The 250438-nt window shown below is 47.6% G+C and overlaps 1 protein-coding gene and 1 long non-coding RNA gene across 2 annotated transcripts; one reads left to right on the top strand and one right to left on the bottom strand.

Annotated features, from left to right (window-relative positions):
- The first annotated feature begins 6857 nt into the window (after positions 1 to 6857).
- Positions 6858 to 81053, top strand: LOC144509813 (uncharacterized). The gene is made up of 3 exons (XR_013500527.1): positions 6858 to 7095; positions 36398 to 36496; positions 78079 to 81053. It is a non-coding gene; the product is annotated as an uncharacterized LOC144509813 (long non-coding RNA).
- Positions 19297 to 186475, bottom strand: LOC144509805 (polyhomeotic-like protein 2). Its single transcript, XM_078238624.1, has 14 exons — positions 186347 to 186475; positions 140941 to 141099; positions 115022 to 115099; positions 112019 to 112183; positions 106193 to 106345; positions 101137 to 101425; positions 71817 to 72310; positions 64390 to 64561; positions 45734 to 45936; positions 35213 to 35348; positions 32892 to 33009; positions 30586 to 30739; positions 26398 to 26644; positions 19297 to 23545 (listed from the first exon to the last, which is right to left on the bottom strand). The coding sequence occupies exons 1-14, from the start codon at positions 186455 to 186457 to the stop codon at positions 23391 to 23393; spliced, it is 2634 nt and encodes an 877-aa protein (XP_078094750.1). The 5' UTR covers positions 186458 to 186475; the 3' UTR covers positions 19297 to 23390.
- Positions 186476 to 250438: the final 63963 nt, after the last annotated feature.

The following is a 250438-nucleotide window of genomic DNA, read 5'->3' as shown; positions in this document are numbered from 1 at the left end:
ACAGTTCCAGTCTTCATATACATATAATGGCTTTTAGGCCGTTGAAAAGAATGCAAAGTGCTTTGGAATCGCAGTCACTGCTATATCGGTGAATGTACAAATTAAGTTCAAGTTTATTTATTAGTGTCACAAGTAGGCCTACAATAACACTGCAGTGAAGTTACTGTGAAAATCCCCCAGTCGCCACACTCCGGCGCCTGTTCGGGTAGACGGGAGAATTTAGCATGGCCAATGCACTTAACCAGCGCGTCTTTCAGACTGTGGGAGGAAACCGGGGCACCTGGAGGAAACCCACGCAGACAAATCTCACGAATACTGAATGAATGACAAGTTAAGGGGCGGAATTTTCCCGTCCAGCCCGCCACGGGAATCGTGGTGGGCAGGACACGGACTATGCAAAGGTCTGTTGACATCGGGCGGGATTTTCCGACCTTGGGGTGTGTAGCCGGAAAATCCCACCCCATGTGTTTTTGTTGGTTTTGGCCGATGGAGGGTCATTGGCCAGAATGCTGGGACAAATCTTACTTTTCTTTGAATGGTGCCACAGGATCTTCATCTGACCCCCAAACAACCAAATAAGGTTTGAGCTGCAAGGGAACTGGCCATAGACTCTGCAGAAATGCCAGAAGACTGGAAAATTGTAGACATTATGTGGGCTGGACAGTGTAGTTAAAAGAATCGAGAAAGACAGGGCACAGTAATTTGTGAAAAGAAGCAAGTGTGATGTGACAAAAAACCTTTTCACACAGAGAGTGATTGGGGTCTGGAATGCACTACCTGGAAGTGTGGTGGAGGCAGATTCAATGGATCATTCAAGAGGACATTAGGAGATTTTTTGAATAGAAACAATGTGCAGGGGTACGGGAATGGCACTAATGGGGAATGCTCATTCAGTGAGTTGGTACAGACATAATGGGCCGAATGGCATCTTTCTGCATTGTGACAATTCTGAGAGTGTGATTTTGTGCTTCAGTGAAAGGTCTCATCTAAAGTGAATATACTCCAAGCAAAAACAGGGGCTTTTGTTTGTTGTGGGACAGTTTACCAATCGAAGATACAATAGTTCCGAAGAAGTTAACATTTTCCAAATTCACGGACAGATTTAAACAGTCCGCCCCACATTTTTACCCAAGGGGTTAGTCAGAGGTGGAAAGTGATGGCCAACTTAGAGGAGAGCTAAGACTATTAATACTCTTTGTAAATGGTCTTAATATCTGCTGCTTCTTAAGTTCTCTGTCCATTGGCAGGTCCTTGGTGATTGTTTTCGAAAGCACAGCACAGTGAGGTGATTTTTTATCTATGGGCAGGGTGAGGAGGCAGGCCATGAGTCCTCCTCAGCTGGACTCATGCTATTGGAGTCAATCCCATCCACACACTAGCTGTCTAGCCTGCTGAGGTAACCAGTGCTCTCCCTGTTACTGTTAGAGTAATGATATGGTCCAAGTGTGATCTTTTCTTTTTTCACTAGATGTCAGCAGAGAGATGAAAACCACAGCTCTGTTTCAGTGAGATAGTGAGAGTCTGTGTCACTGAGCGACAGTGCGATTGGATTTTTCTGCAAACTTGGCTAGGCTATCGCTTGAGGTAATGCAAGATTCTGGTCATCATTCCATTAAACCCAGCCCTGGGGCACAGTGACACAGTGGTTAGCACTGCTGCCTCACAGCGCCAGGGACCTGGGTTCAATTCCCTGTTAGGGTCACTGTCTGTGCAGAGTTTGCACATTCTCCCCGTGTCTGCGTGGGTTTCCTCCGGGTGCTCCTCCCACACTCCAAGGAGGTGCGGGCTAGGTTGATTGGCCATGTAAATTTGCCTCTTAGTGTCCCAGGATGTATAGGTTAGGACGACAGGGATAGGGCCTGGGTGCCGTGCTCTGTTTGAGAGTCGTTGCAGACCCAATGGGCCAAATGGCCTCCTTCTGCACTGTATGGATTCTATGATTCTCCATGTGCGCACATCAGTGAAGGTGGCAGGACAGGTTAAGAAGGAATCCTGAGCTTTATAAATTGAGGTATAGAGGAAATAAGGCAAGGAGATTATTGTGAACCTGAATAAAACACTGGTTCAGCCTCAACTGGAGTATTGTGTCCAGTTCTGGGTGTCACTCCTTAGGAAAGATGTGAAGGCTTTAGAGAGAGTGCAGAAAAGGACAGCACGGTAGTACAGTGGTTAGCACTGCTGCCTCACAGCGCCAGGGACCCCGGTTCGATTCCCGGCTTGGGTCATTGCCTGTGTGGAGTTTGCACATTCTCCCCATGTCTGCATGGGTTTCCTTCGGGTGCTCTGGTTTCTTCTCTCAGTCCAAAGATGTGTGGGTTAGGTGGATTGGCCTTGCTAAATTTCCTCTTGGTGTCAGGGGGACTAGCTAGGCTAAATGTGTGGGGTCATGGGGATAGGGCCTGGGTGGGATTGTGGTCGGTGCAGACTCGATGGGCTGAATGGCCTTCTGCACTGTAGGGATTCTATGATCGAAAAGGTTTACAAGAATTATTCTAGGGATGAGGAACTTTAGCAATGTGGATAGATTGCAGAAACTGAGCTGTTTTTCTGAGTGAAGGTTGAGAGATTTGATCGAGGTGTTCAAAATCATGAGGGGTCTGGACAGAACAGAGAGGGAGAAACTGTTCTCAGTGATTTGAGGCAATTGGCAAACAAAACAAATAGCCACATGAGGAAACCCCTTTCTTTGCTGCGAATGATTTAAGATCTGGAAAGTTCTGCCTGAGAGTGTGGTGGGGACAGGTTTGATTGAGGCTTTCAGAAGAGCTATTATCTGAAGAGAAAAGATTTTCAGGGCTGGGGGGGCAAGGTGGGGGAGTGGCATTGGGTCAGTTACTCTTGCAGTGAGCTAGCCAAAGTTGGGCCAAATGGCCTCCTTCTGTGATTCTAACAGAAATCTGAAGACCGACTACAGTCGCCTCAATTACTAAAGGAGGCTTCATTACAGTAAGCCAAATATTTTCTATAATTTGGGGCAGGAACTCAAGATGTGATTGTGTCAAATTTTGAACTAAGACTCCAAACAGCGTGGTTTGTGAGGCACGTTGGTACTAATGGCTGTTTCCTCAATCCATCTGTCTTGCTGACATGTCAAAGGAGACCTGACTGGCAAGGCCACTGAGCTGCATGTTAATTGGCAGTTGCTAGTAGATGAGTGTAGACATTACACTGATTGCTGAATGGACTCTGCTCAGCTAACCATGTCCAGCCTCTTGCGTATCGCAGCGCCGAGTTATTGCTATTGGAAACCTGGCTGCATTAACATCTCCTGTGTGCTTTGCCCTCGGAACACTCTGTACTGCTGCTTCTGAACAGAAGATGTTTTGGATTAAACAGGAAGTTCTCTCGGTGTCCTAGCCAAGTTACCCCCATGTGTTGGCACCAAAACAGGCAGAATGGTCATTTAGCTCAGTGTGGGATATCGATGACATTGAGCAATTGCTACTCTTGTCAGCTTGATTCCGTTGGTAGCACTGTCACCTCTGAGGGAGAATGTGGCAGGTTTGGAGGCGCACTCCCGAACCACAACCTAATCTGGCTGTGGGTGAAATATCCAGTGAGTCCTGCCTTTTGACTGAGTTACTTAACAGAGGGCTGATTCGCCCACTGAAATGGGCGTGAACACTCATTTGACAGTTTCTGCAGAGGAGGGAGTCCTGAAATTGTTCCAGTGAAAATTCCTCTCGTGAATGCTGTGAGAAACAGATTAGTAAATCGTTTATCTCATTGCACATAGTAAGTTTCTCAAATTAGGGCATTCTAAAGATGTGATGACATGTTAGATAAATCCCAAATATTTCTGTCTCACTGCCACACAGGCTTAAATGACATGATGCAGCATGGCCTTTCTGGGACTGGTTTTAAAGCTTTTAGTTTCACAAGTAGGCTTACATTAACACTGCAATGAAGTTACTGTGAAAATCATCTAATCGCCACACTCCGGCACCTGTTCGGGTACACTGAGGGAGAATTTAGCACGGCCAATGCACCCTAACCAGCACATCTTTCAGACTGTGGGAGGAAACCGGAGCACCCGGAGGAAACCCACGCAGACACGGGGAGGACATGCAGACTCCGCATAGACAGTGACCCAAGCCAGAAATCGAAGCCAGGTCCCTGGTGCTGTGAGGCAGTAGTGCCAACCACTGTGCCACCGTGCTGTTTTGTTCAGTTTAACAGCATTTATACAGAGCTATTTGGGGTGCATTTAAAAAAATAATAATTATGCAGTGAACATATAAATAATCACTTGTAAATACCATTTATTAAAGTTAAAATTGTAGAAATTTTAAAAAAAGTTCTGCAGGGAGAAACATTTATCTTTAGAACTTAAGTTCAAACTCAGCCCAAGAGTGATAAGAATATCCTGGGGTTACTGCCTGCAAGTGTGGCGTGTGAAATAAACTTAAATGTTCTGCAAGACTCCACAAATAGCAATGAGGTAGATACCAGATAATCTGTTTTAGTCATCCTAATTGAGGGATGAATATTGGCATAGACATTGGCAACACTCCTGTGTTGTTCTTCAAGCAGTGTGTTAGGCTTGTTGGTATGTACCTATGATGTGGAGATGCCGGCGTTGGACTGGGGTAAACACAGTAAGAAGTTTAACAACACCAGGTTAAAGTCCAACAGGTTTATTTGGTAGCAAAAGCCACACAAGCTTTCGGAGCTGCAAGCCCCTTCTTCAGGTGAAGAAGGGGCTTGCAGCTCCGAAAGCTTGTGTGGCTTTTGCTACCAAATAAACCTGTTGGACTTTAACCTGGTGTTGTTAAACTTCTTACGGTATGTACCTAAGCAGGGAGTTGACGGCAGCGGGTGTTGGGGGGGGAGCAAATGGAGGGGGCGGGGGCAGTGGGGGGGATGGGGGGTTGCCTCATTCGAATTATGGTACCTCCAATAGTGCAGCACTCTCTCCGTGCTGTATCTTAGAGTGGTATAGATGATCTGCTCAGCCATGCTGCTATGAGCTCCTTGTACCAAAGCGATTTTATCCAATTAACGTTTGGGACATACTTGATCACAGAAAGATTTTTGATGTGCTCTTTATGTCGTAGCTCCTGCTGCTCATCTCAATGTAGACACTGGCTGCTGGGAGACCACTGTTGACGATCCAGCTGAGAAAAAATTGACTCATTGGACAAAGCCACGCCAATGTCTTAACCTGAATTGAGCTCCCGATTGGTGCTTACTTACGATTTGTTTCCTGAAATATCCAGAAGGAAAAGCCAGTTCAGACCAGTACTAGACCAGTACTAGACCAGTTCACGGCGGAATTGCTGGGGACTGGTTTTGAACTTCTTAATCAACTTGGCCAACACCAGTGAATGCTTCTCTCACCTCTCTCTGCTCATGTCCTGATCTCAATCCTGACTTTGTTATTCATTTCTATTCCATTAATCTTCAGGTCTAGGTTTACCCTTGCATCCACCGGATGATTTCCCTGGGATTGCAGATGTAGCCTCCCCACCCCCGACCATACAAAAATCAGACGGTGCCTTCACTCAAAAGTTGTGAGTCTTTGGAATTCTCTACTCCAGAGGGTTCTGGATGCTCCATCGTGGATATTTGCAAATCTGGGGTAGTCAGACCTTTGGTCGCTCGGTGAATTAAGAGAGATGGAGAGTGGGCAGGGGGACTCAAGTTGTAGAACAGGATCAGCCGTGATCATATTGAACAGTGGAGCAGGATCAACAGGCCATCTGGTCTACTCCAGCTCCCAATTTGGAATGTTTGTGATTCCATCAAAATTGTGAGGTGGTCTGAAATGCCCACCCCCTGAAGGAGCTGGCAGGGTTTGGAGTGCTGCATGTGGACTTGCTACTGGCACACATAACCCGCACAGGGAAAATTAGCCAGAAACGAGAAAGGGGGCAAGAATCTGAGGATTGGGACCTGCCCACCATTTTTAAATCCCTGCCACCCCCGTCTGACACGGACAGAAGCATGAAAGTTTGGGCCAAGGGTCAGAATTTCACTTTCCGCATTGGCAGGTTTACCAGCAGGGGGGGGGTGGGGAGGGGGGGAGAATGGGGGTACGTGACAATGAACAGACTCCCTTCAGGTTCCTGCCCTCTCTGACCACACAATGATTTTATGTGGGACTTCTTCCCAAGGAGCGGAAATCCCACCTGCAGCCATTTAGCACTCATTCGAGGGTGGAATGGCTGCTGAGCACTCGGAGTCAATGGGAATGTGTTCCCCACCGAATTTTCGGATGGTTAGAAGTGAAGTTAAAGAATGGGTACAGTATGCATAGGGGAAAGGATCGCGGGCTAATGGATAAATTCTGGAGCCGCACTTGGAATATCGTGTTCAATTCTGGTCGCCACACTACCAGAAAGATGTGGAGGCTTTGGAGAGGGTACAGATAAGATTTACCAGGATGTTGCCTGGTATGGAGGGCATTAGCTATGAGGAGAGGTTGGAGAAACTTGGTTTGTTCTCACTGGAATGACAGAGGTTGAGGGGCAACCTGATAGAAGTCTACAAGATTATGAGGGGCATGGACAGAGTGGATAGTCAGAAGCTTTTTCCCAGGGTGGAAGAGTCAATTACTCGGGGGCATAGATTTAAGGTGCAAGGGGCAGGTTTAAAGGAGATGTACAAGGCAAGTTTTTTACGCAGAGGGTGGTGAGTGCCTGGAACTCACTGCCGGGGGAGGTAGTGGAAGCAGATACGATAGTGACTTTTAAGGGGCGTCTGGACAAATACATGGATATGATGGGAATAGAGGGATATGGTTCCCGGAAGGGTAGGAGGTTTTAGTTGAGTCGGGCAGCATGGTTGGTGCAGGCTTGGAGGGCCGAAGGGCCTGTTCCTGTGCTGTAATTTTCTTTGTTCTTCGTTCAGCCTGAATCACTGACGCAAAAGCGAGGAAGAGGCCGGGTTTATCGTGTAACTCGCTGTGTTCCGCGTCCAGGGGAGGTGGCGTACCATTGGCCGGCAGCTGGATTTCCCGTTGAACACGCCCCCTCGCTGCCGTGAAACCCGCGGTGGAGGTGCACCATCGTTGGCGGGACTGGAAGATCCCGCTGGCGTGAACAGCTAGAAAGTTCCGACCAAGGTTTTTGAGTTGGATTAAAAAGGGATCGGGTAAAAATTTACAGTAATTTACCGGTTCTGCTGAAAGGACAGAGGCTTGTAATATTAACTATTATATCTGCTCTGTAGATGCTGCACATTTCAAATGTTTTCCGTTCTTATTTCAGACTTCCAGCATTTGCAGTATTTTACTTTTGCGAAGTGTGTATTGTATGAGACATTGGTCAGACCTCATTGAGGGTATTGTGTGCAGCTGTGAACATCTTATTAGGTGGAAGATGTCACTTCTCCAGAGAAACAAAGAGAATGTCGGACAGATCTCTTTAGATTTAATGACCCTTTCCCATCTCTTGCCCATTTGTAAAGCTAGTGTTTGATGCAGATACTTGGAGGCTGAAAGTGGACCTGGAAAGGTGCAGTTGGAATTATCTTAAATTGTCGACCATCATATGATACATCTGATATACTGCACCATTAATGATAATAATTGATTCCGGGCATAGTGCCTTTTACTGATGCAATACTGTTATGACATGGAGATGATGTGACCCTCTGCGTGATTTTGGAACCACCCAAAGGGATACCTCGCCTTGTAATCTTATACCAATGTGTGTGAGGTAGTAGGACGCTACTGGTTTTGGTAAATTAAAGCAGGATCTGACACTATCATGAACAATTAACAGGTCTTTATTTTAAAATTGGTGACAAACTTATTAAAATGATTAACAAACTGAATAAACTCCCCAATAGAATGCTGTTCGAATATTATAAGACTATTCTTATATTCTTTCATGTTACTTATGAAATAAGTCCAGAATATAGCCACTCTCAAATAATATAATACCAGACGTCTGTTGGAAGTATGAACTTCCTTCTGTTGCTTCCGTCTGGAACCCTTTCTGAGCTGGTATCTCCTTCAATTTAGATGGTGATTTTCTGAAGACATAGAAACATAGAAAAACTACAGCACAAACAGGCCCTTCGGCCCCACAAGTTGTGCCGAACACATCCCTACCTTCTAGACCTACCTATAACCCTCCATCCTATTACGCTCCATGTACTCATCCAGGAGTCTCTTAAAAGACCCTATTGAGTTCGCCTCCACCACCACTGACGGCAGCCGATTCCACTCGCCCACCACCCTCTTTGTGAAAAACTTACCCCTAACATCTCCCCTGTACCTACCCCCCAGCACCCTCAACCTGTGTCCTCTCGTAGCAGACATTTCCACCTTGGGAAAAAGCCTCTGAGAGTCCACCCGATCTATGCCTCTCAACATCTTATACACCTCTATTAGGTCTCCTCTCATCCTTCGTCTCTCCAAGGAAAAAAGACCGAGCTCCCTCAGCCTATCCTCATAAGGCATGCCACTCAATCCAGGCAGCATCCTTGTACATCTCCTCTGCACCCTTTCAATCTTTTCCACATCCTTCCTATAGTGAGGCGACCAGAACTGAGCACAGTACTCCAAGTGGGGTCTGACGAGGGTCTTCTATAGCTGCATCATTATTCCCGGACTCCTAAACTCAATCCCTCGATTGATAAAGGCCACCACACCATACGCCTTCTTAACCACCTCCTCCACCTGCGGGGCCGATTTCAGAGTCCTACGGACCCGGACCCCAAGGTCCTTCTGATCCTCTACAGTACTAAGAGTCTTTCCCTTTATATTGTACTCCTTCATCCCATTTGACCTACCAAAATGGACCACGACGCATTTATCTGGGTTGAAGTCCATCTGCCACTTGTCCGCCCAGTCTTGCATCCTATCTATGTCCCTCTGTAACTTCTGACATCCCTCCAGACTATCCACAACCCCACCAACCTTCATGGCGTCGGCAAACTTACCAACCCATCCCTCCGCTTCCTCATCCAGGTCATTTATGAAAATGACAAACAGCAAGGGTCCCAGAACAGATCCCTGGGGCACACCACTGGTGACCGACCTCCATTTAGAAAAAGACCCATCTATACCCACTCTCTGCCTCCTTTGGGCAAGCCAGTTCTGGATCCACCGGGCAGCAACCCCTTGGATCCCATGCCCTCTCACTTTTTCTAGAAGCCTTGCATGGGGGACCTTATCGAACGCCTTGCTAAAATCCATATAAACCACATCTACCGCCTTCCCTTCGTCAATGTGTTTAGTCACATTTTCGAAGAACTCCACCAGGCTTGTAAGGCACGATCTGCCCTTGACAAAGCCATGCTGAGTATTCTTGAGCATACTAAACCTCTCTAAAGGCTCATATATCCTGTCCCACAGGATCTTCTCCATCAGTTTACCAACCACTGAGGTTAGACTCACCGGTCGGTAATTACCTGGGCTATCCCTATTCCCCTTCTTGAAATTAGGAACCACATCCGCAATCCTCCAATCCTCCGGCACCTCTCCCGTCTCCATCGACGACGCAAAGATCATCGCCAGAGGCTCTGCAATCTCTTCCCTTGCCTCCCACAGTAACCTGGGGTACATCCCATCTGGACCCGGCGACTTATCTATCTTGATGCCATTCAAAGATTCCAGCACAACCTCTTTCTTAAAGTCCACATACCCAATCCTTTCAGTCCACCGCAAGCCCGCAGTACATCCACCCAGGTCCTTCTCCTCTGTGAAAACCGAGGCAAAATACTCATTGAGTACCTCTGCCATTTCTACTGGTTCCGTACGGACTTTCCCGCCTTCACCTTTTATAGGCCCTATTCCGTCTCGTCTCATCCTTTTACTCTTCACATATTTATAGAACGCCTTAGGGTTCTCCTTAATCCTACCTGCCAGGGCCTTCTCGTGACCCCTTCTGGCTCTCCTAATTTCCTTCTTTAGTCCCTTCCTACAAGCCGTATACTCTTCTAAATCCCTATCTTCGCCAAGCTCTCTGAGCCTTTTGTACGCTTTCCTTTTCTTCTCGACTAGGTCCCGCACAGCTTTTGTGCACCACGGTTCCTTTAACTGACCAACACCTCCCTGTCTGCTCAGAACGTTGTCCTGTAGAACTCTAGACAGACATTCCTTGAAAAACTGCCACCTCTCTTCAATACATTTCCCCGAGAATACCTCCTTCCAATTTACTCCTCTAATTTGCTGTCTAATGTCTTCATATTTCCCCTTACTCCATATAAACACTTTCCGAGCTTGCCTGATCCTCTCTTTTTCCAATGCAAGCCTAAAGGAGATAAAGTTGTGATCGCTATCCCCAAGATGCTCTCCCACTGAGAGATCTGACACCTGTCCAGGTTCATTGGTCAGTATCAGATCAAGTACAGCCTCTCCTCTTGTAGGCTTGTCCACATGCTGTGTCAGGAAACCCTCCTGAACACACCTAACGAACTCTTCCCCATCCAATCCCCTTACCCTCGGGATATTCCAATCTATATATACATATTAATTACTGCAGGATTGTATATGAGAGCCTCGCCTCTCCTTCCTCCTAACTAAAGAGGTGGCAAGCTTACTCTAACAGTTAAGCCCCCCTTGTTTGGGTTTATATACCTAGTATTACCTCACAGTGTTCCTGCGATCTGAATGGCTTGAGGCTGTCAACAAACCTCACATTTGAATTCCATTTGTCCTCTGTCTCTGCGTGCTTGCTTTAAACTCATTGGTTCAATTCAAAAGCCTGTTTTGCTGTGTTGGAACACTGACTGCTGCTTTGCATACAAACATTGCAAACCTGCTGCCGCAGTTTAAAATCCAAAGAAAGACGCATGCTTTTTAAAAAGACAATGTTATATGGGGCCTGATTCTCCCAAAACAATTCTAAGTGCAGAATTGGTGAGAAAACTGGTGTAATTCACGATTGTTTTTTCAGTGGGAGTTCAGACTCGAATCTCCCCACTCTGTGCAATGCAGAGGTCACAATCATGAATATCATTGAAAGCTCGGGGGGGTGGGGCCTATTCACGCCGGAGTCTGACAGTTCCAGAACTCTGCACATACGCAGTGGCCCCGATCTGTCAGGCTCCCGATCGCAATACTGCCCCCCCTCAACTGTCCCATGGCCCGATTGTGGCCCCCATAACCATTCCTGGGCCAGGCCCGACCTCCCCCCCCCCCCCCAAAATCCCGGAGTGCCCCGATCTCCAGCACCCCCCTCCCCCCAGCAGTGACGATCTCCCCCACGCCCCCTCCACCCCAGCAGACTCCCCCTCACCCAGGCAGAACCCCCCACCCCGGGAGGCAGACCCATCCCGGTAAACCATCCCTCCAGCCCGCCCTCATCTCTGGCCTCCGTCCAGCCCCGACCAAATCCCCATGCAGAGTGGCAGCGGGACCCCCACCGATCGGCCCTAGGCCCTGTCCACAATGGGCCCTGCCCCCTTGGCACTGCCCTATGCCTGGTGGGCAGTGCCAAAGTGCCCACTGGCATTGCCCAAGGGGCAAAGTGCCGATGCCCTGCCACCTGATCCCTGGGGGGGCTCTGGTTGCTCCCCTCTTCACTCTGGCGGGGTCCCCCCTAGTTCCCCGAACGTGGGGAGCTACTCCAAACCTTGCCGGAGTGAAATACCCCTGGCAGGGTGGGAGATGCTATTGGACCTGGAGAATTCAGTCCCGGGCCCAATAATCACATTTAAATAACATTAAAAACAAAATAAAATCACTTACCTAATCTTCCCGCCGGTTTCCAATGTGGTCCCGACCTCGCCTGCTCTCTGGTGATGGGAGACGCGCATACATCGGGAACACGTGCGCGAATCCTGCAAAATGGCCGACCCGTGCATCTCCCAACCTGACACGTCAAAAAACCTGCATGTCGGGATGGGAGAATTGGGCCCATGATGTCTTCTTGTGGTTTTAGCATTTCTTTTCAATATTTACATTTGTCAAACACCGCATTTTTTAACTGATATATGCAACTGCATAACAATACCACCTCTCCTGACCCTGCTCACCAACTAGTAGTTTTTAAAAAATCATTCGTGGGACATGGGTGTCGCTGGCTGGCCAGCATTTATTGCCCATCCCTAGTTGCTCTTGAGAAGGTGGTGGTGAGCTGCCTTCTTGAATCGCTGCAGTCCATGTGCTGTGTGTTGACCCACAATGCCGTTAGGGAGGGAATTCCAGGATTTTGACCCAGCGACTGCGAAGGAATGGCGATATATTTCCAAGTCAGGATGGTGAGTGGCTTGGAGGGGAACTTGCAGATGGTGGTGTTACCATGTATCTGCTGCCCTTGTCCTTCTAGATGGAAGTGGTTGTGAGTTTGGAAGGTGCTGTCTAAGGATCTTTGGTGAATTGCTGCAGTGCATCTTGTAGATAGTACACACTGCTGCTACTGAGCGTCAGTGCTGGAGGGAGTGGATGTTTATAAATGTGGTGCTCATCAATTGTCCTGAAGTGGGAAGTGCACCATTTGTCACAACCGACATCTCTTCCCCAATGAGCACAATTTAAAAGAATGTTTTTTAAAAAACGTAATGGTATCAATTACAGTCGTTACACCCTGGAAGACAATAAGCACCTTAATGTGGTTCGAATTGAATAGTGATGAACTGATCAGTGTCTAATGGCGATAAGGGGAAGGATTTTCAAAAATAGGCATTAAAAGACATTCTTGAACGCTGACCATATCTTAAACATTTTTTTAACCATCCACCCTGAACAGGTGGGCAGGAAATCAGTTTTTTTGATCACTCGGTCAGGGGTTTTTTTGAGAGTGAAGCACTCCCTCACGATGAAGCTCGCACTAAGTCCCCTACTTTGGGAATTGAAGGCACAGACCTCGCCCCCACAGGTGAGAACACAACCAACTGAACACAGCCTGCCCTGGGACAAGTATTTGATCAGTCATGGCCCAATTGAATGTCAAGAGGCTGAATAGAAAATGCCCGTTCCTGCAAATTGGGATGTATTGCATTGCCTGAATGCAGCACAGTGGAGAAATGAGGATTACAACTGCTCCAGGGAGGCCACCTGTGGGGGATTTTTCAGAGGCTAAGTACTGAGCTTAACTTTAGCTAATACAAAGACTCGTGACCACAGTATCCTGGTGAAAGATGTTTCTTTATTGAGCAACATAGGCTGGGAGAGAAAAGGTTGGGTGGTCCAACACTTCTCTGAAGTTACATCAGTGGCAATACAATAATACAACTTCAAAGAGACATTTTACCCGCCCTCTGACTCATCCCAGTAGGAAATGAACCAATCATCGTTAGTAAATGTCATACACCTTGGCCAATTCCAGATATTCACTGACAGCAGGGAACAAGTTCTAGTGGTTTCCGCCTGACTTTCTCAGGGCCAGCTGTTGCCCGTTCTAGATTCTTTTATCTGGTTGAAGGCTTTTTCTGTTCATTAGGCCATCTGAGCTCGCTAGCTTTGTCTTTGTCTTATGAATTTTCTATTCATAAGGACTGTCTAGGGTCCATGCCAATAAGAGCTATACTTCTATGGGTGTATTGTTATAAGGAATGTGGTTCACTTTACTGCCCTATTTCCCATGATGCCTTAGAACCCTGTGCCATTAGCCCAGATATATATATATACCTGTTGAACAATACACTTGCAAAAATACATGTTTTAATTCCCTAACTGTGGTTATATATGTCTCTATGCAGACAGTACCTCTGTAAAATATATGTGTAAGGCAGTCTGTGATTCTTATCCTAAGTTAATCCATCTGTTCTATTGGTCTTTATTAGTGTTTCAAATCCCAGGGTATTTTGAATTCCTCTAACACCACCCAATTTGCAGTCTCTATCAACTTAAATGCAAAGCATATTGGGGCAGCACGGTGGCACAGTGGTTAGCACTGCTGCCTCACAGCTCCAGGGACCTGGGTTTGATTCCCAGTTTAGGTCACTGTCTGTGTGGAGTTTGTACATTCTCCCCATGTCTGTGTGGGTTTCCTCCGGGTGCTCCAGTTTCCTTCCACAGTCCAAAGGTGCACGGGTTAGGTTGATTGATTGACTCTGCTAAATGCTAAAGGTGTGAAAAAAGCAGGGTTGTTGTGATGGGTGATTTTAACTTCCCCCATATTGATTGGGAATCCCTTGCAGGCAGGGGCTTGGATGGAGAGCAATTCGTTAGGTGTGTCCAGGAGGGCTTTTTGATACAGTTTGTTGACAATCCAACCAGGGAGGGAGGGGGGAGCCCTACTAGACTTGGTATTAGGGAATGAGCCAGGCCAGGTGATTGATGTTTCAGTGGGGGGGGGGGGGCATTTTGGGCTCCACGTCCACAGTTCTATTAGATTTCAGGTAGTTATTGGTAATGACAAGAGTGGCCCTCGGGTGAAGGTGCTTATTTGGGTGAGGGCTAATTACATCCAAATTAGACTGAAACTGGGGAATGTAGATTGGGAGCGGCTATTTGAGGGCAAATCCACGTCTGGCATGTGGGAGGCTTTTAAAGGCCAGTTGATTGAAGTGCAGGACAGACATGTCCCCGCAAAAGTGAAGGATAGAAATGGCAGGATTCGGGAACCATGCATAAGAAAGGAAATTGTAAACTTAGTCAAAAGGAAAAAAGCAGCATGTGTTAGGTCTATGCATCTAAAAACTGATGAAGCCCTTGAGGAGTGCAGTGAATGCAGGAAGGAACTTAAACATGGAATTAGGAGGGCTAAAAGGGGCCATAAAATGTCTTTAGGGAATCGGGTCAAAGAGAATCCCATGACTTTTTATGCATATATTAGGAGCAAGAGGGTAGCAAGAGAAAGAGCAGGCCCACTCAAGGACAATGGAGAGGAGTTATGCGTGGAGCCACAGGAAGTGGGTGAGATCCTTAATGAGTACTTTGTATCGGTATTCACCAAGGAGAAGGACATGACGGATGTTGAGTTCAGGGATCGGTCTGTGAAAGCTCTAGAGAATGTCAATATATCGAAGAAGGAAGTGCCGAGTGCCCTAAATTGCATTAAGGTAGACAAGTCCTCGGGGCTGATGGAATCTATCCCAGGTTACTGCAGGAGGCAAGGGGAGAATTGGCTGGGGCCTTAACAGATATCTTCACATCCTCTTTGAACACAGGTGAGGTTCCAGAGGATTGGAGAATAGCCAGTTTTGTTCCCTTGCTTAAGAAAGGAAGCAAGGATTATCCAGGAAATTATAGGCTGGTGAGCCTGACGTCAGTGGTGGGGAAGCTTTTGGAGAAGTTACTGAGGGACAGGATATATGCATATTAGGAGAAAAATGGACTAGTTAGTGACAGGCAGCATTGTTTTGTACAGGGAAGGTCATGTCTCACCAACTTGAATAAGTTTTTTGAAAAGGTGACAAAGAAAATTGATGAGGGAAGGCCTGTGGATATAGTTTATATGGACTTTAGTAAGGCATTTGACAAGCTTCTACATGGCAAACTGGTACAAAAACTAAAATCACATGGGATTCGGGTTGGGCTGGCTGGATGGATGCAGAAGTGACTTGGTTATAGAACAGTCAGAAATCTCACAACACCAGGTTAAACTCCAACAGGTTTATTTGGCAGCACGAGCTTTCGGAGTCTCAGGCTCCTTCTTCAGGTGACTGTGGAGTTGTGCTCACAAACAGGGCACATACAGACACACTCAATTTACAAGATAATGGTTGGAATGCGAGTCTTTACAGGTAATCAAGTCTTAAAGGTACAGACAATGTGAGTGGAAGAGGGCTAAGCACAGGTTAAAGAGATGTGTATTGTCTCCAGCCGGGACAATTAGTGAGATTTTGGTTATAGAAGACAGAGAGTAGCGGTGGAAAGGTGTTTCTCACAATGGAGATCTGTAGTTAGTGGTGTTCCGCAGGGATCAGTGCTGGGACCGTGGTTGTTTGTATAAATGATCTGGAGGAAAATATGGGAGGTCTGATTAGTAAGTTTGCAGATGACACGAAGATTGGTGGAGTTGCTGATAGTGCCGTGGATTGTCAGAGGATACAACAGGATAGAGATAGACTGGAGACTTGGGCACGGAAATGGCAGATGGAGTTTAATCTGGACAAATGCGAGGTGATGAATTTTGAGGGATCAAATTTAGGTGTGAATTATACTGCAAATGGCAGAAACCTTAGGAACATTAACATACAGAGGCATCTGGGCGTACAGTCCACAGTTCCTGAAAAGTGGCAACACAGGTGGCCAAGGTGATTCAGAAGGCATATGGGATGCTTGCCTTCATCAGCCGGGGGATTGAATACAGGAGTTGGAAAATCATGTTGCAGCTATATAAAACCTTGGTTAGGCTGCATTTGGAGTATTGTGTGCAGTTCTGGTCACCAGAAGGATGTGAAAGATTTGAAGAGAGTGCAGAGAAGGTTCACCAGGATGTTGCCTGGTCTCGAGGGTGTTGGCTATGAGGAGAGGTTGAATAAACGAGGATTGTTTTCACTGGAAAGACGGAGGCTGAGGGGAGACCTGATAGAAGCCTACAAAATTATGAGAGGCATAGACAGGGTGGATAGTCAGAGGCTTTTTCCAAGGGTGGAAATGTCAATTACAAGGGGGCACAGGTGAAAGGGAGAAAGTTTAAGGGAGATGTGCGGAAGTTTTTCACAGAGTGGTGGGTGCCTGGAATGCACTGCCAGAGGAGGTGGTGGAAGCAGGTACATTAGCAACATTTAAGAGGCATCTGGATGTGATCATGAATAGGGAGGGAATAGAGGGATACGGACCGAGTAAGGGCAGAGGTTTTTTTTAGTTAGGGCATCATGACCAGCACAGGCTTGGTGGGCCGAAGGGCCTGTCCTTGTGCTGTACCTTTCTTTGTTTTTTGTTAAATTGCCGCTTCGTGTCAGGCAAACGAGCAGTGTAAATATTTAGGGTGAGATTGTGGTTGGTACAGACTTGATGGGCCAAATGGCCTCCTTCTGCACTGTAGGGATTCTATGAATTCTATGGATGGGCGCTGCTTGATGTAATGATCTCGATTTGATTTTGCACTTTACCAAGTTGTTGCGGCCGATTCTCCCAAATAAATTCTACGTGTTGAATTTGTGTAAAAACTGGAGTAAATCCCACTGGTTTTTCCAGCGGGACTTTCAAAATGAAGCTCTCACACTCTGCACGGCAGAGAGCCTCAGCTTGAATCACGCTGAAAATCAGTGGGTGGGACCTATTCCCGCTGGAGAGACTGGCAGCATAGGGCTGAGCGAGCCATTGCACACGCACCAATCTGTCAGTGCCGGAATCAGCACATGCTCAGTGGCTCTGCACTGCCGGCCTCACAATTGCTAGCCAGCTCGATCATTGACCCTCCCACCCCCAGGCTTATCCCTAGACCCCCGAACATGGGCCAGCCTGGACTCCCCGCCCCCCAGCCCGCCTCAATGGTCAACGCCCTGCAGCCCCAATCTCCCAATTTCCCCTCCTTGATCCTTCTCCCCCCACAACACACCCACCCCAGTGGCCGGCCCGATCACTGGCCTCCCTCTCTGTCACTCCCACCGATCGCCCCCCAGAGGCCCTCCTCCCCCCCCCAATCAGGCCCTGCCCCCTGGGCATTGGCATTTTCCCCTTGGGAAGTGCCAGGGGGCCCAGGCTGGCACTGCCAAGGTGGCAATGGCCATGGGGCACCCCCCGGACCTGACCCTCTGGGAGGGGAGGGGGGCCTCGATTGCCCTCCCTTCACTCCAGCGGGATTGGGCCGCCAGCTCTCCACAAGTGGGGAGTTGTGCTAAACTCACTGGAGTGAAATACCAGAAATGGGCATCTAGCCGGAAATCCGGCTGCCGGAGACTTGTGGGCGCCGTGGCGCCCAGCGGAAAGCCCGGGAAACGGCCTCTTCTCAAGTCTCCCAGCCCGCTGCACTACAAATCCGGCGCAGTGGGATGGGGAGAATCACTGCCGTTAGGTTCGCCCTCCCACACCAGGCATCTTTTGTTCTGAAAGTTGCAACTTTGCTGCAATTTCTTACAACTCGAACACATTTTCCTCCCTTTAGTTTGGATGAAAAGTCAAAGAATTCTAAATGTTGGCTGGAATTCTCTGGCCTTCATGCCAGTGGGATTATCTGGTCCCACCGCAGTGAACAGAGATTTGGCCGAGCGTCAAATTCTCCATCCTCTTTTGCAGCAGCGGTGGGAAGCAAATGGCCGGAGAATTCCAGCTGTGAACTCTGTTTCTCTCCTGATGGAGGCACGCAGATCCATTGAGTTTTTCTGCGTCCTCTGTTAGTATTAACTTTGTGTCCTGCTGTTGTTTCATTACAGTTCCTCCCCCCCCGCCCCCTTTAAAAACTCCAAGTCCAGGCTTAGAGTCATAGAGGTTTGCAGCATGGAAACAGGCCCTTCGGCCCAACTTGTCCATGCCGCCCTTTTTTAACCACTAAGCTAGTCCCAATTGCCCACATTTGGCCCGTATCCCTCTATACCCATCTTATCCATGTAACTGTCTACATGCTTTTTAAAAGACAATATTGTACCCATCTCTACTACTATCTCTGGCAGCTCGTTCCAGACACTCACCACCCTCTTGTGTGAAAAGATTGCCCCCTTTGTACCGCTCCCCTCTCACCTTAAACCTATGCCCTCTAGTACTAGACTTCCCCCCCCCCCACCTTTGGGAAAAGATATTGACTATCTAGCTGATCAGTGCCCCTCATTATTTTATAGGCCTCTATAAGATCACCCCTCACCCTTCTACGCTCCAAAGAAAAAAGTCCCAGTCTATCCAGCCTCTCCTTATAACTCAAACCATCAAGTCCTGGTAGCATCCTAGTAAATATTTTCTGCGCTCTTTCTAGTTTAATAATATCCTTTCTATAATAGGGTGACTAGAACTGTACACAGTATTCCAAGTGTGGCCTTACCAATGTCTTGTACAACTTCAACAAGACGATCCAATTCCTGTATTCAATGTTCTCAGCAATGAAACCAAGCATGCCGAATGCCTTCTTCACCACTCTGTCCACCTGTGACTGCACGTCAAGGTAATCCCCCTGAAACTTTAACCTGAGATGGAGATTATTTATTAGTCACAAGTAGGCTTACATTAACTCTGCAATGAAGTTACTGTGAAAATCCCCTAGTCGCCACACTCCGGCGCCTGTTCGGGTACATTGAGGGAGAATTTAACATGCCAATGTACCTAACCAGCACACCTTTTGGACTGTGGGAGGAAACCGGAGCACCCGGAGGAAACCCACGCAGACACGGGGAGAATGTGCAAACTCCACACAGACAGTGACCCAAAGCCGGGAATCGAATCCAGATCCCTGGCGCTGTGAGGCAGCAGTGCTAACCACTGCCGTCCCTCATTGCCACTGGGTGGCTTTGGAAATAAAAGTTAATGTAAATCTGTCAAAAATGAATAAAGATCCACAGCATTGTGTTTTTTTTAAATCGATTTATTACGTACCAACACAGGAAATAGAAAAAAAATGTCCGCAGTCAGAAGTAACAGTTCACTCAAATCTGGTCGTGCTTTACGTCCGTTACAAGTTGAACAGCTCAGTAATAATTTATTGCAACCTCATTCAGCAGGTTCTCAATGCATCCATAGGAGCGCATGGTGTCAATTATACTCCATTTATATAATGTAAAAATTAGAACATTATTAGAGATAACAAAATCAGGCAACGCCAAGCGCTGAACCTGGCAACACATCGGTAACGGGAAAACAAGACATCTCGCAGGAATGTAAACACTGCTATCTGAATTCACATTTACATCGGTCATCATAAAGAGCACCTGCAACTACTGAAAGTCAGCAATAGGTTTGGTGAAATAAGGACATGTATTGCAAACTGCCAGAACCCCATGACTGAATATCCAATGCAGCTTTTAAAACATGTGCGTGCACCTTGGAATATAATTCAAAACCTGAGGCAGGCATCCAACCAACACAAGATATCTTAAGAATGGCTTTAAGATGTAAAAAAAAATACAATTCATTACAAAGAGTGATGTACATTTTAAAGCAATGCATTCTGTTGCATTTTAGTAAAAAAAAAATGAAATATTGGGAATTTAACAAACATAAAAATTAGGGCAAAATAACTAAATTCCGGCTCCATTTCTTCAAGTAACTCCATTTGAGTTTTGTAATTTGGCCGAAAAATCTTAATGTTGTCTTTCAAAACAGCAGCTACTAGTACTGAAATGTTTATTGCTTTCTTTTACACAGGTACATCAATTAAAGTCATATCTTAGGCTGCAGGCAGCTAGCTAAATTAAAGAAAATGTATAGTTAAGAATGCCAAAAGGCTACTTTTCCCCGCCAATTTCTCCAGATTAGAAAAGATTGAAGAAGCAGTGCATGATGCTGGTTTATATTGGGCAAAACGTACAACTTTAATGGGGTCAACACACCTGGTGTTGTAAAAAGCAAGATGTACAAAAGCTGATGTCTTTAACTCATCAACCCTTCTGTCTAATCTACCAACAAGTTTTGAATCATTTGACTTTGGTGAACTTCTCAGGAGAGAAACATGGGGGCACTACTCAGAGACCTCTGATTTCCAAGCTGATACAAGACTCCCAAGCCACAAGCAAACACCTTTTCTTTGGCGAGGGGGGGGGGGGGGGGGCAGGCTTTCCCCCTCAAATTTCCACACTCATTTCCCTGAAGATGCTGGTTCACCGTGATATGGTTTGACCAACACCTGTGGCTCTCTTAGAACCTCAGCCAGGTGGCTGTCCCTCGCTTTCCTGTCTAGCCCATGGGGTACCGAAACCAGCTGTAGTGTCTTACTATCGCTGCTAGTGAACCAAACCTAGGGGCTGCCCGGTTTACACAGGTACCGTACTAGGCAGTGTCTTTACCCCAATAAGCCAGAGAGGAGCTCAAAATTAGGAGTTTTCACTGGAAAAAAGTGGAACTTATTCACTTGAACATCATTTGAGCTGCAAGTTACTTAAACTGTCTTCCATTTGTCAAAGAAAAACATTTCAGTACTAATACTTTAACAAAAATACATACACGAAAAGCAGTAATACAAAGATTTAAAAAAAACTACAAATGACTTATAATGTAAAGATTATCCTTCACAGAAATAAAAATTCAAGTTCTGCAAAAATGAACATTGAAACGCGATCACCACGTAATTCCCCTAAAGAGGAAGACACAAGGTGGAGAAATGACCAAGTATGATAAGCCACATTACCGAATATTTACTGTCTTTGGTCATCCGAAGGTTTTCCACTTGTAGTGTTGAAAATAGTAAGATTTCCTTCTATGGAGCTGATGATGGAACAGAGTCACTATAATTAGAGAAAGGGCAGTTGACTTGTAGGTTCTTAAAATGTGATATAATTTTATAAATTCAGAATGCACCTATCACACTTTAAAAGGATATTTCCTTGCCAGACAAGTTTCCAGGATAAAAGAATGTAACAGTGGCATCACAATCCGTTATTTATTTCTATTGCAATTGTAACTTAATAACAGTGCAGACTTTGTAACAGTGAATGTACCAGTATTGTGCAAAGCTATTAGGGGAGCCAAGAGTTAAACTTCCTCAATCAGACTTGGCGTCTTTTTGAATCCCTTAATAGCTTGGAAACATTCTTGCTTTTTAGCTCTCAAAATAATAAAATTAAATTCTCACAATGAAGGGAAACAAGGGATAGGTTTGTTGGACAGACAAACCGTAACCTTCTGTGGCTGATATGAAGTAATCAATAGACCAGCAATAAAATAGGTATTTGAATACTTGGATCTTTTTTAGATTAGACACTAAGTGGCAGTTGTGAACCTCCCTGTTTATTACTAAGCAAGATGTGGAGATGCCGGCGTTGGACTGGGGTAAACACAGCAAGAAGTTTAACAACACCAGGTTAAAGTCCAACAGGTTTATTTGGTAGCAAAAGCCACAGTGGCTTTTGCTACCAAATAAACCTGTTGGACTTTAACCTGGCGTTGTTAAACTTCTTACTGTATTACTAAGCAAATCAGACCTTCAATTCAAGAACTGCCAAAACAAGACTGAAAGTAGGAAAGTGACCAGATGCACATCCAGGATATGTGGCCACTTCCACAGAAACAAAGACTCAAGGTTCAAGTTGCATTTCAATATCTTGCTACATAAAGTTATACCACATTTTGAGATTAGCTGGTCTCTTTCAGGGTCACAGGCCAGCAGTGCACTGTTCTCTGAAATGAAGGGCGTGTCAAGCACTAGACCACAAAGCCTATGTTGCTGTGTGTGACTCCAAACTCTGCAACCAGTCAAGTGGTAAGACGGTCTTTTGTTACAACCTACTGGCTATAGAGCTTTGGCTAAAAGTGGTTATGGTGGTATGACACTAATAACCTCACCAATTTTACCAAAAGTAGTTAATTGGGAGCCTATTGGAGGATTCAGTTGGTAAAATGCCAATCAAGCGAGTGAGTTAGCAGGGAAATCAGCCCCGGCAGCCATGCTGCCTTTAGCTTCAACACTTCTAGGATTTGGGAGGTTGAAGCGGGGGAGGAAATCAGTTAGCGGGATTCTACTCTCGACATAATGGAGAGTGCGCCTTAGGGAAGGTCAGGGTTGTGACTGGCTGTGATAGACTCCTGCCACTCTGCCCAGATTCAATTATCAAGAGCTTCCACTTTGGTTAAGGATCAGGAGATGGACGAACAGCAACTGGCACCTTCCCCAGGAGGGTGGGAAAGTTATTCACTCTGTCCTTGTCCACTTGGGTGAATCTTCTGCTGGGGTGTAGCTCAGTTCCGCTCAGTAAACCATGCTAGTCAGCTCTTTGCCACCCAGTTTAATCAGCTGCCTCTTGAATTCACTAAAAAAGGATTGAGAGAGGAGGGGAAAAAGGGCCTTGGGAAAATGTAATTATTGGTAAACTCTGTTGGGAATTTGAATGTTTACATGTGATTTTCAGCTGTAGTTTGTGAAGCAAATACTGCCACCCAGACAGCAAGTTAAGTCACTTGTTTCTTTTACATGTTCTAAAAGTTCTAGAAACATCCACACATATACTTCATCATCCTGCCTTGTACAATTACAAATCGAGTAGTTTTACAGCACCATTTTGTTATTCCAGGCACATTGAGAGATCACAAAATAGATCCGTTGATTATCAAATCATTCTAAAGCAAGTCTAATCTCTAAACATGCATTTCAAACAGACAGCAACCTCAGCACAGATCTAGTTCCAAAAAGCAACTATTCTCAGGATGTCAGTGTTGCATTCTGTAAAAGAGTCATTGTCCAAATATCAACACATCGGATCACCTTGGGGAGTGACTCCTTGCGCCAATATTTCTGCATTTATCCTTGCTTGTGGAATAGAACCTTTTCCTTACTTGGGAAAAACTGCACCCGGAATGCGAGCTTCTCATGAAGCCAATAGTTGTTTTGTTGCTGTTGGAGCTTGCAGTACAACATTTCAGTTTCCTTTCCAAAGAGCACCTATCACAGTGGCCAGAAACTTTGGCTTATAGAAGAGCCGTCACCGTAGCTGTCCAATGATCCTCTTTGATGTCCCATTGCTTCTGGTTAGGAATCCTTCAGCATGTTGATTCTGGCGTATATTTTCAAAGCTGGCCCTAATTTAATGTTCATGGCACTCATCAGATGATCTTCTTTGAGCAACAAAAGGGCCTGGCCATCAATCTCCTGTGTCCGGAATTCATCAGCGATCTCCTGGCAACCTGAAGAGAAACCGAGAGAAGAACTTGACAGTCCTGTAATTTACACGTTCTTAGAATTTCAACAAAATGCTCGTTACCCTTCCCGAAGCAAGTGTTAGGATAAAAATTCCATGGGTGCTCGTTTCAGTGCCTTCGGAGCAACCACATCACAAAAGATTGCAGTGAAATAGTTAAGACGTACAGGCGTTGCACCATAACATCTCGGGGGTAGAATCTTTTAACGGGAATTTTAAACAAAGCATCTCAAAAATTCAGGGTTTTCCATTGCAAAATGAGCTGTTCAGCTTTGGAACTCCCTGCTGGTGATGGTCTATCAGGAATAAAACTGGAGAGGGTCTCTCTCGGACATGATGGATCTGTGCTAAGGGACTTCACTTCCCATGCTGTTTCTCTGTAGTGAACCAAGGAGTGAGTCCAGAGAATGCTATTGAATGTACATGGGTGAAAGAGACCAATCAGTCCACGCTGGTGTTTGTGCTCCACACTAACCTCCTCCCACATTACTCCAAATCTCCCCCCCCCCCCCCCCCCCCCCACCGGCAGCACAACCTCCTCTTCCTTTCTCCTTCATGGACTTCTCCATCTTCCCCTTAAATGTATCTTAATGATTCACCACAGCCACTCCCTGTGACAGAGATCCCTACATTCTCACCACTTCCTGAGGAAGGTTAAGTTAGGCCTAAATTTCTGACTGGATTTATTAATGCCCGTCTTAGATTTATGACCTCTAGTTTTGGTCACCCAAACCCACACAAGAGGAACAATTTTCCGTATCAAACCCACTTATAATTTTAAAAAGAGCTTTATCATTCTGCATCTAACCCGACCTGTGAGCTGTAGAGTGAAAGAAATTAAATGAAAGGATAGAATGAATTGATACTTATGAAATGATCTAAAATGCAAATGAGCAGGTACAAAAATTAATCATAGAATCCCTACAGTGGAGTAGAGGCCATGCAGCCCATTGCATCTGCATTGACTCTCTGACAGAGTACCTTCCCAGGCCCTCACCCTATCCCTAAAACCCGTACATCTTTGGACACTAAGGGGCAATTTAGCATGGCCAATCCACCTAACCTGCACATGTTTCGGACTGTGGGATGAAACCGGATCACCCGGAGGAAACCCATGCAGACACAGGAGAGAATGTGCAAACTCGACACAAACAGCTACCTGATTTGATAGGCAGAAGGATCTGGGTGTACAGGTACACAGGTCACCGAAAGTGGCAATGCAGGTGGAGAAGGTAGTCAAGAAGGCATACGGCATGCTTGCCTTCATCAGCCGAGGCACTGAGTTAAAAAATTGGCATGTCATGTTGCAGCTTTATAGAACCTTAGTAAGGCCGCACTTGGAATATAGTGTTCAATTCTGGTCGCCACACTACCAGAAGGATGTGGAGGCTTTGGAGAGGGTACAGAAAAGATTTACCAGGATGTTGCCTGGTATGGAGGGCATCAGCTATGAGGAGAGGTTGGAGAAACTTGGTTTGTTCTCACTGGAACGACAGAGGTTGAGGGCGACCTGAAAGAAGTCTACAAGATTATGAGAGGCATGGACAGGATGGATAGTCAGACGCTTTTTCCCAGGGTGGAAGAGTCAATTACTGGGGGGCACAGGTTTAAGGTGCGAGGGGCGAGGTTTAAAGGAGATGTACGAGGCAAATGTTTTACACAGAGGGTGGTGGGCGCCTGGAACTCGTTGCCGGGGGAGGTAGTGGAAGCGGATACGGTAGTGACTTTTAAGGGGCGTCTGGACAAATACATGAATAGGATGGGAATAGAGGGATATGGTCCCCGGAAGGGTTTAGTCGGGCAGCATGGTCGGTGCAGGCTTGGAGGGCTGAAGGGCCGTTCCTGTGCTGTAATTTTCTTTGTTCTTTGAGGCCGGAATTGAACCCGGGTCCTTGGTGCTGTGAGGCAGCAGTGCTAACCACTGTGCTGCCGATGTTTAAGACAACTAATAGATTCAGTTAGGTGAGGCAAAGGACAATTACATCCTCTGGTGGGAGAGTTCCACACAACCTTCAAATGAAAGCTCGGCTGTTCAGGGCTGATCTGAGGAAACAGTTCCTCAGACAAAGACTAGTAGAAACTTGGAACTCTCTTCCCCCTGCACCAAAAAAGACTGCTGAAGGTACACTAACTGAGAATGTCAAAACTCAGACTGATCAATTGTTAGTAAAGGCAGGTAACTGGATTTAAGATGGAGATGAGCCGTGATCTAATTGAATAGTGGAACAGAATTAAGTAGTGGAATGGCTTCCTCCTGTTCCTATATCTCCACATTCTAGAATATGCTACACATCAGAACAACAAAGAACAATACAGCACAGGAACAGGCCCATCGGCTCTCCAAGCCTGCCCCGATCATGTGTTCCTAACTAGACCATCCGTTTGTATCCCTCTATTCCCAGTCTGTTCAAAAGCTGTGTAATGGCAGAATTAGAGACACTGCAACTGGTCTCATGGCTAAGAGCAGAGGAAATCTCATTTCCCAGTGACATTGCACAGCGCTAGTCCCAAATCATTGAACTATCCAAGAGGGACACACATTCTCTGTCTTATCTTCCACATCTTCAGCTGCATTGATAGAGTGTGTGGAGACCACATTCACTCTGGCAGCGTGGGTCATAGGAGCAGATTAATCTCATCTCAATGATCTGGAGACCCCAACAGAAAGGAAAAGTAGAGAGACCAGAATTCACAAAAGAACGATAAAGAATACACAATAGCTACTAATTAAAAGTTTTCAAGACCAGGTAACTAGTTTTGAATTGTTCCGAGGCAACTTCTTAAATTTACCCCATCAGGTAAAGTTTAAACAGTCTTGGTGAAATGAAAAGCCTTTACCTGGCAGTGAACGAATGAATTCACACACGTCCTCCACATTCCATTTGGTGGGATCACTTGGCAGGAAGTGATGGCCAATTCCCATTGGGTCTTGCACCCTCATATCGTGAATATCCAGCTCTCGTTCACTCTGGCGTCTCCGTGATGTGGACGAACTGGCAGAGATAGGCGACAGTGGCTCTTCATAGCTGGAATTATCTGACCCTCTGCTCGAGTCCTCATGACTTAACCCCACGTTAGCCGGCGGCTGCCGGGAGACAAGATAAACATTACACGAGCGTCAAAGGAAAAGCCCATTGTTCAAAAATATCAGTTATTGGGTCAAAATCCTGGAACGTCCTCCCTAACAGCACTGTGGGTGTTCCTACACCACAGGGACTGCAGCGGTTCAAGAAGGCAGCTCACCTCCACCTTCTCAAGGGGCAATTAGGGATGGGCAATAAATGCTGGCCCAGCCGGTGACACTCCACAAATTAATAAAAATGATCAGTTCTTTCAAAGGTAAATTTGGCAGCTTCTAAATGCCCTTCCTGTGAAAGCACAGTCTGTCAATAAAGATTCTTCACACTTTACAGATGATAAGGAGCAGCCAATACCAGAAATCAGAAACTACACAATTCTTTCATTAAGCGGACTTTTATTCATTCATGGGACATGGGCGTCACTGGCTGGCCAGCATTTCATAGAAACCCTCGCGTGCAGGAGGAGGCCATTCAGCCCATTGAGTCTGCACCGACAACAATCCCACCCTATCCCCGTAACCCCATATATTTACCCCATTAATCCCTTTAACCTATGCATCCCATGACAATAAGGGCCAATTTAGCCTGGCCAATCAACCTAACCCCGCACATCTTTGGACTGTGGGAGGAAACTGGACCACCCGGAGGAAACCCACGCAGACGCGGGGAGAATGTGCAGACTCCGCACAGACAGTGACCCAAGCTGAGAATCGAACCCAGGTCCCTGGAGCTGAGAGACAGCAGTGCAAACCACTGTGCCACCCTGTTGCCCCCATCCCTATTTATTGCCCATCTACAGTTGCCCGAGGGCAGTTGAGAGTCAACCACATTGCTGTGGCTCTGAAGTCATATGTAGGCCAGACCAGGTAAGGATGGCAGATTTCCTTCCCTGAAGGGCATCCCTAGTGAACCAGATGGGTTTTTCCGACAATCGGCAATGGTTTTGTGGTCATCAGCAGATTCTTAATTCCAGATTTGTTTTTAGTGAATTAAAATTCCACCACCTGCCGTGGCGGGATTCGAACCCGGGTCCCCAGAACGTTAGCTGAGTTTCTGGATTAATAATCTAGCGATAATACCACTAGGCCATTGGTTCCCCCCCTTGCTGCTCTTCAATATATAAAATAGTCCAGCAAGATTGAGAATTGTTCGTACCGTTTCCCCAGAAGTAGCGTACATTCTACAATTAATTTCTGTTCAATAATGATGCGGAGAAGCACCTTGGGACATGTTCCTACATCAAAAAGGTGCTGTAGAAATGCAAATTTTTGTTGTAGGATGGCACATTCTGTAAATACAATATAGCTGCATAATGTTAGCAGAACGTGGCAGTGTGGAGCTGAGTACTGGAGAGGGCTGAGATTGGGATAAAGGGGAAAGATTCAGCAAGAACATGGCCCCGGGGGGGAAGATTCATTTATTGGTACTTGTGCCTATTACTCTGTTCCTATAATGATATTCCTGGCATTTGCTTTTCTTATTCTCCACCACTTGTATTCTTTATCAGTTTAAACAAAGTTATTCTCGCTGACTCGCTGTCCTTGGGCAAGAAATGTCTCTCAGCTGCGTGTATTGTGTCCATCTCTTGGGCTTTCTTCATTCACGTTCTATTCAGAATGAACAGCCCAGCTGGGACACTCAGTGTCTGAATACAATCGGTCGCCCTGGAGGTGGCTGTTCAAACACCAACTGGCTGCAGCTTTGCTTTCATTTTCTCTGTTGATAACTAATTGAAATTTTTGCTCTAACGATCTTAACCCTGTCCTGACCAAACCAGAGTCCACAATCTGAGGCTGCTGTCTCTCAATTCAATTTCTGCACCGGGCAATCAAGCAGCTTGAGCTTCCAAACCTCAGGGTCAATCATCGGTGATACTTTATGCAAAAATCTAAATTCACAGTGAAAAATAAGCAATTTGGGAGAAAAATTCCCACAAAATACAGACGTTCATCAGCCTTATATAGATTGCAGTATCTTTTCAGATGCAAACTTTGCTGATAATCTTTATAGAGATTAGTGGGCCAGTAAACCCTGCTTGTTCATGTCCCAATGGCATCTTTCGTCTTTTGATGCCCTTTCCCCAACTCCTCAATTTAAATTTTTCGTTGTTGTAATTAAAATCTCCCCAGGGACTCTCCCTCCCCATTTGTATCTCCTCCTCCTGTCCTTTGATTCCCGCCCCCTTCTCATCCTCTCCCTCTCTGTTCCTGCGTCGGTGGCTGCGCCTTCAGCCTCTTCACTCTACTCTCCTCACTTAAAACCCAAGCTACGGCCGAGCGGCGATCGCCTCTGCTCATTTCCACTTCCTTCACTCAGTGTTCAATTGTTTTTCTTTATATCTCCATTAGGGTACGGATCGGAAACCCCAAGGTATATCATGAAGGCAGACTAGACCCCACCAAGTTTCTATTTTTGTCATTAGTGTGGGGATAGGATGTTTCACTCCAGGCGCAGTTCTACTTTTTAAAAAAATTCACACATGGGACATGGGTGTCGCTGGCTGGTCAGCATTTATTGCCCATCCCTAATTGCCCGCGTCAACCACATTGCTGTGGCTCTGGAGTCACATGTAGGCCAGACCAGGTAAGGATGGCAGATTTCCTTCCCTAAAGGACATTAGTGAACCAGACGGGTTTTTCCGACAATCGACAATGGTTTCATGGTCATCAGCAGATTCTTAATTCCAGATACTTTTTTTATGCAATTCAAATTCTACCATCTGCCGTGGTGGGATTCGAACCCGGGTCCCCAAAATATTAGTTGCGTTTCTGGATTAATAATCTCGCAATAATACCATTAGGCCATCGCTTCTACTGATAAACTGGAAAGCTTTTATCAAAACAAATTGTATTTAACAAATGAATTAGCTTAACTTTTAACAACTGAACAATACTTAAACCTGACAAGATACAATTCTTAATTGCTAACCTATCACAATTAGTTCCAATCAATCAATATTTCTCTTACAGACTTAAGGGTCCTCTTTAAAACTAGTTAGCAAAACACAGACATACTTGCTGTGACTTAGGTTACCAGGCTTAGAGCTTTCAGAGATCTTTTGAAGAGAGAGCTACAGAGTTACATTGCTTTTTTTTTTAAGCAGCCCAGACAGCAACTCTTTAAAATGAAAATGAAACTGTTTCTTTCCTGAAAGCTCGGCTCCTCCCATTAATCACATGAGTTTGTCTCTGTCAATCAACCAAGTCTAAAATCTCAGAACTTAATGGACCTTTTGTTTATTTAACTCTACAAAGTAACACATTCCTTAGACAAAACCAATTACTAGCCTGCATTTTTAGCATTTGTTGCACATTTACCAGACAAATTGCTCTTGTAACAGAACACTGCCTCTTAAAGCAGACCCATCTTAACCATGAAATATATCAAAATAGCACAGTATCATATAAGGAGAGAGTGATACAGTGGTAAAGTCACTGGACTGGTAACAAGGCCCAGGCTAATAATGTTCCGGAGGCACAGGTTCAAATCCCACCACGGCAGTGGGTGGAATTTAAATTCAATTAATAAATCTGGAATTGGAAGCTAATCTCTGCAATGGTGACCATAAAACTATTGGCATTTTGTTGATTGCTTATTTTATTTATTGTTGTCACAAGTAGGCTTACATTAACACTGCAATGAAGTTACTGTGAAAATCCCCTAGTTGCCACACTCCGGCACTTGTTCAGATAACTGAGGGAGAATTTAGCATGGCCAACAGTTATCCGCACCTAACCAACATGTCTTTCAGACTGTGGGAGGAAACCAGGGCACCTGGAGGAAACCCATGCAGACACGGGGAGAACGTGCAGACTCCACACAGACAATCACCCAAGCCAGGAATCGAACCCCGGTCCCTGGCACTAAGAGGCAGCAGTGCTAACCACTGTGCCACCAGCATGGCTGGAGATCATTTCAGTGAGACACAGTGATTGTGTGTCCTTACCTTCAGCTGTTTCTTGTGTTGCTCTTTATTGGCGTTGTGCAAACTGTTTTTCCTTGGTCCTCGCCGGCCTAACTTGCCTCCTTCTTTCTTCTGTAGATATTTACTCTTGTCTGGTTTAAAGAGACCCACTCTTTTACTGCAGCCAACGTTGTACCTTTAAATAAACAGAGCACATTGAAACAGCTGGATTTACAGAACCTATCTCCTTACTGGATAACAGTTACTTGTTTGATTTGACACATCATAATTACAAAAATCCAGTTTGCTAAATTCCATGTTAATCACTTTGCTGTAGCGTTCAGCTGTAGAAGCATTCTTGTCCTTTAGTGTAAAGAAAGTAGGGAAAAGTATTTCAAAAGTATAGCCAAACTTTCTTCCAGGAGGCCATGATGTGGAGATGCTGGCGTTGGACTGGGGTGGGCACAGTAAGAAGTCTCACAATATCAGGTTAAATTGGAATCACGAGCTTTTGGAGCGCTGCTCCTTCATCGGGTGAGTGAAAGTTCGTGTTTCTTTCAGGAGGACACTTTAAACAAATGTAATTTCTTTCTACTGTCTTTTTATGAAGGTGACTTAAATTAAGATATAGTTTCCATGGTGCCGGCTGTCACTCGTATTCTGGGATGGGGGGGCGCGGGCAGAATGTGTGGGTGAGAGCGATCTTGGTCAAACTCTTTAGATGCTACAGTGGTGATAATGAAGGTGTCCTTCAGCTGAAATGAGTGTGTTGCCCATGAGGCCATGTCTGGAAACGTGTTAATAATAACCACCCCAAGGATTGTCGAAGAGCAGATAGGTGATTAAATTGTTTGTCAGCTCTCATCAGAGGCTTCTCGCCATTTTGGTGGATAACACTTCACCCAACAACCTCCTCTAACAGCGACCGGCTGAACCGGAGTACATCTATCATTGCTGAGAAAGTCGAATGCTACTCAAAGGTACAATCACCTTCTACTGTTCACTGCTGCAGCTTTGGAAAGGACTTTTTACACATTTGAGAGACTTCCTGGGAAAATTTGCTAATAAGTCACATTATCGACATTTATTCTGGAAATTTTGAGGACTTCATCTAAAGACAGTGGAATTTTCATCTAAAGACAGGTGGAATTTTCCAGCCGCGCTTGCCCCAAAACCGGAAAATCCCACCCGAGGTCAACGGACCTTTGCATGGTTTCTCTCCCCCCCCCCCCCCCCCCCGCTCACTACAATTCCCATGGTGGGCGGGACGGGAGAATTCCCCCCCCCCTCAAGTGAGTATTGTACTACAAGATGCTTATTGGACACCTTATAGGAGTCACCAGGGGAACGCGAGTACTTTGTCAAGGGGATCTTGCTCGGGGTCTCCCTTGGTCTGGAGGAGGAAATGAGGCGAGAGAGAGCAGCACTCGCTGCTTCCGCAGAACAGGCTGGTATTCGGCCGCTCTGTGGGTACAGGAATCCCTCCTCCCCGACACATTCTCCACCGGGATCTCAGGCACCTCCTCTGAGAATCTGTACATGTTCTCACTCAATCCTGGAGCTTTCACCGTGTGATGGTCAGTGCACTCCACTCAGAGGAAGTGGGCGCAAGGAACCAACATCAGGTCACGTTCTGGTGATCAGCAATTAAACCAAACCAGTGTCCCAAATCCAGACTTTCAACAGTGGGATTGGGGGGGGGGGGGGGGGGGAAACGGGGAGAGGTTTCCTCATTAGCTCCACACTTATTTAATGCTCATTTTCACACTTTCACCAAAAGAATAACCCCTCTGTGTCTCTGCCAATTGGAAATTTTTCAGTTATGAATTGCTGACTAAGGGAGGCATCACACCCAAACAAGGATTCTGTGACCCGTCCCACCCAACGTCCTAAACAAGGATCTGTTATCCAGCCCACACCAACGTCCCAAACAAGGATTCTGTGACCAACCCCACAACAACGTCCCAAACAAGGATTCTGTGACCAACCCCACACCAACATGCAGATCTTCCAGTGGGTGTCACTGGTCAGGAAACAGCAGTGGGTACCCAAGCTGACTTTTTCTGTTTTGGCCTCGAGTACCGATGCCTACTTCATGCCACTAAGACAGTCTGGTACGAGAACAGTGATACGGGTAGAAATCTGGGACCAAACTAGGCAGTTTGAGAGGTCGAATGACTTCTTGACCCTGATCGGGGCATTGACAAGTGAACCTTGGGGGTGGAATTCCAGGAAAGGTTAGTGAGAAGTCATCGAGTCTCGAGCTTCTGATCACGTTTGCTATGGTTGCTGTTGGTGAAACACAATCACCAATTCAGAACTATTTCATGGTTTTGCTGACCATTTACCTCTTTGCACAAGCCATGGAACAAAACCTTTTCGATCCTTTAAACTTATGAGCATAATCAAGTCTTCCACAAAATTCACACTTCAGTTTGAGAGCATCTTCTTCCTTTTCCTTAGACTCTGAAAAAAAATTAAAGAATGGATATTGAGGAAATGGGTAAAAATGTTACAGCTAAATGATCCAGTGCAGGGAGATACACATGTATCCCACATCCTGTTCCCAAATTTCAATCCAATAGGATTCTTAAAATGGAAAGCTTCAATATATTCAGGAATGTGATTGATTAAAGCTGGCCCTTACTGTTTAATCTGTACTAAGCTGAATCTACAAACTTTAGCACGAGACATTAGACAAAGAAATTATGCTGGTGGTCAGAAATAGTCAACATGTGTGTTTTAGAGAACAAAGAACAGTACAGCACAGGAAAAGGCCCTTCGGCCCTCCAAACCTGCACCAACCATGGTGCCTGCCTAAACTAAAACCGTATACACTTAGAGTCTGTATCCTTCCATTCCCTTGTTGCCCCTCAAAGGACGTTATCATACCTGCTCCCACCACCTCCCCGGGCAGCGCGTTCCAGACATTCACCACCCTGTGTAAAAAAATCCTGCCTCGCACATCTCCTCTAAGCTTTTCCCCACGCACCTTAAACCTATGTCCCCGAGTACTTAACTTTTCTACCCTAGGAAAGAGCATCTGACTATCCACTCTGTCCATGCCACTCATAATCTTGTAGATCTCTATCAGGTCACCCCTCAACCTCCATCGTTCCAGTGAGAACAAATCGAGTTTATCCAACCTCTCCTCAAAGCTAATACCCTCCAGACCAGGCAACATCCTGGTAAACCTCTCCTGTTCCCTCTTTAAAGCATTTTGTGGATCTCATGAGGCTGACTTATAGGGCAACTAGGGATGGGCAATAAATGCCGGCCATGTCCCACGAATGAATAAAAAACATTTTTAAAATCTGGTTTCACTAATGGTGATCAGAACAAGATGTTTGAAAATATAAAAAAGTGCTCAATAGCCCACGCATTTCCCATGGCTAAACCATCTAACATCTGCCGGGCAAGGTGGTGGAGGCGGACACACTGGGAACGTTTAAGACTTATCTAGACAGCCATATGAACAGAGTGGGAATGGAGGGATACAAAAGAATGGTCTAGTTTGGACCAGGGAGCGGTGCGGGCTTGGAGGGCCGAAGGGCCTGTTCCTGTGCTGTACTGTTCTTTGTTCTTTAACCTACACATCTTGGGACACTAAGGGGCAATGTAACATGGACAATGCACCTAACCTGCACATCTTTGGACTCTGGGAGGAAACTGGAGCACCCGAAGGAAACCCATGCAGACACGGGGAGAATGTGCAAACTCCACACAGGCAGTGACCCCGAGGCTGGAATTGAACCCGGCTCCCTGGAGCTGTGAGGCAGCAGTGCTAACCATTGTGCCACCGTGCCATCCTCTGGTCTGAGTGAACCTGCCTTACATCCAACTTTTTCAACCTCTTACTCCATCTCCCAAAAACTCAAAACAGAGAGGGGGAATCAATCCAATCCTCATGTGAAGGATTTAAATTCCAACAATAACGTCGTGTGCTCACTTTCTGACACATCAACATGCACTGGGTGAGCAGTGCACATTCCCAGTGCGAAATATGCTGCAGTGAAGTTAGCCATGTTTGCAGATCGGGAATCAGGGCATTAATGAGGCTCTGACAAGCGGAGAGGGGAACGGGTAAAAGGGATTCCTTAGCTCTTTCACATCTCGTGTGTACCAGTTCTCATGTCCTGAAAATCTACCCATCAGAAAGTCGAGAGTAGCAACGATAAAATTTTTGAAAATAGGCAAGAATGTTCACGGTGGAGTGAGAAGCTGTAATAACAACCCAAGAAAGATGAAGGCAAATTACTGCAGATGCTGGAATCTGAAACCAAAAGAGAAAATGCTGGAAAATCTCAGCAGGTCTGGCAGCATCCGTACGGAGAGAAAAGAGCTGACGTTTCGAGTCCAGACGACCCTTTGTCAAAGCTGAAGGATAGTGAAAGATAGTGCGGCAGTGCAAGCGACTGCTAGATAAGGTTGTGACTGTAAAGTGACGAGAATTTTTACGTAGCCTATCCAGATGTTAGTGAACCACTAAATAAGGGCCGCATCCAAATATTAAGACAGTATAGAAATGAAATGGGAATGATAAATAATACAAGTGCAAGAAACCTGTGCCTAAAGTAAAGCTCAAAATGAGGTCAGTTCCTATGTCTAGTTCACTGCAAAGTCCTGTCGCATGAGGCAACATAAAAGGTAATGCGGGTGCAAGACGAACCTTGCTGACTGAGGTCGTCCATCTCAGAGTCAGTGTTGTTCAGCTGGGGCAGTTTGTCCGCTGGCTGCACTGACGCCTGTTGCTGCTGCTGCTTTTGTTTAGCCAGATTTTCAATTAGCAAAGACGACCGGCCAACCTATAAAACAGGAAAACAAGAACAATTCGATGCATCTTCCGTGGGCTAGTTCCCCCTGCGCCAAACATCACACTCCATTCTAAAAGGACCCACGAGGAGTTTTCCCTAGATCTCTGCTAGTGGCCATCAAACCAAGCACCCGGGGGCTTGGGCACGGGGCAGTCGGGTATGGTTTCCCCTCATACTGCTGCTGGGCATACAACTGGGATTAGAGACCCAACACATGACAAATCACTGCTGCAAACCCCAACCAACCAGTACACCTGAAGCCATTTCTTAAATGGTGAACAAGGTTATAATTAATGGAAGCAAAGCTTAACAGTTTCACTATGGCTGCTGTGAACTCAATCTAAACAAAACTGATACTTGGGAAACCTTGGTTATCCATGCAGCACAAACCGAATGAACAAATTGAGTTTGTAAATCTTCCCCTGTAACTGGGGACCACGAATTAATGATCTGATCAGGAGAGAATATTTCATCGCTCCTGTCCCCTTGCCAAGTTTAAACCTTTCCCCATTCTCTGAAGATACTGACGCAGGTTCAGCCACAATGAGTCACAGCAGTTATCAGTTGCTTTTCTAAGGGACCATTCTTCCTGTGAACTCAGTCATTAGTAAATGTTGGCAGGTTTTTTTTTAATTCTAGCATGCATCACAGCTGAGTGTGCACCCACACCCACAGTATTTTTTTTCTATTTTAAGCCCTGGGGTGTTGGAGGCGAGCAGAGGAACCTAGCAAAGATCACAGACTCATGGACTGAGTCTGTCAGCATCCTACTCTGCTCCGGTTGGTCCCCTGTCTAAATGGGACTTCTAACAGTCATTCTAAATAGCATGCTAAAGTGTAGAGTCTCTGAGGGGGACATTTTCTCAATTGTAATTCAACTCTCATTCTTGCTGTTAACATTCGTACACCAGCAGATGTGGGTTTGCCTTAGAGGCAGAAGATTGTTGGGTAAAATGTCTGTGCAGTTTGAGGGAGTGCTACACTGTTGGAAGTGTCGTGTTTTAGATAAAGTGTTAACTGAGCCCTCTCTGACCCTTCAGGTACCAAGAACATGTACAGCATAGGAACAGGCCCTTCGGTCCACCAAGCCTGCACTGACACAACGCCTTTCGAAACTGATGACCTTTTGTCCCTACGCGGTGCGTATCCCTCTATTCCCTATCTATTCATGTATCAACAGATAGTTGAAGAAGATCCCACAGCGCTGTTCATAGAGTAGGGGAAGGTGGGGGAAGAGGAGGTAATTGATCTGTGGTTTCCAGTAGATATGAGAAACAAGAAATTAGTTTATTTATGAAAAGGAAAATGTAGCTCAATATTTTCCTTTGTGCATTAGTTTAAAACCGATCTGTAAGTGCATTATTGGTAGATCAACTTGCACCTAGAACAAAAAACAAAGAACAGTACAGCACAGGAACAGGCCCTTCGGCCCACCAAGTCTGTGCCGGCACAGATGCCTTTCTGATCTAATATTTTCTTGCCTCTACGTGGTCCATATCCCTCTATTCCCTGCCTATTCATGTATCTATCCAGATACCTCTCGAATGTTCTTATTGAATCTGCTTCCACCACTTCCTCTGGCAGCGCGTTCCAGGCATTCACCACCCTGTGAGAGAAAAACTTGCCCCTAACTAACACAGAAAATAGTTAGGTTTGGTACCCGGCTACTTTTAAATACTGTGATGATACTGTGCCTTTAAAGAAATGTATTTGGGTCACGTTTCTTGTGCAGGATCTGTTGTCGCAGTTTGTTTTATTATCAGTGCCATTTTGTCTGCATCTGGCAGGCCTGTTGTTACTGCAGCAGCATAACTGATCTTAATTGCCACAATGTTTGCTTTAATCTGGATTAATGCAGTGTTGTTATTTTTTGTTTTTTCCCCTGGGTTTTTTTTTTAAAAGAGTGGAACTTGATTAGGTTTTGACAGCAAAAGTCAAGTGACTGGGTGGGGCTAGGCTCACAGAGAGAAAACAAGCTTCATTGTTTTTTGGGATTTGTAAAGTGCAGAAAAAGCTCCATGTATCTTTGCTGTCTGGAGACTGGGATCTGCCAGAAACTAAGCTTCTTTCTCTGAAATTCTGCTGTTTGAGGCTTTATCCTTCTCTGGAAACTGCTGCATGGGAGTCAGAAGGCAGGAGTCTTTCTGTGTCTGCCCCAAAGGAGTAAAAGGCTGGAAACCTAGCACCCATGTGAGTATATCTGCTTTTGTGCTGACTAATTCTGAAGAAGGATGAACGTCTATGGGGCTATTGCTTAAATTGGAACTATAGAGTTGGCTAGCTGTCTGTGTGGCGTTTGCACATTCTCCCCGTGTCTGCGTTGGGTTCCTCCCAGTCCAAAGATGTGTGGTTAGGTGGATTGGCCATGCTAAATTGCCCCTTAGTGTCAGGAGATTAGCAGGTAAATACATGGGGATAGGGCCTGGGTGGGATTGTGGCTGGTGCAGACTCAATGGACCAAATGTCCTCCTTCTGCACTGTAGGGATTCTGTGATTCTATGACTCTAGCTGTCAAGAATTATACTTTTGTCATGTTTAAATCTTTTAATTGGTAAATTAAGCTAATTCCTTTTGTTATATTCTGTGTTCTTAAATAAAATTTGTTTTAATAAAAGCTTCCTCATGGGTCAAGAGAATCACTCCTGGAGTGAAACACCTTATGTTCACCCTAATGCCAAAATCAAAAACGTTTGGGTGCAGGCTAACTTCATAATATGCCCTTGGAGTTTCTGGTCTGGTCCCTAACAATACGCACAATTGTCATGCCCAGTAAAGGCAGGTCCCAGTCATAACTTTAAACTTGGGCTGTACTTAGTATAGAATTTTCTAGAACTGTCTTTTATTTGAAAGAGGACATGAACAATACTGTTAAAATGGCTGCCACAGGTCAGGTGACTTGTGCAACTCATGTACAGACAAACGATTAACACCTGTCTGAAAAAGCTTCTGGAAAGTTCTGGAATGTGAATGGGTTTCTCAGGTGCAAAGGAACCAGCTCAATGAGAGAGAGATAAATGGCTGCCAGACGTGGTCACAGCTGTGAGGATGGAATGTCAAATAAGGTTTTCCACTGAGCTAATGATAGCTGGTGTGTTGCTGGGTTATCAATCACTTCCTCACTGTGTATCAATCACACTGACTCCAACCCATTCTGTGGATAATAGAAAACATTGAAACTTGCTATCATGTGACTGAAACTGGCTGCAGATTTTTAAAAATCAATTCTTCCAACAATCAGAGAGAAACTGATCAGTCTACAAAGAACACCCACCACAGAATAGCAGCTGCAGAACCAGGCAATAACACCTTGACTTTTTTAACATGGAGACTGCTACATCTTAAGAATCTCCCAGCCAGATTCCTATTCCAAGTTCACCTGTAAAGAAACTTGACCTCCTGGTAAGAACAACTACAAGTGACTAAACTCATGACCTTCTAAACACCTATCTCTTCAAGGGCATCCTATAAAAATCCCCGATATATGATCCCAGCTATTGAAACTATCTAAACCACCCTTTCAGAGTGGAAATGCCACCTTCAACATGCCTGTGATGACTGCTTTTCCTACAATTAGCCACACGAACTATTGTGAGTTGTAAACAAACAAATAGTTCAAAGTGTACTATCCTCTTCAACTGTATCCTTTGTGTGTGTGTGTGTATATATGTGTGTGTGTATATATGTGTGTGTGTATATATGTGTGTGTGTATATATGTGTGTGTGTGTATATGTGTGTGTGTATATATGTGTGTGTGTATATATGTGTGTGTGTATATATGTGTGTGTGTATATATGTGTGTGTGTATATATGTGTGTGTGTATATATGTGTGTGTGTATGTGTGTGAGCGTGTGCATATATGTGTGCGTTGTGTGTGTGAGCACGTGTGGTGGCGTTTAGAACTTTGGATGAATTTGCGAATAAATAATCCTTTCTTTAATCCCACAAAAGCTTGCTGCTGATTGTTTAAAAATTGACTACCACACAGTCAGGGAGAAACAGACACACCTTCCTTTCCATAAATACATCGATAGCAGATAGGAAGGGGAAGAGTTTCAGTTCTCTCCTGTCCTTGTCTGTAACAGAATTAACAAAACAACAGGAGGATTCCAATCCAAACTCCACCTTATCGTATGAAGAGTTGCAAGCTCATTCGATTCGGAGGAATAAGAAAGAATTTTGCATTAGGCTGCCCTTACAGAGCAGGAAACCCCTTTGCCCTGTGGGTAACTCCAGTCCCACAGCAACATGGTTGAGTCTTAACTGCCCTCTGAAGTGACTTAGCAAGACACACCATTCTATGAAGTCGATAGTCAGGGATGGACAAGAATTGCTGGCCCCATCAGCATGGCCCACTTCCAGGAGAATGAGGAAAACACGATGATGCAAAGGCAGACAATTTACAAATTGAAATTTCAAACGGAAATCAAGTTAAAGGCTGGGCTTAGCCGGACGCCGAGGCTGGGCTTAGCCGGACGCCGAGGCTGGGCTTAGCCGGACGCCGAGGCTGGGCTTAGCCGGACGCCGAGGCTGGGCTTAGCCGGACGCCGAGGCTGGGCTTAGCCGGACGCCGAGGCCGGGCTTAGCCGGACGCCGAGGCCGGGCTTAGCCGGACGCCGAGGCCGGGCTTAGCCGGACGCCGAGGCTGGGCTTAGCCGGACGCCGAGGCCGGGCTTAGCCACTGGAGAATGTTACTGAGTCTCAGTATTAAACAAAAACAACAACTCTTCCGTTGCTACAGACACCACGAGGGACCAATTAGTTGATACACCTCATCGTGGTCGCTGGGAAAAGTGTAGTTGGACTTAAGTGGACAGGTTCACCAAAAATCAATGTTTTCAAACATCAGAAATGGCAAATGGATGTTAGGAAGGTGGATTAGATTGAATGGAAATTCAAACGGGACAGCTATGGGAACAAATATAAATTCAACGCCACTGATCTCTGGCCAGTCATTTTATAGACGCTCTCCATTTAATTTCCCCTTGATTTCCTGAAATATGATTGGTCGCTGGAAAGTAGTTCCACAACAACAAGTCTCATGGCAAACTGACCCGTGTCGGGTGCAGTCACAAATGAATAGCGGAGAGGAGGAGGGGTCAATTTTTCGGATCATGCGCGCATTCAGCTGCAGGAATGAGAGCATATGAACAGGAGGTGGCCATTCAGCCCCTCGAGCTGGTTCTGCCATTCAATAAGATCGTGGCTGCTCTGCTTTTCAACTCCCATTATCCACTTGGTTCCATAAGAAATAGGAGCAGAATTGGGCCATTCGGCCCATCGAGTCTGCTCCGCCATTCAATCATGGCTGATAGGTTTCTCAACCCCGTTCTCCCATCTTTATAAGACCACAAGATATATGCCCCTTAGTGACCCTCATCGCTCAAAAATCCCAGCTTTGAAATTTTCAACTAACCCCAATCCTCCGAGGTTTTTTCTGAGGAGAGAGTTCCAGATTTTAAATTTTGGGACATCATTTATTATCACTTTTTGCTTTCTAAATTGTGTTTGCTTTCCCTCAATGACAACGATTGAAGCAAATTATCACATCATCATTGGCTGCTTCCTTACTGTATATCTGGCTGTTCAGAAATTGAAATTCAGATATTTCAATATTTAATGAAGAATTAGCTTATAACAATTAAAAATAACATTAAACAAGTCTTCAGTAGCTGATACGTTTCACACTCTGTTAAAGGAACAATCTTCACAGTTTAAAAATAATTGAACTTCCTCTGCCTTGTCACTTACTCATCGATTCGCCCCTCATCTGTCACTCAGCTTTGTTTTTTCTGTTTATTTATTTTGAGTCTCATTTTTGCAGTTTTTTCCCACCCAGATCCCGTGTAAAATCTTTGGCCTCGTCTATCCTGGGAGCCGTGGATATTCACACATCAAATATATTCAGGAATGAGATTTACTGATCTTTAGACTGTAAAGGAATATGGAGGAGCTGAACGCTGGACAAGTAGATAAATCGCCAAGGCAGAGTAGGTTATGGATCGACTGGTAAATGGGATTTGTGTGGATTGGTATTTGATGGTTAGCATAGACATGGTGGGCTGAAGGGCCTGTTTCTGTGAGGTATGGGTCTATGACTATGATTCCTGTTCCTATTACTCACGTCCCTTAATCAAATCTTCCCTTCTTGGCTGAAGCACAGATTTTCTGTATTGGGTTCCATAGGTGCCACCCTTCCCCTGGTAACTTGCCCCCAAGTGGGTCATTGTTCATGTACGTGCTTGCACTGGGTGGTGTGAACTTTAGGGAGCATCACAGCCACTCTCTCATCCTGTCCACACAGGCACAATCCCCAGGAAAGGATTAATAATGAACAGAAACAACAGGGATTTTTCTTCCCAACCCAACCACTGTCCTGAGAACAAAGTGTCCAGTTGTATAAGCTACACTGGGATCAAATTGAGTACAAAGGTGGCCATTCTGCCCATTCAGCCTGTGCCAACTCTTTAAACGAGATAACAAACAGGTCCCACCCCTCTGTATTTCTCCACAGCCTGCAAAATGTTTCCTGCAAGTGTTTATGAAGCCGTGCTCAAAGTCTAAAACCGAAGTGGAAGGATTTGAACTCATGTTCTTTAGATTTCTAGTCCACCAACATAACCACCACCCTACCCTACCCTCTTTTCTGACATCAATGGGGACCACAGGGACAGGCGAGGCCTTTCAGCCCATTGAGCCTGCTCTATCCTTATATTTAATGAAGAATTAGCTTCATAACAACAGAATAATAATGCGCCCTAACCAGCACGTCTTTTGGACTGTGGGAGGAAACCGGAGCAACCGGAGGAAACCCACGCAGACATGGGGACAACACGCAGACTCCACACAGACAGTGACCCTGTCAGAATGTAACCAATGATAACATGCTGTGAGGGTCAGCTGACCAGGTAGACAATGTAACCAATGACAAAATGATGTGATCAGCTGACTAGCTGATACAGTACAAATAAGCAGCAGATGGGAATTGTAGGGAGCTTGTATGGCCCAGGGTGTGGCCTCAAGTGTTGGAGTAATGAAGTTTCTTTATTAAACTTTTTTCTTTGATTTACTTTCTGAAGCAAGTCCTTTTTATTGCTTGCAACTGGAGAATTCCTTCTGCTGGGTGAAGAGACCCAAGCTGGGAATCAAGCCTGGGTCCCTGACGCTGTGAGGTAGCAGTGCTAACCACCGTGCCATCCACACTCTGTTAAAGAAATATCTTCACAGTTTAAAAAGAATTGAACCTTCCTCTGCCCAGATTAGAGAATGGGCGATCTGCGTCACAACATTCCCCAGCATTAGTCCCACAATCCTCAAATCTCATTACCCTGCGAATTCCGATCAAACTCTGAAAGTACTTACGACATGGTTCTCCCTTATTTTGAGATTTCACACCAAGGCTGGAATTTTACCAGCCCACCCGCCACGGGAATCGGAACGGGCGAGGGGCGGACAATGGAAAGGTGCGTTGACTTCAGGTGGGATTTTATGGTTTTGGGATGAGCCAGGCCAAAAAATCCCACCCCAAGTGTGTTTATAAAAATCATATTTACGAGTTTCCCTCCATCTGTCAAAGGCTAATCCTTCCCTCTTTCTGTGCCACTATCTCCTGCAGATCACATGGTTTCGGGGGAGGGGGGGGGGGTAGAAAAGCCTCCATTTCAGGTTGCACAAGGCATCGCAATTGTGTGAGAAATGCTAGACAGACTGGGATACCCTTCCAGTCCCTATATTTGTGTACATTAGTGTTAGCTTATCAACATGCACCCCTCAGTCCCAGTAAAGGAGCTGTTCCCACCACTGCAACCCAGTGGGGAAATATCCTAGAATTTGAAAAGGTTAAAGGGCGATTTAATCAAGGTTTACAAGACATTCAGGGGAGCAGATAGGGCCGATAGAGAGAAACAAGTTCTGCTGGCCGGGGAGTCCAGATATAATCTAGAAATCAGACTTAAATTTAAAGTTTATTTATTAGTGTCACAAGTAGGTTTACATTAACGCTGCAATGAAGTTACTGTGAAAATCCCCTAATTGCCACAATCCAGCGCCTGTTCAGGTACACAGAGGGAGAATTTATCATGGCCAATCAACCCAAGCTGCACATCTTTGGACTGTGGGAGGAAACCGGAGCACCCGGAGGAAACCCACGCAGACATGGGGAGAACGTGCAGACTCCACACAGTGACCCAAGCTGGGAATCGAACCCGGGTCCTTGGAGCTGTGAGGCAGCAGTGCCAACCACTGTGCCACCATGGCTCCCTAGGGCCAGTGCGTCCTTTGAGGAGTGGAGTTGGGAAATATGTTCTACATGCAGAAAAGGCGGTCGAAGTGTGGAACTCTCACCCACAAGTGGCAACTGATCCCAGATCCATTGTAAATTGGAGATCAGAGGTCTGGTAGATTTGTGAGAAGCAGCGATATTAAGGAATACGTGGCAGATTGGGTTTATGGAGTTGGGTGACAAATCAGCCAGGGGAGCTCACGTCGGAACTGTGTTCAAGGGGGCGAACTGGCCTCTTCCTGTTCCTATGTTTGGATGCTGTAATCTCCCGTAAGCTCTGAACAATGAAACAACGCAACAGGCAATGTCATTACTTACACCCAAGGCAGGTCTGCAAGCAAAACTGGCTTAAACATGCAAGTTAATCTTAGTGCAGGTTACACAGTGACACACACAGGTGGGTGGGGGAGCAGCAGAGCAAAAAAAGCCAAGGACAGGACACTGCCAGGGTACAACGTTAAAAAATAAACCAGTAACATTATACAGTATTGTAAAATAGAAAAGTCAACACTCACAAAAATTGCCCATGAGGAGAGCGTCGATAGAGAAGGTTGTGGAAATCATTCAAAAAGTGGTTCAAACATGATGAGAAGAAAAGTACAGACATGAAAATGTCATTGTAAATTAATGCAAAATCTCCTGAAACTTTTTACTTGCTTTTTGACTTTTATACTGCGATTAGCGACGCCACCCCCAGCCCCCCCACCAGAAAAAATACACACACGCACACACGATGCTTTACTAACCAGAAACATAAAGGGTTCATTTTAAATCCAACCCGCGAGTCAGGAAGATGTGGCGCGACACTGGGTTCAAACCTGCCCCATTTACTCCGTTGTAGTCAAATCAGATTCATACAGGGCGTAAGGTCAGAATCGCACCCCCCCGCTCCTCTCCCCGCCCTCCCTCTGCCCCAATTCCATGTCTCCTGCCAGGTGAGGTAGGGTAAACCTACCGTGAATTGAAAGCTGCAGGCGTGCCGGCGGCAGCACCCAGACAATTAACCGGGTGATGCCGTCACTTCCCGAGGCTTTGAGACCCAACTCAGGCAGTGGCAACAGAGACAGCGGCTTCTGAGGGAGACACCACCACCATTTCTGGACACCAGCCGCATTGGCCAGGTCCCCATCAGCCAGCAGGGCATCCGAGCCTGTCCGCTCTGTACCCGCTGGACAGATTGGATTGGTGTTTTCCCACCGTGTGTTCACTGGGGGCTCCCCCCGGTACAAATGGTGTCAATGGCCAGTTCTGACCAATCGCAGCTCTTTCGCTGGGGCAGAGCTCTCGCAATCTCCGCCAGGAAACCATCAGAAACTCTGTTAGAAATATAATATTCCGGGCAACACTCTCCAATCGTCAGGAAGGTGGGAGACTTGGACAATCTGATCGGAAAGCTCTTCCCCAGCCTCCTTGTAAAAAAAGGTCCAGCTGTTGTTTGTGTCGCTTCCCAGGCTACAGGCGGACTGACTGTGCAATGTGAATGTAGCATCAAGCAACAAACAGGCAGCATATCCGGGGTCCAGACTGTTAATTTGGTTCCAGTCTAATTAGTATTTCAGGAGTCGGATCCATTTCTGAGCAAGGTTTTTGATTCTCAGCACAATGTTTGGGGGTTTGTATATTCCAATCGTCGCCTGTCACTCAGTCCAGCTGTGTGGAATTTGTTCTGACGACTGGTATTGCAGAAGCTTCACTGATGTCTGGACTGAACGGTCAGTTACCAATGCAATTAGAGTCCTGTCACCAAGCATGCTGTTAGCCACAATGCAATTAGTAGCGAGAGTCGCAGGAAGCTTTGTTATACATCAAGTGAACAAACACGTCCAACATAAAATTTATAAGATGACAACACAAAACGACAGGCCGGAAGATTCTCAATCATCCACACCGCTCCGCAGACCAGATTTAATGTTGATAGTTAGTTAAACAACTCTTAGGCTACCATTTAAACTGTAGGGTGGGAAGGCACAAACAAAAGAGAGAGAGCGAGAGCAGCAGACTGGAACACGCGGAAGCTACACAAAACCACAGCACTGTCTATGTTCATGAATTTAAACTGAAGCCCAGAGAGAAGATTAAATTCAAAAGCTACTCACTGGAAAAGGCTCTGCTCCCTCTTGTATGACAAACCCTTCAATGACATGAGTCAGGATCTGTGGCTTGACAATTGCCTGTGGAGGTTTGTTCTCCGTACTCTGGGGCACGCTTGCCGTTACAGATGAAGTCGCGCTGCCATTCCCAGACGTCATGGTGGGGGCAGGGGAGGTGTTCTTTGCATTCACACTCTCCGAAACTTTCCCTGTAATGGAAGGAAACAACAGGGGGTTACAACCAACAAATCAAAATGCTGCTGACCTTCAGCAAGTTTCCACTCTGCGATCACACCGGGTCCTTCTGCAAGATCAGGGAAACGTGGAGAATGAAGTTTCTTGAGTCAATGGGCTGGAGAGGTGTTGTGGAAGTAAGTTTGCGATTTACTCTATGTCCATGCTAATGATACACGGTGAGCTGGTGGCAGAGGGGATAGCAGGAATGTCAATCAACTGATTCTTCACTACCAGCTGTGGGAATTCCTAACCCCCGGTAAAAGGCTGGATATACTTTGCGATGTCACTAAGCCATGAATGACACTATAGCCTGGACATTGCAGTCACAATGCAGCTGAAACTGTTAAAGTTCAATATCATTACTCCTCTGAAACAGACAAACTTCTGAAAGGGGAGGCAATGGCCTCGTGATATTATCGCCAGACTATTAATCCAGAAACTCAGCTAATCTTCTGGGGACCAGAGTTCGAATCCCGCCATGCCAGATAGTGGAATTTGATTTCAATAAAAAATATCTGGAATTAAGAATCTACTGATGACCATGGAACCATTGTCAATTGTCGGAAAAGCACATCTGGTTCACTAATGTCCCTTGAGGGAAGGAAATCTGCCATCCTTACCTGGTTTGGCCTACATGCGACTCCAGAGCCACAGCAATGTGGTTGACTCTCAACTGCCCTCCAAGGGCAACTAGGGATGGGTAATAAATGCTGGCCAGCCAGTGATGCCCATGTCCCATAATGAATAAACTCTGCCCTCACTCAGTTCCTGTGGAAATCCAGAAGTTGCTGTCAACCGTTCTAAGCTTCCCTACAGGATGCGCTGTTGAACTTTGTAATCAATTAGAAATCACTGAACTGATGAAAATTTACCCTTTAACATGATTAGTCATTTTGTAAAAATGGTACACCTTGTTGAATGAGGTGTAACTGGGGTTTTAATAGCAAAATACATAATATCTGAACAGCCTCAGTAGCTGATTTTTATTTTGAGGAATGCCAAATTTCTCTTTTATGATTAAAAACAATTAAAATGTGAATTTTTAAGTTATATGTGTATTTTTCAATTATTTACTTCTCACTGTAAAAACGTAGTTGGAATTGAAAAGTTCCATGCATTTTACTTCCTGGTTTGCTGTCTGTGAGAATGCTTCAAAGTGATTGGTTGCTGACCCTACTTGCTGGAAGATCCACTTGACTTGATGCCAGGTTCAAATTAGCATTGGGAAAGGGACAACTCATGTCCAAAGAGATCACTACACGACTGTGGGCAGCTTTCTTTGATGTCAGCAGAGAGTGTTATCTGGGCCAATCTAAATGCAAGTTCTTTCTTTCTTAACTCTGCCCTGGATGGTGTCGAGCTTTCAGTGTTGCTGCAGCTGTGTCTATCCAAGTGAGGAATGGAGAATTCAATCACACTCCAATCACAAGACTTGAACTTAATCCTGATGCAGATCGTTAGAAGGATTGGATAATGGGCCCCTCAGCATCCAAGCTCCAACTCAGAAATGATGGTGCTGTTGAAGGTTAAGAGGAGGAGGTTGATGTTTAAAGATTATTTATTAGTGTCACAAGTAGGCTTACATTAACACTGCAATGAAGTTACTGTGAAAATCCCCAAGTCGCCACACTTCTGTGCCTGTTCGGGTACACTGAGGGAGAATTTAGCATGGCCAATGCACCTAAGCAGCATGTCTTTCAGACTGTGGGAGGAAGCCGGAGCACCCGGAGGAAACCCACCCAGACACGGGGAGAATATGCAAATTCCACACAGTGACTCAAGCCAGGAATTGAACCCGGGTCCCTGGCGCTGTGAGGCAGCAGTGGTAACCACTGTGCCACCTTTTTCTCGTTGGAGACGGGCAGGGTTAAAAATGGCCCTGTCCCGGCAACCATGAGAAATCCATCAGCTCCGTGGTTTAGTGATGAAACTGACTGTTGGAGGTCCAATAATTTGCATTTATTTGTTGCCTTTGACACTGCACAGCGGGCTTAAGATCATCATCAATAAATATATTTTCAAATTTGAGTGACATCAGGGCAGTGAACAAACGCTTCATCCAAGTAGTAGATTTAAAGGAGTGTCAAGGAAAAAGTGAAGTAGAGATGGAATTCTGGAGCTTGGGACCCAGGCAACCGAAGCCAGGACCTCAGTGGTGAAGCAACTGAAATCAGGGAAGCTCAAGAGGCCTGAACTGGACAAACACAGAGATCTGGGAGGATTGTGGGGCTTGAGGGGATGGGCGGGGGGGGAAGCGGGGAAAGGAGGGTGAAGCCTATGGAGAGATTTGAAAACCAGGGGAAGGATTTTTAGATGGCGTTGCCAGACCAGGATTCAGTGTAGGTCAGTAAGCAGGGGGGGGTGATGACTGAGCAGGACTTGGTGTGAATTCGAACATGGGGAGCAAAGTTTTGGATTACCTAGAATGTGGGAGACTATCCAGGAATGTGTTGGAATAGAGGAGTCCCCAGGGTCACAAAGACATGGGTGAGTGTTCCAGCAGTCGATGAGCTGGGACAGGGTTGGTGTTCGCCAGTGTTATAGAGATGCAAGTAGGCAGTCTTGGTGACAGAGTCGTGTGGCTCGGCAAAATCTCCATTGCTGGTGATGCTCAAGCAGGAAGCAGTATGGTGCCCACAACAAGTGTGCAGCTTGCCAATGAGGTCCGAGTCTTGAAATGGTTTAAGCATCATGCCAGCGCCGACGTGACTTTTCACACATTTGGCTGAGACTTTGATCTCTGTCTACGCAGGTGGGTTAAGTGTTGACGACAGATCTGGCTGGAAAATAGTGGTGGCAACGCTTCCCCTGGCCTCTGCAGGAAATGTTAACTTCTCCCAGGCCTTGATCGCTGTTCCCCCATTCAGCTGGCTCAACACCCACTGACCCGCCTCCCCATTTAATCTGCTGCATCCGGCTGAGACCCCATCCAAACCTTCTAATTCAAGATAACAGCAACTAAAACAATTTGGTTTTACAGGGTTCCTCTCACGTAATAAAGCATTCAGAGACACTTCACTCACTTGCTCATCCGCAAGGGTCTGACATGGATTCACGCTGGGAAAACAGAGAGAATGTATGGCGCAGGTGGAGGCCGGTCGGTTGAACATGACCTTAACGAGGCTCCGCCATATGGAGCGGCTGGATAGGAATTTCTGGTCTTGGTTAAATTTTTCAACCTCCTCCACACATTCCTCCTCCCCCCACAACAATGGGGCCAATAACAATGGGGCCAATAACAATGGGGCCAATGGCTCCATTTAACGCGAGTTGGAAGCTCTCTTGCCTTGGATTCAGAAGCTGGAGTTCAAAGCTCGATCGTGGACTGGAATAAAGAATCTGGGATAATATTTCAGTGTGTTCCTCTGATAACACTGCGTGGTCAGAACCCCAGGTCACACATTAAATCACAGGCCTGTCTATCTGCTCAGGTAAACTGGAGAGATCCTCCAGGTTTCTGGGGAGATGAGCAGCCTTTCTTCCGGACTTTGGTCAATATTGTTCCCTGAATCAACAGCAGCAAATTCCAGATTTCTTTGTTCAGTGTACTGTCACTGGATACCACTCCCTGTGGGACCCGCGCACCCCACAGATTAGCCGCCACACGGCACTATTCCGAAAAAGGACACGGGATGGGGCATTCACCCCCTTCTCCTGGCCATTTTTACCCCTCAAACATCACCTGAAACATCATTATCTGGTAATTGCCACATTACTTTTTGTGGGAGCTTGCTGTGCACATTGGCTGCAAGGCACTCTGGGGCATCCCGAGGTCACAAAAGGCGCCACAGAAATCCAGACTTTTGTAAAATTCTCACCCCTATCCCCCTTCCCATCACAGTATCGCTTCCGCAGTTAGGAGAGTTATTTCCAGAAATTCCACAATGCAAAGGGCATTAACATCTTTGGAAAAACAACCTGTCCAGGTGCATCAGTTTAACATTCATTCGGAACATTCCGGACACAGATCTGCCCCAGTCAAGATCTCTGATTGGAGAGAATGTGGGATTTATATTTTTTTAAAATCCATTTTACAGGACGTGTCACCGGCTAGGCCAGCATTCATTACCCGTCCCCAAGAGCAGCTGAGAGTCAACCACATTGCCGTGGGACTGGAGTCACATGTAGGCCAGACCAGGTAAGGACGGCAGATTTCTTTCCCCAAAGGACATTAGTGAATCAGATGGGCTTTTCCGACAATCGGCAATGGTTATCAGTAGACTTTTAATTCCAGATTTTTTTTTATTGAATTCAAATTTCAACATCTGCCGTGATGGGATTTGAACCCGGTCCCCCAGAACTTGCTCTGGGTCTGTGGATTACCAGTCCAGTGACAATACCACTGTGCCACTGTCTCCAATACGGATTACTCCAGAGTTAGATCTGTAATCTCTCCGCACCCTCATGACAAATATTGAAGACAACCTGCTTCTCTTTAAACAAACTAGAAACTGAGAAAGCCACGGAAAACACTTTGCCTGAAAGAATATTCAGGCTCTCCCTGACATGAACATTCCAAAGAACAACGAACAAAGAAAATTACAGCACAGGAACAGGCCCTTCGGCCCTCCAAGTCTGCACCGACCATGCTGCCCGACTGAACTAAAGCCCCCGACCCTTCCAGGGACCGTATCCCTCTATTCTCATCCTATTCATGTATTTGTCAAGACACCCCTAAAAAGTCACTATCGTATCTACTTCCCCCAGCAACGAGTTCCAGGCACCCACCACTCTGTAAAAAAACTTGCCTTGTACATCTCCTTTAAACTGTGCCCCTCGCACCCGAAACCTATGCCCCCTAGTCATTGACTCTTCCACCCTGGGAAAAAGCTTCTGACTATCCACTCTGTCCATGCCTCTCAATCTTGTAGACTTCTATGAGGTCTCCCCTCAACCTCCGTCGTTCCAGTGAGAACAAACCAAGTTTCTCCAACCACTCCTCATAGCTAATGCCCTCCATACCAGGCAATATCTTGGTAAATCTTTTCTGTACGCTCTCCAAAGCCTCACATCCTTCTGGTAGTGTGGCAGCCAGAATTGAACGCTATATTCCAAGTGCGGCCTAACTAAGGTTCTATACGGAAACGTTACAATTACTCAGGCCACCAGGATTATTTCCACACTTATAAATTCACTGATACAAGTTACAATCCATCATTTGAAGATTTCTATCAAAAAAGTGATCCTTTGCTTCAAACTAAAGCATATCGTAACCTGTAACAAACGCTCCAGTGAGGATAGAGGAAGCCACCATGTCACTTCGAAAGATACAGAGGGAAGGTCAGAGTGCGGGTGTAACACAAGCAACAGCCAATAGGCAGCTGCACTTCACAGCCATCAGAGGTCAAGGGAACTAAAATCCAGAGAGCTGTCGGATTGGCTGACTCACCATCACAAAGTCAAAGTGAACTCTTTTGAGTTTTTCATGCATCACATTCTTAAATGGTCAGGTAGTATGTATTTATTTATTTGTGTCGTAAGTAGGCTTACACGAAGTTACTGTGAAAAATCCCCTAGTCCCCACACTCCGGCGCCTGTTCGGGTACAGAGGGAGAATTTAGCACGGCCAATGCACCTAACCAGCACGTCTTTCGGACTGTGGGAGGAAACCGGAGCACCCGGAGGAAACCCACGCAGGCACTGGGGAGAACGTGCAAACTCCACACAGACAGTGACCCGAGCCGGGAATCAAACCTGGGTCCCTGGCACTGTGAGGCAGCAGTGCTAACCACTGTGCCACTGATCACTTTTGAGTAACACACTGTGCAAAACTGGAGAATTCCGCTCACCTCATTATTAACGACTGCTCATTGTTTTTCACCCACTTCCCAGATAAAAAGCAACTCACCGGAGTGCAAGTGATCTCGGTGCGTTCACTTCCTCAGCTCTGCTCCTTTCATTGCCTCCTTTGTTGTTTCTGATTTCTTTCTCTCTGTTGTGGCTCTCCCTTGTCCAACTGGCAATTAGCGTCTCGGGAAAGGTTTGTTTCTAAGTGAAGAGGGTGTCGCTCTCTCTACTTCAACTTCTAGTAACGAGGCTGATGAAACATGAGGTGAGTCTGCAAATCTCTACATTCCAAATCCACAAGATGCCCGTCGGGAAAACAGGAGCGAGTTTGAAAAAGAAGTTGGAGATGAAGTTAGGATTATGACACCCGGGGTGATTAACTTTAAGACTTGCCGTTTGTAACTGAAGTGAGCAGCTGCAGGAAGCCGCAGTGAAAGAGACTGAGCTGGCGTTGGCATTGGTTGTCTGTTCAGCCTCTGCCACAGGTCAGAGTAATCCAGACGCAATCTGCCAGGCCACAGATGATCAGTGAAGTCGGAGCCAGCATCAAACAATGCATCCACCACAAAGCTTCTGTTTCAGATATTCAAGTGGTTGAAAGGAGCTTTTCTTCTTCCTGTTGATTCACCTCCACCTTGGCGTTAGTGACAACCAGAAGCTTCAGAAGTTTTTAAAAAACACAAACCATCCCAAGCGGTGCTGTGCTCCCAACTGCCGACAGGGCTGCGGGCTAACAACAACTTGTCGCAGCCAAAGTTTGCCTCCCCCTCCTCACAGGCACAGCGAGGCAAAAAAACTAATCTCCTTGTCCTCAGGCAAGTGGCAAATACTCCACTAGGCTGGTGGCTAATCTCTTCAGCCAATCAGCATGTCCCTTACTGGAACGCGGTGCCCTAATAAATTGGAGCTCAGGTCTTTGGGTAACCCAGTTCAGAGCGATCACAGCTGCATGCAAATGAAGAAACTGTCCTCTGGTCTTGAAGGAAATACAGAGCATCTTGGCTCAAGTACAGTAACCTCCTGCTGTGCCGAGGGGAGGGGGGGTGGTATGTGCGCGCGTGTGTGCGCAAAGCGAAGACCAGTGGGTGTTTCAAACCGTACTGAACTAAAGAACAGGTGTCCATGCTCCAGCCTGCACGGGAAACAATCTCCCAAGCCAATGTATGCACGACAAAGCATGGTAACGAGGGACTTACAAGAATCACCCCTCAAATTGATTGTAATTAGTGCAGAGCTTTGGGGAAAGATTGGAAGATTGATTCCCGGTGTATCCGGGTCATGTACGTGGGGGAAAAGAAAGAGGATTTTATTTCCTTTAGCCCTGACTGAGCAACTAATTTACAATCACAGCCTCCAACACGGGGAACCAACTGAAAAGAGAGCAGCAGCTGCGACTTTGTTCCTCCACTTGTCCTGTTGGCTGATTTACAAATCAAAGCACAGCACACACAATAACATTTATTTGAGACAGGCAGTGAAACAAGGGTCGGTCCCAGAGGGGAAGTGGCCCAGTCGAAGGTAAGAGTCATCGCTTCAATTCACGCCTGCTGCTGGCTTGACAGTGAATTGAATTTTTTCCTCCTGTCCCCCCCCCCCCCCCCCCACCCCCCGTTCCCCACCCCCCCCTCATTTGTCTCCCACCAGCCCTGCTGCAAGCCACAAAGCTTTAGTAATCAGACAAAACAGATTCTCTCTGCTGCACGGGGACCGCACGGGGACTGGGTGCAGGCTACAGGCTATTGTGTGCTCAAAGTTTAACCGTACAGATGGTCTAAGATGAAACAGACGTACGTGATCGCCAGAAACTCTGAGCGACCAGCTGCAAGTTCTCTCCGGGGACAAACACACACAGGTCGGGCTTTGTTTATCGATCCCAGGGGAATACTGCACCCAGGAACAAAATCTCGCCAACACCCGCAGCCCTGCGTTTTGTCCTTTGAACCGCAACCGATTACCCTCACAGAGATACATTCAAACAAAGCCTTTGCTGAAATATTCATTTAAATGTCATCCTACCAGGACACCAAAATAATCCCTTAACTCTCTGACAAGACAGCACCATAATCAGCTTCACTCTTCCTGAACTGATGGTGGGGGAAATTAGTTAGCAAGCCTGCTCCTCGCCGTCACTCTGGGACTCCTGTTGCAGAGGCAGTGTGCGTGTGCTGTAATGTGGAAGAGTGCATGCGGGTGTATGTGTTCTATGTACAGTGCGTGTATGGTGTGCGTGTGAACACGTGTCTGTTTTATGTGCAAGTGTTTTGTGAAAGCGTGTCTGTGGATGCCCTGGTCTTTTTCTTCATCCATGGGGCGTGGCTGGCTGGGCCTAGCATTTATTGCCCATTCCTAACTGCCCTTGAACTGAGTGGCTCACTGGGCCATTTCAGAGGGCAGAGAGTCAACCCCATTGCTGTGGCTCTGGAATCACATATAGGCCAGACCAGGTAAGGACGGCAGATTTCCTTCCCTAAAAGGACAACCAGCTGGGTCTTTAACAACAGAAGGTGATTATATCAAAGTCACAATTACTGAGACTAGCTTTTATATCCCAGGTTCATTCATTGAATTTAAGTTCCACCAGCTGCCATGGTGGGATTTGAGCCTGAACTCCCAGAGTATTGCCCTGGGCTGGGGGGCGGGGTGGGGGGGGGGGGAGAGAGAGAGAGAGAGTCACTACAGGTCAAATATCTTTATCTGCACATCCAAAACAGAACCTTTTTTGAATGACTGTGCAGTTAAATTGTACAGTAATAAAGCAATGTAATATCATTTCACAGGCGGAGTAAGTGTTAACAGGTTAAGAAGTGCAATGTGTGAGTTGACAAATGGAGAAACAACCGAGTGTTTCTAGACTATAGTTAGCTTTGGTTTAGGCTGTTGGAACACGGGTGGGGGTGGGGGAGTGAGGGGGTGTAAGGAGGCCTTCCCTATATACTTAATATCCAAATGCTATCAGCTCAAGAGCTCAGTTAAAGGATACTCGATCTGTAGTCTGATATTATCACTGCAACACCAGCTTCTTTGTAAGGAAGTGTGAGTGTGCATGCATGTGTACTGCGTGGCGCAGTGCATGCCTGAATATATATACACATTATGTGTACACACACACATACACACAGGTGTGCAGCAGGTAGTGTCTGCATATATGATGAAACTGAATTTGGACAGGGTCATGAGCACTCTGTGCAGCCTCTGCAGTCAAATATCTGGCAATGCTCACCCCCCCCAGCACAGGGCAAAAATGGCTCCCTTTTGATGCCCTGTAGGACAACTCAGGCCTGCAGAATGAGTTGGAGTCTGCAATACCAGGACACTGGGAGACAATGCAGGAAAGGAAAGAAATGGGAATACAAACTGGACCAGGCACAATCATAGAATCCTTACAGTGCAGAAGGAGACCATTTGGCCCATCGAGCCTGCACTAACAACAATCCCAACCCAAGCCCTATTCCTGTAACCCCATGTATTTACCCTGCTAGTCCCCCCGACACTAAGGGGCAAATTAGCATGGCCAATCCACCTAACCCGCACATCTTGGACTGAGAGGAGAAACCGGAGCATCCGGAGGAAACCCACAGAGACACAGGGAGAACACAGATCAGACGAGTTTGAAGATGGGAACTGACACCGAGATACCGCAGTGATATTGTGGTCAGTGCAACGATTGAGTGAGGCACCCAAACTCTCCGTAAATGATGGCTGCTTGCAACAACTTGTATTTACATAGCACCTTTAATGTCAAAAATAGCCACCGAATATGCATGTTAGAATCTTCCTCAGCTGGCTGTTTCCTCCCAGTTATGGGTGGAATTCACCAATTAAAGCAGACTTAGTTGAAAAATGTTGCAGTGAAGTGTTGCACCGTTTTCCTAAATATCTGAGCGTGCAATAAGAAATGAACCACACGACAGCAACAGGAGGCAGAGAGATTATCTCAGAATCTACAGTACACCGTTCTGCAAGCATCTTCTGGGAGAGTGTATCTGTGCAAACAGGATTGAGAGCAACTGTGATCTTCCTAAAGGTCACAATACTCGCAGTGTTAGTTCAAACATGAAGAGTTGAAGGCCAGTTACCAGGGGAAGGTTGGCACCCATGGAACCCAATACCAGCACAAATCCATGCTTTTGGGAAGGGAACAGCGGAATAAGAACTTAAGAAATAGGAGTTGCTGTAGGCCATTTGGCCCTTCGAGCCTGCTCCACCATTCAAAAAGATTATGGCTGATATCCGTCAACTCCACCTTCTCTCACGCTCCCATTCCTCTCAATTCCCTTATCATCAAAACATCTATTAATCTCAGTCTCAATTATACTGAACAAACACGCATTCACAACACTCTAAGATCAAGAATTCCGAAGATTCACAAACCTTTGGGAGAAGAAACTTCTTACTTCAGTCCGTATTCAGACACCTTACTCAACCATGTTGTCAATTTCCCAGAAAACACCTTGCCAGCATCTATCCCGTCAAGCTGCCTAAGAATTTTTTATGTTTCAATTAAATCACCTATCATTCCTCTAGGTTCGAGGGAAAAGGCTCTATCTGCTTAACCTCTCATCATAGAACAATCCTCTTATCCTGGAATCAGCCCAGTGAATCTTCACTGCAGTCCCTCTAGTGCGTGTACATCCTTCCTTAGGCAAGGAGACCAAAACTACACCTAATACTCCTGGTCAAGCCTCATCAATGTGGAATTCAGGGTGAGAAGAGTAGTGTTCCGTTATATAAGGTGTGGTTGGAAAGTCCAGTGAAGAGTGGTGAAGAGGTAGTAGGAGTAATAGAGAAATTATCTTGTCCAGGAATACAGTTTATATTGAGTAACAATATAGCTGGATCACAGGTGGGAGTGATGCCTACTGCGGTTGAAAAGCCGGTGGAAAAATCAAACAACTGAGTTGTTAAAGGATTCCTGGGAATTTTCCTGATTGTGTAGTAACGAGGTCACAAAGTCACAGGTTAAGACAAGAGGAGAAATCAAAGAGTGAAGATAAGAAAGTTCAAGTTCAATTATCAAAACAATTTTTGATCAGATGGTTGGTGGAGGATGAGGTGGATATTTTTAGTTCGGAAAATTTGGCGGAGTTGCAACAGAAGGATCTAGAAATAAAACAGCTGTATCAGACAGCATACATGGAAGAGGAATCTGAGCGTATACCAGAATGTTATCTTAAAAATGATGTCTTAATGAGGAAATTGAGATATTTACATATTCTGGCAGGTGAATAAATGGGCAGAAGTTAATTAAGTGGTATTGCTGGTAGGGTAGAGAAAGGAGGTATTGCAGATTGTACACGAGGTACCAGTAGGAGGTCATTTGGGAGTAAGGAAAACTCAATTCAAATTAACTGCGTACCATCCAGAATTGCAGGGAGCGTTAGAACAATGGCATCAAACTTTAAAGACCATGTTGACGGCTTATAGCCCTATAGAGGATTGGGATAAAGGAATTCCATTTGTACTTTTTTGCAATAAGGGATGCACCTTCAACTAAATTCAGTCCATTTGAATTGTTTCTTTGTCATGAAGTAAGAGGACCACTTAAATTAGCCAAAGGGAAATTGGTGAGTCAGCGTCTGAGATTACATTATTGGACTATGTCAGACTTTAGGGAGAGATTAACGAATGCGGGTGAGTTGGCTAGACAGCATTTAAAGGTGGCACAACACATGATGAAACAGGAAGCAGATAAGAAATCAAAAATTGGTAGTTTTACTAATGGGAATAAAGTATGAATAGGTGAACTTTAAAAAGAAAGGTTTAGTGGGCCTTATCAAATTGAAAGGAAATTGAGTGAAGTGAATTATTTGATAAGAACACCAGGTAGAAGGAAAACTCTGTGTCATGTGAATATGTTCAAATGATATTTTGATAGGGGAGGAAAGCAGAAGGAGAATGTGTTAGTGGTTACAACTCAAGATGATTCTGAATTTGATATTCCTCAAATTAGGTTGGAAAATGAGGAAGTTATCAGAAATTGGAATAAATTATTGCGTTACCTTCCAGAGGAAAATCAAAATGACCTGAAAGAAATCTTACAATCATATGGAGATATGTGGGAATAAGCTGGGAAGTACTAAAACAATTGTGCATGATGTAGATGTCGGAAATGATGTTCCAATGAAGCAACATCCTTACAGGATTAATCCTCGAAAGTTGGCACAGGTTCAAAAACAGATTGGAAGCAAGCTTAAAAATGACATCATTAAAGTGCGTTACAGCGGGTGGAGCTCACCCACAGTGATGGTACTGAAACCAGATGGTACCCAATGATTGTGTATGGACTAAAGTTAATGCAGTTACAAAATCAGACTCGTATCCTATTCCTCGATTGATGAGGAGTTGTGGGTGTTGGACTGGGGTGGGCACAGTAAGTAGCCTCACAACACCAGGTTAAACACCAGCGCTCTGAAAGCTCGTGCTACCAAATAAACCTGTTGGACTTTAACCTGGTGTTGTGAGGCTACTTACTATACCTCAATTGGAAGTCTGCATTGAGGAGGTGGGACAAGTCACTTTTATTCCCAAACTTGACTTACTCAAAGGATACTGGCAGGTACATTTATCCGAAAGAGCAAAGGAAATTTTGGCTTTTGTGACACCAAATGGTTTGTACCAGTTTTCCAGTCATGCCATTTGGAGAAAAGCCCAGCGACATTTCAAAGAGTAACCAACATGGTCATTTCTGGACTCCCCAATTGTGTGGGGTACATCGACAATCTGCTGATCGTTGGTCAGACTGGAAGGTGTATTTGAATTGTTCGATTGATTTCAGGAGGCAGGCTTGGTGGTAAACCTAGCTAAGAGCGAGTTTGCAAAAGCCATTCCCCGACCATACAACTGAACGTGGATAGATGGCCCCATTTTGATGGCATTTTTTAAAGCAATCGCTTCCATTTATCCGTGCCGCTTTGTCTATAGCCGCAACCCCTGTTGTTACCGCAGCAACATAAGTGATCTTAATTGCTGGATTGTTTGTTTTGATCCGGACTAATGCAAGGCTGTTATGTTAGTGTCTTCCCAAGGGATTTCTCAGAGTGGGGTTTGATTAGTGTTTTGACAGGAAAAGATATGTGACTGGGTGGGGCTAGGCTCAGAGAGAGAAACCCAGTTCAGTTTCTGCTTGGCAGCTGTAGAGAGAAGTAGCTCTTTCTCTCTCTAAAGATTGGATACTGGGATCTGTCAGAAAATAGGTCTTTTTCACTGGAGTTCTGCCATTTGAAGTGAACTCTTTCTCTGGAGACTGCTCTATGGGAGTCAGAAGACAGGTGTATTTCTGGAGCTCTGTCCCGAGGTGTTAAAAGTCTGGAAATCTAGCATCCATGTGAGTATACTTGCTTTTGTCGCTAACAGGTTCTGCAGAAGGATGCATGTCTTTGGGGATATTGCTTAAATTGGAACTATAGAGATAGATAGCTGTTAAGAATTATACTTTGTCATGGTTAAGTATTTCAATTGGTAAAAGTTATGCTAATTCTTTTTGCTAAATTCTGATTGTGTTCTTAAATAAAATTTGTTTTTATAAAAGCTTCCTAGTGGGTCAATAGAATCACACCTGGAACGGAATACCTTATGCTCACACTGATGCCAAAATCAAAAAAGTTTGGGGTCTAGGCTAACTTGGAGTTTCTGATCTGGTCCCTAACACTACGCATGCTGCCAGACCTGCATTTTCTGTTTGTATTTTAATCACGGAATGGTTCAGGTACAATAGCAATGAACTGAGAATTGCAGCAAATGTTGCAAGTTTCCTAAACATTATTTACTCACTAAACAGACGGACTGATACGAAGTAATGAAGTATTTTTGTTTCCTAGGCTGTCACAGTATTTTCCATGATCTAATCTTTATAATTACATTTTCTAAAAGCTTTCTGGCCTAATGGAGCAGTTAGAAAGATGATGAGATTACCTCAGAAATCCCCGAAATTCTACTTCCTGCTAATTAACTGCAAACATTAAAAATACCCACTCATTATAGTAACCTCAAGCAGCAGATACCTGACTGGTAGATTCTCAAAATCTCATCAGTACACTGGCATTTTTGAGGTGACTTTCTATTTACAGTCTTACTCTGCTCACAAATAACGCCAACAAATTCTCATTGGCTCCTGACCACATCAGCTGCAGATATCTTCGCACAAAGAAGAATTGTCTCACGAGAGAGGCCAATCCTCCTGCTGTTCTCTTCCTGCCCACAGGTAAAGCAGCTGCTGCGCTTTCTTACAATATCACAGCGGGGTCCATTTCCCCAGGCCAGGGTTCAGGAGATATTTCCACTTGAAGGACAGACCACAACTGGGAACCATAAATAAGAAAGTCGCAAATAAATCCAATGAGGTATTCAGCAGAAAGCTCAACACCCAGAGAGTGGTTAGACTGCGGAACCTGCCCCCACCGGTAAATAGTATCGAGACATTGAAGGGGAAACTGGAGATGAGGGCAGCATGGTAGCACAGTGGTTAGCACTGCTGCTTCACAGCTCCAGGGACCTGGGTTCGATTCTCGGCTTGGGGTCACTGTCTGTGTGGAGTTTGCACATTCTCCTCGTGTCTGCGTGGGTTTCCTCCGGGTGCTCCGGTTTCCTCCCACAGTCCAAAGATGTACGGGTTAGGTTGATTGGCCATGCTAAAATTGCCCCTTAGTGTCCTGAGATGTGTAGGTTAGAGGGATTATTGGGTGGGATATGGGGGTAGGGTCTGGGTGGGATTGTGGTCGGTGCAGACTCGATGGGCCGAATGGCCTCTTTCTGTACTGTAGGGTTTCTATGATTTCTATGAGGGAGAAAGGAATGGTGATTGGGTGAGATGAAGAGCAAGAGAATTGCCACCCTGATCATGTTGGGCTGAATGGCCTATCCCTGTATTGTAAGTACTTAGCAAAGATTTGTTTGTTAAACATATTTTTTTTTAAATCTCCCGCCCCCCCCACTCCTCCCCCTGTGCTGTAATCGGAGAATAAACTCCAAATTCTTCCCCTTTTCACCTGATAGAAATGAACAGACTCCCTTTGATACCCTGTTCCTGTGGAAGCTCAGTTTCTAATTGTACCACCTGCCTGGTCACACTGAGCTAACACAGCACACGGACACCGCAGTGTGGCTACGTACTCAGTACTGAGGATGTTAATCAGGGGAAACGTCACTGGGGCGGGGGGGGGGGGGGGGGGGGAGACGACACACGGATCAGCAGCTGGGGATTCCTGCTCCAGGCAACAGTCCAATGTGAGGTCACACAGCCAGGAGAAGCTTGGCCATGGGACCCCTCATCACCAAACTGCCTTTCGACACTGGGTCCAGGAGCTGGCATGTATGAAATGGTGATGTGGACAACATCACTATATGGTGGTCAGCACCTGTGTACTAACTCAGTACAAGTTAGATGAGAAGGAAAAGGAAAATAGTGGCTAATGCCAACCTAAGCCTTTCCTGTTATATGACCAAAATGAATAGTAATTCTAAAAGAAAAAGCACTCGGTGACTTGGTCAATAAATCCCCCGCTATCAACATCCGGGGTGAGGGGAAGTGGTTTAACCATGGACCAGGAACTGAACAGGCCCAACATCAATACAATGGATACAAGAGCAGGTCAGAGGCTGGGAATCTTGTGGCGAGTAACCCCATTCACAGACATGCACTCCCACTCAGTTGCACTGCAAGAACTCAGCAAAACCCACGACCACTTCCATCTAGAAGAACAAGAGCAGCAGATACCTGGGAACACCAGCACCTGGAGTTTCCGCTCCAATCCACTCACCATCTCAATCTGGAAATACATCGCCATTCCGTCGCTGTCGCGGGGTCAAAACCCTGGAACTCCCTCCCTAACAGCACAGTGGGTGTACCTACACCTCAGGGACTGCAGCGTTCAAGAAGGCAGCTCACCACCACCTGCTCAAGGGCGATAAATACTGACCTTGCCAGTGATGCCCACATCCCATAAATAATTTTAAAAATCACCCAGTGTAAAAGAGAAAATCTCAGAGTTATCAAGTCAATGATTTCATTGTGAATTTAACGAGGGCAGTTGCTGGGTCAACACATTACTTGAAACACTCGGTACAATTAACAGCGCGAGAGAGAGAGAACGAGAGTGTGTTGGGACACATTAAGGATAAGAAAGCAAAGTGATGGAGTGAAGCTTTGTGTAAACAGGTTACACAAGAAGCTGATAAACTGTTTAAAGCTTCATCAAACGGAAATGTTTGTCCGATATTTGGAATATCCCACACGGTCTCCAATGACATCAAATACAACAACGAAATGAAAAGCTGAGCGAATCCCAACAGCCTAAACCGTAGGAAGAAACAAATTGCCATTTTCTTCAGGATTTAACTAATTCCCCACACAACCTGTCACAGTGGGACAAAATAAAGAAACTTCCTCTGCATATCTGTGAAAATTCACCAGTAAAAAGATGATAGCGACTCTCCTACTTTGCATTAAATAGACACAATGAGATCTCTCCAACAGTGGCCAGTCGATTAGAGGTTGGGGGATCGATACTGCTGTCTGTGGATCTGTATGTTCGTTCCCCTGTGGGTGCAACCTCCATCATTCAATGACTCTCGCTGGACACGGTTAGGGAGTAGGAATGAACGGCTAGCCCGACTGTCAGTGACGCGGGCACATTAACCAAACCCTTCAGACATTATCACAGCCACTGTCAGAGGCTCAATTCTGGAGGTTACAACAAATGATGATGGAGAAGGACAAGCATTTTTCCACATGTGCCTATCCTTTCCTCATCTGGAACAGGATGGGTAAATACTGAATCGTCACTTACATAACTGACAGAAATACGTAAATAGTGAGACAGAAATCCAACTTTACCAAAATCTTCACTCTCCCCCTTTTCAAAGAAGCTATGAAATGAGCTGTGTTTGATCATAGAATCCCGACAGTGCAGGAAGAGGCCACTCGGGCCATCGAGTCTACACCGATTCTACAATTCAGCACCCTACCCAAGCCCTATTCCTGTAACTCCAAATATTTACCCCACTAATCCCCCTAACCTACACATCCTGGGACACTAGCAAAATCTGGCATGGCCAATCCACTAAACCCCCACATCTTTGGACTGTGGGAGGAAACCCACATGGACACAGGGAGAATGTACAAACTCCTGATATAAGCAAATATGGCTAATATTTCTCAGCTGAAATGCCATTCCCAGTGTAGTCCTGACCCCTTACAGAGCACAGAGCTCCTCACATCAATCCCAGGTCTGGAGGATGGGTGCGAATCTCAGAGTGGTGCGAAGGAGAGCAACAGTCACGATGGAGACACGAGACTTGGGGGTTCAGTTGAAGGTCCTCCCTCTTTGCCATGTCGCATGGGTTCTTTTGGAAAGTGATTGTATGAAACATCAAATGGGAACAGAATCAGGATTCGCTACAATGCCATTATCTTCCCACCTGGCTCACGTGCAGAATGGCCAGGTGGGTATGGTTTCAGGGTTAGTGCTGGGTGGGTAGAATGGTGGTCAGAGGAAGTGTCCATACCTGCAGGTGAGGGAGGGAGATGGATGTGAAGCAAACAGAAACCTGCTTGTGTAAGAATTCAAATTACTGGCATTTCGAGCACCGACAGTCGGCAGTTTAGGAATTCCTGTGGGGGCCCACTCTCCCCAGGAGCCCAGGAGAGTGTGAGGACAGGCAGTGAGGACAGGCAGTGAGGACAGGCAGTGAGGACAGGCAGTGAGGACAGGCAGTGAGGACAGGCAGTGAGGACAGGCAGCTGCCTGTGGATCACATCACAATCAATCTTGCTTCTGTTCTCACCCAATGTCCATACAGGCACGGCGCGCCGGCAATCACCACACAGCGTGCCGGGGATCACCGCGCGGCGCGCCGGGGATCACCACACGGCCACAAGCCTTGGCTGATTTCCCCACCCCCTCTCTCCAGCATTATCCCCGTAATCTCACACATTTACCAAGGCCAGTCCCCATAATTTACACAGCTTTGGACGTGAAGGGGCAATTTATCACAGCCAGTCCACCTAACCTACAAATCTTTGAACTGTGGGAGGAAACCGGAGCACCCGGAGGAAACCCATGCAGACACGGGGAGAATGTGCAGGCTCCGCACAGACAGTGATCCAAGCCGGGAATCGAACCCGGGTCCCTGGAGCTGTGACCATTTGCGACGAGCCAATTGGGAATTTTGGAATTCTCACAGGAAGGATTTGCAGAACTCACTACTCATCAAGAAAGCACCGCACTTACTCTCAGTCTCACACAAACAATTCCAGAACAATCTCTCTGCAATAATTATTGAAAATGTTGTGTGCAGCATGGAATCAGAGAATCCCTACACTGCAGGAGGCTATTCGGCCCATCGAGTCTGCACCGACTCTCCGACAGAGCATCTTTCCCATGCCCACTCTCCCACCCTATCCCCGTAACCCCACACATTTACCAAGGTCAGTCGCCCTAATCTACACATCTTCAGACTGTGGGAGTAAACCGGAACACCTGGAGGAAACTCACGCAGACACGGGGAAAATGTGCAAACTCCACACAGACAGTGACCCAAGGCCAGAATTGAACCCGGGTCCCTGGAGCTGTGAGGCACTTCCAAGAAATGTCCTTTATAAATTGTGGGAGCTGATTTGTTGGTCGCTCGCAATCACTCACCTTGTGTTGTAGACTTGGTTAGTTCTGCTTTCTTTTGATCAGAGGTTACAGAGCATGTGGAGGCTGCCGGGGTGCTCGGAGCTGCAGCTTTCTCTGGCAGCCCTTTCTCGATGGCAGTGTCTATCTTCTCTCTCCTGGTGTTGTCCTGGACGCTCCTTTGGCACTGTTGGATCTACGATATAACAGAACAATCCATCACTATTCTCACCAGCTCCCCACTGGTAGCAACAGAGATGCAAAAATCACTCCCACTGAGAGAGGCATTACTTCCCAAGACAAACCATCCTGACTTGGAAATATATCACTGCTCCTTCACTGCCGCTGGGTCAAAATCCTGGAACTCCCTCCCTAACAGCACTGTGGGTGTACCTACACCACAACGGTTCAGGAAGGTGGATTACATCACCACCTTCTCAAAGACAATTAGGGACAGGCAATAAATAATACCGGCATCCCCGGAGTAATTAAATACAGCGGTATTTCCAGAGATGGTGTAAGGTTTGTGCTACACATTTAGTCCTCATTCAATACGGATTGTGTAAAATATGCTGTAAACTCTCGACCACAAACCTAAAGTTTCCAATTGCTTCACTTCAGTCAAAAAAACAACAATTTTCCACTAGAATTAAACTCCCGATGATGATGTCAGTCAAGGTCGTGATGTACAAATACTGTGTGTTTCAGGAGAGCAGACTGCATCACCCCCAACCCCCCCACTTCCCCCATGATGCACTGCAACCTCCTCCCCACCCCAATCCTCCTCCCCACCCCGTACCCCAACCTTCTCCTCCCCACCCCGTACCCCAACCTCCTCTTCCCCACCCCGCACCCCAACCTCCTCCTCCCCACCCTACACCCCAACCTTCTCCCCACTCCCCACCCAACTGCAACCTCCTCCCCGCTTCTCCCATGATGCACTGCAACCTCCTCCCCAACCTCCCCCCCCGCCCCCCCCACCTCGCTCCCTCTCCCCCCCCCATTCTCCTCCCTGCTCCGATATTCAGGACTGTGGAGAATGAGGTCACGCTGCAATCACAAATGGCTTTCCTCCGGCTTCTCTTTGCAAAGATAAATCCAAATCAGTTTTTTTCCGGTCTCTTCCATACATTTACGTTCTAAATTCCTGCTTCCCGGGAAGTTATTGGAAAAAGCCTGGTCAGTGACCCACACAGTGCTGATTCACACATCAGCACTGGGCCCAAATGATTTAGTTTAAATAAATCATTGACCAAGCAGAATGAGGACCTGAGTGAGCAAGGTGCTGGGATATTGCCAATCCTTACCATATAAATCCATCAGAAAATTTGAACAATACATACGGGTTGAAGGTTATTTGAATAATTTAAAATCTTACATTTGTCTGCAGCGTAATTTACCATGGCAATGGGCTATGTATATTTGTTGCACTATAACTGCCCCAGTGTTGGTGTGTCTGTCGTGTGTTCTATAAAGCCAAAAGACATAGGAGCAGAAGTAGGCCACTCGGCCCATCGTCTCTGCTCCACCATTCATGACTGATCCCCATAACCCTCGATTCTCTTACTGATTAAAACTCGGTCTATCTCAGCCTTGAACATACTCAATGATCCAGCTTCTACAGCCCTCTGCGGTAGAGAATTCCACAGATTCACTTCCCTCTGAGAGCAGAAATTCCTCCTCATCTCTGTCTTAAATGGACAACGGTAAGAAGTCTCACAACACCAGGTTAAAGTCCAACAGGTTTATTTGGTAGCAAATACCATAAGCTTTCAGAGCGCTGCTCCTTCGTCAGATGGGGTGGAAATGTGCTCTCAAACCGTGCAAACAGACAAAATCAAGTTGCAGAATAGTGATTAGAATGCGAATCCTACAGCCAACCAGGTCTTAAAGGTACAGACAATGGACAACCCCTTACTCGGAGGTTCTGCCCTCTGGTCCCAGACTCTCCCCCAAGGGGAAACAACCTCTCAGCGTCTCCCCTGTCAAACTCCCCGAGAATTCGATGGTGGGATTTTGCAGCATCGCTCGATTGAGGCCAGAAAACCTCGCCCGAGGACAGCAGGGAAGAAGCTGTTCTCGAGTCAGTTGGTTCGTGATCTCAGACTTATGTATCTTTTTCCCGGCGGAAGAAAGTGGAAGAGAGAATGTCTGGGGTGCGTGGGGTCCTTAATTATGCTGGCTGCTTTGTCGAGGCAGCGGGAAGTGTAGACAGAGTCAATGGATGGGAGGCTGGTTTGCGTGATGGATTGGGCTACATTCACTACCTTTTGTAGTTCCTTGCGGTCTTGGACAGAGCAGGAGCCATACCAAGCTGTGATACAACCAGAAAGAATGCTCTCTATGGTGCATCTGTAAAAGTTGGTGAGAGTCGTAGCTGACATGCCAAATTTCCTTAGTCTTCTGAGAAAGTAGAGGCGTTGGTGGGCTTTCTTAACTATAGTATCGGCATGGGGGGACCAGGACAGGTTGTTGGTGATCTGGACACCTTAATCCTTTATTTATTTATTAATCCTTTCCCATCCATATACTTATCCAAATGCTTTTCAAATGTTGCTATTGAACCTGCCTCAACCTCTGGCAACTCGTTCCATACACGCACCACCCTCTGTGAAGAAGTTGCCCTTCAGGTCCCTTTTAAATCTTTCCCCTCTCACCTTAAACCTACGCCCTCTAGTTTTCAATTCCCCTTCCCTGGGAAAAAGACTATGTGCGTTCGTCCTATCTCTGCCCCTCATGATTTTATACACCTCAATAAGGTCACCCCTCATTCTCCTACATCCCAAGGAATAAAGTCCTAGCCTGGCCAACCGCTCCCCATCACTCAGTCCTGGCAACATCCTCGTAAATCTTCTTTGCATTCTTTCCAGTATTTGCACTAGCTAAATCTCTAAGTGACGCCTCTCTGACTTTATTAGGTTATGTTTTAGAAGCTGATTTTCATTTATAATTGTATGATGCTATTTTAATTACAAGAGTCATTATGGAAAAGACAGTTAGTATTTATTCAGGGTAATACTGGGCATCACCACTAGGTGGAACAAGCTGTTCAAATGCTTATTTAATAAATGATTTCCCTTCAATTCTCTGTGCCACTGTTGTCTGTAACTGGGCAGCTAAAAGGACTGAATATACTTCAGTGCAGAAATGCAGCAGATAACGTTGTATTGAACCATAATCGCAGGAAGGTCTCTGCTTTGATATCCAGTCCATTCTCAGTTGGCTTACCTCAGCGGAGCGCATCAACCGTTACAACAGACCTCAACATCCTCGGGAGGAGAAACGCGAGACTTAGAGGATTCCTTCCGCTGTTGATTTTTGTTGATGGCGTTGCTCGTCTCTGGGCTTCGGGAGGATTAAGCAAAGCTGTGAAGCCCTCACAGTCAAATAGTCCGTCAATTTTAACTGTTTGTGGAATGGAACTTTACAGCACAGACACAGGCTATTCGGCCCGATTGGTCAGTGCTGGTGTTTATGCTCCATGCAAACCTTCCCAACCCCGTTTAATTTTACCGGTTATCATTATATTCTATTCCTTTCTCCATCGTGTTTATCCAGCTTCCGGCCTTAAATGCACCCACACCGTTCACCTCAAGCACGCTCTGTGGTCCCGAGTTCCACATTCCCACCACTCTCCGGGTAAGGAAAGTTCTCCTGAATTCCTTATTGGATTTGCTGGTAACTATCTGATAGAGTGCCTCTAGTTCCACATGTGGAAATTACTTCTCTGCATCCGACCTTACAACCTTGAAAAAATATTTGGATGAGCACTTAAAATATCACAACATTCAAGGATACGGGACAAGTGCAGGAAAATGGGATTAGTGCGCCTTTAGTGGTAGTTCTTGTCGGCACAGACTCGATGGGCCAAAGGGCCTTTTCTGCGCTGTATGACACTTATGGGCAGAATTTGAATTTTCCCTTCTTGCCTGCCACTGGTGTCATAACGGGTGGGACACAGACTCTGCAAAGATCCCGTTGACCTCAGGTGGGATTTTCCGGTCTTGAGGAGAGTGCGGCTGGAAAATCCCGCCCTAGGACTTTAGAACACAGACTAAACTGTCAAACCTAGGACCCAGAAAAGGTTATTGTCAAAGCTTCTCAGTGTATAATTAGGTCAGTGGCAGATTTGTGAATCGGACTTCCACTTTTTGGAAATTTCAACTCTTCTTCAAAAGGAAAATGGCCCTGTTGACACGCAGAAAAGAATCGTAACTCAGCTAGGGTCCCCAAGGCCTAGCTCCTGGATTACACACGAGCAGAGAACCAGTGTTTTCAGGGAAGTGGGGGGGGACGGTGGGGGAGTTAAAAGTAAAAGTTTTGTGATGAAAAGTAGCTGTATCCCACAAACACGGCCCAATGATCTGTCACATGGTGAGTGTTAGTCATTGAGGGAGAGAGTGGTTTATCCGGATTTTTAATAGTTTTGATGGGGAGTGAAAAACAGCAAGAGCCAGGTGGACAGGGCTATCCCAGAATCCACCGCGCCCAGTGAAAAACCACACTAATCAACATAGGGCGCAGTGAATAAATCAATGTCACATTCCCAGAGTAACCGAGGCTCCAGTCCCAGAGGTTTACAGCATGGAAACAGACCCTTCGGCCCAACTTGTCCATGCCGGCCATTTTTTTTAAACCCCGAAGCTAGTCCCAATTGCCCACATTTGGCCCATATCCCTCTATACCCATCGTACCCATGTAACTATCTAAATGCTTTTTAAAACACAACATTGTACCTGCCTCTACTACTACCTCTGGCAGCTTGTTCCAGACATTCACCATCCTCTGTGAAAAAATTGCCCCTCTGGACACTTCTGTATCTCTCCCCTCTCACCTTAAACCTATGCCCTCTAGTTTTAGACTTCCCTACCTTTGGGAAAAGATATTGGCTCTCTAGCTGATCTATGCCCCTCATTATTTTATAGGCCTCTATAAGATCACCCCTAAGGGTCCTATGCTCCAGAGACAAAAGTCCCAGTCTATCCAGCCTCTCCTTATAACTCAATCCATCAAGTCCCGGTAGCATCCTAGTAAATCTTTTCTGCACTCTTTCTAGTTTAATAATATCCTTTCTATAATAGGGTGACCAGAATTGCACACAGTATTCCAAGTGTGGCTTTACCAATGTCTTGTACAACTTCAACAAGACGTCCCAACTCCTGTATTCAATGTTCTGACCAATGAAACCAAGCATGCCGAATGCCTTCTTCACCACTCTGTCCACCTGTGACTCCACTTTCAAGGAGCTATGAACATGTACCTCTAGATCTCTTTGTTCTGAAACTCTCCCCAACGCCCTACCATTAACTGAGTAAGTCCTGCCCTGGTTCAATCTACCAAAATGCATCACCTTGCATTTGTCTAAATTAAACTCCATCTGCCATTCGTCAGCCCACTGGCCCAATTGATCAAGATCCCACTGCAATTGGAGATAACCTTCCTCACTGTCCACCAATCTTGGTGTCATCTGCAAACTTACTAACCATGCCCCCTATATTCTCATCCAAATCATTAATATAAATGACAAACAACAGTGGACACAGCCCTGATCCCTGAGGCACACCGCTGGTCACAGGCCTCCAGTTTGAAAAACAACTCTCTACAACCACCCTCTGGTTTCTGTCAAAAAGCCAATCTTGTATCCATTTAGATACCTCACCCTGGATCCTGAGAGATTTAACCTGATTCAACAACCTACCATGCGGTATCTTGTCAAAGGCCTGAAAAGGATGTAGCGTTAGTGCAAACACTTGCAGAGAATGCTTGCTCGTTTGCCTCATGCTAACAGTGTCATTTAGAACCACTTTGAGAGCTGTAATGAAAGTGTAGATCAGGCCATCGAGAGCTCAATACAGATTATAGCAGCTTGTCTTTATGGTCACCACTCCTACTTTGGGGGCGGGGGGGGTCAGGAACAAAGTCAATGCTGTCACAATAACACCAATTTATATTTATACGGCATCTTTAAGGTAATAAAATGTCCCAAAGCAGCTCCACGGGAATGCTAAATCACTCCCAAATCAGACACTCCAGAAAATCAGAGATCAGGGAAAACTCCCAAGTTTACGCCTCTCAATGTTCCTGCAGGAAGTTGTTATCATTGAGTTTACTGCACAGGGAAAGATGCTTCAGCCCAACTAATCGATGCTGGAGTTTCAGCTTCACAGCAGACTCCTCCCACCCTACTTCCTCTGACTCAATCACCATCTCCTTCTCTTCCTCACTCCCTTATGTGTTTATCCAGCTTCCCCCTTAAATCAATCGATACTATTCCCCCCGATCGTTGCCCCACGGGAGCGAGTCCCACATTCTCCCCCACTCTGAGTAAAGAAATACTCCCGAATGGGTTAATTAGCGACTGCTGGATATTGATAATCCCTGGATTAGGACCTTTCCACAATTGGAAAAATCTTTTCTTGCTCCATCCTATCAAACCCTTCATAATATCGAGAGCTGGACTAGGTTACCACAACCCCACCTTTCCCTGGGGAGAAGAGCTGTTCTCTTTCCTCATTATTATAATCTCTCTGTTCTGATATCTTTCTTGTAAAAGCAGTTGGAACATTTTCCAGTCCCTATATCCAGTGTGTGTGTAAAATCTAATCTATGGGAATGTTACCCCACACACCCCGGACATTCTCTCTTCCACCTTCAAAAGATACAAAAGTCTGAGGTCACGTACCAACTGACTCAAGAGCAGCTTCTTCCCTGCTGCTGTCAGACTTTTGAATGGATCTACCTTATATTAAGTTGATCTTTCTCTACACCCTAGCTATAACTGTAACACTACATTCTGCACTCTCTCGTTTCCTTCTCTATGAACGGTATGCTTTGTCTGTATAGCGCACAAGAAACAATACTTTTCACTGTATGCTAATATATGTGACAATAAATCAAATCAAAACTCGGAGATTTGTGCAGCGAATCACATTTCTAAACTTCATAGAGCGTTCTATTACAGCATTTATCTATTAACTGCTTAGCAGAATACCAGGATCTTAATGGAAAGAGAGCGCGAGCGTGAGCGAGCTGGGGCAGAAAGGTGAGGAGGGGTGGTGAGTGGGATAGAGAGAGAGAGACAGAGAGAGACAGAAGGAAAAAGAGACAGAGAGAGAGAGACAGAGAGAGAGAGACAGAGAGAGAGAGACAGAGAGAGAGAGACAGAGAGAGAGAGACAGAGAGAGAGAGACAGAGAGAGAGAGACAGAGAGAGAGAGACAGAGAGAGAGACAGAGAGAGAGACAGAGAGAGAGACAGAGAGAGAGACAGAGAGAGAGACAGAGAGAGAGACAGAGAGAGAGACAGAGAGAGAGACAGAGAGAGAGACAGAGAGAGACGGAAGGAAAAAGAGACAGAGAGAGACAGAGAGACAGACACAGAGAGACAGAGAGATAAAGTGAGTGGGAAATGAAGGGAAGGAATTCCAATGTTTAAAACAGATGTCCATCTTACCACATGTGCCGCCGGTTGTATTTGCAGGTTTACGGCAGTGGTCTGTGGTGCCAGTTGGTGCTGGTGAGGCTGATGTGTCTGCGTGTGAGTGCTGAGCAAGCACTCGGCCTGGCTGCTGGGGACAGCAGCCTGCAAACTCTGCTGGGCCTGAGCCAGGGGCTGGAGCACGGGGCTGGGAGTGTGAGCCACCTGGTGCAATGCCTGGTGCTTCTGCTGGAGAACACTCTGACAGTGCTGGGCCTGCTGCACGTGAGGCTGGGCCTGAGGGTGGACCTGAGCCTGGACGGTGGTCTGGACCGGGGCGCTGGGCTGGCCGCTCAGGCTGTGCTGCTGCTGCTGGAGCTGGCCGGTGCTGTGGATCAGCTGGGGTTGCTGGTGTCGGTGTTGAATCTGTTGGTGCTGGAGAACAAACTGATGCTGGAGATGTTTCTGTTGCTGCTGTAACTGGATCTGCTGCTGGTGGATTAACTGATGCGGCTGAATCTGGGCGTACGCTGCGGGAAGGAAAGACACTATTTAGACAGTGACACTGCCACTAATATTCACCACCCGACTATTCACTTCAGCCCAAATGCCAGGAGACGCAAACTCCAGCAACCACAAACCTTTCACCCAAATAATCTCCCTCACTTCCTATTGGGATGTGCCACAGGCATTAACAAGATAAACCAGCGGATTATCAGCTTTCAGAGATACTGGTCCAGGTGGTTCGGGTGGAAGAGGGAATGTTGGCTGGCGATGGGGGAAAACCAGAGAAGGCAGGCAGAACTCGGGCTTAACCTTTCACCTGACCCTCTGACAGTGCGGCACTCCCTCAGTACTGACCCTCTGACAGTGTGGCACTCCCTCAGCCCTGACCCTCTGACAGTGCGGCACTCCCTCAGTACTGACCCTCTGACAGTGCGGCACTCCCTCAGCACTGACCCTCTGACAGTGCGGCACTCCCTCAACACTGACCCTCTGACAGTGCGGCACTCCCTCAGTACTGACCCTCTGACAGTGCGGCACTCCCTCAGTACTGACCCTCTGACAGTGCGGCACTCCCTCAGTACTGACCCTCTGACAGTGCGACACTCCCTCAGTACTGACCCTCTGACAGTGCGACACTCCCTCAGTACTGACCCTCTGACAGTGCGGCGCTCCCTCTGCACTGACCCTCTGACAGCGCAAAGTGCTGAGGTTACTGCATTCTCCAGTGGAGTGGAGCACGAGGCCACAATCACTGAATCACAGTGGACAACGGCCATCCAGATATCTTTTAAAATAAGAATTCAAATTAAACAGACGCGTTTGTTGTGGTGAGTCTCCCTGGAGATGCAAAGGTGAATCACGCCTCCTGGCACTGCCCATTGGCACAGGTTGGCAGTGAACAACTTTTGTCAAGGGGCAGGTCGCAGGGGGAGCCTTGGCCAGGGGGGGGAAAGAGAGAGAGAGAAGGGTCCGATGATCCGCTGGGGGGAGGGGGGGGCGCGGTGGAGACAAGTGACAACTCCAACTGGGGGTGGAATGTAGCCCAATCCATCACGCAAACCAGCCTCCCATCCACTGACTCTGTCTACACTTCCCACTGCCTCGGCAAAGCAGCCAGCATAATTAAGGACCCCACGCACCCCGGACATTCTCTCTTCCACCTTCTTCCTTCGAGAAAAATGATACAAAAGTTTGTTGCTGCTGTCAGACTTTTGAATGGACTCACATCTACACCCTAGCTATGACTGTAGCGCTACATTCTGCACTCTCTCCTTTCCTTCTCTATGAACGGTATGCTTTGTCTGTATAGCGTGTAAGAAATAATACTTTTCACTGTATGCTAACACGTGTGACAATAATAAATCAAATCAAATGGGAGCCCCTGGAATCTGCATTGTGAGCTGGGGGGGGTGGGGCAGTTTTGGGAGGTATACGATCGGGGATGGCATCCTAATCTCTGGGAGAAACGTGTCGGTTTTCTCACCGGAAACAACACTGCCATTTTTGGTAACATTTAGCCCAGTGTTTCTCTACACCGGTGCCCCCAGAATGCAGAGTTTCTGCAGCTTCTTGTGATTTTCATGATCGCATTGAGAATCAACATGGCTGTGCTGTTGTAAAGACGAACCCTCCAGCCTCAGGGGGACAGTAGAAACACTGGGGGGGCGGGGGGTCTCCCCCACATTCAGAAGGCCTTTCTGTCGATTCTCTGCCTGAACGAACCGTTGTTTGACCCGGGGCCAGAGGTCAATCAGCAAACAGCTGACGGGCGATTGGAAACGGGTCATCGACACCGGGGCGAATCAGCGTTTGGAAAGGTGCTGACACGGTGATGGGTTTCAGCAAACCTTCTCTTTACTCAGTTGGTGACTTTTTACTTCCAATCTTCCCCTAACCTCGATCAAATCCAAGTTAAAAGCTGCACCCCACCCGAATCAATGGGGCTTTGTGTAACAGACTAACTCTGTCAGCGGGGGGAGCACCCTCTCCGATTCCGAGCTTTCAGGGAGACTGAGTAAATATTCAGCAGTCAGTGATTACCAAGAGTTAACGCGATCTCCCTCAACCATCAGCTTCAGACAATAACAGAGCGTCAGTTCCCTGTCACAAACTGATGGAATGAGTTGGAAATTCCTGCTCCGGGTTTGATGAATCGAGGCAGCTGCGGTGGGTGGGATGTCCTCGCTTGGATTCCAGTCAATATGAGAGAGAGAGCTCCCCCCAAAACATCAGCACCCCCAGAGTTCACTACACCTGTAAATTCAACAGCTGCAACCCCACAACAACACAACACCCCCCCCACACACACACCCACAACACCACCTCCCCCACACACAATCCCCCCCGCACACACAACCCCCCCAACCCCCTCCCCCTGCCTCATACACAACCCCCCCAACCCCCTCCTCACACACAACCACCCCCCCAAACCCCCTCCTCACACACAACCACCCCCCCAATCCCCTCCTCCCACACAACCCCCCCCGCACACACAACGACCCCCAACCTCCTCCTCACACACAAGCCCCCCTCAACCCCCTCCTCAGACACAACCCCCCCCTGCACACACAACCACCCCCAACCTCCTCCTCACACACAAGCCCCCCTCAACCCCCTCTTCAGCCACAACCCCCCCCAACCCCCTCCTCACACACAACCCCCCTCCCTTCCGCCCCATTCACCCTACTCTCATAAACCCCTCCTCACACAACCCCCACCCCCTCACACAAAACCCCTTCCCCCCATCTCCCTTCTTCCCCACCTACCGCACTCTCACAGCCCCCTCCTCCCCCCTCCACTCACAACCCCTTCCTCCATTCCACCCCACCCACCCCTCACTCAACCTCCTTCCCCTCGCTCTACCCCCTCCCCCAACCCCCTCCCACTCACAACCCACTTCCCCTCACACAAACCCCCTCGCGACCCCACCCTCTCCCTCCCTGACCCTCCCCACACACACACACACACCTGGGGAAATGTTCCAGCTGAAAGGGAAGCCGAGGCGGTGAGGGAATAGGGGACTGTCTGCACCTTAATCTGTTCTGTCCTCTCCCCTGGCCCAGCTCTCCCGTGTGAGTGAGTAACGTCACTCCCCCTCTCACAACAGCAACAACCGAGTAGCCAGCCACTCGCGATTCAATTCCCAAACACTGACTCACAACGAAGGAAACACTCGCGCTTCGGAGGAAATGTCTTTTTTTTTTAGGTCATTTACAGCATCATTCTGACTGAACATCAGACACGTTCCTGACAAAAGCCACAGTAGTTCGAAGCAAAAATTATACAGCAATGCAGAAAAAGACCAGGTGTAAAGTGGTAGTCACAGAAACTTTTCTAAATGAAGAGAGAAGGGCAATGCCCTCGCATCCTTTCAATAAACTAATGCCAGTCAACAAACAATCAGCTGTGTGTTATAAAGCAGCCTGATTCGGACCTGATGGAACCACTTCCTTGTAACCTGTGACCCTCCTCCGCTCCAGGCACAACATTCAGAGTTCAAGAAGCCAACTGCAGAAACACAGAGACCCCAGCAAACCACCCGCCTGCATTAACCAGCATCTGAGGAAGCCTTCCCCTCCAGGCTCCTCCTCCCACCCCAAGCCCCACCCAGTCCCCCCCAGCGCCCCCTCTCCCCACTGCATTAACCAGCATCTGAGGAAGCACCCCCCCCACCCCAGGTCCCCCCCCCCATTCTCCCCTCCCACCCAGCGCCCCCTCCCACCCAGCGCGCCCCCCCACCCCACCTTAACCAGCATCTGAGGAAGCCTTCCCCCCCAGGCCCCTCCTCCTCCTCCTCCCAGCCAGCCCCCCCCCTCCCCAGCCGCCTCCTCTCACCCCAAGCCCCCCACCCAGCCTTCTCCTCTCACCCCAAGCCCCCCCTCCCACCCTGCCCCCCCTCCCAACCTCCTCCTCCTTGCCCCAGCCCCCTCTCCTCCCCTGCATTAACCAGCATCTGTGGAAGCCTTCCCCCAGGCCCCCCTCCCAACCAGCCCCCCAGCCTCCTCCTTCTCCCCCAGCCCGCCACCCTGTCCCCCTCCCCCCCAGCCCCCCCTCTCCTCCTCCCAACCCCTCCACAGCCCCCCACCCTGCCCCCTCTCCCCCCCCCCCCCTCAATCCCACCCCACACTGCAGGTCCAGTGACAATACCAATTTGATCAGGTTCGATTTGAATATTTGGTGAAGTTGATCAGTGATTGGTTATCTTGGGAGGGACTTTAAGGTTTCAGAATTGATGAAGACGTTAATGAAGCTGCGCCATTCGTCAGTGACGGACTTGACGACATTATCAAGTTGCTTTCACATTCACTGCTCCTGTATTTCAGATTCACAGGGACCCTGCGGTCCACATTCCCGATATTATAACCATCTCTCAGCAGTTTACAGTCTGAGTTGCTGAGTGGGTTTTGACAATGTAATCACAGGATGACAATGGCTGTTCATTCACGATTCAACAACACCAAAACCGTGTCTTTAGACAGCAGTTTTAAAATTCTAAAACATCCTGAGGTGTAATCTGGCATTCAACCACAAAAGGAACAATCTTAGTCCGAGGCAGAGAGGCTGAGCAGTGAATTCCAGACTCAGAGTGGAAGACACAGACGCCAATGATAGAATGATCAGAATCAGAGTTGCTCGAGAGGCTACAATTAGAGACATGCAGAGATCTCAGAAAGGTGTGGGCCTCTTCGGTTCCTTCTCAGTATGCTTGGGCGGCACGGTAGCACAGTGGTTAGCACTCCTGCCTCACAGCTCCAGGGACCCGGGTTCAATTCCAGCCTCACGTCACTGTCTGTGTGGAGTTTGCGCGTTCTCCCTGTGTCTGTGTGGATTTCCTCCGGGTGCTCCAATTTCCTTCCATAATCCGAATGTTAGAACATAGAACAGTACAGCACAGAACAGGCCCTTCGGCCCACGATGTTGTGCCGACCTTCATCTGAAACCAAGATCAAGCTATCCCACTCCCTACCATCCTGGTGTGCTCCATGTGCCTATCCAATAACCGCTTAAATGTTCCTAAAGTGTCTGACTCCACTATCACTGCAGGCAGTCCATTCCACACCCCAACCACTCTCTGCGTGAAGAATGTTGTGCGGGTTGGGTTAATTGACCACGCTAAATTGCCCCTTAGTGTCCCGGGATACGTAGGTTAGAGGGATTAGTGGGGTAAGTATGTGGGGTTGCGGGGATAGGATCCGGATAGGAATTGTTGTCGGTGCAGGCTCGATGGGCCGGATGGCCTCCTTCGGCACTGTAGGGATTCTATGATGCTTGTGGCTTCTTGAAAATCACCATGGAGATGGTATATGATGCTCGTCCAATAGAGGGGCTGCTCAAAGCTGACACGATTCCCTCCTTGAAGATTCTGTGAATAAATTCTACTCCAGAGGCTTGAACCCGCAAGGCAGACACCCTCAGTACGGTGCTGAGGAAATGCTATACCGGTGGAGGTGGGACATTAAACCCGTGCTTGGGCTGTAGATAAATGTCAAAAATCCCATGGCACTATTCTGAAGAAGAGCAGGGGAGTTATCGTCAGCGTCCTGGCCAATATTCACCCCTCAACTAAAATCACAATGCAAACAGATTAACTGGTCATGAAGACACAGCTTATGGGATCTTGCTGTGCACAAATTGCTTGCCATGTTTCCTACATTACAACAGTGGTTACATTTCAAAAGTGCCTCATTGGCTGAGATGGTTTCTGAGCCGCTCTGGAGCCTTGAACAGTATTAATGCAATCTTTCTTTCTCTCTTCAAAAATCAATAACTGCTTGCATGTTTATTCAAACAGATAAATGATCCGATTCGAAACCAATGCTGTCCTCGCCCTGGGGAGTGAGGGGATGGACCTCGCGTTAGAAACCTGCAGGGATCATCAGCTTGAGGATGTCAGCCTAATCCCTCCCTCAACACAGAGACAACAGCCTCGTCAACTCAAAACCAACCAGCTTGGATGCCAAATTCCTGACTGGCCTTGGTGCCAAGCTAACCGTAACCAAAATGACCCAAATCTAAATTTACCCCAAAGTGCTTCCACAAACCAGTTCATTTGCAGCACGGATCCTGAGAAAGGATCAGAGATGACCTTTCGCTGCCTCTAGGCTCTGCAGAGACTGAACTCAGTGTCCGTAGGGAGCGGACATCACTCACACTGCTAACCTCTTCAATCCTAAAATCTCAGCCTCCCCCCATTCAGAGCATCAAGATCATGTTTTGAGCCCCTCACGTCACTATCCTAAAGCCATTGCTGACACAAATCAGACCTTTGAAACAATTCCCCTCACTTCCCAGGAACGATGTGTGTGACTAATCACCCAATCAACAGCTACGTCACTGGCCCATCCAATCAAAGAGCTGCATTTACCAAGATCCTTCCCAAAGTCACAGAAGGAGCGGTGTGTGGTTCCAGTCACCTCCGGTTTCCAGTCAAATCAGAGCCACAGTGTAATTAAATAAACATTTATCCAAGTCTTTCTAAATAACTAATAACTTTTTCCTAGAATTCTATCCGCAGCTCTGTAGCCAATATTGACTTGAGCCCGAGTGTTGCACATTTTGTACTGATCTTGTCTGGCTCCCTAACCATAGATAAATGTTAAATAACCGGCATATTCTTCATATTCCACATGTTGCTGCGTCTCTCCAACACCACCTCAAAATCTTTTCTCCAATGAATACACACCCAGTTCCAGAAATCTCTGTAGGGTGGAAAGTCTAGATCAGCAACTGGCAACTTTCAGAACAAGAACCCACTTTTTAAAGGACACCTATGTCAGACTCCTACTTATTGATTACAGCTCAGCCTTCAACACTATTATTCCCACGAAACTCATCTCCAAACTCCGTGGCCTGGGCCTCGGCTCCTCCCTATGCGACTGGATCCTGAACTTCCTAACTCACAGACCACAATCAATAAGGATAGGCAACAATACCTCCTCCAAGATCATCCTCAACACCGGTGTCCCACAAGGCTGTGTTCTCAGCCCCCTACTATACTCCTTATACACCTATGACTGTGTGACCAAATTCCCCTCCAATTCGATTTTCAAGTTTGCTGACGACACCACTGTTCTGGGTCGGATCTCAAACAATGAGACAGAGTACAGGAATGAGATCGAGAATCTGGTGAACCGGTGCGGCAACAGTACTCTCTCCCACAATGTCAACAAAACGAAGGAGTTTGTCATCGACTTCAGGAAGCGTAAAGGAGAACATGTCCCTGTCTACATCAACAGGGACAAAGTAGAACGGGTCAAGAGCTTCAAGTTTTTAAGTGCCCAAATCATCAACAACCTGTCCTGGACCCCCCCCCCATGCCGACACTATAGTTAAGAAAGCCCCACCAACGCCTCTACTTTCTCAGAAGACTAAGGAAATTTGGCATGTGAGCTACGATTCTCACCAACTTTTACAGATGCACCATAGAAAGCATTCTTTCTGGTTGTATCACAGCTTGGTATGGCTCCTGCTCTGCCCAAGACCGCAAGGAACGCCAAAAGGTCGTGAGTGTAGCCCAATCCATCACGCAAACCAGCCTCCCATCCACTGACTCTTTGATTTATTATTGTCACCTGTATTAAAATACAGTGAAAAGTATTGTTTCTTGCATGCTGTACAAAGCATACCGTTCATAGAGAAGGAAACGAGAGAGTGCAGAATGTAGTGTTACAGTCATAGAAAAGAGCTAGAATGAAGTTTTAGAAGCAGAGAACGAGAGTGAAAGATAGAATTAGAAGGTATGCTGGGCACAGCTTGCAAGAAGTCGCCTCACTCCGGTGCCATCTTTGGCAATTGGCTGCCACATTTCCCATGCTGCAATAGTGACTACCCTTCATTAACCGCAAAGAGTTTTGGGATCTCTGGAGGTTGTGAATGGCTGCCTTCGCGTGCCTCTTTTTTGTAACAGGGAGTTGTTACGGCAACTTGCGTTTCACGGCAGGACGTCTTGGTCTACATTTCCCGCTGCCTCAGCATAATCAAGGACCCCACGCACCCCGGACATTCTCTCTTCCACCTTCTCCCGTCGGGAAAAAGATACAAAAGTCTGAGGTCACGTACCAACCGACTCAAGAACAACTTCTTCCCTGCTGCTGTCAGACTTTTGAATGGACTTGCCTTGCATTAAGTTGATCTTTCTCTACACCCTAGCTATGACTGTAACACTACATTCTGCACTCTCTCCTTTCCTTCTCTATGGACGGTATGCTTTGTCTGTATAGCGCGCAAGAAACAATACTTTTCCCTGTATACTAATACATGTGACAATAATAAATCAAATTACAAATTTAGTCAATAACGCAATGGGTGGGATTTTCCAGCCACACTCGCCCCAAACCCAGAAAATCCTGCCCGAGGTCTGCAGACCTTTGTGTGGTTCACCTCCCCCGCACCCCCCACGATTCCCTTGGTGGGTGGGACGGGAAAATCCGCCCCCCCCATGTTGATGCTGTAACAATAATGAAAAACAAAGACAGGACACGTTTCATAGAATCCTACAGAGCAGAAAGAGACCATTCGGCCCATTGGGTCTGCACCAACTCTTACCCAGACCCTCTCTCCATAACCCCACATATTTACCCTGCTAATCCCCCTAACCAAACATCCTGGGACACTAAGAGACAATTTAGCATGGCCAATGTTCGAACAAGACTTCTTCACCGCACGGGACCTTCAACCGGTGCTATACACTAGATACATCGATGACATTTTCTTCCTTTGGACTCATGGTGAACAATCACTGAAACAACTCTATGATGACATCAACAAGTTCCATCCCACCATCAGGCTCACCATAGACTACTCTCCGGAATCGGTTGCATTCTTGGACACGCGCATCTCCATTAAGGACGGTCACCTCAGCACCTCACTGTACCGCAAGCCCACGGATAACCTCACGATGCTCCACTTCTCCAGCTTCCACCCTAAACACGTTAAAGAAGCCATCCCCTACGGACAAGCCCTCCGTATACACAGGATCTGCTCGGATGAGGAGGATCGCAACAGACACCTCCAGACGCTGAAAGATGCCCTCATAAGAACAGGATATGGCGCTAGACTCATTGATCAACAGTTCCAACGCGCCACAGCGAAAAACCGCACCGACCTCCTCAGAAGACAAACACGGGACACAGTGGACAGAGTACCCTTCGTTGTCCAGTACTTCCCCGGAGCGGAGAAGCTACGGCATCTCCTCCGGAGCCTTCAACATGTCATTGATGAAGACGAACATCTCGCCAAGGCCATCCCCACACCCCCACTTCTTGCCTTCAAACAACCGCACAACCTCAAACAGACCATTGTCCGCAGCAAACTACCCAGCCTTCAGGAGAACAGTGACCAAGACACCACACAACCCTGCCACAGCAACCTCTGCAAGACGTGCCGGATCATCGACACAGATGCCATCATCTCACGTGAGAACACCATCCACCAGGTACACGGTACATACTCTTGCAACTCGGCCAACGTTGTCTACCTGATACGCTGCAAGAAAGGATGTCCCGAGGCATGGTACATTGGGGAAACTATGCAGACGCTGCGACAACGGATGAATGAACACCGCTCGACAATCACCAGGCAAGACTGTTCTCTTCCTGTTGGGGAGCACTTCAGCGGTCACGGGCATTCGGCCTCTGATATTCGGGTAAGCGTTCTCCAAGGCGGCCTTCGCGACACACGACAGCGCAGAGTCGCGGAGCAGAAACTGATAGCCAGGTTCCGCACACACAAGGACGGCCTCAACCGGGATATTGGGTTTATGTCACACTATTTCACATAAATATTTCTGCTTTTTTCCTCCTGAGTCTTTATCATGCGATCCTAGAATCAGAATTTATGTCACACTATTTGTAACTCCCACAGTTGCGTGGACCTGCAGAGTTTCACTGGCTGTCTTGTCTGGAGACAATACACATCTTTTTAGCCTGTCTTGATGCTCTCCCCACTCCCATTGTTTTGTTTCTTAAAGACTGGATTAGTTGTAAGTATTCGCATTCCAACCATTATTCATGTAAATTGAGTCTGTGTCTTTATAAGTTCTGTTTGTGAACAGAATTCCCACTCACCTGAAGAAGGGGCTCAGAGCCTCGAAAGCTTGTGTGGCTTTTGCTACCAAATAAACCTGTTGGACTTTAACCTGGTGTTGTTAAACTTCTTACAATGCACCTAACCCACACATCGTTTGGACTGTGGGAGGAAACCAGAGCACCCGTAGGAAACCCAAGCAGACACGGGGAGAACGTGCAGACTCCGCACAGACAGTGACCCGAGGCCAGAATTGAACCCGGGTCCCTGGCGCTGTGAGGCAGCAGTGCTAACCACTGTGTCACCGGATCAACATTTAAAAAGAAATTACAATGAATTTGTTAATGGAATGATGCCTTCTCACAAGTAAAATATTAACGCAAGTTTAAAAAAAGCAAAACATGTTATTAATTGTCAAAAGATGTTTGGCCGATCAGGGTGAGGGACAGCACGGGGTTTCAGAGAGCCCCCTGCAGCTCCAGAGCTGTCCAGTACACAGCCCCTGGCCTGCAGGGATGACTTCTCATTTTTCATCAACTTCCTCCAATCTGTTAACGGCCTTTTAAATCTGGCGTTCAGACAATTCCTCGATTGCTGAATGAGATTACCTCAAGTGGCTGAAGCATTTGTGGAGACAATAGTTTGTATTTACACAGCGCCTTTCGCAAAAATCAAACATCCCAAAGTGCCTCATGGGGGCATTTTGTGACACTGAGGCACATCAGGCGATATGAGGACAGGTGGTCAATGTCCTTCCCAATGAGGTAGCTCTTTTAAGGTACCAATCAAGTAAACTAACTCAAACTAACTTAGGGACAAAGTAAAAGGGGCAGCTCCCCAAAAGAAAGGGGGAACAGCCCGAACCAAAAACAAAGTCGAAAGGAAACTTAAAACGTCAAACCAAAAGGTGATTATCGGGGTCGATAATACACCCCAGCCCCTGCGGCGCCCAGCGGTCGCGGAAGGCGTCAATTGCGCCCGTGGACACCGCATGCTCCCTCTCCAGAGACACCTGGCCGCGAATGTAGCCGCGGTAGAGGGGCAGACAGTCGGGATGGACGGCCCTGTCGATCGCCCGCTGCCTGGACCTATTGATGGCGCGTCTCGCCAGGCCCAGGAGCAGGTTCACGAGGAGGTCGGCGTCCCGACCCGCCCCTCTCCGCACCAGGTGCCCGTAGATCAGGAGTGCAAACAAAACATCAGTAAAAGGTGTTTCAGGAAACCAAAAAGGGTGTGCAGCCTAAAACACAGAACGTAGACATGGTCCACGGACTCCACGAGGCCACAGAAAGGGCAGTCTCGGGAGCCCGTGTACCGGAAAAACCTACGGTTGTACGGCACTGCTGCGTGCAGCACCCTCCACCCCAGGTCCCCGAGATAATTGGGGGAGATCCCTCCGTAGAGGGACCTCCACTGGGGACCTCCGCCGCCCGGCGGCAACAAGGCCCGCCAAGGTGTATCCGGGCGACAGGCGAGGACGCGGTAGTGAAAGGTGTGCAGCAGCAGCCCGTACAGGAAACGCCTCCGCGCGGTGGAAAAGGGCACGGAGGGCATTTCCGCGAGGCGGCACACGCAGTGGGGCACCTGACCCCGGGGGGGGGGGGGTGGTGGGGTGGTGGGGTGGGGGGGGGGGGGGGGGGGGGGAGGTCTAGGCTTCGGGCCAATGTGAAATTCCGTCCGAGCAGGGGAACGCTCGGGCGGGATCCCACCGCACGCCTGCGCCGCCTCCAGACCGCGTGCGCACTCGGGGCCGAGCACGACTGTCCTAAGGTCTCGGATGGCTTTGGCCGCGCGCCGGACGGTCACCCCCGCGCGCTCAGCCAGCACGTCGGGGCTCATCCAGCCTGCTCCTCCGCCATCCAGCACGTCCCCGATCCTGGTCACCCCGGCGTCCACGGCCCTCCTCTCCGCCAGCCACCTGAAGTCGTAAGGCTGGAGGTGCGGATTCCTGAGCAGCGGCTCTCGCACGAGAGCCGCTACTCCTGACGGGTGAGAGCTGCGTCGCGAGGCGACCGTGTTCCAGACCGTGAGGAGGTCCTGGTAAAAGACGGGCAACTCCCGCAGGGAGGTCGAAGTACGCCCCAGGTTGATGTGCAGGAGCTGCACGTCGTGATTGAGGCCGTGCAAGTGGCGGAAAAAATACGTCGCCATCGCACGCCATCGTGGAGGAGGCTCGACGTAAAGGTATCGCTGCAGGGTCTGGAGGCGGAAGGTCGCTACCTGCGTGCGGAGGCACACCAGACCTTGTCCGCCCTCCTCAATCGGGAGATGCAGCTCCTTCCCAATGAGGTAGGCTTTAAAGAGCATCGTTAAGGGAGATGGGAAAAGGGGAGAGGTTTAGGGATAAAAGCAAATTACTGCGGATGCTGGAATCTGAAACCAAAAGAAAATCTCAGCAGGTCTGGCAGCATCTGTGAGGAGAGGAAAGAGCTGACGTTTCGAGCTTTGACAAAGGGTCATCTGGACTCGAAACGTCAGCTCTTTTTTCTCCTTACAGGTGCTGCCAGACCTGCTGAGATTTTCCAGCATCTTCTCTTTTGGAGAGGTTAGGGAGGCTATTCTAAAATTTAGAGTAAAAAGTAAAATACCGCGGATGCTGAATTCTGAAACAAAAACAGAAAATGCTGGAAAAGTTCAGCAGGTCTGACAGCCTCTGTGGAGAGAGAATCGAGCCAGTGTTTCGAGTCTGGGTGACCCTTTGGAAGAAAATACTGCAATGTGATTGGCTGTTTTCTCTGATTAAATCACAGTTGCTGGATTCCCGGAGATCTACTGGATTTAAACCAACATCCTGAACGAGGAAATCCATGTCACGGAGATCGCTGGATCTTTGTGGGTAACTTTCTTCAAGGTCAGTATTTAATATAGTCCCTTCACTGATGATAGCAAAGTCCGGACAAAAAAATTCTCTGACCCAGCCACCCCAAGTTAAAGTTCCCACAGCAACTTGAATCTTTCTGTGGAAGTATCCGATACTCCCAAGTCTATACTCCTACATTTAACGAGGGCAGCAGACACATGGGAACACCACCACCTGGACATCCCTCTCTAAACCACTCACCATCCTGACTTAGGAATATATCAGCTGTTCCTTCACTGTTGCAGGGTCAAAATCCTGGAACTCCCTCCCTAACAGCAGTGTGGGTGTACCTACACCACATGGACTGCAGCGGTTCAAGAAGGCGGTTCATTACCACCTTCTCAAGGGCAACCAATGCTGGGCTTAGCCAGCACCTCCCACACCCATGAATAAATAAACAAAAAACTGGAGACTTCGTCCCAGCCACTCATCTCCTCCAATATAATAAAAGAGGGGGTATGGACATTGGAATTTGAATGTTTCTGTGCTTGCTACTTCTGTTTTGGGCATTGTAACGCAATAAATAATCATTGTCATTCCTGGTGCTCTCTTAACCTTGATGTGGAGATGCCGGCGTTGGACTGGGGTAAACACAGTAAGAAGTTTAACAACACCAGGTTAAAGTCCAACAGGTTTATTTGGTAGCAAATGCCACTAGCTTTCGGAGCGCTGCCCCTTCGTCAGGTGGAGCATTTCTCCACTCCATCTGACGAAGGAGCAGCGCTCCGAAAGCTAATGGTGTTTGCTACCAAATAAACCTGTTGGACTTTAACCTGGTGTTGTTAAACTTCTTACTCTCTTAACCAATCAGCAATGGAAACCCAAACATTTGAACCCTTATAACCCCCACCCAAACTGGCTGAGTAACCAGTCCTCACTGTTCGTATGGTGGCATAGAGAGTTTTAAAGTTTATTTATCAGTGCCACAAGTAGGTTTACATTAACACTGCAATGAAGTTATTGTGAGAATCCCCTAGTTGCCACACTCCGGCGCCTGTTCGGGTACACGGAGGGAGAATTTAGCACGGCCAATGCCCCTAACCAGCACGTCTTTCGGACTGTGGGAGGAAACCGGAGCACCCGGAGGAAACCCTCACAGACATGGAGAGAAAGTGCAGACTTCGCACAGTGACCCAAGCTAGAAATCGAACCCGGGTCCCTGGCGCTGTGAAGCAGCAGTGCTAACCACTGTGCCGCTGGGGTGTGGGTGGGGGGGGGTTTCTGAGCAGATCATCTCCAAATACACTCAGGCCTGAGCAATCATGAAAACAACTTGCATTGATATAGCGCCTTCAACGTTAAAAAAAAAGCAGCAAAAATATTCCTCGACAAATCAATGTGGCTGATCACCCAGTGCCCCCACCCTGCGGGGTTAATGCCCAACATCACCGGCTCTGTGACAACACCTCCCACATGCCAGCGCCTGCCCCATGCCGAGTAGCACGTTGACAAACATCGCACTGCGAGCAGAGATGCAGAAATCAATGGCAAGTCTACAAGAGTATTAACTGGAGTTTTCTTTTGTACTGCAGAGATGTCATTACCGGCCGAAACATGTTGTGGAAACAAGATTGAATAACGCGAGGAGCAGGGCCCCTGTGTAGGAACATATTTCAACAACCACCATGATTCATCTGAGCTGGCCTGTATCCTACCTAATCTAGCATTCTAAATCAAAACAAAACCACTCACAGCTCATGAACAGGGATTTATGTTTCCGATCGCTCTGTACTGGAGGTGGAGCCCCTTCCTGTGTGGGTTAACAGTTAAATTAAATGAGTGCACGAGTCCTTTAAAGAACAGGGGAGATATATCAGTTCAGATCTGCATCGTGACATTCATTTTACTCTTCAATGTGAAGTTACACTCCCACACAATCCAGTTCAGATGAGTAGGAGAACCCATCAGCTCTGAAAAATGTGCACCAGGGTTAAAAAAAAAAATCTCTGGTTAATTAAGATCTTATAATGAATGAAGGAGAATGGGTTTCCTGCAGTAACTATATCTCTAGCTTTAGTCATCCAGGAAGTTAATTAATTGTCTAAAGTCAATTCTGAATACGGTCAAATCACAGCTGAACAAAATTAACTGTTTTCTCTTGAAGGAAACAACAAACATTTGAGCAACTTACCACTTCTGCCGTTAGTCGGCAGATAAACAGTTCCATTGTCAGCCAGTCCGACTGGGATACCTTGTGTCCTCATTATTCTTGAAGCAGAATTAATTGTCTCTTTGCAGCCTTCCCTGCCAGATTAACCCCATTAGCACTGGCCTCACATATTACCCCGAGCCCCCCGGTTCACAGGAAGCTTCTCCAGAAATGAGCGTGCACCGTGTGAGTGGCTGCAATATTTAACAAGCTCTCTTAAAGCTCACTGCCCTGGGGACGGAACACTTCCTGGGAGGCTTCCTGTACTTGATCAGAGAGCCTTGAGAGCGTGCTCAGAAACAGCCCATTATAAATAAAGTGCAGAGGCAGAGAGTCACCACCCCCACCCCCCAGCTCCGCCTGCCTCACCACATCTCAGTGTGTGTGCAAACCATTTAGCTTATGCATTATTTATGTAGGGATAACATTATAAAACCTCTTCAAGCAGAAGTCGCTCTGCTTTCAAACACCCTGCGGTTCTCAGCTCTCCAAGATCCCCCCCCCCCTCCCTCTACAATCTCCGGCAAATTCCAAAACACTGTTGGCAGCAGAACATGCAGAGCAGCTATCTAAACAAATTCGAAACCTCAGGAAAGCTCCCACTCACGTTGGCCAGACCTCACAGTCCTCCTCTCGGCACAGTGCATTCTGCAGTCAGAATGACACAGTGAAGGAAAGGACTTTCGTACGCACCAAACCTTTCACAAACTCAGCTCACCCCAAAGTACTTTTGAAGTGCACTCACTGTTGTAATGTAGGAAAAGCGGCAGCCAATTTGTGCACAGCAAGCTCCCACCAACAGCAATGAGACAAAATCTATTTCAGTGACACTGGTTGAGGATAAACATTGGCCGGGCTATCAAAGGGAAAAATCTCTCCTCTTCATCCAAACAGTACCACGGAATCATTAACATCGAGAGAGCAAATAGGATCTCGGCTTGACATCTCAACTCAAAGGTGGCATCTTTGACAGTGCAGCACTCCCCAGGTACTGGTGGGTCAGGCTGGATTATGAGTTTGTCTGTGGCGTGGGGACACCACTACACACACGTGCACGCACGCAAGCACGCTTCAGTTCACAGGTTCACAACCTCAAATAAAACTCCAAGTCACAATCCTTCTGCAACTTTGTACACAATTGTTTTTGTGCTGCTATTGAAGTGCCATCCCATCATACAACACCAATTCTAAAGGCCCAGCTGACTCTGATTTTGTACGGTCCTGTACAATAATAAAGCCTGTTAACAGGCACTGCAGACCTGCTCCCTCTCTCTTTCCGATTAGAAACGAAATTACTCTCCTGTATGAAACAAGCCGGAGAGAAAACATCTCCGCTAATTCCAAGGCACAGAGTTAAATAATGATGTTTTTGTATCTTTAAACAGCGACTCATTCCCTTTCGAGGGATCATTCGCAAACCCAGGCTCCAGAGCTCTAATCCCTCTTTACAATTCACCGAGACATTGTCTGCTTCCCTCTTCATGCAGCTCAGGATTAAAAGGTACCAGCAGCCTTGGGCCAAGCTGTCTGATGGGAATGAAAGAATTGCCACCTCATTGGGAGCACTAGACGCAGCTCAAAGCTGAATACCCACAACAGTGAAGGGCATAAATTAAAAATCGGGGAACAGCATTCGCAGAGAATTAATGCAAACACCATAATCCTCAAACCATCTGCAGCTTAGAAATGGATCATCTGCGGAATGTTACAAAGCTAAATATCAATGTCCAGAGTATTAATCTGAAGCGAGATTATGTTTCATTCAATTACACGATCTCACCTCATAACTCAAAAAGCAAACTTTACCAATATTCTCAGTTTGTCTGTGCAGAGTACTTGAGGCTGGAGGATTTAGTGAGAGAGGTCAGCTTTATTCGAGGTCTCTTGATTACTGAGCAAATCATCGCTGAATACTCAGGCCCGAACAACCACGGGAACAACGTTCATTGATATGTCAGCCTTCAACCTTAAAAAAGCAGCAAAAATATTCCACACAGTGCTTTCCATCTCCCCACTGCCACCATACAAGGACCGCTCACACTGCCAATTTGGGTGGGTGTTATAAGGATCTAGAGGAATGGGTTTCCATTATTAACAAAGAGAGCACCAGGAATAAAAAGAGGACTATTTATTGAACATACAATGCCTAAAATAGAAGTAGCAAGCACAGGAACATTAATAGAGGGCATTGCCCAATGTTTAGCTAGCCTATAGAGATATGCAAGTCCTAGATTGGTCTCTGGGTGAAGGGCAAATTGGGCTAGTGAGTGGGTCGCATGAAGGCCCTCCATCTCAATGGGCCACAAGATTGAAGTTAGGCTTGTTCACTCACCGTGACCCCATGAATAAGATTAAATGCATCAATACACGCTGAATATGTCATCATGAGTTACAGAAAGCGCTTCATCATTTGTATATTAATATAAATGTCATCAACTTCAAGTGGCAAAAACAAAACAAATATTGACGCCTGATGGGAGGCACAGGGAGCGCACGGCTCTCACAGTCAATGTTGTGAGCAATCAGCACCCACCTCACCTCACTTGCCCACGCTTTACGCGCGAATCACTTCAGTCACACCGGTAGGAAAAAAGCAACGACGCAGATGGAAACCAGCTGAATGTGACAACCCTGCACACACGCAACAAGATGCCTCGTGGGCCACACCCAGAACCCTGATGGGCTGCATGTTGCCCATCGCTGGTTTACAGTGAGTTAGTCAAGTTCAGCGAGGCTGGTGATATTGTATCAGGTCTGTATCAATGTCTCATTTTATACAAATCACCCGGTCAAAGCGCCACTCTCCCGTTCTCTCCCCACATGGCAACTATTCCGTTTCCCGTTGAAAGGATGTATTTGCTCTGTGCTATCAATGGTTCATGACTGAGGGTGTCAAATTCAAAGCCTTCTCTGGCCTTGTCCCTTGCCATCTCTGGAATATTCTCCAACCCTCCAAGATTTTGGCGCTCCTCCAATTTTGGCCTTTTGCACCCCCCACCTCCCCAGTTTGATCACTCCATCATCAGAGTCCATGCTTTTAGCTGCCTGATCCTCAACTCAAATTCTCCCTCTAAATCTTTCCACCTCGAAAACGCTCCTTAAAACCTCCCTCTGTGACTCAAGTTTTGGTCATCTAATATCGCGCCATGTGGACTGGTGACAAATTTTGCACAAATTATACATTTTGGAAAGTTTCAGTACGTGAAAGGTTCTATCTAGATGTAAGATGTTGCTGCAAACACCTTCTCTGCAGTGAAGACTTTGTGCAACCTTCTCGAGCTCGCTTTGTGATTATTCTAGACCTCTGCACTCTGGTTATCGAACTTGCTGTGATGCAGTTTACACCAACATGACTTTGAATAACCTTGGTAAGAATTCTCACAACATCAGGCTAAAGTTCTGCTTTTCTTGCATCTTTGTAGAAACTTGATGTCTGTGTCGATATGCATGATCTTCTCAGAGATCCTCTCCACTTTGAGCTGGCAGTTTGTGGTCTTCAATAGCCTTGAGGATGTCCTTTGCGGTACCCCTTAATTGTCTTAATTCTAGTAACAAAAACCTTAGTTTCTCAAGTCCCCCTTTCTCAACAACAACCCATTGCCCTGAGTGAACCCAAGTTGCATCTTTTCCGTTGCTTTGTATCACTTCCATACCAAACAGCTGTTTAAAGTTGTGTAGAGTTCACTAAACGTGGCTCCTATATCGGCTTGCAAAATGTCAAAGTTAAGTCAGTTGAAGATTAAGCTCTTTGCGGTTGGATTTTATACTCAGCAGAAAGAATTTCCTTTGAACTTTTTATTGCCTTATCAATTTACAGCACCACTTTGAACAATGTATGTATCTGAACACCCAAGATCCCACTGGTTTTATTTCCCATTCAGTATCTTATTATCCGAGGTATATTTCCTTTCTCATTCTTGTCTCCAGCATGTATCACTTCACACACTGAAGCATACCTGACATTTTTCTCTCTTACTCACCGATGCCCTCCTAGAATCTTCCAAAATTTCATCATATTTTGCCACGACCCACAATTTGATGCCATGAGAAAATTTCAATATTGGTGCTTCAATTCACAGGTCAGTTTATACAGTAATCCAGGGCCAGAATTCCCTGACATCATCCACGGCTGGGATTCTCCAGTCCCGCTGCGATGATTGGAGATTTGGCTGAGCGCCAAATTTGCCATTCTGGCTGGCAGCAGCAGCGGGGCAATTGAGATTGGGGAATTCTGTCCTGAAAGAGATCGCAGGACACCATCACTCACTCACCACATCTTTTCAAACCAAGAAACTACCTTTGACTTTTTATCCTCCAATCACCTCTCTTTCAACATGGCTTCATTCCCCTTCATTCAAAAGTGCCATCATTTTTGTCAAAAGTCTAATATGTGGCATCTAATTAAAAGACTTTGTGAACACCCAGTTGAGTTATATCCTTTGCATTCCCAGAATTTATGCTGTTATTCCTTGAATTCTGTAACACTGGCTGAGCACAGGCTGCTTTTTACAATCCGTGCCAACTAACACACCCCTTCAAACACTCAGAAATCTCCTCCTGTTTTATAAAGTTCATCGAGCCTCCACTCATGCCCATTCAGTGCCAGAGATTAGCTAGCTCCTGCCCCAGGTCCCAGGCTAGTTGGACTTTGTGCCAGGACGCTATACCAGAAATTGGAGCCCAAGCAAACATCTACATTAGGAATCAAAAGTACCCCGGGGTAGCTGCGGGAACAATGCTGGGCCTTTCCTTGAGTTTCAGGCTGGTCCAACCCTGGCTGCACGGCGCTCCCCTGGCACTGGTATCTGACACCTCCCTGGCATAGCACCCTGGTGGCGTGATGCTCCCTGACACTGGCGTCTTGACGCTACCCTGGCATGGCACCCTGTTCCCTCTGACACTGCTGTTCTGGAGTGTCAGCCAGGTTTGTGTGTTCAGATGCTTAGAGTTTTCTTTTATTAGTCACAAGTAGGCCTACATCAACACTGCAATGAAGTTACTGTGAAAATCTCCTAGTCGCCACACTCGGGTGCCTGTTCGGGTACACTGAGGGAGAATTTAGCACGGCCAATGCACCTAACCAGCACATCTTTCAGAGTGTGGGAGGAAACCGGAGCACCCAGAGGAAACCCATGCAGACACGGGGAGAATGTGCAGACTCCACACAGACAGTGACGCAAGCCGGGAATTGTACCTGGGTCCCTGACGCTGTGAGGCAGCAGTGCTAACCACCGTGCCGCCCCGCCAAGTTGGGATTGAACCCATGACGTTCTGACTCTGAGGTGACAGTGCTGAATGCGGAGGCCAGGCTGACACCTTAATTGTATCCACAACAATGGATTAAAGAACATGATTATCGCTAATCCCATGAATAGTGCAGTTCAGGCTGAAGCAGCTGCTCTGCTGCCAGGGAATGGTTATTAACGCTGCCACTGCATCACGCAGCTTCCCTTCAATTCACCTTCCGTTCTTCCTGAAGAAAGAACCAAAACCCTTAACCGAGCCGTTTCATGCTTGGACAAAACCTGCTACTTGAAGATATTGTCTCACAAACAATAACTATTTCTTCAGCAAATCCTCTCGACTCCTGAATAGAGAGAGATCTATTCATCAACTTGGTGTTTTTTCAAATGACTTTAACTGGTAACCGATTGAATCGATATCCCTCAAACTCCCAAAGCATCTATTGAATGGCTGATAACAAGGAGGCTGTTCACCTCTGGATTTATGAGTGCACAGTTATCTCGGAATTATATTCTCCATATCCCAGTTATTGCAGCACAGACACAGGCCTTCACTCTGAGTAGCTATGGTGCTGTTGATGCTCCACATCAACCTCCATCTCAGTGGGAGCATCATAAACCCTCCATTATCCAATGGAAACACACTGTAATAATCTGCCCTTATGGTGCTTGTAGCTCGAGATGGAATCGTTAACTCTGGAGAGTTTGTGCACCGTTACTACAAGGTCCAATATTGAAAGAGCTCTGTGCAGTTGGGCTGCACATGTGGGCTGCAGGATGAGAATAAAAATGCAACCTGCCGACAGTACCGCATAAACAACCAAAGCTCAGCCGTGTCTGCAGCAGAGGTCACCTCCCTCACCTTGCATTGGAGTGTAGCCTCCAGAGGCATTACTGCCACTTGCAGATTTTCCGCAGTGAGTGGAAACGGATGGACACACCAACATGGGCATCAAGCAGCTAGCCAATGGGGCCAGGCAGCTCGCTCAGCCCAGCTCAGCCAGGCTAGAATAGCGTAAATTCTACAGTCAGTAACGTGAGGAACATCAAGGTCAGGAAACAAAACGTTTCTCCTTTCAGAATCTAAAGGAGCTCGGATGTGGGTAAAGCTCGTTAAACTCTGCTCCCAACAATGTGCCTCAGACACAACTCCAGAAGAACATACCCCTTTCCCCAGGGCAGCAACATGACATCCATCTCCAAAACCACTCGTTCTCTCACCATCGTTGGGAGAAATGCAGAGTTCTTGGAGGGTTGTTGGGTGGGGGTAGGTTGCAGGGTCGGGAAGGGAGAGATTTGTGCACAGAGTTACAATTTTAAAAATCGAGGTATCGCTTAACCGAGAGCGAATGGGGAGCAGTGAGCACGCAGCAATGAACGGGACACGACCCGGGGGAGGAGCCACAGGGTTTTGGATGATCTCAGATTGATAGAAGGGAGATGGGAGACAGGCCCAAGAGAGCGATGGGCAGTCACATCTGGAGCTAACAAAGGGCTTCAGCAGCAGCTGTAGAGAGCAGCGATGGCGAGAGTGTGAGTAAACGGTGTTTGTGATGGAGAAGATGGCTGCAGGCTCAGCATCAAACAGGACGTCGAGGTTGTGAACGGCCGAGTTCAACCCAGGACAACGGACTCGTGCGTACAGAGAAATGGACCCCCACCCCCGCCAGCCGCTGCCTCCCACCCCCCCCCCCACCCCCGCCAGCCGCTGCCCCCCCCACCCCCACCCCCGCCAGCCGCTGCCTCCCACCCCCCCCCACCCCCGCCAGCCGCTGCCCCCCCCACCCCCGCCAGCCGCTGCCCCCCCCTGCCAGCCGCTGCCTCCCACCCCCCCCGCCAGCCGCTGCCTCCCACCCCCCCCACCAGCCGCTGCCCCCCCCGCCAACCGCTGCCCCCCCCACCCCCGCCAACCGCTGCGCCCCCCCCACCCCCGCCAACCGCTGCCCCCCCCACCCCCGCCAACCGCTGCCTCCCCCCACCCCCGCCAACCGCTGCCCCCCCCACCCCCGCCAACCGCTGCCCCCCCCCACCCCGCCAACCGCTGCCCCCCCCACCCCCGCCAACCGCTGCCCCCCCCCACCCCCGCCAACCGCTGCCCCCCGCCAGCCACTGCCTCCCACCCCAGATTGGATGTCACGGAGGGAAAACCAGGTGTTAAAGCTAGCCACAGCATTCCCGAGTTGCTTCCAAAGATTCCCTCAGTGGCTACAGGAGCAAAGAGTGCAGCAGGGGATTACGTTTGCTTGTTTTTATAGTGGTTCTGACACCGAAGATAGATTCGAGTTTGTATTTCCAATATCCGGAGACAAGCCCTTTAACTTGGCCGGGGGGAGACGGGCAAGGGGCCCTCCCAGGATCGAGAGCACTGATACGAGGCATCAATTTACCAACAATTTTCAGTAGCTGCTCCGTCATTGATCCGTAACCGTTCCGGAATCTCCAGCCTCACGAGCCGGTTTGATCCTCTTTCCCTGGCACTGACGGGGTTAACGGGGATAAATATAAACCCTGGCGGATTGGGTTGAGCTGACAGAGCGAGTCTCTCTGAAGCACACTGCAGCTGGCCCCGTTTCAGTGGCAGGTCAGGACACTGCGGCCTTTGTTGTTTCAGCTGCTCGGGCCTTTCGGAGATTCGGAAATCACTGCCTGGAATGAGAGAGCCACTGCCCGCCCGACTGCCCTGTCCCCCCCAGCACGGCAAATACTTCAGCTGGCAACAACAAAGACTCTGGGCTTCAATTCGAAGGACAAATATTGCATCTTTTCACAGACAGCAAGTTAAAAGAAATACCAACAACTCGACAAATATTTAACAGCGAGTCAGTGTCAAGTATTCTGGCTTTGTTACAGAACAATGAATACAAATCCCTGAACAAGCCGGTTGCTGACGCTCTCACTGGCGGGTCAGCAGGCTGTGGGTCCCAGTCCCACACCAGAGCTCATACTCCAGACTGACACACCAATGCAGCACTGAGGGAGGGAATGCAGCACTGCCCAAGGTGCTGTCTTCATCTGACATTAAACCAAGACCCAAGATTCAGGAAGACACGGAAGATCCTTTTGCACTATTTCAAAGAGCAGGTGAGGTCTGGGGTGTTGGGGGGGGGCGGGGGCAGTTCTCTCTGAAGGGGGTGCAGAAGTGATTCACCAAGATGCTGCCTCGGATGGAACATTTAAGTTACAAAAAGAGAGGTTTGGATAGGCTTGGGGTTACTTTCACTGGAGCAGAGAAGACTGTAGGGTGATCTGATCGAGGTGTACAAGATTATGAGAGGCATGGACGGAGTGGATAAGGAGCAGCTGTTCTCCTTAGTTGAAGGGTCAGTCACGAGGCGACATAGGTTCAAAGTGAGGGGCAGGAGGTTAAGGGGGCGGGGGGGGGGGGGGGGGGGGGGATGTGAGGAAAAATGTTTTTACCCAGAGGGTGGTGACGGTCTGGAATGCGCTGCCTGGGAGGGTGGTGGAGGCGGGATGCCTCACATCCTTTATCTGGGTGAGCACTTGGCACATCATAACATTCAGAGCTATTGGCCAAGTGCTGGCAGATGGGATTGGGTGGCAGGTCAGGTGGTTCTAATGTGTCCGTGCAGAATCGATGGGCCTCTTCTGCAGAGAGATTCTGGCTGATATTTATCCTTCATTCAAGCTAGATAAATGTGAACTATAACAGCTTAGTGAGAAAAACAAGGTGGTCACGCATTATTTGGAAAATAAGATATGAATGGGATAGAAAAGCAAAAAAATCAGCTGTTACCGGAGTTAACGAGGCAAACCAGGTATCAGTTATCATTTCCAGGATTATATCCAGAGTGTGAAACATAGAAAACTACAGAACAAAACAGGCCCTTCAGCCCCACAAGTTGTGCCGAACATATCCCTACCTTTTAGGCCTACCTATAACCCTCCATCCTATTAAGTCCCATGTACTCATCCAGGAGTCTCTTAAAAGACCCTATTGAGTTTGCCTCCACCACCACTGACGGCAGCCGATTCCACTCGCCCACCACCCTCTGTGTGAAAAACTTACCCCTAACATTTCCCCTGTACCTACCCCCCAGCACCTTAAACCTGTGTCCTCTCGTAGCAGCCATTTCCACCCTGGGAAAAAGCCTCTGGGAGTCCACCCGATCTATGCCTCTCAACATCTTATATACCTCTATTAGGTCTCCTCTCATCCTACGTCTCTCCAAGGAGAAAAGACCGAGCTCCCTCAGCCTATCCTCATAAGGCATGCCACTCAATCCAGGCAACATCCTTGTAAATCTCCTCTGCACCCTTTCAATCTTTTCCACATCTTTCCTGTAATGAGGCGACCAGAACTGAGCACAGTACTCCAAGTGGGGTCTGACGAGGGTCTTATATAGCTGCATCATTATCCCCGGACTCCTAAACTCAATCCCTTGATTGATAAAGTCCAGCACACCATACGCCTTCTTAACCAGCTCCTCCACCTGCGGGGCCGATTTTAGAGTCCAATGGACCCGGACCCCAAGGTCCTTCTGATCCTCTACCATACTAAGAGTCTTTCCCTTTATATTGTACTCCTTCATCCCATTTGACCTGCCAAAATGGACCACTACGCATTTATCTGGGTTGAAGTCTATCTGCCACTTCTCCGCCCAGTCTTGCATCCTATCAATGTCCCTCTGTAACTTCGGACATCCCTCCAGACTATCCACAACCCCACCAACCTTCGTGTCGTCGGCAAACTTACCAACCCATCCCTCCACTTCCTCATCCAGGTCATTTATGAAAATGACAAACAGCAAGGGTCCCAGAACAGATCCCTGGGGCACACCACTGGTGACCGACCTCCAATTAGAAAAAGACCCATCCATACCCACTCTCTGCCTCCTTTGGGCAAGCCCGTTCTGGATCCACCGGGCAGCAACCCCTTGGATTCCATGCCCTCTCACTTTTTCTAGAAGCCTTGCATGGGGGACCTTATCGAACGCCTTGCTAAAATCCATATAAACCACATCTACCGCTTTCCCTTCGTCAATGTGTTTCGTCACATTTTCGAAGAACTCCACCAGGCTCGTAAGGCACGATCTGCCTTTGACAAAGCCATGCTGAGTATTCTTGAGCATACTAAACCTCTCTAAATGCTCATAAATCTTGTCCCTCAGGATCTTCTCCATCAGCTTACCAACCACTGAGGTTAGACTCACCGGTTGGTAATTTCCTGGACTATCCCTATTCCCCTTCTTGAAAATAGGAACCACATCCGCAATCCTCCAATCCTCCGGCACCTCTCCTGTCTCCATCAACGATGCAAAGATCATCGCCAGAGGCTCTGCAATCTCTTCCCTCGCCTCCCACAGTAACCTGGGGTACATCCCATCCGGACCCGGCGACTTATCTATCTTGACGCCATTCAAAGATTCCAGCACAACCTCTTTGTTAAAGTCCACATACTCAATCTTTTCAGTCCACCGCAAGCCCACAGTACATCCACCCAGGTCCTTCTCCTCTGTGAAAACAGAGGCAAAATACTCGGTATTTGATTTGATTTGTCACATGTATTAGTATACAGTGAAAAGTATTGTTTCTTACACGTTATACAGACAAAGTATACCGTTCATAGAGAAGGAAATGAGAGAGTGCAGAAAATGAGGGAAGTTACTGCAAACTTCATATTTTGATTAGACCACACATGGAAGTGGTGAACATTTCCAGCTGCCATATTATAAACGAGGATGTGGTGGGTACTGTAGAGGTTTTAGAGAAGGTTTACAAAGAGGATCCCAGAAATGTGTGGCTTTACACATCAGGAAAGGATCGACAGGCTGCATCTCCTGAGAAAAGAAAGAGGAGGGAGGAAGAACAAGAGGCCCTCAGTATCAGATAGTCACAACTGAGAATTCAGCAGAAAAGAGGGGTGGGGGGAGAATGTGGGACTCGCCCCCGCGGGGGGGGGGAGGGAGGAGAATGTGGGACCCACCCCCGCGGGGAGGGAGGGGAGAATGTGGGACCCGCCCCCGCGGGGAGGGAGGGGAGAATGTGGGACTCGCTCCCATGGGGAGTGAGGGGAGAATGTGGGACTCGCTCCCACGGGGAGTGAGGGAGAAGGTGGGACTCGCCCCCGCGGGGAGTGAGGGGAGAAGGTGGGACTCGCTCCCGTGGGGAGTGAGGGAGAAGGTGGGACTCGCCCCCGCGGGGAGTGAGGGGAGAAGGTGGGACTCGCTCCCACGGGGAGTGAGGGAGAAGGTGGGACTCGCTCCCGCGGGGAGTGAGGGGAGAAGGTGGGACTCGCTCCCACGGGGAGTGAGGGAGAAGGTGGGACTCGCCCCCGCGGGGAGTGAGGGGAGAAGGTGGGACTCGCTCCCGTGGGGAGTGAGGGAGAAGGTGGGACTCGATCCCATGGAGAGTGAGGGAGAAGGTGGGACTTGATCCCATGGGGAGTGAGGGAGAAGGTGGGACTCGATCCCACGGGGAATGAGGGGAGAATGTGGGACTCGCTCCCACGGGGAATGAGGGGAGAATGTGGGACTCGCTCCCGTGGGGAGGGGGGGAGAAGGTGGGGCTCGCTCCCGCGGGGAGTGGGGGAAGAATGTGGAATTGTTCCTACATCTTCATGAATATTTGTGCTGTCTTTTGAATCTTGCGGAACTCGAGGCTGCTATTCCTCCCGGAATCTCGCCGCTGTTTATTTGTGAATGAAATAGAATTCTGAGAAATCTCGGCCCATTTCCAGAATTTCCTTATTGGAAATGGGCCATTAAAGTATAGAATAGAAAATGCCTCCACTTTTCATTTAGCGTCCTGTAGTTTAAACGCTGAATCAGAAAGGTCGGTGCGTAGGTGACGTGATATTTAGAAGTTAGCAACAATTCCAGCAATCCATTTAACCAACTGTGTGATTTTTCATACAACTCGACTCTGAGACCCCATTATAATTATTAGCTAAATGTTCATCCAATCCTTTGTTACCTCGAGATTGAACTGTTCTTTCCTGACGGGTCAGCACCTTGCACGCTTCTATAATCTTAATATTCAAAACACTGCTGTGCACTTGAAGGGTGGGATTTTCGCTCCAGCCCCCCCATGTGGGGGTTTAGTGGCAGGGAGATGCCCCACATTGCCAGTGGAGGGTCCCGCCACAGCTGGCAGGGTTTCCAATCGTTCGCACCCTCCATCACCGGGGTACCTGCAGCAGGAGCTCACCACTGGTGGGAACGAATGTTCCTGCTGGCAGGAAAGGCCGGAAAATCCCACTCTAAGTCCCTATGAAGCCCGTGCTTGTTAACCTACGATGGCCCCCGGGCTCAGCACAGCCTCGATTTTAACATTCTCATCCTGGTTTTCGAATTCCCCCCCCCCCCCCGCAGGTTAGGTTGATTGGCCATGCGAAAAATTGCTCCTTAGAGTCCCGAGATGTGTAAGTTAGAGGGATTAGCGGGTAGATATGTAGAGATATGGGGCTGGGGCCTGCATGGGATTGTGGTCAGTGCAGACTCGATGGGCCAAATGGTCTCTTTCTGCACTGTAGGTTTTCTATGATTCTATGATTCTATGTCAATGGGAACGAAGTAGAAAGGGTCGAGAGCTTCAAGTTTTTAGGTGCCCAGATCACCAACAACCTGTCCTGGTCCCCCCATACCAACACCATAGTTAAGAAAGCCCACCAAAGCCTCTACTTTCTCAGAAGATTAAGGAAATTTGGCATGTCAGCTACAACTCTCACCAACTTTTACAGATGCACCATAGGAAGCATTCTTTCTGGTTGTATCACAGCTTGCCCCAGCTGGGGCAAGCCCAATCCATCACGCAAACCAGCCTCCCATCCATTGACTTGGCTGTGGTGTGTAGCAGAGATCCACACGAGGGGAAGCTGGACAACCTCAGGAGGGAGAAAGGAATAGAGGGATATGGTGATGGGGGGAGATTTATTATCTGAGGGAGGAGGCTCACAGAGGATAAACAACAGCGCGGTGCAGCTGGAATAAATATCCTGCTTTGTGCTAGAAGGGAATAAACAAACCAAGAGAATTGCGGCACCTCACGGGGCACCCTCTACCTGCCAGATAAAGCAGGTGACCCCTGCCCAAGACCGCAAGAAACTACAAAAGGTCGTGAACGAAGCCTAATCCATCACGCAAACCAGCCTCCCATCCACTGACTCTGTCTACACTTCCCACTGCCTCGGCAAAGCAGCCAGCATAATTAAGGAGCCCACGCATCTCTCTTGCACCTTCTTCCATCGGGAAAAAGGTACAAAAGTCTGAGTCACGTACCAACCGACTCCAGAACAGCTTCTTCCCTGCTGCATTCGGACTTTTGAATGGACCTACCTCGCATTAAGTTGATCTTTCTCTACACCCTAGCTGTGACTGTAACAGTACATTCTGTACTCTCTCGTTTCCTTCTCTCTGAACGGTATGCTGTGTGTGTGCAAGAAACAATATTTTTTCCCTGAATGCTAATACATGTGACAATAATAAATCAAATCATATTCTAATATCCCGTACGAAACTCGGTGTCAATTTCTGTTTGATCATCACTCCTGACAGGCAACTTGAGACATTTTATTAGAGGCTACATAAAGATAGATTGTTGCTGGCATCTCCTTACCTGTAGTAATGAGAGGGTGTGTGGTCACAGGGGTTGCTGTGTGGGTCGCACTCACACCCCTGGTGTCTGTGCTGGAAGAACTGACAATCTCAGCCTTTTTCCCGCTTTCGGCCATGATTTCAGGCTGGATTGCTTTGCTGCCGGTCACGGGGCCTTGTCCTGAAAGCTTAGGCTGTGAGGTAAAGGAGGACTGCGGAGCCGAGGCGCTTGCTTTCAGAGTGACGCTCTGAAGCTGGGGCTGAATGGTTGCTGCTGTATTCTGTTGACTTCTTATTGCTAAATTCTGCACCTGCAAAGGAAGATTAATCAGAAATCATCGTTTAGACAGCCCGTCAGCAGCAGCTGAACCAAAAGGATAAAGAGCCAAAATAAATCCTCATTGCAAACCAATCACATTCCGAAAATCAAACTCTGATTTTTAACTCAAAAAAAAGTTGATTAAATTTGGAGCTTTCGTCAAACAAAATGTTTCAAACTTCAAAAAAATGACAAACTGTCAAAGGCAACCTAACCACCAATTCTCTCGCACTCAATGGGACTGTCCCAGGGGATCCAGACTGTCCATCTTATGCAGAACCCCATTTTCTTTAACTAAAACCCCCTACCCAAGAAAGTTAAGTCGGGCAGCATGGTCGGTGCAGGCTTGGAGGGCCGAAGGGCCTGTTCCTGTGCTGTAATTTTCTTTGTTCTTTAGTTTTGACCCCAAGAGTGGGAACCAGCAGAGACTACAAGTACAATGATTAGTGTTTTTTTAAATAAAAACGAAGGGTTTTTGAGATTCCCGACAAGGACATTATCACCGGCTGCCTCGATAAAGTCTTCACCCGGGCCAGTGATAACTGGAGGAAGCCAACACTGAAATCTCCGTCAAGGTTTCCGTTTTGTTAAAATTTACAGCCAGCTTTATCTTAACGTTTCCCACAGCAGGCCTGTCCCGCATGGCGGTGTGATAAGGATCAGGATGGCCGAAAGCTTCCAGTTTTATCAAATCTCTGATTGGCTGTTACAGGATCCATGTATGTTTTTACTGTCTCCCCCCTGTCAGAATTCAGCAAAGATCCACTCGGCCATGACACTGTCACAGCCCTTTGCCTGTGTCCCCCCCCCCCCTCTGCCTGTGTCCCCCCCCCCCTCTGCCTGTGTGTCCCCCCCCCCCGCCTGTGTGTCCCCCCCCCCCTCTGCCTGTGTGTCCCCCCCCCGCCTGTGTGTCCCCCCCCCCTCTGCCTGTGTGTCCCCCCCCCTCTGCCTGTGTCCCCCCCCCCCTCTGCCTGTGTTCCCCCCCCCCCTCTGCCTGTGTCCCCCCCCCTCTCTGCCTGTGTCCCCCCCCCCTCTCTGCCTGTGTCCCCCCCCCTCTCTGCCTGTGTCCCGCCCCCCCCCTCTGCCTGTGTCCCCCCCCTCTGCCTGTGTCCCCCCCTCTGCCTGTGTCCCCCCCCTCTGCCTGTGTCCCCCCCTCTGCCTGTGTCCTCCCCCTCTGCCTGTGTCCCCCCCCTCTGCCTGTGTCCCCCCCCTCTGCCTGTGTCCCCCCCCTCTGCCTGTGTCCTCCCCCTCTGCCTGTGTCCTCCCCCTCTGCCTGTGTCCTCCCCCTCTGCCTGTGTCCTCCCCCTCTGCCTGTGTCCTCCCCCTCTGCCTGTGTCCTCCCTGTATTTATATATGGTGTGGCTCTGTTTAGATGCCCAGGACGGACAGTAGCCCGATTTCTGTGCCATCCTCTGTTTAGCATCACAATGCAGTTGGTCCATTATTGCAGCATTAACCAGTCACTTCTTTACCAAGAGAGTGAGGAGAATGTGGAACTCACCAGCGCACGGACTGGCTGTGGTGTGTAGCAGGGATCCACACGAGGGGAAGCTGGACAAACTCAGGAGGGAGAAAGGAATAGAGGGATATGGTGATGGGGGGAGATTAATTATCTGAGGGAGGAGGCTCACAGAGGATAAACAACGGCGCGGGGCAGCTGGAATAAATATCCTGCGTTGTGCTAGAAGGGAATAAACAAACCAAGAGAATTGCGGCACCTCACGGGGCACCCTCTACCTGCCAGATAAAGCAGGTGACCCCTGCCTGACCCTGCGACCATTATTTGGTAGCTTGTACTACCAAATAAACCTGTTGGACTTTAACCTGGTGTTGTGAGACTTCTTCCTGCGACCTTTGACAGAGTTGGTGATAGAGTTCGGGACAGGTGTACCTCGGCACTTCAGCCTCATTAATGTTGCTTCCCTCCTCAGAATCAAATAAACAAGAGTCTGGGGATTGAACCCGGGACATGTAGACCCCCACCCTCCCCTCAACAATAGGAACTGAAACAAAATACAGATCTGGGCTGATGTGGGAGGCGACGTTTGCGTCACGTTACAGGCCGCATAATCATCATCTCTAACAAGAAAAGACCCTGCCCCCTTTGACCACACCATCACCATTGGGATGACCACAACAGCAGCCTAGGAATTATCATCTCCCAGGTACATCAGTCACGTCAGGGCAGAGACTACACAGACCCTACAAAGCCCCTCCAGCAGCTCTAGATAGGAGTGTGATGGAATACACAGCACTGGCCCTGCAGGAATACAGCAGCCTTTAGCAGCAAGATCCCAATTAAAGGCTGCTTAATTGGAATTTAATTATAGCTAACAGGTGAACCCATAGATCACGGGACACAAGCAGCAAGCTTTCTAATAAAATTTTCGCGTTGTGTGCAGCTAGTTTTTGCAATACGTGGCATTGTTACCATTTTATTGTACAACTATATACATGGTACTTACCACAGAGCAAGAAATGCCAGGAGGCCATTTGGTCCACCATCCCTGTGCCGGTGCTAGCTCTACAACTGGAGCAATCTAATCCCATAATTTAATATTCTGTCTTTGTAAATCCTTATTATTAAATTACCCGTCTCGTGATTCATCAATTCTAATATCTGTGCATTAAAAAAAACTCTTCCAATATTTATTCACACCATCCCTCTCCCTTGCTTTCTTACTTTAACATCTATCTCTACAACCAAGCTTCTGGTCAGCATGCAGATGGTTTCAGAATCTTGGAATTAAGAAAGAGGCTGATTGCTTGCAGATAAATACTGCGGGTGAGCTGGTAGTTATCAATGCAAGTTAGGAAAGGATTTTAAAATAAATTCATTTACGGGATGTGGGTGTCGCTGGCGGGGTCAGCATTTATTACCCATCCCTAATTACCCCTTGACAGCAGTTGAGAGTCAACCACATTCCTCTGGCTCTGGAGTCACATGTAGGCCAGACCGGGTAAGGACGGCAGATTTCCTTCCCGAAAGGACATTAGTGAACCAGATGGATTTTTCCAACAATCGATGATAGTTTCACAGTCACCGTTACTGAGATTAACTTTCAACTGCAGAGTTCATGAATTAAATTTGAATTCCACCAGCTGCCGTGATGGGATTTGAACCCGTATCAAAGAACAAAGAAAATTGCAGCACAGGAACAGGCCCTTCGGCCCTCCAAGCCTGCACCGACCATGCTGCCCGACTGAACTAAAACCCCCTACCCTTCCAGGCACCGTATCCCTCTATTCCCATCCTATTCATGATTTGTCAAGACGCCACTTAAAAGTCACTACCGTATCTGCTTCCACTCCCTCCCCCGGCAACGGGTTCCAGGCACCCACCACCCTCTGGGTAAAAAAAACTTGCCTCGTACATCTCCTTTAAACCTTGCCCCTCGCACCTTAAACCTATGCCCCCAAGTAATTAACTCTTCCACCCTGGGAAAAAGCTTCTGACTATCCACTCTGTCCATGCCCCTCATAATCTTGTAGACTTCTATCAGATCGCCCCTCAACCTCCATTGTTCCAGTGAGAACAAACCAAGTTTCTCCAACCTCTCCTCATAGCTAATGCCCTCCATACCAGACAACAGCCTGGCAAATCTTTTCTGTACCCTCTCCAAAGCCTCCACATCCTTCTGATAATGTGGGGAGCAGAATTGAACACTATATTCCAAGTGCGGCCTAACTAAGGTTCTATAAAGTTGCAACATGACTTGCCAATTTTTAAACTCAATGCCCCGCCAATGAAGGCAAGCATGCCGTATGCCTTCTTGACTACCTTCTCCACCTATATTGCCACTTTCTGTGACCTGTGTGCCTGTACACCCAGATCCCTTTGCTATTTAATACTCTTAAGGGTTCTGCCATTTACTGTATATTTCCTATCTGTATTAGACCTTCCAAAATGCATTACCTCACATTTGTATCCTTAAGGCATTAGCCTGGGCCTCTGGATTACTCATTCCGTGATGTGACCACATTGCACCTCATTTTTAGAGGCACACATTTGAAAGACTAAGTGCAGCGACAGATCTCAAAGATCTCACTGAAGGTGCCCACAAGGATTAGTCAAAGGATCCCAGTAGAAACCTTTCGTGAAAGGAGTTCATAGAATCATAGAATCTTGCAGGCCATTCAGTCCATCGCGTCTGCACCGACCACAATCCCACCCAGGCCCCATCGCCATGCATTTACCCTAGCTAGTCCCCCTGACACTAAGAGGTAATTTAGCATGACCTATCCACCTAACCCGCACATCTTTGGACTAGTTGTATATTGTTCCCCCTGAGCCAGTGTCCAAACCCACTGTTCTTCTTCAGAATAGGGTCATGACACTTTTCCCCCTCCCCTGGAGAGGCTAACAGGGCTTCAGATTAACATCCCATCTGACTGAGCAACATGGATTAGAGAGAAAGAAATCTCCGGAACGGGGTGTGAACCCTTCTGATTGAGGGGGGAGTGTGTGTTGCTCACTGAGCCAGGGCTCAGACAAACGGTAAAGCAATCGCTTGAGGCACAGGCCAATAAAACGCAGCCTTTGCAGAATCACCCACATTGAGAACAAATCATTTAAAAATGTTCTGGGCAGTCCCAGGGCTGGTGGGGGGGTGTTCACCATTTTTGTCAATCGGATCACGGTTCCAACATGTCGGATGTCTGAGGCAGGTTTGCTGTTGGTCTGTTGGCGATTCAAAACATTTTGCCCTCAATTCCAGAACCTGCTTTAACAGTACCGAGCGAGAGCGTTTGAACTAACCTGTGCAGCGGCTGATGGCTGGTTCGCTGGAGAGACGGTGACCTCGGGCTGTACAGCAGCGACTGTGGCAGTGGGCGTGAAAATGAGCTGAGGGGACAAAGGAACAGCACGTCCTAGGGTCCTAGCTACTTGCACAAGGTTACTTTGCTGTGCCTGAAATTACATGAAATGTGTTTGCCTTTTACCTTACCACAAGGTGCCTTGGGCAGAAAAGAACAGAGTTTGTCAGATGGCTAACACGATCTTACCCGGAGACAACAGGGCACACACCTAGCTGAACTGGAGAGAGGTGGATGGTACCTGCTGCTCCGGAAAGCTGAATCGAGTTGATAAGAAACTCCTCCAAGCACCCACACAATGCACCCTTTCCCTCCCTGGTCCCATCATCCTCACTCTTCATTGAAGATGCTAAACTCAGATTGCAGAATTGTCGCAATGGGGTGATGGACTCTCAACCGAGTGACTCGTTATCATGGGGAGAGCCCGGTCACTGAGCGATGGCCGTTTATCTAACCATGGAGGCATTACTGCCGATCAGTGCTCTGCATACACACGCATGTGTGTGATGTGTGCACATGTGTACACGGGTGTGTGCACACACTGGCACATGCGAACCTTCCACATAACTCCACACGAGTTCCCAATGGGATCACCTAACAGAAAGGTGAAACTACCTGGAGATGAGTTTTCCTTCACTATTGGCCCTTGTTACTGACTAGGGTTTTTTTAAAAAGAGTTTTTAAAGAGTTTAAAGATGGTGTTTGAATCGATTGTTCAGAGAGGTTCCGTCCACCTCCCTCAGCACAAATTATAAAAAGCAACACAGAAGCACAAGCCTTTGAAATTAACCAATCAAGGTGCTGGCTGGAGGAGACCAAGTAGAATTCCAGCAATGAGCTGTGACAGGGGACATCCGTGCATTGCATGGGGAGAACCACGGACAGTCAAACCAGGGCTGGCCTTACCAATTGCTGCTTTCTGCTGATTCCAGACTGTCTGAGGAAGCACAGATGGTGCAAAACTTCACACATTCAGAATATCAGCCAGATATTAATTACTCGGCTGTTTTAATTTTCAGTAAATGACGTGACTCTCATTGGAGCAGAGTGTGATGCTTTCAGAATATCTCGAGTCGAGTTGGAGGTGACGAGACAGGGGGATTAAGTTTAGTGAGCTACTTTAGTAGCACATCTGCTTTCTCTCTTTCTGACAATTTAATTTCTCAGCTTCTTTCCTCAAGGAAGTGACTTGTTAATCTACAGGTCCTGTCTCTGGGATGTAGTTCGCAACATCGGTGTCATATTTGACCCCGAGCTGAGCTTCTGGCCACATACCCATGCTATCATTTAGAGCATCTTCGTCCCTCTCTGTAACATTCACGGCCACGACTCCTGTCTCAACTCATCCACTGGGGAAACCTTCACCCAGGCCTTGGTTTCAGTTTTTCTGTTCTTCCACCTCCAGCCTCGCAACCCACCGAGATCTCCACGCACGTCTAATTCTGGCCTCTTGAGCATCCAGATTCTAGTCACTCCACAACTGGCCGGGCCACCCCTGCTGAGGCCCTGAGCTCTGAAATTCCCTCCTTACACCTCTTCACCTTTCTTTCCTCCAAGGCATTCCTTAAAACCTACTTCCTTGACCAAGCTTGTGGGCATCTTCCCTAATGTCTCCTCATGTGGCTTCGTGTCAAACTGTGGCACTATATTAGAAGTACTATGCTGCTGTGGTGCTTCTACAGAATCCAACTCACACAAAGTGACCCCTGGTTCTCACCTGTGTGACTCAGAGTAACTGGAGGCTGGGAGTGTTTGGGACTGATATTTTATCCTGTTATTAACTAGTATCCAAACAGGCACACACTACAGCAGAGACACATGGGTATTATGAACCAGGCTAATTTTCTCTCCCTTTACCCAAGAGACCAAGTCTACCTACCCGACATCAGCAGCTCACTCCCTCCCCAGTGTAACCAGTGCCTGCAAATGGGGAAACATCACCAAACGGAGCACAGATTAATAGTGTGTGTGAACTGGGTTGTGACTTTAACCGTCCATTTACTGGGATCAGTATCAACGCACTGAGTGAGGTTTAAGAGAATTCTGGTGGAGTTGCGGTGGCAAATAAGAATTGAGAGGAACCATCGCTCACTATAAGGAAGCCTCATTATTCAGCATCTAATGTCCAATATCCAAGGGGAGGGCCTTGGAAACATCAAAGCACCTTCCTGATAGCCCCAGCCTCTCCAATCTTTCTCATTGGAGAAGGGAAGGTTGAGAGGAGATTTATGGAGCTGTTCAAATTCATTGGAGAGGGAGAGCGGGAGAAACGGTTCCCATTGATAGAAGCTTCAAAAACGGGAGGGCACAGATTTAAGATAACTGGCAAAAGAAGCACTGGAGACGGGAGGAGAAACTTGGTTTTATTTTAAAAGACTCAGCGCGTGTTGAGAATCGGGTGGGCTGGGCGTGTATTTGAGGCAGTGGGCTGCACGGTGGAGCAGTGGCTACACGGCTGGGCCGCACAGTGAAGGCAGTGGGCTACACGGCTGGGTGTGCAGTGGATGTAGAATCAATCGTGACCTCCGAAAGTGAATTCGATAAACAGTTGGAGTGAGGGGGGAATTTACAGGGGGGTGCAGTTATGTCGATTGTTCTTGCAGAGAATAGACACGGTGAGGGTGAGCCAATGGCTGCTTTCTGTTCTGCAACCATTCTTTGATTCCAATTTTGGCCCATTCAGCTTCCATCCCCCCAGTGAGGCGTGCTGGGTGTGGCTCTGAGATTCTGGAAACACAATGAGCCAGGCACCTGTGTTTTGTTCCACATCCTGATTGTCCAAATGACCCGATTCCAGGCGGGTCCGTGAAGAGTCTGTATGGGGATGGAGGCAGCGGGTGGGAGTTCATCTTGTTAAACAGGTGGGAGTGTATCGGAGTCTTGGAAATTCTCAACCGCTGTTTCTAAAGGATGCTTTCCATTGCGGCAATGGTACAGGCCCCGTAATTGGCTGCAGTGGTTGAGTTAGGGAAAGGACAATGGTCAGATTTCCCGAGTCTGATCCTTCGAGGGCGTCTCCGATTAGTTTAATTCCTTCATTAGAATATGGCCATCCTTTGGTACCTTACCCGAGTGATTGTTATTCAGGTACACAAGCTGATGATGAGAGATAGTGCCAAGGAATTAAACTAATTGGAGAGAAAAAACGGAGACTGCCTTTTCATCATGGTGTGAAATCAGTTGGAGATGATGTTTTCCTCTCATTAGTAAGGAAACATTCAGCTTCAGGAGTTAGAGTCTCAAGGGTGGATCAGCAGTTGGAAAGACCAGGAACTGGATGATGTCCCCAATGCAATGATGTCATTGGCAGCAACAGAAAACAAACACAGAGCCATGCGGGTTATTGAAGCCGAGATCTGAGCAATGCAACATTCAACAGGGCCCCAAACCCAAAAATACATCAGCAGGTTCAACACTGACACAGTCACTGGAATGTTCCGATATTGGGGAAGATAATAACCAGCTGATTGAGGGACCCAATGAATGTCAGGCTTTAGTGAGGGGAGGCGCGAGCCTCGTGACAGCTTCCAACATTCTGAACATAACAAGGCTCACACTCAAATAACACCCACTTTGGGGAGGTGCTGGATGGTGATACATACTCAGCAATGAGGCGACATCTTCCCGGGGAGGGGGGGGGGGGGTGTAAAGGTGGCGTGGGGGTTGAGGGAGTGTGGGGGTAGAGGGGGGGGTGTGGGGGTAGAGGGGGGGGTGTGGGGGTAGAGGGGGGGGTGTGGGGGTAGAGGGGGGGGTGTGGGGGTAGAGGGGGGGGGTGGGGGTAGAGGGGGGGGTGTGGGGGTAGAGGGGGGGGTGTGGGGGTAGAGGGGGGGGTGTGGGGGTAGAGGGGGGGGGTGTGGGGGTAGAGGGGGGGTGTGGGGGTAGAGGGGGGGTGTGGGGGTAGAGGGGTGTGTGGGGGTAGGGGGGTGTGTGGGGTACAGGGGGGTGTGTGGGGGTAGAGGGGGGTGTGTGGGGGTAGAGGGGGGTGTGTGGGGGTAGAGGGGGGTGTGTGGGGGTAGAGGGGGGGTGTGGGGGTAGAGGGGGGTGTGTGGGGGTAGAGGGGGGTGTGTGGGGGTAGAGGGGGGGTGTGGGGGTAGAGGGGGGGTGTGGGGGTAGAGGGGGGGTGTGGGGGTAGAGGGGGGGTGTGGGGGTAGAGGGGGGGTGTGGGGGTAGAGGGGGGGTGTGGGGGTAGAGGGGGGGTGTGGGGGTAGAGGGGGGGTGTGGGGGTAGAGGGGGGGTGTGGGGGTAGAGGGGGGGTGTGGGGGTAGAGGGGGGGTGTGGGGGTAGAGGGGGGGTGTGGGGGTAGAGGGGGGGTGTGGGGTAGAGGGGGGGTGTGGGGGTAGGGGGGGTGTGGGGGTAGAGGGGGGGTGTGGGGGTAGAGGGGGGGTGTGGGGGTAGAGGGGGGGTGTGGGGGTAGAGGGGGGGTGTGGGGGTAGAGGGGGGGTGTGGGGGTAGAGGGGGGGTGTGGGGGTAGAGGGGGGGTGTGGGGGTAGAGGGGGGGTGTGGGGGTAGAGGGGGGGTGTGGGGGTAGAGGGGGGTGTGGGGGTAGAGGGGGGGTGTGGGGGTAGAGGGGGGGTGTGGGGGTAGAGGGGGGGTGTGGGGGTAGAGGGGGGGTGTGGGGGTAGAGGGGGGGTGTGGGGGTAGAGGGGGGTGTGGGGGTAGAGGGGGGGTGTGGGGGTAGAGGGGGGGTGTGGGGGTAGAGGGGGGGTGTGGGGGTAGAGGGGGGGTGTGGGGGTAGAGGGGGGGTGTGGGGGTAGAGGGGGGGTGTGGGGGTAGAGGGGGGGTGTGGGGGTAGAGGGGGGGTGTGGGGGTAGAGGGGGGGTGTGGGGGTAGAGGGGGGGTGTGGGGGTAGAGGGGGGGTGTGGGGGTAGAGGGGGGGTGTGGGGGTAGAGGGGGGGTTTGGGGGTAGAGGGGGGGTTTGGGGGTAGAGGGGGGTTTTGGGGGTAGAGGGGGGGTTTGGGGGTAGAGGGGGGGTTTGGGGGTAGAGGGGGGGTTTGGGGGTAGAGGGGGGGTTTGGGGGTAGAGGGGGGGTGTGGGGGTAGAGGGGGGGTGTGGGGGTAGAGGGGGGGTGTGGGGGTAGAGGGGGGGTGTGGGGGTAGAGGGGGGGTGTGGGGGTAGAGGGAGGCTGTGGGGGTAGAGGGAGTGGAGTATATACATTACTTCAAGTGGAGTTTGCGCTGGGCAGCAGATTGTTGGCAGTTTAGGCATGTCATTTTTACATTATTTTGAAGGATGCCAGGGATTCCTGGAACACCTCATTAGGACCGACCTTCCGGCTCGGACTGATATATAAACTGCCCGAGATTTCCCATTAACTCCGCTCAGTAAATTAGCCGGTTAGCCATGGTAAACAATGCACCTTCTTTGGTAAAGACGGTGAATTAATGATTGGACAGAGCCCAGTCTGTCTCGGAGACAGATTACTGAAAATCCCAAATGAACCTTCAGCTCAAAATCAGGGACTTGCTTCCCTGAGAAATCTCTCAGCAGAACTCTCGACACACAAAGTAAAAATGTTCAAGCTGGAATATAATTGGGGAGAATATTAATGGACTCCCTACAGCAGGGCCATAAAGGATCAAAGGTTAGAGATAACATTTGAATTCTAGGTTGCCAAGTTAATCTTCAAAGGGATTGACCTTGTGTCGTTAGGAGGTGATTAATCACCACTTATCCTGCAACCACATGTGCCGTCCATGAAGATGATGTGCGTTTGACACTATTATAAATACACAATGCTTCTTAAAGTTTGCACCACGTCGCTGCTTACCATCTGAGCCCGAAGGTACATCTGTGCCTGGCTGGCGGTTAGTGCCGGGTTTGTGGAGTTCCCCAACAGAACTGCCTGCTGAGCAATGCCTGTGGCAGCCGCAGAGTTAACACTTTGAGCTCGACTGATCAACTGAGCAGTTGCAGGGGATGTAGCAAGGTTAATCTAAATCAAAGGAACAAGATGCTTTCCATTAACATTTTAATGGCAAACAGAAATTCAAGTACGACCACAACAAACGCGAACTTCAATCCGACCTTCATTGGCTCCTGATTCAAGCCCTTTGTTTTTTGCAAATGATTTGGACTTTTGGGATGAATTTTCCCTCCTCCGGTCTGGAAGAGCAGCATCAACAGCTCTTGGGGTCTGTGCGGAATCTCTGCTGACATGTCTGTTGTGGCGGGGGGCGGGGAAGAGGGGGGGATGTGGGTGGATTGGAAAAAAATCAGAGGGGAAATTTCCAGCAAAACCTGTGTCCAAATTCCCGTCTCCACACAAGCATCGAAAAATAAAAGTGGCTTTCAGTGAAAAACAAATCAAAATATTTTCTTCCAGCCTCCCCCTGAAGCAGCTCCTGCTTCTGTGGCCATTCCCGGGGACTTTCTGGACAGCGTGTTCTCAGGTTACTGTGTCCTGGTTTTGGAATGAGTAATGACAGTGCAGAAATCTCAATCCCTCCCCCCCCGGTCTAATTGCAGCATCCCCAACCCTGCCTGGGGATCAAGCTTTGATCAGCCATTGCCTTACTCTGTGCAGAGCAGATCCCACACTTCACAACAACCTTATTGGGAGAGCCGTGGAATTGTTCCATGAAAGAAGCTTGCTGAATGGGAGGCAGAGTCAGGAATGTTCATTGATTTTATCCACTCAAAGGATGGGCTCCAATCCCATTGCCTAGAATAGGCTTCCACATGGCTTTTCAACCATGTGAGAGTGGTGGTGGGGGGGTGAGGGGGAGGGTGTGGGTGGCAGAATGTGAAAGAAATCAGGATATCACACCTCTGGACTTCAGCCAGTAAGTCGAGCGATGTTTGTGAAAAAGTTGGGAATAAAAAGTCATAGCTCTGGCGTGACACTGTGAATTTAGATAGCACCTCCAATGTACCCGAACCTCCCAAAGCACTTCACCGGAGAATTACCAAACAAAGCGTGATTTCCAGCCACAAGAGGTATCAGATTACCAAAAGCGCGATCGTCTTCAGGGATCTCCAAAAGGAGGGGTATCGAGGTGGAGAGGTGTAGGGAGGGGATTGGGATTTCTGCACTGTTATTACTCATTCCAAAACCAGGACACAGTAACCTGAGAACACGCTGTCCTCCCTTGGCCCTCGGCGACTGAGGTGCGGCACGGCTGCCAATATTGGAGCGATTCGAACCGGGGACGTGGGAGGATTGCAGAGATCCGAGGTGGTTGTAGGGCTGGAGGAGATTACAGAAATATGAGGGTGGCTGGATGGGAGATTTAAAAACAAGGATGAAACATTGCTTAACCCGGAGCCAATGCTGATTAGCGAAGAGTGGGGGGAAAAAAATAATCAGTGAATGGAACTTCACTTTGAAGTTATGACATGGGCAGCAGAGTTTTGCCTGACTGAAAGTCACTGGATCTGAGCATACAGAGCTAATGTTTAAACTGACAGACATCTTATTATCCAACAGCTGAAACTCTGAACACCCAGATTGTTAACGGCCGTCACCTTGGGAAACAATTGAAATATAATCCAGGCGTGTCTGTTTGATTCTGTAAATGGATTTTTAAATATTTATTTCCAATCAAAAATCCAAATTGGTCCAAAGTCCCTTCAAGAGAGACATCACAGATCCAAGCTGACAAAACAGGCCCCCCTTCTCCTGTCTTGGGCTCGATCAACAAGATCCACGCTGACAGGGTGAAGCATTGCACCCACTCCTGGGCTGGATCTGAGCCAAAAGGCTGAGATGGCGTTTTTAAAAATTGCTTCAAATGAAGCCTCAGTGAAACCTCAGTGACTTCTATCAAGCGTAGGACCCAAACACCCACACTTAATCTTCACTAAAAGGCCAAGAGTTATCCGTATGAAAGATAGAGTAAAAATTACAAAACACCGCTGATTACCTTCACCCCTAAAACATGAATCAATCACCTTTACGATAAATGAAGTCCTTGTTGAGAGAGTGTGCTGGAGGTACACTGCATTGCAAGGAGCATGGGAGGTCCATGTCACAAAAGGAGGCCCAGATGCTATTGAAGCGACCAGGGGCCAACACTGCACAAGTCACATTTCTGTAAAATACACGCATCACAGCGAATAATGCTGCATTTTAACAATGTGACCGGCTTCTCAGCTGCTGGCATCCAGTCTCTGAGCTTGGAGCTGACAGTTCTGAATTCTCTTTTCCCTCCACCCACTGAGTTTGGATTTCCACAGAATGTCACAGTGTCCAAAAGTGAGATTGAGTGACACTGGAGCAGATGTAGTGACCGAGGTCCCCCTCACCCCCCCATCATCTTATCACATGTGGGGACAGTGACTGTCCCCATTCCCACAATCCCATCTCCCGCATAGTCAATATGGAGAAATTCCAATTACATTTTTACTCATGGCCAAGTGGGATAAATATTACAGAGTGTGAAGAGGAAGAGTGGGAGAGGGCTCATGTGGAGCATTAATGCTAGCAGGGATACAGGTGGGCCAAATGGCCTGCTTCTGTGCTGCAGATTCTAAGTAACTCAAATGTATTCTGGGACCACAAAATTAATGGGTCTTTTATCAGTGGCCGGATCCCTTCCACAATTTGAGACTTCCTTTTTGAGTGAGCTCACACAAAGGCTTTTTCTAAAAGGCAAGACCACCCAATGGGTACAGGCTGGTGGAACTCGGGGTTGGAACTGGAGGAGAGATTCTAGGCTTCTGTTTACTGACCCCTGTATATCTGATAATTGTCAGTGAGTTGTGACATCTCCTTTGTAAATAAAAAGCATTTTGTCTGCCAATCTGAACGGCTGCACGACTTGTTACTCACAGTTGTCTGTGAAGAGACCGGTTGCTGTGACACATTCCCATTAGGTGACGATCCCTGTCTATTGGCAGCTAAACTAGCCTGAAAAAGACAAGTAAAGAGGTGAAATGGTGCATTCGGTCAGAAGAAACAAGAGGCCATTCAATAAAATCATGGCAGATTGGATCACAGCCTCAGCCCCACTTTCTTGCTCGTGGCCTCCACCCCTCATCGATCAAAGTCTGTCTAACCCAGTTTTGAATATATTCCATGACTCTTGCCACCACTGCACCTTTTGGAAGAGAATTCCAAAGACTAACGACCCTCCATAGAACCATAGAAAATTACAGCTCAGAAACAGGCCTTTTGGCCCTTCTTGTCTGTGCCGAACCATTTTTTGCCTAGTCCCACTGACCTGCACTTGGACCATATCCCTCCACACCCCTCTCATCCATGAACCCGTCCAAGTTTTTCTTAAATGTTAAAAGTGACCCCGCATTTACCACTTTATCTGACAGCTCATTCCACACTCCCACCACTCTCTGCTTGAAGAAGCCCTCAAGAAAGTAATTATCTCCCATCACCGTCTTCATTGTTAAACTGACTCTCTCTCTCTCTCTCCCCACCCCCGGTTCCAGCAACCCTCCAGAATCCACACTGCTAACCTCTCCCCCACTCCCACTCCCTGCCCCCCCGGCTTCTTCTGCCATCTCATTGTGGACAAACTGATGACAAAGGATTAACTCCCGAGACAGGGGGTGAACCATCAAACACCATGTCAACATTACAAGCCAGAACTTCATTGTGTGAATTTAAACCTCACAGAACATTCCGTTAGATTTATTATGGTGGAGGTGGGGTGATGGGGGGGGGGGGGGGGGGGGGGGCGGTTGTCGGCTAAAGCCCCTTCCTTCCAATCCCTTATGAAACACAAATCTTCTTCTAAACTCATTTTTAAAAAAGCGACCAGCCAATGAGTGGGAATGTTTTCCCAATTAGACCAGAGATTCTTTTTCTGATTAGGAGGCTCTGCTACTTTTGAAACTCTGCAGCAATTAAACTCACACTGGGATCAAACCAGTCCTGTTTCTGACAGGATATTACAACTGTCGCAAATAAAAGATAAAACACCAGAGGAATTAATGGGATTTTAAAAAAAAATCCAACTGAAAACTTTCTTGGGAGTGAAATCTGGAATAAACATCTCATCAAATCAGCCTCGAGGCATGTTTGGCTTCACTGTTGAAGGCGTATTTGAGTAAAGACAATGAAGGTCTCCTCGTGTGAACCCTGACTATCGAGGTACGTGGGGAATAAAAGCAAAATACAGGGAAATCCAGAATATATCTCCACCACAAAGTGGCACAGTGGTTAGCACTGAGCCAGGGACCCGGGTTCGATTCTAGCCTTGGGTGACTGTGTGCGCAGTTTGCACATTCTCCCCGTGTCTCAGTGGGTTTCCTCCAGGTGCTCCGGTTTCCTCCCACAGTTCGAGAGGCGTGCTGGTTAGGGTGCATTGGCCATGCTAAATTCTCCCTCAGTGTACCCAAACAGGCGCCGGACTGTGGCGACTAGGGGATTTTCATAGTAATTTCATTGCAGTGTTAACGTAAACCTACTTGTGGCGAATAAATAAATAAATAAATAAACTTGAACATCTTCACAACTAAAGTGAACCAAAATCCAGGGGGAAGCTGGATAGACACGAGTGGGAGAGAGGAATAGAAGGATAGGGTGAGATAGAGAGGGCGAGAGGAAATTAATATGCAGCTTAAACACTTGGTTTGAGCTGCTCTGTAACTTGCTTTAAGACATCATCCCTTACTTGCAAAATGTAGATTCAGATCAAGCTGAAATAATTTGTTTTAAACTTTACTTTTTTCCTCCCACACAGTTACACATGGAAGTACCACCCTCCAATACCCACCCCAATGCCAGCTCCCTCCAATGGTCATTGGCAGCAATCTAGGGGGATGTTTGAACACATGGTGGCAGCAATGCCAAGCTCAATGGGATGTCCTCAACACAGAAATCCAGAGTGGAGGATAATCTTCCTGCTCCCCTAACCCTGGGATAAGGGGACTGGCTCTGCACACACACACAGCCTAATCACAGCCGCAACTGAGAACAGCAGAGAAGGTGAGGAATTCAGAGATAAAGGCAAAAAGAAGGGGCAGTTTATGAGCATTCCCGAATAGCATTTCCTGTCCACAAGAAAGCAACCATAGGAATGCAAAGCACACAGAAACTGGTGCGTGCTCTGCCTGTGCCACTCACATTAATCTGCTGAGCTGTCACTGTGTGAGCTTACAACGACAAATGAGCTGTGTGTCCATGTCATTCTGACCTGTCCATTCAAAATCTCTCAGGAATAAAGCTGCAATTGGTTTTCTCAGGAATAATGGCCATGTGTTACACACAATCGACAGAGACTCTTCCTGCTTTGACCTCGCCTCTAAAGGTCGGGTTGCGAGCTGATCTGGAAGCTGCAGCCTTTGTTCCACCTGCCCAGCACCACATTGATCACAACGGCAGCCCAGGCTGCTCAGAGATCCATGGGAATCCGCTGCTGCCATTAAACCCATCCTTTTTAAATAAAGAGACTTCCTTCTATCTGTGTCCCCCCCCGCGTTATAATTAACTCAACGAGGCAGAGCAACATGAACATCCCGTGGAAGTGCAGAGAATCCCATCTGCACTTAGACTGGGGGTCACCAAGGCCGCAGGAAAGGGGAGTCGGGTTGGTTTTGGGTCAGGAACCTACCTCTGGGGGAAAATCGATTAAAGTTCAGGTTTCCAAGCGAGCGCGCCCTTTAGTGGGGAGACAATGTTCCCGTGCAATGAGGGGAATTGGGCAGCTTCTCGAAGCTGAAAGGCCAGAGGCTTCAGATATGCACCCAGTAACTGTGTGGGGATGGGGGCATTGATAAGACCAGACCCCACCTCTCCCCCCCACCCCCACAGAAAAAGCAGCAAGACTCTCACTTTGATTTGATTTATTGCCATATGTATTGGTATACAGTGAAAAGTATTGTTTCTCGCACACTATACAAAGCATACCGTTCATAGAGTACATAGGGGAGAAGGAAAGGAGAGAGTGCAGAATATAGTGTTGCAGTTACAGATAGGGTGTGGGGAAAGATCAGCTTAATATATGGTATGACCAGTCTGACAGCAGCAGGGAAGAAGCTGTTCTCGAGTTGGTTGGTACGTGACCTCAGACTTCTGTATCTTTTTCTTGAAGGAAGGCGGTGGAAGAGAGAATGTCCGGGGTGCGTGGCGTCATTAATTATGCTGCTGCTTTGCCGAGGCAGCGGGAAGTGTAGACAGAATCAATGGACGGGAGGCTGGTTTGTGTGATGGACTGGGCTTCGTTCACAGCCCTGCGGGTTCGGTCAGAGCAGGTGGGGAAGCAGCACCTCTATTGTGTGGTCCTTGGCTGTATCCACCCCCACACCCAGGAGTTCCACCATGCCGTCCATAGGTGTGCGAGATTCTTAATTCCAGAGTTTTTTAAAAATTGAATTCAAATTGCACCATCTGCCGCAGGATTCGAACCCAGTCCTCAGATTTCCTGGATTAATAGTCTAATGATAATACCCCTAGGCCATCGCCTTTTTGTACCTTTCACAGGCTGTCCGGACTACAGTCAGAATGTCTCAATTTATATTCACATCTAATATCAGATTTCTTTACGCTTGAGTGTGTTATTTTTGTGAAAGGTTGAAAGTTTCTGCTGTCATCCAGCGGGCATGGTAGCACAGATGTTAGCGCTGCTCCCTCAGAGCGCCGGGGACCCGGATTCAATTCATGATTTGCGTCACTGTCTGTGTGGAGTCTGCACGTTCTCCCCATGTCTGCATGGGTTTCCCCAGATGCTCCGGTTTCCTCCTACAGTCCAAAAGTACGCGGGTTAGGTGGATTGGCCATGCTAAAATTAACTCTTGGTGTCCAAAGCGGTGTAGGTTAGGGGGATTACGGGGATAGGACGGTGGGTGGGCCTGTCGCTACTGTCTCACTCGACTGAATGGTCCCCTTCTGCATTGTGGGGATTCTACGATTCTAATGTATTAAAATGACGCACCAACTTACAACGGACAGATTTCTTTTTTTTTAAACCAAAACCACACAGGAATTCATCACTCTGCAATTACAGCACTGACATAAACAGATTCTCATATTGACATGTTGCTGAAGAATAGTTTCTAACACAAACACGATATCCATGATTAATCCGACATATTCACCTCCCCACCACTTCCCACATTTTCAAAAGACAATTTTTGTGCGAGGATTGCATTTCTAATCATCAGATAAACCAGAAAATGTTATTGAAAATATCAGAAAGCTGTTCATGTGTATAATTCCAGCGAAACGCCAAATAGTTGTGCTTCGAGTTACTGTCCGGACTGCAAAAGGTAATGAGATTTTGTCATATTTGCCAGCAGATGCTCCTTCACTGTGGATTGTGTAAAAGGTTTCAATTCCCTCGGAATCACGGGTTCCGCTGATTGCGGAATCAATAATGAGCGAGGAAGGAGATTATAAGTGACACGCTGTCCCTCTTAAAACAATTGCTCCAACTCGCCCTGTGGCTCAGCCAGTCGATGAATTGCAGATTGCGGGTCTGGGGAGCAGGAGTGCCTAATAACAGTGTGTTACCCTCACTGAATTCGCAATCCGCAGAGCTAGACTAATCCAGACAGGCAAATAAAAATCCCACCGTGACAGCTCAGGAAGTAACATTCAATTGATTAAATAATCTAGATTGTAGATCTGCCAACTAACCACTTGCTTCATGTTGCTGTATTGGAGGGGCAGCGGTCCCTGCTGCCAGGCAGGGGCCGGAGTGGCAGCGGTCCCTGCTGCCAGGCAGGGGCCGGAGGGGCAGCGGTCCCTGCCTGGCAGGTTCACAGGCAGAAGTTGAACAACACCAGGTTAAAGTCCAACAGATTTATTTGGTAGCAAACCTGGTGTTGTTAAACTTCTTACTGTGTTTACCCCAGTCCAACGCCAGCATCTCCACATCAGGTTCACAGGCCGCACCCAGTGTCTTTCTCCAGGTCAATCTTTTCGTACAATCAGTTCCATCGTTCTGCGAAGGTGGATTTCCCAGTTTCTTGTGGGACGCAATCCATATTCCAGCTCGTCATTCCTCAGCTGTAAATCCCACCGAGCTATTTGATGCGGGAGGTTTCACCGCCGGGTTCTGGTGACACCGGCAGCTCGTTCCTCAACATGGCAACATTCTTCAGAGACAAACTGCAATCAGTGAGGCCAATCAAGCTGGCAGTGCCCTCACCATCACTGTCAATCCTATGCTCTGATGTGGAGATGCCGGCGTTGGACTGGGGTAAACACAGTAAGAAGTCTCACAACACCAGGTTAAAGTCCAACAGGTTTATTTGAAATCACAAGCTTTCAGAGTCTCGCTCCTTCTTCAGGTGAGTGGGAGTTCTGTTCACAAACAGGGCATATATAGACACAAACTCAATTTACAAAATAATGGTTGGAATGTGAGTCTTTACAGGTAATCAAGTCTTAAAGGTACAGACAATGTGAGTGGAGAGAGGGCCAAACACAAGTTAAAGAGGTGTGTATTGTCTCCAGCCAGGTACACGGTACATACCCTTGCAACTCGGCCAACGTTGTCTACCTGATACGCTACAGGAAAGGATGTCCCGAGGCATGGTACATTGGGGAGACCATGCAAACGCTACGACAACGGATGAATGAACACCGCTCGACAATCACCAGGCAGGAGTGTCCTCTTCCTGTTGGGGAACACTTCAGCGGTCACGGGCATTCCGCCTCTGATCTTGGGTAAGTGTTCTCCAAGGCGGCCTTCACGACACACGACAGCAGAGTCGCTGAGCAGAGACTGATAGCCAAGTTCAGCACACGAGGACGGCCTAAACCGGGATCTTGGGTTCATGTCACACTATCTGTAACCCCCATGACTTGCCTGGGTTGCAAAATCTCACTAACTGTCCTGGCTGGAGACAATACACATCTCTTTAACCTGTGCTTAACGCTCTCTCCACTCACATTGTCTGTACCTTTAAGACTTGATTACCTGTAAAGACTCGGATTTCGACCATTATCTTGTAAATTGAGTTTGTGTCCGTATATGCCCTGTTTGTGAACAGAACTCCCACTCACCTGAAGGAGCGAGACTCTGAAAGCTTGTGATTTCAAATAAACGTGGACTTTAACCTGGTGTTGTGAGGCTTCTTACAATCCTATTTTCACCAGAATGCGGGGAGTATTCTGTCCGATAGATCTCCTCTCCACGACCAAGAATCTTTGACATCAATTATAGCCACCTCACTGCTGCCATTTTGCAAATCTGTGACAGTCACACAGAACAAAACCCAGGACGGAGAAATCAAATAGGACCGCATCTGACTAATGAGACATGGGGAGCTGTTACTGACTGTCTCACTCTCACATACACGAGCTGCTGTTGGCAGCGTGGAAACACCAGAAGCAACTTCATCTTAAAGATCTGAACTTGAGCAAAAGACAATTACTGCACCCAGGCTCTCAAATTGTCAACCATTTAATACTAAATATCTTTTCAACTTTTAAAACAATGCCCAAAGTCTCAGAATCTGAGTGAAAGTTACTCTGAGAAACAGTCTGGTTTTCTTTCCAGATCTTCTGGCACTTTGTCAAAAACAAAGCCAGGGGTCGCCACCATCCCTGAGGGGCGGGGCCAGCTCCACTCAGATCGGGAGGGGCCTTTTATAAGGATGCCCTGATATCAAACTAAAGGCCCCCCCAAACAGACATGGGGGCCCTTGGCAAACATGGGGAACACCCCCAACCCTCGACCACAGAGAGGCAACCTTTCCCCAAAGACTTGATACATGGGTCACACTTCCCCATGGCAGGCACGAGGGCGATTTGGCTCCCAAAGCACTGCCCAACCATGTCCCTGACCATTGGGGGGGGTGGGGGCTACACCGCCCCCTGGGCCGCCTGCCATTGGTCATCTCCACCGCTGGAGAGCAGTGGTTACTCTCACTGGCGTGATGTCACTCCAGGAGCAACGACATTCAGCACTTTCTGAATATTTCAATCTATTCAAATCTATGGTAACCAGGTTCACACCCTCACTGGGGACAGGGAATGTCTCAGTCTGAGGTCACCCGGGAACGTAGCCCACGATGGGTTTGTGGCCATAATGGGATTTGCACCCACGGCGAACGGGCCCAGAAAATCCCCCCTCTGCACGTCTGTTCAATTTGAAAGTAATTTAATTCCATTAGAATGGAAATGTTCTCAGTAAAGGGAAACACAAGGCTCGAATCATTCACAAAATGCAAGACCAACCCGCCAAATACTCCAGTTAATCCGATGGCCAGAGTAACAAAACCTCACTCTGTCACAGCAGCAAACACCTGCATTTATATAGCACCTTTCAGAACATCCCAAAATACATTGCCACCTGTGATGTACTTTAGTCACTGCTGTAAATGTGGGAAATCAAAAGTGATTGAAGCAGGAATTCTGATGAATGGTCATTTGCCTGAAACATTTGCTCAGTTTCTCTCTCTGTGGGTGTTATTCCCCAATCTATTGGCTATTTCCTGGTTCTATTTCAGATTGCAGCACTCACAATATTTTGTTTTGGTGATTTAATCGGCTTACTGAAAACGCTTGCATCTCGCCCTCCGTGTATCACTGCTGGGAGGGATATGCTACGCTGAGAATGCAGAAACATAATTGTTCCTGGATACTGGGGTGTTTGGTTTAATCTGAGCTGATGCAGTTTTGTTTATTTTTTTGGGTTGTCCCCTGGGGTTTCAGAGTAGGGTTTAATTAGGTTGATTGACAAGAGCGCGTCGTGTGCTCTTGGGTGGAGGTGGACCTACAGAGGGAAAAAGCAGGGAGTTTCTGTCTGGACTTGCCAGAAGCAGCAGCTCTTCCCCCTCTCTCGGGAGATTGTAATTTGGGACCTGCTAGAAAATAGGTATTTCTCTCCAGAAGGGTTCTGGAGGTTTGAGGACCAGCAGCTCTCACAATTAAACCTGTTGGTTACTAACTGATTTTGAACAGGGGTTTACGTCTATGAGGAATATTGCTTAAATTGGAGTTAGAGATAGGTTAGCAGTTAAGAATTGTATCTCGTCACGTTTAAGTATTTAAATTGGTAAAAGTTACGCTAATTATTTTTGTTATAGTTAAACTGTATTGTTAAATAAAGCTTATTTTAATAAAAGCTTCCTCATGGGTCTTTAGAATCACACCTGGAATGATACATCTTCTGCTCACGCTAATGCTAAAATCGAAAATAGTTGGGATTCGTAATATTCCATGGAGTTTCTGATTTGGTTCCTAACAGTATATATTTGAAACAAAAAGAACTGTGAAGAAATCCTACACCCTGGGAAGATAACGTTGGCACATGTAGGCAGCTTACACACAAAAAACTGGAATCCTAACCATATACAAACCGCAACAGCATCAATGTACATTTATATAGCACCTTTAATATAGTAAAACATCTTAAGGTGTTTTACATGAGTGTGAACAGACAAAGTTTGACACTGAGTCACATGAGGTGATATTTGAGTAGGTGCGGTAGGCTTTAGCGAAGGGGGCGGGGGGGGGGGTGGTTTAGGGCATGAATTCCAGAGCCTGGACCAGGAGCGCAAAAGGCACTGCCACCAAAGGCGGGGTTATTAAAACTGGCGGCACTCCAAAGATGCGAACTGAAGAAGGTGCAGATACGTCAACGCGTTGTAAGGGGTTTGAGGCGATTACAGAGTTAGATAACAAGGAGGTATTTGAAAACGGCCGAGAATTTTAAAATATATTGTAACCATCACACCTCAGGTATCACAATCTTTGAGGCATCTACCTTCACAAATTTACAACTGAACAGACACGCAACATCCCAATGAGGAAAATAAAATAAGAACTTGCATTTAGACAGTGTTTTAATTCTGTGAGTAAAGCTGAGAGTTAGGAAGGCCGCTGCCAATATTCAACTTTGAAAAAGAATTTGGAATAATGTAACTGCCTGCCTAACAGGCTTAAACACCTCATATTGCTGCAGGTGTGAACCAGACAAAAATCCCCACACCAGATTTGGGATATCTGTTATTATATACATCTCATTAATTTAAAAAAACTTGGTTAGAATACGTGCTTCCTGTGCAACATCTTTCCATCGCACCGTGGCTTCTCACTGTGCCGGTGTGTGAATGTTTCCCAATAGATGTTGCTGCGTCAACATTTCCCACTCAATTCCACCAAGTCAGCTGTCACATTGTGGGCTGGGATTCTCCCAAAAAAAATTTAAATTCCCAATCTGTGTGGAAATGGGAGTAATTCCCGCCAGATTCAGTGTGATTTTCAGCGCAAATCTCCCACACTCTGCGCATCACAAAATGCCCTTGTGAGATTCCCTCTGAAAATCAGGGTGCGGAGCCTATTCCCGCTGAATAGGCCGGCGGCATAGCGCTGAGCGAGCCACTGCGCACGTGCTGATCTGTCAACGCAGAGATGGGCACACGCGCACTGACCCTGCATTGCTGGCCTACCCACTCCCCAACCCTCCCAATCGCTGGCATCCCAGACCTCCCCAGGGCCAGCCCCAAATGTACCCCCCCCCCCTCCCCCACTGGCCCAGCAGCCCTGAACACCATCCCCACCCGATCGCCGTCCTCCCTCCCTCCACCGATCTCGATTGTGGAGTGGCAGCGCGACGCCCACCGATCACCCACACAATAGGCCCTGCCCCAATAGGCTCTGCCTCCTCTGACCCCACCTCCTTGGCACTGCCCTGGTGGGCAATGTTAAGGTGCCCCTTGGACAGTGCCAGTATGCCAGATTGGCACTGCCAGGCTGGCAATGTCCATGGGGCACCTCCTCCCCTTCCTGCTGACCTCCTGGGGGAGGGGGGCCTCAATGGCCTCTCTTCCCTCCAGTGGTGTCGGCCACCTGTTCCCCGTTAATGGGGAGCAGGAGTAAACCCCACTGGAGTGAAACACTCCCAGCAGGGGGGGGGGGTGGGCGGATGCTAGTGGGTCCGGAGACTTCAGTCCTGGGAAACGGCCTCTGCTGATGTCTCTCGGTCCGCTGCGCTAACCGCCCCCGTGGTTTTTAGAAAGCTCGGTGGGGTAAGCTTTTGAAGTCTTGCTTCACAACTTCACCCTTGTATAAAGTTAGTTCATTCAGCAAATCATGGGCAATGTAACGATTATGTTCGGTCATATAGCATCGCTGCTGCAGTCTAGACTCCAGAGCTTGGATACGATTGCTAAATGTCACCTTTCATTATGGATGTAATGTAATATTAAAAAGGTACAGAAAGCGAGTTACTGACCTACAATCCGAAACGTACAAGCAGATATGAGGCCCGCCCTTGTGAATAACTTCAACTCACAGCCAGATATAAATTTTAAAAGTTCATCTAATGTTCCAAATATGACAGACCCAAGTTCGCAGCTAAACCCCCGAACGAGGCACCAGATTCTGTCAGCGACCCAGTGCTTGATGCACCAGTGAACATTCCGTGCAAATAATGTGCAGCATTCACACAGTGGAATTTCCATGATAGATGTCACTTCCTCCCCAGATAATCTCGAATCCCCAGATTCTAGTCTTGTAAACATGTTACAGAGCCCTGAGAAGCAGAGAACAAGCGTCACACAAAACATGTGGCGTGTAATCCTCTGCCGCTACACGGCTAATTCATGTCACAGAGGCTTGGTGTTAGCAAACTGACCAGTGAGGCAATGCCTCATACAAGACTTTAAACTTGAAAGAAAAGTCCTGACGGATAATCAGCAAGATAACGACACTCCAATTTGTCCAGTATTCCACTGGCTTAGGGTCATTTTTGGAATAAAGACCCAGCAACTTAATAGGTTTTTAAATAAAAAATTAATTCTAATATTCAGGCAGGAATATTTTAAATAGAAAACATTGCACAGGTGAAAAACTATCACCAAAGATAAAATAACTGCGGAAATCTGTGTAAAGTACTCCTTTGATAGATATCATGGTGCCAGTTATTATAAGAACACAAGAACTAGGAGCAGGAGTCGGCCATCTGGCCCCTCGAACCTGCTCCAGACCATTCAATAAGATCATGGTTAATCTTTTTGTGGACTCAGCTCCACTTACCCGCCCACTCACCATAACCCTTAATTCCTTTACTGTTCAAAAATCTATCTATCCTTGCCTTAAAAACATTCAATGAGGTAGCCTCAACTGCTTCACTGGGCAGGGAACTCCACAGATTCACAGCCCTTTGTGTGAAGAAGTTCCTCCTCAACTCAGTCCTAAATCTGCTCCCCCTTAGTTTGAGGCCATGCCCCCGAGTTCTAGTTTCACCTGCCAGTGGAAACAACTTCCCTGTTTCTGTCTTAACTATTCCCTTTATAATCTTATGTTTCCATAAGATCTCCCCTCATTCTTCTGAATTCCAATGAGTATAGCCCCAGTCTACTCAGTCTCTCCTCATAAGCCAACCCTCTCGACTCCGGAATCAACCTAGTGAATCTCCTCTGCACCCCCTCCAGTGCCAGTATATCCTTTCTCAAGTAAGGAGACTAAAACTGTACACAGTACTCCAGGTGTGGCCTCACCAGCACCTTATACAGCTGCAATCTAGCTGTTTTTAAACTCCATCCCTGTAGCAATGAAGGACAAAATTCCATTTGCCTTCTTAATTACCTGCTGCACCTGCAAACCAACTCCTTGTGATTCCTGCACAAGGACACCCAGGTCCCTCTGCACAGCAGCATGCTGCAATTTATTATTCCGGCAAATTCTCTGGATTTCAGCTATCGGAATGTATTTTTAACCACAGAATTTCAGAATCTGATCTTACCCACATGCATGTATACAGCTACTCTGTGTAGTTTGCAGGTTTTGCTGCCTGCTATCAGACACATTGGAAAGATTTTAAAGGCTGATAATCAAGCTGTTTACCATGTCCTAAACACACCTTCCATGGCCAAAGCCATGGGGAGGCGATGGTCCAGTGGCATTATCACTACACTATTCATCCAGAAACTCAGCTAACGTTCTGGGGACCCGGGTTCGAACGGTGGAATTTAATGGGGCAACTAAGAATCCACTGATGACCATGAAAACATTGTCGAATGTTGTAAAAACCCATCTGGTTCACTCGTGTCCCTTAGGGAAGGAAATCTGCCATCCTTACCTGGTCTGGCCTACATGTGACTCCAGAGCCACAGCAATGTGGTTGACTCTCAACTGCCCTCGGGCAACTAGGGATGGGCAATAAATGCTGGCCCAGCCAGCGACGCCCATGTCCCGTGAATGAAAAACAAAAGTGGGACTTGCCTTTCATTACAGATGTAACACAAAGCACAGAAAGCCAGTCACTGGAATCGGAAACGGCGAATCAGGTACGAGACTTGAACCCAGAGATTCTGGCCGAGAGAGAGGGACACCACCCACTGCACCACAGGACCACCCCCCACCCCCCTCCCAACCATGTGGTTTAAATGCAAGAACAATCAGAGTTCAAATACAATTACACTTCTCACATTTTGATCAGCTTTTGGTGCAGTGAGACTTCAACAGCAGATAAAGTGTAAAGTCGCCATAGCCCCAGGTGACCAATGGCTACTCTACTTTGAGGGGGGAGAGCTGACTGGTGGTGATTTAACCTGATGGTTAATAACAGGTGTTGTGTGTTTAAACCCCATTATTCAATTCTGGACCATTGCAGAATTGGCCGAAGTAAATCTTAAGCTTCAAATGATAATGTACGATCATTTTCATAATTCCATAGCCACTAACTGAATTTTACAAAGGTTTAATTGTTATCAATTCTTCATAGAGTGTAAAGATTCTGTGATTATGGTTCTTTATTCATTTAGAAATTACAGTAAAGCTCTTTACCTGCAGTCAGTCAATTATTTAAGATCGCTCTCCATCTAATCAGCATCTCACATTCGCTTGTCGAGTTAAAAACCAATCGAAAATCCAGAATCCAATCAATACAGTCAACAGCCCTGTGCACTGACTTCCCTCTCCTGCCTGGGTCGTAGCAGGATCTGTGATTGAACGAGTTGCAAATCAAATCTCAGACCCTCCTGCCTCACGCAGCACGGGTAGATCGATGGGAGGCCACGGGACACTTTGTCACATCGATATGGAGCTGGCGAGATAGGAGCGGGATTAGAGTGCAAGCTCGCAAACTAAAAACTCCCTGTTCCACAAATGTTTGGCTCCTGGGTAATGATGCAGGGTCCCCGAGGATAAGATGGAAAGGTGCATGCTCACTGCTCATCTGCCTCCTCCACTTATTTCCAAAGGCAATCACACAATAACTAAATTAAAGTCTTTGACCACTTTTCTAAAAAGCGGCGAGCAGGGGCTGCACATTGTTACTGCTACATTGAACAGATTTGGAAGATAGCCTGTTGGTCATTATCACACAGCGAAAAAAAACCCTCAAGGCAATTAGCTTGTACTTTCTCCTCCATGGAGAAACCTCTCGTGTGTAACCTGATCCTTAACCAAATCCCTTTTATCATCGTACCTCTTAATATATTTTTCTAGCTCTGACTGTCTCACAGAAATCTGATTCAGCTGTCCCAGATGATGCATTACTCTTCCTGGCTGCTGGATATCAGATCCAAGTGGTGGCAGCTGGCCTGACATCACTTGTCTCTTTTCTCGATTACTGTCCCCGTCCCTGTGACAAAGATTACTTACAAGCCACGTTAAATCGAATCCCCAGCCTGAGCACAAACCACTTATTGCCACCTGAAGCATCAGCCAGCGCTCACTGGTTTCTGAAAGGTCTAATTTGTTTTTGTAATTTTCAGTCGAGAAGCTTTTAGGTTTCGGAAGCAGAGGCAGCCTCGCTGTTCAATTACTTTCCGTCAAAGCGACAGCTCAGATCCCATATATCTCCTAACTGCATTCTGATGGACAAAGCCCTGACTGGCTGTGGCCATGCCAATCTGCTTTTTATCCTCTTTAACCTCACAAAGAGATTCCAACATTCAAATTCCATACAAATGCTTCACGGGCAATTTTTCCTTCTTGAAATCATGACTTCACCCCAAAAAAGTAGTTATTCTGGCTGAAAATAGTTTGATATCGACACTTTGAATCCCAAGTCCATAATTCTGAAATCACAAGTTTCTGGGCTCCTAATTTTCCCTCTCACCCGCTGACGTCTTACTGTATCTCATAGAAGACAGAGGGTGGTGGTGGATGGACTAGGGGGCATAACTATAAGGTTCATGGTGAGAGCTATAGGAGGGAAGTCCAAGGTAGGTTCTTTACTCAGAGTGGTTGGGGTGTGGAATGGACTGCCTGCTGTGATAGTGGAGTCGGACACTTTAGGAACTTTCAAGCGGTTTATTGGATAGGCACATGGAGCACACCAGAATGATAGGGAATGGGATAGCTTGATCTTGGTTTCGGACAAAGCTCGGCACAACATCGAGGGCCGAAGGGCCTGTTCTGTGCTGTACTGTTCTATGTTCTGAAGAAAGTTTTGACAAACACTGGATTATTGAGGTTGACAGGCCTCCCTCATCGCCTCAGTATTTCCTCCGAATCCTCCCTGTATGTCAACACAGCCAGAGAGTATAGGATCAGAATGAGTATCAGATCAGCAGTGTCACAGAAAAGCCTTGTCCTGTCCATACTCAATGTTCAGCAGACTCAAGGCAGACCAGAGATCAAACGTAGCAGTTTTGTGGTCTGGACAGCTTGTGGCATCAAAGGCAGCTCCCCACTTCACAGTGAAAATACGCATGCAGAAATTCGCAGCTTAGCTTCACACCGAGATCTATACAAACTGCTGTCACTGCTCTTTTCACCAAATCAAGTCCAACTTGCACAAAATCTCATCTACATTTACAAACCCAGTGAAAGCTCAAAAGCAAAATACTGCAGATGCTGGAATCTGAAACAAAAACAGAAAATACTGGAAAATCTCAGCAGATCTGACAGCACCTCATCATCTAGAATTATATTCACTGGAGTTTAGAAGAGAGAGAGGGGGATCTCCAAGAAACTTGTAAAATTCTAACAGGTTTTGACAGGATAGATTCAGAAAGAATGTTCCCAATGGTGGGGGAGTCCAGAACTAGGGGCCATGGTTTGAGGATAAGGGGTAAACCTTTTAGGACTGAGGTGAGGAGAAATTTCTTCACCCAGAGAGTGGGGAATGTGTGGAATTCACTACCACAGAATGTAGTTGAGGCCAAAACGTTGTCTGATTTCAAGACGAAATTAGATATAGCACTCTTCCACCTTCTTCCGTCGGGAAAAAGATACAAAAGTCTGAGGTCACGTACCAGCCGACTCAAGAACAGCTTCTTCCCTGCTGCTGTCAGACTTTTGAATAGACTTACAGTGCATTAAGTTGATCTTTCTCTACATCCTAGCTATGACTGTAACACCACAATCTGCACACTCTCATTTCTTTCTCTATGAACGGTATGCTTTGTCTGAATAGCATGCAAGAAACAATACTTTTCACTATGTTAATAAATGTGACAATAATAAATCAAATCAAGTGGGGCTAAAGGAATCAAGGGATATGGGAGGAAGGTGGGACGAGGATATTTAACGATCAAAATGAATGGCGGAGCAGGCTCGAAGGGCCGAATGGCCTACTACAGCTCCTAGTTTCTATGTTTCACTTGACACCCTTCATCCAAAAGGTCATCTAGACTTGAAACTTTGGCTCTATTCTCTCCCCACAGATGCTGTCAGACCTGCTGAGATTTTCCAGCATTGGCTCAGTGAAATCTCCTTGGTTGACAGAACAACAGCTTCAATAATGAACATGGTACCTGAAGACAGAGCAGAATGTCCGGAGCACAGGGCCACAAAACTTTTAAACTGAGTTTCTTTCACCTCAACAAAACAGTTTTTGCTAGTTATTAAATCTCAATATGGAATACAAAGGTCATTTCCATCATCCTGTTTGGGAATCTCATTCCCACCAGTTCCGCACACATGAGGACGGCCTAAACCGGGATGTTGGGTTTATGTCACACGATCAGTAACCCCCACAGCTTGCCTCCTGGACTTGCTGGCTGTCCTGTCTGGAGACAATACACATCTCTTTAACCTGTGCTTAATGCTCCCTCCGCTCACATTGTCTGTATCTTTAAGACCTGGTTGGCTGTAGAGATTTGCATTCTAATCAGTGTTCTGTAACTTGATTTTGCGTCTCTGTGCCCTGTTTGAGAGCAGATTTCCACTCCATCTGACGAAGGAGCAGCGCTCCGAAAGCTAATGGTATTTGCTACCAAATAAACCTGTTGGACTTTAACCTGGTGTTGTTAAAACTCTTACTGCGTTTACCCTAGTCCAACGCCGGCATCTCCACATCATGGGAATCTCATTGACATGGGAATCAATGCCCCAACTCCTTTAACTCTGTCACACTGGATCGCTGAATTAACCCTGGAGGGATGGGGGTTAATAAATATATTGAAATAATTACTGGTTTTTGTGAGCAATGGGAATAAACTTTGATAAGCAAATATCACACCATCTTAACTTATTTCAAAGATCAGGTGCTCGACAGCTAATCAACGGTTTAAGAAATAATTGGTGTTATTATGGTTGTGGTTAATCAATCTTTTCAATTTCCATTTCATTAAATGACATCACTCAGATGTACAAATCCAGCATTGGGAAGTTTAGACTCTGACAAGTTCTCAATGTTCTAAAATAGCAAGAACACTCCGTCTCCAGCACCATGATCCACTTGTGGCAATGAAGACCCCACAGTCTCTGACAAACTTGTCAAAACTAAACTCTTCCATCAACATGAGGGGGAGGAAACAAGCCCACAAACCATCTGCTTCCACCGTTAAACTCCAGTGGGTATTTCCGATTATTAACACTTTTGGAAAGGAAAGCAGGTGACAAGTCTTCGTGCATCTTCACACACTATTTTTGGGGAATAGCGGGGGAGGTGATGGAAGGATTCGTGAGTTGATTATCAGCCTGTTGAACTGTATTATTAATGCTCCTTCCATGGCCAACAAGTCCTGGTGTTGGACTTCAACCCGGATCCTCTGGTTCAGAGGTAGGGACGCTACCCACTGCACCACAAGACCTCGAGTAGATGATAATAACCTGTAGAGAAACACAATGGCTTCTGCTGAAGGCGTGCATGTGTGCACCGAGTTAAACTGGATGACATCCAGTTCTGCTGCTCCCCTGGTGTACATCAGTTCTCAATGCGTGGGTTCACACATGATGGCTACTCAGGGCAAGTTACCGCGAGATGTCCATGGAGGCAGATTCTTAAGAACCGCCAGCATCTTGGTCAGGAAGAGGGCAGAAAAATGAAAGAGAAACAAAAAAAGAAAACAGGACTTTATCATCACCAGGATACTGAAGTTGTCAACGACTTCTGTAACGCTTTTGTCAAATGCCTCGGGATAGTAAGACATTTGGATCTCATTGAAGAATACACCTTAAAAGGTTATGTGTCCAGGTATCTGGGGAGGTCAAGCTTCCAAAACATTCTGCACACTTAACATTAAAATTTGATTGCTAAATGATATTCTGACCACAATGTTGGAAACACAGGGTCAGGGAGCAAACTCTCGGAGCGGCCTTTTGCTGAACTCCTAGATTGTGGTGTGGAGCTGTGTCCAGCGTCATTTACAGAAACACTGCTAAAGGTTTTCCTTATCCACCACTTCATGTGGATATTCTACTGCCAGCTAAAAGTCCACCCTTTCAAAATGCTAATTACCCCTTTGTGAAAATGCAAAGAATAGATTTACCCGTGGATGTTGGGTGGTGAGTATCGTCAGCATCTGCTTTCTTATTGCTTTGTTGAAAATCCCATCAGTGTGGTGTTAGAATTCCTGAATTATGCATAAGTGTTACAAAGCCAGCCCGAAGTCAGTTCAAAGTTCACTGACCCTTGCCACTGTGCCCCGTTTATCATCGAGAAAGCTCTGAATTGATTCAAACAAACCCGAGCTTCTCCATTAGTTTTTAAAAGATGCCTCTTTCTGATTCATGTGGGCTCCAGTTCCATGAACACTGACTGCCTGGGCATGTCTTTTCCGAGCTGAGAGTTTCCAGGCTCTCCATTCCATTTGGGAAAATCCCAATCACGTCCGATTCCTTGGCCCTTGCTTCACGTTCCCTCGTGCACCGTCCAGCAGGATTCCGGGAATGCCATCATGGGTGATGGACGACCCTGGGTGCTGAGGCCAACAGGGTCACACACACACTGCAACGGCTCATGATGCATATTCCACCTTTAATGCCACGATTGGCCCCGAGGTCCTTGACAGGAGCTTTGGAAAACAAAGAAATCACACCGAGCTGCAAAGAGGTACGAGGCCAGCCGGCCAAATGATTGGTCGAAGAGGATAGTTCTAAGGTGTGTGTCAGAGGAGGATTAGGGTGGCACAGTGGTTAGCACTGCTGCCTCACAGTGCCAGGCACCCAGGTTCGATTCCTGGCTTGGGTGTGTATCTGTATGGAGTCTGCATGTTCTCCCCGTGTCTGTGTGGGTTTCCTCCGGGTGCTCCGGTTTCCTCCCACAGTCCAAAAGATGGGCTGGTTAGGTGCATTGGCCGTGCTAAATTCTCCCTCAGTGTACCTGAACAGGCGCCGGAATGTGGCGACTAGGGGATTTTCACAGTAACTTCATTGCAGTATTAATGTAAGCCTACTTCTGACACCAATAAACAAAATTTAACTTTAGAGGGGAGATTTAGGGAGGAATTCCAGAGTTCAGGCGGGGACCTTAGTGGCTAAAAACACGGCCACCAATGGCAGCAAGATAAAGCTGGTTAAAATATAGTCAAGCAGAGTTAATATCGTCAGATTGGAGGGATTGAAACTGGGAGTTTTGAGAGTTTAAGCTTCAATTCTAAAGCCATACTGTGCCCGAGGTAACAGTTATTTCAGGTTACCCAGTTGGCCAGAGCAGGACTAATTATACAAACACTGCAAAGTAGAGGCGGTGTCTGTCAAAGTTAGCTCATGTATTCCAAACACTCAGCTGGTACTTTTTAAAAACCATTTTTCCTTCTACCGCCCCAATCTGCAGATTCTCAGTGAGAGTGGGATTTCCACGTCCTGCCCAATGTTAGTGGACCATTCACTGCTCCATCAAATTTTCCGTCTGTCCGCAACGATTCCCGCGGTGAGCGGAACTGGAAAATCCCGGCCTGTGTCATACAGAGAGTGCCACGCCTCGGGTCAGCGGCTGGAATTAAATTGAAATGGACCACATACCCACGGACAGGAAATCGTCCAGCCCTTTACATTCCGAGAACCTGCATTCGGACAGTCCTTGGTTTATTTGGACAAGCACTGGAATTTTCTTGAAGTGTATCTGGATCATACATCACCTTATCACATAGCAGCCAATCGCTCATTGCGAAATGCCCAGCCCAAGATGGTGCTGGAACAGGAACATCCCCAGGTTTGAGTGGTGACCTGAGCTGTTAGGTCTTTGGGAAGATCACAATGTCAGTCCGAGATTATAAGAGAGAGGAAAGAACGGAGGTTGCAGTCTCTCTCTCTCTCTCCTCTGTACAGTAGCACGCGGTTATAGTGATTTTTTTGATTTGATTTATTATTGTCACATAACATAGTGAAAAGTATTGTTTCTTGCATGCTTTACAGACAAAACATACCATTCATAGAGAAGGAAAGAAGAGAGTGCAGAATGTAGTGTTACAGTCATGACTAGGGTGTAGAGAAAGATCAACTTAATGTGACGTAGGTCCATTCAAAAGTCTGATGACAGCAGGGAAGAAGCCGTTCTTGAGTTGGTTGGTACGTGTCTTTAGACTTTTGTCTCATTTTCCTGATGGAAGAAGGTGGAAGAGAGAACGTCCAGGGTGTGTGGGGTCCTTCATTATGCTGACTGCTTTTCCGAGGCAGCGGGAAGAGTAGACAGTGCCAATGGATGGGAGGCCGGTTTGCGTAATGGACTGGGCTTCGTTCATGACCCTGCTAGAACAGTAATCTAAAGAATGAGATTTCAGTCCCATCAAGGGAGTTGGCGAATTGTTGCAAGAAAATTGGAAATAAAATAAAAATGCTGGTATCATAGAATCCCTACAGTGTAGGAGGCGACCATTCAGCCCATCGAGTCTGCACCGACTCTCCGACAAAGCATTTTAGCCAGGCCCTAACCCCATAACACCACATATTTACCCTGCTAGTCCCCCTAATCTACACATCGTGGGACACAAAGGGGCAATTTAACGTGGCCAACTGATCAATGAAATAAAAATGACCGGTGATTTTATCGATTGTTTTAAAATCCCCCAATATTCTTCAGAGGGGGAAACCTCATCCTCACCTGACGTTTCCCGTCTCCAGTCCCACACCAACATGGCCAATCCTGAATGGACCCAGCAAATTACTCAATTGTATCTCTCCGCTACAGGGAATGCCACCTTCTCAGGGCAACAGGGTGGGCAAATGCCAGCCTTGCCAGCAATGTGCACGCCCTGAGAATTCATTTAAACTCAGGCAGCTGAATTTAAAGTCCTGTGATGTCCGATGTTGGGTTCCAGCAGAGGGCAAGACGTGACTTATTTGCGAAGCCCTTCACAGTTGGATAGCCTGCTCTCTTTTTTGACCCTGAGAGATAAACTGCCACTTAGGGGAAATTCTGGAGAATTAGCGACTTGGAACCACAGCCAGTAATGAGAGCACGTCTTGTGTCAAAGTGTAGATTTGATTTGATTTATTATTGTCACATGTATTAGTATAGAGTGAAAAGTATTGTTTCTTGTGCGCTATACAGACAAAGCATACCGTTCATAGAGAAGGAAACGAGTGTGTGCAGAATGTAGTGTTATAGTCATAGCTAGGGTTTAGAGAAAGATCAACTTAGTGCAAATAGGTCCATTCAAAAATCTGATAGCAGCAGGGAAGAAGCTGTTCTTGAGTCGGTTGGTACGTGACCTCAGACTTTTGTATCGTTTTCCCGACGGATGAAGGTGTAAGAGAGAATGTCTGGGAGAGGAGAGAGAATTGAAGCCAAAGTCTTGCTGGGGGTTGGGGGGTCCAAGGTGGCTGAAGCTGCGGCAATGGAGCCTCAGTGAGAATTGTCACAGCATTCCGTGACTTGGGAGGTTCCCCGCTGGATGCCAATGCTGGAATGTTGGTCCACTCTTTAAGGAAAGCCTACCACTATTCAGCCCATCTTGCCTCTGCAAGTTCTTTGGAAAGAGCTACCCTATTAGTCCCGATCATCTTTCCTCATAGCCTTGTAATCCTTTCCCATTCCTGAAATTTACGATGGAGTCAAAAACCATTCTCCCCTCGCTCCTGCTTCTGTTGACAATGTTCTACCACGTGTCCCCCTCTGCTTACTAACCTTCCTGACAGTCAAAAACCACTTCCCAGTAAAAATCCCCCAGAGTAATTCACAACCTCCCCCCAATCAAATATCCCCAAGTAATGTCAAAAGCAGTTCGATAGATTTACAGCTCGACATGACAGTTTGTGGCAACTCTCTGCACCGACAAATTCAACACACAATACACGGCAAAACCTCTGCGCTCTCTCTCCGAAAACAGCAAAAGTGGTTACTTAACATCCAACTCGGAATTCCAACTCTGACAATTACGGAGTTCTAGTGCTGGGGAGGGGTGGATAAAGCTAGCGGCCAGCCTGTGTGTGTTTAGCCAGCTGGGATCTAATGGTGTTCCATCAGGCAGTCAGGCCTGACAATAAATAATTTATATCGCAGCTTTCGCTCTAGTGCCGTCTCCTGAGATTGCATTGGGTTACAATCCACGCGTTTTCTCCCAATGATAATTTACATTACAAACAAAGCAATTTATCAAGTTATAGCAAGAGATTTGTTCATTAGATGTGTTCCTTCTGAATGGCACAACGTCTGCATTTTAAATCATTACACATTTAAACAGAAGAATGTTTTGTTTCTTTCCTTGTCCATTGTTTGAGGCTCTCCCTTAATGCAAAGAGGACATATTGAAATATTGTTTCACGGGCACTGCTTCCTTCCTTGTACCTCACACAATGTCAACCTTCTTTAATCATTTTCCAGAAATATACCTTCATTCACGATTCTGCTGCCCATGTCCTCACTTGCATCAAGTCCCCATCTGAGGAAGAGTCATAGGGACTCGAGATGTTGGCCGGAATTTCACTGTCCCGCCCGCCACGGGAATCGGAGCGGGTGAGGGATGCAACATGGAAAGGTCCGTTGACCTTGGGCGGGATTTTACGGTGTCAGGATGAGCAAGGCTGTAAAATCCCACCCGTTAACTCAGTTTCTCCCTCCACAGATGCTGCCAGACCGGCTGAGCTTATATAGCATTTTCTGTTTTGATATCAAGTCCCCAATGCTTACCGACCCCTGGTTACACAACGCCTCAATTTCAAAACTCTTATCCTTGCTTTCAAATCTCTCCGTCACCCCACCCCTCTCCATCTCTGGAATCTCCAGCCCCACAATCCTCCAAGATATCTTGGATAACTTCTCCCGTTCGAGGTTTTGAGTGTCCCCAGTTTTGAATCTCTCCATCATTGGTGACCATGTCTTCAGCTACTTGGGCCCCAAGCTCTGGAATTTCCTCTCCGAACCTCTCTGCTTCTGTCTCCTCCTTCAAGATGCAGCTTAAAACTAACTTTTTTGATGAAGCTTTTTGATCTTAACATCTCTTGCTGTGACTTGGTGTTTGACAACAAACACCTACAGACATCTTATCATTATAAACACAAGCGGTTGTAGTATCTACTACACAATGAGTGCTAGAAAACTGCTTGTTGAATTTAGGGCGGCACGGTAGCACAGTGGTTAGCACTGCAGCTTCACAGCTCCAGGGACCTGGGTTCGATTCCCGGCTTGGTTCACTGTCTGTGTGGAGTTTGCACATTCTCCTCGTGTCTGTGTGGGTTTCCTCCGGGTGCTCCGGTTTCCTCCCACAGTGGCCATGCTAAAATTGCCCCTTCGAGTCCTGAGATGCGTAGGTTAGAGGGATTAGCGGGTAAAAATATGTGGGGGTAGGGCCTGGGTGGGATTGTGGACGGTGCAGACTCGATGGGCCCAATGGCCTCCTTCTGCACTGTAGGGTTTCTATGATTTCTCTGAAAATCGCCCTGAGGAAGAGTTACACAGACTCGAAGCGTTAACTCTGTCTCTCTCCACAGAAGTTGCCAGACCTGCTGAGTCTTTCCAGCATTTTCTGTTTGTTTGGTGAAACCATTACTCCAAATTGACATTGTATTCACATTCAGACACTTCACAGCAATAGCACTCAGGAATGGGAATCAGAGTTCACAAAGAGAGGTCCTTCAGCCCCTCGAGTCCATTCCACCGTTCAGTTAAATCGCGGCTGATCAGAATCTTGTCTCCAAATCCTTTAACACATTATACTAATAAAATCAGATGTGACGTTGTGGATTCACCCCAGCCTCAACAGCTCCCAGAATTCCAGAGTACATTACTCATTTTGTGAGGAAGGACAGACATTGCAGCCATCCCTCAGCAAGCAGAGATCGAGGTCCACTGACACACTTCTCCTGCTGAGCTCACCTTCACCGTGTATCTCGATGGACTGCACATTCCCACCTCAGCAGCTACTCAATGTTTCTACACTTACAGGATGTCAAAAAGTTGACGGGCTTTTGTTTGGCTACATTTTGACAATCTATGCTGTGTTACAAAAGGATGAGACATTTAAGTTTATTTTATTCATGTTACAAGTAGGTTTATATTAACATTGCAACAAAGTCACTGTGAAAATCCCCTAGTCGCCGCACTCTGGCGCTTGTTCAGGTGCACTGAGGGAGAATTTAGCATGGCCAATGCACCCTAACCAGCACGTCTTTCCGACTGTGGAAGGAAACCAGAGATCCAGAGAAAACCCACGCAGACACGTGGAGAACGTGCGAACTCCACACAGACAGTCACCCAATCGAACCTGGGTTCCTGGCACTATAAGGCTTGGGGCTTGCGCTATGAAAAACTGGTCCATCTTGGGCTCCGAGGTATCTTTACACAGGGTTCTTGAGAGCAAAGTCTCGATACTGGCAGTCGCCATGTTTTTCAGTTACCGAGAGTCCACGAGTTTGATTGCAGGCTGCATTAACCATCACTCTACACAGCTGCCAAACCTTTCATTCCGAAGCGCTTGGAGACTTTTCTTCCATATTAATCCACTGTATTCAGACAAATATTCTTGCTGTTGGCCCCTTATTGCTGCTGTAATGGAATCTCACTATGTAATATTTATTAGTCTGTTCACACTGCCACCCTCAACTCTGTCTCTCCAAGTGGAAATGAATCTGTGATGTTAACGTGATCACACCCATTGAAAGCTTCGCTCTTTGTTTCATTCTGTAACTAAGGTGGACGATCGTGCCCCCAGTGATGCAGGGAGACCCTGCGCAAGAAAACAGTGCCATCTTTTAAATTACTTTTTATTTCTACACAAATTGACACTTGTGTTAATGCCGAGACGTACAGACCATGCACCTTACAATTTCTTAGATATTTTCCCATTATCCATTGAAGGAATGATAAAGGGACTGTCATTTTTCTCTGAACAAGCTTCTTCCAGGCAATATCCACATCCCATCCCAATCAGTCAAACCTGCAGACCACTCTGCCGTGAGTGACTGCGATTAAAGTTCCAGGAATCGAATTGTGTAACTCTCCCCCAACTCACTGCAATGGAGCTGGAGGTGTCAGCTGGCTACACAAGATGTTGCTGTAGTTTCGGTCCCAAGTCTGTTGTGCTGCAGTTCTTCCGACTCTGGACTATTTGCTACAAGTCCCATCTGCTAATTCATTCTGAAGTCAAACTTTTATTAGATACTAGCTCTATTTCCTGAACGCAACACTGAAAATGTCTGCCTCATCCCTAACCTCCACATCATCCCTAACCAACAGCCCGTGTCCCAGACGTCTCTCTCTACATGTACTCAAGTTATCAATAGCCAACCCCCCGGCCACCTGCATATCCTGAACCTTAATAACACAAATGACATTCGAAGGACACCACCGTGACCCCAGCTGACTGGCAAAGACAGTGCAAGGCACAGACACTCGAGTGTGACTGACGGTTACATAGAAACATAGGGATTAGGAGCAGGAGGCGGCAAATCCAGCCCTTGGAGCCTGCTCCGCCATTCAATCAGATCATGGCTGATCTCTTCCTGGTCTCAAATCCACCTCCCCACCTGTTCCCCATATTCAAAATATATCCATCTCCTTCTTGAAACCATTCAACGATTCAGACTCCCTCGGTCATAATGGGGGCGTCACAGCTGGATGTGATTGTGCCTTGCCTGACCTATACAGATGTGAATCTCCAGTGTCCCAGTGACAGGGGCACTGAAACCAACAGGCTGCGTTGTGATTGGCCAATTTAAGAACAGAAGGAGGATTAATCTGAGGATTGAAAGTATGTTCAGTATCTATGAGCGTTATAACAGGATACATCTTATAGAGGTCTATAAAATAATGAGGGACATAGATCAGCTAGATAGTCAATATCTTCTCCCAAAGGCAGGGGAGTCGAAAACTAGAGGGCATAGGTTTAAGGTGAGAGGAGAGAGATACAAAAGTGTCCAGAGGGGCAATTTTTTCCACACAGAGGGTGGTGAGTGTCTGGAACAAGCTGCCAGAGGTAGTAGTAGAGGCAGGTACAATTTTGTCTTTTAAAAAGCGTTTAGACAATTACATGGGTAAAATGGGTATAGAGAGATATGGGCCAAATGCGGGCAATTGGGACTAGCTTAGTGGTTAAAAAAGGGCGGCATGGACAAGTTGGGCCGAAGGGCCTGTTTCCATGCTGTAAACCTCAGACATAAATAGTTAAAAAAAACAAACACAATGTCAGACCTTACGAAGTGTGAAAGCTTTGACAGATTTAATTCTAATCGGACACGGTTGCAGCATCAACCGGGACACAGTTCCCGACTCCCCCGCTTACCTGCTGCACTGCTGCCAGACTCTGCAGCTGCGCGCTGCTCAGGTGCTGTTGCTGCAACGCTGCGGTTTGCAGCATCAGGTGCTGCTGTTGGGCGGCATACATCTGCTGGAGATACTGAGCGGCGGTGTTGGGCTGGCGATGGAGTGCTTGCTGAATCACCTGAACACAGGAGAGAAAACAAAACCACATCAGCAACAACGTTAACACAAATGCCAGACACAGGGGGGGGGGGGGGGCGAAGAGGGGGGGGGGGCGGGGGGGGGCGAAGAGGGGGGGGGCGAAGAAACTCAAACAGGAATCCATAGACAAAGACACAATTGTAAGATAATGGTTGGAATGTCAGTCGCAACAGGTAATCAGGTCTTGATTATTTTGAAATTATTTTGCAATTGTGTCTTTGTCTATATATACCGTGTTTGTGAACCCAACTGTTCACTCACCTGATGAAGGAGCAGCGCTCCGAAAGCTTGTGCTGCCAGATAAACCTGTTGGACTTTAACCTGGTGTTGTGAGACTTCTTACTGTGCCCATCCCAGTCCAATGCCGGCATCGCCACATCATTTATAACCTTACCATGAAATCTTTTACAGTTTGGCAAGCATCGTCTACTAATTTATCTAAAAGTCTTGCTTGGCGAATCATTCAGATTTATCTTTCAGTCTGCCTCACTGCTACTTTTGTGACCAGTTTAAAAGTGGACTGAGGAATTCTAACTAAATTTCAAACGCACCAAAGGAAATTAATTATTAAAATACATTTCAAATGCTTCAACCTTGTCACCACGGGAAGCTCCGAGTACCAGAGCCTGCCAATTAGAATGAGACCATTCAATCATGACTGATAAAGTTTCTCAACCCCATTCTTCCACCTTTTCTCCCCCATAACCTTTGATCCCCTTACCAATCAAGAAGCTATCTCTGTCTTAAAGACACTCAATGACCTGGCCTCTGTAGCCTTCCGTGGTAATAAATTCCACAGATTCACCAGCCTCTGGCTGAAGAAATTCCTCCTCATCTCAGTTCTAAAGGGACGTCCTTTTACTCGGAGGCAGTGCCCTTGGATCCGAGTCTCTCCGACTAATGGAAACATCTTCCCCAGGTCCACTCTATCCAGGCCTTTCAGTATTCTGTAATGAGGTTCCCCCATCCTATTAAACTGTCGATTGCAACTCGACTGTCACTCATTTTGAAAGCTGCAATCTAATAGCTTCTGACGAATTCACCCATCGCTCAATTTCCTTTTGTGTCCTCATTTGCTAAGATGCAACATTACTCCGGACAGGGAGGCGGGGAGAACAAGTCCCCAAGCCATTGCTCTCGCTGCCATTCTCACCACAGCTGTATGGGGTGCCACTATATCCTTCTGTCGAGAGGTGGGATACTTCATTAACCTGATGTAAAATTTCACACTTTTCCTCTGGGTTTCCCAGGATTGGGAAAACCTGGTGCTGAGAGGGAGATAGGAGCTGCTGTCCCCACAATGTAACTGGTCTTTTACAGCACTCCTTGTGGGCCGGGGAGGAGCAGGGACATCCCTGCTGTCCCCTCAAGGCAACCTTCACCTTCCCTTAGCAATTGCATTCTCTCCCACCCACTCCTGCATCCCCATCACAGATTCACCAACAAACCCCCGCATCCCCACCGTCTCAACCCCCAGAGGATTGTCCCCATGTCGATGGTATCAGTCGTCAGGAAGAATCTTGGCATTAAATGTCGCGGGACCTCCAATCAATAGTTGCTTCGTGTAGTTTCTGTACCAGCTATCCTTGAGGATTATATTTGAGAATTTACAAAACGATCAAAAGTTGTTGTTGCAATAATCTGTAGTTGCTGCAACTTTTCCTGGTCATAAAACGAGCAGCTGGGTTAGAAATCCTAATTACCAACTCAGCATTCTCACTGACCCACATTCTCATCCTGTTGATTCTTTCCGAAAAATGATTGCTCCTTAATGCCAGTCGATCCAATATTTCTCCAGATTCTATGATGTTTCAGGTACAGGAAGCTCCCTCGATGAGTACACTTGGCGATATGGATGGGCCAGTGACATGGTGAACATATGGAAGTAGAAATTCTGTGCCGTGCCCGTCACTGTCAGATAGCCACTCTGCTCCTTTTCACTCACTCAGGTCAGGAGCTGCCTGTTTCTCGTCCAATTGGGGTCCTGGTGAGAGACGTGTGAGTGTGAGAGGCGTGTGAGTGTGAGAGAGGCGTGCGAGTGTGAGAGAGGCGTGCGAGTGTGAGAGAGGCGTGCGAGTGTGAGAGAGGCGTGCGAGTGTGAGAGAGGCGTGCGAGTGTGAGAGAGGCGTGCGAGTGTGAGAGAGGCGTGCGAGTGTGAGAGAGGCGTGCGAGTGTGAGAGAGGCGTGCGAGTGTGAGAGAGGCGTGCGAGTGTGAGAGAGGCGTGCGAGTGTGAGAGAGGCGTGCGAGTGTGAGAGAGGCGTGCGAGTGTGAGAGAGGCGTGCGAGTGTGAGAGAGGCGTGCGAGTGTGAGAGAGGCGTGCGAGTGTGAGAGAGGCGTGCGAGTGTGAGAGAGGCGTGCGAGTGTGAGAGAGGCGTGCGAGTGTGAGAGAGGCGTGCGAGTGTGAGAGAGGCGTGCGAGTGTGAGAGAGGCGTGCGAGTGTGAGAGAGGCGTGCGAGTGTGAGAGAGGCGTGCGAGTGTGAGAGAGGCGTGCGAGTGTGAGAGAGGCGTGCGAGTGTGAGAGAGGCGTGCGAGTGTGAGAGAGGCGTGCGAGTGTGAGAGAGGCGTGCGAGTGTGAGAGAGGCGTGCGAGTGTGAGAGAGGCGTGCGAGTGTGAGAGAGGCGTGCGAGTGTGAGAGAGGCGTGCGAGTGTGAGAGGCGTGCGAGTGTGAGAGGCGTGCGAGTGTGAGAGGCGTGCGAGTGTGAGAGGCGTGCGAGTGTGAGAGAGGCGTGCGAGTGTGAGAGAGGCGTGCGAGTGTGAGAGGCGTGTGAGTGTGAGAGAGGTGCGAGTGTGAGAGAGGCGTGCGAGTGTGAGAGAGGCGTGCGAGTGTGAGAGGCGTGTGAGTGTGAGAGAGGTGCGAGTGTGAGAGAGGTGCGAGTGTGAGAGAGGCGTGCGAGTGTGAGAGAGGCGTGCGAGTGTGAGAGAGGTGCGAGTGTGAGAGGCGTGCGAGTGTGAGAGGCGTGCGAGTGTGAGAGGCGTGCGAGTGTGAGAGGCGTGCGAGTGTGAGAGGCGTGCGAGTGTGAGAGAGGTGCGAGTGTGAGAGAGGTGCGAGTGTGAGAGGCGTGCGAGTGTGAGAGGCGTGCGAGTGTGAGAGGCGTGCGAGTGTGAGAGGCGTGCGAGTGTGAGAGGCGTGCGAGTGTGAGAGGCGTGCGAGTGTGAGAGGCGTGCGAGTGTGAGAGGCGTGCGAGTGTGAGAGAGGTGCGAGTGTGAGAGAGGTGCGAGTGTGAGAGAGGTGCGAGTGTGAGAGAGGTGCGAGTGTGAGAGAGGTGCGAGTGTGAGAGGCGTGCGAGTGTGAGAGGCGTGCGAGTGTGAGAGAGGTGCGAGTGTGAGAGAGGTGCGAGTGTGAGAGAGGTGCGAGTGTGAGAGGCGTGCGAGTGTGAGAGAGGTGCGAGTGTGAGAGAGGTGCGAGTGTGAGAGGCGTGAGAGTGTGAGAGGCGTGCGAGTGTGAGAGGCGTGCGAGTGTGAGAGGCGTGCGAGTGTGAGAGAGGTGCGAGTGTGAGAGAGGTGCGAGTGTGAGAGGCGTGCGAGTGTGAGAGGCGTGCGAGTGTGAGAGAGGTGCGAGTGTGAGAGAGGTGCGAGTGTGAGAGGCGTGCGAGTGTGAGAGGCGTGCGAGTGTGAGAGGCGTGCGAGTGTGAGAGGCGTGCGAGTGTGAGAGGCGTGCGAGTGTGAGAGAGGTGCGAGTGTGAGAGGCGTGCGAGTGTGAGAGGCGTGCGAGTGTGAGAGACGTGCGAGTGTGAGAGACGTGCGAGTGTGAGAGAGGTGCGAGTGTGAGAGGTGTGCGAGTGTGAGAGGCGTGCGAGTGTGAGAGAGGTGCGAGTGTGAGAGAGGTGCGAGTGTGAGAGAGGTGCGAGTGTGAGAGAGGTGCGAGTGTGAGAGGCGTGCGAGTGTGAGAGAGGTGCGAGTGTGAGAGGCGTGCGAGTGTGAGAGGCGTGCGAGTGTGAGAGGCGTGCGAGTGTGAGAGGCGTGCGAGTGTGAGAGGCGTGCGAGTGTGAGAGGCGTGCGAGTGTGAGAGAGGTGCGAGTGTGAGAGAGGTGCGAGTGTGAGAGAGGTGCGAGTGTGAGAGAGGTGCGAGTGTGAGAGGCGTGCGAGTGTGAGAGGCGTGCGAGTGTGAGAGACGTGCGAGTGTGAGAGACGTGCGAGTGTGAGAGGCGTGCGAGTGTGAGAGGCGTGCGAGTGTGAGAGGCGTGCGAGTGTGAGAGGTGCGAGTGTGAGAGAGGTGCGAGTGTGAGAGAGGTGCGAGTGTGAGAGGCGTGCGAGTGTGAGAGGCGTGCGAGTGTGAGAGAGGTGCGAGTGTGAGAGGCGTGCGAGTGTGAGAGGCGTGCGAGTGTGAGAGGCGTGCGAGTGTGAGAGGCGTGCGAGTGTGAGAGGCGTGCGAGTGTGAGAGGCGTGCGAGTGTGAGAGGCGTGCGAGTGTGAGAGAGGCGTGCGAGTGTGAGAGAGGCGTGCGAGTGTGAGAGAGGTGCGAGTGTGAGAGACGTGCGAGTGTGAGAGAGGCGTGCGAGTGTGAGAGGCGTGCGAGTGTGAGAGGCGTGCGAGTGTGAGAGGCGTGCGAGTGTGAGAGAGGCGTGCGAGTGTGAGAGACGTGCGAGTGTGAGAGAGGCGTGCGAGTGTGAGAGGCGTGCGAGTGTGAGAGGCGTGCGAGTGTGAGAGAGGCGTGCGAGTGTGAGAGAGGCGTGCGAGTGTGAGAGAGGCGTGCGAGTGTGAGAGGCGTGCGAGTGTGAGAGGCGTGCGAGTGTGAGAGGCGTGCGAGTGTGAGAGGCGTGCGAGTGTGAGCACTTTGGGCCCTTCTAGGGCAGGACAGCAGAAGTGAAGCCACACTCCCTTTTTTACGGCACTAGCTGCCTCATGTTTAAATCATAAACTCCTTACGGTGCAGAAGGAGACCATTCGGCGCATCGAGTCTGCACCAACCCGCCTAGCAACTTTGACAGTTTAAAGTTTATTTATTATTGTCACAAGTACGCTTACATTAACACTGCAATGAAGTTACTGTGAAAATCCCCTCGTCACCACTCTCTGGTGCCTGTTCGGATACACTGAGGGAGAATTTAGCTTGGCCAATGCACCTAACCAGCACGTCTTTCGGACTGTGGGAGGGAACAGGAGCACCCGGAGGAAACCCACGCAGACACGGGGAGAACGTGCAAACTCCGCACATACAGTAACCCAAGCTAGGAATCAAACCGAGGTCCCTGGCGCTGTGAGGCAGCAGTGCTAACCACTGGGCCACCCCAAAAGAAGGGGCTTGCCATTGGCCAGGAATCAAACCCAGGTCTCCCGTGTGGCAGGCGAGAATTCAACCACTGAACCACTAATGCAGAGGTGAAACAAGTGAAAAAGGAACTGTCTTTGGAGAGGCGTGCGAGTGTGAGAGGCGTGCGAGTGTGAGAGAGGCGTGCGAGTGTGAGAGAGGCGTGCGAGTGTGAGAGAGGCGTGCGAGTGTGAGAGGCGTGCGAGTGTGAGAGGCGTGCGAGTGTGAGAGGCGTGCGAGTGTGAGCACTTTGGGCCCTTCTAGGGCAGGACAGCTGACTTTAACCTGGTGTTGTTAAACTTCTTACTTTGGTAACTGGGTGAGAGGTTTGGGTGGTCGTGGGGGGAGGGGGGGGGGGCGGGGGGTAGTGTGCGAGTTGTCAGGTAGTAAGGTTGTCAGGAATGACCCACTAACATAGTTACCCAGGAGTTAGGAATGGGTTTAACTCTTCCAACTTCTAGTGTATCGGAACCATTCAAAATCGTCGATTTAAATCAGATTATCAGATGGTTTCAGGAGTGGAGTACTCGCCCAGTGGAAGTTTAAACTTCCCGGGCTGTACCAGGGCAGTCCGTGTGGGGACCTGTTCTGGTTTTGGGACACACAAGCCAGTTTTTAGCTAGTTTGTTCTGGAGGGCTCTCCCCCCTGCGCGACTCTGTGGATAAAAGGTGTTGAATCAACTTTCCCCTCCCCCGTTCTGCTGCGATTACAGCTGCTCTAACATGTGTGGGGCTTGGTGTCTCACTTTTACTGACCCCCTTGTGGGGAGTTTTACTACATTAAAAGGTGCTATGCAAATGCAAGTCATTGTTGTTCAAAGCATCGGCTTACTTTCTGAACATGTCCTGTTGCAGCTTCGGTCACAGTTTGTGATCCAGGGAAGGGATCCCGGGTTCCATCCATTCTGCCCCTGCCTGGGATAAGCTTACACCAACAGCCCCTGTTCTAATTTAGATGGGTAAGACGGCAGAGGTCAAGGGTCAAAGCCGGGAGCCCCCTCCCTGTCCAGTTGATTGAGTTTCCCGCTGTGGGGGAATTTATCAGCCCAATCACTGGGGATTTCAGAGAGCGAGGGTGCAGTGACTTGGGTTAGTTAAACATTAAAACGCGTTTGAAACTTGCATATTTAGATGAAGTGGCCATCGCAGGAACCTACCAAACCTTCAGTGACCCTGTCTGCAAAGGTCAAGTATTCTGTAATGAGGTTCCCCCATCCTATTAAACTGTCGATTGCAACTCGACTGTCACTCATTTTGAAAGCTGCAATCTAATAGCTTCTGACGAATTCACCCATCGCTCAATTTCCTTTTGTGTCCTCATTTGCTAAGATGCAACATTACTCCGGACAGGGAGGCGGGGAGAACAAGTCCCCAAGCCATTGCTCTCGCTGCCATTCTCACCACAGCTGTATGGGGTGCCACTATATCCTTCTGTCGAGAGGTGGGATACTTCATTAACCTGATGTAAAATTTCACACTTTTCCTCTGGGTTTCCCAGGATTGGGAAAACCTGGTGCTGAGAGGGAGATAGGAGCTGCTATCCCCACAATGTAACTGGTCTTTTACAGCACTCCTTGTGGGCCGGGGAGGAGCAGGGACATCCCTGCTGTCCCCTCAAGGCAACCTTCACCTTCCCTTAGCAATTGCATTCTCTCCCACCCACTCCTGCATCCCCATCACAGATTCACCAACAAACCCCCGCATCCCCACCGTCTCAACCCCCAGAGGATTGTCCCCATGTCGATGGTATCAGTCGTCAGGAAGAATCTTGGCATTAAATGTCGCGGGACCTCCAATCAATAGTTGCTTCGTGTAGTTTCTGTACCAGCTATCCTTGAGGATTATATTTGAGAATTTACAAAACGATCAAAAGTTGTTGTTGCAATAATCTGTAGTTGCTGCAACTTTTCCTGGTCATAAAACGAGCAGCTGGGTTAGAAATCCTAATTACCAACTCAGCATTCTCACTGACCCACATTCTCATCCTGTTGATTCTTTCCGAAAAATGATTGCTCCTTAATGCCAGTCGATCCAATATTTCTCCAGATTCTATGATGTTTCAGGTACAGGAAGCTCCCTCGATGAGTACACTTGGCGATATGGATGGGCCAGTGACATGGTGAACATATGGAAGTAGAAATTCTGTGCCGTGCCCGTCACTGTCAGATAGCCACTCTGCTCCTTTTCACTCACTCAGGTCAGGAGCTGCCTGTTTCTCGTCCAATTGGGGTCCTGGTGAGAGACGTGTGAGTGTGAGAGGCGTGTGAGTGTGAGAGGCGTGCGAGTGTGAGAGAGGCGTGTGAGTGTGAGAGAGGCGTGCGAGTGTGAGAGAGGCGTGCGAGTGTGAGAGAGGCGTGCGAATGTGAGAGAGGCGTGCGAGTGTGAGAGAGGCGTGCGAGTGTGAGAGAGGCGTGCGAGTGTGAGAGAGGCGTGCGAGTGTGAGAGAGGCGTGCGAGTGTGAGAGAGGCGTGCGAGTGTGAGAGAGGCGTGCGAGTGTGAGAGAGGCGTGCGAGTGTGAGAGGCGTGCGAGTGTGAGAGGCGTGCGAGTGTGAGAGGCGTGCGAGTGTGAGAGAGGCGTGCGAGTGTGAGAGAGGCGTGCGAGTGTGAGAGGCGTGTGAGTGTGAGAGAGGTGCGAGTATGAGAGAGGCGTGCGAGTGTGAGAGAGGCGTGCGAGTGTGAGAGGCGTGTGAGTGTGAGAGAGGTGCGAGTGTGAGAGAGGTGCGAGTGTGAGAGAGGCGTGCGAGTGTGAGAGAGGCGTGCGAGTGTGAGAGAGGTGCGAGTGTGAGAGGCGTGCGAGTGTGAGAGGCGTGCGAGTGTGAGAGGCGTGCGAGTGTGAGAGGCGTGCGAGTGTGAGAGGCGTGCGAGTGTGAGAGGCGTGCGAGTGTGAGAGGCGTGCGAGTGTGAGAGAGGTGCGAGTGTGAGAGAGGTGCGAGTGTGAGAGGCGTGCGAGTGTGAGAGGCGTGCGAGTGTGAGAGGCGTGCGAGTGTGAGAGGCGTGCGAGTGTGAGAGGCGTGCGAGTGTGAGAGGCGTGCGAGTGTGAGAGGCGTGCGAGTGTGAGAGGCGTGCGAGTGTGAGAGGCGTGCGAGTGTGAGAGAGGTGCGAGTGTGAGAGAGGTGCGAGTGTGAGAGAGGTGCGAGTGTGAGAGAGGTGCGAGTGTGAGAGAGGTGCGAGTGTGAGAGGCGTGCGAGTGTGAGAGAGGTGCGAGTGTGAGAGAGGTGCGAGTGTGAGAGAGGTGCGAGTGTGAGAGAGGTGCGAGTGTGAGAGGCGTGCGAGTGTGAGAGAGGTGCGAGTGTGAGAGAGGTGCGAGTGTGAGAGGCGTGAGAGTGTGAGAGGCGTGCGAGTGTGAGAGGCGTGCGAGTGTGAGAGGCGTGCGAGTGTGAGAGAGGTGCGAGTGTGAGAGAGGTGCGAGTGTGAGAGAGGTGCGAGTGTGAGAGAGGTGCGAGTGTGAGAGGCGTGCGAGTGTGAGAGGCGTGCGAGTGTGAGAGAGGTGCGAGTGTGAGAGGCGTGCGAGTGTGAGAGGCGTGCGAGTGTGAGAGGCGTGCGAGTGTGAGAGGCGTGCGAGTGTGAGAGGCGTGCGAGTGTGAGAGAGGTGCGAGTGTGAGAGGCGTGCGAGTGTGAGAGGCGTGCGAGTGTGAGAGGCGTGCGAGTGTGAGAGACGTGCGAGTGTGAGAGGCGTGCGAGTGTGAGAGAGGTGCGAGTGTGAGAGGCGTGCGAGTGTGAGAGGCGTGCGAGTGTGAGAGGCGTGCGAGTGTGAGAGAGGTGCGAGTGTGAGAGAGGTGCGAGTGTGAGAGAGGTGCGAGTGTGAGAGAGGTGCGAGTGTGAGAGGCGTGCGAGTGTGAGAGGCGTGCGAGTGTGAGAGGCGTGCGAGTGTGAGAGGCGTGCGAGTGTGAGAGAGGTGCGAGTGTGAGAGAGGTGCGAGTGTGAGAGAGGTGCGAGTGTGAGAGAGGTGCGAGTGTGAGAGAGGTGCGAGTGTGAGAGGCGTGCGAGTGTGAGAGGCGTGCGAGTGTGAGAGGCGTGCGAGTGTGAGAGACGTGCGAGTGTGAGAGGCGTGCGAGTGTGAGAGGCGTGCGAGTGTGAGAGGCGTGCGAGTGTGAGAGGCGTGCGAGTGTGAGAGAGGTGCGAGTGTGAGAGAGGTGCGAGTGTGAGAGACGTGCGAGTGTGAGAGAGGTGCGAGTGTGAGAGGCGTGCGAGTGTGAGAGGCGTGCGAGTGTGAGAGGCGTGCGAGTGTGAGAGAGGTGCGAGTGTGAGAGGCGTGCGAGTGTGAGAGGCGTGCGAGTGTGAGAGGCGTGCGAGTGTGAGAGGCGTGCGAGTGTGAGAGGCGTGCGAGTGTGAGAGGCGTGCGAGTGTGAGAGGCGTGCGAGTGTGAGAGGCGTGCGAGTGTGAGAGAGGCGTGCGAGTGTGAGAGAGGCGTGCGAGTGTGAGAGGCGTGCGAGTGTGAGAGGCGTGCGAGTGTGAGAGAGGTGCGAGTGTGAGAGACGTGCGAGTGTGAGAGAGGCGTGCGAGTGTGAGAGGCGTGCGAGTGTGAGAGGCGTGCGAGTGTGAGAGAGGCGTGCGAGTGTGAGAGACGTGCGAGTGTGAGAGAGGCGTGCGAGTGTGAGAGGCGTGCGAGTGTGAGAGGCGTGCGAGTGTGAGAGAGGCGTGCGAGTGTGAGAGAGGCGTGCGAGTGTGAGAGAGGCGTGCGAGTGTGAGAGAGGCGTGCGAGTGTGAGAGGCGTGCGAGTGTGAGAGGCGTGCGAGTGTGAGAGGCGTGCGAGTGTGAGAGGCGTGCGAGTGTGAGCACTTTGGGCCCTTCTAGGGCAGGACAGCAGAAGTGAAGCCACACTCCCTTTTTTACGGCACTAGCTGCCTCATGTTTAAATCATAAACTCCTTACGGTGCAGAAGGAGACCATTCGGCGCATCGAGTCTGCACCAACCCTCCTAGCAACTTTGACAGTTTAAAGTTTATTTATTATTGTCACAAGTACGCTTACATTAACACTGCAATGAAGTTACTGTGAAAATCCCCTCGTCACCACTCTCTGGTGCCTGTTCGGATACACTGAGGGAGAATTTAGCTTGGCCAATGCACCTAACCAGCACGTCTTTCGGACTGTGGGAGGGAACAGGAGCACCCGGAGGAAACCCACGCAGACACGGGGAGAACGTGCAAACTCCGCACATACAGTAACCCAAGCTAGGAATCAAACCGAGGTCCCTGGCGCTGTGAGGCAGCAGTGCTAACCACTGGGCCACCCCAAAAGAAGGGGCTTGCCATTGGCCAGGAATCAAACCCAGGTCTCCCGTGTGGCAGGCGAGAATTCAACCACTGAACCACTAATGCAGAGGTGAAACAAGTGAAAAAGGAACTGTCTTTGGTAACTGGGTGAGAGGTTTGGGTGGTCGTGGGGGGAGGGGGGGGGGGGGGGGGGGCGGGGGGTAGTGTGCGAGTTGTCAGGTAGTAAGGTTGTCAGGAATGACCCACTAACATAGTTACCCAGGAGTTAGGAATGGGTTTAACTCTTCCAACTTCTAGTGTATCGGAACCATTCAAAATCGTCGATTTAAATCAGATTATCAGATGGTTTCAGGAGTGGAGTACTCGCCCAGTGGAAGTTTAAACTTCCCGGGCTGTACCAGGGCAGTCCGTGTGGGGACCTGTTCTGGTTTTGGGACACACAAGCCAGTTTTTAGCTAGTTTGTTCTGGAGGGCTCTCCCCCCTGCGCGACTCTGTGGATAAAAGGTGTTGAATCAACTTTCCCCTCCCCCGTTCTGCTGCGATTACAGCTGCTCTAACATGTGTGGGGCTTGGTGTCTCACTTTTACTGACCCCCTTGTGGGGAGTTTTACTACATTAAAAGGTGCTATGCAAATGCAAGTCATTGTTGTTCAAAGCATCGGCTTACTTTCTGAACATGTCCTGTTGCAGCTTCGGTCACAGTTTGTGATCCAGGGAAGGGATCCCGGGTTCCATCCATTCTGCCCCTGCCTGGGATAAGCTTACACCAACAGCCCCTGTTCTAATTTAGATGGGTAAGACGGCAGAGGTCAAGGGTCAAAGCCGGGAGCCCCCTCCCTGTCCAGTTGATTGAGTTTCCCGCTGTGGGGGAATTTATCAGCCCAATCACTGGGGATTTCAGAGAGCGAGGGTGCAGTGACTTGGGTTAGTTAAACATTAAAACGCGTTTGAAACTTGCATATTTTGATGAAGTGGCCATCGCAGGAACCTACCAAACCTTCAGTGACCCTGTCTGCAAAGGTCAAGATGGCAATAGGTCACATTCTTTTACATGTCAAAGGTTTTGGGAAATAAATCAAAGATATATCAAAATCTGACACTTTTATCAGTGGAACCCTTTCTGATCTCTCATGGTTTACCACGAAGCAGGTCCAAAACTACCCCCAACATTCCACAGGCAAAATTCTTCAGCAGTTAACCAACAACTTGCATTTATATAGCACCTTTCAACATAATGAACTTCCACAAGGCACTTCACGGGATCTTTACAAAATAGAGTTTGACAGAGCTACATAAAGAGATATTTGGTCATATGAAAGAGACTGGAGGAGGTTACAGAAACAGGGAGGGGTTTAGGGGCTGGAGGAGGTGCAGAGAGCTGGGGGAGGTCACAGAGAGATGGAGGGTTGTAGGACGTTACAGATAGGGAGGGTTGTAAGGGCTGGAGGAGGTTACAGGGATAGGAAGGGGGTGCAGAGAGCTGGAGGAGGTTACAGAGATATGGAGGACTGTCGGACGTTACAGATAGGGAGGGTTGTAGGGGCTGGAGGAGGTTAGAGAGAGAGGGAGGGTTGTAGGGGCTGGAGGAGGTGCAGAGAGCTGGAGGAGGTCACAGAGAGATGGAGGGCTGTAGGACGCTACAGACAGGGAGGGTTGTAGGGGCTAGAGGAGGTTACAGAGACAGGGAGGGTTGTAGGGTGTGGTGGACCTCAGTTGTGCCTTTGTCCTATATGGACCACCGTTGTGTGTGCTTGTCATACCTGGACACATCCCCTTCCAGTTTGGTTCCTCCCCTCGGCACCTAGTATAAAGGTGGCTGTCTCCTCCCCCTTGTTCAGTCCAGGTCGGTTATTTGTTGGGATCTGCTCCTGATTCTGTTGTGAATAAAAGCCTACACTTATATTGGCATATCGGTAGTCTTTCGCCTTATTGATAGCGTATCATAGGGGTTGGAGGAGGTTACAGGGATAGGGAGGGGGATGAAGGCAGAGGGATTTGAAAACAAACATGAGAATTGTAAAGGCAATGCAGTTCAGTGAGCACAGGGTGATCGGAGAACGGGACTTAGGCAGCAAAATTCAGATGGCCTCAGGTTTTGAAGGTAGAATGTGGGAGAGCGGCTGGGAGTGTGAAGGAATAGTTGAGTGTGGAGGTGACAAAAGCATGAATAAGGCAGGGCTGAAGTCAGATATTACAGGGGTGGAATTGGGCAAAGAAAACTGAGTCAGCACCAGTGAACATCCAAATGCAAGAATTCAGAGCAGCAGTAGGCCATTCGACCCCTCCAAACTGCTCTGCCATTTGATAAGATCATGGCGGATCTGGTTGTGGCTTCAATTCCACTTCCATCTGCCCCCCCGTACCCTCAATTCACTGCTCAGTCAACAACTTAACTCTGTCCCAGTAGCCCATAGTCACTGCTGCTTCCTGGAGAGGGAGAATTCCACAGACCTAACAACTCTCCGAAAAATCTCTTCCCATCTCCATCTGAAAGGGGGACTCCTCACTTTTAGACTGTTTGGTTTGAGATTCCCCACAAGGGGAAAAATCCTCTCAAGGTTTCCCCGAACAATCTCCTCACAGTCTGGAAGGTTTCAACTCTTTCCCCTCTGCGTGTTAAAGGGACCTAACTCTCTTTGTCAGATTTGTTGGAGTTTAACTGACGTCCTCGCTAACTTGGAGTTTGTTGCTAAGTATCTGTTGCTCCTCAAACTCCTTCTGCAACACGTTGGCAGAATATACATCGTTCTGACGTGGATATTTCAACTAACCAGAGAGTAATGCGCTGGATCAATTTTACTGTCCCACAGACCACAAACTTTTGAAGGAAGAATTGTGCGTATTTACAGAGATCAGTAACTCCAGACCTCTCCCAAGCTGGGAGGTGTTGACGTGAGTGCCGATTACTTCACCAGCATGTTCCATTTTAACTGTTTTACCAAGAGCTGTGCAAAAGCTCCAGTAACAATGTGGACATCTGGCCCCGGCGAGATTAGGTTTAAACTATCCTTGGGTGCAGATTTACGCTGGGTCACATGCGAGCTGGATTTACTCCAGGTCTTTCAGCCCCGTGACCTACATGAACCCAGACACTGGGTGCCACAGGTTATTCCCCTACAGAAGGCCTCACTATCTAAAGTTAAAGTTTATTTATTATTAGTCACAAGTAAGACTTACATTAACACTGCAATGAAGTTACTGTGAAATTCCCCTAGTCGCCACAGTCCAGCGCCTGTTCGGGTCAATGCACCCTAGCCAGCACGTCTTTCAGAATGTGGGAGGAAACCGGAGCACCCGGAGGAAACCACGCAGACACGGGGAGAACATACAAACTCCACACAGACAGTGACCCAAGTCGGGAATTGAACCCGGGTCCCTGGCGCTGTGAAGCAGCAGTGCTAACCACTGTGCCACCCTAATCCAATCCATTGTGAATGGCTACTGGAGACAGCAGCTAACTTGTCCTCCCAATAACAATTGAATTTTTCTGACGCCTCTCACTATCTTAGGATGTCCCAAAGCGACTTACAGAGCATTTTTGAACCGTGGTATCGGCTCTATTGTCAGAAACTTGCAGCCAATCTGCTCACAGCAAGTTTCCACAAACAGCGATGTGATAATCTTGTTCACTGATGTGGAATTGAGGGATAAATATTGGTCAGGACACTGGGGGGAACTCCCTCACTCCCCTTCGAAAGAGTGCCAAGAGATCTTTTACATCATTTGAAATGGAAGAACTGGCCTTGGCTTAATTTCTTATCCCCAAGAAAAGTGGATGAGTATATTTAACACCTGCCAGGAAAAAAAAATTATCCCAACACAAATCACAAAAGGGGAGAGAAAAACTAAGGATCGGGAAAGGATGCCCAGACGAGGGAGATGATTATAGAACATATTTATCTTTCTATGTGAACTCAGCACAGAGACCTATCCGGCCTCTCCGTCCGACAGACAGACATTGAGAGACAATGAGAAGTGACACTCAACAATTCTCCAGTTCTCTGTGCGATTGCAAAGGAAAATCAACAGACAAGAATCCTCTCCTTAAACGAGAACAAGTTAACCTGCATTGTGACTTTAACGGTTATGTGACTTATTCAGACATCCCCAGCAAATCACATCCCAGCTCCTTACAGATTAACGAACGGGGCCATTAAACAGCACATGGGACTAACACTGCATGCCCCATACACAAGGCATCGACCGGGAGTCAGAGAGCGGCTCCCTCACACCCGCTCCGATCCCAGTATTGTTCCACAGCTGCGTGCTATCATTTTAAATCAAAACGTGACCCCCTCACTAAAACCATCAGGTTCCAGCCTCCCAACAGATGCAAGCAGGCAGTACAATTTGCCAAGTGATCCTTCACAGTCCTCTCATTATGAGCTGTAACACAATACTAAACAAAGACTTGAAAATAAATTGTCTTTTCTGCTCAGTGCTACGTACCAAGAGTATTCGCTTTCACAATTTTGCAACAGGATCCCACTCTCAACTGAGAATTATGGAGAAAAGCAAAACAGAATACAGATTTTCCAGCAAAAAGAAACCTTTTGTTCAACAAAGAAATTCCAAATAATGGGGAGCTCCAACACATTTTCAATAGCAACATCACTGAGCACTTCTGAGCGCAGTAGCACATCAAATTCTCCCACAGTTTTCACAACAACAAACGGGGTTACACAAAACTACTGAAATAGGGAAGGTTAAAAGCATCACAGAGACAGGGTACTCACAACATAGTACAGCAGAAGAGGGAATCGAACCGGTCCTGTTGGAAAGATCAAAGTCTCTGGGCTTGAGAAGAGTCTGCAGCCTCACTTTATTTTCTCATCAGATGCAGCGAATACTGTTAACGCGCCTCCACATCCATTTGCAGTCACTGCTCTCTCTGCGTAAGATTATACTCACAAAGAGCAGGATTTGAGGAGGAATCGGAGTTCTGCCACAAAGCCCTCGCTGATTATTTCAGGAAAATCTGCCCTCTGCTTCACAGCATCAACTCAAATGCAAATCTTGCTGCCACAATGACTCAAATCATTTCTTTTGTGCCCGAGTGAGTGTCAGCTCTGCAAGCCCTCACGTAACCAGGCGACCAAATGTGGAGAGGGGTTACTGGCTTGATCCAACAATGGAGAGGGAGAATGCTGACCTCTGAACTGAATGTGGCCTCTTCAGGCCCCAGTCTAAAAGACGTTTAAAAAAAAAATCTGATTTCAAAATAAAATCAAACAGTTCAAAAACAGGACGTTCACCAAGTGGGAAAGTACGCTCACAATATTTAGGCATTTTATCACCGTAATGAAGCTTAGCCAATGACACTGCTTCAAAAGGAGCAACTAAAAGAGCTAAGCATTCATCCAAGAGGTCATAGGTCACAGCTGGTAACCATAGTGATTGCTTTATACTGGGCCATCCATTAATCTCCACACACACTCACAGGTTAGACTGATGAATAGGGGAACCATTTAAAAGAATCAACTCTGGTTTAAATGTCCAAATCCTTTGTTCAGCGGTGACAGGCCTTATCCAACGCTCCGTGGAAGGGGTCAGATGCCCAGGATAAACCAGCGCTGCTTACTCTTCCTCCAGTAACACACAGTTTTCACCGCAAGTGAAGACAATTGTTGACGGAACAAATACATCTTCCCCACCAGAGGAAGTTGACACGGGAGCAAAGACTGGACCGTATTCTTACTGGCTGGAAATGTGGGGCTGCTTTTTCTACCACATGATGATTTTGAATCTCACGAATGCTTCACTCATACTAAAAATATACAAAAGCCAAGCCAGCATCTGTCAGGAAATACTGTTTGTGGTGTATCATTTTCATTGGAACTGAAGACTTTTACTTTTGAGTTCTCAAGCAAATGCCTCCAATTATAAAACCCAGTTTTACCAATCCGCCTTTCTACTTTTACAATGCTTTTCCTCTGAGCCCTAGTCTCACTAAGTACATTGTTTCCTTTCCTCGTTCCTCCTTCCAAAGTCTTTGACCTCACATTTCTCCTCATTAAAGTTCACCTGAGACCGAGCTGCCCAAGTTACAACAATGTCCTGACAGACATACAGCCTCGGCACAGTTACACACACTTTATTTTTGTGTTTTCCATAAATTTTCATGTCGTGCTTTCTTTTTGTACAGAACGGTGGAAAAGCAACAACAGTGCAACCTCTGGGGAAGATTATCCCCTCTGTTCTTCCAGTCTGAATAATATCCATTAAATGGTTAATCCTCATTTTGTGTCCTTTAACTAATATCCCCCAAATTGCTACACAACTTCTAATAAAGTGAAACTTCATTTGATCGGGAGGCTTCTCTAAATCCATACCTTCAGCAACTCCCCGTGCACAATGAAAACAGCATTTCAACCCTCTTATTCCCTCGTGGAACCCCAAAATTGCAATGCAAAATTCCAAAATTTCAACCCTCCCTCGCAAACCTCTAAGATGTTTTGCCTATTACAGGTGGACTGATTCTACCTTTTCACCTATCTTGGAGTCTTGAAACTTATGCGATATTGCTGTTAGGTGGAGCGAATTTATCGTTCTCTCTCTATTCTTTAACAGGAGTTGTTTTGGCAACTTTCCAGTCCTCAAGTACAACTTTCTTACAAGAAAACAGACATGATTCTGGGCTTTAGAATGAGAGGCGTAAAACACAAAAGCAAGGAGGTTATGCTTTTAAAAATCACTGGTTTGGCCCTGGTTGGAGCTTTGGGCCCAATTGTGTGGCCACATTACAGAGGACAGCATGGTGGCTTGGTGGTTAGCACTGCTGCCTCACAGTGCCAGGGACCCAGGTTCAATTCCCAGCTTGGGTCACTCTGTGTGGAGTCTGCACGTTCTCCCTGTGTCTGCGTGGGTTTCCTCCGGGCACCCTGGCTTCCTCCCACAGTCCGAAAGATGTGCTGCTTAGGTGGATTGGTCACGCTAAATTCTCCCTCAGTGTACCCGAACAGGCGCCAGAGTGTGGCGACAAGGGGATTTTCACAGTAACTTCATTGCAGTGCGAATGTAAGCCTACTTGTGACACTAATAAATTAAACTTTAAAAACTTAAGATGTCACGAGCTTGGAAAAGGTGCAGAGGAGACTTACTAGAATGGCACCAAAAGTGAGGGAATCCAGTTAAATGGAGAGACTGGAGAAACTGGGAATGTTCTCCTTGGAGCAGAGGATGTTAAGGGGAGATTTGATGGAGGTGTTCTAAATTTCAAATGGTTTTGCCAAAGAAGATCGTGAGAAGTGGTTTCCAGTGGCAGGGGAATTGGCGAACATGGGCCCAGATTGAAGATAACTGCTGAGGAGAATAATTTGACACATCAAACCTCAGACCAAGAGCTGGAAAGTGGGATGAGGCTGGATAGCTCCAAAGGGATGCCTCTCTGGATTCGATATGGAATGAGGTGCCCGAATAGTTTTTGAAGGGATTTGGATATGAATTGAATCTATTACTTCCAACATGATGTTTCCCACTCCCTGTCCAAAATATTTAATATCCATCTAACCCGCACATCTTTAAACTGTGGGAGAAACCGGAACATGAAACATTGTTCCACAGGAGCAGGCTGAGGGTAAGGGAGCTTGTTTGTGCACTAATTTAGTTATTTATTTTTCAGTTAAATTTGTGAAAAAAATCGGAGGTTTTTTTCAAAACAGGAAATAGGCCCAGCAGCAGCCTGGGAAGGTTTTGGAGGGTTTAAAAGTGCTTACCTTGGAGGTTTCAGCCTCATTGTTTCACAGGAGCAGGCTGAGGAAAGTTTATTCCTGTATTTCCCCAGAGCAAAAAAAAAATATGCCAGGCAAGATGTTGGAATGCTCCTCTTGCAGGATGTGGGAGATCAGGGAGACCTCCGGTATCCCTGACGACAGCACCTGCAAAAGATGCATTCAGCTGCAGCTGCTAGCAAAGCGTGTTAGGGAACTGGAGAAGGAGCTTGATGACCTCCATCTAATTCGGGAGAATGAGAAGTATATAGACAGTAGCTTTAGGGAGATAGTTACACCTAAGCAGCAGAGCACAGGAAATTGGGTTACTATAAGGAGAGGAAATGGCAGTGTGAAAGGACAGGCAGAGCAGGGTTCCCCTGTGGACATACCCCTCCACAACAGGTATACTGAATTGGATACTGTTGTGGCAGATGCTTTACCTGGGACAAGCTGCGACAGCCGGAACTCTGATACTGAGTCTAGTTCTACAGCGCAAAAGGGTGGGATGAAGAAGAGGAGAGCAGTAGTGATAGGGGACTCAACGGTCAGAGGTACGGACAGGAGGTTCTGTGGTCGGGACAGAGACTCCCGCATGGTTTGTTGCTTCCCAGGTGCCAAGGTCAGCGATGTCTCTGATCGCGTGCACAGCGTTCTAAAGAGGGAAGGTGATCAGCCAGATGTCGTGGTACACGTCGGTACCAATGACGTGGGAAGGAAGAGTGAGGAGGTCCTAAAGAGAGAGTACAAAGAGCTTGGAAGGAAGTTAAAAAGCAGGACCCCGAGGGTAGTAATCTCAGGATTGCTACCTGAGCCACATGCCAGTGAGGGCAGGAGTAGGATGCTTGGGCGGATAAACACGTGGCTGAGGAACTGGTGCAGGGAGCAGGGTTTCCAATTCTTGGATCATTGAACATAGAACATAGAACATAGAACATTACAGCGCAGAACAGGCCCTTCGGCCCACGATGTTGCACCGACCAGTTAAAAAAAAAACTGTGACCCTCCAACCTAAACCAATTTCTTTTCGTCCATGAACCTATCTACGGATCTCTTAAACGCCCCCAAACTAGGCGCATTTACTACTGATGCTGGCAGGGCATTCCAATCCCTCACCACCCTCTGGGTAAAGAACCTACCCCTGACATCGGTTCTATAACTACCCCCCCTCAATTTAAAGCCATGCCCCCTCGTGCTGGATTTCTCCATCAGAGGAAAAAGGCTATCACTATCCACCCTATCTAAACCTCTAATCATCTTATATGTTTCAATAAGATCCCCTCTTAGCCGCCGCCTTTCCAGCGAAAACAATCCCAAATCCCTCAGCCTCTCCTCATAGGATCTCCCCTCCATACCAGGCAACATCCTGGTAAACCTCCTCTGCACCCTCTCCAAAGCCTCCACATCCTTCCTGTAATGTGGGGACCAGAACTGCACACAGTACTCCAAGTGCGGCCGCACCAGAGTTGTGTACAGTTGCAACATAACGCTACGACTCCTAAATTCAATCCCCCTACCAATAAACGCCAAGACACCATATGCCTTCTTAACAACCTTATCTACTTGATTCCCAACTTTCAGGGATCTATGCACACATACACCTAGATCCCTCTGCTCCTCCACACTATTCAAAGTCCTCCCGTTAGCCCTATACTCAACACATCTGTTATTCCTACCAAAGTGAATTACCTCACACTTCTCCGCATTAAACTCCATCCGCCACCTCTCGGCCCAACTTTGCAACCTGTCTAAGTCTTCCTGCAAACTACGACACCCTTCCTCACTGTCTACCACACCACCGACTTTGGTGTCATCAGCAAATTTGCTAATCCACCCAACTATACCCTCATCCAGATCATTAATAAATATTACAAACAGCAGTGGCCCCAAAACAGATCCCTGAGGTACACCACTTGTAACCGCACTCCATGATGAATATTTACTATCAACCACCACCCTCTGTTTCCTATCCGCTAGCCAATTCCTGATCCAATTTCCTAGATCACCCCCAATCCCATACATCTGCATTTTCTGCAGAAGCCTACCATGGTGAACCTTATCAAACGCCTTACTAAAATCCATATATACCACGTCCACTGCCTTGCCCCCATCCACCTCCTTGGTCACTTTCTCAAAAAACTCAATAAGGTTAGTAAGGCACGACCTACCTGCCACAAAACCATGCTGACTATCACCTATCAATTCATTACTCTCCAAATAACTATAAATCCTATCCCTTATAATTTTTTCCAACATCTTGCCGACAACAGAAGTGAGACTCACCGGTCTATAATTCCCGGGGAAGTCTCTGTTCCCCTTCTTAAACAATGGGACAACATTCGCTAACCTCCAATCTTCTGGTACTATACCAGAGGCCAACGACGACCTGAAGATCAGAGCCAGAGGCTCTGCAATCACTTCTCTTGCCTCCCAGAGAATCCTTGGATAAATCCCATCCGGACCAGGGGATTTATCTATTTTCAGACCCTCCAGAATATCCTGCACATCCTCCTTATCAACTGTAATACTGTCTATTCTACTCCCTTGCAACCCAGTGTCCTCCTCAGCTATATTCATGTCCCCTTGCGTGAACACCGAAGAGAAATATTGGTTCAATGCTTCACCAATCTCCTCCGGTTCCACACATAACTTCCCTCTGCCATCTATAACTGGCCCTAAACTTGCCCTAACCAACCTTCTGTTCTTGACATACCTATAGAACGCCTTAGGATTCTCTTTAACCCTATCCGCCAAAGTCTTCTCATGTCCCCTTTTAGCCCTTCTAAGCTCGCTCTTCAACTCCCTCTTAGCCAATCTAAAGCTTTCTAGTGCACTACCCGAGTGCTCACGTCTCATCCGAACATAAGCCTCCTTTTTCTTTTTAACCAACAAAGAAACTTTTTTGGTGCACCACGGTTCCCTAGCCCTACCAATTCCTCCTTGCCTGACAGGGACATACCTATCACAGACTCGCAGTAGCTGCTCCTTGAAAAAACTCCACATGTCGGACGTTCCCAGTCCCTGTAATCTCCTAGTCCAACCTATGTTTCCTAATTCTCTCCTAATAGCCTCATAATTACCCTTCCCCCAGCTAAAACCACTGGCCCGAGGTTCATGCCTATCCCTTTCCATCACTAAGGTGAACGTAACCGAATTGTGGTCACTATCACCAAAATGCACACCAACTTCCAAGTCTAGCACCTGGTCTGGCTCATTTCCCAGCACCAGATCCAATATAGCCTCACCTCTAGTTGGCCTGTCTACATACTGAGTCAAAAAACCTTCCTGCACGCTTTGAACAAAAACTGACCCCTCTAACGAGCTAGAGCTATAACAATTCCAGTCAATATTAGTCAAGTTAAAATCCCCCATAACAATTGCCCTATTACTTTCACTCCTAAGCAGGATTGACTCCGCAATCCTTTCCTCAACCTCTCTAGAACTTTTAGGAGGTCTATAAAAGACTCCCAACAGGGTGACCTCTCCTCTCCTATTTCTAATCTCCGCCCATACTACCTCAACAGATAAGTCCTCATCAAACCTCCTCTCTGACACTGTGATACAATCTCTGACCAATAATGCTACCCCTCCCCCTCTTCTACCTCCTTCCCTACTTCGACTAAAACATTTGAACCCCGGGACCTGCAGCATCCATTCCTGCCCCTGCTCTATCCATGTCTCTGAAATAGCCACAACATCGAAGTCCCAGGTACTGATCCACGCTGCAAGTTCACCCACTTTATTGCGAATACTCCTGGCATTGAAGTATACACATTTCAAACCCTGCTCCACCCCACCTCTGCAATGCCGTGCATTGCAGTCCCCATCCATGCATCCCTCACTTTCAGCCCCACTACTCAGGATCCCTCCCCCCCCCCGAATCAGTTTAAACCTCCCTGCATGGCCTTAGCAAATTTACCCCCCAGGATATTGGTCCCCTTCTGATTAAGGTGTAGACCATCCTTCTCATTGGGACCTCTTCTGGGGCAGGTGGGACCTGTACAGGAGAGACGGGTTACACCTAAACTACAAGGGGACCAATATACTTGCAGGGAGATTTGCTAGTGTTATTGGGGAGCGTTTAAACTAGATTTGCAGGGGGGTGGGAACCAGAGTGCCAGAGCAGATAGTGGAGCAGGGGTAAAAAGACAGGTTAGTTCAAGCAAAATCACAAATGGAAGGGTAGAGTGTGGTGGAAATAATTTTTTGAGGTGTGTCTATTTCAATGCCAGGAGTATTGTGGGGAAGGCAGATGAGCTGAAGGCGTGGATAGACACGTGGAAATATGACATTATAGCCATTAGTGAAACTTGGCTACAGGAGGGGCAGGACTGGCAGCTCAATGTTCCAGGGTTCCAATGTTTCAGGCGGGATAGAGGCAGAGGGATAAAAGGTGGGGGGGTGGCATTGTTGGTCAGGGAAAATGTTACAGCGGTACTCAGGCAGGATAGATTAGGGAGCTTGTCTACAGAGGCCCTATGGGTGGAGCTGAGAAACAGGAAAGGTATGACCACATTAGTGGGGTTGTATTATAGACCACCCAATAGCGAGAATTGGAGGAGCAAATCAGCGGAGAGATAGCTGACAACTGCAAGAAACACAAAGTTGTGATAGTAGGGGATTTTAATTTTCCACATAGATTGGGACTCGCATACTGTTAAAGGTTTAGACGGGGTAGAGTTTGTAAAATGTGTTCAGGAGAATTTTCTACATCAGTATATAGAGGTGCCAACTAGAGAGGATGCGATATTGGATCTCCTATTGGGAAATGAGTTAGGGCAGGTGATGGATGTGACTGTGAGGGAACACTTTGGGTCCAGTGATCATAATGCCATTAGTTTCAACCTGATCGTGGATAAGGATAGATCTGGTCCTCGGGTTGAAGTTCTGAACTGGAAAAAGGCCAAATTTGATTAAATGAGAAGGGATCTGGGAAGTGTGGATTGGCACAGGCTGTTCTCTGGTAAGGATGTAAATGGAAAGTGGGAGGCCTTCAAAGGAGAAATTTTGAGAGTGCAGAGTTTGTATGTTCCTGTCAGGATTAAAGGCAAAGTAAATAGGAATAAGGAACCTTGGTTCTCGAGGGAGATTGTAACACTGATTAAGAGGAAGAGAGAGTTGTATGAAATGTACAGGCAGCAAGGAACACATCAGATGCTCGAGGAGTATAAAAAGTGCAAGAAGCTACTTAAGAGGGAAATCAGGAGGGCTAAAAGAAGACATGAGGTTGCTTTGGCAGACAGAGTGAAGGAAAATCCAAAGAGCTTCTATAGGTATGTTAGGAGCAAAAGGATAGTGAGGGATAAAATTGGTCCTCTTGAAGACCAGAGTGGTACACTGTGTATGGAACCAAAAGAGATGGGGGAGATACTAAATGGTTTTTTTGCATCCGTATTTACTGAGGAAACGGGCATGGAGTCTACGGAAATAGGGCAAACTGGTAGGGAGGCCATGAAACCTTCACAGATTAAAGGGGAGGAGGTGCTCGCTGTCTTGAGGCAAATCAGAGTGGATAAATCCCCAGGACCGGACAGGGTATTCCCACGGACCTTGAGGGAAGCTAGTGTTGAACTTGCAGGGGCCCTGGCAGACATATTTAAAATGTCAGTATTCACGGGGGAGGTGCCGGATGATTGGAGGGTGGCTCATGTTGTTCCGTTGTTTAAAAAAGGTTCCAAAAGAAATCTGGGAAATTATCGGCCAGTAAGTTTGACGTCGGTGGTGGGCAAGTTATTGGAAGGTGTGATAAGGGATAGGATCTACAAATATTTGGATAGACAGGGACTTATTAGGGAGAGTCAACATGGCTTTGTGCGTGGTAGGTCATGTTTGACCAATCTATTAGAGTTTTTCAAGGAGGTTACCAGGAAAGTGGATGAAGGGAAGGCGGTGGATGTTGTCTACCTGGATTTCAGCAAGGCCTTTGACAAGGTCCCTCATGGGAGGTTAGTTAGGAAGGTTCAGTCGCTAGGTATACATGGGGAGGTAGTAAATTGGATAAGACACTGGCTCAATGGAAGAAGCCAGAGAGTGGTTGTGGAGGATTGCTTCTCTGAGTGGAGGCCTGTGACTAGTGGTGTGCGGCAGGGATCGGTGTTGGGTCCATTGTTGTTGTCATCTATATCAATGATCTGGATGATAATGTGGTAAATTGGATCAGCAAGTTTGCTGATGATACAAAGATTGGAGGTGTAGTGGACAGTGAGGAAGGTTTTCAAAGCTTGCAGAGGGATTTGGACCAACTAGAAAAATGGGCTGAAAAATGGCAAATGGAATTTAACGCAGACAAGTGTGAGATATTGCACTTTGGAAGGACAAACCAAAGAAGAACGTACAGGGTAAATGGTAGGACTCTGAAGAGTGCAGTTGAACAGAGGGATCTGGGAATACAGGTACAGAATTCCCTAAAAGTGACGTCACAGGTGGATAGGGTCGTAAAGAGTGCCTTTGGTACATTGGCCTTTATAAATCGGAGTATCGAGTATAAAAGTTGGAGTGTTATGGGAAGGTTATATAAGGCATTGGTGAGGCCGAATTTGGAGTATTGTGTACAGTTTTGGTCACCTAGTTACAGGAAGGATGTAAATAAGATTGAAAGAGTGCAGAGAAGGTTCACAAGGATGTTGCCGGGACTTGAGAAGCTGAGTTACAGAGAGAGATTGAATAGGTTGGGACTTTATTCCCTGGAGCGTAGAAGATTGAGGGGAGATTTGATAGAGGTGTATAAGATTTTGATGGGTATAGATAGAGTGAATGCAAGCAGGCTTTTTCCGCTGAGGCTAGGGGAGAAAAAACCCAGAGGGCATGGGTTAACATAGAACATAGAACATAGAACATTACAGCGCAGAACAGGCCCTACGGCCCACGATGTTGCACCGACCAGTTAAAAAAAAACTGTGACCCTCCAACCTAAACCAATTTCTTTTCGTCCATGAACCTATCTACGGATCTCTTAAACGCCCCCAAACTAGGCGCATTTACTACTGATGCTGGCAGGGCATTCCAATCCCTCACCACCCTCTGGGTAAAGAACCTACCCCTGACATCGGTTCTATAACTACCCCCCCTCAATTTAAAGCCATGCCCCCTCGTGCTGGATTTCTCCATCAGAGGAAAAAGGCTATCACTATCCACCCTATCTAAACCTCTAATCATCTTATATGTTTCAATAAGATCCCCTCTTAGCCGCCGCCTTTCCAGCGAAAACAATCCCAAATCCCTCAGCCTCTCCTCATAGGATCTCCCCTCCATACCAGGCAACATCCTGGTAAACCTCCTCTGCACCCTCTCCAAAGCCTCCACATCCTTCCTGTAATGTGGGGACCAGAACTGCACACAGTACTCCAAGTGCGGCCGCACCAGAGTTGTGTACAGTTGCAACATAACGCTACGACTCCTAAATTCAATCCCCCTACCAATAAACGCCAAGACACCATATGCCTTCTTAACAACCTTATCTACTTGATTCCCAACTTTCAGGGATCTATGCACACATACACCTAGATCCCTCTGCTCCTCCACACTATTCAAAGTCCTCCCGTTAGCCCTATACTCAACACATCTGTTATTCCTACCAAAGTGAATTACCTCACACTTCTCCGCATTAAACTCCATCCGCCACCTCTCGGCCCAACTTTGCAACCTGTCTAAGTCTTCCTGCAAACTACGACACCCTTCCTCACTGTCTACCACACCACCGACTTTGGTGTCATCAGCAAATTTGCTAATCCACCCAACTATACCCTCATCCAGATCATTAATAAATATTACAAACAGCAGTGGCCCCAAAACAGATCCCTGAGGTACACCACTTGTAACCGCACTCCATGATGAATATTTACTATCAACCACCACCCTCTGTTTCCTATCCGCTAGCCAATTCCTGATCCAATTTCCTAGATCACCCCCAATCCCATACATCTGCATTTTCTGCAGAAGCCTACCATGGTGAACCTTATCAAACGCCTTACTAAAATCCATATATACCACGTCCACTGCCTTGCCCCCATCCACCTCCTTGGTCACTTTCTCAAAAAACTCAATAAGGTTAGTAAGGCACGACCTACCTGCCACAAAACCATGCTGACTATCACCTATCAATTCATTACTCTCCAAATAACTATAAATCCTATCCCTTATAATTTTTTCCAACATCTTGCCGACAACAGAAGGAGTGAAAGGAGAAATGTTTAAAGGGAATATTAGGGGGGGCTTCTTCACGCAGAGAGTGGTGGGAGTGTGGAATGAGCTGCCGGATAAGGTGGTAAATGCGGGGTCACTTTTAACATTTAAGAAAAACTTGGACGGGTTCATGGATGAGAGGGGTGTGGAGGGACATGGTCCAAGTGCAGGTCAGTGGGACTAGGCATAAAATGGTTCGGCGCAGACAAGAAGGGCCAAAAGGCCTGTTTCTGAGCTGTAATTTTCTATGGTTCTATGGTTCTATGGAACAGGACAGCACAGGAACAGGACCTTCTGTCCATAATGTTGTGCTGAACATGATGCCAAATTAAACTAATCCCTTCTCTCTGCCCTTGGTCCATATCCCTCTATTGCTGGCATATTCATGTGATTATCTAAAAGCCCTTTAAACGCTCCTGTCATATCTGCCTGCACCACCACTCCTGGCAGTGTGTTCCAGAAACCTACCACTGTGTAAAAAGCTTGCCCCTCACATCTCCTTTGAACTCCCCCCTCCCCCATCACCTTCAGTCCGTGTCCCCTAGTATTAGACATTTTAACTCAGCACCCGGAGGAGAATGTACAAACTCTACACAGACAGTCACCCAACACCAGAATCAAACCCTGGGTTCATCGCCTTTTCCTCACTGTCGCTGGATCAAAATCCTGGAACTCCCTCCCTAACAGCAATTGGAACTCCCTCCCTAACAGCACTCTGGGTGTACCTACACCACACGGATTGAATGGGTTCAAGGCACCACCTTCTCCAAGGGCAGCTAGGAATGGGCAATGAATGCTGGCCTAGCCAGCTTGTCCGTGCCCCATGAATGAATTGAAAGCATTGTGATCGGAACACGATGATTTAACCTGTCAGATATAATTTTTGGTCATTTGCAAACGTGAAGCTGAACACAGGTCACATTCCTGCTTCATATCCTTCTGCCTTTTGCAGTCCACCTGCTTTCTTATTGGCTAAGGCTTATTTCTTATTAATATTGATTTGCTTGACTTGTTTTAAACTTGACAACAGCCCCACTGACTGCGAATAACACCTCTTATCTAATCAATAAATGAATCCATTGCTTAAGGCATTCAGCATACTTGGTTTCATTGGTCAGAACATTGAATACCGGAGTTGGGACCTCTTGTTGAAGTTGTACAAGACATTGTACAAGACTTTTTTCCCTGGAGCATAGAAGGCTGAGGGGTGACCTTAGAGGTCATAGATCAGCTAGATAGTCAATATCTTTTCCCAAAGGTAGGAGAGTCTAAAACTAGAGGGCATAGGTTTAAGGTGAGAGGGGAGAGATACAAAAGGGTCTAGAGGGGCAATTTTTTCACAGAGGATGGCGAGTGTCTGGAACAAGCTGCCAGAGGTAGCAGTAGAGGTGGGTACAATTTGGTCTTTTAAAAAGCATTGAGAGAGTTACATGGTTTAAAGCAAATTACTGCGGATGCTGGAATCTGAAACCAAAAGAAAAATCGCTGGAAAATCTCAGCAGGTCAGGCAGCATCTGTAAGGAGAGAAAAGAGCTAACATTGAGTTCAGATGACCCTTTGTCAAAGCCATGGGTGAGGTGGGTATAGAGGGATATGGGCCAACGCAGGCAATTGGAACTAGCTTAATGATAAAAACTGGGCGGCATGGACAAGTTGGGCCAAATGACCTGTTTCCATGCTGTAAACCTCTATGACTCTCAGGAAAGACCCAAATAAACACATTTAAACAATTCAGGTATTGAATCGCCAAAATAAAGCTAATTTAATTGAAATATGTTGCAATCGATCCAACTGAACCAACTTTTACACTCTGTCCGGCAAACTCTACTGTCTCCAACACACAAGCTTCAATTACTGAATCACCCACTTGCCCCCTGCAACATCTGATGGCCAACTGGTTTCAGAAGCATTCAGTCTCTCTCTATCTCCCTCGGCTGAAGGAGATTGTGGATGTCGGAGGAAGGATAAAAATCAAAGGCTGTAAACGAGCAGTTGGAGGTAGGTGGGTTTTCTGATCCGGGGGAGGCAGGGATTGGCTCCCCTTTTAGAACAAAGAACAATACAGCACAGGAACAGGCCCTTCGGCCCTCCAAGCCTGCGCCGCTCATGTGCCCAACTAGACCATTCTTTTGTATCCCTCTATTCCCAGTCTGTTCACGTGGCTATCTAGTTAAGTCTTAAACGATCCCAGCGTGTCCGCCTCAATCACCTCGCTTGGCAGTGTTTTCACCACAACAGGTTTTCATTTTTTAAAAAAAGGATAAGTTTGTCAATTCAGTGAGTGTTTAACTATTTACATGCCGTGTCTACACAGGACACAAACCAGACAGGCATTCGAGAGGCACGGTGACACACTGGTTAGCACCTCTCAGCGCCAGGGATCTGGGTTTGATTCCCGGCTTGGGTCACTGTCTGTGTGGAGTTTGCACGTTCTCCCCGTGTCTGCGTCGGTTTCCTCCGGGTGCTCCGGTTTCCTCCCACAGTCCAAAAGACGTGCTGGTTAGGTACATTGGCCGTGCTAAATTCTCCCTCAGTGTACCCGAACAAGCGCCAGAGTGTGGCGACTGGGGGATTTTCACAGTAACTTCATTGCAGTGTTAATGTAAACCTACTTGTGACACTAATAAACGTTGATTTATTGTTGTGACATGCATAACATACAGTGAAAAGTATTATTTCTTGCGCGCTAGACAAAGCATACCATTCATAGAGAAGGAAAGGAGAGAGTGCGAAATGTAGTGTTACAGTCATAGCTAGGGTGTAGAGAAATCAACTTATTGCGAGGTAGGTCCATTCAAAAGTTTGACAGCAGCAGGGATGAAGCTGTTCTCGAGTTGGTTGGTGCATGTTCTCAGACTTTTGTATCTTTTTCCAGAGAGTATGTCCGGAGTGCGTGGGGTCCTTAATTATGCTGGCTGCTTTTCCGAGGCAGCGGGAAGTGTAGACAGAGTCAATGGATGGGAGGCTGGTTTGCACGATGGATTGGGTTACATTCACAACCCTTTGTAGTTCCTTGCGGTCTTGGGCAGAGCAGGAGCCCAGACCAAGCTGTGATACAACCAGAAAGAATGCTTTCTATGGTGCATCTGTAAAAATTGGAGAGAGTCGTAGCGGACATGCCAAATTTTCTTAGCCTCCTGAGAAAGTAGAGGCGTTAGTGTGCTTTCTTAATTATAACATCGAAAATTTTAAACTGAGGTTTTTGGAAAAATAAGGATAGCTTTTATTGTACTGAACCCTGTTGTAGAAAGATAATAAAAACACTCCAACTTTCACAAGTATACATTGATTCACACATCAAAAACATTACAAAGTGGGAGGAGGATCCAGTAAGGGATCATTCGAAAGTCAGAGAAAGAGTAAAGTGATACAGTTCTTTTAGGTTGAGGGCTTGGGTGGATCCAGGCAGGGTCAGTGGTTCTTTTAGACATATCTGGGTTGAGCATCTGTGACAGTGGCACCTGTATAACCAAAAGACAGCAGACAGGGTTCGAACTTACAAGGTGGGTGGACAGTGAGTGTGCGAGGCCCATTCAGGGATCTTGCCACTCCAGCATCTTTTTCAGCTTCTGCCTGCTGCATGGAAAAAACAGTTTCTCAACCACAAAACATAGTTAGCTGGCTTGTCCTTTGCCTTCCACTGACCAGCTACCCAAATATGGTCATGGCTAATGGAACCCAGTTGTAACTTGATTGGATGATGACTGGGTGAATTCCTCTCTGGGCCAAAGTCCTTTGTTGTAAGTGATTACATCGAATGTTGGATCCGCGCCCAGTTGAATCTGGGTATCCTGTGGGGAGTGACAGGGGAGGCGATTCATGGTTTTGGCTTTTGGATACAAATATTCAAACCATCTTGAAAGTTGGAGTTTCCGGCAAGTGGAGCATTTCTTCAGATCCCATCCAGCCAGTAAATTCATAAAGCTCAAAAAAACTTTGATGTGGAATTGCCGGCGTTGGACTGGGGTAAACACAGTAAGAAGTCTCACAACCCCAGGTTAAAGTCCAACAAGTTTATTTGGTAGCACAAGCTTTCAGAGCGCTGCTCCTTCCACAGGTGAGTGAGGAGTTGTGTTCACAAACCGGGCATATATAGACACAGAATCAATTTACAAGATAATGGTTGGAACGCGAGTCTTTACAGGTAATCAAGTCTTAAAGATACAGACAATGTGAGTGGAGAGAGGGATAAGCACAGGTTAAAGAGATGTGTATTGTCTCCAGCCAGGACAGTTAGTTGCAAAATCTCACTCTCCCGTGGGAGCGAATCCTGATGAAGGAGCAGTGCTCCGAAAGCTCGTGCTACCAAATAAACCTGTTGGACTTTATCCTGGTGTCGTGAGACTTCTTGCTGTTCATAAAGCTTGGCTTCATAACAAATAAAGACAATGTAAATAATTGTATTCTGTTATTGGAAACAGGCAAGAATCACTTATTTTCATATTCCGATGTTGCGAAGAGATGAACATTGTGTGTCGGAGACTGAGGCCTGGATTTTCTGGCTCAGTCATGGCAGGTTTCCCCGTGGCAGAATAGGATTCAAATCTTTCCCCATTACAGAAGAGGGTAAAAAGCAGCGTCACATTCAGGCTGCATCTTGACCCTGACAATCCTTAAGAACCTCACTCCAGGTTTCTGACAAAGAACAAGAGACGAGATCGACCGGTATTAATGCACCATGAGCAATGGGCAATGTCAGTACAGAGCAAATATTACACTTAAAGGCCACGATTTCTGTCTGCATTAGCCAATGATGATGTGGAGATGCCGGCATTGGACTGGGGTAAGCACAGTAAGAAATCTCACAACACCAGACTAAAGTCCAATGGGTTTAATTGGTAGCAGAAGCCACTCGCTTTCGGAGAGCTGCCCCTTCATCAGGTAAGTCACTCACTGTACTCTTTCATCACTTATCTGATGAAGGAGCAGCACTCTGAAAGCTAGTGACTTGTGCTACCAAATAAACCTGTTGGACTTTAACCTGGTGTTGTGAGACTTCTTACTGTGCTTAGCCAATGGTCACAGAGGTATGAAACATTCTGGACAACACTTTTTCCCAATGGATTAATGGGATATTATTTTCAGGGGGTGTTACTGGGCAGCAGCACCATTCACAGAAAGAGGCTCGCTCCAGCGAAAGCTGGGCTTTAACGATTGGATCGTTTGCCAGATGCCGGGTACGACCTCCCACTGGGAGAGCCAAGAAGACCAACCGCAACATTGTCATCAAACCAGCAGACAAAGGAGGGGCCATCGTCATACTGAACAGAACGGATTACTGCAAAGAAGTGTACCGACAACTCAACAACGAGGAACACTACAGACAGTTACCTGCAGATCCGACCAAAGAACACACCCGTCAACTCAACACTCTGATCAAGACCTTTGATCCGGACCTTCAGAACACCCTCCGTGCTCTCATCCCACGTACTCCCCGCGTTGGAGATCTCTACTGCCTCCCGAAGATACACAAGGCAAACACACCCGGCCGTCCCATCGTATCGGGCAATGGGACCCTGTGCGAGAACCTCTCTGGCTATGTCAAGGGCATCCTGAAACCCATTGTACAAAGAACCCCCAGCTTTTGTCGCGACACGACGGACTTCCTACAGAAACTCGGCACACATGGAGCAGTTGAACCAGGAGCACTCCTCGTCACAATGGATGTCTCAGCACTCTACACCAGCATCCCCCATGACGATGGCATTGCTGCAACGGCCTCAGTGCTCAGCGCCAACAACTGCCAGTTTCCAGATGCAATTTTACATCTCATCCGCTTCATCCTGGACCACAATATCTTCACCTTCAACAACCAGTTCTTCATCCAGACACACGGAACAGCCATGGGGACCAAATTTGCACCTCAATATGCCAACATCTTCATGCACAGGTTCGAACAAGACTTCTTCACCGCACGGGACCTTCAACCGGTGCTATACACTAGATACATCGATGACATTTTCTTCCTTTGGACTCATGGTGAACAATCACTGAAACAACTCTATGATGACATCAACAAGTTCCATCCCACCATCAGGCTCACCATAGACTACTCTCCGGAATCGGTTGCATTCTTGGACACGCGCATCTCCATTAAGGACGGTCACCTCAGCACCTCACTGTACCGCAAGCCCACGGATAACCTCACGATGCTCCACTTCTCCAGCTTCCACCCTAAACACGTTAAAGAAGCCATCCCCTACGGACAAGCCCTCCGAATACACAGGATCTGCTCGGATGAGGAGGATCGCAACAGACACCTCCAGACGCTGAAAGATGCCCTCATAAGAACAGGATATGGCGCTAGACTCATTGATCAACAGTTCCAACGCGCCACAGCGAAAAACCGCACCGACCTCCTCAGAAGACAAACACGGGACACAGTGGACAGAGTACCCTTCGTTGTCCAGTACTTCCCCGGAGCGGAGAAGCTACGGCATCTCCTCCGGAGCCTTCAACATGTCATTGATGAAGACGAACATCTCGCCAAGGCCATCCCCACACCCCCACTTCTTGCCTTCAAACAACCGCACAACCTCAAACAGACCATTGTCCGCAGCAAACTACCCAGCCTTCAGGAGAACAGTGACCAAGACACCACACAACCCTGCCACAGCAACCTCTGCAAGACGTGCCGGATCATCGACACAGATGCCATCATCTCACGTGAGAACACCATCCACCAGGTACACGGTACATACTCTTGCAACTCGGCCAACGTTGTCTACCTGATACGCTGCAAGAAAGGATGTCCCGAGGCATGGTACATTGGGGAAACTATGCAGACGCTGCGACAACGGATGAATGAACACCGCTCGACAATCACCAGGCAAGACTGTTCTCTTCCTGTTGGGGAGCACTTCAGCGGTCACGGGCATTCGGCCTCTGATATTCGGGTAAGCGTTCTCCAAGGCGGCCTTCGCGACACACGACAGCGCAGAGTCGCGGAGCAGAAACTGATAGCCAGGTTCCGCACACACAAGGACGGCCTCAACCGGGATATTGGGTTTATGTCACACTATTTCACATAAATATTTCTGCTTTTTTCCTCCTGAGTCTTTATCATGCGATCCTAGAATCAGAATTTACGTCACACTATTTGTAACTCCCACAGTTGCGTGGACCTGCAGAGTTTCACTGGCTGTCTTGTCTGGAGACAATACACATCTTTTTAGCCTGTCTTGATGCTCTCTCCACTCCCATTGTTTTGTTTCTTAAAGACTGGATTAGTTGTAAGTATTCGCATTCCAACCATTATTCATGTAAATTGAGTCTGTGTCTTTATAAGTTCTGTTTGTGAACAGAATTCCCACTCACCTGAAGAAGGGGCTCAGAGCCTCGAAAGCTTGTGTGGCTTTTGCTACCAAATAAACCTGTTGGACTTTAACCTGGTGTTGTTAAACTTCTTACTGAGCCAAGAAGATGCAGAGACTTGAGTTGCTTTGCAAATGCTTCCCATAGCAACGGTTTCCATAGACTCCTGATCATCAAATGAGGTAATGGTGACTTGAGAGAAACCCAAACACAATCCTCCAACGCTGCCCTCAGGACACGGCTTTGCAAAAACAAATCTCTTCCACCCCCTCTCTCGAAAGCGCTGACTCATATCGGAGGGAGTTCTGTCAGAGGCCCACGCCTCAAAGTTCACATCCAACCGGCCAAAGAATATTGAGGCATCAGATAAAGACCAAAAAAGGATTTACAAGAACATAAAAGCTATATAATTATCTTGAAAAGATCAAGGGAGTGAACTCATAGAAACATTGAACATTGCGAAGGCTTTAGAACATAGAACATAGAACATAGAACATTACAGCGCAGAACAGGCCCTTCGGCCCACGATGTTGCACCGACCAGTTAAAAAAAAACTGTGACCCTCCAACCTAAACCAATTTCTTTTCGTCCATGAACCTATCTACGGATCTCTTAAACGCCCCCAAACTAGGCGCATTTACTACTGATGCTGGCAGGGCATTCCAATCCCTCACCACCCTCTGGGTAAAGAACCTACCCCTGACATCGGTTCTATAACTACCCCCCCTCAATTTAAAGCCATGCCCCCTCGTGCTGGATTTCTCCATCAGAGGAAAAAGGCTATCACTATCCACCCTATCTAAACCTCTAATCATCTTATATGTTTCAATAAGATCCCCTCTTAGCCGCCGCCTTTCCAGCGAAAACAATCCCAAATCCCTCAGCCTCTCCTCATAGGATCTCCCCTCCATACCAGGCAACATCCTGGTAAACCTCCTCTGCACCCTCTCCAAAGCCTCCACATCCTTCCTGTAATGTGGGGACCAGAACTGCACACAGTACTCCAAGTGCGGCCGCACCAGAGTTGTGTACAGTTGCAACATAACGCTACGACTCCTAAATTCAATCCCCCTACCAATAAACGCCAAGACACCATATGCCTTCTTAACAACCTTATCTACTTGATTCCCAACTTTCAGGGATCTATGCACACATACACCTAGATCCCTCTGCTCCTCCACACTATTCAAAGTCCTCCCGTTAGCCCTATACTCAACACATCTGTTATTCCTACCAAAGTGAATTACCTCACACTTCTCCGCATTAAACTCCATCCGCCACCTCTCGGCCCAACTTTGCAACCTGTCTAAGTCTTCCTGCAAACTACGACACCCTTCCTCACTGTCTACCACACCACCGACTTTGGTGTCATCAGCAAATTTGCTAATCCACCCAACTATACCCTCATCCAGATCATTAATAAATATTACAAACAGCAGTGGCCCCAAAACAGATCCCTGAGGTACACCACTTGTAACCGCACTCCATGATGAATATTTACTATCAACCACCACCCTCTGTTTCCTATCCGCTAGCCAATTCCTGATCCAATTTCCTAGATCACCCCCAATCCCATACATCTGCATTTTCTGCAGAAGCCTACCATGGTGAACCTTATCAAACGCCTTACTAAAATCCATATATACCACGTCCACTGCCTTGCCCCCATCCACCTCCTTGGTCACTTTCTCAAAAAACTCAATAAGGTTAGGGTGTTACAGTCACTCATATCCAATGGGGAATTCAGGTGAAATGTCTTTACCCAGAGCGTGGGGAGAATGTGGGACTCGTTCCCATGGGGGAGTGGGGGGAGAATGTGGGACTCGTTCCCATGGGGGAGTGGGGGGGAGAATGTGAGACTTGCTCCCACGGGGAGGGGGGGGAGAATGTGGGAGTCGCTCCCACGGGGGGAGTAGTTGAGGCGAAGAGTAATTGATAAAATTTAGAGTGAAACTGAATGGACAGGAGCAAAAAGGAAAAGGAGAAAATGCTGATGGGGGGGGGGGGGGGGGAGTTAACATGCAGCATTCACACCACAGCACAGCCTATCAGAACAGCCCGCAGCCTGGGATCACGCAGCTGAAGTTATAGTTTGAATAACAAAGTGGCGAAAGGTTTGCTCCATAGAGAATCAGAGAGAGAGCCAGCCGAGTACTTTCCATTTCTTTACAAATACCACCACCTATTGACAGAAACTAGAATGACAAGTCAGTCATTCCATCTCACTTTAGAAGTGAATTCATATAACAAGATGCACATTTTGCAAAATGATCCTCTGAATAAGATTGCTTCAAGTGAATTTACAAAAGCGAGTTCATTGAATCAACCGCCATAAAGCTAAAACCACCACCTTTTCTAACAAACCCCAGAGGGGCGACACGGTGGCACAGTGATTAGCACTGCTGCCTCACAGCACCAGAGACCTGGGTTCAATTCCAGCCTCAGGTGTGTGTGTGCAGTTTGTGTGGGTTTCCTCCGATAGTCCAAAGATGTGCAGGTTAGGTGGACGAGCCGTGGTAAATTGCCCCCTAGTGTCCTAAGATTTGTAGGGTGGGGGAATTAACGCGGTTAATATGTGGCGTTATGGGAATAAAGCCTGCAAGATGCTCTGTTGGAGAGGCGGTGCAGACTCAATGGGCCGAGTGGCCTCCTTCTGCACTGTAGGGACTCTATGCTTCCATGAGTAACATGGGCGTCTACAGGAGGCAGAGGGAGTCGCTGCTTTTTTCACAAGGCCAATGAGACAGTGGGAGCTGGGAATTCCCACAAAGTCACCCCCAGAATGTTGGATCCTGGTTAGGAATCAGGCCCAAAAGGTCCTGTCTCAGAATGAGGTGCTTCTCCTCAGAGGGGGGAGGGAGTGGAATGAGTCTCTAGGGTCCGAAAGATTGAGAGGAGGTCTCAGTGAAACATTGAAAATTCCACCGAAGGTTTGACCAGAGAAGATGCTGCAAAATTAGATTCCAATGTCTATAAGACATAGGAGCAGAATGAGGCCACTCGGCCCATCGAGTCTGCTCTGCCATTCAATCATGGCTGATATTTTTCTCATCCCCATAACCCCTGATCCCCTTATCAATTAAAAACCTATCTCTGTCTTAAAGACACTCAATGACCTGGTCTCCACAGCCTGATGCAGCAAAGAGTTCCACACATTCACCACTCTCTGGCTGAAGAAATTCCTCCTCATCTCTGTTTTAAAGGAACGTGCCTTTAGCCTGAGGTTGTGCCCTCTGGTGCTAGTTTTTCCAACTAGTGGAAACACCCTCTCCACGTCCACTCTATCCAGGCCTCGCAGTATCCTGGAAGTTTCAATAAGATCCCCCCTCATCCTTCTAAACTCCAACGGGTACAGACCCAGAGTCCTCAACCGTTCCTCATACAACAAACTCTTCATTCCAGGGATCATTCTTGTGAACCTCCTCTGGACCCTTTCCAAGGCCAGCACATCCTTCCTTAGATACGGGGCCCAAAACTGCTCACAATACTCCAAATGGGGTCTGACCAGAGCCTTATACAGCCTCAGAAGTACATCCCTGCTCTTGTATTCTAGCCCTCTCGACATGAATGCTAACATTGCATTTGCCTTCCTAACTGCCGACTGAACCTGCACGTTAACCTTAAGAGAATCTTGAACAAGGACTCCCAAGTCCCTTTGTGTTTCTGATTTCCTAAGCATTTCCCCAGTTAGAAAATAGTCTATGCCTCCATTCCTCCTTCCAAAGTGCATAACCTCACACTTTTCCACATTGTATTCCATCTGCCACTTCTTTGCCCACTCTCCTAACCTGTCCAAGTCCTTCTGCAGCCCCCCTGCTTCCTCAATACTACCTGTCCCTCCACATATCTTTGTATCATCAGCAAACTTAACAACACTGCCTTCAGTTCCTTCCTCCAAATTGTTAATGTATATTGTGAAAAGTTGTAGTCCCAGCACCAACGCCTGAGGCAGACCACTAGTCACCAGCTGCCACCCTGAAAAAAACCCCTTTATCCCCACTCTCTGCCTTCTGACAGTCAGCCAATCCTTTATCCATGCCAGGATCTTACCCTTAATACCATGGGCTCTTAACTTATTTAACAGTCTCCTATGCGGTACCTTGTCAAAGGCCTTCTGGAAATCTAAACAAATCACGTCCACTGGTTCTCCTTTATCTAACTTCCTTGTTACCTCCTCAAGGAACTCTAACAGATTTGTCAGACATGACCTCCCATTGACAAAGCCGTGCTGACTCAGTCCTATTTTATCATGCACTTCCAAGTATTCCGCAATCTCATCTTTAATAATGGACTCTAAAATCTTGCCAATGACTGAAGTCAGGCTAACCAGCCTATAATTTCCCATCTACTGCCTCCCTCCCTTCTTAAACAGCGGTGTTACATTAGCTACTTTCCAGTCCTCTGGGACCCTTCCTGCCTCCAGTGATTGCTGAAAGATCACCACCAATTCCTCCATAATTTCCTCAGCTATCTCTTTTAGAACCCTGCGGTGTAGTCCATCCAGTCCAGGTGACTTATCCACCTTCAGACCTTTCAGCTTCCCCAGAACCTTCTCCTTAGTGATGGCCACTGCACTCACCTGTGCCCCCTGATTCTCCTGGAGTTCTGGCATCCCAATGTCAGGAAAATGGATCAAGAGGGGGGGAAATTTCTTCACTGTGGGTTGTGAATCTTTGAAGTTCTTGGAATTCTAGATAGATCTTTGGGCAATATTGAAATGAGGGAAGGGGGGGTGGGGGAAGGGAGAGAAGGAAGAAAGGCGTTTCATTTATATAGCGCCTCTCAACTTTAGGATGTTGCAAAGTGTTTCAGGGTCATTGAAGTGTAATCACTGTACGGATCAGTTAATCTGTGCACAGCAAGCTCCCAGCAATGTGATAATGATTAGATAACCTGTTGCAGTGATGGTGCTCAAGTGATAACCAACAGTAATCCAGTCAAGGCAGTGCAGGAAGCTGTAAGGACACCATGTTAAAGGGGCCATTTCAGTGCGGGCTCTGCTGTCATTCTGGACAAGATTCACACTGCATTCACTGCTCTAACCGTGGGACAGACTCTAACCATTCCGTATCACAGTCTGGGCCACTTTAACACAAGGGTCAGAGCCAGATATCTGGATGTATAGCAATCTCACATGGCTGCAGGATATGATTATTTCCAATCATACAGCACAGAAAGAGGCCATTCAGCCCCTCGTCCCTTTCCCCTGCTCTTGCCCACAATCCTGAAAATCTTTCCTGCCAAGTACTTCCCCAATTCCCCTTTCTGAAAGTTGCTGTTGTCTCTGCTCTATCCGCCGCGCCCTCGGGCAGCGCGTTCGATATCACAACTCACTGCGCAGTGTGTGTCATCTCCGATTCCGTTCCCAAATCACCTCGATCTGTGCCTCCTGGTCACCGACTCTTTTGCCACCGGATGTTGTATCCCATTTACTCGGTGAAAAGCTCTTGCTGATTTTGAGCCACTATCACATCTTCCCTTCTCCCGCTCTGCTCTGAGGTGAACAATCCCAGCGTTCCCAGTCTTTTCCCATATCTGCCGGCTACAGTTACTGTAAATCTCCTCTGCGCTCTCGCCAAGGCCTTGACAACCTTCCTAAAGTGTGAGGCACCCAGAATTGGACACAATACTCCGGCGGGACCCAAACCAGGGAGTGTTAATGGTCTAGTCTTTGGGTGGGATTCTCCCCAAAATATTCTAAGTGTCGAATTTGCATAAAAACTGGAGTAAAACCCACTGGTTTTTCCAGCGGGATTTTCAGAGTGAATCTCCTGTACTCTGTGCACTGCAGAGTGCCTCAGCGTGAATCACGATAAAAATCTGTGGGCGGGGCCTATTCCCAGTGGAGAGGCCGGCTGCATACAGCTGAGTGCGCCACTGTGCATGCGCCGATCTGTCATAACAGATTAGCTCATGCGCAGTAGCCCCGCACAGCCAGCCTCCTGGTCGCTGGCCACCCTTCCTCTGGTCACTGCCAAACGCAGAGTGGCAGTGGGACCCCCCCACCCATCTCTCCACCAGAGGCCCTGCTCCCCTATAGGCCCCGCTCCCCTATAGGCCCCGTCCTACTTGACACTGTCCGATGCCCAGTGGGCAGTGCCAAGGTGCCTCCTGGGCATCGCCACTTTGCCCCTTGGGCCATGCCAGGGGTGGGCTGGCACCCTCCCTTACCCCCAACCTCCTTGGGGGGGGGGGCTTGATGGCCTCCCCCACCTCAACCCAGAAGGGTTGGGCTGCCAGGACCCCACTAGGGGGAGCTATTGGAAACCCTGCTGGAGTGAAACACTGCCGGTTTTTGGGGGCGGGGGAAGCGGTGGGGCGTTAGCAGACCCGGAGACTTCAGTCCCAGGCCTGCTAATGATAGGACAGCACGGTGGCACAGTGGTTAGCACTGCTGCTTCACAGCTCCAGGGACCTGGGTTCGATCCCCGGCTTGGGTCACTGTCTGTGTGGAGTTTGCACATTCTCCTCGTGTCTGCGTGGGTTTCCTCCGGGTGCTGCTGTTTCCTCCCACAGTCCAAAGATATGTGGGTTAGGTTGATTGGCCAGGTTAAAATTGCCCCTTAGTGTCCTGAGATGCGTAGGTTAGAGGGATTAGCGGGTAAATGTGTAGGGATATGTGGGTCGGGCCTGGGTGGGATTGTGGTGGGTGCAGACTCGATGGGCCGAATGGCCTCCTTCTGCACTGTAGGGTTTTTATGATGATTTCTATGATATTTAAATCATTAATATCCATAATTTATTCAGCTCCGTGCCAATTTCTGGCACAGATTGGATGGCGCTGGAAACCCGGAGACCGTGGCGCCCAGCGGGGAGCCCGCAAAACGGCCTCTGCTTTGGCAGTGGGAGAATCACCCCCTTTACATTTGTGCTCGATAGTTCCATTCAGAAAGCCGAATCTTCCATTGGCCTTTCCCCTCAACCTGTCCTGTCACTAACAGGATTGTGCACAGACTGTTTGTGGATGGGGTGCCAATCAAGCGGCTGCTTTGTCCTGGATGGTGTTGAGCTTCTGGAGTTGTTGGAGCCGCACCATCCAGGCAAGCGGGGAATATTCCATTAAATTTCTGACTTGTGTCTAGTAGATGGTGGACAGACTTTGGGGAGTGCAGGAGGTGAGTTACTCACTGTAGGATTCCCAGCCTCTGACCTGCTCCGATAGCCACTGTATTTATACAGCTCGTCCAGTTCACTTCCTGATCAATGTCGTTTTGGTTAATAACTGACATTTTTCCAATTACTTGTTAATTTTGTCTTTAAACATTTCTCCACTGGTAACATTAGCTAACTTTACCCCTCTCCCCGGTTTTGAACAGGAATGTAACAATTGCAATCTTTCGGTCCCCAAGGAGGGATTGGCTGATTATGGTCAGAAACTCCACAATTTCCACCCTTGTTCCCCGCAGCGACAGAGGGTGCATTCCGTCTGGACCTGGTGACTTTTCCACTGGAGTGCCACCATTACTTTTAGAACTTCCTCTCATTATTTTTTCATAGAATCATACAGTGCAGAAGAGGCCCTTTGGCCCATCGAGACTGCACCGACACATCAGAACACCTGAGCTCCCACCCAATCCCATTTACCAGCACTTGGCCCATAGCCCTGAATGTTATGATGTACCAAGCGCTCATCCAGATACTTTATGAAGGATGTGAGGCGTCCCGCCTCCAACACCCTCCCAGGCAGCGCATTCCAGACTCTCACCACCCCATTTTTACCCCATTCCATTTCTCTATTACCCACCATTTTACATAAACATTGACAGCATTCTCACATCTGGAGTAAGAGATGTAAAGTACTCATTAAATACCTCAGGTAGGCCTCCAGCCTCCTCGTATTTCCTCGTCAGTCCTTCATTAGCCCCACAGTTTTCTGATTAGGTTTTATTGTTGGCTGGCATGTTTATAATGGGGCTTTTGGATTCCTTCTAACGTTACCGCGAATCTATTCTCACATTCTCTTTGTCCCTCGTGTCCCCTTTTCCAGTTCCCTCCTGTACTCACTGCAATTTTATTCTCTCCTGGATTACACATACGCCATTTATCATACTCCCAGAACAAACATTGCGTTCGAAAGCTGCAATGGTAGGATAGGGAGCCGCTTTCACATACCTGATGCATCATCCTGATAATAGAACATAGAACAGTACAGCACAGAACAGGCCCTTCGGCCCACGATGTTGTGCCGAGCTTTATCTGAAACCAAGATCAAGCTATCCCACTCCCCATCATCCTGGTGTGCTCCATGTGCCTATCCAATAACCGCTTAAATGTTCCTAAAGTGCCTGACTCCACTATCACTGCAGGCAGTCCATTCCACACCCCAACCACTCTCTGCGTAAAGAACCTACCTCTGATATCCTTCCTATATCTCCCACCACGAACCCTATAGTTATGCCCCCTTGTAATAGCTCCATCCACCCGAGGAAATAGTCTTTGAACGTTCACTCTATCTATCCCCTTCATCATTTTATAAACCTCTATTAAGTCTCCCCTCAGCCTCCTCCGCTCCAGAGAGAACAGCCCTAGCTCCTTCAACCTTTCCTCATAAGACCTACCCTCCAAACCAGGCAGCATCCTGGTAAATCTCCTCTGCACTCTTTCCAGCGCTTCCACATCCTTCTTATAGTGAGGTGACCAGAACTGCACACAATATTCCAAATGTGGTCTCACCAAGGTCCTGTACAGTTGCAGCATAACCCCACGGCTCTTAAACTCCAACCCCCTGTTAATAAAAGCTAACACACTATAGGCCTTCTTCACAGTTCTATCCACTTGAGTGGCAACCTTTAGAGATCTGTGGATATGGACCCCAAGATCTCGCTGTTCCTCCACAGTCTTCAGAACCCTACCTTTGACCCTGTAATCCACATTTAAATTAGTCCGACCAAAATGAATCACCTCACATTTATCAGGGTTAAACTCCATTTGCCATTTTTCAACCCAGCTTTGCATCCTATCTATGTCTCTTTGCAGCCTACAACAGCCCTCCACCTCATCCACTATTCCACCAATCTTGGTGTCATCAGCAAATTTACTAATCCACCCTTCAGCCCCCTCCTCTAAGTCATTAATAAAAATCACAAAGAGCAGAGGACCAAGCACTGATCCCTGTGGCACTCCGCTAGCAACCTGCCTCCAGTCCGAAAATTTTCCATCCACCACCACCCTCTGTCTTCGATCAGACAGCCAGTTACCTATCCAATCGGCCAACTTTCCCTCTATCCCACACCTCCTCACTTTCATCATAAGCCGACCATGGGAGACCTTATCAAACGCCTTACTAAAATCCATGTATATGACATCAACTGTCCTACCTTCATCAACACACTTAGTTACCTCCTCAAAAAATTCTATCAAATTTGTGAGGCACGACTTGCCCTTCACGAATCCGTGCTGACTATCCCGGATTAATCCGCATCTTTCTAAATGGTCGTAAATCCCATCCCTAAGGACCTTTTCCATCAATTTACCAACCACCTAAGAAAGACTAACCGGTCTATAATTACCAGGGTCATTTCTGTTCCCTTTCTTAAACAGAGGAACAACATTCGCCATTCTCCAGTCTTCTGGCACCATCCCCGTGGACAGCGAGGACCCAAAGATCAAAGCCAAAGGCTCTGCAATCTCATCCCTTGCCTCCCAAAGAATCCTAGGATACATTTCATCAGGCCCAGGGGACTTATCGACCTTCAGTTTATTCAAAACTGCCAATACATCCTCCCTCCGAACATCTATTTCCTCCAGCCTATTAGCCTGTAACACCTTCTCTTCCTCAAAAACATGGCCCCTCTCCTTGGTGAACACTGAAGAAAAGTATTCATTCATCACCTCGCCTATCTCTACTGACTCCATACACAAGTTCCCACTACTGTCCTTGACCGGCCCTAACCTCACCCTGGTCATTCTTTTATTCCTCACATAAGAGTAAAAAGCCTTGGGGTTTTCCTTGATCCGACCCGCCAAAGACTTCTCATGTCCCCTCCTAGCTCTCCTAAGCCCCTTTTTCAGCTCGTTCCTTGCTAACTTGTAACCCTCAATCAAGCCATCTGAACCTTGTTTCCTCATCCCTACATAAGCTTCCCTCTTCCTTTTCACAAGACATTCCACCTCTTTCGTGAACCATGGTTCCCTCACTCGGCCATTTCCTCCCTGCGTGACAGGGACATACCTATCAGGGACACCCAGTATTTGTTCCTTGAAAAAGTTCCACTTTTCATTGGTGCCTTTCCCTGACAGTTTCTGTTCCCAACTTATGCCCCCTAATTCTTGCCTAATCGCATCATAATTACCTCTCCCCCAATTGTAAACCTTGCTCTGCCGTACGGCCCTATCCCTCTCCATTGCAATAACAAAAGACACTGAATTGTGGTCACTATCTCCAAAGTGCTCTCCCACAACCAAATCTAACACTTGGCCCGGTTCATTTCCCAGTACCAAATCCAATGTGGCCTCACCTTTTGTCGGCCTATCCACATATTGTGTCAGGAAACCCTCCTGCACACACTGCACAAAAACTGCCCCATCCGAACTGTTTGACCTACAAAGGTTCCAATCAATATTTGGAAAGTTAAAGTCCCCCATGACAACTACCCTGTGACCCCCACACATATCCATAACATCCGCAGAGAGAGAATAGAGCCAACGTTTCGAGTCTGGATGACCCTTCGTCAGAGCTGATTTTCTCTCCACAGATGCCGTCAGACCTGCTGAGATTTTCCAGCATTTTCTGTTTCAGATTCCAGCACCGGCAGCAATTTGCTTTTAACCCAAGTTAGAGTTCAGTATAAGATGGCAGTGGATAATATTGGATGTGCAGCACTCGACAGGGTGGGAGAAGGTGTAGCAATTTTAGGGTTTTGCTGCCTCCGTTTTAAAAATCATTTTCACAGGATGTGAGCACCGTTGGCAAGGCCGGCATTTGTTGCTCATCCCTAGTTACCCTTGACAACCGAGTGGCTCGCTAGGCCATTTCAGAGGGCTGTTGAGAGTCAACCACTTTGCTGTGGCTCTGGAGTCACATGTCGGCCAGACCGGGTAAGGACGGCAGATTTCCTTCCCTAAAGGACATTAGTGAACCAGATGGGTTTTTAAATGACAATCAATGATAGTTTCACGCCACCGTTTCCGGAGTCGAGCTTTTCATTAACTAATTCAGTGAATTAAATTAAATTAAATTTCCACCGGCTGTCATGGATCCTTCCTTTGCTTGTTGGGCCCCGCAGAGGCCGAGTTGCATTATTGACCCTATTAATCACGTTTTGGTTTGACATTTTAGATTCCCTTTACGCTTTGTCTTTTGGTTTAGTCGGTTCCCTCCTTTCTGGGGGTTGCCTTTCGTGCTTTGTCCCAGAGCTGGATTGATTTAGTTTATTGGAAGAAATGTCCTGTTGGGATTTGAACCCACGCATTAGCCAGGGTCTGATATCTAGTCCAGTGACGTTACCACTGATCAGTAATCTGTACAACCTCATGATTCCCTCTCTGTCCAAGTAGCTGATCACATTCAGACTGGAAAACCTGCCCTCTCGGGACGGGGCACCGTGACAGATTCTTACCTGCACAGCCTGACGGTCGGGGAGGCTGCTGTACACTGATATTTGTGGCACTTGTTGGCGGCTGTTGCTGCTGGTGACATTGGTGGTGGTTGGGATCTGTTCGTTTTCCATGCTGACAGCCTGGGCAGGACCCACTCAGCGCGGATCACAAGGAATGATTCAATTCGACAAGTTCCTGCCGCACCTGAAACAAGAGGAAAAGGGTCGCTAAGGAAAGGATGCTTGTGATGGCAAAGGTTTGCTGAAAGCTGTCACATCGTTAAGTGAGAGAGGGAGGGAGGGAGAAGGGACACTCCCAGCTTTCTGCATCACTCAGCTCTGCTCTGTCGCGGAGTATCTTTAATGGGAGAAAAACCACAAAGTTGAAACCAACGGGAGCCTCCGGACGAAGCAGAAATCAAATATTTAATCACCCCGGGGTCAGTGCTACATTGAACAATCTGCCAGAGCGGCTCAGCTCCCTGAACCCTCACACGGCTCACTGGGTACTGGTGAATAGGCTAAGCTTTCCACTGAAGATTCAATCCTATTTACAATTCTTACTGCAACAACAGGAGCTGCCAGTTGGTGGCAGTGTGCTCCACACTTTGTCTAGAATCACAGCTGGGTTCTGGAGCACTGCTCTTCCAGTTGTGCAATAAACTCACCAAAATTAAAACCAGGGCAGTCTTTCGCCCAACTGTCTCGGCACAGACTATTTCTGAATATTTCCGCACTAAATTAATTGTTTTCCATCCTTTAGTTTGCGGGAATCAAAAAGCGCAACAAATCCCGGTCTGGGCGGCTGCATTGCTGTCTAATAATAACCTCGAGTGAATCAATAATAAACTCGTGCTGCAGAGTTCACCCCTCAGTGTGAGGGGACACCTGACTGTCTGCTGTGATGGGACAGCACTAAGGGGTCACAATTAAATCCCTTTTGTTGATCATTCTTCCACATTTAAAAAAACATTGTCTTTTTATGTCACTTGACTAGAATCATCGAATCCCTACAGTGCAGAAGGAGGCCATTCGGTCCATCGAGTCAGCTCCAACCACAATCCCACCCAAGCCGTATCCCCATAACCCCATGCATTTACCCTAGCTAGTTCCCCTAACACTAGGGGGCAATTTAGCATGGCCAATCCACCGAACCCACACAACTTTGGACTGCGGGAGGAAACCGGAGCACCCGGGAGGAAACCCACGCAGACACATAGAACATAGAACATTACAGCGCAGAACAGGCCCTTCGGCCCACGATGTTGCACCGACCAGTTAAAAAAAAACTGTGACCCTCCAACCTAAACCAATTTCTTTTCGTCCATGAACCTATCTACGGATCTCTTAAACGCCCCCAAACTAGGCGCATTTACTACTGATGCTGGCAGGGCATTCCAATCCCTCACCACCCTCTGGGTAAAGAACCTACCCCTGACATCGGTTCTATAACTACCCCCCCTCAATTTAAAGCCATGCCCCCTCGTGCTGGATTTCTCCATCAGAGGAAAAAGGCTATCACTATCCACCCTATCTAAACCTCTAATCATCTTATATGTTTCAATAAGATCCCCTCTTAGCCGCCGCCTTTCCAGCGAAAACAATCCCAAATCCCTCAGCCTCTCCTCATAGGATCTCCCCTCCATACCAGGCAACATCCTGGTAAACCTCCTCTGCACCCTCTCCAAAGCCTCCACATCCTTCCTGTAATGTGGGGACCAGAACTGCACACAGTACTCCAAGTGCGGCCGCACCAGAGTTGTGTACAGTTGCAACATAACGCTACGACTCCTAAATTCAATCCCCCTACCAATAAACGCCAAGACACCATATGCCTTCTTAACAACCTTATCTACTTGATTCCCAACTTTCAGGGATCTATGCACACATACACCTAGATCCCTCTGCTCCTCCACACTATTCAAAGTCCTCCCGTTAGCCCTATACTCAACACATCTGTTATTCCTACCAAAGTGAATTACCTCACACTTCTCCGCATTAAACTCCATCCGCCACCTCTCGGCCCAACTTTGCAACCTGTCTAAGTCTTCCTGCAAACTACGACACCCTTCCTCACTGTCTACCACACCACCGACTTTGGTGTCATCAGCAAATTTGCTAATCCACCCAACTATACCCTCATCCAGATCATTAATAAATATTACAAACAGCAGTGGCCCCAAAACAGATCCCTGAGGTACACCACTTGTAACCGCACTCCATGATGAATATTTACTATCAACCACCACCCTCTGTTTCCTATCCGCTAGCCAATTCCTGATCCAATTTCCTAGATCACCCCCAATCCCATACATCTGCATTTTCTGCAGAAGCCTACCATGGTGAACCTTATCAAACGCCTTACTAAAATCCATATATACCACGTCCACTGCCTTGCCCCCATCCACCTCCTTGGTCACTTTCTCAAAAAACTCAATAAGGTTAGTAAGGCACGACCTACCTGCCACAAAACCATGCTGACTATCACCTATCAATTCATTACTCTCCAAATAACTATAAATCCTATCCCTTATAATTTTTTCCAACATCTTGCCGACAACAGAAGTGAGACTCACCGGTCTATAATTCCCGGGGAAGTCTCTGTTCCCCTTCTTAAACAATGGGACAACATTCGCTAACCTCCAATCTTCTGGTACTATACCAGAGGCCAACGACGACCTGAAGATCAGAGCCAGAGGCTCTGCAATCACTTCTCTTGCCTCCCAGAGAATCCTTGGATAAATCCCATCCGGACCAGGGGATTTATCTATTTTCAGACCCTCCAGAATATCCTGCACATCCTCCTTATCAACTGTAATACTGTCTATTCTACTCCCTTGCAACCCAGTGTCCTCCTCAGCTACACGGGGAGAATGTGCAGACTCCACACAAACAGTGACCCGAGGCCAGGAATTGAACGCGGGTCCCTGGCGCTGAGAGGCAGCCGTGCTAACCACTGTGCCATCCCTTACTGAGGTTACGGACAGGGGGTGTTACAGTCTTCATGAAGTCATCACACGGTGACAGCACAACTAGAATTCCAAACCTCTGTCAGAATAAAAATGTTGAAAATCAATCCAGTAACTGAGGGACCCGGGTTCGATCCCCGACTCGGGTCACTGTGTGCGCGGAATTTGCACGTTCTCCCCGTGTCTGTGTGGGTTTCCTCCGGGCGCTCCGGTTTCCTCTCTGTCTGAAAGACGTGTATGCTAGGTTGATTGGCCATGCTAAATTGCCCCTTAGTGTCAGAGAGATTAGCAAGGTACATCCGCGGGGTTACGGCGATAGGGCCTGGGTGGGATCGTGGTCAGTGCAGGCTCGATGGGCTGAATGGCCTCCATCCGCACAGTGGGGATTGTATGCTGAATTGCTTACCCAGACAAAATCGGGCGAGAGCTTCAGCTACGGGTCACACACTCAACTCGGAGTCAGAACTTTGTAAGTTCACGTCCTGCTCCAGAATCAAACACAGAATCCGGGCTGACTCTCCAGCCCAATACCGAGGGAGTGCTGAACTGTCAGAGATGCAGGCTTTCAGATCAGACACTAATCCCAGGCCCTGTTTACCCTCTTGGGGCAGGGGATGTGGAGATGCCACTATTTCCAAATAAAACAAGGGGAGTTATCCGCAGTGTCCTGCCCAATATTTATCTGTCCCGTTAACATCTGGTCATGGTTACATTGCTATGTGTGATGGCTGCTGCACTTCCTACAGTCTAACAGTGAGTCATTTTTTAAACATGGTTTTCACTGGCTATTGAAGGGCTTTAAACAGTGAAAGATGTTGTGATGAGACGATCCCAGCCTGAACCACGAAAAACAATTAAACCCTTTTGCATCCGAGGATCAGGTTATTTTTGCCCGTCGCTGGCACCAGTTCCCAGCTTCTCCACGTTGTGCCTTTAACCTTTCAAATACTGACCTTTCCTTTTATAAACAGGAGATCATACTACTCAGCATTCCATTGAACCCAGCCCTGAGCACGGTGGCACAGTGGTTAGCACTGCTGCCTCCCAGCGCCAGGGGTCCGGGTTCGATTCCCGACTTGGGTCACTGTCTGTGTGGAGTTTGCACGTCCTCCCCGTGTTTGCGTGGGTTTCTTCTGGGTGCTCCGGTTTCCTCCCACGGTCCGAAAGATGCACAGGTTTGGTGGATTGGCCGTGCTAAATTGCCCCTTAGTGTCCCAAAAAAGGCACCAGAATGTGACGACCAAGGGAATTTCATAGAATCCCTACAGTGCAGAAGGAGGCCATTTGGTCCATCGGGTCTGCATCGACCACAATTCCATTCAGGCCCTAACCCCCACAACCCCATGCATTTATCCTAGCTAGTCCCCCTGACACAAAGAGTCAATTTAGCATGGCCAATCCACCTAAGCCGCACATCTTTGGACTGTGGGAGGAAACCGGAGCACCCGGAGGAAACCCACGCAGACACGGGGAGAATGTGCAGACTCCACACAAACAGTGACCCAAGCCGGGAATTGAACCCGGGTCCCTGGCGCTGAGAGGCAGCAGTGCCAACCACTGTGCCACCGTGCCCAGGACTGGGTTCAATGGAATGCTGATCAGTATGACCTCCTTTTATTAAAGGAAAGGTCAGTATTTTCACAGTAACTTCATTGCAGTGTTAACGCTGTCTACTTGCGACACTAATGAACTTAAAAAAAAAACATAATTTGTGCTTCCAGCAACCTTTCTGGGAGAGAATTCTACACATTAACATTCTGTATTTAAATAAAATCCTTTTAAAACCGGTAATGACTTTAAGCTCATGTTCCCTCGTTACTGATGGACTGACCAATGAGCTGTAGCATCTGGTCAAAGCTCCTCCTGGTTTTAAACAGCGCAAATCCTTCTTTGTTCTAACAGTGTCTCCCAGGCCTTACCTCACAGTCAGATGATGGGCTGAGAGAATCTCATCAGCACCAACCTTTGACATCCCTCCTGAAGCAAGGGCGCCCAGAATGGACACGATTCTAACAGGCGGGTGTGTGGGGACCGCAGATAGGGCAGTGTGGAGCTCAGTAATTTACTGGGACTCTGCGGGGCAGGCTGTAAGCATAGTTCAATACATTAAGTCAAAAGGTCACCTGGGTAAAAGTGGAGTTAAATCTTCGAGGTTGATTGCAGCCGATATAAATTCCTGACAACACACAATACTGAAACAAAACGCCTTCAAAGCTGGAGGGGAGGGCAGGGAATGATTTGTCATCTGTGTCGCTGACTGGCCCAACTCCATTTGTTAGTTCACACAGACACAGCTGTTTTATTATACTTTAGTGCAGCAATAACCGCCTTTAACAGACTCTCAGCAGAGAAACACCAAGACCCCAGCACCTTTCCTGCCCATTCTTATCATCTTGTCTTTTGGATGCTAAAGGAAAGTCATAAAACTTAATTACAGACATCAAACGTGCTGCGAGACAGCTTGTGTCGTGACCCGGACTTTCAGATCCCACATAGCAGGCAGGCAGACACCAGGTTTACTAACTCACAGCCAATCTCCACAGAGGGTTAGAGAGGATATAAAGAACTGAAGGAGTGTGTGCACGGGCCACAGAGGAAGATCAAAATGCTGCTCGCTAAGGATTGGTTTTAAGGATTACAGAGCGAAACCTAAAGGTTAAAAGGATGATCATAAAGTGCCAAAGACCCGTCTGACAGTGCGGCGCTCCCTCAGCGCTGACCCGCCCAGCGCTCCCTCAATACTGCTTTGGGAGTGTCCGCTTGGATTATACGCTGAGGTTAGGGATTGAAGAAGCGAATTCCAGTGAATTAGGGTGAAGGGACTCAAACGCAGACACCGCTCCAGCAGTAAAGAGCTGCTCGTTCAGGGACTGAGCCACCAGCTGACCCGCTGCGATACTCAATCCCGCACTGTGCTGCTTACGGATACTAAACGTTTTAACAACACCAGGTTAAAGTCCAACAGGTTTATTTGGTAGCAAACACCATTAGCTTTCGGAGCGCTGCTCCTTCGTCAGATGGAGTGGAAATCTGCTCTCAAACAGGGCACAGAGACACAAAATCAAGTTGCAGAATACTGATTAGAATGCGAATCTCTACAACCAACCAGGTCTTAAAGATACAGGCAATGTGAGTGGAGGGAGCATTAAGCACAGGTTAAAGAGATGTGTATTGTCTCCAAACAGGACAGCCTGCAAGTCCAGGAGGCAAGCTGTAGGGGTTACTGATAATGTGACATAAATCCAACATCCCGGTTTAGGCCGTCCTCATGTGTGCGGAACTTGGCTATCAGTTTCTGCTCAGCGACTCTGCGCTGTCGTGTGTCGTGAAGGCCGCCTTGGAGAACGCTTACCTGAAGATCAGAGGCTGAATGCCCGTGACTGCTGAAGTGCTCCCCCACAGGAAGAGAACACTCTTGCCTGGTGATTGTCGAGCGGTGTTCATTCATCCGTTGTCGTAGCGTCTGCATGGTTTCCCCAATGTACCATGCCTCGGGACATCCTTTCCTGTAGCATATCAGGTAGACAACGTTGGCCGAGTTGCAAGAGTAGGTACCGTGTACCTGGTAGATGGTGTTCTCACGTGAGATGATGGCATCCGTGTCGATGATCCGGCACGTCTTGCAGAGGTTGCTGTGGCAGGGTTGTGTGGTGTCGTGGTCACTGTTCTCCTGAAGGCTGGGTAGTTTGCTGCGGACAATGGTCTGTTGGAGGTTGTGCGGTTGTTTGAAGGCAAGAAGTGGGGGTGTGGGGATGGCCTTGGCAAGATGTTAGTCTTCATCAATGACATGTTGAAGGCTCCAGAGAAGATGCCGTAGTTTCTCTGCTCCGGGGAAGTACTGGACGACGAAGGGTACTCTGTCCACCGTGTCCCGTGTTTGTCTTCTGAGGAGGTCGGTGCGGTTTTTCGCTGTGGCGCGTCGGAACTGTCGATCGATGAGTCGAGCGCCATATCCTGTTCTTATGAGGGCATCTTTCAGCGTCTGGAGATGTCTGTTGCGATCCTCCTCATCCGAGCAGATACCGTGTATACGGAGGGCTTGTCCGTAGGGGATGGCTTCTTTAACGTGTTTAGGGTGGAAGCTGGAGAAGTGGAGCATCGTGAGGTTATCCATGGGCTTGCGGTACAGTGAGGTGCTGAGGTGACCGTCCTTAATGGAGATGCGTGTGTCCAAGAATGCAACCGATTCCGGAGAGTAGTCCATGGTGAGTCTGATGGTGGGATGGAACTTGTTGATGTCATCATATAGTTGTTTCAGTGATTGTTCACCATGACTTCAAAAGGAAGAAAATGTCATCGATGTATCTAGTGTATAGCATCGGTTGAAGGTCCTGTGCGGTGAAGAAGTCTTGTTTGAACCTGTGCATGAAGATGTTGGCATATTGAGGTGCGAATTTGGTCCCCATGGCTGTTCCGTGTGTCTGGATGAAGAACTGGTTGTTGAAGGTGAAGACATTGTGGTCCAGGATGAAGCAGATCAGTTGTAAAATTGCATCTGGAAACTGGCAGTTGTCGGCGTTGAGTACTGAGGCCGTTGCAGCAATGCCATCATTGTGGGGGATGCTGGTGTAGAGTGCCGAGACATCCATTGTGACGAGGGGTGCTCCTGGTTCAACTGCTCCATGTGTGCCGAGTTTCTGTAGGAAGTCCGTAGTGTCGCGACAAAAGCAGGGGGTTCTTTGTACAATGGGTTTCAGGATGCCCTCGACATAGCCGACATGCTGCTTATGGATATCAGTCAGGCTCAAATTCCGCTCCCAGCTGAGGGATGGGGCAAGGTTCATGGTGTTCCTACTCCCAAACATAACCCAGTGACTCTCACAGAAAGCACTGAGGTCTAATCCTAGCCCCTCGGCCTACAACCTGGACCACGTCTGTCAGATCACAACACTGGGGCTGAAGGAAACAAACTGAAGCCGTTAATTACTTTTGAGAGGGAAAACAAATTGAAGTTTGAATAGAACAGGGAGAATGACTGGGAGCTTCACACCTTCCCAGTTACATACTCAATATTGCAGCAATTCACCAAAGATCCTGAGACAGCACCTTCCAAACCCACTACCACTCCCATCCAGAAGGATAAGGGCAGCGGAAACATGGGAACACCACCACATGGAAGTTCCTCTTCAAGCCACTCACCATCCTGACTTGGAAATATATCGTCGTTCCTTCACAGTCGCTGGGTCAAAATCCTGGAATTCCCTCCCCAGCGGCATTGTGGGTCAACCTACAGCACAGGGACTGCAGCGATTCAAGAAGGCAGCTCACCACCACCTTCTCAAGGGCAACCAGGGATGGGTAATAAATGCTGGCCAGCCAGAGACGCCCATAGTGGTGAGCTGCCTTCTGCAAAAAGTTGGTTTGCAGGTGCAGCAGGTAATTAAGAAGGCAAATGGAATTTTGTCCTTCATTGCTAGAGGGACGGAGTTTAAAAACAGGGAGATTATGTTGCAGCTGTATAAGGTGCTGGTGAGGCCACACCTGGAGTACTGTGTACAGTTTTGGTCTCCTTACTTGAGAAAGGATATACTGGCACTGGAAGGGGTGCAGAGGAGATTCACTCGGTTGATTCTGGAGTTGAGAGGGTTGCTTATGAGGAGAGACTGAGTAGACTGGGGCTATACTCATTGGAATTCAGAAGAATGAGGGGAGATCTTATAGAAACATATAAGATTATGAAGGGAATAGATAAGATAGAAGCAGGGAAGTTGTTTCCACTGGCGGGTGAAACTAGAACTAGGGGGCATAGCCTCAAAATAAGGGGGAGCAGGTTTAGGACTGAGTTGAGGAGGAACTTCTTCACACAAAGGGTTGTGAATCTGTGGAATTCCCTGCCCAGTGAAGCAGTTGAGGCTACCTCATTGAATGTTTTTAAGGCAAGGATAGATAAATTTTTGAACAGTAAAGGAATTAAGGGTTATGGTGAGCGGGCGGGAAAGTGGAGCGGAGTCCACAAAAAGATCAACCATGATCTTATTGAATGGCGGAGCAGGCTCGAGGGGCCAGATGGCCGACTCCTGCTCCTAGTTCTTATGTTCTTATTCTGTCCCACGAATTAATTTTTTTTTAAATTTAAAAACTGACATGGCTTCATTCAGAAAACAAAGCTTTTTTTAAACATCTTGTTTACAATTTCAGAATGTCTACACCAGAGTTTAGACTCTGGTTTGTAATTTATGTGGTAAGTGCACAATCGGAACGGAGGCTCCGGCTGTCCAGTGCAGTAACAGAAGCTGCAGGAAATCTGTCGGACGGCAAGCACTGCGTGTGTGTGTGAGGTCCACAGCTACAAGAGCTGGAGATCCCTGACCTCTCCCCTTCCTACCCCCAGTCTTTAAACCACCCCCCCCCCCACCGCCCCCCCCGATAACCTGCCCACACAGACTCTCTTCACACACACACTGATCACAAACAACCACCTGAATCTTGCCTGAAGGAAGGAAAATCAGTGCAGTAACTGGGTGGCAAACCTTCCTGACCTGATATTTCCCCCTTTACGTTTCGGTTTAAACCAGTTTAGTTGCTAAGATTAGGACTGATCAGAACCGAGAGGGAGACATTTGACTTTCGCCAAGTCCCAGTGGGTTTTTCAACCATTTAATTTCTCTCGGAACTTCTCTTGTCATTTCCTCCTTCAAAGCAGTGTGACTTTGGAGTGCAGTTCCTCAGAAACCAGGCAGGTTTTTGGGGACCGTTCTGGGGTTCTCTCTACTCTCTTCTAACAAAAGTCTGAGGTCACGTACCGACCGACTCAAGAACAGCTTCTTCCCTGCTGCTATCAGACTTTTGAATGGACTTATCTTGCACTAAGTTGATCTTTCTCTACGCCCTAGCTATAACTGTAACACTACATTCTGCTCCCTCTCCTTTCCTTCTCCCCTATGTACTCTATGAACGGTATGCTTTGTCTGTATAGCGCACAAGAAACAATACCTTTCACTGCATCCCAATACATGTGACAATAATAAGTCAAATCAAAAGATGGGGTACAGTTGTGCAGTCACCAGACAGATGTTGGGGTACAGTTCAGCAGATGTGGAAATCCAGGCTGTTGGCAATTCTGACTGAGCCACAGTTTGAGGTCAGGTACATCCGAAATAAAACTAAGCATCACGGTATCGACACGCTTTACAATGGCAGGAGGGCGAAGGTTTAGAGTTCGTCACTCGGTACACGGGCCTGGAAAGATGCCAGAAGTGTGATCGGATTGGACATTTAGATGATCCCAAACGGATTGCTTTTAAAGGTGGCAATCCAGGGCACCACAACAACTTGTATTTAAAATGGAACTTCTAACAGAGTGTAAAATATCCCAAAGTGTTTTTTACAGGAGGGTTAACAAGATATGACACAGAGGTATTAGATCAGGTGATCAAAGAGATGAGTTTTAGAGACGACTGATGGGGAGGTTTCCGGAAGGAATTCAGACCAGGTTCGGAGTGGGATGGGTGGCTCTCTGCGATACACAGAAAGCCAATCAGCATCCAATAGACCGAGGACCCCAGCTCCACCCCAACCAACGTTCAATTTCCCTCCTGGTGAGGAGAAACCGATTGTTGAGTAAACCTTCTCAAGAAGAAGCTTTGAAAGTGTAAACAGACACAGCGCACACAATGTGACAAACTTAACTCTTCACTGACCATTTCCTAGGTTACAAACATGCAAATTAGAAGCAAGAGTGGGCCATTCGGCCCCTCAATACTCTCACATTTCAACTTTAGTCTCAGTGAGAAGTGGACCTGCTGTCAACCTCAACTTGTATCCCGAGTGACACTGTCTCTGACTATTCCCTGTTCTGAACAGCCATCTGCTTTATTCGCTGCCCACACGAAACAGACTGGGTTTGAAAACACACCCTTTGCTCCTCCAGCACAGAATTACATTGATAACCTCCAGCTTGCTCCTTTGCTGGGATTCTCCAGTCCCGCTGCAGTGAACGGAATTTTGGCTGAGCACCAAATTCTCCATTCTCACTGGCAGCGGTGGTGGAAATGGATGAGATGGGAGAATCCCACCCTTGCTGCTCTTCCCCATCCTCTCCACTCACCATTTGATGGCTGCTCCTCTCTGGGGGGGGGGGGGGGGGGGGGGGGGGGGTCTGGTTGTCTCATCCCTCTTCCCCAGCTTTCAAAGGGATCGTTCCAACTGACGAACGGGCTCTGCACCTACCTCCAGTACCCTCCCTCAATGCTGGCTTCATTCCCTTACAGATTCCTGAGGTTTTATAGACACAAGGCTGTGTTTAGGAGGAGATTTATAGAACCATGTTGTGAATGGGAAAATATAAATCACAGAATATGTACAGTGCAGAACGAGGCCATTCGGCCCATCAAGTCAGCACTGACTCTTTGGAATTGCATTCTACACCGTCTCACCCACCGCCCCCCCTTACCTCATCTCCATAACCTTGCACATTCTCTCTTTTACATCACAATCCGATCTCCCTTTTGAACACCTTGATCGAACCTGCCCTCACCAGCCTCTCAGATAGTTCATTCTCGATTCCAAAGATGCATCTCCTGTTCTGAAGGAGTCTAAAGGTGATGAGTGATGTACACACCGACCGATGGAGCATCAAGCTGCAATCATGCGATGATAGAGTCATCACTGCAAGTACAAAACCTCTCATCAACGGGGAAGTGATGGCCTAGTAGTATTATCGTGAGACTATCAATCCAGAAACTCAGCTAATGTTCTGGAGACCCGGGTTCGAATCCCGCCATGGCGGATGGTGGAATTTGAATTCAATAAAAAATATCTGGAATTAAGAATCTACTGATCACCGTGAAACCATTGTTGACTGTTGTAAAAACGCACCTGGTTCACTAATGTTCTTTAGGGAAGGAAATCTGCCGTCCTTACCCGGTCTGGCCTACATGTGACTCCAGAGCCACAGCAATGTGGTTGACTTTCAACTGCTCTCTGAAATGGCCCAGCAAGCCACTTAGTTCAAGGGCAACTAGGGATGGGCAATAAATACTGGCCCAGCCAGTGACACCCATGTCCCAGGAATGAATAAAAGGCTCCCAATAGCCTCTGCTCACCCATCTCTCTCGTTTCACAGCTGCAATGTGATCTGCAGCCTGGAGATTCAGGACAAGTGATTGGTGAGATCATCAAAACATCAGATCTCAAATTCATAATGGCAATCAGGTTTTTTTTTAAAAACCCGAGAGAGAGAGAGCGAGAGAGTGGGATCAGTTCTGCTGATCTATGGAGGGGAGGGTGGGGGGAAAAAAATTAAATCACAGAAACCTCCCAGGAGAAACGTAGCCAGGAATCCTGGCTGATTCTATTCTCCTTTCGAGTCCAGAGGAACGGAGGCCAAAATTCTTCCACCATTCCAGCCGGCACGGTAGCACAGCGGTTAGCACTGCTGCTTCACAGCTCCAGGGTCCCGGGTTCGATTCCCGGCTCGGGTCACTGTCTGTGTGGAGTTTGCATGTTCTCCTCGTGTCTGCGTGGGTTTCCTCCGGGTGCTCCGGTTTCCTCCCACAGTCCAAAGATGTGCGGGTTAGGTTGATTGGCCAGGTTAAAAATTGCCCCTTAGAGTCCTGAGATGCGTAGGTTAGAGGGATTAACAGGTAAATATGTGGGGGTAGGGCCTGGGTGGGATTGTGGTCGGTGCAGACTCGATGGGCCGAATGGCCTCCTTCTGCACTGTAGGGTTTCTATGATTCTATGATTCTATGAGGAATTGGCTAACTCAACCCCAGAATCGAACTGGGGGATCTTCCCCTTTTTGTTCTGGTTGGGACAGCGTAACTCTCGGGGAAGTGACAAATCCCAATTTTTATTTCCCAAATGGAATCTCAGGAGAGATGGGGTCGAACCCTCACCTTTGCAATAGATTTCCGGGGTGCAATGGGTGTCAAACCTCCCACCACAACCTAAATCCTGAGAGTTTGGTGCCACTGTCCGGCTCGATCAGATCAGACGCCTTCACACTCGACGGGATAACTTTGTTTCTAACCCAAGAATTGGCAGCACCGAGAAAGACCACTCAGTCCGACTGGTGGTTCTGCCCCACTCGAGTCTCCTCCCACCACTCATCAGCCAGTCCCTCCACTCCTTTCTCCCTCATTTATTTATCCAGCGTCTCCTTCATATATTTGTTCGAAATGCGCACACTGATTAATTGAAGTAATAGTTTCTTCAGGAGATAATTAGCACCTGAGGAAACACTTAACATTGAAGGTGTCCCTCATTACTTTAACCATGTTGAGTTTTGCTTTTAAAAAGAGCAGAAAATGCTGGATAAACTTGGCGGGTCTGGCAGCGTCTGTGGAGAGAAACAGAGTTAATGTTTTGAGTCCATATGATCCTTCTACAGGACTCGAAACGTTAACTTTCTTTCCTCACCACAGATGCTGCAAGACCTACTGGGTTTATCCAGCATCTTCTGTTTCTATGGGGCGGCCTGTGGCACAGTGGTTAGTGCTGCTGCCTCACAGCGCCGATGTCCTGGCTTTGATTCCCAGTTTGGGTCACTGTCTGTGTGGAGTTTGCACGTTCTCCCCGTGTCTGCGCCGGTTTCCTCCGGGTGCTCCAGTTCCCTCCCACAGTCCAAAAGACGTGCTGGTTAGGTGCATTGGTCATGCTAAATTCTCCCTCAGTGTACCCGAAGAAACGCTGGAGTGTGGCGACTAGGGGATTTTCACAGTAACTTCATTGCAGTGTTAATGTAAGCCTACTTGTGACACTAATAAATAAACTTGAACTTAATTTTAGAATTCCTGAAACTGCTGCATTTTGCTTTTATTTGAGTTTTCCGAATAGTTTTTCCATCCATAAAGCCCCCTTGATAAAGGTTGAGCAGATAAGTTTACCAATTCTGGTTCTAGCATCCCTCACGGTAACAATGCACTCTGCCTACACCTCAGCGCCAGGGACCCAGGTTCAATTCCCAGCTTGGGTCACTGTGTGGGGAGTTTGCACATTCTCCCCGTCTTTGCGTGGGTTTCCTCCGGGTGCTCCGGTTTCCTCCCACAGTCCAAAGATGTTCAGGTTGGGGGATTGGCCATGCTAAATTGCCCCTTAGTGTCCAAAGATGTGTAGTTTAGGGAGATTAGCGGGGTAAATATGTGGGGGTATGGGAATAGGGCCTGGGTAAGATGCTCTGTTGGGGAGTCAGGGCCAAATGGCCTCCTTCTGCACTATGGGGATTCGATGATCTTCCTTTGCTTTTGTCCAGTCAGACTGTGGTGAGTGAGCACTGTGTCCGTGTGGAGGAGAAACAGGCCTTTTGGGTCATTGGCCCCTTCCCATGTTTGAGGTTCTGTGAAAAAGCAGCAACTGAAACCAGCAAGGCTCAGGAAGGGATCAAGTTACGAGTTCCTGATGGACTGTTAACATTGCATTCTGGGCAGAACACCAGCTCCTCACAGCCTGGAGGGGACAGCAGGATTAACACAGGTCGATAGATCAGTGCCCAGGGATCCCAACTATCGCCCCTGTCAGAGTCCCTGATCAAATATAGGGCCACTGATCAGATAACCCCCAAATTAACAGCAGCTATGAATAGCACGCATCACTGGATCACCACAGTTACTGATGCTATTCTCGGTCAATGTTAAATATTTACATCCCTTGTCTGAATAAAGATGCCCAGGAACTGGCCGGAAGCCAGTGAGGGAGCCTGGGGCACGTCACAAAACAGCTTCAGGTAAACTCTTAACTCCACTTTGTAAAAGCTGGAGTTACGAGGCTTTGCACTGCTGAAATTAAACTCTCCAGGACTGATACATCACTTCTTTCAAAAATCTACATCCTTCTTTTCAAATCACTCCATGGCCTTGGCCCTCCCCATCTCTAATCTCCGTCAGCCCCACAACCCTCCGCGTTACACACACACAGCTATTTCTGGTCACTTCAGCATTCCCAATTTTAATCATTCCACCATTGGTGGCCATGCCCTCAGCTGCCTGGGGTTCCAAGTGCTGGAATTCCCTCTCTAAACCCCTCCATCCCCTTCCCCTCCGATAAGACCCTCCTGAGCGCCCACCTCTTTGACTAAAGTCATCTGGCCTTTTACCCCCCTGGCATGGGTCTCAGTCAAAATGAGTCTGATGGCAGCTCCTGTAAAGCACCTGGAGAAAGCGTTTACTGTGTTGGCGTTGTTTTTACTGTGTATAAACACAAGCTGTTGTTGCAAAATCCTTTCCTTTAAACTCGCAAAACAGTCTGCTAAAGGCCAGGAAGACAACATCAGTCCAATCACAGAAATACTTACAGTGGACCTTCACAATCTCCACCCTTACTGACAGGGGGATGTGGAGTTGCTGCGGGGGGTTATCAGTCTGATCAGGAAATACTTCAGTCAGAGTCTGGCTGAGGCATCTGTTCCACCTCCTTATCCTTTCACTGTTACTAACAAATGACCTGACAAGAGGGGCTGGACTGAAGGATAATTCCCCAGGGCAATTACCTTGGACATCTAACCATTAGGATTTCCTTTGTGACTCTGTTGTCTCTCCCTCAGACTGGGTTTGGTACCTGGCAGTGTGTACATGTGTTTACCGAATGTTACTGTGGCTTTTCATCAGTTTCGATGACTAAAGATTTTTTTAAAGTTTATTTATTAGTCACAAGTAGGCTTACATTAACACTGCAATGAAGTTACTGTGAAAATCCCCTAGTCGCCACACCCCAGCGCCTGTTTGGGTACACGGAGGGAGAATTTAGCACCTAACCAGCACGCCTTTCAGACTGAGAGAGGAAACTGGAACGCAGACACGGGGAGAACGTGCAGGCTCCACACAGACAGTGACCCGAGGCCGGAATTGACCCGGGGTCCCTGGCGCTGTGAGGCAGCAGCGCTAACCACTGTGCTACAATTCAAAAGGAAAGTTACAGCACAAACTGTGTCGAAAGATTCTGGGATTAACGGCTGCGGCACCTTCACTGAAAGGCAGCCAGCATTTTGCATTTCAAAGTAACCGGGGATTGTTTTTCCATCTGTGAATTTTAATAAGCAGGTTGTAGGAGCCTTTGCCTCTTATTCCCGGGTTGCCGGGTTCTAGTCACTTACGCCCATCACCCTAAAATCGATGAGTGCCAGTCCCTCAGGCCTGAGGGTGACAACACCCCCTGAACAAACAGCTGCTCAGTGTAAAATGGTTTCAACTTCCTTGTAAGAAGTCTCACAAACACCAGGTTAAAGTCCAACAGGTTTATTTGGTAGCAAAAGCCACTAGCTCTCGGAGCGCTGCTCCTGCGTCAGGTGAGTGGGAGTTCTGTTCACAAACAGGGCATATAAAGACACAAACTCAATTTACAAAATAATAGTTGGAATGCGAGTCTTTACAGGTTATCAAGTCTTAAAGGTACAGACAATGTGAGTGGAGAGAGCATTAAGCACAGGTTAAAGAAATGTGTATTGTCTCCAGCCGGGACAGTTAGTGAGATTTTGCAAGGCCAGGCAACTCGTGGGGGTTACAGATAGTGTGACATGAACCCAAGATATTCCTTAATCAATTTCCTTATCAGAGTTACAAAGCAGCAACACGCGGGTGTCGGAGCATCCGAGGGGAATTTATATCCTCAGATATTTCCACCAGCAGATGGAGCAAGTAAATGAAGCGTGACTTCACAAAGAGTCAGATTCAGAGGAATCACCATCAACCAGATTGCAGTTTATTCTCCCAGTTCGTGTGGGCTCTGGTTATCTGGTCAGTCTCACTCGTTCCGGTGTTATCATTACCAGCACACAATACATCAATGGTTATGTGGAAGCTGTTACACAGCTCCCCTGCCCACAGGAAACACATACAGCTCAGTATTCCCCATCTAGAAGGCTTCCAGGGTCCATAATAAAGACATTCATAATGAACAACAGAAAGAGGCGACTCTCAAACAACCAAACAGAAGGAGGGAACATGAATTGTACTGTTTCACATCTCAGATTCCTAGAAAGATCATACCCAGGATTCTGCCACTCATGCAGCAAGCAGCACAGGGACAGAATGTCACGCCAGTTCCACATCCCAACCTCAACATCTCTACATTTCAGACCAAACGAAAGTGAGGAAGTTCTCTGGCAGAAAATGCTGGAAAATCTCAGCAGGTCTGACAGCACCCGAGGAGAGAGAATAGAGCCAACGTTTCGAGTCAGCGCTCTGACGAAGTGTCATCCTGACTCGAAACGTTGGCTCTATTCTCTCGCCACAGATGCTGCCAGACCGGCTGAGATTTTCCAGCATTTTCTGTTTGTGTTTCAGATTCCAGCATCCGCAGTAATTTGCCTTCAATTGGAGGAGTTTGTGCTTCTCAGGAAGAAGGGGGGGGCACTCCCCATGGACCATGGTGAGGAGGGCGGGGGGGGGGGGGGGAAATACCAGGTGGCAATGGCCACCTCTCCACCCCCTCCTTCCTCACCCTCAGTTTGGGACTCGTGCAGAATGCTACGGATTTCTATACATCCTCTGTTAGCTCCTGGGTGTCAGCAATGATTGTATCACTGTGTGGGGGGTCATATCCACAGAAAGTATGGTCAGGTCATGTGCTAGGAACTCAAGACTCGCTGCATTGTCCACGGGAAAGACATCTTGAGGAGTGTGACCAGCTCCGATCACAACAGTTTGTTCAGGGACAGAAGGGCTAGTGCTCCTTAAACTCTCTGCTGCTGACAAATAATTTCACAATGCATCATTGATGCGCGTTATCAAACACGAGGCTAGATGCTCGGGAAATAAAGGCTTTTATTTACTGTAATGAAGCAGCCAATAATTATATACACGATCCCAGACTGAGGGATCCCAGCCAGAGCAGGGACCTTTATACCTCTCCCAGGAGGCGGAGCCCGACTGGGATGTACCACAACACTACAATACAAAGGTGTAACAACCCCACCCTAACCCCAACAGCAACAAGTAGCACAACCCATCCCTAACCCAACAGTAACATATGTACATCCTTGTAGTTCTGGCCAGACCCTGGCTCAGTACTATCCAGTGGGAACCAACGATGGTTCACCACAATCATCTTACACCTGCTTACCCACAAATAACTCGTTGCAGGAAAGTAGTTTTGCAACAACATGTTTGGCAGCTCAACATCCTTCACAGGTGTTACTTATAATCTTAGATAAATTCTGTTTCCACCTCGAGAAAGCAGCCCCAATGATAGCTCCTGCGAGATGCCACACAACAGCAGCAGCTGCTGCACTACCCCACGGAAGGGAATTACCTCAGAAACCGTCTCACATCACTAAAACAAATCGAGACATTTGGAGGTTCCAACTTCAAAAGACTAAATCACCAAAATTGTTTTATTGCCTCTAGAGAACGTGAAAGTAGCTTCAAACCTTCCAAAGTTCAGCCAGAGTTAGAAACTTTGGCACTCTGAGAATCTAAATCTTAAAAATCCCATCGCAACAATTACGACAAGATTAGAGAAATAAACTGCAGAGTTCACGTTAGTTTGAGCTTCCCCCCCCCCACCTCACTCCGCCAATGCCTGCTACAAAATTGTTGGATCAATATTGTATAAATCGGCTTAGTGGTTAGCACTGCTCCCTCACAGCACCAGGGAACCAGGTTCCATTGCCACCTCTACTTTCTCAGAAGACTAAGGAAATTTGGCACGTCAGCTATGGCTCTCACCAACTTTCACAGATGCACCATAGAAAGCATTCTTTCTGGTTGTATCACAGCTTGGTATGGCTCCTACTCTGCCCAAGACCGCAAGGAACTACAGAAGGTCGTGAATGTAGCCCAATCCATCATGCAAACCAGCCTCCCATCCACCGACTCTGTCTACACTTCCCGCTGTCTCGGCAAAGCAGCCAGCATAATCAAGGACCCCACACACCCGGACATTCTCTCTTCCACCTTCTTCCGTCAGGAAAAAGATACAAAAGTCTGAGGTCACGTACCAACTGACTCAAGAACAGCTTCTTCCCTGCTGCTGTCAGACTTTTGAATGGACTTACCTTGCACTAAGTTGATCTTTCTCTACACCCTAGCTATGACTGTAACATCACATTCTGCATTCTCTCATTTCCTTCTCTATGAACGGTATGCTTTGTCTGTAATAGCACGCAAAAAACAATATTTTTCACTGTATGTTAATATATGTGACAATAATAAATCAAATCAGTCTGCCCGTTCTCCCCGTGTCTGCGTGGGTTTCCTCCGGGTGCTCCGGTTTCCTCCCACAGTCCGACAGACGTGCTGGTTGGGTGCATTGGCCGTGCTAAATTCTCCCTCAGTGTACTCGAACAGGCGCCGGAGTGTGGCGACTAGGGGATTTTCACAATAACTTCATTGCAGCGTTAATATAAGCTTGTGACACTAATAAATAAACTTTAAAAACTTTAATTGAATGACCCACTGCCCAATGATTCCTTTCTCATAAGGGTCAGACATCTGGTACTGGGAAGTCACAATCCAAGCTCGATGGAAATATGAAGAACGAACATGAGGAGAGGAGTCCAGGCATCAGTCAGCAGGGTTGGGTTTTGGATTTCTGAGCTAATCAGCAGCCCATTTAACTGCATCGATGCTCCTTCCATAGTCAACAAGTTCTGGCATTGAACTGGAGCCTGGAGCTCTGCCTGGAGCTCTGGCCCACCTTCCAGTGGGAGAGCAGATGACCACAGTGACACAGTGGTTAGCACTGCTGCCTCACAGCGCCAGGGACCCGGGTTCGATTCCCGGCTTGGTCACTGTCTGTGTGGAGTTTGCACGTTCTCCCCGTGTCTGTGTGGGTTTCCTCCGGGTGCTCTGGTTTCCTCCCACAGTCTGAAAGACGTGCTGGTTAGGGTGCGTTGACCCGAACAGACGCCGGAGTGTGGGGACTAGGGGAATTTCACAGTAACTTCATTGCAGTGTTAATGTAAGCCTTACTTGTGACTCATAAATAAACTTTTAACTTAAGGGTTGTTGGAAGCTACTAAATGTAGAAGCCTCGACTGATTTTTCACTTCCTTATTGCAGAGTGAAGAATGTTTTGTTGCTGCCTTGAGAAATTTTTAACAATTTATCCCAACGTACATAATGACATAAACAGAACTTTGAAAAAGAAGCCTCTTTCTGGTAAAGGAGTTTGGGCTTCACCTCGATGTGGTTTACGATGGCGACTGGACGTTTGGAAACACATGGGCAAAATGTGCACCTGGATGATAATGAATATAAAGTGATACCACGGAGATGGTTAAAACTTGACAGTCTTCGGGCAAAACCAAATCTAATGGTTGCTTTTTATCACCTCACTATGGGTGGCCATGCCTTCAGTCATCTTAATCCTGAATCTCAGAAGTTCTCTCCCTGCCCCTCTCTAACTCACTTTGCTCCTTTAAAATGTTCCTTAAAACCAACCCCATGACCAAGGTTTCGGCCACCTGTCCCAACACATCTTTACAGAGTTCAGAGAACTCTTGTTTGAGAACTCTCCAGCGAAGCACCTTGGGACATTTGACTCTGTTTAAAAACTCTTTATAAATCCAACATTCAGAAGCACGTTTACACAATTTTACCAGAGAAACAAAGGAGGAGAAATATTTTCTGTGATGTTCCTGTACGCAGTGTTGGAATGTGGGCCCCTGGCGCTTCCTCCTGTTGCTGAAATCACCCCAAATCAATCTGAGCGATTAACTTGAGTGCACGGAACATCAGGAGGGTGGCGAACTGGGCACCAGAATCCTCCTTTCACTAGGATGCACAGAGAGGTTGGAGTGTAAGCAGTATAAATCATTCAAAGCTCTCTGGAAGGTACAGAACGGATGCTGAGCTTTAATCAGATGATGTCTTGGACATAAAAGGCCAGGAAATCTTATTGCAATTATACAGAGGCCTCTGCAGGAAGGATATATTGGTCCTGAAGATAATCACGCCCAGGATGATATCTGGAGTGAAGGGTTATACACTAGGGAATGGAGTAGGGAGGGATCGTAACCCCCTCCCTTTGACTGCACTATGGTCTGCTTTGGCATCATAAACTGAACTCCATCATCCCTGTGTGGTAGCAGCGATATATCAGACACAAATGTACAACTTCATTGCTGACCTGTAATGGTGTCAGCAGAATGCACACGAACACACAAACACACACACACGAATCTCACGATTCCCTCCTGTCCCACCATGGTATCCCCCCTCCGCCCCCCATTTCAGATCCAGCCACCTCACGATCTGGAGGCTGCCCCTGGTGTTAATGTGGATATTTCCACACACACAGTAACAGACCCGGGCAGAATACAATCCCTCCAGTCTGAATTCAAAGAACACAACACAGCTCGAGACTCTTCATCTACAAACTGCTCGCTTCCACCCCTCAGCCAAGGATGTTTGTCGATCTACTTGTGTAAACTACAAAGAGGATGAAGCTCTGACAATTGGTCCGTCACGGTGAGCTGGATGGTTCCCTGCTGGGCCAGGGGTTCCCAGTCTTGTGTTCTGAGTGAAATGTGCATTTCTCACCGATACATCTACCATCAACAGTGTGAAAGGCAACAGCTTCACCCAGACAGTCAAAACAGATAAACCTCTAATCCCCTGTTTATACAACACTTGCTTATCTGCTTTCCTAACACATCAACAGCTCCATTCCACTGTGCTATCTGCTACCCTCCTGCATTACCACAAGAGACAGGATGGAGCCCTGGGTACAGGCACAAAGGGAGAGGAATGCTTCAATCACCTTCCCTCGCTGCGATATTCCTGTTTAAATATTCCCAGTAAGAGGTTTAACAACACCAGGTTAAAGTCCAACAGGTTTATTTGGTAGCAAAAGCCACAAGCTTTCGGAGCTCCAAGCCCCTTCTTCAGGTGAGTGGGAATTCTGTTCACAAACAGAGCTTATAAAGACACAGACTCAATTTACATGAATAATGGTTGGAATGCGAATACTTACAACTAATCAAGTCTTTAAGAAACAAAACGTGAGTGGAGAGAGCAATCCACTCACGTTGTTTTGTTTTTTTAAAGACTTGATTAGTTGTAAGTATTCGCATTCCAACCATTATTCATGTAAATTGAGTTTGTGTCTTTATATGCTCTGTTTGTGAACAGAATTCCCACTCACCTGAAGAAGGGGCTTGGAGCTCTGAAAGCTTGTGTGGCTTTTGCTACCAAATAAACCTGTTGGACTTTAACCTGGTGTTGTTAAACTTCTTACTGTGTTTACCCCAGTCCAACGCCGGCATCTCCACATCATAAATATTCCCACCAAGGCTCGCATCGAAATGTGTCATCAATTTAAAAGAAGCTAGGCTTTCTACTTTGCACAGATTCTATAACAGCGCCTCCTCATTACGCAGTAACGGCAGCACGAGAGAGACTAATTCGTGACCCCCTTCCCCCTCACCCCAGCCCTGAATTTCCCACAGACCCTACCCACCTACGGGGAATATAAAAAGGGCAACGATATCCCGGTCACCTCGACTTCGACCCTTTCTAAATCAGAGAAAGAGAGTGTGTGTGTGCTGGGGCCATTTTCTGAAAAAGGGGAGAAGATATCTATGGAAGGGTTAGACTGTCAAAGGGCTGAGAATTTCAGTTACATTAACATCTTTATAAAGTTGAAAAAAACAGATATAAAATCAAGCACGTGGAGCTCTAGTTCTTGAAAGGCAGATGCAGAGCCTGAAGGTTTCAGAATAGAGCCAGGGGTCAGATGGAAACCCCTCCCTCTGACAAACAAAACAGCCACAACCCAAATCGATCCAAAAACTGGAGATTACATTTGCACATTCCCTGCATCGCAAAGAGCTTTATTCATTCGGGGGACATGGGCGTCGCTGGCTGACCAGCATTTATTGCCCATCCCTGATTGCCCTTGGAGGGCAGCTGAGAGTCAACCACATTGCTGTGGCTCTGGAGTCACATGTAGGCCAGACCGGGTAAGGACAGCAGATTTCCTTCCCTAAAAGGACATTACTGACCCAGATGGGTTTTTCGGACAATCGACACTGATTTCATGGTCATTGGTAGGTTTTTAATTCCAGATATTTTTTTATTGAATTCAAATTCTGCCATTGCCGAGGCGGGATTCGAACCTGGGTCCCCAGAGCATTAGCTGAGTTTCTGGATCAATAGTCTCGCGATATACCACGAGACCATCGCTAGGTGCACATTTCGGTGAAATCTGCAGTCATTCACTTCACTCTCGGAAAACAGAAATCATGCTGAGAGCTCCCATCGTTCATAGAGTTTTAGAATGTGACCGGATTCCCTCAGTTTTATTAGATTTGTAACAGTTATAATGCATTTGTGGGACATTCTTATTGAATGACAGAGCAGGCTCGAGGGACCAGATTGCCTACTCCTGATCCGAGTTCTCATGTTCACATAAGATCATGAGGAAGATTTGTGAACTCAAATTGCACTGAACAGTTTTTCACAGTGACAGGGGCTTACACACACTGCACAGAAATCTGCTGTTCCAGAGCATCAAGAAAGCTGTCAGTATCTTCCACAACACGCTCTGTATGATCCACAGAGAAACACACTCTGTATAATCGACAGTCCGAAATGCGGGGCAGCACGGTGGCACAGTGGTTAGCACTCACAGTAAGAAGTTTAACAACACCAGGTTAAAGTCCAACCTGTTGGACTTTAACCTGGTGTTGCTAAACTTCTTACTGTGTTTACCCCAGTCCAACGCCGGCATCTCCACATCATAGCACTCACAGTGCCAGGGACCTAGGTCCAATTCCGGTCTTGGGTCACTGTCTGTGTGGAGTCTGCACATTCTCCCCGTGTCTGTGTGGGTTTCCTCTGGGTGCTCCGGTTTCCTCCCACAAAGATGCGCAGATTAGGTGGTTTGGCCATAATAAATTGACCCCTGAGTGTCCCAAGAAATATAGGTTAGGGAGGCTAGCAGGGCAAATACATGGGATGATGGGGATAGGGCCCGGGTGGTATTGCTGTCGGTACAGGCTCGATGGACTGAATAACCTCCTTCTGCACTGTAGGGATTCTGTGATTCAAGTCACATCAGGAGATAGGAGGACAAACGACCAAAGGTTTGGTCAGAGAGGTGGGTTTTAAGCAGAATCTTCAAAGGAGACAAGTGTTACTGGAAGTTTAAGGAGGGGATCCCAGAGCTTCAGGTGAAGACAGGGCTGCCAATAATGGAGAGATGCTCAAGAGGCCAGAATTATTTGAGGGGGGGGGGGGGGGTGGGATAAGGCCATGGAGTGATTTGAAAACAAGGATAAACTCAGCACCAGGGACCCGGGTTCAATTCCGGCCTTGGCTGACTGTGTGCGTGGAGTCTGCACATTCTTCCTGTGTCTACGTGGGTTTCCTCCTGCAGTCCAAAGATGTGCAGGTTAGGTGGGTTGGGCCATGGCAAATGTGTGGGGTTACAGGCTCGGGTAAAACAGTCAGAAAGTATGTGCAGACTTGCTGGACCAAATAGCTTCCTTCTGCCCTGTAGGGATTCAATGAGTCTAAAATTTTCCAACTCATTTGAGAACTTTTGTGTTACAGCCAAAGAGTTGGGATACATTGCGAGTCAATTATCTGCGGTGCTGTTGAGGAGGACCCCAGCTCAAAGCCTCTCTGTCTTGTTCTATATGTTTTGTCACTGGCTAGTTTCTTTCTCTCTCCATATTGGATTCAGATAGCTGCTATATATCCATTCACACATCTGGACGCAATCATTATGTCTCTACTATACCCACTGTCACTCCCTTTGACGGTCACATCCTGGAGTCTTTGTTAATCTCTCCTGTGCTCCACCCTATTGCAGACCTTCACTGGCTTCGAGACTCTTACATTTTTACAGTTTCAATTAAAGGTCACATGCCCGGAATCTGTTTCTCTCCACACAGGTGCAGACTCGATGGGCTGAACGGCCTCCCTTCTGCACTGTAAGGATTCTCTGGTTATAGGTGTCCCCAAAGCTGCTGAGCATTTCCAGCATTTCTCCTTTGTTTTTATTTCAGATTTCCAGCATCAGAATGTCAATCGGTAGTCCGGGAAACAGGAACAGTAAACAGGACAGGAGGGGAAAGATTGATTCATTCTGAGAGTCTGCTATTCCTATAGATTGGCTGCAAACTGTTAAAATCAGGGAGTGGAGTGGAATTAGAGTGTGCAAAAGTAGCAGGGCGGAAAATCGACTTCCAATTCATCGTCACTTATTAAACAATCCCACAAAGAAACAATTTCATCCCCAAAATCGTCTCTCTCTTCAGCCAGTGAGAAGTCTCATGCCAAGCTCTCTGGCGAGATAAGTGGGTGGCACAGTGGTTAGCACTGCTGCTTCACAGTGCCAGGGACCCGGGTTCAATTCCGGCCTCGGGTCATTGTCTGTGTGGAGTTTACACATTCTCTCAGTGTGGGTTTCCTCCGGGTGCTCCGGTTTCCTCCCACAGTCCGAAAGATGTGCGGGTTAGGTGGATTGGCCGTGCCAAATTAACCCTTCGTGTCAGGGGGTCTAGCTAGGGTAAATGATTGGCGTTATGGGGATAGGACCTGGGTGGGATTGTGGTCGGTGCAGACACGATGGGCTGAATGGCCTCCTTCTGTACTGTAGGATTCTATAAGTGGCACACATCACTTTAACAATTAGTCCGAATCCTGTTATTTTCAGAATAATTACTGGAGTTACAAGGAGATGAATAATAAATAGTCTTTTTTTTAAATAAAAAAAACCGACTAAAATCCGTTCGACATCGAATTGAAACTCCCTCGAAGAATTTTGCATCCATCCATGAAATGTCACATTTTAAATAAGCACGGAGTTTAATATCCTGGCGTGGTTTGTCTGCTGGAATATTTACAATCCACTTCCCTGGTTAACATTTCATGTCACTTTAGTATAAAAAGGATGGGACAATTTGGCAGCAGCTAAAATAAAGAAGAAAGGGGCCGGTGAGACAACCCAACGGCAAGAAAATGTCTGAGTAGGGTTTGGGAGATGGACGGTTATCAGTTATAACGAGAGCAGAGGATGCTGGAAAAATCTGGCAGTATCAGAGAGGAGAGACAGAGTTAAGATTTCAAGTCCTTTGTAAACGAAATGTTTTTTCAGTTCTCTCTCTGTACAGACGCTGCCAGACCTGCTGGGTTTTCCCAGCATCCTCTGCTCCTGTTTCGGATTTCAGCATCTGCAGTATTTTGCTTTTCTGGATTATTATTTTTTGGGGCCTGGAATAACGAGAAGACCAAATCACCCACCACAATTCACCCCGGCACTGATTTACTCCGAGCTATTGGCCACTGCCACAGGCTGAAGCAGATCACTGCAATCTTTGGTGTCCTTCCAGTGTCCCAGCCTCCGTATGGTTACATCCCACTTACTGCCAGCTCTGTAATGTTACCCAACGTTAGCACCCTTTGTTATGGAGGTCTCTCACCTCCAGTCTCCAATACGATCCGCACCGGTCTCCTACTTCCATTGACGGCAACAGAAGCGGCGCTGTCTAAAACCCATCTCAGCTATTCCCCTTGCTAATCTCAGTCGATTTAGTGTCTTTGTGCTGATCTATAAATCCATCCTGAGCCTCATCTGCTCTGCCTCTGCAAAGACCATGTTCGATATGTATTCTCTCTCTCTGCCCCTTGTACATTCACTCTGAACACAAGAACACAAGAAATAGAAGCAGGAGGAGAGCACGAGGTCCTTCAAGCCTGCCCCGTTATTCAACACGATCATGGCTGATCTATGCCGGCCTCAACTATTCTGTGCCATTTCCCCATTCCTCGATGTAGCAAATATTTACTTACCACCACTTTAAATAGTTCCAATGATCCAGCCTCCACCACCCTTTGGGGCAGAGAATTCCAGAGAGTCACCACCCTCTGCAAGAAGAAATTTCTATACACCTCAGTTTTAAATGACCAGTCCTTTATTTTGTAGCTGTGTCCCCTTGTTCAAAACTGTCCCACTAGTGGAAACATCTCACCATCTACCCTGCCACTCCCCCTCAGGATCTTGCATGTTTGAATAAGGTCACCCTTCACTCTTCTAAACTCCAAGGAGTACAGACCCAGACTAGTGCTCTCTTGATAAGACAACCCTCTCATCTCAGGAGTTAGCCCGGCATCTCCTTTGGACTGCTTCCAATGTTACTCTATCCTTTTTTAGATAAGAGGACGAAGCCTGTACACAGTATTCCTTGTGAGGCCTCACCAACACCCTGTATAATTGCAACAAATTGCAGGAGAGGTGGTTGTGTGATAGTATTGTCAATATTGTAATCCAGTGGACCCAAGATGATGCTCTGGAAACCAGGGTTCGAATTCCACCATGGCAGACGGTGAAATTTGAAATTCAATTTTTTTAAAAATTGAAAAGTCTAATGATAACCATTGTCAATTTTGTAAAAACCCATCTGGTTCACCAATGTCCTTCAGGGAAGGAAATCTGCCATCCTTACCTGGTCTGGCCTACATGTGACTCCAGAGCCACAGCAATGTGGTTGACTCTCAAATGCTCTCTGTTAGGAATTGGCAATAAGTGCTGGCCCAGCCAGTGACACCCATTTCCTGTAATTTTCAAATTGCAACCCCTTTGCAATAAAGGGCAAAATGCCGTTTGTCTTTGGAATTTCTTGTTGTAGCTGCCCGCTAGCTTTTGTGACGTTGTGAGCAGCACCTTCAGCCAACTGGGTCCAGCTCAGGGATTTGGGGTCCCTGAAAATCCCCACCTTTTGCAAACCTTCTCAAAGCCCATCCTTGGACATCCCTTCTAATCTGGTCTTCCCTCTCATTATACACTTGGGAGACCTCTTACACGGAAAGGACTTTATAAAGAAAGAAATTGCTGTTGTTGAGCGGGTCTGTGCGATTGTATACATGTTTATATGTGAACACACATCTGTGTACCCATGCCCGAGTGCGTGTATCACGTCTGTACCCTTTCACATAAACAACGTGCTTCAGAGTAATCAAACTGTTCAAACGTTCAGTTTCTTGTCTAATCAATGCAGTCCGTAGATACAAAGGAAGCAATTCTAACATCCGTCATGCCCAATGAAGGCATGCTCGATTTATAACTTTAAACACAGACTGCCCTCAATATAGAATTTTCTGGAACGGCCTTTCATTTGAAAATGGACACTAACTGCTGAGTTGGCTGCCATAGGTCAGGTGACATTTGCAATTTTTGCTTTAAGTCTCTGAAAAATCCCCAGTTGAGTAACCAATGGGTGGATGCCAATTCCTCGAATGGACAAACCAAGACAAAACCCACCTGTACGATTTACACCCGACTTTGTTAGTAGTTTATCCAAACCACAAAATCTGTAGACTCTTAGACCCACCACCTCTGAGGTCTGTATTTAACAGAGAATGCTTCAGAAACCAGTCAGTCATGAGCAGGTGTGAATGACCATCATCTCTCCCTCACGGTTTAGTAATCGGACTCCTAAAGCAGCTTGGGAGGACAACAGTATTTGATCACATGACTGAAACCAACTTCCGTTCACAGGATCTTTTTTTCCACAAACCAGAGAGAAACCAGTCGGTCTGCAAAAGAACACTAAGAAACTTCAGCAGCAAAGCGGCAGAGAGATTCAAGCCTTTACAATCCCGCGACTGTCTCCCAGCTCTTCCTTTTCAGTCCACCAGTACGGAAACTGGACTTCTTAGTAAGAAAACCCACATGTAATCAACTTCATGATCTGCTTAAAAACCATTTCTTGGGGGGGAGGGGGGGGGGGAATCCTGCAACAATGCCGATTTGAATGCTCACCTGAAGAATGGGCTTGGAGCTCCGAAAGCTTGTGTGGCTTTTGCTACCAAATAAACCTGTTGGACTTTAACCTGGTGTTGTTAAACTTCTTACTGGATTTGATTCCAGCCATTGAAACCACCTAAAGTAGCATTGTTCAGACTGACAAATCCTCGGTCCATGGGTAGCAATGATTGTTTTCGCTATGACAAACCAGATGTCTGAAGTGCAAACTATTCTTTTGTTTAACAAGATGTAAATGTGCGCTATGCTCCTGAACTATATCTTTCACGAGAGAAAGTGTATGGGCGAGTGGGGGGGGGAAACACTTCGACTTCCAGGGTGAATGAGTGAATAAATATTCCTTTTCATTTAAGCCTGTGAAAGCTTGCTGCAGTTTATTTAAACGTTAACCACAAACTCAGGTGGAGAAAAGAACACACCCTCCTCTTCAAAAACACTGATTACAACGAGCAAGGGCACAGGGGGATTTCAATTCCCTCTCCACCCTCTATGTAACACATGCTTTCCATCACTCACGTACATCACACCATCACCTGAAGCAGAACATAACTCATAAACCACAACCGTGGAGGAATGCAATAAATTATCTCATGTCTTTTAGGATATCCCAGAGTACTTCAAATCCAGTAAAACACTTCTCAAAGTGTAGTCATTGTTGTAATGCAAGAAATGCAGCAGCCAATGTGTGTACAGCAAGATCCCATAAACAGGAATCTGATAATGACCAGATACATACTTCTCGTGATGTTGATCAAGGATTAAATATTGGCCACGACACTGGAGATAACTCCCCTGTTCTTCATCAGAATTAGTGTCATGGGATCCGTTATATCCACGCGAGAGAGCAGTTTAATAGTCCAGCGCTCCCTCGGTACGGCACTGGGAATGTCAGCACGGTGCTGATGCGCCCAAGCCCACAATCTCTGACCGACAGTCACCACGGCTGACACCTTATGTTTGTTTTGCGGCACATTTAACTACACCAGGTGTTCCAGATGTTGCTGCAATACATTGTTCGCAGTAAGTCAGTGGCGAGGAAAAGCACTCCGAGACACATGCAGATACATTTCCTCCTCTTGACGATTGGTGCAGCAGAGGATTTACAAGTAAAACAAATTGAACACAGCTGATGGTATCTCCGAGCAGATAAGCCAACTCACACCGTGCCAAAACGCTTATCTAGCAGAGAGTAAAAGCAATAACATTGTCCAATAGAATTCCCTCAGCTCCCTATGCAACATCCTGGCACGTGGCTCTATTTGATTAATGTCTCAGCGGAAGAACATTCTAGACATTCTTCACTACTTGGGCAGAAAGTGGTAATGATGTCACTGGAGTAGTAATCCCGAGGCCCAGGCTAATTCTCTGAGGATATGGGTTCAAATCCCATCAGGGCAGTTGGTGGAATTTAATTCCAAATTATTTTTTCTGTCTGGAATTGAGAGTCAGTGTAAGTAACGGTGACCATAACATCATCAGCTGTCGTTAAAACCCATCTGGTTCGCCAATGTCCTTCAGGGAGGGAAATCTGCCGTCCTTACCCAGCCTGGCCTATGTGTGACTCCGGAGCCACAGCAATGTGGTTGACTCTTACCTCCCTGTGACACTCAGCTGAAGGGCAATTAAGGATGGGCAGCAAATACTGGCCTTGTCAGCAACACGCACGTCTCAGGAAGAATTAAAAAAATTTCAACCATCCACAGTAAACATTACATTTACAAACATGGAGTGTATTGAATATTCATCAGAACTGTACCAGTTTTAGAAAATAAGAGCTAAGAGCAGGAGGAGGCCATTCAGCCCCTCGAGCCTGCTCCGCCATTCAATACAATCATGGCTGATGTCACCTCAGCCGCAATTCCACTTTCCCGCCCGTTCCCCACAGCCCTTCAAACCATTACTAATTAAAAATCTGTCTGTCTATCTCCTTCCATTTACTCAATGTCCTGATATCCACCACACTCTGGGGTAGTGAATTCTGCAGATTCATCACCCTCTGAGAGAAGCAATTTCTCCTCATCTCAGTTTTAAATCTGCCACCCCTTATCCTAACACTATGACCTCTTGTTCTAGATTTCCCCACAAGAGGAAACATCCTCTCTGCATCGGCTTTGTCAATCCCCCTCATCATCTTGGACACTTCAATTAGATAGACTCAGAGATTTACAGCATGGAAACAGGCCCTTCGGCCCAACTTGTCCATGCCACCTTTTTTTTTTTAAAACCCCGAAGCTCGTCCCAATTGCCCGCATTTGGCCCATATCCCTCTATACCCATCTTACCCATGTAACTGTCTAAATGCTTTTTAAAAGACAAAATTGTACCCACCTCCACTACTACCTCTGGCAGCTTGTTCCAGACACTCACCACCCTCTGTGTGAAATAATTGCCCCTCTGGACACTTTTGTATCTCTCCCTCTCACCTTAAACCCATGCCCTCTAGTTTTAGACTCCCCTACCTTTGGGAAAAGATATTGACTATCTAGCTGATCTGTGCCCCTCATTATTTTATAGACCTCTATAAGGTCATCCCTCAGCCTTCTACGCTCCAGAGAAAAAAGTCCCAGTCTATTCAGCCTCTCCTTATAACTCAATCCATCAAGTCCTGGTAGCATCCTAATAAATCTTTTCTGCACTCTTTCTAGTTTAATAATATCCTTTCTATAATAGGGTGACCAGAACTGCACACAGTATATACAGTATACAGTTATTGTCGCACAATTTATTACAATGTCAATTCTCGTACAAATCATTAATAGTGAAACATAAACCCAAGTAACAATGAAAACCTGCCAAAAAATATACCTACTGCCCTCAGAGTCATAATGAAAAGTCTCAACTCTCTCCTGATCTGAACAGTGATTTACAGTCACACCGGAACGGAGAGGAGGTGTTTCACTCGGGGCTGCATCCATCCCTCTGTTCATTACTTTAAAAAAATATTTTCATTGAAGATTTCTCCCCAACAAATGCAACAGACCCTGAGGGATTGGTTCAGTCATGATGTGGAGATGCCAGCGTTGGACTGGGGTAAACACAGTAAGAAGTCTCACAAACCAGGTTAAAGTCCAACAGGTTTATTTGGTAGCAAAAGTCACTAGCTTTCGGAGCACTGCTCCTTCAGCGTGCACCGCGTGCAGCCGCCCCCCTCAACGAACACCAAGGTCAAGACAATGCAAGGCCTTCAACCACTCCTAGATCTCGGAGACCGGATACAAGATGTCTCTTCGAACTGAAGGAGCAGCGAGCGCTCCGAAAACTAGTGGCTTTTGCTACCAAATAAACCTGTTGGACTTTTACCTGGTGTTGTGAGACTTCTTACTGGATTGGTTCAGTACCAGCACAATCGTATCTCAACATTACAAACACTGGACCCCAGGGGTTTGGAATTGACGCAGGGCCAGAAGCAGGCTGGACAGACCCTCACCCACCCCACTCCCCGCCGTGCCACACAGAAAGACCACGACTGAATGTAAACAGTAACACATCTTAAACTAAGATCCCCCTCGTTCTGCAGCCAGAGCTTAACAGTGGATGAATTCCATTGTGAATAATTGAATATTCCTGTATTCAAAGAACAACATCTTACGCCTCAGTGCTCACATATCAAACACCTTCGCCACGATAAAAGACAACATCACAAAATCAGGAATACAATCAGAAAGGCAGCAGTTCAGGATTAATGATGAGCTCCAGGATAATATAACCATCCACATAACTCAAACAGGACAAAACCTTGGCGGGATTGTTGGGCAACATCAAGGATCCATCGGTAGTTTTACTGAAGCCCTGCACCTCCTTTGTATCATCACCCAGAAGCCTCGGTAGAGAACCCTAGATCTCAGCAGGTGGAGAGGTCCGACCGCAGGCAGCCGCCTCCAGCCACCCCCCCCCCGCCCCCCCTTGACAAACACCGAGGTCAAGACAATGCAAGGCCTACAACCACTCCTAGATCTCAGACCGGATACAGAATGCCTCTTCGAACAGTTCTCAGATCAGGATTACAAAAGCCTGGCCCAGCCAGTTCCCAAACTCAGCCGGGAATTTATCCTCCGCTCCCCTCGGGAGATTGACACATGGACGTTCCTTCTCCAGCCCAATCCCTCTGAATTAGCCAGGATGTCTGACACACCGTGCAGCAGGATTTCCAGGGTGTGCAGATGAGCCTTCACTGAGGAAACTGCCCTCTCGACCGACAGGATTCTTTCCACCGCGGCACGGTAGCACAGTGGTTAGCACTGCTGCTTCACAGCTCCAGGGTCCCGGGTTCGATTCCCCGCTCGGGTCACTGTCTGTGTGGAGTTTGCACATTCTCCTCGTGTCTGCATGGGTTTCCTCCAGGTGCTCCGGTTTCCTCCCACAGTCCAAAGATGTGCGGGTTAGGTTGATTGGCCATGCTAAAAATTGCCCCTTAGTGTCCTGAGATGTGTAGGTTAGAGGGATTAGCGGGTAAAATATGTAGGGATATGGGGGTAGGGCCTGGGTGGGATTGTGGTCAGTGCAGACTCGATGGGCCGAATGGCCTCCTTCTGCACCGTAGGGTTTCTATGATGACTCCTCCATTCTCTTTCCGATATCTCTCAGTTCACCAGTGTGGGCACCAATAATCTGTGCCAGGGAGCCGAGATGGTCATTCACTCACAATGGCAGCCATCATCTTGATGTCTATAACATCGCCAGAACACCAGCCCACTAACCAGATACACCGCCGCTGTATCAGCCCGCTAACCAGATAAACCACCGCTGCGTGAGGCCGCTAACCAGATAAACCACCGCTGTGCCAGCCCGCTAACCAGATAAACCACCGCTGTGCCAGCCCGCTAACCAGATAAACCACCGCTGTGCCAGCCCGCTAACCAGATAAACCACCGCTGTGCCAGCCCGCTAACCAGATAAACCACCGCTGTGCCAGCCCGCTAACCAGATAAACCACCGCTGTGCCAGCCCGCTAACCAGATAAACCACCGCTGTGCCAGCCCGCTCACCAGATAAACCACCGCTGTGCCAGCCCGCTAACCAGATAAACCACCGCTGCCAACAAGGCCCCGCCTTGCCGTCTCCACCCAGCTTGATTAAACAAGGACTTTCTTGACTTTGCTCGGTCCCCCATCACCTTAACTTAATCAGGATCTTCCAGGAACATAGCAGGGCGTACACACCCCAGGGTTAGATAATTAAGGGATAAACAAAATGATTAAAAGATGTGTAACGCCAGAGTTTGCAACAACGCAGCTATTCCCGCGCTTACATCATGTGACCCCCACTGTCCATTACTTTTGATCAGAAGATCAGATCAAACCCGGATTGGTTCTTCCATGAGATCACAGCTGATCTGACTGTGGTCTCAACTCCACTTTCCTGCCTTTTCTCCCATAATACTCGACTCCTTTGTCAGTCAAAAATCTCTCAAACTGCCTTGAATAAATTCACTGACTCAGTCGCCCCTGCTCTCTGGGGAAGAGAGAATTCTAAACACCAACGACCCTCCGAGAAGAAATTCTTCTTTACCTCCATCTTAAAAGGGAAGACCCCTTATTCTGAAACTGTGCCCCGAGTTCTAAACTCTCCCACGAGAGGAAACCTCCTCTCCTTCAATACTAATTCTTTACCTTTGTTAACTGAAGGTTGAGGTAGACATCAATGCTGGCGGCTCACTGCACTCCCCTCAGGTGATTCCTTTCAAGTACTTAGTTATTACTCGTTGCTGCACATATTAAATCATGGGGAGGACACACTGTATTGATGCATGAAGCTAATTAAAAAAGATGGGCAGGTTACTATGCAGACAAAACAACACAGATCTATGACAGGGCTCACATTTTCTGTCTGAAAGACACTCACTCTTTTAGGTCATATGTTCGGAAATCATGTTTCTTATTTTGACAAATAACACAATAACATACTTTGTGTTGCATCTGTGTTAAAGAAAATAGCTCGACCTAGCACATTAACGGTTCGCGCTTCTTTAACAGTCAAGTTAGAACAAGGAGATAGAAGGGCCAGATTTGCCCAAGCACAAATTATCCACCCCTTCCTCCCCGGGGGAGCGGGGGCAGGGGTGACAGCGCAGGGGTGCTATTCCAACAACATGCATTTTCATAATGCTTTTAACATAATTAAACATTGAACATCCCAGGACACTTATATAAAAAAAAAGCACATGTGTCATTTGTTAACCAGAAAAAAAACATTAGGAAGGCTCATGAAATCTCAGGCAAAGAGTTGGACTTGAGAACTCGGACTCGTTAGAGGTGGAGGAGGGAGGGAATGTTTCGGGAAGAGGTTCTGGGGGACAGGATGATGGCAGCAGAAGGCTCGGACATCAAGAGTTGGGGGGGGGCGGTGGGGGATTCACATCTGCTCGTAGTCAGAGGAACAGTGTGTCTGGAGAGATAGGGGATGTTCCAGATTAAAGATAAGATACAGCCATTGAAGAATGTATAGACAAGAATGGGGATCGAGTGGATCAAGAGACCCCACTGAAATGAGTCTCTATTCCGCTGTGTTACGCTGACCTGGGTCTGTGGGAGGACATCACAGAGGAGCTCCACATAAACCCAGAACCTTCCATCCCTTTTCAGTAAACGTCTTGTAAATAGCAGAAAGAAGCTTACAAAAATCCATCGAGTAAATTCAAACCTACCTCCAAACTAGCATGGGATTTTTGACTCAAAGGCTTACGGCCAAAGGCAGAATTAAAATATGCAAGATCTTCCAAAGTATGTCCCAGCCAGCCTGGTGTAAATGCTTTGTCAGGGCTGGAGTTATGAATCTGAGAGTGTGATCTCGGCCAGTGACTTTGGGAGACAAGATTTCAGTCCTGCTGGACATCCAGGCTGGAAATGCAGAGCGAGACGTACCGACCAGGAACAGTTTCAGATCAGAGCCGTGGGCAAATCAAGATGAGTGAATCTGATAACCCGCGAGATGAACTTCTGGACAACTACGCGAAAACCATGAAGTCTTTTACACATCAAAAGGCCTCCTCCGCCAGTTGAAGTTCATGCTGGATTCGCTCTGGTTTAGGAAACATTTAATGTCAGCGGAAACTACAAGAGGTTCTGGTGAAAGGGAGAGGGGCAGAACTTTCAAACCCTGGCTCCCTATTCATTCCTGACATGCTTAAAATTACGGAAAGAACAAAAGAGCTCTCTGTCAATGAAATCCAGTGACTTACTTCCCCAGAACCTCGTGACATCTCCTCTCGACCCCTCATTACACCAGCACCGTGACAAGCTGGCCGCTTTATTCACACTTTCACTGTGCTCGAAATCGACTGGATTCCCTCAAAAATCACAACCAGAGGCGAAACAAGCCAACGCCATGTCCCAGTCACAAGAGTGTTGCTAAGCAATGACCAATAAGGTTCGCTGGCTTGACTGCAGTATTAAATGCAAACGGCGAGAGGAATTAGCAACATAACCCAGTCGCCATCATTAATGCCACCTCAAAGATTCAACACTCTCACACAAACATGTTTAACAATAGTGGTGCTGGCAGTTTTAGGGCAGATGTAAAAGCGATGGGAGGCCATAAAAAACCACGTCAATTAGGGGGAGGGGAAGCTATCATTTAAAAACAACCTTATATTGACCGTCTGCTGTACAATGAGAACCAATTAATTTAGCTATTACATTATCAGTATTGAACCACTTGTCCTGACCGAGCTCACACAGGGAGTATTGTTCACATTAATGACATTAACTGTCACCTGATTCAAGAAAAACAACAATGTCAATATTCAATTCCTAAACCCTTAAAAAGAAAATTGACATTTTGCTAACTGCCACTTTTATTTCAATGCCTTGAGGGGGGGGGCACGGAGCAATGTCCCCACAGCTGCTGTTCACCCTCAGGCAACAGGAAATAAAAACTGAAAGTGCCGGAAATACTCAGCAGCGGCTCGCAGCATCTCTGCAACGAGAAACAAGAGTTAATGCGAAGTCGAATATGACTCTTCAGCACTGAGGAGTCATATGTATCCGACCTGGAGCATTAACTGGAACAGCTCGGCTAGGGGTGCGGACGGTTCTGGGGCACGGGTCCCCAGTGGGGACGGTTCTGGGGCACGGGTCCCCAGTGGGGACGGTTCTGGGGCACGGGTCCCCAGTGGGGGCGGTTCTGGGGCACGGGTCCCCAGTGGGGGCGGTTCTGGGGCACGGGTCCCCAGTGGGGGCGGTTCTGGGGCACGGGTCCCCAGTGGGGGCGGTTCCGGGGCACGGGTCCCCAGTGGGGACGGTTCCGGGGCACGGGTCCCAGTGGGGACGGTTCTGGGGCACGGGTCCCCAGTGGGGGCGGTTCTGGGGCACGGGTCCCCAGTGGGGGCGGTTCTGGGGCACGGGTCCCCAGTGGGGGCGGTTCTGGGGCACGGGTCCCCAGTGGGGGCGGTTCTGGGGCACGGGTCCCCAGTGGGGGCGGTTCTGGGGCACGGGTCCCCAGTGGGGACGGTTCTGGGGCACGGGTCCCCAGTGGGGACGGTTCTGGGTCACGCGTCCCCAGTGGGGACGGTTCTGAGGCACGGGTCCCCAGTGGGGACGGTTCTGGGGCACGGGTCCCCAGTGGGGACGGTTCTGGGGCACGGGTCCCCAGTGGGGACGGTTCTGGGGCACGGGTCCCCAGTGGGGACGGTTCTGGGGCACGGGTCCCCAGTGGGGGCGGTTCTGGGGCACGGGTCCCCAGTGGGGGCGGTTCTGGGGCACGGGTCCCCAGTGGGGGCGGTTCTGGGGCACGGGTCCCCAGTGGGGGCGGTTCTGAGGCACGGGTCCCCAGTGTTGCACCTGGGAACGCTGCCAGACCAGCTGAGTATTTTCAGCACTTTCAGGTTTTATTTCAGATTTCCAGCAGCTGCAGCATTTTGCTGTTACAGTTGGACAGAAAACCTCTGCTCAGGCTCAGCTACCTCTTCCAGACCCTTACAATCGGCAAGGACATCTCCCGCTCCCCTTAAACCACAGCTTCGCAAATGATGTTGGCCAATTTCCAATGCAGAGGTTGCATGTTTAACCCCGACTCAGGGGTGATGAGGCAGATGGTTGCAGGAAGATGGCTGGGAAACCCTTTCACCGCATCAGGTAAAGTGCAATCTGATCATTGACCCGAAATGGTAACTCTCGTGTTCCTCTCTCGGACGCTGCTCGACTTGTTGACTGTTTGCAGCTTTTCCAGTTTTTATTTCAGATTCTCAGCATCTGCAGTATTTTATTTCTCTAACGGAATCTGGATGTTAAGCAGGTCAGAGGCTTTTTCCCAGGGTGGAAGTGTCAATTACAAGGGGGCACAGGTTCAAAGTGAGGGGTGGGGGGGGCGGAGTTTAAAGGGCGACGCGCGGGGGAAGTTTTTCACGCAGAGTGTGGTGGGTGCCTGGAATGCACTGCCAGAGGAGGTGGTGATAGAAGCAGGCACATTAGCAACATTTAAGAGGCATCTGGATGGGTCCATGAATAGGGAGGGAATAGAGGGATACGGACCGAGTAAGGGCAGAAGATTTTCTTTAAGCTTAGTTGGGGCATCATGATTGACACAGGCTTGGAGAGCCGAAGGACCTGTTCCTGCGCTGTACTTTTCTTTGCTCTTTAACAATGCAGGCACCCAAAGCACACACGGGTTAGTTTTCACTGCTTTTGCCTGGTGTGTTAGTGGAGTGCTGCCATTAACATCACGGGAAGTAGCCAACTCCATTCTAAAATCAATGATTGTCCAAATACTTGTCCAGTTCAGGCCTGGGCTCCTGTCTAATATAGACATCAGGCTCCTATGGTGAAAATCGGAGCTGGATTGTCATAGTAACTAACAGAGTCTGTGCAAAAGCTTTGCTCAGTTGTATTAGGATTAAAAAAATGACACCCAGGTCTACCTTTGTCGCCAAATCCTAGCCTGCTTGTCTAACATTTTGATTTGATATGTTGTCACATGTATTAACATAGTGAAAAGTATTGTTTCTTGCGCGCTATACAGACAAAACATACCGTTCATAGAGAAGGAAAGGAGAGAGTGCAGAATGTAGTGTTACAGTCATAGCTAGGGTGTAGAGAAAGATCAACTTAATGCGAGGTAGGTCCATTCAAAAGTCTGACAGCAGCAGGGAAGAAGCTGCTCTTGAGTTGGTTGGTACGTGACCTCAGACTTTTGTATCTTTTCCCTGAAGGAAGGTGGTGGAAGAGAGAGTGTCTGGGGTGCGTGGGGTCCTTAATTATGCTGGCTGCTTTGCCGGGGCAAAGTGTAGGAGTCAATAGATGGGAGGCTGGATCCAGCACTGGATCAGCTCTGCAGTCCTGTCACATCCAGTTGTGAATGTGGTGGACAACCAATGAACCAATCAGAGGCGGCTCCACAGATATCTCCACCCTCAATGGTTGGGGAGCCCAGCACTGTGAAAAGATACGGCTGAAGCATTTGTAACTGTTATGACCACAGTTGGTTTTATAACTGGACGGGAAGATCCCAGAATGGAACCTTGGCTCAGAATATTGTAACATTTAAAAAAAAAGAAAACATAGTGGAAGAGAGTCACATGATTGCTAATTAGTTTTAACAAGAAAAAAAATCATTAAACCTGAAAAGTTTGATGATGATAGAATACTCCTTTACTCCCCCCCTTAGCTTCACAAACATACACAGACTACAAAGTACATCTCAGGCTACAATGGTCTCAGTAACACATGGTCTCTTTAAACACACAGACAGGCTGTGGTCAGACACATTCCACTCTGAACCCTAGAGAATATCTGTGAATTTCTCCTCAAAGTTCCCCCGAGATGTTTCTTTCAGTTTCTCATTCAAATTCAGCTTTCACTCAAGTGACTTCAAACTCCACTTTCAAATCTTATTTTAAACAATGCTTTCCCTCAGTTGTTTGCATTTTAAAAAATCCACTCTAGGTTTTACAAACTACTCTTTCAAACAAAAATTCCACTCCACTTTTAACAAGGAATCCAGCAGCCAGGTTTTACATCTCCCACTTTAGGATTTCTTTGTCTTCACTGTTGTAAGAACCCTTCAGATTTGCTTTAACTATCGTTTCTCAGACTGTATTAAGATGGCACCAAACCTTTGATTTACCTCTGAAGTCTGCTTTCCCACTTTAAATCTGGTTACTGCAGCTGTCGCTTTAACTCAGAACACTATCTGCTTTTCCTGTGAATTCTCTTGTACAGTACCGGAAGAGAAACAGAGATCAAGCAGCTGAACCTCAGTCTTCCCAAGACATTTATTCTGTCTCAATTCCCTGGTTATCTGGACTTTATCTGGTTCTTTGGGAAATCTGTCTCTTTGGAATCCTTGTTTTCTCCAGTTTTCTTCTGGCAGAGTTGAGAGATATTCACTCCCTGGTGTAATATCTCCAACTGCAAATTAATTCAACTAAAAACTAAACTCAAAAGCCTTCAGAGTTTAAAAGGGCGCCCAGTTGCCAAGCAACAATCTCATGCTTTTATTTCATGTTCTTATTTACTCTTCATGCCACAACTTCTCCAAGCCCAATAGAAGCACAGTTTACATTGGAACCAAAACCCCCACACATACACATACCTTTGTCCAGCAGGAATCTAACTATAGGTTTACCCTCCTTGCACAGAAACGTTAAATTAAATTAAACCCACTTAAAACTATACCTTATTTCTAATATTTACCAATATAAATCCCTTAAAAGTTATTTTCCTCTCAACATCTTAACCAGAAGTGTCGAATAGATGATCCATCTCAGCTTCCTCTGGAGATCCCCAGCATCACACGTCAATCTGATTCACTCCACGGGATATCAAGAAATGGCTGAAGGCACCGGATGCTGCAAAGGCTGTGGGCCCTGATGGTATTCCAGTAATAGTCCTGAAGACTTGAGCTCCAGAACTCATGGCATCCAGAGCCAGGCTGTCCCGGTCCAGCTACAGTGTTCAGTTTCATTCGCAATTCCTCAGAGACTGAAGCAGTCCCTGTCCAAATGCAGCAAGAACTAATATCTGACAATGTGAAAAATTGCTCAGGTATGTCCTGTACACTAAAAGCAGGACCAATCCAGCCAATTACTGCCCCATCAGTCTACTCTCAATCACCAGTAAAGTGATGGAAGGGATCATCAACAGCGGCACATAGTATTCTGGACTTTATTATTCGGGGCTGGGAGTACCAGAGCAAGGAGATGATTCTGAATTTCCACAGCAAGTGCGTACACGAGCACTGGGAGAGACGTCAAGACACAGTCTGTGAGTGAGTGTCGCAGTGAGTATATCTGGGACTTTGGAGCAAAGCGGGAATTGAACTTGGAGGTTAAACAATCTAGTCAGACGCTGGCTTCTCCGGCAGCTTCCTTGGCAATCCTCATTTGAGGATGGAGCTCCCAAATCAGCACACCACTTTACTCCCGGATTGGGTGAGCGATTAGTGCACTCCGCCAGTGTGTCAGTATTGTTAGACAAGGCTGAGTAATCCCTTAATGAACCCTCAAGCTCCAAACCCTGCCTCAAAACAGAAACCTTCACACCCCAAGACAGATCATTCTCCCCCCAGTGCCCCAAGGAGCGGACACTGACCACCCATCCCTTCCCCTCCCCCCCCCCAAACACCAGACACTGATCACTCATCTCCATCCCGCACCAACTCCCCCCCCCCCCCCCCCCGCCAAAACACCGGACACTGACCACCCATCTCCATTCACCCCCTCTCCCCGCACCCCCCGAAAATCAGGATGTAGAGCATCATAAAACAGTGTGCGTCTGATGCAGAAACCATGACTGGTGCTAAGCATGTACCAGAGGAAGCTCAAACATGGAAAATGGTGCCACACAGCACGGGCAAACTTTACTCAGAGGAAACCGGACATGATGCCAAAGCAAGGACAGATCTATTGTTAAAGGGACTGATTCTGATCACTGTGTTTTCCGGGTTGTATTGGGCACTCTGCAAGTAGATAGCAGCTGTGAGATCAACATCACCATTAACTGGAACAAAGGAGCAAGAAATAGATTTGTAATAACGGCAACATATCGGCTAATTCTGTGCAGCTGTTACGTTGAACAGTCTATAAGAAGCAATTCAACAATACATGCACACCTCTTTATATCCTTCTGCAACTTGGCTTCGATCCAATTTAATAGTCTACAGATTGGAGAAAAGTGCAAGATTTGCAATTGCTAGCTGTGCGTTTTATGAGGTTACTAAATAGAATCCTTACCGGCTGCTGGAATGTATAAAGGGCGAATGTTACAGGTTCCCACTTGGAGTTGGCTCGAAGCTGCATGGAATTTTATTCTCGCAGTCACGTTAAATTTGTATTGAACATTAGCTAGACACTCGACCCAAACTGACTTGTGCACAGTTTTGGTTTCCACGTTACAGAAAGCACAGAGGCACTAGTGAAAATCCAAACAAAAAGACCAAATTTTTAGCTTAGATCTGGAGAGTTTATCACAATCAGGAAGCACTGAACACCCTGGGTCTCTCCTTGTTGTTAAAGAGACTGAACAGTGATGCGAGAGGGATCTTAAAGATTATGGAAAGGATTTATTGTAGACTTGGGGGAACGGGTATTCACTTGCACAGGGAACCAAAACTGGGGGGAGGGGGGGGGGAAGGAGGAAGAGGAGGGGTGGGGGGGGTGGGGGGGGGGGGGGAGAGAGGAGGGGGGGGGGGGGGGAGAGAGGAGGGGGGGGGGGAGAGAGGAGGGGGGGGGGGGTTAATCCAGGAGACAGTTTGTTACTCAGAACATCGAGATTGTGTAACTTGCTACCATAGGGAGAGAAAATGGCAAAAGGGATCGATTAATTTGAGGATTGCTAAAATAATCATGAGGGAGACAGGAAACAAGGGGATAGAACTGAGATGATGCAGGGTGGGAAGAGCTAAAGAGGCAAGGACACAGGCATAGACCTTTTGGGTAAAATTACTAGGTTTTACTGATACAGCTTCTATGCAATTTGTATAAAATTGTACTGAGCAGTGGGACTGGATGGTGGCAAGGGTTACACACTGCTTCAGATAGAGACCAGACTGGCAAACGTCTCCACTCAGAAACTGATTAGGTGGATATTAATATAAAGTTACAGGTTTCTGGGACAAAAAGAGGGAAAGTTGGCTTCTAAGAAGCTGGAATAACCAACTCAATGTCTTCCTGTCTTTGCAATCCGAAATAAAACATGGTGATGGTTCTCAATTCCCCCCCCCCCCCCACCAACTTTCACACCCAGTCTGAATGTACAGCCTCAGATGTTTTTACTCAAATTCAGTTTTGCGATGTGGCCCATCATTGTCACGGCTAACATTTACTGCTCTATTTTTAAGATGATGTTCCCTTGTCCATCAATCTCCCAGAGGGAATAGTTTCTCTATTTCTACAGTGTAAATCCTTCTGACATTTTTAACACCTTGGTCAGATCAGCCCTCAATCTTCTAAACTCAAGGGAATACAGGCCAAGTTTATGCATCAGTCTTCACAATTTAACCCTTTCAGTCCTGGTATCATTCTGGTGAATTTGTGCAGTACCCACTCCAAGACCAATCTATCCTTCCTGAAACACAGTGCCCACCCAGAACTGAACCCAGGTAAAGCCTGCCCAAGGCTCTGCAAAACTGAAGGAATCCTTCCTCCTCTTTGAATTGCAGCCCTTTGAAAGGCTCGATCCTTTAACCCTTCTGATTGGCATTTGTTTACTGGTTTTGAACGATTTATGTGCTTGGATCCCCAAGACTCTGTTCACCTCCAGCCCTTGGTTTAATCACCATTTCCGAAAATATTTGCTTTTATCTTTCCTGGGACTGAAGCGATGACCTCATGTCATGCACTCCACTAGCTAGAGTTTTGTCCACTCAGCGGACAGACATCACTAAACACTTCACAAAACACAAGTTTGGGTTAATCGGCCATTAATTACAAATTCTTAGGAATGCATTGGGTTTGCTTGACTGAATCAGTTATCATAGGATTGGCTTTCGCCCACTGTGTTAGAACACAATCGAACACTGCAATGGGGTGTGAACAGGCTGCTTGCCATCTCTGCCATGATGCTTCATAACTAAAAGTGTAGAACAGAGAACTATTACTTTTGCACTGACTCAGGTCTACACTTCCTGCTACCTCGGAAAAGCAGCCAGCAAAATCAAGGAGCCCACACACCCCGGATATACCCTCTGGAAAAAGATACAAAAGTCTGAGAACACTCACCAACCGACTCAAGAACAGCTTCTTTCCTGCTGCCATCAGGCTTTTGAATGGCCCTACCATATGTAGAGCTGCTCTTCTCTACACCCTAGTTTTTAAAGTTTATTTATTAGTCACAAGTAGGCTTACATTAACACTGCAATGAAGTTACTGTGAAATTCCCCTAGTCGCCACACTCCGGTGCCTGTTTGGGTACACGGAGGGAGAATTTAGCATGGCCAATGCACCCTAACCAGCACGTTTTTCCGCACTGTGGGAGGAAACCGGAGCACCCGGAGGAAACCGACACAGACACGGGGAGAACGTGCAGCCTCCGCACAGACAGTGACCCAAGCCGGGAATCGAACCCGGGTCCCTGGCGCTGTGAGGCAGCAGTGCTAACCCACTGTGCCACCATGCCGCCCCATGACTATAACATTACATCCTGTACCCTCTCCTTCTCCCCTATGTATTCTATGAACAGTATGTTTTGTCTGTATAGCACACAAGAAACAATACTTTGCACCGAATCCCGATACATGTGACAATAATAAATCAAATCAGTTCCCCCCAGTAAATGTTACTGAATGTCAATCTTGGGGCACCAGAGGCTGTGAAATGGACAGCTTTAAATGGACAAATCGAAAAGCCACCATGGGCAAGGTGGAGATTTACACTGGATCCCAAACCATTGCTACAGGAATAGAACATAGAACAGTACAGCACAGAACAGGCCCTTCGGCCCACGATGTTGTGCCTAGCATTATCTGAAACCAAGATCAAGCTATCCCACTCCCTATCATCCTGGTGCGCTCCATGTGCCTATCCAATAACCGCTTAAATGTTCCTAAAGTGTCTGACTCCACTATCACTGCAGGTAGTCCATTCCACACCCCAACCACTCTCTGCGTAAAGAACCTACCTCTGATATCCTTCTTGTATCTCCCACCATGAACCCTATAGTTATGCCCCCTTGTAATAGCTCCATCCACCCGAGGAAATAGTCTTTGAATGTCACCAAACAAGCCAAAAAAAAGACATTCCCAGATTATTGGTAACTTGTGCAGGGCAGTTGGTTTAGCAAGTCCTTTCCAACAGCTCAAAGTAAATGAACAAGTTTTACTTTTAAATAAAAAGCAAGATTTCAAGATTCCATGTGTCGTAGTTTATGCATCAAACACACAAGAGTACAGTAAGTAGTCTCACAACACCAGGCTAAAGTCCAACAGGTTTATTTGATAGCACGAGCTTTCGGAGTGCTGCTCCTTCATCAGGTGAGTGCCGGCGTTCTGAGGAGCGATGCTCCGAAAGCTCGTGCTCCCAAATAAACCTGTTGGTCTTTAACCTGGTGTCGTGAGGCTTACTGTGCCTACCCCAGTCCAACGCCGGCATCTCCAGATCACACAAGAGTACAACATAATCTAGTCCCAGGTAGTTGGCCTGGGAGCAATTTAAATTTAACAGTTGCCTCGAGTGTTACCTATTGGACCTTCACTCTAACACTGAGCAAAACCCGGGTATTTAAATCAGGAGCACACAGCCCGAATCAGTCAGGGTTCAAAGTAAAGTAGAACCAGTCTAATACAATGTTGAGATACTGGCCGCGCTCTCTCAAAGCTCAGCCCCTCCTTGCTTTCGACAGGCTTTCAAACTCAAAATTTGCTGCCAACCCATTCGGATTTGTCTCACTGCCCCTCCTACTCTCTCCTTGAAAAGTTTTTTTTTTAAATGTCCCCCCCACTCCACCACCACCCTTGGCCACAATAGCCAGCAACTGCTCTGCGCAGTTAAACATCAATAATTCTCAACATACTGTATCCAAACTGGAAAGGTAAGACAGGCTGACAGAAAGCCAGGAGCCAACATCACTCTACAGATAAACCACATTAAACTGCGGCCGTTCTCAAGGTTTTCAAAAGAGCATTGCATCAATCTATTGAGTCGACAAACGCATTTGTAAAATGCTTCATGGTATCTTCTGCATGGCCGATAAATAGGGTTAATGTATCACCCGATGCATTTTATATGGGAATTGGGGAGGGGGGGGGGGGGGGTGGAATGACATTTAACCAGATGACTCTGAAAGCCTCAAGCGCAGTATCTGCTCCCGGACTGGCTATTTGTCACTGCAGGATCAATGTCACAGTGTCAGAATGAGCCAGAGAACAGCGTTTGTGACGCGGGAGATTTAAGGTCATGGCAAATACAGAAATCACAACTCAGAAAAGATACAGATCTTAAATACGGCAAGCAGCAGAAGTGCTTTTGTCCCAATCTAAACCCAGAGCTCACTGAAGCTACACTCATTGAGAAATTGCCCCAGATATTATCTATCGCAGGGTTTTAGCACAATCACTGCTGCGGTATCACAGAAGGAGACCATTCAGTCCATCATGACTCTCCTTTGAACAATCGAGCCACTGAGTCCCACTCTTTCACCCGCACCTTTCCCATTCTCTTTCAAATACATATCCAATTCTTTTCAGATCTTGCTCTGAAACACTCCAAGATTTCAGCAGCATGATTCACTGGAGACGGTGAACATTGCCCTGAAGAAAGGGAAGCAATCAGATAGAGTGGCAATTATTCTTCAGGGGCAGACCCAAGTAGGGGTCATGAGTGGATGATGTGACCATGAGATGGTATGAGAGCTGGGCTTGAACATGTCCATATCTGATCTCCATATCATGCTTTCCCCACAATGGAGGGCTCGCCATAGAATGCGTACAGTACAGAAGGAGGCCATTCAGCCCATTGTGTCCATGTCCATTCCGTGCAAGGCCAATTCCACTTATCCCATTTTCCTGCCTTTTACTCCTAGCCCTTCTCTACACAAATGATCAAATTCACTCAGAGTGCCACAATTAAACCTGCCTCCAGCACACACACACACACAGGCAGTGCATTCCAGATCCTAAACACTCGCTGCATCAAGAGATATTCCCTCATCTTGCCCTTGGCTCTTTTATCACTTTAAACCTCCACCCTCTTATCCTCAATCCTTCCACCAATGGAATATTCTGTCGAGAACCCTCATCATTTTGAACACCATCAAGTCCCCTCTCAGCCTCCTCTTCTCCAAGGAGAACAGCCCTAGCTTTGCTGATCTACCCTCATAATCAAGTCCCTCCTGTCTAGAACGATTCTTATGAATCTTTTCTGCACCCTCGCAAAGGCCGTCACATCTTCCTAAAGTGCAGTACCCAGAATTGGATCCAATACTCCAATCGATGATGAACCAGTTATTCTTAAATACAGGTTCCAGTACTCAATGCTTCTATTTAAGGAGGCCAGGATCCCACATTTTAGCCACTTTCTCAACTTGCCCTGCCACCTTATATCCCAAGGGCCCCCCTGCTCCTGCACCCCCTTTAAAATTTTACCCTTTGTTTTATATTGTCTATCCATATTCATCCACATATCCCAGTCTATCCACGAGGGAATTTTCACAGTAACTTCATTGCAGTGTTAACGTAAGCCTACTTGTGACACTAATAAATAAGCTTAAAACTTTATCATCCAACAAAAAGAATCACTTCACACTTCTTGGATTTAAAATTTCACCCGTCTACCCAGTCTATGCCCTCTTGAAGTCAATCCTCACTGGTTATAACACTTCCAAGTTTTGTGTCAACTGCAAAATTTGAAGTTGTATTCTACACAGGCAAAACATTTGTTCAGGACCAGACCAGAAACTTCAAGGTATAACATGAAGCTAGTCTAAACCCTAACTTTTTATGATTTTGGCATCAGCGTGAGCATAAAGATGTTTCACTCCGGGTGTGATTCTATTGACTCACTAAGAAGCTTTCATTAAAACAATACAGTTAAAATACAGCAAAATAAATTAGCATAAATTTTATCAATTTAAATGCTTAAACATGACAAAAGTATAATTCTTAACAGCTAGCTATCTCTATTGTTCCAATTTAAGCAATATTCCCCATAGACATTGGTTCTGACGAAGGGGCCTGTTAGCAACAAAAACATATATCACGTAGATGCTAGATTTCCAGCCTTTTAACATCTCTGGAGAGAGATCCAGACAGACCAGTCATACAACCACCTCCAGAGAAAGATCTACCCCCAAACCCTTCAGAGAAAGAGACTTATTCCTGGCAGATTCCAGTTTCCAACTCCAGAGAGAGAAAAGAGAGGCACTGCTCTCTAACAACTCCAAGCAGCATCTAAGATCAATTTCTGTGTAAGCTTATCTCCAACCAGTCGCCCGATTTCCTGTCAATCAATCTAATCAAGCCCTACTCTGCAAAACCCCAGGGGCACACTAAATTAGTTTTATGTTAGAACAGCATTAGTTCACATTAAAACCAACACCCTAGCAATTATGCTGTTGCAGCAACAATAAAGGGTTTCCGGATACAGACCCTGCGGCACCAGTGTTAATAAAAGAAACTGCATAAACAGATCCTGCACAGAAAACATGACCCAAATACATTTCTTAAAGGTACAGTATCATCACACAGTCTTCCTCATGGACCCCTGGGGAACCCCACTATAGACCTTCCTCCAGTCCAAACAACCACTTCTCTCTGTTTCCTGTCACTCGGCTGATTTCATATCCATGTAGCTGCTGTCCCTTTTTATTCCATGAGCTTTAATTTTGCTGATAAGCCTGTTATGTATGTGGCACTTTATTAAATCCCTTCTGGAGGCCAATGTTCACCATATCAACTACACTATCCTCATTAAACCTTTGTGTTACCTCATCAAAAAACACAATTAAGCTAGTCAATCACAATTAACCTTTAATAAATCCATGCTGGCTTTCCTTAATTAATTGATGTTTGTCCAAACGACCCGTTTTGTCCCAGATCATCGTTTTGAAAAGCTTTTCCATCACTGAGATTAAACAGACTGGCCTGTAGTTCCCGAGATTATTCTCAAGCCCTTTTGAACATTTGCAATTGTCCAAGTCCTTTGGCACCACCCCAGTATCCAGGAAGAATGTGGTCATTGCTTCTGCCATTTCCACCCTCAGTGAGAAGATCGGCCATGATCAAGCTGAATGGCGGAGCAGGCTTGAAGGGCCGAATGGCCTATTCCTGCTTCTAATTTCTATGTAACCTCAGGTGATTTATCATCCAAGTAAAGCCAGCCTTTCTAGTATCTCTCAACTTTCAGCCCATCCAGTCTCAGCTACCTCCTTTTTCACCATGACTGTGGCAGCACCTTCCTCTGTGGTAAGATTCTTTAAGCACCTCAGTGAGGGAGTGCATGAGGTGAACTGTAGAGATGTATTTAAGGGTGAAGGTGGATAAATACATCAGGGAATAGAAAGACATTCTGATAGAGTGTGAAAGGAGAGGGCAAGATTGGTGTGGTGACTAAACATTAGCATCGATCAATTGGGCCGAATGGCCTATTTGTGTGTTGTACATTTGATGTAACTGCAGCAGTACCCTGCTGGATTCCCAGTCAAAGGACTCATGTCCAAATCCCAAAATGTATCAAGATTTCAATTTGTTTCGAGTCAGGAGGCCCCTTTGTCAGGAGGTTTTAATTCTGCTACTGCCTCCAACCCCCGGAGACGGGTATTGGTTCCCGATTAGACGGTGTGGGACATCACTCAGAACAAAGTTCTCACCAGCTGATTCAGCAACAACAGTCAGGGAGCTGTGTGCGGCCGGGGTCATTCACTGGAGCAGAGGCTGCAGAGAGCCTGAAGTCAGTGTTTTTACAACTCGATGATGGGAATGAAACAGCTTTGGGGATTAATCCACTCTGATGTCTAAATTCTGCTTCCGCAAAGATCTTTAAACATTTGGATGTTCTTTGTTACTCAACTAAGCAAAAACCCTCAAACAGCGAGTGTACCTCTCTGACCTCACCTGTGGATTTGCCCTGAGGGAAGGTCAGTGATGGCATTGACAAATCAGATTGATAATATCTCATTTGCACTGAAGAAATGGGCAATAAAGTGACATTCTCCACGGCCGTCCATCACCAACGCTTATATTTCTTGTTTTCAAATAGGTTCTCCCTCATCTTGACTATTTAATAAATCACTGAAAGACCAACAGTGCGGCAATGATCAATAAGGCTTTTGGGTACCTGGAGGACTTGGAAAACAGTGTCTGTAATGATCTCCAATCCACTGAACACATCTCCCCACCACCCCCCCATCTCATCTCCCCACTCCCCTCCCCTCCTCCATCCACCCCCCTCCTCCTCTTCTCCACTACATTCCAGATCAATTTGTTCCCTCACTTTTCTAGTTGCTGTGGGAGAGCGGTGAGGTCACGTCACACTGTCTGCCTGGCTGCACACTCTGTAACATCAACAAGCCATGCCACAGCACAAAGGCACACAGAGAGGGTTGTCGAGAGGACAGCCTGTCTGTGACTTGCCCACCAGGTCCTGTCGCCAGTCATTAGAGGCCTGACACGTTTAACCCTTCGAGTGGACCCCAGCTCCTGCTTCAAAAAAATAACATCACAGCCACGGAGCAACACGAGAGTCAAGCATATTTTCAACACGCTATTCACACTGGGTAAACACACAAAGTCCAGCACACACTCGCGAGTGGCAGCGAGACTAGAATATTCATTAAATAAGAATGATCCGTTGTGGAGGTTGCGGATTATTTAGATGTATTTAACTATTCTGGAACATGTTCATCTGGGATTTCCCTCGGCACTTACATCGTAAAAACCGAGTATAACGATTCTCCACATCTCCTCAGACTCTAAATACCATAAACAGCACAAAGACTTGCAAAGAAATGTTTGCCCACATCAAATTTGACCATGGACAGCGAGCACAGGGGACTTACCTTGCTGCCTTCCCCATCTATAAGAGACCACCTTTGTTAGAAAGCTCCCACACACACACACAAGCAGAACTGTATTAAGGAAAATCAGGTCATTCTCATTATTTGAAAGGCTAAATAAATAGCAGGTCTCCCACTGCCACACACCCTCAATTAAACTGAAACTATCATTCCATTTCCCAGCTGCTGCTCATTCCCAAGAGTGAGGGGTGGGAGTTTCTGCAGCGTGAGAGGGGCGGAGGGTGGGGGGGGGGGGGGGGGGGGGGGGAAAGAGAGGTGGTGGGAAATCCACATGCCTCATTTGAATTCCCCATGCCTTCAAGGCACTGCATATATAATGCTGGGTGGCTGAAGGTTCCCAAACCGAGGCAGAGCGCAGATATTCATTGACATGCAGAAGGCATGCAAGGAAGTGGCTATTGGGAAGGAGCAGCAGTGCGTTCGAACTCTGCACTGTGTGTTATTGTAGCAAGAGAGGAATTCAAAAAAATAAATCCGCTCATTTACAAGAGTTTTCTTTTAAAATTAGAAGCAGATTTAACTCAAATCTAATCAGAGCTTGATTAAAGACCGGAAAAAAAATTCTATTCCCACTTGCTTATCTCTTGGTTCTGTGCACCCTGTTTGCATTTATTTATTTAGAATCTTGCAGCACTCCAGGAGGCCATTCAGCCCATTGTAGTCATGTTGGCTCTGAAGAGGATTTTTTAAACTTCATTTTATGGGATGTGGATGTCGCTGGCTGGTCAGCATTTGTATTATTTTGTAAATTGAGTTTGTGTCTTTATATGCCCTGTTTGTGAACAGAACTCTCACTTACCTGACGAAGGAGCAGCGCTCCGAAAGCTAGTGGCTTTTGCTACCAAATAAACCTGTTGGACTTTAACCCGGTGTTGTGAGACTTCTTCTTGAACCTCTGCAGTCCGTATGATGTAGGTACACCCCCAGTGCTGTGAGGGAGGGGGTTCCAGGATTTTGATCCTGCCACTATGAAGGAACGGTGATATATTTCCAAGTCGGGAAGGGGACTTCCAGATGGTGGTGTTCCCAGGTATCTGCTGCTCTTGTCCTTCTAGATGTCAGGGGTAGGTTCTTTACCCAGAGGGTGGTGAGGGATTGGAATGCCCTGCCAGCATCAGTAGTAAATGCGCCTAGTTTGGGGGCGTTTAAGAGATCCGTAGATAGGTTCATGGACGAAAAGAAATTGGTTTAGGTTGGAGGGTCACAGTTTTTTTTTAACTGGTCGGTGCAACATCGTGGGCCGAAGGGCCTGTTCTGCGCTGTAATGTTCTATGTTCTATGTTCTATGTTCTAGATGGTAGCGGTCGTGGGTTTGGAAGGTGCTGCCCAAGGAGCCTTGGTGACTTGCTGCAGTGCATCTTGTAGATGGTCCACATTGCTGCCACTATGGGTCAGTGGTGGAGGGAGCTTGCAGACCAATGAGCTTGGGAGTTTAACTAGGAGCTACTCTTGCAGAAAGCTAGCATAGACACGATGGGCCAAGTGGCCTCCTTCTGTGCTGTCAGCATTCTATGATCCTCCGGCTGTCTCTACAGTTAAAAATATATGCATAACTTTAGCTAATGGCTTAATGGTTAGTGCGCTGTGGTACCAACATTACAGAGGCTCCAGAATCAATACCTGATCAATGTCGGGCTGGTTGGTCACTCTAACAATGCAGACTCTACAACTCCATGGCATAGGGTGCGTGCGTGTAGAGATCTGGTTAAAGATGCCCTGTTCTGGTCACCTGTTCATACCAACACTTTGCCCAAGTCAGGAAATTACGGTTCATTCCAGGCTGACATCTCAGTGCAATACTGAATGAGTGCTGCATTGTCCGAAATATCCTCTTTCAGAGAATGAAACTGAGAGACCGGTCTGTCCTTTCAGGTCAGACTAAATGGGTCAGCACGGTGGCACAGTGGTTAGCACTGCTGCCTCACAGCACCAGGGACCTGGGTTCCATTCCTGCTTGGGTGACTGTATGTGCGGAGTCTGCACATTCTCCCCGTGTCTGTGTGGGTTTCCTCCGGGTGCTCCGGTTTCCTCTCAGTCCAAAAGGATGGGCTGGTTAGGTGCATTGGCCGTGCTAAATTCTCCCTCAGTGTACCCGAACAGGTGCTGAGTGCGGCAACTAGGGGATTTTCACAGTAACTTCATTGCAGTGTTAATGTAAGCCTACTTGTGACACTAATAAATAAACTTTAAAACGTTAGATGTATAAAATGTGTATAAAATGATGAAGGGGATAGATAGAGTGAACGTTCAAAGACTATTTCCTCGGGTGGATGGAGCTATTACAAGGGGGCATAACTATAGGGTTCGTGGTGGGAGATACAGGACGGATATCAGAGGTAGGTTCTTTACGCAGAGAGTGGTTGGGGTGTGGAATGGACTGCCTGCAGTGATAGTGGAGTCAGACACTTTAGAAACATTTAAGCGGTTATTGGATAGGCACATGGAGCACACCAGGATGATAGGGAGTGGGATAGCTTGATCTTGGTTTCAGATAAAGCTCGGCACAACATCGTGGGCCGAAGGGCCTGTTCTGTACTGTTCTATGTTCCTATGTTCTATGATAGCATGTCCGCATTCTGAGAAGTGGCGTTAGCTCGAGTGTCCCGGCCAAGATTTACCCGCTCACCGACATTCTCCCTCAACAAACATCACTGGAAACAGATTATGTGGTCATTAACACATTGCACTTTGTGGGATCTTTCTGTGCTGGCATTTGCATTTCCTATGTCACAACAGTGGCTGTACCTCACTCTGAAACATCCTTAGGCTGTGAAAGAAGCTATAGAAATACAAGTTCATTCTTTATTGGGGAGAGCCACTCTGTCGCTGTAAAGTTGTGAGGCAGCAGCACCCATTGCACTGACATCACCGAGTCAAAGATCAGGGAGGACATCACTGCTCCCTCTGCAATGTGATCGAGGAATCACAAAACCCAGTCCAAGTTCAGTTCAATCCTCCCTCCTGTGTGCTCACGGTTGAGAACTAGGAGAAAGTATATTTCTAACTGAAAGGGGGGGTGGTTAGTGGGCTTCATGTTTATTTAAGGTTCTCTATCATTTTACAAATGAAAATATTCGATTCAGGAAACAAAAGGGCATTCAACCTCATCCAGAACATACACAAACCCCGGGCTACACATGAAGGTGTTACAATGATGAACAGGAAGAGAGAGTCACTGCTCTCTCCCACTGGCTCATAAAATGTATGTGCTTTGTACAACGTAATAATTATACGCTCCCTCCCCCACCCTAAGGCCTTGCAATCTCCTGGGAGAATCAAAAGGCACTCAAACTCCAGGCTAATTAGGAGGCGAATACATCTGGAAAATTACAATTTAGCCTCTCACATGATGGGGAGTGGTGGAGATGGCTCTGACACTCCGTCTCAAGCTCTGTCTCTGGTGGTGTGGCTTTCTGCTCTCAGCTGCATGGTGGGCAATCAGAGTGGTCTGGAGTCCACTATTCACACACTGTTCCTCATCACTGGAGGAGCCAAGCAGCGATATCGCACAATCAACACCGTCTGTCCACGGTTTGAAAGCCTCAACATTTTGTGGAGATCAACTTTCCCTCCTTTATAAATTCCACATTGTGTGTGGCGCTTGATCAAGAACATGAACAAGTCTGTTTCCCAGTCTTGTTAATTCACAAAGCAACATTAATAGGCAGAGATGAGGCCTATCATTTTCCACACAAGGCCTCAGGCTGACTGGAGGTTCTCTTTGGATGAAGTGTAATATTAATGAACACCAGAACTCCAAAACCACAGACTTCACAGAGCAAGCCAACATCTCTTCCACCTGAGGGTGAAATATTAAATCAAAGTTTACAGCTGCACCCTGTGAGCTTTGGTGTGTCAGGAGCAGGACTTCATGGGCAAGGTTTTCCATTAGTTTCAGGAACCAGAGACCATAAGACATTAGGAGCAGAATTAGGCCACTCGGCCCATCAAGTCTGATCCACCATTCAATCATGGCCGATTCTTTTTCTCATCCCCATTCTCCTGTCTTTTTCCCACAACGCCTGATCCCCTTTTTAATCAAGAACCTAGCCACCTGTATCTTAAAGACACTCAATGATCTGGCCTCCACAGCATTCTGCGGCAAAGAGTTCCACAGATTCACCACTCTCTGGCTGAAGAAATTCCTCCTCATCTCTGTTTTAAAGGAACGTGCCTTTGAACATGAGGTTGTGCCCTCTGGTTACACACGGGGGCTAGTTTCAGGTCCCAGCCCAGCAAGCGTGCTTTAAGTGGGGCGTCAGTTTAGCTCAGTTGGCTGGACAGCTGGTTAATGATGCAGGAGTGATGCAGGTTCAATTCCCGTACCAGCTGAGGTTACTCATGGAGGCCCTGCCTTCTCAACCTTGCCCTTTGCCCGAGGTGTGGTGGTCCTCAGGTTAAATCAGAATCAGCCAGCTACCACCACCTCTCCCCCACCCACTCAAAGGGGTGAGCAGCGTCTGGTCACCTGGAACTGTGGTGACTTGACATTTAAGCATGCCCACCATACTTTTCAATGTTCCAGCCAATGAAAGGCCGAGGAGTGGATTCATTACCCAATCAGGGCTCCCAACACTGGGAGGCACTTAGAGATCAACACCTTCCCTTCTGGTGGAGGTGGAAGCTGCCAATCTGAGCATGGACATGGTGAGGGACGAGAGCAGCTAACTTCCACACATTCCCAAAAGCTCAGCAACTCCTCAGGACATGATCCAAGCCAACGTGGGCTTCCTCGCAATGCTGACTGGAAATTCTAGTAACTTCCAATAATTGGCCTTCAATGGCTGTCCATCACTTTCCATGCAGCCAATCTGACTCAAGGCTGGGGTCATGGAGATGAACCAGCACAGAGATTGAGTGCCGCTGAGCCCAACACCCAGCTCATATTTCCCATTGGACTATTCTTCCATCTCAAACCTCCAGGTTTAGCCACCCTTACACAGTACAGTGTCTGTAACTACAGCAATGAGTAATAATAATTTGAGTTATAAGGAGAGGCTGGATAGACTGGGACTTTTTCCTCTGGAGCGTAGGAGGCTGAGGGGTGATCTTATAGAGGTCTATAAAATAATGAGGGGCATAGATCAGCTAGATAGTCAATATCTTTTCCCAAAGGTAGGGGAGTCTAAACCTAGAGGGCATAGGTTTAAGGTGAGAGGGGAGAGATACAAAAGGGTCCAGAGGGGCAGTTTTTTCACACAGAGGGTGGCGAGTGTCTGGAACAAGCTGCCAGAGGTCGTAGTAGAGGTGGGTACAATTTTATCTTTTAAAAAGCGTTTAGACGGTTACATGGGTACGATGGGTATAGAGGGATATGGGCCAAATGCGGGCAATTGGGATTAGCTTAGGGGTTTAAAAAAAAGGGCAGCATGGACAAGTTGGACCGATGGGCTTGTTTCCATGCTGTAAACCTTTATGACTCAATGACAAGCAGACAGGTTGAAACAGGAAGACAGACACAGACTAGGGTGGGAGCAGCAAGGTCCTTCTAACAATTCTGCTCGGTTTGGGATTGTGTCAGAGCAGAACATTACTCATGGAGCTGCTTTATAGTACGGACACTGGTGCCTGAAGGACACATAGCTTTGCTTCAGAAATCTCTTGTATTAATATGACACAATCACTTACAGTTTCTATTAAACTGGCAAATAAGACTTATTTGAGTGATGGATTGAGTGTTGGACTATCAAACCATCCCTTCATTTGGATGTGTTCTCATGGTGGTTCTGTCATTGTGTTTATTTACTGGTGCAGGTGAACAAAAAAAAAATCACGTTAAACAGCTAAGAACATAAGAACTAGGAGCAGGAGTCGGCCACCTGACCCCTCGAGCCTGCTCCGCCATTCAATACGATCATGGCTGATCTTTTCGTGGACTCAGCTCCACTTAGCCGCCCGCTCACCCTAACCCTTAATTCCTTTACTGTTCAAAAATTTATCTATCCTTGCCTTAAAAACATTCAATGAGGTAGCCTCAACTGCTTCACTGGGCAGGGAATTCCACAGATTCACAACCCTTTGGGTGAATAAGTTCCTCCTCAACTCAGTCCTAAATCTGCTCTCCCTTATTTTGAGGCAATGCCCCCTAATTCTAGTTCACCCGCCAATGGAAACAACCTCCCTGCTTCTATCCTATCTATTCCCTTCATAATCTTATATGTTTCTATAAGATCTCCCTTCATTCTTCTGAATTCCAATGAGTAGTCATTACACTCAATTACACAGTGAACATCCCCGATTTTAATTGACCCACCATTGGTGACCATGCCTTCAGTTATCTTGACCCCAAACTCGGAAATTCCCTCCTCTGCCTTGCTTTCCCCTCTGCGGACGCCCCTTCCATCTAACCTTCGACCAAGCTTTTCATCATTGCCCCCAACATCCTTACATATGGCTGATGTCAGATTTTGTTTGATAATGCACCTATGAAACTCTTGGGAAGTTTCTTCAAAAGATAAAGGTGCGATATAAACAAATGATGAAAGCTGATGCACAAATAAATGTGACGTATGGTGAACATGGAGGCACAATATAAAATAAGTTATAATTCTCAAAAGGTAGAAGCAGAGGGAGCTGGGTGGTGTGTGTGTATTAGTCACTGAAGGTGGCAGGCCAGGTTGAGAGAATGGGTAATAAAGTATACAGTATCCTGGGCTTTATTCATAGGAGCATAGACTACAAGAACAAGGAGTTCATGTTGAACTTGTATAAGACACTGGTTCAAATCTCAGCTGGGGTATTGTCTACAGTTCTGGGTGCTGCTGCACTACAGGAAGATGTGAACACATTGGAAAGAGTGCAGAAAAGGCTCATAAGAATGGTTCCTGCAATGAGGAACTTTAGTTATGAAGATAGACTGGAGAAGTTGGGACTGCTTTCTTTGGAGAAACGAAGGATGAGAGGAGACTTGATAAAGTTATTCAAAATGAAGAAAGATCTAGACAGAGTAGAGCGGAAGAAACGGTCTCCGTTGGTGGAAAGATTGAGAAGGAGGGGGCGCAGTTTCAAAGTCATTAGTAAAAGAAAAGTTGAGAGTTTTCCCCCTGATTTCCATTGACTCCAGTTTGCTCGGGCTCCTTGATACCATACTCGGTCAAATGCTGCTTTGATGTCAAGGGCAGTCATTCCTACCTTGCCTCTGGCCTGCATTCTAATCACCCATTAGAATTTAGGTCAGGACAGGAGCTGGCTGAGATATCTCATGAGAGACAGAAGGTAAATGAATCATTCATTCCTAGAAACAGACATCTATCCTATCAGAATCATAGAAACCCCACAGTGCAGAAGGAGGCCATTCGGCCCATCGAGTCTGCACCGACCACAATCCCACCCAGGCCCTACCCCCACATATTTTACCCACTAATCCCTCTAACCTACGCATCTCAGGACTCTAAGGGGCAATTTTTTTTTTTAACCTGGCCAATCAACCTAACCCGCACATCTTTGGACTGTGGGAGGAAACCGGAGCACCCGGAGGAAACCCACGCAGACACGAGGAGAATGTGCAAACTCCACACAGACAGTGACCCGAGCTGGGAATCGAACCCGGGACCCTGGAGCAAAAATGTATTTAATTGGGAGGGTAATGCATTTGTACTAAATATCCTTTGCTTTCACAAATAAATTAGATATAGCTCTTGGGGCGAAAGGGATCAAGGGATATGGTGGGGGGGGGAGCGATCAGGATATTGAATTTGATGATCAGCCATGATCCAAATGAATGGTGGAGCAGGCTCGAAGGGCCGAATGGCCTCCTCCTGCTTCTAGTTTCTATGTTCAATGTTCTTTCAGAAATCACCATGAGCAAAACAGGAGCCAAATTCCAACGCTGAATTAGTCGCGTGATGAAAATCATTAACAAACACCTTGTGGGAAACACAGAACAATGTTATATCTGGATCAAAGACAGCAGAAAAGTCCGACATCGGATTTCATCCACTGGAATTCAACATGTGGGTAGGTTTGTATAGCCCCTCCCCGCAGCGGAATTTTCCGGCCGGAGCCTCTCTCCCGGATGCGGGTTCAGCATTGACACGGCACAGAGCACAAAGTCAGAGTTCCAATGCCTCCCAGACACGAGAGAGCCAGGGCAGGAGTTGGGAGGGCAGCATTAGCCTCAGAGCTTCTCGGCCTTTTGGCTAAGATCAAGTGCAATTGCTGGTCTTGCACTTGGTCGAAGTTAATGAGGTTACACTCAGGCTTCACCTGAAGCAATTTTTTAAAAGCCATCCCGGCCTTTTGGCTAAGGTGAAGCTCAGGAGGTAACACCTCATCCTATCAGCTTGGATCTTATTGATCGAGCCCCAGACAGGAGCTATGGGCCGTGTCTGGTCAGCCTGGATCTGTAACGTCTCTCTTTGGGGGACTCGGATTGGGCCAAATTGGATTTTTGATTGGAAATATTTTTTTTAAAAATTACCCTCAAGAGCCCTCAGCTGGTTTGGGGTTGGGGGGGGGGGGGGGCGCGTGGGCAGTGAAAAATGGAAGAATCAGCCATGGATCCCTCTCCCGTTTGGAATCCAATGATTTCTGCCGGAAAATGCAAGTGTGCGGGCATCAGGGGAGAAAGCAGACAGAGGTTTGGGTGTGAATGGGCCCTCAGTAACGGAATACAGGATAAACATTCACCTTGGTGATTGCAGTAACATGATCAGTATGTGTGGAACATGGTCCAAGACAGGGGAGGAGAGACACTCGGGTGTGGGAGGAGCAAATCCTTTCATGCACTCGGGTCTCCTGCAGTTTTTGATCATTTTAAAGTTAGGCCAATTACGCATTGTAAAGAAATCTTGCTACAAAGCACCTTACTTTTGCAAGGAAACTTCAGTAAAACTGATGAATGCTGGATCGTGTTACAGCTGGGTACATTGCTAAGATCATACATTATAGAAACACAAAGCAACAAGAGGTTAGGCTTGTTGGCAAGTCTTTTCTTGTCTTTTCATGTTTGACCATCTGTGGCACACAGTAATCTATCAGAATCACAGCTTCAATAAAGTACAGAGGCTTTCCGCCCTGTATTTAGTCATGCTCCTAATGACAGTACAGCTCCAAATCTCCTTTTGTTTCCTCTCTTGTTTGGAATGGCTGCCCCCTCATCCAAATGCTGACCTGTCACCTACACACTGGCAAAGTCATTCAACCTGTACCGTCAGCACAATCCAATCTAGAAAAGAAAACAGAAAATGCTGAATAATCTCAGCAGGTCTGACAGCATCCGAGGAGAGAGAATAAAGCCAACATGGCGTCCAGATGACCCTCCGTCAGAGCCCAGACTCAAAATGTTGGCTCTATTCCCTCTCCACAGATGCTGTCAGACCTGCTGAGATTTTCCAGCATTTTTTGTTTCAGATTCCAGCATCTGCAGTAATTGGCTTTCATGTCAAAACTAAGTTCAAGTCCGTCAGTACAGGTGCACCTTCGAGCAGAGAGTCACTGGACAATGACGAGAAGGAAATTTACAAAGCAAATGATTTTAACCATTTCCCCCCCCCCCCCGACATCGGTGCTCATTCTCACCAAATCTGGTTAACTTGCCAAAGATTGAGGACCCAAATTGCCCAGTCATTTTCACACTGCACATCACATTTACCAGAACTGTCAGCAACTGCAAGTTCCCAGATCCCAACCTTCCCAGTGGGAAGCTGGGTTTAAGGATAAGCAATGATCGATGAACTCCCGCCAACAGTTTGTCTCGTGGGGTTTTATGACCTCGTGCCGGTGAGGCCAATGGAGAATTCCGTTCTGCGAGCCTCGTCCACCCCAATTCCGAGGCAGACGTGGCGGTAAAATTCCAGCCCCCATCTCCAATCCACACGCCCTTTGAACGTGGGCTCCCTGTTAAGGGAAAATCCAATGCTCCCACTCTCTCATTGGCCATTCACTGATTGAGAAGGGTGTGTCTGCTCTTCTGTTAACTTGCACTCATTTGAAGCTGGGCCCCTCTCCGTTCTGGGGGTGGAGAGTGGGCCCCTCTCCGTTCTGGGGGTGGAGAGTGGGCCCCTCTCCGTTCTGGGGGTGGAGAGTGGGCCCCTCTCCGTTCTGGGGGTGGAGAGTGGGCCCCTCTCCGTTCTGGGGGTGGAGAGTGGGCCCCTCTCCGTTCTGGGGGTGGAGAGTGGGCCCCTCTCCGTTCTGGGGGTGGAGAGTGGGCCCCTCTCCGTTCTGGGGGTGGAGAGTGGGCCCCTCTCCGTTCTGGGGGTGGAGAGTGGGCCCCTCTCCGTTCTGGGGGTGGAGAGTGGGCCCCTCTCCGTTCTGGGGGTGGAGAGTGGGCCCCTCTCCGTTCTGGGGGTGGAGAGTGGGCCCCTCTCCGTTCTGGGGGTGGAGAGTGGGCCCCTCTCCGTTCTGGGGGTGGAGAGATCGAGACTGATTGCATCAAGCGCTACAGCAATGTTGTGGAGCACTGCGGAATTGTGGGAAACAGATGATAAATAAAACTAAAGATGCTCCTCAACTTCCATCTGCCTGCTTTGATGTAAAATAAAAGACCGTCATTTACAGGAGGAGGCCACTCGTAAGGCCTTTGGCCTTAAGCCTTTGAGTCAAAAATCCCATGCTAGTTTGGAGGTAGGTTTGACTTTACTCGATGGATTTTTGTAAGCTTCTTTCTGCTATTTACAAGACGTTTACTGAAAAGGGATGGAAGGCTCTGGGTTTATGTGGAGCTCCTCTGTGATGTTCTCCCACAGACCCAGGTCAGCGTAACACAGCGGAATAGAGACTCATTTCAGTGGGGTCTCTTGATCCACTTGATCCCCATTCTTGTCTATACATTCTTCAATGGCTGTATCTTATCTTTAATCTGGGACATCCCCTATCTCTCCAGGCACACTGTTCCTCTGACTACGAGCAGATGTGAATCCCCCCCCTCCCCAAATGGAGCAATCCCCAGGCCAGCAAGTGCCCATCCAATCCGCTTTTGAAGTCATGGGCATAATTTTCTGGCTGTTCACGCTGGGGTTTTCTGGTCCCGCTGCAGTGAACAGAGATTTGGCCGAGCGCCAAGTTCTCCATCTTTGCTCATTGCCGCGGCAGTGGAGTGTGAACAGCTGGATAATTGCGGCCATGTTTTCTGCTTCCACCACCCTTATAGACAGCGATCCAAGTTCAGTGATGCTTATATTGATAACTCATTCAAAGCTGAGGATTTACATCACTAAGCATGCTACACAAATGAGTTGTTGTTTTGGCATCTTGGTGGAGGCATCCAAACATGCTGGTGACCAGCCTGGCCTTGATACCGCACCAGGAAAATCACGGAACACTGCTGTGGCCAAATGGTCCACCTAAAATGGCGATTTGCAAAGCACTCTGGGACAATTGGGCAAGAACTAAAACGACAGGCTGCAGTCTCAAAGACAGAGATAAACAGGCTGCAACCCAGACAGGTGAATACACAGGATATGGGTCATCTCCAGGACAAAAGGGACTTTCTGGTCAAACTGGGTTGTTTACCAAGCATAGGGGCGCCGTAACCCCGTATTTGTGTGTCCTACGTGTCCCCAGCACCTACAGACATGGCCGTTGGGGACACATCCAGAGATTGGTCTGGCAGCACCCGATTGGACTTTATCGATCAGAGTGATCAAGTCCTGATTGATTGATTGGCAATGGCCAAAAGGGACGCGAAACCCAACGGGGTATAAAGGGTGCTACGCAACCAGGAATCTCTCTCTCTCTCCGACCCCACAAACGAGCTACAACACCGGTAACCGTCGTCAGCAACGACCAGGACGAGGAGAGCAACCACACCCGAGAAGGAAGGGAGGCCAGAGCCAGAGTGCCAGACCAGGCTACACTGAGGACCACAGAGACCAGCGCACAAATAAAGGCCAATGTCTGCCTGGGTACTTGCCAGTCACACAAAGTTAAGCCAAGGTCTTGTATTGGACTTGAACTTGATCATTTTCTGTAAGATAACTTATTGTTGGTTGGGTGGGTGATTATTGATTGTGCGTTTTAAATAAATATTGGTTGTACTAACAAGAAGTCTACTCGCAGTTCTTTGTCCATCGTATAAGGGTTAAAACAGACTGTGCGACAGGCACAACACTGCCATTTGGTGCTTCTAAATTCACTTTCACATTTTCCAGAGTTGGTGTCACCGCCTGCCTTGCGAGTTGAACCACCCACACCCGGGTCCAGACCAGACTGAGGTGTCGACAGCTCTGTCTGCAGTAACTGAGGGATGACTGCAGAGTACCTCGTGTAGCCTGTTCTCCCTGGGCAATTCACACAGAAAGTGACTCAAAGCAGTCATCATTCTGGGAGCAAATTTTGTCAGAAGTACATGTGCCAAAAAAAAGGTTTTGGGACCTGGGTTCGAATCCCGCCACAGCAGATGGTAGAATTTGAATTCAATAAAAATCTGGAATTTAAAAAAGTTTAATGGTGACCATGAAACCACTGTCGATTGTCCTAAAAAACCCATCTGGCTCATCAATGTCCTTTAGGGAAGGAAATCTGCCGTCCTTACCCAGTTTGACAGTAGTTAACCAAATGGGTTTTTTAACCACTGACGCTAGCTATTATTCCAGATTTATTTAATTAAAAAGTTAAATTTTCCAGCTGTCACAACAGAAATGTTCCCTTCACACTGGCTTATGACTGGTGCCAAAATATCTTTTGCAGATATAGCTTCGAACATGATCAAAGGACAGAGTGTAAAGCAATGAAGGTGGGCACTAATTAACGACAGCAAAGATATTCAAGGTGAGCAAGTTGTTTATAGAAGCCACATCTGACTCTGTGTCTCTCTCACATGGGCACTGTGATCAGGAGCACAGGCTTCAGGCGGTAACCAGATTCCCTCCCACTTGGAAAGCAGTGACACGTCACTAAGTGAGACACGAACGCCAGCGATGCCACTGTCTCCAGTAAGGGCAAGTGCACAGTGTTCGCAGGCCAGCCCTGACAGGCAGTGTCAGCAGACATGTCAGACAGGGTTCTGTTCCCAGCAAGGGATCAATTTCAGCATCATAGGACCATCAGTGCCGAGACCTGTTCACGCTGCGTCAGCGACAAGTCTGGGAATCCTCAGATTCCAGCAGCATCCCGGATAAATTTGCCGGAGAGAGTTTTGAGGCGCAATTTTATTACATAACCTTACACAGGCTTTCTTAATGAGCTGTATTAACATGACTCAATAATCAGTAAGATCCAATTAACAGCACTGTCAGAGCTCCAGTCATGAAATAACTTTATCAACCAAAGGGTGGAATTTTCCCGCAGTTTGTCAGTGTGAGGCTCCAACAGAAAACTGGCGTATTTCACCCCAGAAACACAGCCCAGATTTCAGAGCAGATTTTTTGGCACTTTGTGCACAGAATATCTGGGACTGTGCTTTACGCCATTACTCTGGTGGGGGGGCCTGATAAAGACGCAAGGTTCAAAGATCAGGGCACCATCTTTAAAGGATGGCCAATCAGCGTGTAAAATATACTCCCCAACACGGACATGGAGGACCTCCCCGCCCACACCCCACAAGCATTGGGGTAGACCACCTCCCCCCACAACACTGAAATATCAGGGGGTGCACTTTATCCTGCCCACCCCATCAT

Source organism: Mustelus asterias, chromosome 22 (genome assembly GCF_964213995.1).
Source record: "Mustelus asterias chromosome 22, sMusAst1.hap1.1, whole genome shotgun sequence".
Taxonomy (NCBI): domain Eukaryota; kingdom Metazoa; phylum Chordata; class Chondrichthyes; order Carcharhiniformes; family Triakidae; genus Mustelus; species Mustelus asterias.
This window is presented reverse-complemented; position numbering and strand designations above follow the sequence as displayed.

Excerpts from the sequence above, each read along its gene's own strand:
- LOC144509805 (XM_078238624.1), bottom strand. The coding sequence starts at position 186,457 with ATGGAAAACGAACAGATCCCAACCACCACCAATGTCACCAGCAGCAAC. Across the intron at positions 141,100-186,346 it reads CCGACCGTCAGGCTGTGCAG|GTGATTCAGCAAGCACTCCA; the intron begins GTAAGAATCTGT and ends TCCTGTGTTCAG. Across the intron at positions 45,937-64,389 it reads AACCAAGTCTACAACACAAG|GGAAAGTTTCGGAGAGTGTG; the intron begins GTGAGTGATTGC and ends CTTCCATTACAG.